We start from the raw sequence: 288,358 nt of genomic DNA on the forward strand, positions 1-288,358 counted from the left end.
GGACACACAGCCTTTAAATATCAGAGCCAGGCTTGAATTCAGGTTTTCCAAAGCTAATTCCAGCTCCGTGTTCTCTGTATAACTGAGGCCTAAAAGATTGAACATTTCCAGCTTTGCCCAGTGTTTTGCCCAGTGTTTTCCCCATGGTTTGTAGCAATCATATCAATAGATATCACACAAGACCATGCTGAACCTTTCCTTTCTGTCTAAGTACTTCGTAGAGGAACAGTATTGCCATGTCTCATTAAAGCAGGAGTTCTCACTGGGCACAGTGGTTCACGCCTGTAATCCCAGCACTTTGAGAGGCTGAGGCGGGCAGATCACGAGGTCAAGAGGTCAAGACCATGCTAGCCAAGATGGTGAAACCCCGTCTCTACTAAAAATACAAAAATTAGCTGGGTGTGGTGGTGCTCACCTGTAATCCCAGCTAGTCGGGAGGCTGAGGCAGGAGAATCGCTTTAACCTGGAAGGTGGAGGTTGCAGTGAGCCGAGATTGAGCCACTGCAGTTCAGCCTGGAGACAGAGTGAGACTCTGTCAAAAAAAAAAAAAAAAAAAAAAAAGGAGTTCTCTTTTTGAAAAATGCAAAGAAGAAATGAGAATTTGTTTTCAAAATTAAATTCAGAGTGATAAATTCCTCTCCTGGGACCCACTTCCATGAGCCTGTAGCCTGGCATTTTTCCTTGGACTTGACTTATATGTAAAGACAGGGAACACCTTCTACCTGTATTTTTCTGTGGTGGACATGATTTCTGAAGAAACTATTAACAACACAGTGGTACACTTCAACAGTAGAATTGTATACTTACGCAGATTTATGAAAGAATTTTTGTTCTGTTAAAATTTCTGTTCTGAGGCAGTGTAATGGGAACACGTGCCAGATGGACTCAAGATGGTCTTATTTTATATCTATTAATATTACTGCTGCAACCCATGGGAAAGGCACTGGGTAGGGTTGGCTGACCCTGTCATGTGAAGCATGAGGCTTGCTATTGCCTACTTTAGCAGAGTGATGTGCAAGGGACGCCTGACACCAACTCACCCCAGCCTTGGTGAAGTGTTTATATTACTAGTCTATTTGTAATAAAAAGCTCTGGCTGTGCCACTGAGATCCTTTAGGAAAATAGCAACCCAAAGAGTTTATGCAAAATAATATCCTTATTTGCTCATTGGGCTAAAATGTGTCAAGGACAAGACTTCGGAAATAGGACGCACATGAATCCCAGCCCAAACCTTTTACCAGCTGTGTGACCTTGGGCAGACTTTGATTTCCATAAATGCAAGATGGCAATAATAAAATATACTTTTCCAGGTAATCAGGAGTGTTAGCAATAATGTTTATAAATAACATAAAGTTCCAGGAGAAGAGTGGATGCTCAATAAGTGGTCACTCTTGTTTTCAAGATTTCCCCCCATGAAGTTACCTAACAAGCGTAACATTTCCTCCAATGAATAATATGTGTGATGCATCATTCACGATGGATATATGTTGTGTAGAGTCAACCTTTTTTTGTTTTGGAACATATCTTAAACTATGCTGGCAAACTTAAAAATTCAGCTAACATTTGGCCTAGAAAAAGGTAGAAAGGTTGTGTTATGCCCCCAAAAAATGCCATATGGTATTTTTCCCATTTTTACATGATTGTCTCTTATTCTGCATCAGTGATAATGAAGACTTTTTAATTATCAATAATTGTTCATTAAATATTGCCAAGCTGTTGCTAATTTTCTTTGGTGAACACTAGCAAAATATTTGCCTGGATGACAGTACTTGAGAATTCTCCAAGTCCAAGAACACAGAATAATGAGAAACTAGGCCCTTCCTTTCTAATTTCCAGGGCTGTTTCTAGAAGAGCACTTTCTTCTGTAGCAGGCTCTCCAAGGACACCAATTTGGGCAAAATCGGGCACATCATTGCAAACCTGAGTGTGGAGACTTGAACTTCCACGTGCCATAGGCATTTAAATGCTTGCTAGACCTTGTGGTTGCAGAGGGGAGTCAACAGGACTCCTGCCTCCAAGGATTCTCAGTGGGCTGAGGTCTGCAGGCATGCACTGAATCCCACAGTGCAGAAAAAACTCCAACAAGTTATGAGCTTGTGTGATGCAGGAAGAAAGAACAGTTCCTGTAATGATTGAAAGATAGAGGAGGCCACCTATCTGACAACTCAAATCTGATTTCATTATAAATGTCATTTATTTCACAATGAAGTCAAAACTTCTGTTGAGTATGTATTTGTCTCAAAAAACTCTGGTTGTAAGTAAAGGGGAACAATTCAAGGGGCTTAAGAACTAAAATTCGGAATGGACTCAAGAATGCTTTGTGAAGCCTTCAGGCTTAAGTGACAGGACCTCTCAAGGGAGGTGGCCACAGCCAGAAAGCCCTCAGCTATCCGAGCAGTCCTCACACCTCACCTCTGTTTCTCTGTGTCTGTTTCATTCTTGTCTTTCTTCCACCTGTCCTACTCTGCCTTTCCAGATGAAGCACAGAAAACAGTTGCCCCACAGCATCTAAGTATGTCTTCCCTAAATCCAATCAGCTAAGGGCTCTGTGTCTGGAACTTGTGGAACCAAGAGGCAGCTGAAGCCCACCCAGCTGGTGAGAGAAGTTCTCAGGGAAAGTGAATCATCCCCCATCGTGCAAAGCACTGGGTTGGGACCGTTTGTAAGGTAAATAACCCAAGTTGCACACGTAACTATGGAAATGGCAGGTCACAGGGAGAAGGTTCGGCTTCGGGTTGGAAAGAGAGGGATGTTTGTAGAAAAAACGAAAATCAATTGAGCATAGAAAGAAAGTTTCAACCAACATAGTGAAGCAGCATCATTGTCTGGGGTAAATACCTGGGATTCGTTGTTTCATGGCCAAGGAAAACTAGGACGCAGACACACAGAGGGTGAGGTTCAGAGTGGAAGTTTAATAGGCGAAAGAAAGAGAAGAGCTCTCTTGCTATAGGGAGGGGTCCCAGAGAAAATGGTTGACGCTTCCGCAATGAAATGCAGAAGGTTTTATAGCTGAGCTTGAGGGGGCAGTGTCTGATTTACATAAGGCATGAAAGATTGGTTGGACCAGGTGTGCTATTTGCATGGTGCGTGTAAAAGCTGGCCGCCCCACCATAATTTTTTACTATGCAGATGGGTTCGCTGCCTGGCTGGTGCCTTGTTGCCTGGTTCTTTACTGTACACGTGGTGACAAAGAAAAGGGAAGATGGAGCCTCCATGTTGAACACGCTTGGCCCTCAGGTAGCCCTTTCCTATTGGCACAGCTGCCGGCACTCACATGTGCAATCTTCCAGCTTGCTTATCTATGTCTGAAGCTCGTTTTTTCAGGCTGCTCTTTGTTAGAAAAGAAGTGATTTGGGGGCTGCTTTTTATTAAAAAGGAAAATCTGCCTAGCGCTCTGTTGCCCTTAGTATCTGCCTAAATAATTTCTTTCTACCTCCTGTATCAGTAGGGATGGGGGAAAAAATACCCAGACCCAAAGAGTGAAGAGAAGTCTAAGGAATAATCAGACAGTAACCACTGAGACCAAAAGCAAGACAGAATTAGGTGCCAGGAATTAACTGAGGCGAGCAGTTCAGAACAAAACCTAGAGTGAGTTTGTCCTGAAGTTTCCCTGTGGGAAGTACATAAGGAAAGCTGTGGTCCTTCCAAGACGGTGGCTGTGTGGAGCTACTTGTTCTCCATTTCCCAGGCACATCTTCAATTAACCATTCACATCCTAACCCCATAATAGCATCTTATTCTTATTCTGGCTAGTTAACATCTATTGAGCAGTTAACCATGCACCAGGCACTGTGCTATCTATATTACTTGAAATGATTTCCATAATAGTGCAATAAAATAGGTGTCCTTATTTATATTTTACATATGAGGAAACTGAGGTTTACGTGAAGCAAATCACTTAGGGGCACATAGTAAGTAAGCCACAGGTGCAGCTTTGTGCGACAGACACTAAGACCTGTTTCTGCAATTACTATAGTGTCTATCCTCCATGTATTCTGTCTTTGATTTGTCAACTAGATTGTCACAAAACTAGCACCCGATACATCTAATTTTCTGCCTCCCCTAAGAAAATAACTTATAATTCCAGACCACCTTCACTGGTTGGGGGAAGAAGCTGAGGGTGATGAATTCATGCAAATTCCGGGGAAAAGTCTAATATAAAATAAAAGACAGGCCAAGCCTCAAAAAACCTCCATCAGGTTTTGTTGTTGTTGTTGTTTGCCTACTTTATGTTTTTTGGATTCTGAGCTCTTGCAATTGCAATGGCTGCCTGTTTTCATTTGCAAAACTTCTCACCATAACATTATAGCTTTGGTAACTACTTTTGAAAGCAAAAGAGCATCTATATTTAGCAGAGAAGGTCAAAAAGAAGTCTCTAAGTAGAAAAATATGTGTGCTTAAACTTTTGTCTCATTTAAATATGAAGATAAATTTAAGCACTCTTTGGTGTCAACAATTCCAACCTCATAAATTAGAAGCAACCATAGTAAGTGCATCCAGCAGCATTTAAGCTATCCTTTTATTTCCCCTAATTATAAAGCATGGGGCTGAAAACATTCGCGTTGATTTATTCAATTTCCTATTGTCAAGTTCTATGTCTACACTTGATGTGATTATGTTAATGTGCTAATTAAGTTTGGTGTCCTTTACCATACGTTCTGCTTCGAGCAAAATAAGAAAATGCTAAGAGAAGTATGTTTTCCTTGAATGTGGTCTGGAATAATAGGGCAAATGCCCTGTGAGAGCAGAAATATTATCTTTTGGGTTGAGCTGCCTTAGATACAATTTAATTTGAATGCTTGAACATATTTATGAGGCACAAGAAGCAAATAGAAAAGAGCATTCAAGCTGTGTAGTGTGCCTTGCTTTCACCATTAGAGCTGAAACGATGGTGAATGTGCCCACATGTGAGCCAGAGTCTTTTGGGGGACACTGCAGGGAGCAAAAGTCAAGAATATGCTGCTTGTATATTTCACCCACAGCCACCTTTAACTCAAATTTATATCTTGTTCTATTTTTTTCTGACTCAATTTATGCAGACATTTTCATTATTTTGCAGGTTGATATTCCTTCTGATTTTCAACTCTAGAAAAAGGCCTGGGGCCCAGGTCTTGTCTGTGATAATGCATATTCTTAAAAGAGACAAAAAGAGTCAATTGTTTCCCTTTGCAAATTAAACTATGACACGACATCTTGTTAATACTTAAATTTTAAATTTCATGTTATTGAAAGAGCTCTTTTAGATTTATTTAGATGTAGATTTTTATCATGTAACGCTCATGCATATATTAGTTAAGCTTTTCCTAAAATTGGATCATAGTCAGAGTCTTTCTTCTGAATCACTTACAACTCAGAGTCAATGTACATGTTTTTCTTCACACTTTCATCCTCTGGACTAGATGTTGAAGCATTTCTCATATGTGTCCCAATGCTGCCTCCAGGACATTCTGCAAGTCTCGATGCTGAACTTTCTTGATCTTATTAGAAGGGTCATCCAAAGGTTTTTAGTCTACGTTGTGCATGCAGAGCATAGCAATTATGCCAATATGACAATGACTGTGAAACACTACTGACTGTAAGCCACCTCCTGATTTCAGAGAGAACTCTAGAATCCATGAAATACTGTAAATCCATAGCAGCAATCCTCCTAGGGTTGTTATGAGAAATATCCTGGAATAGTGCCTAACACTTAGTAAGCATTCAATAAGTAATAGCTGTCAGCAACGCTACTCTAACTTGTTGGGATGGCTCTGTATATGTAAATTATTGAATAATTAGGGTAATAAATTCTATCCATAAATTATACCCAGGCTTTAGTTATACAGGTATTTTAGGAATATGTGCCTGTTTGGTCTCAAACAATGGGAAAGGATCTCCTATTCAGTAAATGGTGCTGGGAAAACTGGCTAGCCATATGCAGAAAACTGATACTGGATCCCTTCCTTACACCTTATACAAAAATTAACTCAAGATAGATTAAAGACTGAAATGTAAAACCCAAAACCATCAAAACCCTAGAAGAAAACCTAGGCAATACCATTCAGGACATAGGCATGGGTAAAGGCTTCATGGCAAAAATGCCAAAAGCAATTGCAACAAAAGCCAAAATTGACAAATGGGATCTAATGAACTAAAGAGCTTCTACACAGCAAAAGAAACTATCATCAGCTTGAACAGGCAACCTATAGAATGGGAGAAAAATTTTGCAATCTACCCATCTGACGAAGGTCTAATATCCAGAATTTACAAGGAGCTTAAACATATTTGCAATAAAAAAACCCAACAACCCCATCAAAAAGTGGGCAAAGGAGGTCGGGCACAGTGGCTCACATCTGTAATCCCAGCACTTTGGGAGGCCAAGGCGGGCAGATCACCTGAGGTCAGGAATTTGAGACCTGCCTGGCCAACATTGTGAAACTTCATCTCTACTAAAGTACAAAAAAATTAGCCAGGGGTGGTGACGTATGCCAGTAGTCCCAGCTACTCGGGAGGCTGAGACAGGGGAATTGCTTGAACCTGGGAGGCAGAGGTTGCAGTAAGCTGAGATTGCACCATTGCACTCCAGCCTGGTGACAGAGCAAGACTCCATATCAAAACAAAACAAAACAAAACAAACAACCAAACAAAAAACTAAAAAATTAGCTGGGCATGGTGGCGGGCACCAGTAATCCCAGCCACTTGGGAGGCTGAGGCAGGAGAATCACTTGAACCCAGGAGGCAGAGGTTGCAGTGAGCCGAGATTGCGCCACTGCACTCCAGCCTGGGCGACAGAGTGAGACTCCATCTCAAAAAATAATAATAATAAAATAAATAAACAAATAAATAAAGTGGGCAAAGGATATGAACAGACACTTCTCAAGAGAAGATATTTATGCGGCCAACAAACAGAAGGAAAAAAGCTCAACATCACTGATCATCAAAGAAATGCAAATCAAAACCACAATGAGATCTCATGCCAGTCAGAATGGCGATCATTAAAAAGTCAGGAAACAATAGATGCTGGTGAGGCTGTGGAGAAATAGGATCGTTTTTACACTGTTGGCAGGAATGTAAATTAGTTCAACCATTGTGGAAGACAGTATGGTGATTCCTCAAGGATCTAGAACCAGAAATACTATTTGACCCAGCAATCCCATTAATGGGTATATACCCAAAGGAATACAAATTATTCTACTATAAAGACACATACACACATATGTTTATTGCAGCACTATTTACAATAGCAAAGACATGGAACCAACCTAAATGCTCATCAGTGATAGACTGAATAAAGAAAATGTGGTACATATACACCATGGAATACTATGCAGCCATAAAAAGGAGTGAGACCATGTCCTTTGCAGGGACATGGATGAAGCTGGAAGCCATCATCCTCAGAAAACTAACACAGGAACAGAAAACCAAACACTGTGTGTTCTCTCTCATAAGTGGGAGCTGAATATTGAGAACACACGGACGCAGAGAGGGGGACAATACACATGAGGGCCTGTTGGGGGTTGGGGGATGAGGGGAGGATGGGTCAATAGGTGCAGCAAACCACCACGGCACATGTATACCTATATAACAAACCTGTACGTTCTGCATGTGTATCCCGTTTTTGTTTTTGTTTTTGAAGAAATAAAGAAAAAGCTAATCTGAAAAGTCTACATACTGTATGGTTCTAAACTGAATGACATCCCACAAAAGGCAAAACTACTGGGATAGTAAAAAATTAGTGGTTTCCAGGGATTGGTAGGGAAGGAGGGATGAATAGATGGAGCAGAGAGAATTTTTAGGGTAGTGAAACTATTCTTTGTGATACTATAAAAGTGGATACACATCATTATACATTTATCCAACCCCATGGGATGTACATCATAAGTGTAAACCCTGATATAAATTATAGACTTTGGATGAAAATGTGTGTCAATGTAGGTTTATTGACGATAACAAATGTACCACTCTGATGGGACATGTTGATAGGAGGCTGTGTGAGGAGGGGTAGGGGGTATGTGGGAACACTGTACTTTTCACTAAATTTTGCTGTGAACCTAAAACTGCTCTAAAATAATATCTTTTAAAAGCAGAAACATTTCTAGATTAAAGAGACATAAAGTCACGACAATGAAATATAACATGTGATCCTGGGTTGGACCATGAACTAGTATTCTTTTTTTCCATACAGGACAATTTTGGGATAATTGGGAAAAAATGGATAAGGTTTATAGCTTAGATAATTATATCAATGATAATTTCTTGATTTGATAATTATAATATGGTTATATAAGAGAGAGCCCTTTTTCTCAGGAAATACACAGAAGTATTTAGCAGAAAGGACTCTAATGTCTCCAGTTAGTCTCAAATGGTTCAGAAACAATAATATTGGTATATATATATATACACACACACATATATATATACATATATATATATATAGAGAGAGAAGAAGTGATAAAGCAAATGTGGCAAAATGTTAACAGTTGGGGTGAAAGGCTTATGATAGTTCTTTCTACTATTTTTGCAACTCTATTGAAAGCCTGAAATTATTTCAAAATAAAAAATATGAATAATTGGGAAAACAAACCACTTCAAAGAAAATAAAAAGTACATGAAGAATATTAAACTCATTTTGAACCAATGATGGCATTCTAAATTCCCTTCTGAACACTTTTGTTATTGACATGCACACTCATAGAATTATAGTCTTAGTGTTCGCTTCTTTCTTTCTGCTTTCTTTTAAACTCAACATTATTTCATGTAAACAATCTCTGTGTTGACAGAGTGCAAAGACCTGCTACTTTCTAGGGATGTTTCAGGATCCCACCACTTAGCTGGGCCTTGGTAGCTTAGCTGCCTTCCTATTGTTATGAATTATTATTTTTGTTATTTATCAATTCCTAGCATGTTTATCTTATTCTACACAAAATAGTGTCAGTGCTAGTATTGTTATTAACTGTAAAAAGCCTACTCACCTCACCTACCCCAACCCCTTGTTCTTGCATCCTGTAGCATCGTAAGGTGCAATCACCTACCAGTGAAAGCACAATGATGAGTTCTCAGAGTGGTTAGCCTGCTGGCTCCTGCATTGTTAGTCTATGCAGAGACCCGATTTTGAATCTTGACCATGTTTGCAACTAGCTGTATGATCTTAGGCAAGTTATTGAGTCTCTCTAAGCCTCTCTTTCTGTTTATTTCATTTACTTGAGTCTTTCTCAAAAGTTTGAATGTATATTTTGCTCTATACGAAAATATTGAATACCTGCTTGCTTTATTTTTTGTTTGTTTCCCCTATTTAGAGAGGACCTCCTCAATCTCATTCCAATTTACTTCACTAAGTTAGCAAGAGAAGTTACATTTCAAGTTTCTGTGTTAAAATGGGATAACATTATCAGTGGAGAGAGCTCTAGTTTGCATAAATACTTTAAGATTGACTGAGCAAGAATTTTGGAGTCAGATTTGTCTGCGTTCACATATTTAGCTATGTCACTTATCAGCTGTGTGACCTTAGGCAAATTCCTCTTTAACTCTGTAAGTATCAGTTACCAGTCCATAGAACGAAAATAATATTAATTACATTAAAGAGTTAAAGGGTTAAATGAAATCTATATAAAACAATTTTGCAATATTTTAGACACTTTGTAGATATAGACATAGTTTGTATATATATATGCACATATATATAGATGTTGACCTAAATACTCACATAAAAATAAATATGATATAGTTATTTACAGATTAAAATTGGAAATCAGTGAGACAAAGATGCTCTCTAGAAAGGTCAGGGGCTGCTCAGCATCACCCTGGGGCATGACTCCTCCCCTTGGTCTGGAACCTTGGTTTTTCTTTTTAGCTCAAGCAGAGCTCATCAGGTCCTGAGGAACAGACTGAACTGATCAAATATCAGTTTATTTTTAACAGGGAGCAGAAATGGCAAGTACACTAGAGTGAACCTGTGGGCTGATCCGCTCATTACCTTTCACGGGAAAGTCTCCTTAGGAAGCCAGATTATCCTCTGAAGGTTGCTGGGGCAGGGTGGGGTGTGTGTATGTACACATGTGAAGTATAGGCCAGAAGTGGAGTGACAGGGGATTAGAAAGATGGTCTTGTGGCCACTATCACTGAGTCATACATAATAGCCTAATGTGCCCCCATCAAGGAGAAGAACTGGCGGCATGATGAGTGAACCACTTGAGTCCTAGACACATATTGTTTCTTGACAAGGTTCCTCATAGACTGTTCCTTGCTATTGACAAAGAAGTTCTTGTGTATCATTGCTTGTTATTTTGTTTTTCTCCAAAATGTTACTTGTAACAAGTCTATTCTTTCCCCTCTCCCCCAATACACATTCATCTTTAGCACGTCTTGTTAGATTTTCTAGCTCTTTTTTTTTTTTTTTTTTTTTTTTGCATTTGACCCAAAAAAGATATTCTTTTAAGTCAACTTCTGCCCTAAACAGTTGTATCTAATTTGTGCTTACTTCTAGTATCTTGCCTTCAATTTCCTGTTGCTATGGTCAGAATTTCAGAAACAGCTTCGGAAACCATCATGCCAACTCAGCAAACAAATTTCTCCTCTTTTTGAGCCCTGTGAGTAGGATGACTGGGGAAACACCTAGTTAAGAATATACTTTGGTCCAGAAAAAAAGAAAAAATGGGAGTTTCAAAGACACATTATGTGAACAGCCTCTGAGACACGTCACAGTCAGCAAGGGTGCTAAGGCCCTACAGTTGGCTCTCCATTTGGCCAAATTCTTATTGGCCAGTTGGCACTCCATTTGGCCAAATTCCATTTGGCCCAAAATCTGGGTAAACAACTTAGGTACCAGGAACAAAAGCAGAACGCTTTTCACAATGAATATTGGGAATGTCAGGGATTTTCCTATTCAAGTATCATGTAACATGAATATGATTTGATATACAAATATTCTGTTTAAGTTACAATTTTAGAGACTCAACTGATGAAATAGAGACCGGGCGAGGATTTGTGTTTTCCTCTAAGCATTTTCTTTTCCTCAATGTTGTAGTGTGTTGGAGTTTAACAACAGTAGTGTAGGAATGAGACGACCCCAGCCCTGTCTTTGCCATCATCCCACATTCTTACCAGTGATTTTCCTTTGTAGCCAGGGGTTTGACTTTTAATAATGTATAAAATTGAGAAACTCAGACCCAGAGAAATGTACCATTATCCATCTCTCATCACTGTCTTGTTGAGACCACGTGGGCAGGAGGAGAAACCCCCATCTTGGCAGATCAGGAAGGAATGGGTGTCTCATTTTCAATTGTCTAGGAGAATAGCTAATCTTAAGCCAGGAATTGAGGTGGGCTCTGGATTGGCTAAGGAAGGAACTTCTCCCTCGTTCAGGAGGCTAGAAGGAATTGGAACTCTGGATTTAAGGTGTAGTGAGGGCTGGAGTATGTGAATGGTGAGGGGTGCACCCAGAGACAGGCCAGCCAGATGGTACCAACACACCTCTTTGGTTTGGTTTGGGTTGGTTTTCAGTTAATAGCAAGTTGGTTTCCAGTGCAAGGTAGTAGATGAATTAGCAACACAGGGAAATGGTGAGTTTCTGGAGCAGTCGGCAGTTACTGCAGCCATAGCTAGAACTACTCCTGGGTTCTGACCCCACATGCAGGTGATAAGGAGGAGCAGGAATGGCCCTTTGTAAGGGAGGAGAGCAGGGGCCTGCCCTGAGGCTAACTCTGGATGGCAGCCATGGTGTTGGCAGCAGCACCAGGAGAAAAGAAATCAAGCAGGGTCACCGGAAGAGATGGGTGCTGATCAGGAGGGAAGTCTGGAGTAGAGGTGGTAGGGAAGTGGATGACAGTATGACAAGAGGCAACCAAGGCAGGTTTGTGCGAGATTCGGCTTCCTTGAGGACCCCCCCAACCTGCCCAGAGAGGCCTAGGGGTGGGAAACATTGTGAAAACTGGAGTTCTCCCTAGCAGGGGTGGTGGGTATTTGTGTTATATTTAAGACTCAAGAACGGAGTAGTTGTGACTGCTTCTCCTTCTGCCCAACCCACAACTTCCCTCCAACCCATAACTCCTCCACTTTTGCTCAAGATGCAAAAGTAGCACCTCTCTCTTTCACCCCAACCCTTAATTTCCTAATAGTATAATACACAGGGGAAATGAGAAGGTTTCTTAGGTTACCTCTAAATTGTGTACTAGATGGTTTTTAAGGTCACCGCTGAAATTCTATGACTCTGTGTTTGAAATAGTCATACATTCAAAGGACCGAAATCTAATTCCTCAACAAGTTAGACTGAATGTTCTCAAAATAAATTTTCTTAAACAAAAACATGCTTTATTTCCCTCTAAGAGTGTGACCTACAGGAAGGAAAGTCATTGTCACCTGTCCTTTGTTTGTGGTAATTTGCATGCTAATGATCGCGCAGTCCCAGACCAGTCGGTTGGATAATGAACTTGGTCGAGCCCTGTTGTATCAGAGTAACCAGTGTGGATGCCAACAGAATGCTGAGTATCACTTGGAAAGGGAGATTAATCATTAACCAACCCCAGTAATTCACTTGGCATTTTTAAGCAAAGATTACTTCTCTGTATATAACATAAGAAAAGATCAGATGCACATATTCAGCATTACTTGCTAAGATGTCCAGATAATCATATTATGCTCAAAAAGATTGTTTTCAATTGTGCAGGTGGCTTCCAAAATGAATTAATACAACAGGAAGGTGGTTAGTATTAAAATCTGGGTAATTTCATATATGTGGCACTTCTTCACTAATAAGACCAAGTAAAAAATGCCCAGACCAGTGAAATAATGGTGTTAAAATTATTTGAAACGCAGAAGGTGCTGGGCGTAGATGAGAATTTGTTATAACTACAACTGGTAAATGGAGTTACTGAAATCTTTCCCATGGACTGGGAAAACATGAAGATTTATACTGAATAGGGCACTAACTGATGAGTAGAATATCTTCTTTTTCCTATTTCCCTGTTGTTCTCCAAGAGTAATTGATGTAGCTTTTAATATGAGTCAGAATCAAAGCAGGAAATTAAAAATAAAAATCCAGAGAAGAAGGGTTAACGACTGAGAGATCCTGGGGTTCCCTAACACTGTGAACGTGTTAGCTTGTGCAGGGGGACACAACATTTAGCTCTACATATGCTGCCATGGAAGAGACAAAGGGATGGAAACATGCTGCTTATGTGATCACTGGTGTCTGATAAGATACTCAACCACTCACTCCATGAGTATTAGAATACTTCATATGGCTCAGGCTATGAGGTGGGTACCAGAGAAAGAAAAAAAAAATGAAGGTAGTAGCTCACAGCCTAATGAATTAAATAAGATGTTATTTTAAAAACCAATCCTTGTGCAGTGAGATATGTGCTAGAACAAGGGGAAAGCAGGAATTTGGAAGTCCAACCCGGAAGAAGCCCTGAGCGCACCACCCAGAAGACAGAAGGCAATCCACGCGTGGTTCCTGATGAATGAGAGGTTCACTGGGGAGAGGTGCATTTTGGGCAAAGGGAATAGCATGGTGCATGTAGGAAACGACTGTGTGGCTGGATCTTACTGGAGTATAATTGGTGGGGAATGCGGAGGAACTATGGAGGTAAAAATGGACAGGAAGGTAGAATTAGAGACATAGGGGTTCATTCCAGAGCCTCTGCCCTTGGACTGATTTATGAATGCTTCTTTTTTTGCTTGCTAAATTTGTCTCTGCATTTATCTTTGTTCATTTTTCCCTTGCTATAATTTTTTTTTCCCACTTTGTGGCAGACATCTGTGGAAATGTCCTCCCAGCCTGTCCATAGCCCCATCATCTCGAGCTCTGCTTCTCTGTAGCTCCAGCCTCCAGGTCCCATCAGGGGATGCTTCCTTCCCACACATTCTTGTCTCCTCTCCCCATCTGGGACAGCATGGTCCCCAGGGCAAGGTTGGCCTAGGAGCAGGCATGTGACTCGAATCAGGTCTTCCCCCAACCTTTCCCTAAGGTGCCATTCCTTCCAGAGAGGGTGCCCCTTTCTGATCACGGGAGCCAAAGATAGTTTCCATCCTACCTGTCAGGAGCAATGTATCTTCACCACGTGGAGGAAGGTGTGTGCAGCGGGAAAGAATGACACATGAAGGGAAGGAGAGGGGGAAAATATGCACAGGGAGTCCTTGTGAAGTCCAGATGCCTGGCCCCAGTTTCCCTGAAGTCGAACTGTATCCCTGCCCTTCTGAGTTTTGGTAGTTAACCCTTCCTTTGGGATACCTGGGCATCCTTAGCACCTTACCAACAATATGGCTACATAAGCTAATTTGAGTCGGGGTGTTTTCAGGTACAAAATACTTATTGACCTTTGGATTTCTGAGCTAAATGCTAATTTCACTTATTTCCATTTGTTTCTATTTAATAAACAAGTATTTGCAGCTGTGAATTTTTCTCTGCAGCTAGCTTTTGATACAGACAGTCATCACTATACTATTTTCCAAATTGTCAGTTGCTTTTTCATTTTAATTAAATTTGTCCCATCTCATTTCAGGGATGGGAGGCTGAACTTACCTCACCTCTTTGATAATAATATCAACAAATATTCTACACCAACCACATACCAGATAATGTTCTAAGCTTTCTACAAATATTAACTCATTGAATTCTCACAAGAACCCTGTAAGATCAGTACTATTAATATCGCTAGGTCATGGGTGAGGAAATGGAGGCACAGGGCGTCTAACTCACACTGAGCAGGTAAGTAGAGTTGCTGAGATTTGAACAGGGGACTGTCTGGCTTCCAAGTCCATGCTCTGAGAGCAGCTTAGAATCTAAACTGCAATGATGTCAAGGCTCTGTGCGGTAGAAAAGGCCAGCCCAGATGCCACTAGCCCTTGAGACAGCCAGAGAACACAGCAAAAGCACCAGCACAAGCATGTGCTGTTCTTCAACACACAAAGAAGCTCAGGCCTCAGGACACAGGGTTCTGTTTGCAAGAGAACAACTCCCAAGAGACAAGACACAGCCATGGAGCAAGATTATGCCTGTAGCATTGTGGTCCCATCATTGTCTCCAAACCCACTCAGTCATTGCCCCATGCCTTCCTCCTGAGGCTGGGTGCTTTGGGCCCATGCTCGGGGAGGAGTTGGGAGAGGGTAAGTGGAGCAGAGTCCTCCAACAGGCCAAGAGTAAATCAACCTCAAATCAACATATTTTACATTTGTCCTTCGTTGTTGTTCATCTCATCTACCAATAACTAGAAAATCTTGGTTAAAGTCTCTACTGATGAGGTGATTTTTGTCAGCTTCTCCTTAAATTCCTGGTAGTTTTTGTTGTGTACATTTTAGCACTATGTTACTTGGTCTTGATTCCTAAGAGTTCATGGATGGTACATTCTCACCATGGATATGTTTCCATCTATTTTTCACTTTAGATTGTCTCTTTTTATCCCTGTAGCAGGGTGAGAAATTTACTCATACCATACTCATTGGAACCAAATGAACTTTAACCCTGAGAGATCATGGTATTTCTTTGTTTAATACTATCTCTTACAAAGCTCAGCATCACCCAGGGGAATGCACAGTCATTCTTAGGTCCTTTCCCTTTCGCCCCCAGCTCCCCTTTAAGGTGGCGTCTAGGCGGTCATGGAGGGAATGGTGGGAGCGAAGGGAGCCTGGGAGCCTTAGAGCCTTGCCCACCTCCATTCTGAGGGGCTGGGATGCTCATTTGGCTGGTGAACATTGAGGTATCTTTAGGAGGCCTCACACTGAGAGCTGATATCTGTGGCCTTGGTTTGGGGCCTTGTTCATTCAATCCTGCCTACTATAGCCTTTTAGTCCTCACCCAGATATCCGTTAATTTAGACCCTCAAAACCTTCATGTCTCCTCACCTGTGGGACACCTAGCATACTTCACAGAGCCACGAGGAGCCAGGAGTGCTAAATCAGGCCCAGCTTTGCAGCTACCTCTCTCAATCCCTGCAGAACCACCCTGTGTTATCTTCCCCAAGACTCCCACATGGGTGGTGGATAAAAACCCCTCTGCTTTTGGCTATTCCATCAGCTGGCTTGATATACCTTCCACGGAAATTAGAGCACCTGGGTCTGACTGCCTGTTTCCCCTCCCACCCTCCTTCCTTCCCTCTCCCCACTCTCCATGAAGGTAAAGCACGACAAGCTTCCCCTTCCTATCTCTGTGGGACAGGGACTTGCCATACTTGTCTTCTTCCCTCTGCAATACTATCACAATACATTTTAAAGTCTCTAAAGTGTATATAGCACACGCATTACTTCATTCAATGTCATCTTCACCAAAACTCAGCACAGTAGGTAACATCATCCCCATTTTCCAGGTGAGGAAAGTGAGACTTACAGAAGTTTCATGAAGCGACAGAGCGAAAACCTACACCACGCTTTCTGCTTCAAAGGCTGGTGCTTATGCCTTTTTGTATAAAACTAAGATCTCATCTACATTTGATCTGTTATAAGTCCATGATTCTTGGTGTAAAGAAGAGGCCTGATAGAGAAGAAGGCAGGGGTGGGGGCTGGGGGTAGTGCCTGGACAGACAATCTGTGGGCAGTTGTCACTTGTGTAGAAATAAAGATAAGGAGGTAGCAGTGGGGATAACCGAGACCCATGAACCTTTATCACCAGCAAAGAGAGAGAGAAGTTAGAAAGAATGGAGGAGGAAGGAAGGGTTGAGAGGAGACATGTAACCGGAGAGAAAGCGTGTGGTTATATCCATGGCAGCCCTACCATGCCTCTCCTTCTGCAGAAGCCCATGCGTTCATTCCTGGTCTCTTCGTATCTTAAAGTTAAGTTAAAAGAAGATAAAATTAGCCGGGCGTGGTGGCTCACCCCTGTAATCCCAGCATTTTGGGAGGCTGAGGTGGGCGGCTCACAAAGTCAGGAGATCAAGACCATCCTGGCCAACATGGTGAAACCCCATCTCTACTAAAAATACAAAAATTAGCTGGGCGTGGTGGTGGGGGGCACCTGTAATCCCAGCTACTTGGGAGGCTGAGGCAGGAGAATTGGTTGAACCAGGGAGTTGGAGGGTGCAGTGAGCTGAAATTGCTCCACTGCACTCCAGCCTGGTGACAGAGCAAGACTCCACCTAAAAAAAAAAAAAAAAAAAAAACGGGCATGGTGGCTCATGCCTGTAATCCCAGCACTTTGGGAGGCCAAGGCAGGCGGATCACCTGAGGTCGGGAGTTTGAGGCCAGCCTGACCAACATGGAGAAACCCCGTCTCTACTAAAAATATAAAATTAGCTGGATATGGTGGTGCATGTCTGTAATCCCAGCTACTCGGGAGGCTGAGACAGGAGAATTGCTTGAACCTGGGAGGCAGAGGTTGTGGTGAGCTGAAATTGCACCATTGCACTCCAGCCTGGGCAACAAGAGCAAAACTCTGTCTCAAAAAAAAAAAAAATAAATAAAAAATAAATTTGCCTTGGATCATTATATATTATACAATGGAACTCCTTTGTCTCTAGTGTTAGGACTTAAAAGGGATATGAAGCAGAATTCAGGTGGCTGCTTTCTCCCACCAAGTTTTTAAAAAAAAGAAGAAAGAAAGAAAGAAAGGCTGTGGACCCTGGTACGCATTAGCACAGCAGCTGGTCAACTCTGGTCATTATTGGGAGCGCTGTGCCCAGAATCGTGTGCTATGGGCCCAGTGCATCTGCATTAATCTTTTCAAAAATGCAAATCTCAGCTTCAAATTTAACAGCCTCCTTTGGAATTTCAAAGAGTTCTAGGTTGTTTAAAGGTTGAGTGGAATTCCTGAGCCTGTGTTAACTGGTCACAGTCTGCTGACTCTCATAATTAGCACAAGACCACTGTATTGTGTAAATGCCACTCAGTATTCAACAATGACTAACCACTCCATTTCAGATTGTTTACTTAAGTGGGGGGCTTTCATCAACAATCAATGTTTCCGAGCATTTAACCTATTTAATACTAAGAGACAAGAGAGAAGGTGAGTCGCCCATTTCTCTATTTCTTCCCCTACACCCTAACCACTCCCCATCCCCACCCAACCAATCCCAGTATTGCACATAGCCCAGTTCTAAGTCTTGTCTGGCTATTAAGCTGCATGACCTTGGCTACCCTGAGCCTCAGTTTCCTTATCTACAAACTCCGGGGGCAGAATTGGATGATGTCGAAGGTCCTTTCTACCTCTGAAATACACCGACTGGGGGAGAAGATGAAATGTCTCCTTTGTGAAAATCTAAATGTATTTATTACGTACCAAAAACCACAGCATGGCCGACTGCAGACTTGGGAAGTATCTAGCAGTTGTCCACACATCGCCTGTCTTTTATTGCAATGGATCAGTGCAAGAAGTAGGAAGTTTGAGCAAGATGCAGTTTTAAAGATATCAGCCGAGTAACATTTAGAAAAATGGGCAGAACACAACAGCAGAGTAAGAAAATAAAACTTGTCAACAAATCCGTATGGTTAAATGTGTGTGTGCATGAGTGTCATGTTCACTCATATTTTATTTTTTAGGGATGATATTAGAACTGTATTTGGAGACAAAATGAGCCATGGGTCCTGGCTGAAATGCTAAGCTGATACATAAACAGCAAGGAGAGGAACTTGCTTCCTTCTTAGGGGTGTGGAAAGTTGGAGAATAAAAGAGCCTGGTGAGATAGGGGGCAGTGATGCCAGGTGCCATTTATGTAGATGGGACACCAGAGATTGAACCGCCTGTGGGGAGAAGGATCCAGAAGGGACTCCGGGTAGCAGAAATATCTGAGATGGAGTTTTATCTTTTCTGATGTGGAGTGAGTGAGGAGAGCCTCCTCTTTTACTTTCCTTAAGAAATCTTCAGTCCAGTATATGTTATACATTAATTAAGTTGGTATTTGAGTGTGTTGCTTTTTGGGGTATGTAGAAGAGAGGCTGAATTCTCATTTGGCTTGATGTTGGAATCAGGAACAGTCAACTTTGATATGGAGCACAGGAGCGGGCATAGCTGATATCCTGGTTTCTCTGTCTGGGCCTGGCCTATCTTGTGGCTGGGTGCACACCTGCTTTATTTTTTACTTGAAATGCCTTCTTTTTCCACCTGTCCTACTCATGCCTTCAAAGCCTAATTTTCATTTTTCCTTATCACTCCACCTCCTTTCTGCCCTCACTCATTCATTAGTGACTACAGGCTAGAGATGCCAATTTCAGGGCTTCTGCCCTAAGCCCCCAAGAGAGCTGTGTGCTTCTTGAGTGCAGATACTTTGTTTCACTCTTCCCCACTCTACCCCCCAAACTAGAAGAACAGAGCTCCTATGTCTTTCTTTCCATGGTAGGCCCAACACCTGGCTTTGTGCCTGGCACACAGCAGACATTCAACATTTGTAGAACTAATAGACTATTAGATTAGTAGTGACAAATACTCCCCGAAGAGAATGCTTATTTGAACATACATCCCAAATTTTCTACCCTCCAGAAAATGCTTCTTTGGAAGGATTTAAGACAGTTTTGATGTTTCTGCAAACATATCTGCGTTTAGGGGCCAACTTGCCCTTCTCAGCGTTCACCTGGGATGTTTTTATTCTTCCATTTAACCTTTACAGGGGACCATGAGGGTGACGTGTCCTTCCTAGGGGCCATTACCTCTCACAGGGATCCCAGTGTCTGGTAGAAAACAACCGCTCCAAGTTCTCTGCATCCAGACTTCGCCAGGATACGCAGATAAACCTATTTAAAAAAAAAATCTTTTTAAACTCTCAACTTGGCGGTGTAAATAAGGCCCTTGCAACGCCCTCAAGTAATAATCAACGGCAGTCATCATGGCAAGTAGGGTAGAGCTGAGCGCCATACTCAAAGCCAAGACATTCACAATTTCTCGGGCCTGGCTGCCTGTGCCTGGGCGTGTGCACCGTACACTCCGAAGCTGTGTGCGGCGGTGGCCCTGGAGGTGCCCATGGCCTTAGGAATTCCCGGGGTCGGGCACCCTCCGCTTCGCACCGGGCCGTGTCCCCGGCCTGGGAGCCGAGCAGCGCGGCTCTGGCATGCTAAGTGGGCAGCACTGGGGCGCCTTTGTTCCTCGCGGTCGTCTCCCAGGACCGGCTTCCCTCTGAATCTAAATGGGCTTCTCCCTCACCCGCTCCGCCCTGGCCTCCTGGCCTGGGCACGGCGCCCCTCGGTAATGCGCGCCCGGACACCTGGGGCTTGGGCGTGCGGGGGCAGCCCGGGCTAGGCGAGCGCGGGAGGGGCGCCTGCGGTCCCAGCCGGGCCAGGCCCGAGCACCTGCGCGAGCCCGAGGGAGCGCCCGACCCTCTGCGCCCGCCACTCGCCGGCGCCCAACTTGGGGGTCCCGCCGCCCGCAGCCCCAAGTCTCGCGGTGCTACCGCTCTGACCGGGGAGCCGCGGGCCGGGCGCCCCCCGCCGCGCGACAAAGGCTGAACCGGGAGGAGGAGGCCGAGGAGGGGGAGGAGGAGAGAAAGGCGGGGACGGCGAGCGGCCGCGGCGGCGGGGAGAGCGGAGGGAGCGCCGCCCGCCCGCGCCGTCCTTTGTGTGGCGGCGGCGGCGCCTGGGCCTGACCGGGTCCCCGGGGCTGAGCGCCGGGCTCCGCGCCGCCCCTCCCGCGCCCCTGCCAAGAGGGCGCCTATCCTCTCCGAGCAAGATGGCAACCCCGGCGGCGGTCAACCCTCCGGGTGAGTAGCGGCCTGGGCCGCGCCGCCCGCTGCAGCCCGCAGGCCTTGCCCGGGGCCGGAGCGGGCCGGAGCGGACCGGAGCGGACCAGGCGCGCCGGGCGCCCCCGGGGGCGCGGAGCCGCAGCTCGGCGCAGTGGGTGGTGGAGCGGCTGTCACCGCGCGGCAGCTGCAGCATCAGCACCAGAGCGGCGTCTGCATCCCGGTCGCTGCCCATCCGGTCCCGGGCAGGCGCCGGTCCGGACCCGCGGCGGCCGAACGCTGGCCTCGCATCCTCGGGAACCCGAAGGGCCGGCCCGGGAGCCCCCGAAGTTCTGAAAATAACCGCCTTTGCCTTCCCCATACCACATATTTTTCTCTTCCGGTCCCGGCTTTTGTGGCATCACGGCGTCAGCCAGTCCTGGCTGGTGGGGAGGGCTCCGCGCTGACGGAGGGAAAAGTTTGGAGCTGGGATTCAACAGGGTACAACTCCCGGGACTCTCCCCTGCCCGCCCCGCCCCCTAAGCGCTGGTCCTTTGCGCCCTTTGCGACTGGCTGCTGTGTGTCCTAACCCTCCAGGGGCACAAGACACCCAGCCTGTGGTCATCAGCGTGGAGCAGCCCTGGTCCTGCCCAGGTGACATCCTCTGCTTTCTGGGCTGACCTGTCCCCAGGGTGCAGTCTGTGACAACTGAGCTCATTAGGAAATATTTCAAAAATGGAAGAGTTCTTGATCGAGTGGCAACATTTACCTGTTTTGGTATTGTAGTAGGGAAGTTCCGTTTTCGTTGGGAAAGTTCCCTACCTGATGAGCAGGGTGTGGGAGAAGAGAAACGTGAACATCTAAGCTAGTACAAACTTTGGGTGTTGTGCAGAGGCTGCTGTGGGCACGGCAAGTTGCTAGGTCCCTGTGGAAGATGCAGGGAGAGGCACAGAGGGCGGCCCCCAGGAAATTTCCAGCAGAGGGAGGTCATGTGTTGGAGATAGGGAGGGTCAGGGGAGGAACAGCAATGCCTAGCAAAGAAAAGTGTCTCTCATCATAGAATTAGGAATGAAAGATCCCTTTCATCTAAGGCGGCCAGGGAAGGCTTCTAGAGATTGGACGTTTCGGCTGAACCTTGAAAACGGGAATGTTTGAATATACAGAGCCAGTAGCAGAGGGGCATTGCAGGCATAAATGACAGTGGACTTGCTCTAAGCATGTGCAGAGGTCAGTAAGTGGTTGGTGCACTGGGGATATAAGAGGCAGCAGTGGGATTTAACACTGAGTTGTTTGGATGTGACCAGGCTTTAAAGGACAGACTGAGGAGTATGGACTTTCTCTCTCCACATTAAGGGAGAGTCCTCTGCACACTTCCTAAGAACCAGAAAAATAAAATAAAATAGAAAAGAGAGAGAGAGACAGAGAGAGAGAGACCTCAATGGTACTGAACAAGGAAATCGCATGATCACTTTTTCTGGAAGATTAATTTGTCAGCTATGTCTAGGAAACATAGTAAGGAGGGAACAAGACTTGAGACAGGGAGGCTAGCATGAAATGAGGCAGGTGCTGGGGATGCCAGAGTTGGTGGCCATGGCTGGACCAGAGAGGAAGGAATGCACCACTGGGCAGGTAGAGGAGTTCTAGATTTGGAGTAAGAGTAAAGGAGGACGCCAAGGAGGGACAAAGGAGAGGTGTCTATGGAGACACCAAGGTGAAGAGCCTGTGTAATTCCAAGGAAGGCAGTTCCATCAGCAGAAACAGGGACTCTTGGAAGAACAGACAAGGAGGCCTCTGTCCAGAACCCTGAGGAGGAATGTGGCTGGTCTGAAAACACATCTGTGCCAGTTTGCCTGCGACTGAAGCTGCAATTTCAACTCATTCAACTACTTCAAAATCAATAGAAAATTGATAGATGTAAATGTTATGAAATTAGAAAAAGCAAAAGATGCTAAATGAAGATATTTTAGTCCAATATACATTGGGAACAGGAATAAAATCCCTGGTGATTTACATAATTTCTATGCCAGGACATCGTTGTTTAAAACTGTTTTGTCCATTACATTGCTCCATGAGCTACACGGACTAAAGATGAAGTAGCTGCCCCTGGCCCAGTGGTGTGGAGCACAGGAAAGCCTGTGCCTGTGCCTTGGACTGCGGGAGACTTGAATGGTACAAGCACAGGGTATTGTTGGCGTTGTTAGTCAACACCTGGCCAGCTTGACAGATGCTTTTCTCTGTTGACAGCTATACCAGAGATCTTCAGCATGGTGATAATTTCTCAAGTGAAAATTCCTTGAGGTGATCACCTTTCCTTTTACCATCATTTCTTTTACTGGTCCCCTGAGGATGATCCGTGGGGATGTGTTATTCTTGCCCCATGTGAATCTCCATCTTCTTCTTTGGGAGAAAAGGTTTAATTTCAAGGGAGATGGCTCAGGGTTTGAGCCAAAGAGAGAGAGTTCAGATTCTATGGGCAATTTACAACAAAAAAGCCACGGTACCCAAGCTTATCACCCAGAGCCTACCTCACATGAGCTTGTGAGACTTCTTTGAATTCCTTTTTCTGCCTCCCTCCTTTCCCTAAATATGGTTGCTTTGCAAAGAATAAGAGCTTGGTAAACAGAACCAAATGGACGGGGAATCACCAGGATTTATTTCTGCTGCTAGTTCGTGTTCAGGGTACAAAGGCCACAGCCAGTCACCTCCCCCTCTGCCCCCAACTTGTTCCTTTTTTCCCAGCTGACTACTTCACAACAGCAGAACCATTTACAATGACACTCTTCTGTGATGTGTAGTGGGGACTCTCTAGAGTCTTGTTGGAGACCGATGATGTTGGGGTCTTCACATTCATGTTACTCTGCTGATATAATCCAGGTCCAAATTTGGAATCTGCTCCTTCAAGGTACCCTGTTGGGGTTTTAGTTTAGGATTCTACCAGCTACTCTGGGAAAGGAGAAGAAAGGATTGGGCTCCCAGATATTCTCCTCATGACTTCTGCTATGACAGTCCTGGCTATATTTCTCATATCCTGTGGCCCCTGATACCCCCTCCTTCTGGCTCATTTACAGTCCTTACGCTGGTCACTGAAACTGTTGTATTGGCTGATTTTCTCTTTTCTCTCTGGCCAGGAATGACATATATCCTTTAGACTAGAGTGAAGTCATAGAATCTTCCGTTTTGTGTGTCTGTGTGTTTGTGTGTTATTTGTTTTGCTACCTTTTTGAATGACATTTAAGTGTTTCTGATGTCGAGGAAGTAGTGAAGGTTTGAATTAGTTATATACATAAAAAGGTATTTGCAGCTGAAATGGCACAATTAAGAAGGAGATTGTTTCCCCAATGTCATTGTTCCATCTTAATCTTTTGTAATTTAAGCATGAGGGAATCAGCTACAAATTCAGACCAGTAATCATTAGGAATTAAGCATTATGTGGACATTCTCTGAGGTGAGTATTTGCAAGAGTAATTAATAAGGCTCGTATGTTTTAAAGGATTTCAAAATTATGTTTTAAGAGATTTGGAATTCCACTTTTTTTTCTGAAATCAATTATTGGACTTTTTCCCCACTTCCAGGTTTCTGGTCTTTGGCATTTCAATTTGGAATTAATTTTATAGTGCAGGAAGATTCTCTGGACAAATTGCCTTAGATGGAGGGACATTTGAATCAGCTTGTTGAACTGATTGAATGTCTTTGATCTGCCAAGCTGTCTGCAAGGAATAGAGCAATGTGGAGATGAGGGAGAATATTTCTTGACCTCAGGGAGTTCTAAGTCTAATAGGGGAGGCATAGGTAGACTAACTTAATAACACCAGGTGGAATGAAATGAATGTTGACTAGGCGTGTTCATATCGTCATGAGGAGCCAGAGGAAGTCTTATGGGAGGTAACTTCTGAACTTGGGCCTTTTGAAGACAGAGATTTTGACTTATAGAGAATTTAGGAACGGTCATTTTGCGCTGATGGCTGGGGTGTGAGGCAGACAAGATTTGTGAAAATATGGGATACTGTCAAGTGGTTGCTTCCTCAGTGCTCTTGGGGACTCAGCAGGACACCCAAGAATCTGGGTAAGTTTTGAGCCTTTGAGACGTGTGCGCTATGCTTGCAAGCTGTCCTGCCTTGAGTAGTGCTGGAACAGCCAAACCAGCCGGACATACAGTTCAGCCGAATTTCTCTATATCCTGTCCTTCATTGAATCTAAGAGCCCATCAATTGCAGGACGCATCATTATTTTATGGACTTACAAGAAAAAAACGAGCTGATGGCATTTTGGCTTTCATCAAAAGAAAGAAAAAAAGGAAGAAGTGATATCTGAAAAAAGAGGTTTATTTATTCCTTCAGTATATATTTATTTTAATTGATTAATGAATTTTAAAAAGTTAATTTTTAAAGGCTCCTTTTTTAGAGCAGTTTTAGGTTCACAGCAAAATTGAAAGGAAGGCACAGAGATTCCTCATATATCCCCTGCCCCCACACATGCACAGCCTCCCCCATGATCAACATTCCCCAGCAGAGTAGTACATTTGTTACAATTGATGAACCTACAATGATACATCATTATCACCCAAAGTCCATAGTTCACATTAGGATTCACTCTTGACGGTAGACGTTCTATGGGTTGGACAAATGTATATGACTTATATCTACCGTTGTAATATCATGCAGAGTATTTTCACTGCCCTAAAAATTCTCCTTGCTCCACCTAGTCATTCCTCCCACTTCCGAATTCTTGGCAGCCACTGATGTTTTTACTGTCTCCATAGTTTTGCCTTTTCCAGAAAGTCATATAATTGGATTCGTGCATTACGTAGCCTTTTCAAACTGGCATTTTTCACTTAATAATGTGCATTTACATTTTCTCCGTATCTTTTAGTGGCTTGATAGCTCATTCGTTTTGGTGCCGAAGAATATTCCATTGTCTGGATGTACCACAGCTTATTTATTCATTCACCTACTGAAGGACATCTTGGTTGCTTCTAAGTTTTGGCAATTATGACGAATGAAGCTGCTATGGGCTAATACTTACTGAGTAACTGCTATGTGCCGAGGACTGATCTTGGTTCTGGGATCACTGTGGTGAGCAAATTAGGTATACCTCCTACCATCATGCTGCTTGCTAGCAAGACAAATAGTCACAAAAGAGTAACACAATTGGGTTAGTTATGACATATGTAAATGTTACGAAGAAATGATCCCCTGAGATAAAATAACCAAGGGACCTAAATTAGAGGATTAGCAAAGGCCATTTGAAGTCAGCGAAAGCCTCTCTGAGGAGTTGACCCTTGAGTCAAGCGCCAAGGAATGAAGAGAAATGTGAGGAAGAGCGTTCCAGGCACAAGGAAGAGCCCCTTCAAAGGCCCTGAGTTGGGAAGAGCTGGAGAACAGGGAGCAAGGGTGAAAGTGGTGTGGGAAGCTGGAGCTGTGGTAGAGGCCAGCTCACGGGGGACCACTTTTGGGTTAGGGGCTGAGACTTCATTTTAAAAGCACTGGAAATCTACTGAAGAGGGTTTGAGCAAGGGACATGATCTGACCTGCACTTTTAAATGCTCCTTCTGGCTGCTGTGTGGAGAGCCAATTGGACTGAAGCGGGAGGAAAAGCAAGACTCCAGTTAGACGGTGCTAACTTAGGCCAGGGGCTGTCAGTAGAGATGGAGAGAGAGAGGTGGATTTGAGTTATACTGGGGGCAGGGATGCCATGCTGAACAACTCCAGGGGCACCAGTTACTTCCCTGTCCATCCCTTGGGCACGACATATCCTGCTTGGGGCAGAATCATTATGACTTCATGGTAAGGAGTTAGGGGAAGAGTCAAGGATGATTCCCAGCTTTCTGTCTGACACCTGGGTGGTTGGAGGTGACAGGAAGTTAGTGAGAGGCAGGGGGCCTGTGGGGTGTGCTCCAGGCTTCAGTATTGGATAGCTGAGTTGAGCTACTTGTGAGACAAGCAAGTGGAACTGTCATGGAGGCAGTGGGACACATGCTCCCAGAGATCTGGGCTGGAGAAAGAAACGAAGAAGGATGTTAGCCAGCCATTTACCAGGTTCTCTAAATGCTTTCCTTAGGGTAAGTTAGTTCACAGAACATAGAGCTTTTGGTCCAAGTACCATAGTTCCCAAGCAATGCTTGCATTTACTGCTTTATTGTCTGTCTTTATTGACATTCACTAAGACACAAGGTCGTAGGGAGATTATTTCTACATCTTTTCCAGATCCAGCAATCCATTCATTTTCATCTATCTATCTATCTATCTATCTATCTATCTATCTATCATCTATCTACCTACCTATCATCTGTCTACCATCTCTCTCTCTCTCTCTCTTTCCCTCCTTTTGTGGGGCAGGTGAGGCTGTTGGACTAGCTCACCACACAAAACTCTTTGTTCAATGAAGAAAAGTTATTTCTGTTTTAGCCAAGCTCCTTGAGGGCTCTTGTTTATGTTGTGTCCCTCTTCTTGGAATGATTAATTGCTCACTGTGCCTCCTTCCCTACCCTTACACCATCCTCACTCCTGACCATTTTCCTGTCCAATTCCTACTTTTCTTCTGGTCTCAGCTTGAATTCTTACTCCATTAGGGAAATCTGTCCTGATCCCTTTATCCAGGTAAAATGTACCTATCGTGTGTTCTTCCAGGGCCCCATAAAGCTGTACTTTGCTTCTGGAGCACTTCGCCTCATGTAAATTGTGTAGTTATTTGATTGATACCTGACTGGAAGCCCTGTGAGGGCAGGGAATGTATCCAACAGTATGGCAGCCCTGCACCTACCATATTGCTTCCCATACAGTAGATACCCAGTAGGGTTTTGTTAATGAATAAATGGAGGGATGCCAGGGAACTGTCTTATATTTTGTATGTGGCTGCCTTTCAGTGACTCCCTTGAAGGAAAGAAAGCATATATCCTGTATTTGTGGGTCTCTGTAACAAAATAGGCCAGAGCTGTCTAATTGAGATTCTGACTTTTATTTGTGGAAACTTATTTTGATCTGAAAATCCTACCAAGATAATCCCTATGCAAACTAGTTCCTCTAGACTTTATAATAAGGAGCCTTGGACACACAAAGCTCATCATTCTTCCCAGAAGAAGGTTAGGTCAGAATTGAACGGTCAAATGTATTTATATATTTTTATTTTATACTGCTGTCCACAAAGGTTGGACCAGAGGCTCAGAGAGGCTCAGACTTACCTTGAGTCCTCAGCAGGTGGGTGGATGAGGGGGTTCTACACCTACCTGATACTTTGGACACACAAAGCTCATCATTCTTCCCAGAAGAAGGGTAGGTGATAGCTTGGAGACTGGCTGGTGGTAGTGGTAGGTTCTGTGTTACAGTCCCACAGGGTCTTCTCAGAAGGGAAGTGGGATCCTCCCATTTACTGCCTTCTGTGCTGTGTGTGAAACTGTTGACATGGCTTGCTTAATTACCAGCAGTTACTGATAAGACAGACTCCAGGCTGGCTTTGAGATTCAGCCACCCTAACAGCATTCAGGAAGGCAGCAACAAGGTCAAAAGATGCATTCATTGCCCTCTGATTGAATAGTGCAGGCTTTAGAGTTGGAAGCTGAGGCTCTTTGCAGATAAGCAGAGACTCTGTGGCTGCCAAGTCTATAACAATTTGACCATGTTTTTCAGGGAAATCTACAAAAATGCCAAAATGTTTACAAATAGGTCCTTCCTGCTTTTGTACATTGTATGAAAACATGGGACATCTCTTACTGTTTTGGTTTCATTGTGAGAACATACAAAGCAGAGATTGGAGCTCTTCTCCCAGCCCCTGCTGAGGAGTTGGTTGCTTTCTTCACCACAACCACTTTTCCCCCACAGTAAAGATCTGTGTTGATGGTAAAAAATTTGGAAAATGTGCAAAAACACTAAGATAATTCTGCCACCCATAACTAACATTTTTGCATATATCCTTATAGACTTTTTTCTAAATATTGTGTGTGTATATATATATATATATATACGCATATATATAACATATATTACATATATATGTATATACGTATATATGTTATATATGTATATATGTTATATATATCATATGTATGTATATGTGTTATTTATATGTTATATATGTTATATATACATATATAACATATATACACATATATAACACATATACACATATATATAACATATATATATAACAAAATAGAATTATTTCGAGCATATTGTTTTGTCATCCCTTTTTTCCCTTCATTAATGGTATATCCTATCAAGGATACTGATTTAAGAAGCTGCATGATATCATGTTTATGGCTGTGTCATAATTCATTAACTCACTTTCTTATATCTGGGCATACAATATTTGGTATGCTTTTCTGTTTGCCAGAATTGTACACGCCATTGTATTGAACATCCCCGTATATGAATGAATATATAAATACATGATTTTTTCCTTATTGTCAGTTCTTTGAAGTAGAATTGAACAGTCAAATGGATTTATATACTTTTATTTTATACTGCTGTCCACAAAGGTTAGAACAGAGGCTCAGAGATTTACCTGGAGTCCCCAGCAGGTAGGTGGATGAGCAGGTCCTACACCCAGACGCTGTGCCCCCTATCCTTGGCAGGTTCTGGCAACCCAGGCCAGGCCCTGTTGCCTGTAAATCTGGAACTCAGAGCATCTACTGATGTCTATAAAGGGCAACTGTGTACCTTTCCTGGCCTCCTTTCAGTGATTTAATAATTTCAGTGGCTTCCTTATTAACTGCTGTTAGGGTAATTGGTCCAGTTCAAAACAGGCAGGAAGTTGCCTTACTCAACAGGCAGAGAGCCTCTGATGGCCTCAGTGGGCCACTGCAGGGTCCCCATGACTGGGCTCTCCATACCAACCTGGGTTCTCATCTGAGGCCCCATTGTTCTCCCTCCACACCCTCCCTTACCAATTCACCTCCTCCATATGGCCTTTCTCAAACGCTGCTGCCACTAACTTACCCGGAAACCTTTGCTCACCGTCTATTGTCCACACATCCTCCTAGGATTGATCTACACACTTCCAACCAGACCACCTGGCTGACAGGGTGGTCTCAGGGCTTAGAGAGCATGCGGCGAGATGATTTCTGGTCCTGCCTGCCTGCATGTGATACCATTAGACAGGCCGTCGTGGTTATTCCTGTTTCAAATGCACATTCAGGAGTTGTTAGTAACTGAGGATAAATGTGTTTGTTTCTGATTTGGCCATCCCTACTTTTCTTCCAACAACTCTGAAAAAGTGGAGAGCAGCTGCAGGTGGAACTAGGCATCTGTATCTAGGCTCAGGCGGCAAAAGGAAAGACTCTGAGGTAGGACAGCCTGGGAAGATTCAGGGGTGCCATGTCTAGGGTGGGAGCACCAGAGGAGTTGGCCTGAGTGGAAACCCAGCTCTTCGGGTAGAGCCAGGCCTTCCAAGAGACAGATTAGCTGAAGGCCTTACTGGTGGCTGAGCGAGGGAGGTGGGGCCAAAGGAGAGGAGGGTGACCTTCCATATACTCTGCCTGTTGAGTAAGGCAATTTCCTGCCTGTTTTGGCCTGGACCACCCAGTTACCCTAACAGCAGTTAAGCCACTGAAATTCTTAAATCACTGAAGGGAGACCAGGAAAGTTACACAGTTGCCCTTTATAGAGGTCAGTAGATGAGCTGAGTTCCAGACTTAGAGGAACAGGAAGCCAAAGTTAATTGGTGCACCAATTTTTAAATTAATAGCCACACAAAATAGTATTGTCTTTCTTGTCTTCAATAGACCTCTGAGTTGGGTGGCAGGACATGCGAGAAACCTGGGCACAGAGGCCAAACGTGTATCCACACAGTGCTTCTCAACTGGGGGCATTTGCAATGTCTGGAAACATTCTTGGTTGCCACACCTCCAGGGAGTGGGGTTGCTACTGGCATCTATGGGTAGAGGCCAGGGATGCTGCTAAACATCCTACTGTGTACAGGGCAGCCCCCCACAACAAAGAACTTGTCCAGCCTCAAATGTCAATAGTGCCAAGGTTGAGAAACTCTGGTCTATGGGAACAAAACTCTGTAGGCCTCTGGACAGTGGCAACTAGAAGAAAACCCCAGGAGTTTCACAAGGACGTGTGGCCCCCAGATAATAAAGGGCTGGCCCCTTTAAAACATGTCAAGAAAACGTGACAGCTTTAAAAGCAAGATGAAGCTTTTGAGATAATTATGAAATCCGTGATGGAAGTTAATTTAAATGTGAAATAACAGAACTGCAAAAAGTAATTTTATTATTATTTTTAGAACAGCATTGATGTTTCTATCCCATCAGCAGTTTGAAATGAGGCATAGTCTGGAATCGTTTGCCATGATTTGATATGCTTGATGGATTCCAAGTCCCCCAAAGAATAAAATGAATGAATGTGATCAAGGATCACAGCTGTGTTCTCTCTCTCTTTTTTTTTTTTGAAAATATTTCACGCCAGAAAACTTCCAATTCAGTTCAGCCAACCTCCCTGAACACCACTTCTATTCCCTGCACAAAGGGTGCTGTGCTCAGTGCTGGTGGTGGTGGTGGTGCGGTGGGGGTGGGTTGGAAAGATGTGGCATAAAACAGGTTGGCTACGTGTGTGTTCCATCAGTCTCTAACACAGGCAGCACTGGACACTTATGCAAATTTATGCAAATGACTGACCAACCATTGGTGAACAGAGGAGAATGTAGACCCCCTCCATTTCTTTCCTGCAGGCAAGGAAAGATGGTGAAGACTGTTCTGGGTATGCAACACATTTCAGGACTGGTGTGTGCCTTTTCCTAGTCGGTATCACAAACTGCAGGCCTCATTCCCAGCTGCTTGCTGGGTCTGCGGTGTCCCACAGATTCTGCAAAGCCCACCTCTCCCACATAGCTCCTCCTCCTGCTATGTCCCCTGTGGCAGCGAGTGGCACCACTATCCATTCATTGGCCCAAGCCAGACATTAATTATTTTAATTGCTTATCCACCTAATTAAACAAATATTAATTGAATGCCAACCATGTGCTCACAGTAGTGTGCAAACCCAGGCGTGGTTTCTGCTTTCACAGAGCTTTCCTCTGTGGCAGGAGAGTCAGCCATTTATTAAATAATAAGTATTGTGAAAGAAAGGAGTCTTTGTTTCCAAATGCAACAGGAGGCCATTGAAGTGTGGTGAGTGGGGGCGTGATGTGATCAGAGGTGGGTTCTGAAAAGCTCTCTGGCTGCGGAATGAAGGACATGCTTATTGGCAGCAGGCTGGTGAGGAGGGAGGCCTGCCCAGAGGCCATTTCGGAAGTCCATGTGAGGGACATGGAGGCCCGGTCCATGTGACAGTGGACGTGGACAGCAATAAATGGATCTTTCAGATACTTAGGAGGAGAAACAATTGAACCAAGAGAGTAAGTGATGGATCAGATATCAGAGATGTGGTATTGTTCCTGATTTGACCAGTGGGTGGATAGGCTATCATTTCCCCAGCTAGAAAATACTGGATGAGATCCAGATATTTTGGGCTTTTTGGTGGGGGTTGGGGGAAGATCAGGCGTTTGGTTGAGTTTAAGGCACCTTGAGCTCAAGACTGCCAAGGGAGATGGGGATTTGCCAGAAACCTCCAAGTTGCTTCATTTCCCCCTGGAGTCAGAACTTTGCTTTCCCCACGCCCCACCTCCACTGCTGTGTCCCCAACACCTTGAGTAAGGTCTAGCACATACTTGGTGCTTAAAAAATATTTGTTGAATAATGAATGAATGAATGAATCCTCCAGATCCCAAACAAATGAAAAGAGATGTGTCCATCACAAGGTTTTGTGTTTTTGGTAATGTTTTAGGCTGAAATTATTTCAGGTTTACAGACAAGTTGCAGGAATAATACAGAAAGCTCTTGTATACTTGTCCCCCAGATTCCCCCATTGTGTTGCTATTTTACCATGTTGGCTTTATCAGTTTTTTTTTCTCTGTCTCTCTCTGTCTCTCCCTCTCTCTCACTGTGCCACTTGAGAATGAGTGGCATACGCAATGTGCCTTCTAACTCTAAACGCTTCAACGTATGTTATTTCCTAAGAATAAGGACATTTTCCCACAATTTATGACAAAAATCAGGAAGTTGGCATTAATGTAATAGCATTATCTAATCCACAGGCAATTTTCACCAATTGTTCCTCATAACAAAAAAAAAATGATTTTTCAGGTTCAGGGTTTAATCCAGGATTATAAGTTACATAAAGTTCTGATGTCTCTTTAGTGTCCTTTAATTCTGGACTAATTTCTCAGTTTTTTTGTTTGTTCGTTTTGTGTTTTGTCTTTCATGACCTTAACATTTTTGCCAAGTATAGGCCAGTTATTTTGCAAAATATCTCTCAATTTGGTTTTGTCTGATGTTGCCTCACAGTTGCATTGGAGTTGTGCTTTCCTAAAATTTTAATTTTTTTTGGCAAGAATACCACAAAAGTGCGGTTGTATCACAGGGTTACTTTGAACAATCATTTAAAAGTGAGTCTCTCTGTTGATGAAGTCAAGGTCGTGTGTAGACAAGACTAAGGAAAGATGATTAGTCATTTAAGATGCCATTTACGTGCTTGGCAGACCTCATCTTTGGGTCTTATACACCATTTGCGAGTATAGGCAGCTTTACATGCTTCTTGTTGAGTACAGGTCCCAGGGTTTTTTGTTTTTTTTTTTTTAAATTGTAACATTAACACTTTCCTAAACTAAGTATCAATTTCATTTGACAAATAAAATAATTATAAGCAAACTATGCAAAGATTACCATATCTCTAATAAAGTCAATAGGGAGATGAAGTGTTTAATTACCAACTTTCCTGACATACAAATTGAAAAGCTTTTCAGGTAAGTTGCTCACATGGAATGCTTGAAGCACACTGCAATTAACAATTGGATCTTCATTCACACAGTAATTAGTATATGATTTGTCCCGTTCTTGGTTGCTGGTGCATATCCAGGTTTAGATGTGTATTTGCATTCATTTTAGGAAATTAATTTATTATTTCTTTTAAGTTTCACTTGAAAACAAATTTGCGTTTTACTGTGGCTTCATAAAAAGAGATCACCTTTTGTTGCCTGACTTAGTGACTTAAAAACCAGATTTGGGAGATTATAATTTGTCTGCAGAAACTTGCCGAATTTTCCAGTCTGAGAATTCTCCCTCTCCTTCCCATCCCCCCTCTGCTTCTTCTCCTCCCTCCTCCTTCTCTTCCTTCTCCTTTTTCTTTTCTCCTTCTCCCCTCCCTTTCTGCCTCTTTCTCTCTCTTTCTTCTCCTTCCCTCCTCACCCTTTCCTGCTCCTTTTTTGCTTCCTTCTTTTCCTCCTTCTCCCCAACCCCCTCCCTTTTTTTAAAGACCCAAAGAAACAGGATGAGGTGGAAATGTTTGGTCTACCCAGTAGTTAACACAATCCACTAGGAGACAGTATAGACATCGAATGCATCCATTTTCCCAGCTGTGAAATGAGGTGGCTCCTCCGTTGGGTACTGGCCATGCACTAGGGCTGTTCTGTGTGCTTGGGATTCAGAGGTGGACAAGGCATTGCATGGCCTGGTGGACCAGGGGACCATAGTGTGTGGGTGGCTGGTTGCTCTCTTGTTCCTACTGTTGCCTTATATGTAAAATGGGGGGTGATCACGGCACTCACCTCGTTTGATTGTGGCATGGTTATATTTACCAATGTTTGGGATGGTACCTGGCACACAGTAGGTGCTCTGTAAGCACTACTTGTTTCTCTCAGTGCCACCCTAGTAGTGTGGAACATGGCACAGGGTTTGGGATTGAAAGGCATCTTTCCAGCCCAGCAGTGAAAAGTTGGGGAGGAAAAACCAGATGTGCTTGTTGAAGAGAGGGAGTCTCTCATGAAAAAGCAAGCCCCATCTTCCCTGGCACTCTGAGGCTGCTGGGTGTGTGCAGGATCATAACCTGTCCCTGATCTGGGCATTCCCAGTTCCACTGCGGAAAGAGCCTCTAGGCCCTGCCTCTGCTGTCCCTACCTTGCACTGCCCTGGGAGGAAGGACAGTGGCGACCTTGGATTTGTCCCTTCCCTGAACCTCCTGGATCCGGATGCTTCCTCCTGTCCCTGTTGTGCTGTGACAGTCTTCTCACCACCCCTCTCCATTTGCTGGACCATTCTTCTGTCCTGACTTCTGCAGCTGAATGCAGACCAGCAATGCCCTCATCACCCACTCCTTCTTCCCTGTCCTCACTGACAGAGTGGGGTAAGGGTCCCACTGTCCAAGGACTGTTCTTCCTCTTGGCCCCTCCCATGCTCTGGACAGACCAGATGGGATCTGACCACTCTCTATGGATCCTCTGTTGGGTCTGGGGCTAGGCTGCTGTGCTGTGGGATGGATGCTGTGTCTGGTCTGCCTGCACATCTGAAACTTACCTCTGTAGCTGGCTGGCTCCTTGTACCTCCTTACCTGGCCCTGCTGGGCCTCAGGCTGAGTCCCAAGACAGTCAAGTTTTGTACAACACTTTATGGACAGACTAGGAGTTTGGACATGTGCCTCTTTTTTCAAGTTCATTCATTTGTCCTCATTCATTCATTCAATAAACATTTATTAAATATCTGCCCTTCATTCATCACAGTGCTTAGATGCTGGGAATACACTGGGTGGAAAGAATGACAGAGTCTGTGCCTTCATGCATTTAGGGGCTTCTTGAGGGCAGCGTCTTCCCGAGTCCTCCAAGCTGAATATTCCAGCACTGGAAACAAACCATTTTCTTTCTTTTTTTTTTATTATTATTATACTTCAGGTTTTAGGGTACATGTGCACAATGTGCAGGTTTGTTACATATGTATCCATGTGCCATGTTGTTTTGCTGCACCCATTAACTCGTCATTTAGCATTAGGTATATCTCCTAATGCTGTCCCTCCCCCCTCCCCCCACCCCACAACAGTCCCCGGAGTGTGATGTTCCCTTTCCTGTGTCCATGAGTTCTCATTGTTCAATTCCCACCTATGAGTGAGAACATATGGTGTTTGGTTTTTTGTCCTTGCGATAGTTTACTGAGAATGATGTTTTCCAGTTTCATCCATGTCCCTACAAAGGACATGAACTCATCCTTTTTTATGGCTGCATAGTATTCCATGGTGTATATGTGCCACATTTTCTTAATCCAGTCTATCGTTGTTGGACATTTGGGTTGGTTCCACGTCTTTGCTATTGTGAATAGTGCCGCAATAAACATACGTGTGCATGTGTCTTTATAGCAGCATGATTTATAATCCTTTGGGTATATACCCAGTAATGGGATGGCTGGGTCAAATGGTATTTCTAGTTCTAGATCCCTGAGGTATCACCACACTGACTTCCACAATGGTTGAACTAGTTTACAGTCCCACCAACAGTGTAAAAGTGTTCCTATTTCTCCACATCCTCTCCAGCACCTGTTGTTTCCTGTTTTTTTAATGATGGCCATTCTAACTGGTGTGAGATGGTATCTCATTGTGGTTTTGATTTGCATTTCTCTGATGGCCAGTGATGATGAGCATTTTTTCATGTGTTTTTTGGCTGCATAAATGTCTTCTTTTGAGAAGTGTCTGTTCATGTCCTTCGCCCACTTTTTGATGGGGTTGTTTGTTTTTTTCTTGTAAATTTGTTTGAGTTCATTGTAGATGCTGGATATTAGCCCTTTGTCAGATGAGTAGGTTGCAAAAATTTTCTCCCATTCTGTAGGTTGCCTGCTCACTCTGATGGTAGTTTCTTTTGCTGTGCAGAAACTCTTTAGTTTAATGAGATCCCATTTGTCAATTTTGGCTTTTGTTGCCATTGCTTTTGGTGTTTTAGACATGAAGTCCTTGCCCACGCCTATGTCCTGAATGGTATTGCCTAGGTTTTCTTCTAGGGTTTTTATGGCTTTAGGTCTAACATTTAAGTCTTTAACCCATCTTGAATTAATTTTTGTATAAGGTGTAAGGAAGGGATCCAGTTTCAGCTTTGTACATATGGCTAGCCAGTTTTCCCAGCACCATTTATTAAATAGGGAATCCTTTCCCCATTTCTTGTTTTTGTCAGGTTGAAACAAACCATTTTCTGGAACGCAGGATCTGTTAGGTCTGTCTGCCACTAGATGGCGTGGTCAAATAAGTACCTCAGTGATTTTCAAACTTGACCCAGGGATCACCAGGAGAGCTTGTAAAAACACAAAGTGCTGCCCCATCTCAGTTTTGGAGTCAGCAGTTCAGGGGTGGGAGTGGGCTGGGGTGAGATTTGCATTTCTAACAAGTCCCAGTGATGCTGACACTGCTGGCCCAGATCCCCTTCAGTTCCACTGAGGCAGGGTCTGCACTAAGCCAGTACTATCCAATGCCAGCTAACTCACCTGGTTCAGGATGGCTGGGCTCAATCGCCCCATTTCACAGGTGAGGAAATAAAGGGGGTCGAACTGAGCCTTGAAACGCTGATCCTAACACACGGGTTTGCCTGATCCCAAGTGTACCTTCTTTCCACTGTCACACTGGCTTTCCCTGAGTGATCTGGAGAGAGAAGGGAAGGTAATTAATGAGTGGACTGTGCTGAAGAGAAATGAACCAGAGGTGTTAACTAGGCATCCAGCAGCGTGAGAGGGTAGGAAGAGGAATCAGTGGCCCAGTCCTGGCGTTGACATGGCATGGTGCCCTGGGACACCCCTACCTTTTCTCTTTGGGCTTTTGATTTTCTTATCTATAACATGAATGGTTGGCATGAAAGCACCTCTCATGTGGCAGCGTCCTGGAAAGTCCCGGGAGAAAAAGCTGAACAGACTCTGTGCCGGTTCTCAGGGAATTTCCATGGTATTTGGAAGATAAACACAAATGGTCTTCCTGTGCCTGGCAACAGGTCAGCCTTAAACAGCAGGGCATAATTTGCTTTGGAACACAGTGTAAGGCTTTCACCAGAGGGCCTTAGGATAAGGGGTGGAGCATGAAGAGCCTTGGAGGAAATGGTGGTGCGCTCCGTCTGAGTTGGGGAGCCTGGGGCAATGGGAGGATAGGCCGCTGATGGCCACAGCAACCCCACCTCCCCACGCAACCAGCCATCCACGTATTTCTCTGAGCCTGTCTCCACATTTTATTATCTCACACCAGAACCCACAATCTGGATCTGTCTTTTAACTCTTTTTCTATCAGCCCCTCTTTTTAGTTTAACAAAAAGACCCTATGAACATACGAATATATGTATTGACTATACAGATGGTCCCTGGCTTACAGTGGTTCCACTTAAGATTTTTGACTTTATGATGGTTATAAAGTGATATGCATTCAGCAGAAACTGTACTTCAAATTCTGGATTTTGATCTTTTCCTGGACTATTGATATTCGGTACAGTACTCTCCCAAGATGCTAAGCCAGATCATCTGACACAAAGCCTATTTAATGATAAAGAGTTGAGTGTCTCATGTAATTTATTGGATATATACTGAAAGTGTTCTGAGCATGTTTAAGGTAGTCTAGGCTAAGTTAGGACGTTTGGTAGGTTAGGTGTATTAAATGCATGTTTGACTTACGATATTTTCAATTTATGATGGGTTTATTGAAATGTAACCACATCAGAAGTAGAGAGCATCCATATGAATATATGTAATGAATATATGAATATATATTATGGACATATAAAAAGAATTATATGTGAATATATATTTATTGCAAAGATAGGGAACCAACCTAAGTATCCATCAACCAATGAGTGGATAAAGAAAATGTGGTATATATACACCATGGGATACTATTCAGCCATGCAGAAGAACAAAATAATGTCTCTTGAAGCCACTTGGATGGAGCTGGAGGCCATTATTCTAAGTGAAGCAACTCAGGAATGGAAAACCAAATACCGTATGTTCTCACTTAGAAGCGAGAGCTAAGCTATGGATATGCAGGGGCATACAGGATAGTATAATGGATGTTGGAAACTCATAAGGGCGGAGGGAGTGAGGGCTAAAAAACTATATATTGAGTGCAATCCACACTACTTGGGAAGCAAGTGCACTGAAATTTCAGCCTTCACTGTGCAATTCTTCCATGTATCCAAAAACCAGTTGTACCCCTAAAGCTATTGAAATAGAAAGAAAAGAAAAGGAAGGAAGGAAGGAAGAGAGGGAGGGAGGGAGAAAGGGGAGGAAGGGAGGGAAAGAAAGAAGGAAGGAAGGAAGGAAGGAAGGAAGGAAGGAAGGAAGGAAGGAAGGAAAGCTGTCATCACAATATTAAAATCAATAAAAATAAATGTCAAAAAATACTTAATGGTACAAAGAAAGTAATTTTTAACCTATAGTTCACGAGTTTGAAACAATGCACCAAATGGCATTGTATAGGTGATACGAATTGTCTGATGGTAGCTGAGTGCAAACCCCATCTTGTTGCTGTATTTTCTCCATCAAATTAAACCCAGCTTATTTCTTCCAGTTTGGCTGTTTGAACATCCAGTCTCATTATTTGTTTTGAGGAAGGTGCACTTTTTTCCTAGGGTCATTTATGACACCTTGGGCCTTATGCAGCTCAGGAAAATTAGAAGCTAATCTCTGATCTTCTTTTAATTGTGGTTCCTAGTGAGATACTCATTACTAGGCTTCAGGGTCCAGTTGAAGGCAGTCAGCTGGCTGGCAGTCCTTTAGTCCAAGTGGGCTGTCAGGAAATTACAGCATTGAAAAATAAACAGAATTAGTAAAGCATGGATGAATTAAATAGCTATTCAACACAGATGAATAGAGAATTAATGACTTAGAAAGTAGAATGAAAGAAATTATAGAGAATTCAGCACAGAATCAGAGTTCAAAAATATAAAAGAGTGGCTGGGAGACAGAGAGGTGAGACCTCCTCCTTCTTACGTAAGTTAGAGTTTCAGGTAGAGACGGTAGGGAGAACAGGGAAGTTAGGTGTATTAAGATTCAAAGAGAAGAAGCTGATACTTTTTCAGAACTGATGAAAGTCATTGAGCCTCAGATTCAGGAGCAACAACAAATTCCAAGCGAGATAAATAAAAAGATATTCAAACCTAAACTAAATGTAGGGAAAATAGAAAATAACAAAGAGAAAAACTTAGAAGCAGTAACAAACAGCAGACATATCACCTATACAGGAGCAGCAATTAGATTGATGAATGACTTCTAAACAGCGATCATGAACCCTAGACGACAATACAGTATTTTAATATGCTAGTTGAAAATAATTATAAACCTAGAATTCTATACTTAGACAATTTATCTTTTAAGAATGAGGAGATAAAACATTTTTAGATAAAAAATTGAGAGGATTTGAGACCTCACTGAAGGAACTTCTGAAGGTGTACTTCTGGAAGATGGTAAGTGACCTCAAATGGAAGTTCTCAGATGCAGTGAGCAAAGGAAATAATGAGCACAAGAATAAAGATAAACATGCTTTGGCTATCAATAATAACAACATGTACTTTGTGAGGTGATCAGAGGTAAAGCTGTGTAGTTTAGAACTACTAAACTTTTACTAATTAAGTATAATAATATTTCTAGAGTAATAATTAAGGCATATAGAGTGTACAACCACCAACATATGATATTTTTCATATTAAATATTTCTACACTTACTTGTATTTATATATGTAAGGAGAAGAGTCTGGATTTACATATATCAAAAAGTTAACTGTGATTATCACTTTTTGTGTAAGTGTATTTCTTAGCCATTTTGGTCTTGTAATTTATAATAGAATAAAAATATTAAAAAGAAAATGTGTTCCTAACTTACATATCATACTTTATATTATGTAATTAAAAGCATTTGCTTTTAAATCAAATGTATGTTGGTTTGCATATTTCAGCTCTGTCACTTAGCTGTGTGACTTCAGGCAGGTTCTTAGCCTCTTTGCTTTGATGTCTTGTAAAATGAGAATAATAATAATAATGATTCCTACCTCATAAAGCAGTTGTGTGTACATGAGAGGACACATGAAATGTGTTTCGTGCAGCACTTAATAGCGTCTGTGCCCAGTAAACATGAGCTGTTACCATCATCAGGTCATCGTCACCATCATCCTAGACCTGAGGATCATTTCCACAAAGAGTTGAGGACTGATGCTCAACAGATCTGAGCAGTGGCAGCATTGAGGAGTTAGTGTGGAAACACACAGGAATTCCTAACCCTAGGAACACATTGCTTACACTGGGAATGCTCACTATGTGATTATGAGTCACATAATCAGTTACGTCTAATGTATTTTTTCAGTGTCTACCGAGATAAGCATGTGTATATATATATATATATATATATATATATATATATATATATACTTATTTGAACTATTGATAGATTTCCCAAGGTTGAGCTATATGTATCTTCCTGGAATAAAAGGCACATGGTAACACTGCATGGTTCTTTTAATATTGTTAAAAGATATGCTGAATTTGATTTGCTAAGATCCATATTAGTAAGTGAGATTGCTAATTCCCATCCATTATTAGTAGTGAGATCTTTCTGCAAGTATGCTAGAATTTGTAGTGTGGTCAGTGAAGCTTTTGATGATATTTTGTGTATGTGTGTGAAAGAGAGGGAGAAAGAGACAGACAGAGAGAGAGAGTCATACTATATTGGTCAAGATTCTTTCAGCTCCAAAGACAGACAGCCCAGTTCAAACTAACTCTTACATAATCCATAAAGGTATTTTTTGTAAAACGAGGATATCCAGGCGAATGTTTGGCTTCAAGTAAAGATCCAAGAGTACTAGCAATTACTTAAGGCACTTTTTCTCTTCCTCATGGTCCCTTAGCTTTCCCCACCTTGTGTTGGTTTTTTTCTCAGGCAGGTTCTACCCAAGTGGTGGCCCAATTGTATCTTACGAATGGAAACTCCAGCAGGGGTCTTAGGTAGAATAGCCCTGCATGATTTTCCTGAACCAGGCCCTGTTGCCAGGGAACACCATGGTATGACTGACCAGATCTGGGCGTGTATACACCCCAGGAACCCTCATGGGGTCAGACTTACCTGGGCCACAAGGACTGTAGGTGAGAGAGGGAACATTCCTCAGGCAGTGTTCTCTGGGTTGTCCCCAGAAGGAAGACGGGGACAGGGCAGGCAGTACAACAGATGTCTATGCCTCGTTGGCAAGTACTTTTGTGTCACAGGTTTCGGAGACTTCATCTGGTTTGCACACCATTCCCATGAGGTTTTATTTTGTGACATTTCATTCCCATTTTTATTGGGAAGATGCCCTCATCCAAGATGTTCGGAGGCTGGCCCACTTTGGCAGGATGATAAAGTGGCAAAGTCAGGTCCCTCCCTCCATGGGCTGCTCTTCCAGTCAGATATTGCCTCTCTCTGAGTGCCTCACAGTCCAGCCATGGCAGAGGTATTGCCCATGTCCCACTTGGTTTTATTATGGCATTCTTTTGTCTGTAATCATCAAATAAAAAATGTACCTGTGGGTGAAAGTAAAAGTGGTTGTATTCTTACTGCTTCACTGTTGCCTGGAACCTTTCCCTTTCAGTGGTCTGAGTCATAATTTTTCTTTGGTTTGTTGACAAAACAGTTTATACTGTTTTCTTCCAAAACAGCCCTCAAAAAAAAAAAAAAGGTAAACAGCGAATGGATTTCTAATTTGTCTTACCAGTTCAGGCTTCCGGCAGGAATTGAAACCCGGAATCTTTGTTTTGAAGACAGTAAAGCGGGGCTGCCTATATCTATGGCTGCTTCTAAGAATCTGACATGAATTTTATCTAGTTCCTTGTGCAAAATAAATCCTTTTTTTGTAGGAAAAGGGGTTGAAGTTGAAGGAACACATGAGATAGTCAACAAACGAATTATTAAAATAAAACTATATCATGAACATGCTTGTGCAAACTTGGGATAATAGGCCATATCTGCCCACCTGTGGCCAAGTCTTGGCACATTGGTTTTTGTTTTATCGAAGAGCTGCTCACAGTAGCCTTGTTTCTGTCAGGAAAGATGAGCAGAGACTCAAACATATCTCTGAATAGCTCACAACAAGAATACCCTTTGGAGGATCCTAGAGTGTTGTGCAATCTTTGACTTCTGAAATATACAGAAGACTTACTGTTTCTGCAAGTATGGCTCCAAAATGGAGGTCATTTTTTGTTTTGGGTTTTTTTTTTTTTGAGTGAAGAAAGGATAATTTATTTAAAAATAATAATGAAACTAGTGGCTATCCTTCTGAGACAAAAGAAATATACTAAAATTCCGATTTGCTTAAAAATTTAAATATAAACCTAAATCAATAAAAATATTGGGAGAAACTTTAGCAGACTGAATGTTCAACCCAGAGGTTAAAGATAGAAATATCTGAATGTGTAAATATTACAATCTTTTTTGTTTGTTTTGTTTTTATTTTTTCCAAAAAAATGGGATACATGTGCAGAACGTGCAGGTTTGTTACATATGTATGTGTGTGCCATGGTGGTTTGCTGCACCTATTGACCCATTTTCTAATTTCCCTCCCCTCACCCTCCACCTGTTTTGGAGTTTTTTTTTTTTTTTTGAAAATCTATAGGAAGGGGGCCAGGCATAGTAGCTCATGCCTGTAATCCCAACACTTTGGGAGGCCAAGGCAGGAGGATCACTTAAGCCCAGGTGCTCGAGACCAGCCTGGGCAACATAGTGAGACCTTGTCTGTGATAAAAATCTTTAAAAAATTAGCTAGGCATGGTGGTTCACACCTGTGGTCCCAACTACTGTGCAGAGTGAGGGGGCTGAGGCGGAAGGATTGCTTGAGCTCAGGAGTTCGAGGCTGCAATGAGCTATGGTCTCGTCACTGCACTCCAGCGTGGGCAACAGAGGAAGACTGTCTCAAAAAGAAAAGAAAAGAAACTCTATAGGATACATTTCTTTTTCACTCTCTTCAATGAAGATTGCTCTTTCAGTGAAGCAGCAAAATGCCCAATTGAATTAAGTACTCTTTAGAACTGGACATTTAAAAAAGAGGAGAATACTATTTATTGGATGCATGGATACAAGAGAAAAGATAGAAATGTGATTGGTTGCCTAGCTCCTTCTGTGACCAAAGTAGAAGATTCTTGAGATCTCTGCTGCTTGTTGAGATAAATGTGGTTTGCTGGTAGCTTCTCAACCACACCATGGTCCTGTTGGTCCCTGTATTTCTTGTTTTGAGCACAGCTGGGGGAGTAGAGCTGAGTTTTAGGGTATCAACTTAATAGGATAGATATAGCAGCCATCACAGCGGCCCCAGGCTGCCACCAGAATCCATAGCAAAACACAGTCTCTCAATTGCCCCTGTGTCCCAAGGCTACTGCATGGGAGCCGGTAGGGCTAAGGGAAGGAGGGGCTTGGTTCGTGCAAGGCCATGATTGTTTGTTACTGGGTTGTTCCTCTCTTGGAGTCCATGAAGAGGAAAGGGATTTCACTGCTGTTGACCTGGTTAAATTATCTTGTTTAGAGGAACCCATTTCATGAATTAAAAACATCCTTCTGGTTAGGTGCTGTGGACCAGTTGTGTTAGTCAGCTCAGGCTGCCCTAACAAAATACTATAGACTGGGTGGTTTAAACAACAAAGATTTATCTTCTCACTGTTCGGAGGCTGGGAAGTTCAATATCAAGGGGCCAGCTGATTCGATTCCTGGTTACGGCTCTCTTCCTGGCTTGCAGACAGCCACCTTCTTCCTATGTCCTCACGTGGCGGAGGGAGCGGGGAAGCGAGCTGTCTGGTATATCTTCTTTTCATCCTATCATGGAAGCTCTACCCTCATTCATGACCTCATATAAACCTTATTACCTCCCAAAGGCCTCATTTCCAAATATTGTCACATTGTGGGTTAGGACTTCAACATATGAATTTTGGGTGGATACGATTCAGTCCCTACTACCAGCACAAAATTCTTTCTGTTGGATGATATTGTAGTGACCCATGTTTGGGGCAATAAGGTCATAAATTCGGGCAAAAAGGGTAAGAAAAGACAGACATCAAGAAGGGCGTCAGCGGGAGGACCTGACCACTGAGGCTGGGGCTCTGCGAGTGGGGTTTGTTCTGCTGAGACTTATGCACAGGAGCTTTGTGTCTCCCATCTGTCTCTCTGTTGAGATGCATTTTAAGATTGTTTCTTCATTCACAGCTTAAGTGAATCCTGTATTGGACTGTCCTACTCCGTTTTGAGGATGAGAGCCATTCTTGGTATGGTACCTAATATACAAGAGAGGTGTCCAGAAAACCTTAGTGAAAGGAAAATGGGAGTTTTGAACCTCAAAACTGAAAAGAAGGGAGGTTCTGCTGAAGGAGAACATGGACGTGAGGTTGCTAAATGGTTTGGGAAGAAAAAAATTAAGTTCCGTTTTAGAATACAGGGTGTGAGGTTAACTGTGAAATCTCTAGGTACACATATGCCAAGAAGTCGCTGAAGTTGATAGAATAACACACTCTTGCAAGGTGTGGGTCATTTATTTTAACCCTGTAGTCACAGCGGGAATCCTTATGATAAAGCCATACCCTGCTGCTTACCCAGGCCTTGCTTGATATATTTCTAGGGACATACAACTGTTTAGTTTACAAAGCAATGCTTTCTGCATTTAGACAGTCCCGGCTCTTGGATAATTATCTGCCACTCTTCAAAATCTGCCTCTGTGACAATTCTTCCTTGTTCCTGACCTGTCATCAGAGGGAATACCATCTACATCTGGCCTCGTTAACTTTGGCCTGACTCCAGCTCTGAAGGGTCTCTCTCTCCCACTGTCTTCTCCAGCGTTCGCTGTCAGGATCACCTGCTCATCAGCTTGGCCTGATAAGGGGAGATCTCTATTTGTCTGTTGCAGGTATCTGTGGGCTTAATGCATTGCCTTGAACACCACTGCTCTTTGCACAATAAAAACGGTACTTGCTGAATGACTGAGTGGAAGATTCCGTGTGGGCCAGAGGGCCAAGATTTAGATGGCTTCTTCCAGTCCTGAAAGAGGCAGAACTGTGTAATCATTCACCTTCACCATGTCGATTCACAGACCCAAAGGGCTCTAGGGAAATTATTGAACAGTGTAGTCAATATTCATGTGTCCACTGCAATTTTAACCTTACAAAGACACCTTGGACATGATCTCCTGAGGCATGGATGTATGTGTGCATGATTTACAGATGGAGAGGAGTCAGACTGTTCCCCAGTTCCATGGACTAGCAAGTGAGGAACCTGGATGTGGTCTCAGCTCTTCTGCCTGCGTTCTTATCCACAGGATTGTGTCAAACCTTACACAGTAATTGTGCAGGAATTATCTCATTTGCTTGAAACCACTGTCCACTGAAATGTGCTCAGTTGATAAATGTAGAAACTGCGTCCGAAGGAGGGCCAAGATCACAAGGGAGGAGGAACTGGTTAGAACTGAGACTTTAAGCCGGCCTTCCAAGTCCCTGGCACACGAGTTTTTGGAGCAGACTTTTTCAATTTAAAAGGAATGAATTCTGTCCTCTTCTGGAGGGGAGATGAGGAGGATTCTGAAGGAAACAGAGAACCACTGTTGGTTAAAAGCAAACATTACTCCTTTAATATATAACTCCCAACTTTTATTCTGTCTTCTGTTCATATCCACGTCTGGTCTCTGGATCTAGAAATAGACAAATAGAATTTTGCGATGTGTAATGAACTGACTCCTCAACGTTCATTCGACACATGCTTCCTGCCAGGAAGTGGATTGCAAAAGATATAGGATCTATCTGATACAATATATGTCACCGGGAGATTCTTATTAGAATACCCTTTCTGTATTCCAAGTCTCCCTTTAAAATAAAAGGCAGAAGCAAATAGCTCGACTGGTGCAGCTTTTCTGAACAAAGGAATGATATGGCCTCATACTGCTTAGTTGAAGTTCCTGACTGTGATAATAAGAAATATATATTTGGTCTTCACCTGTTTCCTAATAAACAGCTCCTAAAACCCTTCGAATCTCTGGAGTGATAAGAGTGTCTTTTGTGTATTAATGAGATGACTTGTGGCTGGGGCCCCTGGACAGCTTCAAGAAGGGGCTGGGCCGTGCTCTGTGCAGGATTAGAGGGTTGAAGCTTTCAGCCCCACCCCCTGACCTCTGAGAAGGGGAAAGGAGCTAGTGATCAAGCTAGTGGCCAATGATTTAATCTCTCATGCCGTCATAGTGGAACCTACATAAAAACCCCTAAATGTTGGGATTTAGGGAACCTCCCGGTTGGTGAACACATGGAGGCGCTGGGAAGGTGGGGTGCCTGGAGAGGGCGTGAAGGCTCCACCCACCCCACCCCGCAGTCGCCTGCCCTGTGCATGTCTTCATTTGGCTGTTCCTGCATTGTATTTTTTATCTTACACTGGTAATAGTAAGTGGTTCTGGGAGCGATATAGCAAATTATAGAACCTGAGAAGGGGAGTTGTGGGAACTCCTAATTTATATTGGGTTGATGAGAAGTGTCGGAGGCCTGGACATGTGATTGGCGTCTGAAGTGGGGCAGTCGTGTGGGATTGAGCCCATAACCGTGGGGATCCATGCCAACTCCAGGTAGTTAGTGTCATAATTGAATCAAGTTGTAGGAGATGCAGTTGGTGTCCGGAGAGGTAGAGAATTGGTTAGTTTGAGAAAAAAGCCCACCCACTGACAGCGCCCCTGCCCAACTAAGCTCTGTACCACCAGATGTCATGACTGCCCTTCCATCCTGGGAAGTGGCAGAGACCCTGGCGCCCCCACCAGGTACCTCTTTCTTCTCCCCATTCTTCTCTCCTTTGGTAGTCACATCCCAGGGACATCACCGTCATCCAGAAATAACAGCAGGTCAGCCTGGGGACGAAAGTGCCTGTCCTTGAGGCCCCACCAGCGGTTACCAGGATCTGTCTGTTCTCTCAGAAGGCTTCCCTAGGTCACTCTAGGTCTTCTCCCGAGGATGAGCACCCACTTCCTGGTGCCACCCAGAGCTTCCTAGGTCCTCTGACTTGATACCACAGCTGTAACTTGTGTTTTCCTGGGTCATGCTCTGTGCCGGATGCAACAGGCCACGTGGCTGTGTGTCTGAGATCCTGAGTTGGAGATCTCTGTGGTCTCCCCACTTCCCAGGTCCAAGCAGCCTCCACTCTCACCTGTTCTCCACACCTGGCTGGCCACTTTTCCTCCAGACTCCAGAGTTAGGTTCACCTCTTGGGAAAACAGGAAGATCATCTATGTGTCATTTATAAGATCAAACCAGATGATCAAAGCCATAACAAAGCTCCTAGGTCCAAGTTCCTCCTATCCTGGAAGCTCCTTGGATATGTTCCCTATTGGGATAGCCCAGGGCTAGGAGGAACCATCCTAAAGGAACAGAGCCCAAAGCTACTGTAGATGCTGACTGTACAGTCTCAATGGGAGCTGCAAATAGCCCCAGTCCCTCTGTGCTGGCTTCTTCGCACTCTCACTCTCCTGTCTCTGAAGGGCTGGAATCTACCTGATTCTTCACGGGTGTTGGTTGTGACCTCAGGGTTTTTCTTTGCTCTAGTGGTCTTTTTTGCCTTAGTGACAGAGAAGTAATCAGAACTGGGAAATGTGGGAATGAAGGAATGCAATCTCCTATCCTCTCTCCCACAATACACAGAACCTTGACAGCAGTTGGGCAGCCTGTCCAGGGCAGCAGTGGGCACAGATATGCAAATCCAGCACTGATCTTCCCTTAATGGACTAACCTATGATCTTGCCCTGCACCTGCTGTGTGCTGGGCCCTGTTCTGGATGGTGCATGTACACGGTGATGAATCATGCACTCTCCTTCCCCAGATTCTGTCCCAGGGTTTTTTCCCACCAGCTGTCAGTCTGCCCATCTTAATTTATATCCTTCCTGGAATCCAACGTCACGATCCCCCACAAAGCATTGGACACCACTCAGGTACTTACATGTACCCCTATAGCCACCTGCCACCACCACTCCATTCCCTCAAAATAAAGACAACAACAAAACCAGAATCCTAAACCTTACATTTTCTTGGGGAGGCCACAGCCTTGGGCCTTGTGAACAGCATGCCCCCTCTGTCCTCTCTGCATGTTCTTCTTGAGGGCCTGGTGCTCTTCTGTGCAGGGGTATCACTGGGACCGTGGCAGTGGGATATAGAGCGTTTGTAATCATTGTTCTTGCCACGCCCAGGTTGTGGCCAGACCAGATCCACCCCCTCCCATTCCACAGCACAGGTCCTTTCCTGACCTTGCTCCTGCCAACCACTTCCCTCTGAAATCCCTTTTGCTCCTTTCCCAGTAACAATGAGGCTTTCCTTCAGGGTCCTGAAGAGGGCACAGAGGGCTCCCTGGCTCCCTTTGAGCCTGTCCTGCCTTCAAGGCCCGAAGCCATTCCAGGATGGGACGTAGTAGGGGAGTGGGCTGGGAGATAGTCTAAAGCGGCTGGAATAGGGGTCCTTACAGACAGACCCACCTTCCTCTCGTGATTGTCTGCTCTTCCCTTGGACCTCCTGGGCAGGCCCCTGTCTCTGCCTCCTGTCTGGCTGTTTTTCCAGGCTACTGGTTGTTGTCCCCACTTATCCAGCAGCTTCTGCAGGTCTCTCCACTTCTTCGCATGTGATCCTCATTAGGGGACACTGGCCTACCAGCTCTCTCCATTTTGGTGCTGAGGGTGGGCTTTGTTCCTTCAGTGCTTCCTCAAAGACCCCCTGGTGGCTGAAGCCCTCTCTCAGGACCTCCTGGTGGGGAGAACCCAGGAGGGGGCCGAGCAGCTGAAGGAGCTCTCAGCTGAAGTAACTCTGTGAAGCAACCGGCCATTCTGGGGTTGCTGCCCAGGGCCGCTCCTCCTTTTCCTCCAGGACAAGCTCAGGTATGTCAGCCTAAATGGCCCAATGGAACTGACCATGATCCTTGTGAAAGTTTTTCTCCACGGAGAATTGATGCTGCTGTCTCCTGAAAGCTCAGCTGCAAAGATTAAGGGTCTACTGTCAATAGGTAAGAATGCAGCATCTGTTTCCCATTCAACTGCTGCTCCCTGGAGGGTGTGGACTTTGATGAACTACTGCACCCGCACCAGCCCTTCACCTGCATCTCTGGGGCACAGGGGGAAGGGCAGTGTCTTGCCCATCAGGTCAGCTGAATTAGAGGTAGAAGATTTCTCACCTCTTCTTGAATTTTCTGGGACCTTATGCTTAGATCAGAAGTTGGCAAATTGTGGCCAATGGGCCGCATCTGCCCTGCCTCCTGTTTTTGTATGGCCCATGAGCTGAGAATAATTTTTACATTTTTAAATGGATGGAAAAAAACACCGAAAGAATATTCCATGACATGTGGAAATTATTTGAAATTCAAATCTCAGTGCTCATGCATTGAAACACAACCACACCCACTCATTTATAGACTGTGTCTACGGTTGCTTTTGTACCATAACTGCAGCGTTGAGTAGTTGCCACAGAGATCTTATGGCCTTCAAAGCCTGAAATATTTACTTTCTGATCCTTCCCAGAAAAAGTTTGCCAACCTGTGACTTAGGTGGTGCAGGTGGAGATGGATCTTCCGCTTGGGCTGAGGCCTCTGAGAAACACAACGATGTTCCCATGAACAGAGAGCTTGTCCTCCTCTGTAACCAGAAGGTATGGTCTCACCATCACAGCTCAGCCTCCTGTGCTAGGAAATCCCACAGCCTCTTTCTTCTACAGAAGCTCGTGCTCCCCTATCTTCAAGTATTGGAGGCCCAAGCATAAATTAAGACATCGAGGAGCATCCCATTTGGTTTATAGTACCAAATAGCATAAAAATAACACCTTAACTGCTTTGAAAAGAAAACAGATTTTAATGCCTTGTGTGTAAACATTTTTACTGTTTTGCATATATTTTATATTTGTAGAGTAATTCACAGTTTAAAATTTAACACAAAATGTTTTTTTGGTGAATGATGGATGAATATATTCATCAAGGAATATATTCAACAAGGAAACTACTTTGTTTCATAAAACCTCTTAAAGGGGATTTTAGATCTGTGGAAGGATATGTGAGTTCCTTAATCAATTTGTTGTGTAAACAGCGGGTATGCCCACATTTTTTTTCCTTTTTAGAAAAGGCACTTTATTTTATTTTATTTTATTTTATTTTATTTTATTTTTTGAGACCGAGTCTTGCTCTGTTGCCCAGGCTGGAGTGCAGTGGTGCGATCTCGGCTCACTGCAACCTCTGCCTCCCAGGTTCAAGTGATTCTCCTGCCTCAGCCTCTCGAGTAGCTGGGTCTACAGGTGCACACCACCACGCCCGGCTAATTTTTGTATTTTTAGTAGAGACGAGGTTTCGCCATGTTGTCCAGACTGGTCTTGAACTCCTGGCCTCAAGTGATCCACCCACCACCCCCCAGCCTCGGCCTCTCAAAGTGCTGGAATTACAGGAGTGAGCCACTGCACCCAGCCTAGAAAAGGCATTTTATAGAAATAATTATATTTGAAGAGTGAGATACCATTTTGTTATTGGAGGGGCAAAGGGAAAGCCTCTTCATTTTCTGAAGGTTTGCTGAAAAATCAACTCCCAAAAGGCAGGTTAATTGGAGAAAATGGGTATAAATTTTATTAATGTGTACATGAGAACCTTCAGAATGACCCAAAGATACAGGGGAAACTGCCCATTTTTATGCTTAGGTTCATCAAAGTATGGACAGCTGTGTAGATACAGGATTAGACAAAAAGGGCATGATCCAATGTCAATAGGCTGAGTGGGGAAACTCAGCAAGGCCTGTCTGTTTAGATTCTTACTGGCCTTGCTGAACGTGCATTCCTTCCTTCTGAGTGTGAGGCAGGACCCTCTCTGGAATGAGGGTCTTATGACCTGCAGTCCAACAAGGTAGGGCAGATAGTTTCTTTATGGCTAGTTTTCACACAGAAAGGCAGAGGGAAAGTTAGAGTGATATCTTTAAGTTTTATGTCTGGCTTTGGGGAAAAAGGCTTCTGGCTTCCATTCCTTGCCCTGGGGCAGAGGGATTCTAGTGTCTGTGTCTAGCCTCAGGGGTGAATGGCACTAAGAGACAGGAGGGCAAGAGAAGATCAGATAAATGAATTTTTCTTCTGAGGGTGCTTCTGAGGCCTTCATTTTGGGGTATTGTTGACTGAGTCCCAACATTTATGATTTTACAAGATTTCCTGAACAGGAAGTGCTCCGTTTTCTCCAGTTCACAGTGTCACACTGGGCATCTATGGACTTGAGAATAACAGAATTGCCTTTGCTGCATGGATTTTCTTATGCACGTTTGCCATTAATCTTCACGTAGTCAAACAGTAGCATGTGGCTACACCTAGAAACTTGAAGCCGGGAGCAAATTCCAGAGTGACAAAGCCAGAGAAGAGAGACCTAGGAAAGAAAGTATTTGTGTGAAAGTGTGAGTGTGAGCTCATCTGTGCTTTTTTGTCGGGGAGGCAGAGCGTTAGTAGGACTCAGAGGTGCCCAGAGGGGTCAAAGGAGTGGGGACAGAGAGCAAGGGAGGGAGTGAGAGATCAAGAGAAAATCGGCAAGTGAGTGGAGGAAGAGGGGACAGGTAGACTGGGAGAGGGAGTGGGGAGCAGAGGAGAGGCAGGGAACAGGGAGTGGAAGAGAGAAGGAAAAGGAGAGGGGATGTCCAGGAGCAGGATAATAGATTGAAATAAGGATAAAGCCAGGAGCTCGGGTTAAGATAGGTAAGAAGTGGTACTTTCTTGGAAGTTTTTCCTGAATCTTTCTGAGGTCCTGGGTGCAGGGTGGGTGGGAGATGGATACAACAGGGGGGCTGTTTGAGGCCACCTTCTCCTTTTATGTATTCCAACTCCTGCTCCTGAGAGGCAGCACCTGGATCCTTACCTGCGGGCAAACCACTGGGACATCTGGGGTCACTCTCCCCTCCTGCCCGTTGTCACCTGTACTACTCTCCACGCTCACTGAAGCCCAGTTTCCAGGGAGCCCCCCAATCCCTTAGTGTCTGCAGATAGAGCCAACAACCAGCACTGCCATTGGGCCACCTGGCCACACACCTCCTGCCCTCTGCCTGCCCTCATCCTTTACTCAGCCAGGACATCCCATCGCCGCCTCCATAGGTGCCACCTCTGCCCGAGGTTCTCTTTCCCTCTTGGAGTGATGGAGGCTGGCAGTACAGAGTACCCTTCCCTTTAAGTTTTGTTTCTCACTTTTGAAGAACCCTGAGCCTCCAGGATTGCGGGCATAGTAACTTCCTCCTGAGAAGAGCCGTTAGTGGGTCAGTCGCTGCTTCAGAAGCAGCAAGGTCCGTTGCTGCAGAGCGGAGGCTGCCCCGGCCTTTGAACTGGCTTCCTTTCATCCTGGGCCTTGGTCCTCCCTTTCCCACCCCTTCCCATAGAACCATTTGCCTCCCAGTCCAAACAGCTGCCCCCTCCCATGCACACTGCTGACCCCACAGCCCCCTCGCATTTCTCCGGCTCAGAGGCCAGGTTCCCTCCCTCCCTCTGTCCACAGGAGCAGGCAGTACTAAGGATATGCTAAGGCCATTACCGGCTTAGAAGTAGGAGGTGTGTGGGCTTCAGAGACAGCTTTGAAACGGTGGTGGATCACTTGGCACTGATTTTGCACCTGAATAATTGAGAACCTTGTATGTGCCTCTTAGGGCAGCACTCAGAGCAAAATTTATCCATTCATTGACTCATTTATTCATCCATGTCAAAAATATGTGTTGATGGTAAAAGGAATTTGAGGAGATATGGGCAAAAAAAGGAAAAAAGTGTGTTGAATGGCTAGTGCGTCCCAGCTATGATGCCATGCACATGTGCAATTGTGAGCACATTGTCTTCAGCTAACTGCACCGGAAGCTTCCACTTCCTACAGCCCAAGTCATCCCCTCCTTCATCCTTTCCCCTCCCTGTGCAGCTCCCCTCCTTATTCAGCTTTCCCCCACCACCTTTACCTACAGACTCAGGGATGGGCCCCTTCATCTTGGATTGATGCTTCATCAGCCTGGGTGGGGCAGCAGTAGGTGAAGTCTCAACATCTTACGAGGTCTGGACTCTGATCTTGCTGAGTTTCAGGATGCTGGCAGGTAAAGCAGCTGGGATCTGAGCAGTCGCCAAGGCTTCCGGGAACGCCATTCTGTGGGGCCCACTCAATCTCAAACAAGGCGACGAGGAAAGCATGGCCATCACTGAAGGGTGTGGTGATTCCATACCACAAATGAATAGACACTGCTTCCTGACCTCGGGGAGTTCCTCCTACCTGGGGAAACAGAAATACACAGCAAGTGAGGGATTGTAACTGTATTGTGTTGCTTCACCACATCCATCCAGGTGTCCCCATCGTGGTGCCACCTCCATAGGTTTGAGTTAAATGTACAGGAAGTGCAGATTGCTGTCCACTGTCTAAATTAGGAGTGATACTCCCAGGACACCCACATCCTCCAGATGATTAACCATCTGGTATCCTGGTGGGGGCTGTGTTTGCTTCATGACCTGTGTGGGCCCTGGCACCAGGAAGGATGGTAGCTGCTCTCATTGTGTCTGGACAACAATCAGTACACGTGGAGAAGGGGCACACGTCCCTGGTTATGTGGACAGTCTTCATTTGTGCCTGGGATTTTCATGTCTCTGCATGCTATCTGGTTTAGTATTTGTCCCACACTCCTTCAAAGGTGTGGGTTTTGCATGATAATTGAGAAGGCCAGGGTATCTGTGAGCCCAGTGGGCAAGACTCAAGCTTGACTCACCTTGTCTTCCTGGTTAAACAGTGTTTAGAATCCACCAACTTACTGCCTCCTCCAGAGCCTTCTGCACCCGTCCCACTGATTGTCTCTCCTGGTTTGTGCTGTTTGGCACCTCTGGTTCCCAGAGCTCTCTGGATTTACCTGCTGTATCACTTTTCACACAGCTCATCCCTGGCTGTTTGCTGGTGCTTCTTCTCCCTTCTTGATGGGCTCCGTCTTTCCTTTCTGTATATTCAGGGCCTTGTACTGTCCCGTGGAGTAACCTCAGTCCACCCTTTGTGGAGAGAAGTGGGCCTTCACTCCTCATTGCTTCCAGCATCAAGAAGTCACGGGGTTGCGAAGGGAGTCACAGGAGGAACTGCACACTCGTCAGGCCACTGTTACCTCTTGCCCCGACTTCAGAGCTGGTGGCAGTGTCTCCCCCACCTTGAATAACTCATCTTTTAATATTTTCTTTGCCAGAGTCTCACCCTCTCCCTCTCTCTTAGCCCATTTTTGTCTCCTCTCCTCTTTTGTGGCCTCATCTCCCCAGTGTTTACTCTTTCCTGAGTATTTCAGATTGTTTACTGTGCACATTTACTACTACACTAATCAGAAAACCCTGAATATGATCACACCCAGGACATGGTGATAATGATGCTTCTTTCACAGTGTTGCCATGCGGATTTATGAGCCTGCTCAGGAACTGCCACCTCTGTGAAACTCAGTAGCTATTTCAGTCTCGAATTCTGCCTTTTCCCCCTTTCATCACCTCGTCCCATCCCTGTAGGGAAGTTTGCTCAGCTGGAGGTGGCTACACTATTTCACAACTGCCGGCTTCTGTTCCCCTCCCTCAGCTCTGTGTTCCCAGTTCCCACGCAGCCTGCCCACAGAGCCGAGCATTTCACTTACCTTCGATTACTTCACTTGCATTGCTTCCTGATCATAAGAGTATTATATTCTAAGTTTTTTAAACACAGAGATAATAGAAAATAAGTGGGCAGTAAAAATCCTATGTAGTCTTACCATTCAATTATTAGCTTTGTTCCTTTTTTTAATGTATTTACCTACACACACACACACACACACACACACACAGTCTCTTTCTCTGTCTGGATGTACACATATTAGAGATGCGTTGAGTTAATTCAGTTTTCCTTAATGCTGAATGGCCGAGCATCTATGTTTGGCTGTGATCGAGGCTGACGCTGAATCATTGAATGAAAATATGACATTCTAACAAAAATAGTTATTGTTCTTATGTTATTTTTATTTTTTATGTATTAGGATTCCTCACATTGTAAAGTTAAACTCTAAGTCAGAAACAGTTGTATCTGGACCTTGCCCGCCGCTAGATACTCCTGTGCTTACCATGCTGCAATTTATGATACTAAATATAGACATTTGTTTGCAACTGAGTTTGTTGGAGGAATGAACTACATTGGTTTTGTTAATTATGTCTGCATTGGTGATGATTTACTACAGATGTTATGGTGTGATATGGGAGGTTTTTCCCTTGTGAATTTTTGACGTGGCACAGTTGATAAAGTTGGCAATTAATTTGTCCTTATAAGGATATGAAGGATTCCAAATAAGACTTTTTCTTGAAAGATGCATGGTCTAAACAGAAACAGGTAGAAAAATTTAAAATCCTAAAGATGGTTTATTGTTGTGAAGGCCAGCATACTAAACAATTGCACAAAGACATAATTTATAATATACACTAATCGTCTATTTTATTGTTTTATAGTAGTATTTATGGTTCTGTACATATCTTGGCTCAGAAAGAGTATGACAGTCTTTGTAAAAGTAGCAAGCGTGTTGCTTCTTTTTTTTTTTTTTTGAGACGGAGTCTCACACTGTCACCTGGGCTGCAGTGCAGTGGTACAATCTCAGCCCACTACAACCTCCGCCTCCTGGGTTCATGCAATTCTCCTGCCTCAGCCTCCCGAGTAGCTGGGATTATAGGCATGTGCCACCACGCCTGGCTAATTTTTTGTATTTTTAGTAGAGACAGGGTTTCACTGTGTTGGCCAGACTGGTCTCGAACTCCTGACCTTGTGATCCGCCCACCTCGGCCTCCCAAAGTGTTGTCTCTTAATATTTGTATTATTTCCTCACTTCCTATTAAATGTAACTATTTGTTAGGGTTCTTGATAATTGATTTGCACATAAATTTTGCATATAAAATTAATAACTTTTACCATATGGTCAAGGATTATTGCACATTTCATTCTTGCAGTAATATTTACATTTATACACCATCTGACTGGGAGAATTCAAAATACATCATATATACAAGGAGCTTTTTAATCTGAGTACATCTAGAATGCAGATTTACATTTGAAAGTGAATATGCAGACTTGAACAATAAGTTCATGTGGCATGCCTTATTTGTAGTATTGATGTAGTTATGCTGTAGATGTAGAGATGGTGGTGACCTGAGTATCGTAAGCTCATTGATCATGCACAAGTTCAAGGATGCCAGAAATGATCTTGCAATAGGTATTCGACTGTTTGTCCTTTCAAAGGCCAAGGCGTTCATTTAGAAGACATGGCCAAATAATAGGCTTTGGGCAAATAGTGTAGCTGAAGCTGAACTTTGATGGATCCCTGATAAATATGTTTGCATATGTGATTTTGTATCCTGCTCCATTAACTTACTCTTAGCATTTTCCTATAACATTATCTTTGAGATCATGATATTTAAAGGCTGAGTAATTTTTATCTTGGAGTATTCCATAATTTATGAGCTTTTCTCTTTATGTCAGACTTGTTAGTTCATTTGGTTTCTGTTCAACTTCTAACTGCCTTTGGACAGTCAACATGCATCTTGGTCATTCATTTTTTTCCCCTACCTTTCATATCCTCAGCCACTATGAAGAGGCCTCTGCAGTCATTGAGAACTGGCCTCTTCCCTTTTATACAGGAAGATCCCTCAGGTATCTGAAGACAGTTTTATCCCTCCTTCTGCCTCAAGGACTCTCCAGGCTGACAAGTTGTGTCTCACGGGCAGATCCTCCTCAGTGAACCCTTCATCATCCCATGGTTCTTTCTGGTGTTTTTGAATGTGGAGAATTAGGGCGTTGAGCCCTCCTGCACACTCTCCCACCAGCAACCCATGCCTTGCACTTTCTCCTGCAGGGTCTGTCTTACTGCACGGGGCTCCTGATTCCCTAGACTCAGGCCCTGGCAGGCCAGAGTCTAGGTTTTGGCTGAGACTCCTTCTAAGACCTCATTAGGGACATTCAGTCCACTGGCAGACACCAAGCCTTCCAACCCAGATGTTCTGGACTGGCTTCTGTGTGATTGATGACACACACTTTCTTCTGATGGTCTGCAGGTTCTAGGTTTGACTCAAGCATGAGACAAGTCATGGGTGGATATCTCATTGCAATTAGACCTGTGGGCTCGTCTCACACAGAGTGGGGGCAGGTTGAATGGGTCACTCATCCTTGTTATCTTGCTCCAGAATCATAACCTTGACAGCAGCCTCTCCATTTTCTTCCATTGGAATTACTGGTTACCCATCTTCTTGCTGGGTCTGCTTTATTTTTACTCATTTTACAAATTTCAGCACAGAGATTATAGGACTTTAGCCCACAGGGTGGAGAAGGAAGCTGGAGTTAGTGGGTTCGGACACTAGTGGGAACATGGGGAGTGACACCATAGTGTGCTGTAGTGCAGTGCCCCTGTTCCAGAGGAGAGCCAGAGCTCTACCTGAGCCAGCACTGTTAGCTGAGGTGGGAGGGCATCTCCCCGGGCTGCCTTGGGACTGGTTTCAATTCCCTAATGCCAAAACCTGCCTGCCTGCTAGACGGGGCTCAGGCAGGCATCCAGGACTCAGCATCCAGGCTGGAAGTACCAGTCAGAGGAGACAGGACCTGGCTTCTTCTTGCTTTCCCAGGTCCAGTGGCCATTCTCTTCTCTATTGCAGAGACCCTGGCCCAGCCTGCCGATCAGAAAAGAATGTCTTACAGAGGATCGTACAGCTGGTTAAAGCCAAGCATGGATCTGCAGTCAGAGTCCTCTGATTCTCAGTCTAATGATTTTTCTGTACATTGTGCTATTAAAATGCTACCCCATGGAGGTCCTTTGGGAATCATGTGCCCTGTCTTCATTCCAGAAGTAAGAGGGACCCTCCCTTGCTTGCACTTCAAGAAAAATCCTTTATTATCTCTCACTAAAATGTTTGGATAAGAATCTAGATTTTTCAAATGTGCATTTATTATGGTTGCACAGGAAATCCAAGTAACCGATTTTTCAGAATCTAAGCAGTTAATGCTAGAAATTTTGCTGCAAATAAATTGATCAGTATGCAAGACAGTTGTCACGGCTGAATCATGGTCCACAGTTAAGGTAAACAGATCTGTGATGACATTTTCTGAGCAGAATACAAATGCAGCTACATTTCCTCCCAGAGGTTTCTGACATTTCTTCTACACGGATAACAGATTCTCCTAAGAAGGTGTTGGTCACAAGGAAGAAAGATCTTTGTTTAATCCCTCTGAAAAGGTAGGGCTGTGATATTTGATGTGGTTTCTGTGAAGAGAATTGTTCTAAGAGAGATGAATATTGAGAAGAGCGTTTTTCTTTGGTTAGTTGCCTGCCGTCATCCCCCTCCCACCCATGGAAAGAGCCTTTTGGTTTTTCATTTATTTGAACGGCCATTAAAATATTGTATGTTGTCATGTTGTGAAAGTTTGCATGTAATTAATTTTTTCCCGATGTAAAGATCGGGGGTATTTTTCCTACTTGGATTCACATGAAATGTGGGGAGAACAAGATGTCTTTTTTTCCATTTCCTCCTGTTCCTTTCATCTGTAATGCTCTCAAGTTCCACATTTTTCCCAGGTTTTCGCTGCCTACACTGTATTATAGGAATTCTACACAGTATGTCTGCATCTGAAATGTGAATAGTCTGTAGCTAGATGCTGCATTATAAGCCAGATATGTTTTCTGTGTTATGGTGAACCTTACAAAATCTTTAGCTTGTACTGATTTTTAAATGAGCTCCAAACCTCATTCCAACTTTGTCTAAGAGCAGACAGTCATTTCCCCTCTGTGTGTAATGGGAAACAATTTCCTGAGGGGATATTTGCATTTGGAGTCAGACTGCTGCGAATACAGATATTTCTGTCTATTTGTGCATTTGCCATCGGTTATGAGCAGGGATCCTGAGCAGAGATCTAGACAAGAGCGTTGCATTTGAGTTGGGGAATAACTCTCGATCTGTAGGGAGTTGCAGTTGGGATAAAAGACCAGAAATCTCCAGGGACTGGAAATGAAAAAGAAAGCATACCCCTCAGAGGGGGCTAAATGAATCTGCTCAGAAATTCTGGAGCACTCAAAGGAACGCTTTTAGGAAAAGGCATCTTTCCTATCATACTTCGTTCCTCCAAGAGCATTTTTTGCAGTCCATTGCCAGGTTAGCATAGGGGTGGTGTCCTCCAGGAAGCCTTCTCAGATCTTCCCAGCCTTCCCCACCACATGGTATCCAGCATCCCTCACAGCATGCGTTTCTCAGTATGAAATTACTGGGCTCTGTGCCTCCATCACACTCAAGACTGAACTTGTCGGAGGCAGGATTGGGTCCTTTAATCTCTAACCATCGTTCAGCTTCTAGCACAGCCCCTGGCTCAAAAGAAGAGCTTTGCAAATGCTGCTTATAATTGAAACAGAGACCACTTCCTCACAGCAACCTCTGCAAAGGGAAATAATGTCCTGATGAACTCCATGTCTTAGTTGAGGAGAAACTGAGGCAAATAGTGATGAAGCCAGAGCTAGAAGTAGGCTGCTACTGAATGTGTGGCCCCCTGAATCAATGAACCGAGGAATGCATGAGCACTTGTACCTCTACTTTGCTGTGAAAGTCCTCCTGTATTGAGCATGTGTGGCATGGTAGTTGTAAATATGCAACCGACCCAATCATATTTTTCTTCTGTCTCTAGAATTTTTTTGCCCCATACAGTGTAGGAGGATCAGGTGACCAAGGCTTTTTAGAATTTTCCCTTTTTGGGATCTGACGCCGACACACTATTTTGAGGCAGTGACATCATCTCTTTCCTCTGGCGTGCCCTCCTTGCGGCTCCATCATTCAGGCCTTGCCATCTCTCACCTGGACTGCTGTGACCTTCATTCATTCCCAGGAGAAGTCCAGGTACAGTAAGAATGAATCACCAGGGACCAGGTAGGGGAGGGGTTGTTCAGAGACAGGCCTCCTTGAGGAGTGATATTTGAGCAAAATCTAAATGACTGTAAGGAATTAATGAGGTGAAGAGAGGGAGGAGAGCTTTCTTGCCAGAGGACATAGCATATGCAAAGGTCCTGGGGTCGGAACGGAACATAGTGTGTTCAAGAAACTGATAAGGCAGCGTGGCTGGAGCCAGAGAGGTAGGCTGGAGAGGTGGGCAGTGGCCTGACCACACAGGAACAAGCTGATCATGGCAGGGAACTCCAGGTTTGGGCTAAGAGGAAAGAAAACGTGTTAGAGGACAGAGGCAAGGGCTGGCCTTGTCTGATGTGGCTTCCGAGTGCGGAATGAGTGGGAAGGGCAAGAGTGGATGCAGGAAGGTCAGGGGCATCCTGAGGCAGGCCAGCAGCAGAGCCCAGAAGATGGAGAGATCTCTCGGAGGTAGCAGCAGGGCTTGCTATTGGATTGGAGAAGCAGCAGCGGAGGCAGCGCTGCTGCCACGCACCTGGATGAGATCACCCAGGAGGACACATAGGATAGTAGTCTGCACAAGATGCCCTGAGGTCTGGAAGAGGAGGAAGAACAGGCAGAGGAGGCCTAGGAAGAGGGGCCTGAGGCAGGAGGTGAAGGACGTGGGCCTGGAAAACCAGGCGAAAATGCTTGAGACAGAGCAGGGGGCCACATCCCTATAGAAGGTCAGGGGCAGAAGAGCCACTGTTTGCCTTCACAAGAGTGGCCTTGTGATGATGGCAGCTCTCTAGTGGGGTGACAGTTGAGTCTGACTAAAGAAGGTTGAAGGAAGCATGGGAGGCGAGGAACCGGCAAGGGGAAGCAGCTCTTTGGTGGTTTTGCTTCATGAAGGGGAGCGGATTACTTTGCCGCAATTCCAAACTTTTCCTTGTGCAATGGAAAATTCGGCCTTGGCTTTTGAGATTGATTTGAATTTTGATGTGTGTTATAGAATGCGTTCATGTTTCTATGCTGCACCAGACGCCTTTTCTAAATGTGGCAAACCCTTAGCTGCATGGGGAAATTGAGGTGAGGGTCCCGTTCTTCATGCCCGTTTCAGATGAGCTCCTTGCCAGGCGCTGCGTGGGCTACCCGTGGCGAACTGGAAGCAAGAGGGATGGATGACTTGTCCAGGATCCCTGGGTTTCCTTCCGAAGGGTGTGTAGGGCTGTGGGGTCCCAGGGCTGTGACAAATGCAGGGGCACACTTCCCCACTCAGGCGAAGCTCTTACCATCAGCGAGGAGGAGGCTGTTCCCTGTCAGGTCCGGGGTGGGCAGTGTGTGTGGTTTGTGTGTATGTGGGGTGTGTGTGTGTGTGGTGTGAGAGAGGTGTCTGTGGTATGTGTATGAGTAGTGTGAAGTGTGTTTGTGGTGTGTGTGTGGTGTGTATGTTGGTTTGGGTGGTTTGTGTGGTGAGATTTATGTGAGTGGTGCATGTGTGGTGTATGCATGGTGTGTTTATTGATGTGAATGGTGTGTGCATGTGTGGTTTGTGTTGTGTGTCGTGTGTGAGGGTGTGCGTATATGAGTGGTGTATGAGCAATGTGTGTTGTGTTTGCAAATGATGTGTGATGTGTGTGAGTGGTGTGTGTGTAGGTGCATTGATGTGAGTGGTGTGAGTGGTGTGTGTGTGGTGTGTCCAAATGGTGTGTGTATGTGAATGGTGTGTATGTGTGTTGTGAGTGGTATATGTGTGGTGTGTGTGTGAATGGTGTGTATGTGTGTTGTGAGTGGTATATGTGTGGTGTGTGTGTGAATGGTGTGTATGTGTGTTGTGAGTGGTATATGTGTGGTGTGTGTGTGAATGGTGTGTATGTGTTGAGTGGTTTGTGTGGTGTGTGGGGTGAATGCGAATGGTGTCTATGTATGTTGCTGTGAATGGTGGGGGAGTATAGGGTGTGCGAGTGGTGTGTGATGTGTTGGTGTGTGTGAATGGTGTGTGTGTGAATACTGTGCATGTGTGTCGATGTGACTGATATGCGTGTGGCATGTGTGTGAGTGTTGTGTATGTTGATGTGAGTGGTGTGTATGGAGTGTGTGTGGTGTGTCAGTGGTGTGTATGTGTGTTGATGTGAGTGGTGTATGTGGGGTGTGTGGGGTGTATGAGTGTTGTGTATGTGTGTTGAGAGTGGTGTGGAGGGGTGGGGTGTGTATGAGTGATGTGTATGTGTGTTGATATGGGGTGTGTGCAGGTGTTGTGTATATGTGTTGAGAGTGGTGTGGGGGTGTGTGGTGTGTGTGAGTGGTGTGTATGTGTTTTGATGTGAGTGGTGTGTGTGGAGTGTGTGGTGTGTGCAGGTGTTGTGTATGTGTGTTGGGAGTGGTGTAAGGGTGTGTGGTGTGTTGAGTGTTGTGTATGTGTGTTGATGTGAGTGGTATGTGTGGAGTGTGGGGTGTGTGCAGGTGTTGTGTATGTGTGTTGACGTGAGTGATGTGTGTGGGGTGTGTGGGTTGTGTATGAGTGTTGTGTATGTGTGTTAATGTGAGTGATGTGTGTGTGGTGTGTGCAGGTGCTGTGTATGTGTGTTGAGAGTGGTGTGTGTGTGATGTGTGCAGGTGTGTATGTGTGTTGATGTGAGTGGTGTGTGTGGAGTGTGTGGGGTGTGTGCAGGTGTCGTGTATGTGTGTTGATGAGAGTGGTGGGAGTGTGTGTGTTGTGTGTGTGTTGTGTGTATGTGTTGATGTGCATGATGTGTGTGGGGGTGTGTGGTGTGTGTGAGTGGTATGCATGTGTGTTGATGTGATGTTGTGTATGGGGGTGTGTGGTGTGTGTGAGTGGTATGCATGTGTGTTAATGTGATGTGTGTGTGAGTGTGTGTGATGTGTGTGTTGGTGTTTGAAGCCCTGAGAGGAGGTGGGTGGGAGACAGGATGGAGGAGGCGGATGCAGCATGGACTGGGTGCAGGCTTCCAGCTCAGGACTCAGCTCCGCATAGGGAGACCCGAGCGGGGTCTGCACTCCCTCCTGAGATCTGGGTGGGCCTGCTAGCTGGTGCAGAGACAGGACTCTGGGTAGAGGCACCGCTGGAGGTCGGAGCAGGTGGAGCACCTCATCTCAGGCTCCCGAGGTTTGCAGCTCCTCCTTCTGTCTCTGGCCACAGCCTCACGTGGGGGAACCTATTACGAGTGGGGTGCTGAGAAATCCGGAGGGCCTTCTGCCCCGCCGCCCCTCTGACCTCTCTTGTACTCCTGTGAGTTAGAACCAGAAAAGCAACATTATCGAAGTGACTCAAGTCCTTACCATAGCAAAATGACTCTAAGTGGTGTTAGCATCTGTGTGTGTGTATTTTTATTGAACATGTACATGTGCTTATGCTGTGCCAGGCATCATTCTAAGTGCTTTACAATGATTAGCTTCTTTAATCCTCATAACTCCAGGAGGTGTGTTGCTATCCCCATTTTGCAGATAGAAAACCAAGACACAGAGAGGCTAAGTAATTTGCTCAAGGGTTATATAAAGATCACACGTACATACACGTATAATGTCTGCTTGGAAAGACGTTCTGTTCTAGGGGAAAGTAACAGAGGAGAAGGAACATTTCTTCTGCTAGACGTGATAGATAATTGGCATTCCTTAATACTCACAATAACCGTGTGATGTAAGTATTTTCCTGATCTTATAGAGGAGGAGACTGAAGCTTAGTGAGGTTCAATAGCTTGCCCACAGACCCCATGGCTAGATGGAGTGACCCCAAAGCATGAACATGTCCTACGTGCCATACAACTTTCATCTGGGCCTGTGATTGAGAATCGTGGCCTTAGCATGTCTCTTGCCACCCTGGGGAAGGATCTGCCCAGCCACCTGGCCTCTGCCTGGGCACCACAAGGGACAGGGACCCCACAGTGGGTGGCCAAACACGTAAGAGCCTGCTCTGCCCTTCACTAGCCATGTTACAGGGTACAGGGCTGACTGGTCCCTGCCGAGTTTCCTAATCTGTAAAATGGGATGAATTTCCATTTACCTTATAGGGTGGATGTAAAGCTTGTGCAAAGAAGATGGGAGTGCCGGGAACACAGTTAGTACCCAACATAAATCTTAGTTTAGGTAAAATTTTATCATTGTTCTTAAGCCAATCTGTCCCATTATTGAACACTTACTATTTAAAAAGGGTTTCCCCTTCCTCTGTCTCTGTCTCATTCATTCATTGCTTCTAGTTCTCACCAGTTATATATACTTTCTCCTGTGTCTTCCACATGAAACCCTTTAAAAAGCATTATTCTATTTGTGATCACTCAATTGACATATCATTAAATTAACATTAAATTAACACATGCATTGGGAAAAAACTAGAATATTCAAAAACACAAGAATGGCTTTTAGGATAAAATAAAACTCACCTATAATTCTCACAACAGAAATAGCCAAGTTTAACATATTAATGTATTTCTATCTGCCTTCTAGTCTTTTTTCTGTGCATATCACACACACCCACACACACACACACACACACATCCTCTCTCTCATCTCCCATCAGAGCGAGGGAGAAGCTATGTCTGTGTTAGGTCCAGGACAGCAGGGAGTGTGTTTGCTGTGTGTCAGGGGTGTACATGTGCATGGATATTCTAATGTCTGTTGACACAGACTGCTGAGCTCTCCTCTGGAAAGGCTCTACTCATGAATACCCACAGCTGCAGGGTATGGTGGTGGCTGCACAGCCACCCTGGAGGTATCCAAAGTGTGATTTCCTCCCTATGCAGTGCAGTGCTCAGTTCTCTTTGTGAGTGAAATTCAGAAACCCTGGAGCAAATCATCAACTGGCTTGCAGGGCTGCTCTTCATCTGAAGGTTTAACTGGCTTTGCTCTATTGATACCAGGCCTTGTCTTTGGGACTCTCACCTCCAACCTAAACAGGGACCTTCCTAAACCACCTTCTTTGGATGGACATCCCAAGAGCTTTGCTTGCTTGGACTTGAGTCACAGGGAAAAGATGCCAGATTTGGGAAGCAGGTGCCAGACTTTTCCAGGGAAGGCTGACAGCTGATCACATTATAGATACGGACATAGATTGCAGAGGAGAGAAACTTGTTTTTTCACTTTTGTTTGAATTTATTAATGGTGGCTCCTAAAAATCAATATTAGAGAAAATATTTTATCTTTAAAGTCAATGTTAGTCTCATCGATTGCATTTTCTGTTTGGCTTATTTAGTATCCAGAACACTTAATTACCAAACATAGCATTTGATAAAATGAGGCATCCATTCCTTAAATAAGCTTTTTAAAGTAGGCATAGGAGCAGATTCCTTGACAACAGAAAGGGTGTCTGTCTTAAACCAGCAGCTCATTCCAGTTAAATGCAAGGCTCAAGCAAGATTGCTTACCATCAGCATAATCATGATCATTTTAATTATTGTTGCTTGAGTGTGTTTTTTTTTCCCAAGCACTATGTTAGGCTCATCACAAACCTTGTCCTTAATTTTTAAAATGCCCCTTCAAGGTACACATTATGAACATTTCACAGCTGACACTTTGACCTAGAGTAGCCCTGTCACTCATAGCTGGGAAGTGTTGGAGTTGTGATTTGAAACCAGATATATTTGACTGCACAGTAGTGACTTTCTTTCACCTCATGGTAGGTCATTTTTACTCAATATTGCTCTGAAAGTTCTGGCCAGTGAAATAGGACATGAAAAAAAGAAACTAGACATGAAATAAGACAAGAAAAAGAAAGGTCACTTGTGGGCACCCACGCAGGTCATCTAAACTCTCTTTGCCTTGCTCCCTTCATCTGTTGGAGGAAAGAAAGGACTTGGTTTTCAGTATTCCTCATCTTTTGCCCCATCAGCCAAGGTTTTGGGGAGCTTTACTTTTTTCAACTTATATTGCCAAAACTATCAGCATTTTTGTTTTACCCAAATTAAATTCAGGTGATTGGAACGGGGAAGGGATGACAACCTTTCTAGAATTACCAACAATGGCTAAGATCTCTTCCAGCCTGAAATTTCCTCAACTCGAAGGCAGGAACGAGGTAATGGCTTTAAAATACCAAAACTTGTGCTGCTTAGAACATTAGCTGAGCAGGTGATACATTTTTAAAGTTTCCACAATTAGAGATATTTATGATATACTGGGATAACCAAAGTTAAGCAAACCTCTTTATATAGGTAGGACTTCTCAATATGTTTTTAGTGGATGTTGGAATCCCCAAGAAAGGGGGTAAGTGCACAGCTTTTTTCTTAACTTATTTAACCACAGAACTCTGTTTCTTGGAGAATCTTAAGGGGCTGCTGTTCTGTGGAACTTATTTTAGAAAGTAGTGACTTTCATTGTCATCTGTCTTTGCTCTAACAGTGTTTCTGCCCTTCAGTTTGGGGACATAATGGACTCAATGTGTTTTAGCCTCCATTTCAGAAAAATATAAATATTTTATGAAAGCAGGCAGATGATAAAGTTGTTGGGTTATTGCTTTTAATACTGTCTAGCTGTCACAAACTCAGTTGTCTAAAGGGGAGAGAATTACTTTAAGAGGAGGATTTTTTTTTTCCTTGAGGACTTTTTGATGTGTACCTTGGTTTAAAAAACAAAACAGAAGTGTAATCATTCCCAAAGTTTTGTGGACATAGCCGAGTGACTAAATTAAGATTTTGTTTATTGTGAAATTGTATTGTGTGTTGTAAAATTCTTCAAGAGTTTTGAATGGGATAGTTCAAGTTGAGCTTCAAATGTGTTTATTAAACATACAGTGTTTTGGGGCGTAACTGTGGGTCAACTGTCACAGGACTCCCTGAGTTCTGCTGAAAGGAAACAGAGCACTAACCTACACCAACCGTGCACTGTCAACATCACCAGGCATCTCTCTCCACTAAGAAGGGCCCAGATTCCTTATGTATCCTGACCCATCTTTTATATATATTTTTGTAGATTGCTGCTTCCCTTCTTCCCCTGGGTAAAAGTTGAGCTAAGAAAAGCTAACACTGTGGAAGTCCTTCCCAACCACAGTAAACAGAATCACAGAGGCCACTTGAAACATTTGTCGAGCCATGGAATGGTCTGAGAAAGGGTGCCTGAGCTTAGGAGCTCTCCATTAAGTAGGAAAGAGAGACTTCTTAGTGTGGTTTCTTTGAAATCAGGGATGCTTAACATGACCTTAACGAGCTTCCAAAAGTATCTGGCTTATAAGAAATAATGTCTTGGCCGTGATGTGCAGGAAAGGTACTCTTATTTAGTGCCAGACCTTCTTATTCTTTAAATTAATATTTATTCTTGGAAAGGTCCAGCTCTGGAGATCCAGGAAGCCTCAGCCTGGCCTGCTGTAGCCTGAAATGATGCTTTTAACACCCTAGAGCTCACTGTCCTCATCAAGAACAGAGGGGCCAAGCAGGGCTCAGATATTCAGAGCTTCTGAGTCCAGAGTAGGCGTGGCAACCAGGCTTTCTGCTTGAACACGAACCCAGGGCAACGGAGGGGCAGCGGCGGGCACTGCAGCAGGGCATTGCCTCTCAGGGCGTGTGCCCCATCTGGGTTACCGGGAGTTGGTTCTTTCCCTCAGGCTTTGGCTATGCTGCCTGGATTCCTCTGCATCTTACCTGCCTCCAGGTGGTCAGGAGGCAGGAGTCTCTTATGAAATCTGCTAAGCTGTTTTAATTCTGTTTAACCACAGTTCCAATCAGTAAATATGAGAGTACTGCCAGAGATACCCTTTTCCAGAGAAAGAGGAAAGACTTGTCCCAGCCGCATAGCTGATGATGGCAGAGCGGCCCGCAAGATGCAGGTCCCTGGGCTGTCCGCACAGGTGGTGCTTCTGGTACCGCATGACTTTTCCTGCCTGTTACTGGGCTTTTCTGGCATTGACAAAACCTCTTGTCTTTGCTGAATTCCAGAAATGGCTTCAGACATACCTGGATCTGTGACGTTGCCCGTTGCCCCCATGGCGGCCACCGGACAGGTGAGGATGGCGGGGGCCATGCCTGCCCGTGGAGGAAAGCGGCGTTCCGGGTAAGCGACCTCAGCGTTTCCAGGAATTGGCTTAATAAATGTTGAGCAACACTCTTGACCTGTTGGGAAAATATTGTTTCTCCCCCTCCTGTAGAATAAAAGCTCAGCAGTTTGCATCCTGTTTAACTTTTACAAGATTCCTAAATATGCACATGATTTGCTTCTAAGTGTTTTGGGCCTCAGCACCCAGCTGGGGACTTCTGTTTGCTTGTCCTTGTGGTGAGAATGTGCTTTGTGATCCTGCTGGGCCTGGCTCAGGCCATCTGAAGGGAGAGGGCTCACCCGTTATCCTGCCTGAGCCTCCAAGCCAGATTTGGCAGTACTGCTGTGCTGAGCCCCAGCCCGTGGGCTGCAAAGGTTGCACCCTGGTGCTGTCCATTCTTTCCTCCTTTAGAGATGGTGTGCAGGAATTCCTTTCAAAAGAATTGGCTAAATCTCAGTGCTTGAAGACCAGACAGTTGGCATTGGCTGCTGCTGTGCTGGTGAAGTTGGTAATAATACTAAGTACTATTGTTCCAAGTGTACTTGTTCTGATAGGGCCAGAAATGTCATCACTCTTGAGCAGATGGAACCAAAACTGTACCTATTCATGATCCATAATGTTTGTGGCTGTACATAGACCTAAAAAACCAACCAACCAACCAAGCAACCAACCAACTAACTACCCATCAACCATCCAACCAACCAACCAACTAACCAACCAACCAATCAACCAACCAACCAACTACCCACCAACCATCCAACCAACCAAAATCCTGCAGGAAAAACATGATGGACATTTTCAGACTCAATATATCACCTAGCCCCTTTCTCCTGTTGAATCCATTTTATTTTCGTTGCACTATTTGATAAACAAGGTTTCTCATGAAGTTGAATCAATTTGTACTTTTAAAGCAATTTCTGATAACACACGGCTCCTTGGGAATGCAACTGTCTGGTTACAGCAGAACCCACTTCTCACAGCCCAAGGCCTGCAGGGTGGGCCCGTTTTTAGGTGGTCCAATATGATTCTTAAAGGGAGCATAGGTGAAGGCAATGGGAAGTATCAGTATCTGGGATGGAGTGTGGCTAGAATGCAAAAGCATATTCAGCCTTATAATTTTAGGTTGGAAAAAAGACTGTTATGTGTGTTGTATAGTCTCTAAAGGAGGGCCTGAGATTTTTATGATGAGGGAGAGGGTTAAAAAGCCCAGCAACAGAGCTCAGTGGTTATGCCAGCTTTCCCTGTATTCAGCACGCTCACTTGCACTCGCTGGGTGCTGATGCAGCCAGTTCTCTATCTGCAGCTGCCACCATCTTTACAGCGGAACCAGCAGAGCTATAATGAGCAGTGTTGGTGCCCGGGGCAAAGCTCCGCAGATCAACTCTGTAATAAATGATGTGGCTCACCTCTGGGGCTTCCTGCAAACCCAGCCATCCGATTTCAACCAGCCATTCTTGCTAACTAGGTGCTAAACTCAGCAGTTGCTAAAAGAAGACAAGCGGTGTCAACTTAATTGATTTTTTTACAATTCCAGGCATTTTAAAATTATTTTACATGTCTGTGTGCACTCTAACTCGCATTCCCTGAGGACAGAGCCCCATTGCTTGCCCAAGTCCTTTTCCAGAAGAGGCCAGCACAGGGCTCTGAGGAGGGAGGTGGGCTGAGTCAGGACCAAGTCCAGGCAGAGATGCTCAGGCCCAGCCTAGTACTTACAGGACCAGAAACCGTCTCCGTGCTGGGAAGTCACCTGTGAGCCTCTGCCGGGAGTTTCCTCTTCCCTTCCCGCAGGGCCTGGGCTGCAGTGAGCCAAGGCTACTTCCCTTCTTGGCCTCCGTGTTTCTGACCCCAGCCTGGTGTCCACACCCTGATTTGTGGTTGCTCCCTGAGCTGATGATTTGACTGGGGACCCAGTCCCATTTCTTTTTATTTTATTTTTAGAGACAAGGTCGCTCTGTGGCCCAGGGTGGTCTTGAATTCCTGGCCTCAAGCAATCCTCACACCTTGGCCTCCCAAAGTGTTGGGATGACAGGCATGAGCCACTGCCTCTAGCTTCAGTCCCATTTCTGAAGAAGTCCTGCACCACTGTGCTTTCCTCCCCGGGTCACACACACAGCGTGGCACCGGAGGCAGATGTGGATCCTGAGCAGGGGGAGACAGAGCCTAGCATTGAGTTCCACTTAAAGCCAAGGGAATGAAACATCAAGAAAAGCAATGGGAGAGGAAGGAGGATGAGCAGCAATTGCTGACAAATCACCCAGGGGCAAGGGCAGGACCTGTGGAAGGCAAATCAACGAGCTTGACCTCTCTAGGGTGCTTGTCCTCCACCATCCTCACTCCTACTTCCTTTTCCCTGCCGGAGGGAGGGGGCAAACAAACTATGATTCCAGTTGCCAAGCCTCAGTGGCTTAGGGATGTATCCTGTGTCTAAGCAAAGAAACCTCCGTTTTTACAGGGCCATTTCCATAGTAATTCTTGCATCTGACATTTTTACATGTTTTGCTGAAATTCTATGACTGAGGCCACCGCTGTTCTAGAAGCTCATGATAATAGCTCCTTCGACCATAGCCTAAACACTTAACTAAGTACAAAGGAGACCCTGATGGAAGTCACTCACTCTCATCGAAATGCAGGTAACCCCATGGCAGGCCCCTGCTCCTGTGCCATGGCACGCATTTCCCACTGCCCTCCCTACTGACGGCATGGTGTTCTTCCACCTCCCTCTTCCCTCTGAGAATGTGGGACATGGTGGAGAGACTCAGAGAGAGAGGGGAAAAAAGAGAGAAGAGGAATGGGGGTGGTGGAAGGGGGCAGTGGCATTGGCAAGGACCTTCCCACACCCCCATTCCTTGCCTAGGTCTTCCCACTCTGACCTGATTGCTCTGATTGAGGGAAGTATCCCAAATTTCCAAGATAACCCGCTTCCCACCCTAGTGTTCCAAAGCCAAGTAGAACCAACGTCTCGCAGTTGGGATCCTCCAGGCCTCCTGCCGGGCCTAGCACTGTGGATCTTCACGGTTTAACTTTCTTGCCATTTCCCCGACAGCCTTCATCAGTAAGCGTCTTAGCAAACTGCCTGCCCTCCCAGCATTTGAAACTCAAGGTGAAGGTTCCGAAGTCCCAGATTCTTTCAAAAGTGATTCCACATGCATGGGAGAAATGAGCTGAAGCAAGTCACCTGGAATGCATGTTTGTAGTAACCTCCCTGATCTCAGTGACAGGGTGGTGAGGGGTAGGGGGCTTCACTGGGGCAAATTCAGTTAGGGGGAGCAGCGGTGGCTAGTTAGGGTTTGTGCCCATCTCAAAGCTAGCTTTTGGTGGGGATGGAGGGTGGAGGCTGAGGGCAGGGATATATCAGTCCCTTTCCACTTGGAGTCTGATGCTGGGCTTCTAAAATAGCATCACTGAGGAAAAACTATTTTCAAGTTACTTATAGCCAATAGACTATTTTCAAGTTACTTATAGCCATCTCCCTCTAAGGTAACCCTGGGAGCTGCTGGAATGTGGTCAAATTGCAGGTATATTTATGTCAGCAGCTGTTTATCTTGGTGAACTTTTATGTGCTGGCATTGCTGCAGTCTGGGCTGGCCAGTCCGGGCTCCGAAGAAAGAGCATTTTCCAGCAGCCCTTGACACTTCACTTGTTGCAGAAGCTTTGGGTTGGCCCAGGATCACTCCTTTACTGTCACTGTGGGACCAGCCCTTTTATCTCACTAGAGCATAAGTGACTTCTGTTTAGTGGCTCGTATTTGATGAAGCATTATTATGATTACAGTCACCGTCAGGGAGCTTCACTTCACTCACTCCTAACTAATTGCGAATTCAGAAATGCTTATCATGGCTTTCTATCGAGGCAGGTGTTCAGGGTCATCAACAGACAAGTACAGTAAAATGCATTTTCAACCCCTTTTTGAAGACTCTTCTATCATCCATTCACTGTGCTGAATTAAAGTGAGTACAATAGGATGTAGAAGTCATATTTTGATTTCTCTCCTTTATTATCCAGATGCTGCTGTATAATAGAGACACATACAAGATATAAAACAAAGGATGATTTACTTAGACTTATAGAAAAGAAATAGGCATAGCTTATGGTAGTCCTATGTGAAGCAGAGAATCCGAGATGGTGATAGCAGTCCAAAGCAACAGCATCTTGGCAGGTGTGGCTCTAAAAGATCCTTTGTGTCCTCCAGGGTTGCATTGTTTTCCATGTTGCTGATGAGCCAGTGAGACTGTTTTCGGGTGGATTGAGTCATCCTGAGTATTTAAACATGCGTGTCCTGAATTATCCCCTGGTTCGCCTCCGAATTCCTAGAGCTGATGGCTGTACACATGCACAGGTGTGAGGCACAGGATCTGGGTCCCTAATTTTCCCAGACAAATGCTGGTTCCCAAGTTCCCAGCGGACTTCAGAAGACTCTGGGTCTGGAGCAAGGCCGTCTCTTTCTCATACCCTCTGCTTGATTGAGCCACAGCTGACCTGGCCAACGTGGGGTTGTTTACCATGGGGCTCACTTCCTTATCTATCTGATCCCACAAAGGGCTGGGTAAAGAACAGAACTCTTTGCGAAAACAAAGGTGACCAATCATCCTGGTGTGTCCAGGACTTTCCCAGTTTTAGCACTGAAGTCCTAGATCCCAGGTATCTCCACTCCTATATGGAGAAAATCAGAATGGTTGGTCGCCCTAAACACCCCAAAGATCATGAAGGCTGAGGACAGAGGGCTGGCTTATAAATTGCATTTTGCAGGAGTACTGACAATCACACTCATACCAACTTGAGCTAAAAGGAATTTTAAAGATAACTGTATGTCTCACACCCACTTGTGGTTTTGTTAAATGCTTGCATGAGTTCTTTGGAATGTTGAAACTGCTATTTCTTTTTCTTAACGCTGAAATGTTTTTGACAGCACGCACGGGGTGTTAAATAACCTTCATGTGGATGGCAAAATCGCTCTTCCCCATAGTGAACACTAGGTGGCAGCGTGGTTCTGCGGTTCGGCAGAACACCGGGTGAATTTGGTTACAGCATTTTTGGTGGTTACCTTCCCGATGTAATTTTCTGGGAAAGGTGGGGTGATGGCTTAGTAATTATGCAGAATATTGACAGCTTTGATTCATTTAGAAAGTCTTGCATTCAGCTCCCACTTGTCCACAGCATCGGCAATTCTAAAGCTGCTGCCTGGTGCCTGGTTTCCCAAACTACCTTGCAGAGGTGTGTGTCTGTCTTTCTTAGTGGTGTCTGCAAGGCCCTTTAACTGTACTTTTTTTTTTCTTATCAGTGTTCTACCCCATCTCCTCTTCTTTTTGTGCGTAGGTATTTCTGTTATCATTACTGTCATCTTTTCCAATTACGTAACTCCTTTTGTTCTTGTACTGTTAGTATAACCCTTGTGTCCGAGAACCAGAGATTCCAAATTAGCAGGGGATCTTGTCAGGTCATTCCAGACAAAATAAGGCCAAGATTAGGACTCTGGCTACACTGTACATAAAACAAAACAAAAACAAAAGATACTAATTTTAAGAAGAAAATACTTCTTTGCCTTACCTATTTCCAGTCCCTAGGTCCCTCAGGTTGCCCCAAACCCGTAGAGATAGGATTTGTCCTGTTGGGAGCTTCTTGGGTGTGCCCATGCAAGGATGGCTTGCCCTGTGTAATCTGCCATTTCCTGGTAACCTGGGTGTCCTTCGCCTTCTCCAAGTCACTCATTAGCCACTGAAGCCCTGCCCTTAGAGCCTGAGGGTATGGGTCACCCTTACTGGGAGGCCAGCAGCTCTAGAATCTGTAGCAGTGGTCATTTAATATACACTCCATTCTGATACTGAGCTGTTCAGGCAAGGAATTTCTCAGTCCAGGCTGCTGGGCAGGCTGGCCTTCCTTCTGCTTGAATTCCATGGGAACTGTGCCTCATCCAGTCTACCAGGACTACAAAGAACAAGATGGGGAATGCAGGGGCTCTGAGACATTCTCTCCAAGGAGCTCCACTCACCCTGGGTGTCCAGGAGAGCTCAGACATCTGTATCACTTTTCATTTTGTTTCCCCAAGGACTCTGGGTACACTTGACACCAATTAAGCACCCCCTCTGCCCTAACATGCTCAGGAATCATGTGAATTACCATTACAGAGGCATGATTTTTTGAGAAGAGTTTGAGATATTAGTTCAACAAATATCTATCAAGTCTTTTTGTCTTATGTTTACACTGAGAGGCCCAGTAAAGGGTGAATCTGAATAATTACATGGTGAGTTTCCACAAGCACAGCCGATTTGAGTAGCTTGGGTCCCAAAAAGCCATTTTCCCCTCAGCAGCCATGTTTTTTGGTCCTGGATTTAATAGGGCAAGGCCTTAAATGTCCTTTTCACTTTGACTCATCAAGACCAGCCACATTTTTAAGCAGTACAACCAGTAGTATGTTCTCTTTCCCTTGTGATCCCTTCACCCTGAAAAATTCTGTTTTCAAAATCCCGTGAGCCTTTTTAGGCTCTTAATATACCATGAGGTAAAGTAAGAAAAAAGCCTTAATGTGGAATAGATGATGCAGAGGGGTGCAGGTATTCCCAAAGATGGTGAGAGACAAGGAAGAGATACCTCTCCATCATAGCCAGAGCAATCCATTGGCTGCTAAGAGTTCTAAGAAGGGAATGGCATATAGAGTTCTGGAGGGGACAAGTTGATACTTAAATATTCCCAGCCATAGAATTAGTGGTGCTTAGACTGAAGACCTTTCATTTTGCCTCTTCTTGTCTTGAACCCGTTTGATGACTGTGTAGAGATATTGCTTGTAGCACTGCCAAAGGTTGGGATCAATGGATAGCAGTCCTAGTGAATAAAGCTCCTTTTGTTCCAGAAGCTCCTGTTACCAGTTAAAATGTTCTCCTAATAATCAGTGCTCACTTGTATCTTGACTTTTCAGAATGGACTTCGATGATGAAGATGGTGAAGGCCCCAGTAAATTTTCTAGGTAAGTTTATTTTATTTTCCTTAGACTTAAAGAAGCCAATAGCCAGCATTCACCTTAGAAAGATACAAGAATGTAACGTCTTTTGTCATTGAAAAAGCCATTGCCTGCAGTTTGACCATTTTCCTGGTCCCTCACTCTGTGGCAGTATTTGGCCCAGTGGCAGCTAGCTATTAGCAACCCTGCCACACACATCCCAGCAGAGATGATCAAAAGGTAAGTAACAAGTTATTAACTCTGTTTGCTTTATAAGCAATGAATGTCAATTTTAAGGATTCCTTTTAAAAAGACAATAGGGCTTTTAAAAAAGTATTTTTAAAAGTATTTTAAAAAATTCCTATGTCTTTTAAAAAGGAATCTATTAAAATTAATATTCATTGCTTATAAAGCAAACAGAGGAATTCATTCTTGCTGAAAAGCCCTAGAGTTCAAGTTTAGAAAAAAAATGTCAAGATAAGTCTTTTATTGCTACCATGGAAAATAAGAAGAGATATGAGAAACCAGGGCAGCTGTATTCTGGATACAGGATAGAAAACTGGGTTTTCAGTTCCTAAGAACGGTATTGCCCACTGGCCATGTGACAGCATCTTTATCTGGGCTCTGCGGGGCCATCCTGAGTGAAGACCACCTCATGGAAGTTTGCTGGATCATGAATGTCCATGGGTTATATACATTACATACATGAAGGATAAGGCAGGCCCAACCCCATGACTCTGTCTTTTTTTTTTTTTTTCCATTTTGTTTAAGATATGGTAGGAAGCTTGGCGGTGTTGACAGGAAGGCACAAATCATTCCATCATTCTTAGCAAAATTCACATCTGTACCCACTTACCTAAGGAAGGGCCTGCCTTGACATTCCTCTCCACTAGCCAAGCCTCCAAGCCTTCCTAATTCTTGGTCACTAATGGACTTGAAAACTTGCCACGGGTGACGGTTGCTTTTCTTCTGTATCCATGATCCATAGTTTGGGCTGATGGCCTCAGTTGTTTTTGGAGGAACCACGTGCATATTGAGTCCTGGGCCCTCTGAAGTTACCCTAGTTTTCTCCCCTCATGGTGGCTATTTTTGGTGATGATTCCTTTTACAAACTGCATTGCGATTGTGAGTTCCACACACTTTTCCACCAGTCCAACAGGGACATGCATCTCGTTACTTCCCAGGGATTCCCAGAGTCTCCAAGTCCATAGTAAACTCTCATCACGCCATACACTTTCGTCCCCAAAATCTTTTCCTTCCATCTTTCAGCTTCTGCTTTGGTTGAAACAGTAGAGAGGAGGTGGAGAACATTTTGGTCACTAATGACCTTGGAGTTTCTAATCAAAACAGGACATGAGTTTCAATAACAAAAGCATGTATTGTTTTCCCTCGGTGCAGACAGAATGGCAGCTTGGACATCCACCCATTTCTTGGGATACATTTTAATAGCAGGGTGTGCTTTCTTGCTGAAATGGAAACAAGGGCACATATCTCCCTGCCCCAGTTTGCTCTCACTGTACACAGCCTCCCTCTATGAAGGAACAATGACTTTGATTACTCCGTGTCAAAATTCCCCTTGAGATAACATTCCATAGCATGCTAACCTGAGGAAATGATGATTTCTGGGGCCTCAAAACATAAAGAGGAAGAGAGATGAGGAGTGACGTTTGTTTGACATTGAAAAGATCAGTGTCAGTGATGAAATAATAGTGCAGGGGTACAAACAGCTCATTGTATTAGGCCCGATCATTAAGAAACAGAAACTCTACACTCTGGGTAACTATCTTATGACCCTGTCTGTGAGTCCGTTTTTATACAGTCAAGATTCAAACCCAGGCGTCTATGAACCATATCGTTTCCCCTGTGAAAAGTAAGGAAGATAGGATGTGTTTCCAGCATACGCTGTTACTAATAGGAATGAGTTTGTAGGACCGCAGAGGCCTAGAGGTCACCTAGGCTTAGCTGCTGGGCCCTCAGTGAATGTGCCCATGGATGCATCTGAGCTGCTCAGCACTGGGAGAGACGACTGAGTCCACCCTCATCCCTCCACGTTGCAGTGACTGTGGCTGCTGTCCAGGGGAGGAGTGGAGAATCTGCTTCCAACTGGCATGGAACACCCCAGTGCCTCTCCTGTTGGCTTTTTCTCTTCTTACAATCAGGCAACAGAAGCCCCTTCATGTGAGGCCCTGGAAGAGATAGAGGCTGCCTTGTGAGCCAGCACTCGCTGTAGTTTGCTGACTCAGAATCTAGGCAGGGTGCTGTGCCATGGTTTCTGTCTCTTGATGTGTGTGTGCCATCAGTTTTTCCAGCTTTTCGCAAGGGGGCTTCCCAGTTTAAATGTCCTGCCTATCATGAGACCTCGTGTCTCAATTTTTGATTTGGGAAGTATGGTCATGGTCACAAAGCAGCTCAATTATAGGAATTTGGTGTGGTTCCTACTTTAGCACAGCCAGGCCCATCACAGCAGGCCTTAGATGCAACAAAGTAGTAGATGTGAAGCTGCCACTGCTGTGTGACCTCAGGTGCACACACACAAGCACACACATGCGCACGCCCGTATGTGCATAGGCATTCCAGGATCCTGCCTGCCAGTGCCAGAAATGTTCTCAGGCCCGCTTCACCACATCCCAAGGCCTCAGCTCTTTCTCACACATGGGATTCATGCCGTTCTGGGAGCTGTGATATGCAGAACATGGCTCTGCCTACATTCAAAGTTTCCTTCCCCCCACACAAAGTCACGGGGACCTGGGGGACAGAAGCCAGACTGCAGTGGGCTGAGGACTGATTGGGAGATGAAGACATGAAGAGGCGTGAGAACAACTCTTGGAGCAGTTTGGATGTAGATCAAAAAGGAAGGGGCTCCAGGAGGGGTACTTTTTAAGGATGGGAAGACTGTGAGTACATCCATGTGAGGAGGAGAAATAATGGGGATAGCCAGAGATTTGGAAGACTCAGGAGTGAGGCTGGGGAGAGATGGGTCCAGAGGATGAGGAGAGAGCCCTACCCCACAGAAGGGAGTATTCATGCTCCAAGGCAGAAGGAAGGAGCTGCAGGTGAGGCCAAGTGTGAGGCTGTGGGTGCATCAGAAGTGGAGGGGCTAATTCTCGTGGCTTCCATTGTCTTGATTAGGTAGGAAATGGGGCTGTGTGCCGCAGGTGGGAAGAGGTTTGCTATTGTGCCTGAGAGCGAAGTTTAGGGTGGCCCTGGGTTGAATTCACTGGAAGGAGGCTAACCGAAGACAGAGATATAAAAACTTTAGACCCCATTTGAGATTGTAGACCACCAATGTGAGGTGGCATCAATGTGTATAAATGCAGTTTACCTCGAGCAATACCCAGCGGGGTGGATATAGGGAATGGAGGCTTTTCTCAGACTCAGGGTTGAGGATTAGGGCAGGTGCCATGGAAGGACAGGAGTCGAGGTGGTTAAGGTCTCAATGAGAGGGTGGTTGAAGAGGCCAAGCTGTGGGTCCAACGGCAGAGGGAGTGAAGGGAGGCTGGGAGTCCGGAGGAGTGAGAAGAGAATGGAGGAGGCCGGTGACAGGAAGTAGCAATGCGGTCAAAGAATAGTTCTAATTTTGTGGGAGTTTGAGAGGGCTGGAAAAGTAGGAAGTTGTGGTCAAATAGTGAGAAGCCACCACCATGGGAGAGGCTGGCCGAGGTCTGGTAGAGGAGGCGGAGGCCAGTCCTGGGAGCAGAGGTGTGGGGAGACAGATGGGTGGGTGTGCATCACCCCCTGCAGATGCTGTCTTGAGGGTGGTCTGGGGGCAGGGGCTGGCTGTCTGTGTGGGTGGGCAGTGGTGATGATGATGAAGAGCCTAGAAGGTGGCAGAGATGGATGGCACCAGTTTCACAGGAGGAGGCCTTTCTGCCAAGGAGGCAAAAAGGAGTGAAGTCACAGAGCCAGCCTTTCTTCCTGGGCTCAGCCAAGAAAGCAGCCTCCACTGGGAACGCTTGGCTTGACCTCACTGTTGGAATTCCAGTTATCAAGTCACTGCTCCTAACAGCAGGTGGTGATAAACCCTGTGTCTTTGGAAAAATGCTGATTACACTCCAGAAAGTGTTTCTCCAAAGATGATCCTCCCGGGCAGCTGGTAGTGGTGCCGCACCCTCCTGTAGTGAGGTCGGCACCAGTCCCTCCCTGGTTCCTGTGCCTGCATGGATGGCCCTGGTGTGTCTAGTGTGGCAGACGCCAGTCCTGCCCAGCACGTCCTGCAACCTTACACTTAAGCAGAGGCCAAAAGCCTTTTCATCACTCTGAGTGGTTCAGCGGCATCTTCCTACTTCAACGGCCCCTTAGATTGATACATTTTCTAGGGAGTCCCAGGATACCTTCTCCTACCTGCAGCTGGGGTCAGCTGCCACCAGTACATGGAGGCATCTTAAATATTATTTCATAAGGGGCATTACTAACATCCCAGAGCTGTCATCAACAGAGTCAAAATTACACACCGTGCTCATCATGTGCCTTACGTGTGTGAATGTATGCGTAATGTTTCATTAAAACAAAACAGAGGAAACATGCCTAATGTAACTGTCTTTTTGTTGCATTTACAACTTGGGGATAAACAAGTATGCACTCTTCAAACTTTAATTCTTGTCACCGTGTATTATCTGTGTATTTTTGCTCCCTTCAGACTCATTCCACACCCTTTCTCAAAAGACCCTAAAGACCTTCCAAGGAGTTCTCATATCTGTTGCTGTGGATTCAGCTCCAGTGCTTGGAGCCTCCTAAGAGCTTGGACTCAAAATCCCTTATCAAGGGGCTTCCTGGCCTCTCTTTAACCTTTTTAGAAATGGCTGTAAGTGACCCCATTGGCTGCTCTTTGGTGAGATTGTAGCACCCAGTTGCACCAGTCCACAATTATGCCTTGTATTTTGTAGAGTTAGCCAGTGAACCTCTAAAGTTATCTAAAAGTAAAGATATTCGTGTAGGAAAGTTTCTGCGGAATTGACCTTTTGATTCTCATCACGCCCATTTTGGTACTTCCCTTTTGGTTTTGTGTGGTATTTAAGCTTGTAGGCATTTTCCCCCCTGGCTTTACAGGTTGTGGTGATGTTTTAGTTTTAATCATTCCTGCTTTATGAGTAGGTATCATGACCAAAACTCTGTTGATAAGGAAAATATGCAAGGTAGGCGTATCCTGCAGAGATCTTTCCCGGCAGAAAGAAAAGAAGATTGTGGGTTTCCAGAATTCTTAGTCTGAGCATCTTAGCCTAGAGAGTGGGTTACTCTGTTTCCAAGTGAGAAGATGCCTAAAGTATTTCCAAGGCAGAGAGGATGACCAGGCAGCAGCAAGGAGTGCCCCTTTTTATCTGACCTGATCTTATCAGTTACCGTGTGTGGGACACACTGGATGGGTACGTGAGGTCCTTGTAAAGCAGGAAGAGATTCAGCCGAGCCTTTCAGAGGTTGCAGAGCAAAAGCCAAGATGAGCCCTTCCAAACTTCCCATGCCTCCTCCCTGCCTCTACAGTCTCAGTTCGTATGAACCAGACAAGTGTTGCAGATAAGCTGGGTAGAACTTGGTACAGTGTTGCTTATGAGCAACTAAAGTCCATGTTGCTTCAGTGGGTTAGGGTTAGGGTTAGGGTTAGCACACACTGGAATGAAAGATTTCGTAGGAGGGGGTGGCTTTCTAACACCATGCTGATATGGATGGGTGATTTCCTTTTTTTTTTTTTTTGAGACGGAGTTTTGCTCTTGTTGCCCAAGCTGGAGTGCAATGGCGTGGTCTCGGTTCACTGCAATATCTGCCTCCTGGGTTCAAGTGATTCTCCTGCTGCAGCCGCCCGAGTAGCTGGGATTACAGGTGTGCACCGCCATGCCTGGCTACTTTTTTGTATTTTTAGTAGAGACAGGGTTTCACTGTGTTGGCCAAGCTGGCCAACCTCAGGTGATCCGCCTGCTTTGGCCTCCCAAAGTGCTGGGATGGTAGGTGTGAGCCACTGTGCCCAGCCAGGGTGATCTCTTCATGCAGTATGTTTGGCTCTCACATGATGGACCTGCACCTTGATGCGTTTCTTACTATGTTTAGCTATGCTACCCCGTTCAGTTTTTCTGCTGGAGAGATTATCCCTGATTTGAAATGATAGTGCCTGGATAACACTAGAGATTTTTGGAGAGAGAGGACGGAATCGGTTCTGGGATCATAAGTAGTCCTGAGCTGTGTCTCTTTGGAAGCTGCTAGGCATATTCTTCCCCCAATAGAGCCTTAAATATCTTTGCTCCCCAGTCTCTCCGGGCATTCTAACTCTGAACCAGGACCAGTTAGTGCTCTGCTGGGGAGAGGTGGTGAGAGAGAGGCAGCAGGTGACTGGCAGGCCTGGTCCCAGTCCTGGTAAGTCAGTGTGACCCCTGGAGTCTCAGCTTCCTCCTCTGGGGAAAGGAGATATTTCCTGATTGGGGAGTGGGGGTGGGGGGTTGTAAGGATCGATTGCAGTCAGTGCTGAGAGAGTGCTTGGGAAGCCGTAAGTTGCTATAGAAACATGCAAGATGTGTGTCTCACTGGGAACAGGGATTGTCAGAGGTGCCGGGCCTGGGTCCCTGCTTGGGAGGATCTGGGCTTCTCAGACTCCTCCCTGTGTTTTGGTTGAGTCTTGCATTCAGCCTGGACACACAGGTATCTTGTAGTTGCCTTGCAGAAACCTGGGCCTTGGATGGCTTCTGGGGAGCAGGATGCCTACCTCCTTCTCAAGGAGAGAACAACCCTCTGCCCTTCCTGGAGCAGCCTCAGAAGCTGGGAAAACTGCCTTACTGAATGTGCCTCAGTGGGCCCGCTCTGCAGGTATCTGTCCAGCCTCCACGGGGTTTCCTGAAATGGCTTTCTTCTGGCCTTCATGGCTCTTAAAATGCCCTGCAGCATGCCTGGGAGCGACTCGCCATGAAGGATGTTCCTGGAAAGGTACAGTCTTCCTTCCCGAGCATCACCGAGGTGGGGCAGAGCCAGCCTGTGCCTAATACTGCACCAGAGGCTGCTGACAGCTGAACAGGACTCGTGTGTAGACCTCCACGCAGCCACTCTTGGTCTGATGACTCCCCCAGGCTACCTCTGAAGTATGAGCCTATGCAAAGGGTCTCCTCCTGCAGTTCTGACTCTACCCTGACTGGTCAGATCTCACAGAGAAATCCCTAGTAGGGGGAGAAGGGGATTGATGCTTCCTTTGCTTGAGAAGTGCTGAAGCCGTTTACTGGAATTGCAGGCAGAAAGCCTTGTTTGTTTAGTAACTTGAGCCATGCACAGTTTGGTGAATTGTCCAAGAGCAGAGGTTATCACTGTGTGCTGGGTGAATTCTGAAAAGGAAAAAACTCCTGGTGTCTGGTCTTCCAGTTCTGGTGCAATCTGGGGAAATGAGCACAAATTCTGCCCTGAGTGAGGCCTGTTTCCAAGCCCAATGGCTTTGAGAGTGGCAGCTGCTTGGTGATGCTTCTCCAGGTTGGGGAGAAGCTTTATGTTTATTTTCAGCAGGTCTGTTGTTGGCACCGCTGTGGCCTGGAGGGGGGTGTGGACCTCAGGAGGTAGAAATGGAAGCTGAGGCATCATGGAGAAATGTGGTCCTGGTGCCATCTGTAGCAGGGCTGCTCTCTGTCTACAGACATTCCACGTGTGTAGAGCTTCATGTAGCTCTGAAGCTGGCAGTGAGGTGTAGTGACCAGTCGTATTATTTCAAGTGCTGACTTCTCAGATTTGGACCATGGCAGTGTAGGTGACCTGGCTAGAGCTAGACTTGGTCATATCTCTCATAGTATCCTGTGTCAGCCCACCTGCTGCCTTGAGGTGCCCACACCTGATCACCCTGACATGAGCAAAGAGAGGCTGCAGAAGCACTTAGGTTTACGTTGTGGCTCCTCTCAGCCAGGCCTACGTGGGGGCTTTCAGTGTCCCATGTCTTAGGGTTCCTGGGTATTTCCTGGGACTTTTTCACAGGGAGCTCTCCCCATCACACACTCTCAGCATCCTCTTCTGACCTTTTAGTGTACAAGGAAACCACACAGGGATTGTGTTTGCACCTGCTCACTCTCTGTTGCCCCTCCTTTTCCGTGGGCTCTCTGTCCTGTCCAGCACCCGTCTCCAGTACCCAGCAGGGTAACTCCCAGACTGGAAGTATGCTCCAGGTATACCATGTCTGCAGTGATCAGGGAGTTCCCAGCATGGGGCTGTCTCATTCAGTCTGCTTGCTCCGGGTCTAAGGTTCCCTTCCCATAGCAGACAGGAGACTCAACTGCTGTCAACAGTTTAAGGATGCTCTTTATTGAGATCTTATAAAATTCTCCTTTCATATTCTTTAACTAAGATGGGTACCTCACTGTTCAGATTAAACTTAGGAGGTCCCCATTAGGAGCAGAGTTGGAAAAGAAACACAAGTCAGTTGTGCAGTTAGTTGAACCTCTTCTTTCTGTGCCTTGATTTCCATAGCTGTGCTCTTGGAGCCAAGCTGTGGGTCCTCTTAGCACAGCGGAGGTGTCTTTGAAGCTGACAGCTCCACCTGTGTCCCCAACTGTCAATTCTGTGGAGTCCCGGTCCTGCTTCCCTGTACAAAGGAGTTAATTTCTTTATTGATGCTACTCAACCCCGAGCAAGCATGTGGCGCACATGCAAGTCACAGACACCAGGTTCACAGGCTCACTCCTGCAGCTCCTCCAGGCAGACCCCAAATTGTCCCCTCACTCTGGGGAGGAGATGGCCTTGCCCCAGCAAACATTGTCTTGGAGATGTGTCCTTCTGTGTTCACAAGATGGCATCATCCCCCCTGCCTTGATGAAGGCTTCAAAATGAAACTGTACATACATATGTGTATGTCACTTACTTATCAAATCTTGTTGCTAAGTAATTGGCAGCTGTCAGTCATTTTGACATTCTGCTGGTAACTCAGTATTATTTCATAAAACATAAAGTGCTTGGAGCATTTTCTGGACTAGGCAATGAATACAATCAGTTTTTAAGCAGTTGCCCTAAGGCCATCTTCTTCATACACCTTATCTCACAGATTGGGTTCACAGAGCACTGTGGCGAAATTGCTTTAGATCTCTGTTTAAGAATCATATGAAGATTTTTCGCCTGCAGAATATTTATAAAGCAAGATGGTCTGTGCCACTATGGGAAAGCTGTTTGGATAACAGCATCAGAAGCAAGCGTGCATCAGCCCTACATTGAAGCAGTGGCCACAGTGACCAGCTGAGGGGTTTGGAGGCTCAATGGAAGGGGTTTAAGGGAGGGCTCTGGTTTGTATTTTGAGAAACATCAGTCTGGCCACACCATGAAGTCTAAACTGGAGGGTGAGACTGGAGAAAAAGGCTGGGAAAAGGTGGTTGGTGACAAGGGGAAAAGTGGTGACAGCAGGCAGTCAGCATGGACTGGAGAAGGTGGGAGAGAACCAGGAAACAGCTGCAAGAGCTTTGACACAGATGGAATTTTGAGGGACGGGAGCAATTTCACGTGTGCTGAATTGAAGATAAGTAGGAATGGCTATTGCCTGGTGATACTGATGGGTGGGGAGCAGCTGACACGTGGTTGGAGTAGAGGAGGGGGCTGTGAGTGGTGCCTAATGAGGGAGATCCCGGAAGTCAGGCTGAAGAGCTGGAATGCAGACTCTAGGTAGTGTGAGTGCGTGGGAGGAAAACCGGTTCTCCAGGGTGTCTGGCAGGCAAGTGCGGGGCGGTGGCGTGCAGCCCTGGACCTAACTCACGCGTGTACTGCCCATGATCTTACAACGCCCATCAGCGGCCAGGGTGCCTGCCCAGCATCTTACAAGGTCAGCAGCCTCAGCCAACTGTCTCTGTGTTCCATCAACCCCACTGGGCCTTGATGAAGTGTAGGCTGGCAAGGTGGGGCTCACCCTCCTCTGAGAGCTCCTCCAGGCCTTTCTTGCTGCACCTTGGTTGTCTCGTGACAAGCTCCTGGCTGAGGAGTCAAATGCAGGAGACGTTGGTGAAGACCCAGTTCAGGGTGGGCTGCCACCACTAATTTACCTAATTTATGGAGAGAAAGAAAAGGAAGTCCTGTATCTCCTCCAGGGAAGGGTTCCTGAATGCACTAAATAACTCAACAATCTCTAACCAAATCCCCTCCTTTTCATCGCTTTCTTTCATTATGATTGCCCCGCCCCAACCCATTCTTCTCTGGTTACTTCTATCTACCCCCGAGTCAACAAGCCCTGCCTGATTACGCAGCACTGCTGTTTCTCCTGGAGAGTATATGCCCTTCCCTACCAGAGTGGCTGTGCTCTGTGGACCAAGGGCATTTGTGCTGGGGCTGGTGTTTCCACCATTCCAGTGGGTTGGCTGCAGAGTTATCCTTTGTGGGTGGGAGGAGAACACCAGGCCTCAGGAATCTCCCTGCTGGTCGCAGCCTCCATCTCCTCCTCCTTGACCCTGAACCTCTCCCGCAACTTGCACCTCCCCCGAGAAGCCAGCCATAGAGGCAGAGAGCATCATGGGTCTTATCAGCCTGCCATGCATGACAACTTTCCCTTTACTGTCCAGCAAGGTTTCCCAGCTTCTCATGCTCCTCGGCCCCTCTCCTCCAGGGCCCATCTCTACCCCTCCATCTAGGCCTGCCTCCTCACCACCCTCAAATGCTTCTTCCCAATTTCAGGCCTTTATTTGATCCTGCTGATCCCCTCCCCAAAATAGACCTCCTCTACTTGCTGACAGGTTAGGCCCAGCTCTCTCCCAGTTCCTCCTCCCTACCTCTACCAGCACCCTCAGCCCCAGGACCACCTCCTCCTCTTCGCTATCGTTCTCGATTGTGGTTTTTGCTTTCCACCTGCCTTTAGAAGCATTTAATCGTACTCTGCGTTTCATTTCCACTATGCGAGGTGTATGTTTTATTTTCATAGTTAACCCCCCTACTGCTTGAGGACAGAGTTGGGCATTCCTTGTTTTCTCTACCACTCCTCCCCTCATGGGGTCTAGAAGGTGCATGGTGGATGGCTCAGGTCACTCTGCAGTGACCTCTACTGCAGTCTCACTTCCCCTCGGTCTGTGTGTTTAGAGGCCCTCAGCACGTGCTACTTGGTGTCATCAGGGCTGACTGGCACGTCTGTTCCCCAATCTGGGAGGATGGGCTGTTAAGCTAATTAATACATGCAGTGTCTGGAGGCAGCCCTGCCTGAGTTGTTTTTTTCTTGCTTTTAGTGTCACTCTCATTTTTTGAACACCAGTGAAACCCTAAATCCTGCAGCAGACATGGGATTTATTTTTAGATAATTCTTTTATCCCAAGTAACAGCTTTGTCTTTGAGTCGTTGAACTGGGTTAGCTGTGATTCCTTCAAGCCTAAAGGTAAAAAGCCTGGGTTGGAAACATTCTACCATCCCTTCTGCTAGTTTTTTATCATAACACATCACAGAGATTGCATTCATTAATTCCTTTGCAATGCGTTTTTATTTTAAATTGGCTATTTATTGTTTCATAAGCTAGGGGTGTACCTGTTTTGTTACTATGCTGCAGAAAATCTGTTGGGCATAGAACAAAGGCTTGTTCACAACTTTAAAGTAAATTTGTAGCATTATTGGTTTACTTAGCGACACAAAGAATGGCAAGACTATATAGTGCTTCTTACTGCAAGATATAATATGTAAATATTATTTATAATATATTACATACTTATATTTATATATTACATATTTATATGTAATAAATATGTAAAGATACAACATGTAAACCACATATTGAGGCCGACAGTAACCACATTTGTGTGTGTGCGTGTGCACGTGTGTATATCCATGTACAGATTCATGTGTGCACAGGTTGGAGTGCAGTGGTGCGATCTCAGCTTACTGCAACCTCCACCTCCCAGGTTCAAGCAATTCTTGTGCTTCAGCCCCCCAAGTAGCTGGGATTACAGGCATATGCTATCATGCCCAGCTAATTTTTGTATTTTTAGTAGAGATGGGGTTTTACCATGTTGGTCAGGCTGGTCTCAAACTTCTGGCTTTAAGTAATCTGCACACCTCGGCCTCCCAAAGTGCTGGGATTACAGATGTGAGCCACTGTGCCCAGCCCTCGTGTCTCAATTTTTTATGCTTACAAAAATACCTCAGGCATATGGGAGTAATTAGAAGATTTTGATATGTATTTAGAGATTGAGACTATAGACATCCATGCTTCCAACATGTAGATGTAAGAGCTTGCTGAAGCATCAGAAGGGCCGTTTTGCCCAATAGTCATTCAAAGCACTCAGCTGTTAGGTGGTAGCCCTTAGTTCCTGATCGTTTGGTGTTAATGGTTTTATCCCATTAGATAGTAATCCCTAATCTGATACTTCTCTTTTTTCCCCTCTCCTGATCTCCTGCTTTCTGGAAAGAGAGAATCATAGTGAAATCGAAAGGCGCAGACGGAACAAGATGACTCAGTACATCACGGAGCTCTCCGACATGGTCCCCACATGCAGTGCACTGGCTCGGAAGCCAGACAAACTCACCATCCTCCGCATGGCCGTCTCGCACATGAAGTCCATGAGGGGTACAGGGAACAAGTCCACCGATGGCGCATACAAGCCTTCCTTCCTCACAGAGCAGGTACCCTGGTCATCACATCACCATTGGAAAGGGGGGAGAATCCCAGTGTCACCAAGATGAAATAAACTACATGGGGAACCAGGGCTCAAGGTTGAGGAAGGAATGAAGCCAAGATGTTTTGTTTCCATTTTTCTCTAAGAAGCTGTCTTCAAAAGAGGGTTTGTCTGATCTTTGGGTCTTCTGCTTTTATGTTTCCCATAACCTTAATGAGATGTCACTCAAAAAAATATATTGAGCATCTGAACATCGTGCTTAGCACACTGACACAGAAAGAAGTTAGTAAAGACGCTGTGTGCTGGAATTGTGCTGATATAATCAGCCTATGAAAGTGATGGTATATGAAAAAAGCTCTGCATCACTGATCATTAGAGAAGTGCAAATCAAAACCACTATGAGATACCATCTCACTCCAATCAGAATGGCTATTACTAAAAAGTCAGAAAATAACAGATGCTAGTGAGGTTGCAGAGAAAAGGGAACACTTATACACTGCTGGTGGGAGTGTAAACTAGCTCAACCATTGTGGAAAGCAGTGTGGAGGTTCCTCAAAGAGCTAAAAACAGAAATTCCATTTGACCCAGCAACCCCATTACTGGGTTTATACCCAAGGGAATATAAATCGTTCTACATAAAGACATATGCATATGTATGTTCATTGCAGCACTATTAATAGCAAAGACATGGACTCAACATAAATGTTCATCAATGACAGATTGGACAAAGAAAATGTGGTACGTATACACCATGGAATACTACACAGCCATATAAAAGAATGAGATCATGTCCTTTGCAGGAACATGGATGGAGCTGGAGGTCACTATCCATAACAAACTAATGCAGGAACAGAAAACCAAATACCACGTGTTCCCACTTGTAAGTGGGGGCTGAATGATGAGAACACACGGACACAAAGAGGGGAACAACAGACACTGGAGCCTCCTAGAGGGTGGAGGAGGGAGAGGATCAGAAAAAATAACTAATGGGTACTGGGCTTAGGATCTGGGTGATGAAATAATCTGTATAACAAATTCTCATGACATGAGTTTGCTCCCTTGGCAGTATATAACAAACCTGCATGTGTACCCCTGAACTTAAAAGTTAAAGAAAAAAGACAGTGATGGCAGCAGTAGTGATCATAGTGGCTGCGATCAGAGCACTTAGCCGGCCGGCATTTGCTGGGTGCCTGGTGTGAGTCATAGCTTTCTGTGAAATATCTCATTTACTACTTACTCTAGCCCTGTGAAGAAGCCACTGTTATTTAGCTCTGTTTTATTGATGAGGAAGCTGAGGCTTAGAAAGAGTCAGCAGATTGCTCAGGGTTAATCCGCTGCTTAGTGGAGGAGCCAAGATTGGGTCCAGTGAAGACAGGCTGGTAGGACCCCAAAGCCATATTTTTAACACCTACACTAGTCTTTGACTAGTTGGCAAGAAGAAACACATAAAATAGCTAGTGAGGTCGTATTTTATAAGTAGATTTACATGAGCCAGAGGCCTGTGTTCAGGTTCTTTGTATTTCCATGTGCTGGTCATAGGGCGAGTTGGCAAATACTCTAAGCTTCAGTGTGCTCATCTGTGAAATGAACATAAAGCTTTTGCTTTCCTGTCTCTGAGAGCTTTTGCAGGATAAATGAGATGGTGGATTTGAAAGCGCTTCATTGTGTACAGCCGGTGGTGGGGGATTGGGTGGGGAGGTGAAATGATACAGTTGTCAGGGCATGCAGTTAGGAAATGCAAAAGTATGTAGGGTATAGGGTCCTAAAAGTAATGGAGGATTTAACAAGACACAGCGTGTGGCCAAGCTGAAATAGAGTGGAAGTGTCCTGGTATATCAAGAGGGACTTCTCAGGACAGAGACAGTATTGGCATAGAAAGGAGCTACAAAAAATACCTAGAAAGAGGGGAGCAGAAGGGATTTCACAAAAAGGGAAGAGTGTGTACAGAACCTCAGAGGCAGGAATGAAAAAGATTTTGTTGAGAGACAGAATGATTTATTCTGCTAGAGCTGAGACTCGATTTATGTCATGGAAGTTAGGTTTAAAAAGAATAAGGGACGAGAAACTAACGTTTATTACTGTCCGTTCTGTGGCAGACACTTTAGCAAGCACTTCACCTATTTGATCCCTTTTTAAATCATCCCAGGGGTCATGGGAGCCCTCCCTTGGCAGATGTTAGGAAGGTCCAGCAGTGGTAATATCTGCCACCTGGAGGACAGAAACTGTGGTGGTCAGGGCAGGAACTTCAAGCCTCATTTCCACCTCTGTAAAAATAAATGCAGTGATAGCTCCCAGCTCGTGTGGTTGTGGTGAGGAAGGCAACAAGCATAGACTGTTTAACATGGGCCTGAGGTATAATGAAGGGTGAACAGCTGGTAAGTAACAGACAGAAATTATGAAGCACTGCTAGCTGCTAGAATCAGTTTTTTGTCTATATTTTTTTAATCTTCACCAAAAAACCTACAGGGTCAATGTTTGAAATGAATCTCGTTATCTTTAAGTGACTGAGGATTATGAAAGTGGCATGAAGAGAGAAGGCAGCTATGCAGGTCAGATGAGCCCTACCTTTGTTCCTCTCTCAGCTGCTTGGATGGTGATGATAACGGTTACATTTATGGAGCACCTACTGTGTGCCAGGCCCTTACTAAGTCCTCACACACAGCATCTCATTTAACCTTGCAAGAGCTCACTGAAAAAAATTACTGAGGGCGTGAAGTAACATGCCCAAAGTTGCACAGCTAAGTGGGAGAGCCATAGATGATAGTCTCCTTTTACTCCAGAATACATGCTCTTAACCATGACTGTTTGTTTTCTTGGAGTGTAGAGGCTAGTTCTGGATTCAGGACACAGGAACTTGGTAGTGATGGATGGTCTCCCAGGGAGTAAACATTAGGGAGGAGGGTGGTAAAAAGAGAGTCCGTGATGCGAGTGGGGCTTCATCCTGTAAGACCTCCCCACAGTCTTTGCAAACTGGATAAAAATGTGAATACATGAGTAAAGTCATTCAGCCTCCACTTCCTCTCCTCCAGTGACAAAGAATTCTGTACTTCCCCAGACATCCTCTTCCGTTTTTAATTCTCTTACAGTTCTTTCTGTTGGGAAGATCATCCCAAAACTGAAAATAAAAATGCTGACCGAATTCCCTGAACTAATTAAGCATCTAGGTGACGCAGAACAGCAGAAGTGCAAAGCAAGAGAAATGGGCAAAATAAACTTATCCTTAAAAAATTCTTGTACCAACTGCTTCTGCCCTGGTTTCCCAGGCAGAGGATGTTAGAATTCCTCCCCAGCCAAGGGCTTAGACACATTTACAAAGCTCCCTGGGTGCTGCTCATCAGCATATCAATGTTCCCTAGTCTCTGGGTCCTTGTACCCTGCTCAGGGACTGGGATTTGGGGCGCCAGACTCTCCACCTTTTGCCTCCACTCTGCTGGCGGTCCCTGTGCTTTACAGTGGGGTTTTCACATAAGATTACATTCAAACAAAGGATTGCCAGCCAAAAAATGTTTGCTAGCTGCTGACCTAAAAGGATAACTTTGTCCGCTGGAGCCTGAACAGTACTTGAAGTGGCTGGAAGGGTGGCCATGGAGTACAGTGTCTAGGGAAGACTTAGTGCCTGGCTCCTGCAGGCACAAAGCCCATTTCATTCAGTGGCAAAGGGCTCCTTAGCTTGATGTGAGAATAGTATGGGCAACTACACTTGAGCTGCCTTCAGGCGCTGCAAAGAAAAGACATCTCGTTTTAACAAAGTTGATTTTGCCCCATCCACGTCCTTCTGAGGATAATATCAAGGCTTCCTACTGCCTCTTCCTTGATCCCAAACAGTTTCCTCCCTGCCTTCAATGACAGTCATGACCCCAGTGAATCAATGTGAGTGCAGGGTTGATGCTCCTAACCTCTTCTCACTGTAAAGTGATATGGATAATGCTGTATTCCCTGTGCCTCCCAGAGTTACTCTGAGAGTCTTTTGAGATGATGGTGATTATTGTCAGTTCTGGAAATCTGACAGAAATGCAAATGTAAGGGGATACTCTTATAGCCAGTGCCAGCATTCAGCTCAGAAAATACGGGAAGAGAAAAGGAACAAGAGGGTATTTTCAGTACGGCAAGCTGTAGGTGGGGAGACACGTGGTCTCTTTCATTCTCCCTTCTCACCTTCCTCTTCCCCCTCCCTTCCTTCTATCTAGCACCTTTTGTGCCAAGCACTATCTGTTGGGCCCTTCTGCTCCAATGACATGACTACAGTTTCAATATGTGGCGAAGCTGCTCACGCCTCTGGCAACCCAGCACCTTCTGGTGATCACTCATTGCTCTCCCATCCCCCTAGGCTAGAAATTTTCTCTCTCCCCAACAAAGGACTAATGAAGACGGGCTAACCGTGTTTACAGTAGCTGTATCTTAGGGATGGTGCAAGCTTTGTGCATTTTTCTAGCTTATTTTCCAGAAACAAAGTACTCATTTCCCAAAGTATTTGTGTACCAGAATAAATATGCAGATAAAGGAAATTGAAGGCTGCTTTCCCAATAAGAAAGTTTAATCACCCTGGGTCTGTCAGTGTATTGTTCCAATCATAATCTTTTCTTTGTAGGAACTGAAGCATCTCATCCTTGAAGCAGCTGATGGATTTCTGTTTGTGGTGGCTGCTGAGACAGGGCGAGTGATTTATGTGTCTGACTCCGTCACCCCTGTTCTGAACCAGCCCCAGTCAGAGTGGTTTGGGAGCACACTGTATGAACAGGTGCATCCTGATGACGTGGAGAAGCTGAGAGAGCAACTGTGCACCTCAGAAAACTCAATGACAGGTCAGTAGAGCTCCCTTTATGAGGCTGTTTGACTCTAGAAGACATTCTTGGCCGGGCGTGGTGGCTCACACCTGTAATCCCAGCACTTTGGGAGGCCGAGTCGGGTGGATCACGAGGTCAGGAGATTGAGACCATCCTGGCTAACACGGTGAAACCCTGTCTCTACAAAAAATACAAAAACAAAAAGTTAGCCGGGCGTGGTGGTGGGCGCCTGTAGTCCCAGCTACCCTGGAGGCTGAGGTGGGAGAATGGCATGAACCCGGGAGGCGGAGCTTTCAGTGAGCCAAGATTGTGCCACTACACTCCAGCCTGGGCGACAGAGTGAGACTCCATCTCAAAAAAAAAAAAAAAAAAAAAAAGAAATTCTTTTAGTAAACAGGCCAGGAAACTGGAGGCCGTAAAAAGCTGCCTAAAGGTGAGGGAATATATGTGAGTTGGCCTGTGTGATAGCTTCATTCATTCGATAACATTTAAAAATCCATTTTTAATACATCACCTTTTTCTGTATTTTACCTGCAATTAGTGTACATTACCACTAGAGGTTGTCATTGATATATTAGCCAGATCCATGTGCCCTATTTGAAGTTTGTCCAGTAAGCATGTGATTTTCTGTGATCCTGACCATAAACATTCATTACCCAGGCCTTAGTTACCTGAAATCTAGTTCCTTATTGAAATGTTTAAATATAGTCAATTGTACTCATACATGTTTCTAAAAATCACTGCAGTATACATAATCATGCAATTAAAAACTATAGGACTTATAGAGAAAAAGTGGTTTGGAAGCACAACACTCAATAATTTGTCAGATAAAAGCAAAAATAAAAACCTAAGTGGTAGCACAGCTTTAACATTAAGTGGTTAAGAAATGTATACATCTTACCATACATATGGCAGTTGAGTTGAAAATGACCTAAAGTTTGCTTATGGAGGTGGTCTCAGAAGGTGTGGTCATTTGTATGTTATTGTGAAATGGTAGGAGGACAGTCATGTGAAATCAGACGGAGAGTTTTAACTCCAAATGTGGATGAGTGTGGCTAATAACACACTGTGGACCGAGAGAGCTGACTGATGTCTGAGGTATGTGAATTTTGTGTATTTCCATGTAGCTTGGGTTCAGCTAGGCACAACCTTTTTATGTTCATCTAGTTTTTCTTACAGATAAGCAAACACAAAATTCACAATATGCTCACATTGTTCCTTAATATGTCAATCACATTGGAACAAATTTGCATTGTTGAAGCAGGAGTTATAGAAGCGTTATACCAAAATATTTGCATTCTGCTCTATGACAGATATATTTGTGTTGTCAATCTCCCTGACCATATTGTGAGCTGTTGTATTCCCATTTTTGTGTCTGCCCGCAGTGCTAAACTCAGTGCTTTGCCCGTAGTAGGCCTTCAGCAGAAGCCTGATGAATTAGTGAGTGTGTTGTTTATTGTGGTCAGCCTAGGATGCCATAACAAAATACCACAGAATGGGTTACTTAAATAACGGAAATGTATTTTCTCATAGTTCTGGAGGCTGGGCATTCAATGTCCTAATCCATTTGGGCTGCTATAACAAAATACAATAAACTGAATAGCTTTTATGTAACAGAAATTCATTTCTCACTGATATGGTTTAGATCTGTGTCCTCACCCAAATATCATGTTCAATTGTAATTCCCAGTGTTGGGGGCAGGCCCTGATGGGAGGTGATTGGATCATGGGGGTGGGTTCGCCTGAATGGTTTAGTACCATCCTCTTGGTCCTGCTCTCGTGATAGTAAGTGAGTTCTCACAAGATCTGGTTGTGTGTAGTACCTCCCCACTCTCTCTCTTAAGAGTTCCTGCTTCTACCATGTAAGACACCTGCTTCCCTTCACCTTCCGCCATGATTGTAAGTTTCCTGAGGCCTCCCCAGAGGCCAAGCAGATATCAGCATCATGTTTTTTGTACAGCCTGCAGAATGATGAGCCAATTAAACCTCTTTTCTTTGTAAATTACCCAGTCTCAGGTATTTGTTTATACAATGGGAGAACAGACTAATACAGTCACAGTTCTAGAGGCTGGGAAGTCCAAGATCAAGGCACCTTGATGTCTGGCAAGGGCCTACTTTCTAGATGTTGCCTTCTAGCTGTGTCCTCACATGGTGGAAGGGACTAGCTATCTATCTAGGATCTGTTTTATAACAGTACCTAATCACCTCCTAAAGGCCCTGTGTCCTAATATCATCATCTGGGAGATTAGAATTTCAGCGTATGAATCTGGGGAGAGCATAAGCATTTAGTCCATTGCATTCAAGATCAGTATGTCATCAGGTTTGTTGTCTCCTAAGGCCCTTCTCCTTGATTTGGAGATGGCCACCTTCTTGAATTCTCACAAGAATTATAACCAGCCTAAGTGTAGGTCTCTCCTCTGTGTGCACCAATCTTTGGTGTCTCTCCCTCTTCTTATGAGGACACCAGTCACTAAATTAGGGCTCACCCATATCATCTCATTTAAGCTTAACGATCTCTTTAAAAGTCCTGTCTCCCAAATACAGTCACATTCTGGGGTACTGGGGATTAAGACTTTAACATACCAATTTTAGTGGGGAACACAATTCCACCTATAATAACACTTATGATAAGACTGAGTTAGATGTTGCTAAAAGTGAGAGGTGTACAGCTGTTTCGGAAGGATATTAGTAATTTTCTCAGTGCTGGTGATCAAAGATGTAAAAAAGGAGGAAGCGGGTAGAGAATTAAGGTGTAAGGACAGTGTCTTTTTCTCCTGGCAGTAAGCTTTGATGTGCTTGTAAAACAGCGATGCTGAAATAGGCTCAGAAAGACTTTTTCTGCTACCCCATTCTCCTGCCTGAATTAGCAAACTCCATATAGAAATCCTAAGGAACACACCTTATAAAGTTAAATATTTGGGAGGGATGTAAAAGGGGAAAACCAACCAACCAGGAAATGTTGGTTCGACAGCTGAAATCACCTTCTCTGGAAAGTGCTGTCTTTCCCAGACTTCTACATGTGACCACAGGATGTGGCTTTTGGAAACCCAGTCAGGAGACCCAGCTGGGGAAGCTGCCAGGGAAGTGATGGTCAAGGCAGGTCAGGCTCTGGCCAAGGGTGTAGCCAGCTGGTTCATCATAGTTCAGTGGACATTTCTGTCCATGTGAAGTCTGAATGTGTCTGGGAGAGTTTAAACAGGCGATGTGAACCACATCTGTACAGAAATGTCCTCGGAGTGGATGCTGGACTGTGGCCAAGGCAACCAGAACTAGTACAGTGGAGGATGTCCTCCAGGATGCCAGAGAAGGCCCTGTGAAAGGTGAAGAGCCAGGTCTTTGAGTTCGCCTATGGGCCGAGTCCCTCTTGTGAGGAACAAGATGAGGCTGGAGAAGTGGGTTCTTATTCTTAGGGTGGAAGAGAAGACAGGGTCTCTTTCACAGTCATAGGGTGTGATGCGACTTTCCTAGAACATGCAACAAACCCTTGTTGATTCTGTGGGGGAGAGCTTGGAAGAGCTCTCTGAAACTGGGCTGCTACTCAGATGGGCCTTAGGGTTTTCCTGGTGCTCAGGACAGGACTGGAGTGGATTCCATATGTAACCAGCCCAAGCATAAGTATAATTTTTAAATTGTATTAAAAGGCCTCAGGGGTGGCTTAATGCCTTCAATTATTGGACTAGAGTCTCTCAAACCCTCCTGTCCCTGGACTCGTGTGGTTTTAGACCTGGAAAGAGGTGACATGGTCCACTTTGGGAGAGTCAGGGTGGAAGGGTGTTGAGGCGAGGCAGGGAGCCAGGCAAGGCCTGCTGGAGTGGGGGTGGCTTAACTAGGGCAGCCTGACCTCCTTTCCCAGTGGAGTTTCCCTCCTCTGAGCCTCTCTCAGTGGTAATTCAATGTCTCATTCGTTGGACCTGCAGGGTCACCTGTACTGAATGTGTGGAGGTTTGTATGTGCACAGGGGAGGGGACAAGAAACCTGACTTCACTGGGGCCTGCAGACTCCCATGTTGGCTCAGGGACTCCAGAAAATCAATATGCTTTCAAAGAGCTGCAGCATCTGGGGTGTTGGTGATGGTGGAGCTCTTTGTTGAATTAAATTTTTTCCTAGCTGGAGAGGTGGTGACAAAGAGTAGGTGAAAGGTTATATACAGTGTCCTTAGAAACATCATGGAGCGATGTGGGTCAGTGTCATGATCTGACTTGTCTGTGAATAAAACTAGAATTTATCCACGTGGAGAGAGAATGGGTGAGGCCTTACCATACAACAACGACACTGCTAGTGGAGAAGTGCTGGAAGGGGAATTGGGAGCTCCCTGCTTTTGTTCTGGTTTTCACTTTGTGATCTTGGCAAGTTCCTTTCTTCTCTAACCCTCATTCTCCTCATCTTGACCCAGGAAGTTTCTAAGGCTCCTTCCAGCTCTGATTCTACTCTTTTGTTCAAGGCCTCATCCACCAATGTATGAAATGGAGGCAGATTGGAGAAGGGGGACTGGTGAAAAACCCAAGAGAACCTATTCTGAAGGCTCAGCAGAAACAGAATGCCTTCCTCCAGTGGTTGTAGCAAACATCCTGGGCCCAGCTCTCTTGGCTCATTTTGGTCCACCTGCCCCGCTCTTGGCTGATCCTGGTGGCCAGGGAGACTCTGAGCTAAGTTGTGAGGTCCACCTACCTCACCGCCCAAGGCACTTGGATTCAGAAAGAGAAGATTCCCTCTTGCAGGAAATCAGGTGCTGTCTGTCACTAAAAAAAAGAAGAGACAGTGGGCAGGCAGGCAGCAGGCAGGCACTGGCTGGCTCAGGAGAGCTGGTCTCAGTGGTATTGGAGGAGCTCCTTATGGGCAAGGACGAGTGTTCCACAGAATGAAAAGTGCCTTTTCCTCTCACCAGGAATGCTGGGATGTTTGGGTTACAGGACTCTGAGCAGAAGATGGAGCATGGAGGTACTGGGATCAGATGGAAGTGGTGTCAGGGAGGGGCCACAGAATTAATGATCCTGGATATCTGAGTGGCCTTAGCCCCAGCTCTCTGCAGGGAAGGAGAGGAGCTGAGGAGAGGCCCAGGGCATTCCAGGTGATAGCAGAGCCTGTGACTGTAACTGGATTTGTCCAAGAGGTGGGGTTCAGAGAGCAAGCAGGGAGGAGCAGAAGCAGCTCAGGCAGGGGCCGCCCAAGGGAGCATGGAGTGAGCAGATTCTTTGTGCCTTCCAGTGGCCTTTCCCAGGTTCCCTCCTGTGGCTGTTGAACTCTGGAGGACCTTGATCCTGGTGAGCAGAACTGGAGGCGCCTTGTGGGTGACCTCAAGCACTGCCCTGGGTGGGGACCTCCTGGCTGTCCTGGCTGGAAAGCGGATGTGCACAAGCATAACCCATGAACTCTTCAAGACAAGGTTGATTTGGCCTGTTACCCCCGCATCACACTTCTGTGGCTCTGTTTCTGCTGGACTCTTCCTGCATTCAGAGAATTGGGTCAGCATTTTGGTTCAGTGTAGAAAATAACTTCAAAATAGAGCTGTCCAACAGCAGAAGAGGGTGCAAGCAAAGGCCAAATTCCTCCCTCCCTCCCTTCCTCTCTCCATCCTTCCTGCCTGCCTGCCTGCCTGCCTTCCTTCTTTGCTTCCTTTCTTCTCTCTCTCTCCCCTCCTTCCTCCTTCCCCCTTTCTTTCTTTCTCCGATCACTGCTTAGTTTATTCATTTATTCATCCATTCAACAAATACCTGCCTTGCATAGCTGTAGAAAGGTTATGTGGCATGCAGCTTACCTCGTGATCAGCCTCTCCTTCCCCTATCTCCTATATGTAGGGGTCCCCAGCTGTTGTTGAATGAATGAACCCCCATTTGCCAACCATTCCAGCCCGGATTCTTTGTGATAATTTGTAGAGAGCCTGAGCCAGGTTGGTCCCCAAGGGATCTGGCTGGAAAGTTCCTGTGCATGATTCACATTCCCAATCAGCTGTGATTAAGCTTTCCTATCTCCCTGAGAGCTTCATGGAAATCCAGAGATATTTTGAGCCTTGGATCACAGGATTTGGCTAGGCTGTGGTCTGGGCACAGATAGCAGCTCACGAGAACAGCTCACCAGGGAGCCATTTTCAGCCAGCTCTGCAGCTCTGCTCATATACCTTTCATCAGGCTGCTTTTCTATTAGGGTTTAAAGATGGCGCATTCACTGAAGAGTCTCCCCGCCTGGGAGAGAGGACATCTGTGGGACACTCGGTGCATGTTGCATTTATTCTTCTCATTAAACCATCATAGCTGGGTGGGTGGCTCACACCTGTACTCCCAGCACTTTGGGAGGCTAAGGCAGGAGGATTGCTTGTGTCCAGGATTTTGAGACCAGTCTGAGTAATATAGCAAGACCTAACCTCTACAAAAAAATTTTAAAAAATTAGCCGGGTGTGGAGTCATGCACCTGTAGCCACAGCTACTCAGGAGGCTGAAGTGGGAGGATCGCTTGAGCCCAAGAGGTCCAGGTTGCAGTGAGCCATGATTGTGCCTCTACACTCCAGCCGGGGTGACAGAGCGAGACCCTGTCTCAAATAAACAAATAAATAAATACCATAACAGTGAAATATTAATAGCTATAATGAATTCTTTTACTTTTTTAGATATAGGGTCTCACTACATTGCCTAGGTTGATCTCAAACTTCTGGCCTCAAGCAATCCTTCAGCCTCATCCTTCCACGTAGCTGGGACTACAGGTGTGTACCATCATGCCTGGCTAATTTTTAATTTTTTTTTATAGAGACAAGGTCTTGCTCTGTCACCCAGGCTCAAGTGCAGTAGCACAATCATAGCTTGCTGCAGCCTCTCTTGAGCCTAGGAGGGGCCCAAGCATTTCTCCCACCTCGGCTTCCCAAATAGGTGAAACTACAGGTGGGTGTCACTGCACTCGGCTAATTTTTTAATTTTTTGTAGAGATGAGGTCTTGCCATCTTGCCCAGACTGGTCTCGAACTCCTGGCCTTAAACAATCCTCCCATCTCAGCCTCCCGAAGTGCCAGGATTATAGGCATGAGCCACTGCAGCTGGCCATCTTGCATTTTTCTAGGACATTTCCCTATATCAGTGGATATCAACCCTAGTTGCACATTAGCATCAATCACCTGGGGAGATTTGATAAATACACTTGCCCAGGATTTGGGAAGGGAGCTGGGCACTGGTGTTTTGTTAAACCTTCCCAGGTGATTTTGATGCACAGGAAGGGTTGAGAACCATTTGCTCTCTGGGGCTTATCAAGGTCCTATGCATGGGGATTATTGGCCCCATTTCGCAGGTCAGGAGCATGAGGCTTGAAGTTACCGAGAAGTTCTCAGGGTCACACACCTGAGGCCAAACAGCTGCTACAAAGTAGAGCTCGTAGTCAATGCTGAAGAAGCTTATTGCCTTTGGGGCATCTAGAGACAAAAAAGCCTTGGTGTGACCCAATATCCCTGGGGCACCAGGAGCCAGAACAGTGTTTACTGGGGTTTGGGCGTATGAGTGGTGAATGGCATCAAAACTCCGAGACTGAGGCTCAGATGCTCAGGGTCTCTAGGATCCTGTGTAGTCTAGTGGAGCACTGCTTAAAGTGTGGTCCTTAGGCCAGATGCATGAGCGTCACTTGTGAACTTGTTAGAAATGTAGATTCTTCCCTACTGAATCAGAAGCTCTGGAGGGCCAGAGATCTGTATTTTTACCTACCTTTCAAGTCATCGTGATGCATGTTGAAGTTTGAGAACAACTGACCTGGTGAAACCATCCTGGGGCTTCATATCAAGTCATCTGGATTGAATCCACTGTTATTTTTGGCTTTGCCAAGCTCTTTGATCTCTGAGTTTAGCTTTCTTCCTCAGAAAGATGGGGGATCGATGACTTTGTGAAATGTCTTATTATAGAACTCCATGCACATGTTTATTTGAGTTTACTTGGGAGGTAAACCCTGGTAAAATCTGTTAAGTGTGTTTCATGGGTACACTGCACTTGCATCCATGAAGTGCTGGGAGCTTCTTAGAGATGCAGAATTGTAGGTCCCATCCCAGGCCTACTGAATCAGGATGTACATTTTAATAGGATTCCCCATGAACTTATATACTTGGATGCACATTTTAGTTTGAGAACTGCTGAACTAAAGAATTTAGCAAATAGTGATTGTGCTGGGGGCTGCTTGCAGCAGCCTGGGTCGAGGGCATCCTTTGGCAGCTGGGACTGGCATGAAGTGCTGGGATCTGCCCCAGTGACTCAACTGCCCAACTTGTGTTTGCACAGCTCTCAGGCGACCAGGCCTTCGTGGGAGCAGCTAGAAGTGTAGCTCTGGGGGTTTGCTGTCCCCTCTATGCTTGCTATCTAGGGCAGAGGCTGACTAGGCACAGGAAATGTGTATGGCAGCAGAGCAGCCTATGTAGCAGCCTTGGGAACCTCGCTGCACAAGCCCATAAATCCCCTGCTCTCCACCAGGGTCCGCACGAAGTTTGCAGGTTCAGCAGGCGGCATCCTCCACTGTGGAACAGGAGAGCGAGGAGCTGGTAGCGTGCTCATCCTGTCACCCTGGGAGGACCCAGACTAGAGCAGGAAGAAAGCCAGTTATACATGATGCCGCAAGGGACAGCATGCACCTTCTGGAACGTGTGTGCCTGGGAAAATAGCTGCCAGTTGTCAACATGCAGCCTCAGCCTACCCAAGGCAGCTGGGTCTTCTTCCTGACACTTTGCAAAAGAGGGCAAGGACAGACTGTTGAGCTCAGCCATGTGGTTGAGTCCTTCAGTGGAAGAATGTCAGGCAGATAATTGATCCCACAGGGGTCCTGTGAATTATGCAGTCCACCCCTGGGGTATCAGTTCTGGAAAAAGATCGTCCATTTCCAAGTGTCAGTCATGAAGGTAACTTCATAAAAACTGTACTTTCAAATATATAGCTTATTTTCTTTGGAATGCCCAAACTTAGTCTTTGGACTAATGCCAGAATCTGAATCCTGAACACATTCAGCAGTCCGTTTCTTGCTATATTAGGTAACATATATAAATGTGGCAAAAAAAAAAACAACAAAAAACTTGATTTGATCTTGACTCAACTATTAACACTGTTATTGAGTTTCTGTTGTTCGAAATAGAAATAAAGCATTTTTATGGCAAGGAAAGCATGTTTATTTGACTTAGGCCCCTTGGAAATTGCTCAGTTGTATAAGTAAACACTTAAAAAGAAAGCATTTAGGGGTAAGTTGCCAGAGGTGCTTGATAAATGCACGTGAGAATGAAATCTGAGAATTGCTGGCTGGTTGTTTTTTGTATCTTCACAGTGACTTTCCCACTAGAAACCTCAGCCTCCTTAGATCTGTTATCCCAGATGTTTCTTTGGAGCCAGTTCAGTTCTTTCTCGTTGTTAAATATTTATACAACCTGCCTGTTTTGCTTCGCTACATGCATAGCATGGCTGATGCTGCTGAACTGTTTGTGTTTTTTTCTCATATTTTATGTTGAAAGATATTCCATGAATCTGGACAGATTTCCAGCCCAGGCTGTTGGGTTCATTATCACTCTTGTGTCACAGCAGATAAAGGAGTCAGAGTGGTGCTTTTGCACACGTTGCTGACTCTGGCTGGAAGGCTGGCCTCCCTGCACATAGTGAGCTCCGCCAGCCGTGTGTGCTAAGGAGTGGTGGTGGGGATGGGGGGCGGTGCATAGGGGTGTAGGGAGGCAGCAGGGGAGTGGAAGAATCCCTGTACTTGGAGTCAGATGAACCTGGTGACAGTTACAGTCCATGGCCTTTACCTTGGGTGAATGACTTAACCTCCCTAAGCCTCAGTTTTCTCGCTTGTAAATGCAAACAATAATGCATCTCCTACGAAACTGCTTTGAAGCAGGCATTCAATGACATATGGTTTAGTATTAATGATAGTGTTTGGGAATTGTAGAGAGTTCATTCATTTTTTTTAATAACTGCAAATTCCATTTAAACACTACTATAGATCAGTGGTTTCCCAAACTTTCCATCTTGCCCTGCTTTATTTGTCTTCTTAGCTCTCTAAAATGTGTCTTAGGATTTTGGTACTGTTGCCAAGGGAAGATGGGTAGGCCCTGATCTTTGTTAGTTTTGCCCCTTTACAAAAGTGTGACATGTGCTTGAGAATTCCCATTGCAGGCTCAGGTAGAGGAGAGGGAAGAAAAGAGGCACTTACTTTTTTCTTTCTCTTTGTTCTATTTATTCATCCATTCTTCCAGCACATATTTAGTGAGTACTAACTAACTTGGTGCAAGACACTGTACTAAGTGCTGGGGATCTAGTGATGAATAAAACCCATGTGGCCTGGCTCTCGTGGAGTTTACAGTTTAGTGGGGAAAAGAGACACCAAAGAGATAATCACATCTAACACACTGTGATAGGTGTTGTGGAGGAAAAGGCCAGGAGGGCAACAAGAACAAACAACACGGAATGGGACATGTCTGGGCAGGTTGGAGAATGCCCCTGTGAGTGACTGATGCCTGGTGAGATCTAATAAGGAAGCAGAAGGCAGCCAGGTGAGGAGATGGTGAAGTGTGGGGAGAGTGGATGCTGACTCCAAGACCAATTGCAGGCTACTGAGGATTTTAACCAGTGGAGGCCCATGAACCATGTTAGATGTGAGATGCTCCCTCTGGCGACAGAGTGGAGAACGTGTCATAGGACGACCAGACAGGTTTGGGGTATTCAAGGTTAGGAGGATGCTAGAGTTATCTACGTGAGGGCTGATGCAGGCTTGGGTTGGGGAGCAGTATAGTTTCCTCTGGCTGCCATAGTACATTACTATAAACTGGGCAGCTTAAAACAATGGGAATGTGTTATCTTGCCGTTCTGGAGGTCAGAAGTCCAAAATCAAGGTGTCAGCAGCCAGGTCAGTTCTTTCTGGAGGCTCTGAGGAAGAACCTGTTCCATGGCTCTCTCCTAGCTCTGGTGGTAGCTGACAGTCCTTGCTATTCCTTCTAGACACATGGATCCAATCTCTGTCTCCATCATAAGGTGGCATTTTCCCTTTGTATCTCTGGGTCCAAGTTTCCCTCTTCTTCTAAGAACACCAGTCTTTTGGATTAGGGCCCACCTTAATCTAGTATGACCTCATTTTAACTTGATTCTATCTACAAAGACCTTCTTTCCAAATAAGGTCACATATGCAGGTTCTGAGTGGACATAAATTTTGGGCAGGGGGTGGTGGGAGACACTGTAAAACCCAGCAGAGATTGTAACAGTGGAGATGGAGGGAAGTGGTTAAATTCACGAGATATGTAGGCAGTGAAACCAACAAGGGGAGTTGATCCACTCACTCTAGTCCTTTACCCAAATAGTGTTTTAAAAAAGCTGATATCTAGGGTCTTTGGTGGCCTTGTTGGTGCCCCTTGTTCTCATTGTCAGATCTCTTCTACTAGAAGTGAGTTTAACCGTGGGGAGGACAGGAGGCACCTCCTCAGTATCCCTGACTTGTTGTGTTGAGTCAAGCCACAAAATCCACTGCTTCCTTTGATGCTTATGCGTGCACTGATGGATCCCTTTGGACCCACCAGCCTATTTTTGTAGGTCAACTTGGGTGCAATGCAGAATGTGCTCATTGTGCCCTGCTGGGATATAGGAATACTCACTGGTGTTAATTTTTTATAATCGCTAATCACCTACGCAGTGAGTCAGCAGAGGTACAGCCTAGGAATGGTCTTCCAGGCTATGCATGGTGTGGGATTTGATTTGCCCCACCATGTAGGCATGGAGCCCATTCAAATGTAAATGTCGATACAGGTTGAGCCTTGCTGTATCGATTCCTCTGCTTCACTTTCCTGCTCTGTTCCTCTTCATTTCCTTCAAGATGGGGCTGCTGATGCTCACCACTCATCCATCTGGAGTAGGCTGAAGCCACCCTAGGTGGGACAGAGCAGCACTTCCTCCCCTTCCTCTCCACACCTCCCTGATATGGCAGGGCTTGGAATTCAGTCACCATGCAGACCCAGGCAGGCAGTTGAATTCCTCCGGGCTGCCGTTCGCTGTACTTCTCCCTGCTTCTCATCCCACCCAGCCCTGAGCCTGGGCTTCCATCTCTCTTCGCCTGCCTTTGTCCTGACCTGATTCATCCTCTCATGCCTGAGTCCTGCCCACCTCCCCGTGCCTTGGGTCAGACCTTCCCCTTCATGCTGTCCACGCACACAGCAGCAGAGCTGGGCACAATCCAGAGCCGAGGTCATGGCTGTTTTTTGCTGAGAGCAGTGGCAGGTCGCCACGCTGAGGGTGGGTTCAGATGGGGCGCATGGAGGGGTCAAGGCCAGGAACTGATGTGGGAGAGGGTGCAGGGAGATGGGCCAGAATGTCCGAGTGGGGAACAAGCCATGCACATCCAGGAGTTGAGAAGTTTGGCCCCCAGCTGAGGACATAGTCTGTGACTGGCACCTGGCCCGCTCAGGCCTGGCGCTGACAGCCTGCAAGGTACAGGCTCAGTTTCCAGATGCTGGACTTAGATGGCTGGTACTTGACCATTGTGTCTACATTTCCAGAGGCTTCCTTTATAATTGGACCCTGAAACCAGACCAGGACACCCGCCCCTCACCAGTCTCCTTCCTCTTCTGGACCTTGTCTTCTAGGTATGCAGACCTCTCATGCTTTGTTCATGGCAACAACTTCTTAGGGAAGGGATCTAAAACGGAAGCCTACCTAGGCATTGCAAGACTGGAAGAGGAGACTTGCCCAGTAATGTCACTGAATGACTGGATTTTCCATGCATGGTAGATATTTCTTTGTAAGAGAAATAACTGAGAGGACACAGCCTCCCCAACACAGGGCTTACAGGGAATCAGGGAGGCTGCCAGGGATACAAGTAGAACAGCCCTCACTGTGAACCTTATGTGCATTTTATGTACACATCCAACTAGGTTCTCCCTTTTGGCATTAGAGAACAAGCCGCTTCCCGCTAAACAAGATTCTGTAGTCGAGGGAGCTCTCCAGCCTCTGCCTGAGCTGGGCTGTTGGGAATCAGGAAGTTGGGTCTGAGAAGCAGGGAGAGGTGGTCTGCAGGATCCAGGCCTTTCCCAACTCCCAATAACAGTGTGTCTCTCTGTCCTGGATAAAGAGGGAGTAGGCAGTTAAAGTTCTCTTCAGTGGCTCAACATACGTATTTTCTATCCCACCAAAAATGTATGTGAATCGACTTGAGAATGCTAAATCTTGCTTTAAATTCATGCAGAGATTTAACCATGTAACACTGGTGTGCTTCTTTATAATGCTAAAAGTCACCTCCTAAAGTTCCTACATTCTTATTTTCGTATTATGGCTTTTCTTGAAACAAGGCATACCCAAGTGACGCCTGAAGAACATTTATTACAGCTTTGTACATAAGTTTTTAAAATTCCCAGCTCTTAAAACAGTGGTTCTCAATCTCACTGTGTGCATCAGAATTCTGTTGATTCTTTTAAAAATTCAGATGCCAGGACTCCACTCCATTTCTGTGAACTCGACTGTACCATAGTGAAGTTCAGACATCTGGCTTTCAAAAGCTACCCTGATGATTCCAGTGTGGACCAACTACTGCTCCCCAGTGCGACCCCTGCCAACAAACCCCACGCATAAATAAAATAAAATAAAATAATACAACCTAATTTGTCCTTTATCTAGGAGATAAATTTCAGGAAGATAGTTTCTTAATTTACTACCAACAAAAACCAAAATGTTAAAAATGTAATCAGCAACACAATTGAAAAATGTGCAGCACTAAGCATTTTAAGTCCTCTTTGAAAGAGTCTTGATTTCCTAATGAGGTATCTTTTATCCTAACCTTGATGTTCAGGAAGCCAGTCGACAAAGACTTTTTTCTTCCTTCTATAACAGGAAACTACAACAGAAATAACTTAGAAGTAGTATTTTTTTTAGGCAGATATAATTACTTTGAGTTACTTTGGGATGTTTGAAAAGACAAATTGAATCATTGCTTCTTGCTGGTATGATTTAGATTTCAGTAATCATCTCAAGTGATAGTCATATTTTGTAATACTTTGGTTAAAAATAGCTTTGTTGCAAAAACTCCAGTGTGATAAAGAAAATAAAATAGTTTCCTTTAGCCTCACCAAAGACAGACACATTTCCCTCTGAAATGTCATGACTCATGCCACATGGCTAAATAAAAGTGCACGTATAGCACTGATCTTTCCTGTTTATTGCTTTTTTAGTAGAAGCTAATTGAGGAAAACATCTGCATCCAGTTTTCCCTTTATTTTTGTAGATTCTTTTCTTCTACTCCAACGCAAAGCCTCCCTGGCCAGTCATTTGCTCAGGCAGTGATCTGATAGATGGCTTTCAGTTTTCTCCTTTTGGGTGATGACATAAATTACTCTCCAATGAGCTATTTACAATGCCATTCTTTAACCTTGAGATGAGCGCACACATTCTAAGGACCTGAACTCACAAGAGCTCGGCATCATGAGGGTCACATAGGCTGACTCTTCTCTCAGTTCTACAGCTCCCTCTGTAACAGGCCTGTGAAGTGGCCACTGGCTTCTTTTTGAACACCTGCAGTGGCGGAGCTGGCCATCTCAGAAGATAGCCCTTTTTACATTGGAACAGTGCACTTGTACTCAGTTTGAAGTTACCCCCAGTAACCCCTGCCATCATCTTAGATAGCACAACTCACATTGCTTGCTAGGGCTGGGAATTGGCAGACGGGTGGACTCACCGACAGCCATGGTGGGGAGTTAAGAGCATGGACTTTCTGCCTGGGTTTGAGTCCTCGTTTCCCTGCTGACCAGTTGGGTGATCTTGGACAGGGTACAGGGATCCTCCCTGAGCCTCCAGTTCCTCATCAGTGTTGGTGTGAGGATGGTGCCTGAGACAGTGCCTGGCATGGCCTGGGTACTCAGTAAATGCTTGTTATCTTTTTTTTTCCAACCGTAGGCAGCTTTGTCTTGGGAGGTATTCTCAGTCCCTGCCTGGTCAGGGATTCGTGCACACACTTTTGTGAGCACTCTCAGGAGAAAGTGGTGAGAGAGAGAAGCTGGATAGGTCAGGATAGGTCAGAAGAGAAGCCAGGCAAAGACGTGATTCTGGGGAGTCTAGCTTCAACCTGATCTACAGGGACAAAGTTTGGGAGAGTAAGTTGCACAGAGTCAGTCCCTCTTTGAGGCAAATCAGTCACTGGTCACAGGCCTTGAGGGGTGGATGTAACTCCTAGATAACTTCAGGCCAGGCGGTTTCAAGGAGAAGGCTCTGGAGAAGATGCAGGTGTGAGCCATCAGCTGAAGAACCTGCAGCAGCTAGGGGAGGACCCAGCAGTCAAACTGGTGCGTGAGATCCAGGGTATCCGGGCAGGACATCCGCGGTGTCTACTGAAGCCCATGGAAGAAAGCCTATTGGTGGAGCTGGCCGCAGGCTGGCCATCAGAGCAGCTGAGGTTTACCCAAAATAACCTGATGATGCAAAGAGCCCCTCCATGTGGATGCAGGCCCTGCCCCACAGTCCCGTCTGCCCTCGGGGCTGCCCATAGCCTGGCCCAAGACTGAGGCCAGCCACTAGGGCTTGGCCACCAGGTCTTCACAGGTGAAGGGGAAACCTCTTTATGGGAGGCAAATTGCATATCTTAGTTTAAGTCAACAGATAGTTATCAGCATGTGTCACTGCACTAGAAACGGAAGGTGCAGCAATGCATGAAACTATGGTCACCATGCATCATGGAGCTTTACCCCAGGAAATGGACAAACAGGCAGTTATATAATGAATATAGAGTCAAATTGGTGGCATGTTCTAAAGAAAAAGAACAGGAGGCTATGGGACAGGGGCAGGGGACCCTAATTTACATGTTAGAGGTGGTGGGGAGAGTGGAGTGGGGAAAGACCTCTGAGGAAATGACTATAAAGCTGAAAATGGAAGGACATGAATGGGAGTTAGCAATTTGTGAGGTGGTAGGGGGAGTGGGGTCAAGAACTTGCCCAGCCATGGGAATAGCATAGCATGTGAAAAGGCTCTGGGGCAGGGAAGGTATTGATGGCTCTGGGGAAGTGAGGAAGGCCATTGTATTAGTTAGTTTTCATGCTACTGATAAAGACATACCTGAGACTGGGAAGAAAAAGAGGTTTAATGGCCTTATGGTTCCACATGGCTGGGGAGGCCTCACAATCATGGTGGAAGACAAGGAGGAACAAGTCACGACTTACATGGATGGTGGCAGGCAAAAAGAGAAGTGCTTATGTGGGGAACCCCTTTTTATTACCATCAGATCTTGTGAGACTTATTCACTATCACGAGAACAGCACAGGAAAGACCTGCTCCCATGATTTAATTACCTCCCACCAGATCCCTCCAACGACACATGGGAATTCAAGATGATATTTGAGTGGGGACACAGCCAAGCCATATCCCATGCAGTGAGATGAGGGGGAAACGTCAGGCCAGAGACAGCCACAGAGAACCATTTATGCACTTGGAATTTACTCTTAGTGCAAGAAGCAGTCCCTGAAAGCATGTTAACATGATCCAATTTGCATTTTTATACATAAAGACTGTTCTGGTTGCTGGAAGGGAAATGGATTTTTTGGGGGGTGGGGTTGGGAGGATCCAAGAAGAGAAGAAACTAATATTTACATACTGTGTGAAGTGACTTCACAAATACATCTCATTTACTTCTCAGGACAGGCCTTTTTTTTTTTTTTTTTTTTTTTTTTTTTTGTATAGGCATATTCAGTTGTTCCAGCACCTTCGGTTTTTTGGTGTTTTTTTCCTTTATTTTGTTTTTTAATCTCTCAGCTGAATCATGGCACCTTCATTGAAAAGACAATTCTTTCTCTACTGAATTGCCTTTGCACACCAATTATCTACACAGGTGTACGTCTATTTCTGGACTCTGTGCTATTCTGTTTATGCAGAGCGTCCTTCTTTCTTTTTTCTTTTTTCTTTTTTTTTTTTTTGTAGACAGGGTCTTCTTTGGTTGCTCAGGCCAGGCTGGAGTGCAGTGGCGCCATCACAGCTCACAGCAGCCTTGCCCTTCCAAGCTGAAGTGATCCTCCCACCTTAGCCTCCTGAGTAACTGGGACTACAGCCATGTGCCACCACGTCTGGCTAATTTTTTTATTCTTTGTAGAGACAAGGTCTGGTGTTGCCCAGGCTGATTTCAAACTTCTAGGCTCAAGCCATCCTCCTGCCTCAGCCTCCCAAAATGCTGGGATTACAGGCATGAGCCACCACCATGCCTGGCTCAGAGTGTCTTGATTACTACAGCTTTATCATCTTCAAATCAGATAATGTTAGTCCTCCAACTTTGTTCTCCTTTTCCAGTCTCTCAGGGTCCTTCATTATCTGATGTCCAATGTGTAAGAACTATTCTATAGATTTTTCTGGGTGCTTGATGGTTTCAGAAGGGAAGGTCAATCTGGCCCCTGTTACTTGGTTGGAAGCAGAGGTCCTTATTATAATTTCTTTGAATGCCTCTTCTCTATCTCCTCTGTCAGCTCAGTTCTCAAATTCCTGTGATGGATTGCCTGACTCTCTTATTTAGGAATCTTAGCCTTTTGCATATTATATTTACCTCCTTTCCCTTTTGCTGTGTGTGTGTGTGTGTGTGTGTGTGTGTGTGACCTCGGAGAATTTCCAAAGGTTTCTTTTAATTCATTGATTCAGTTTTTAGCAGTATCACTATTTATTGCCTCCATTTGGGTGTCCATTTCTGAAATCATGTTTTTCATCTAAAAGCAATCTTTCTTGGTCCCAGGTTATTTTCTTTTTATTTATAAAAGATTTTCTCAAATATTGCTGAGACTTAGTATTTCAACATATTGTGTTCTTTCTGTTTCTTGGTGTCTTATTCTGTTTACTGCTGCTATAACAGAATACCACAGACTGATTATAATGAACAGAAACTTATTTGGCTTACAGTTCTGGAAACTGGGAAGTCCAAGACCATGGCTCTGACATCTGTCAGGGGCCCTCGTGCTGTGTCATCCCATGGTGGAAGGCAAAAGACTGAGAGAGCAAAAGCAAGAGAGAGCAAGAGAGAGAGCAGAAAGCAAGAAGGGCCAAGCTTGCTTTTATAACAAACCCATCCCTGCAATCATGACATTAAACTATTCATGAGGGCTCTGCCCTCCTGAGCCCTTATGACTTGATCACCTCTTAAAGGTCTCACCTCTCAACACTCTTGCATTGGGGATTAAGTTTCCAATACATGAGCTTTAGAGGACACATTCAAACCACAGCAAGTGGTGGGGGGCGGGGGTGGGGGATTTGTTCTGATTTTTCCTGAATTGTGTACAGCTATCTGGGAGCTGCAGCCGAGGCAGCCCTGTGCCTTCATCATTACCTGAAGTTAGTAGGGCCATGCCCACTCCTTTAAATGAAATGCTGCCCCTCAGAAGCAGGCTGTGGCAGCCCTTCTTCCTCTTTATGTGGCAGGTTGTTTGCTTTAAGTCAGGGTGATATGAGGGGGCTCTGCCTCTGGCCTCACTGTGATTATACCCTAGGCCACTTGTCTTCTGCTTCTTGATTTCCTGTTCTCTCTCTCCTCCTTGGAGTTTGGAAACTTCTAGTAGGGAACTCTTTCACTTCCTTCCCAGGCAGGTTGTTTCCTCATATTTGTTGAACCATGGTGATATAGTTGGAATGGTTGTCCCCTCCAAATCTCATGTTGAAATTTGATCCCCAATGTTAGAGATGGGGCCTGGTGGGAGATACTTGGATATTGAGGGCAGATGCCTCACTAATGGCCTGGTGCCCTCCCTGTGGAAATGAGTAAGTTCTCACTCTTTTAGTTCACCTGAGAGCTGTTTGTTTAAAAGAGCATGGCACCCCTCCTCCTCTCTCTGTCTTGCTCCTTTTCTTGCCATGTGACATTCCTGCTCCCTCTTTGCTTTCTGCCATGATGCTTCCTGGAGTCCTCACCAGAAGCAGATGCTGGCGCCATGCTTCTTATACAGCTTGCAGAACCATGAACCAAATAAACTTCTTTTCTTTGCAAATTACCCAGCCTTGGGTGTTCCTTTATAGCAACACAAAATGAACTAAGACACATGAGCTGCTCATACTCATTTCCAGACCATCACAGGTGTGCTGTGCTGTTTTTTGCAGAAATATTTCAATATCTCTCTATTTTAAGGCCCCTTCTACTGTTTTTCTTTATGAGTGCAGATTTTTCCTGCTATTTTTGTATTTTTAAAATCATTTCATTAGCAAACTGTGAAGGAGGGAAGGCATGACTCGAAATTGCCTTCTTGAACTCCATGTCAGCCTGGTCTCCTGGCATATATGGGGCTGCCTTTCCACAGCCAAGGAGGGTTAATCATTTACCGTTAAAATTAAACCCCTCGGGCTTGCATTTCTGGCATTTTTGTAGCATGATACCCCAAGAGGAATGTATTTCTTTAAATCACACTTCAGCATATTCTAAACAGGATGAAGAATTTGTACTTTTGTCTACAGATTAAATAGCGGAAGAGGTGCCGGCCATGGGAGGACTGTGGGGTGATGATTTTATAATGAATAGCAGAGCAGCAGGCCACAGCAGGCGGTGCCCCGTGATCCCACATTATGTTGAGAATGCGAATGTAGAAAAAGCTGTGAAGTTCTGGGGCTTTTCAGAGAGCCACGAGAGCCCAGTTGTTGAGGTGGGAGAGGTGGTATGGCCTGTCATTCATGTTGGAGTTCTCTGTTCCTTGGTATGGACTGATCCCAAATGTGCCAGTCTTGTTCTTTTCATTGCTCATGAGATGATGATCTCTCAGATGTTCTCTGCAGAGTTTTGCTGCCCTCCTTGTGCCATCCTGCTGCCTGCTCCTTGCCTAGTTAGTGTCTCATTAGCACCTTCCCCAGATGGTACAGTAGAGGGACAAAGGGATTGACATGCAAACAGACTGCTTGGCAGAAAGGCTCTTCTGAGTGTCTGCAGGGCCTATTAGTGGCAATGCTAAGTCCCTTTTGCCAGACCTAATCAGGCACCCCCACCCCTGTAAGCCTTTTTTTGTCTCCTTATTCCACGGCCACAGATTCTAATCTGACTTCTAACCCAAACCCCAGCCGCCATCTTCCTTGCTCAGGAGGGCAAGAGGGCCCAGAGGGGGATGGTTCCCAAAAGCCTATTCTTACTATCTGAAAACAGTTTCCCTCTGTGGGTCAGCAGGAGCCCATTCTGCTCAGTGAACATTATTGTTGCTGCCAACACCCCCTTCTTCCCAGTACACTCTTTGTGTACACGGAAGCTCTCCTGACACAGCTGGACACTTGGGTTCCAAGTTGAGGTGTCTCTCTTTTCCTGAATGTTGGATATGAATGCTAATCTTACAAGTTTTTGCCCCTAAAATCTAAATTATTGATATTCGTGTATTTAAACCGCAAATCATATGAATTTTCCTGGGCAGTTCCGGGAGGTAGAAGTTTTGCTTTTAGAATGGAATGTGGCCTTTGCAAAGCATGCTCAACATTCATTGCCAACAGCATGAAGGGCTGGAGGGTTTGTCAGAAGCACGGTTCTCAAGTCTCTGGCTTTCCTCCTCGTGTGACAGATAGCAGAATCATTTTGAGAGGTTGACTCCTCTGTTTGCTTCTGCTCGTGCCTTCCTGTGGCTCTGTGCCCTGGGGTTGGGCCCCAGCCCACCTCTCCAGCCCCTCTCCCTGTGGAGCTCCAGCCAAACAGGACTTTGTACTATTCTCAGACCCCTCCTTCCACTTTCCCCACACCTTGCTCTGAGCCCTTTACCTCGGGCATCCTATCCCTTGCAGCACCATCTCTCTGAGGCTCCTTTAGCACCTCCTCTGGGAGGAAGCTTTCCCTGACCCAGTCTGCTCTCTCCAACATGAAGCACTCTCTCTGTCTGCTCTGTGCTGCCTTTGCATTTTGTGCAGACATTTCCTCGAGTTCCAACTGAGTTGGTTTCATAGTTAAGTAGGAATGGTGTCTTGCTTCCCCTACTCTGTGAGCCACTTTGCTTAGTACTGCAGCTTGCACTTTGTAATTTCTGTTGGATGGAGTCAGTTTATAGATTCTTGCTCTCTACCCAGTCTCTACACATTTGTGAGCTTCCAGGCACTCTTTCTTGACAATATTATTTTGAAAAAAAAAAAACAAATCCATTGCACTGTGACTTATTCCCATGCCATAGAGTGGGACTGGGCTGTCTTTTATAGTCCATTCCTGTGTGAATTCACCACATGCCCAGCACCCTTCTCCCTGCTCCCAGCTTGAGCTGTGAGCATCTTGTGTGAAATGGGAGAAGTTGCTCAGCACTTGTCTGGGTGGGTAGAGTTTAACACAGCCTGTAACTCCAGTTGGTAAGGACGCTGCACTTTATCACTGCTGTGAAACCATGTGTCCTTTCTTAAAAACCTTTTCCAGGCTCAAGTGCCATAAAGTTCTGAATAAGTAGTGGATAAATAGGTGGATAAATAGTTCTGAACTTGCCAGTGGGATACATGTAGCCTGCCATTCATTGGCTGTCACCAGCCTTTCCCTGCCTGGATAACCATATAGAACCAGGAAAGAGGAGATGTATTAGTTGATAAGTGGCCCAGGTTACTAGGGGAGGACCTGTGTTTATAGGCTCCTAGTTGTTGGGAATATGTCAGGAGCTCAGCTTCTGGAAGTTGCTTAGGATTCCTACTGCCAAAGGAAAATGCTTTGTTAGGCTTCAGGGGTGGAATTACTTGTAGAGAAAAATCTTAGTTCTAAATCCTCAAGGATTATTTGGAAAACAGGAAAAGAGAGACACATGGGGCATCCATAGGAGCCTGTAAGGAGTTGTAATTGGGCCGCTGTGCAGTTATGACAGCTTAGCCTCCACAGCGGGTGGCTGTGATTCAGGACAGAGCTGTTGGACACCAGTGTATGTATGTGAGGCACCCTGGACTAGGGGACACAGAGATATTCAACCCCTGGCTAGCTGCTTTCACAAAGTTTGTAATCCAGGAAGGCAGGCAAGCTATCTGCCTAAGTGTCGATAATGTTGGGGACCATGGTGGGCAATATACTAAAAGGATCCCTAAGGTTTCCATCCCCTGGTTATTCAATCAAACACTAAGTATGGCTGCAAAGGGATTTTGCCTATGTAGTTAAAGTCCCAAATCAGTTGATCATCAAATACAGAGATTATCCAGGTAGGCATGACCCAAACAAGTAAGCCATTTAAAAGGAGAAAATTTTAACTGGCTCATGACAGATGGGGAAGTCAGAAAGATTTGAAGCACAAAAAGGATTTTATAGGCCATAGACCATTGCTGGATTTGAAGTTGGAGAAGCCATGAGCCAAGATCTGTGAGCAGCCTCCTAACATGGCCCCTGGCCAACAGCCAGCGAGGGCATGGGCACCTGACCTGACAGCTGCAAGGATCTGCCAACAACTGGAATGATCTCAGAGGTGGATTCTTCTGCAGGGCCTCTAAGTAATAGCCCAGCCCAGACAACACCTTGATCTTGTCCTTATGAGGCCCTCAGCAGAGAACCTGGTCAATTGTGAGGTAATAAATGGGTGCTGTTTTAAGCTGCTGAGTTGCTACATGGCCATGGAAACTAATATAGATACCATTCTGTTGAGGGCAGTAGCATTCCCTGTGCTGCAGGAGAGCTGAGAAGCCCGCAGACTGTCATGACTATTAAATAGATTTGAAATGGTAGAGCAGTGTTGGATATAGATTTGAAATGGTAGAGCAGTGTTGCAGAAGAGATAATTATAAGTATTATAAGTATATTCTTCCTGAGGAAAACACTTTACTCAGCAAGTGAGGAAGAAAGGCCTTCTCTCTAGAGCAAGAATTTAAGGGAGAAGGGGAAAGGGAACGATTTTCTAATACATTTCATGTTGTGGTTCCACCTTCGTGTTAGTCTCCCAGTGTTTGCAACAAGCTGAACATCTGCATGTGGCTCCTACTGTGTTCCTAGTATCGTGGTGGCCCTGGTGAAGTTCAGGCCAGAACAGGATGAGGTACAGCCAGCTGCACCATCGGGGGCCCTCAGAAAGCATTTCTTTGGAAGAATGGAGCTTTCTGACTCTACCTGAGGGTTAACTCCCTGTTACTAAACTGGAACAAGTTCTACCCTGAGTGACCAGCCATCTCCAGTTGCACTCCCTCCTTCCTGCCTGGAAGCACCGATGGCACACCATTCTTTTCTGAGGGGCTGTTGGATCATTGCGCCCTGCCCCTAAAGACAAAATGTAGACCTATCTAGGAGGAGAGAGGAGCTTAAGTGACTGGCAGGAGGGCTACGTGGCATTAAATGTAACTGTTTCTCAACCTTCTTGGTGTGGGATTCATCTCTCACTCATGAGTCCCTCTTTGCTACCACTTTAAAAACAGTGACCTTATTGTATATATAGGTGATGGTCCAAATCCATGCACTGGGAGAGTGAAAAGAGGCTGTATTAATGACCGTCCTAGGACAATAGGCAAAAGCCAGGCTGTCCCAGCCAAAGCTGGAAAGTGTGGTCACTGCAACCATGCCTGCCATTAGGGGACCTGTAGCTCTTATAACTCCACTAAATATGGGTGCAAACCCATTCCCCCCAGTCTCCCAGGAATGGCTGAGAGAGGCTGAAATGATCCAAAGTTCTCTACTAAACCAAAGGGAAAAATTGAAGAGGAATAAAGAAATACACAGAAAAGAACTACAAAAAAATAAAAATAAAAAGGCAGATGTTCCCAGTCTGGGTTTCTGATCCTGAAACAGCCACAAGCTGGCCACAGTCCCTGCAGATGGCTGACCTCCTGCCCCCCTCACTGCCCATCTGCTTCTGTTCGGTGGGTGCCGTCTTATTGTCTGCTTTGGGGAGTGGTCTCCAGACTTCCCAGAGCAGTTGTATTGTGAAAAGTAGTACAGGCTCTGCAGTAAGTCAGGCTGCCCTCTTCAAATCCTGACTCCGCACTTCTCAGCTGTGAGACAACCGTGACTGGTTACTTAGTGTCTCTGGGCTTCAGTTTCTTTGTGGGACAAATACAGCCTAGCAGGGGCTATCGAGGAGGGGGCATTGCCCACCATGCAGGCAGTAGGAGCTGCATTGTCCACAGGATATTTAAAAACAATAATAGAACCTACTAAAAGTTAATCTGCTTTTTATTGTCATCATGTCCCAGCAATTCTTGGCATATCAGTGATCAAATATTTCTCCCCTCTGAAATGAACTGCCCCTAAGGCCCTTCTCCCTGCTGCGTCTTGGTGTGCAACCACTGTGACCCACTTCCTAGGGTTGTGTAGATAAATACTGTAACACATGTAAAACATTTCCGAATACCTAGCCCTTAGTAGAGTGCTCAGTGAGTAAAGAGTTAATTCCCTTGTCCTTCCTCTTCTGTCAAAGGCCACAGAACATTGTATTAGCCTGAACTATTTGGTTGCAGGTGACAGAACCAAGTGTTAAAGACTTGAACACTGGGAGAAGCTTTTCACTGTTTTATGTTTTTACTGCTTTCTTGGAGTCAGTTTTGTTCTCCTAGACCCAATTGTCCTTGAAGCTGAAGCACTGCCGTTGAAAGAGCCATGCTCAGATTCTCAAAGAGAAAAGAGGGGGAAAGGTGGCAAAGGTCACATTTTGCCTATGGAGGACTCTGATTGGCCTGGTTGGATTCTATCCTAGTCTTGGGACCAATCACTATAGACAGAGGGTGGGTGAGTTACTATGATTGGCCCAGGGTGTGTCAGGTGCCTAGTCCTCAACCAATCACTATGGCCAGGGAGATGGGATCTTGTAAGAAGATGGCAGCTCTTTTTTTAACTTTCATAATGAAGGATTAGTATGAGAGCTACTTCTCAAGAAAGGATTGTGGTAGAGGAGGTAATGGGTAAATAGAGTAAGAGATGTCTTATGCAACTCTACTGCCCATTCAGAGCTCCCTCTTCTAGTTTGGGAAGAAAATGGTTTGGCTGCAACCAGTGAATTGATGTATTTGTGCCCTCAGCCACTTACAGACACCTGCCAGAGAGAATGAAGTCTAAGGAAAACACACCCACCTTTAGTAGTAGAAGGCCCGTTCTCTCCCAGGCTCGCTGACACAGCTCTGGGCTCTAGAGTTTGTTCAGGAGCAGGCCTCAGGCACGCTGGTTGGATCCCTGTCCTGTGGCCTGGTGTTTTTTCCTGTGTGCACAGCTGCTGTAATAAGTGGGGTCAACCTTTTGAGAATGAGAACACACTGTCACTGGAACAGTAACCAAAGCATCCTCCAGTTCTGGGCCCCCATTTCAGGGGGACACATTTTTGGAACCACATCAAATATTGTCCTTCATGGGGGCCATTGGTTTGCTTTGCTTTTGTTCCTAATTATTTTCTCTTGTTTTCCTCCTTTGCTATCTCACTGTTCCTCCTTTTTGAACCAAGATAAGATGTTTCCAGTTTTCTTAAGGATTCTTTTGATGAAATAATTCTAATTTATATTTGTATTTCTCTTGTAGCCTGAGGAGAATTTTTATGTGCACAAAGCCTTCTTTTGTGATCTTATCCAAGACAAACTTCAGATTCTTCTTTTTTAAAAAGTTACTACTGACCAAAATAATACTTACAAATCAGCTTACTGCAAACAATTACAGAAGGGCCCTCTGCCCATCAAAAAAGATGCTCTGTTCTGGAATCCTTATATCTTCTGAAGCAGGAGTCAGAGAATGCATTTTTGTGAAGGGACACACAGTAAATATTTAGGATTTGTGGGCCATGTTGTGTTTGTTACAACCACCCAGCTCTGCCATGGTATATGAAAGTAGCCATAGACAATAAATAAATGAGTGGGCATGGCTGTTTTCCAATAAAACTTTATTTACAAAACCAAGTGGTGGACCAGATTTGGGCTGCAGGAAGTACTTTGTTGACTCATGTTGTAAAGCATTTTATGCTTTTCAACTGTCTTAGAAAAATTACAGTAAAAAACTTTGAAGTAAGGTGGTCATAATTCTTATTCTCATTTCATGGAGTAGAAAAACTGAGAATCAGTAAAGGTATTGACAGCATAGTTCCCTGTGAGCTTTAGAGGTAGAGTAGGGTTTGATATTAACAGCCTTAAAAATATTCTCCTTATTTGATGCAGGAATGCCATATTTGGAAATCCATCCTAAGATGGTTTGGATTTTTGTTTGTATGTACATGTTCACCACAGCACCCTTGGCCATAGGAAAAACCTGGAAACAACATAAATGTCTAATAGTAAATTACCTACTCAAAATAGTATTAAAAGAGCCTTTAAAATGAGGTTTGTGGTGAAATTCTTGAGTTTATGCTAAGTGACATGAAGTAGAAAAATATACACCATGAGACCTCAGCTAATTAAAATAAAGAGCAGGCATGCATAGAAAAAGATTGACCAGAAACACACCTAAATGCCAACAGTATTTTTCTCTGGAGAAGGTTATCTGGGATTTTTACTTAGAGTGTTCACGTGCGTGATTTTTCTAAAATGACCATGTTAGTTTTAGAATGAAAATTAAGGAGAAAAACAAGAATAGCAAGTTATTCAATCTTGTAGCGTGAGGCCTTGCTCTGTGTATTATTCCAGAGTGGTCTGAATGCCCTCTCTCCCTCCAGCAGCCAGGAGGCAGGGGCTAGCTCCCAGTCTCAGGAGACCCTCCCTGCCTGCGGTTCTCTGTGCTGGGAGCCTGCCAGTCACTTGTACTCTGATTCTCTAAGGGGGTTCATTGAGCTCTAGTGTGTCGGTCTTGAAATCTGTACATAACCCTTCAAAGTAGGAATGCCTGATTCCATTTTCCAGTTGAAGAAACTGTGCCTCCAAGAAATGAAGTGACCTGCACAAACTCTCACAACCAGCATACGGAAGAGGCATGTCTTACATCCTTGCTGCCTTTTTCATTTGAAATAGCGTAATTACTAATTTATCAGCTCACTAATGGTTCTCCTTTGTACATCAAACCCAGAACAATATCTGCTTCCACAGCTTCTGGTTGTGTTGGAAGATTTCTGGGGCCTCTTACAAAGCCAGCCATTGTGCAACTTGAGCCCAAGTGCTCTAACAACTGGGTCCCTGAGCCACAGAGAAGCTCATCGCTCTGTACCAAAAGGAGGATGCTGATAGGACGTCAAGAATTCCAACACTAGATTCTCCCCGAATTCAAAGAATGGGGAAAGTGAGAGGACCAGAGTGAGAAAACTAATTGTGGTCCTGGGGGCTGTTTGATTGTACCATTTCAGATGGAGCAGTTATAGATGCCCACAAGTTCCCAGATGTGGCAGTGGGCATGGCTGGCTGCCCTGAACAGGAGGAAAGCATGCTCAGAATTGAGGAGGACACGTCCTGAGAGGGGGATGTTAGGTAGGCCTTCCACATGGGTGCTGAAACCATGTAGGATGATAGCAGGTCTTGGGGTAAAGAGAAAGGCTGTGGGTGCTGTGCTGAAAGCCTAAAATGAAGGAGGAGGAGAGACCCAGAGGTGGGAAGACAACAGAAACAAAGGAGGGGTAGTAGGTGGACGAGGCAGATGTCATGAGTCTGGAAGGAGCGTGTCATGCAGGAGTCAGGTTTGGAAGAGCTTTGGGGACTGAGGAAGACAGCAAGACTACCTTTGACCCCATGCCATGTGGGACATGGGAGCATGAGTCTTCTCTCCAGAGGGCAGGCTCCAGAGGGCAGGCTCCAGATGGCAGGCTGGTCTCTACTGAGGCAGGGGGTTGAGTTGAGTTCAGGGAGTGTCTGTAAGGAGCTGAGTGTACAGGAGCTGTCTTACTTCTGAGTAGGTATTCTGGAGGGCACCCTGGGGGTTGGAGATTAGGAGGGAAAGGAGCAGGGGGATTGGATCAAGGGTGAAGAGTACACATAGGAGAGGTGACCAGGGTGGCCGGTTGTTTAGGCATTGACTAAGGAAAACAGAATGGGAGGCATCATGGGACCAGCCCAGAGACAGGATTACAAATGAACCAGAGTCCTTCAGACCCAGTGGATGAGGCTGGGGAGCAGGGATTCTAGAAGGAGCCAGCCTTGGCTGGATGGATTGTGCCTCTAGGGATCTGCTGGGAGTCAGCCCGAGGAATCCAGGCCCATGGCTCTAAGCAGAACCCAGGCTTCTGTGGGTCAGGAATGAAGATTAGATTAGGAACAGTGTAATTGGCAGCAACATCTCTGTTTGCCTCTCTACTAGGAGCCCATAGTAAGCAAACCCAGCACCCAGGTCTCCTGTGGGATGGAGACTGACTGCCATTCCATGACACTGGGATTCACAGCCCAGTGCTGGGGCGATGGCCACTTGATTTTGTACATCTCAGCTACTCTTACATTTGTCAAAAATCCAATTTACATACAACCTTTCAGGAACACACCTACTCTATGAAGTCAGGCATGTTTTCATTCCAGAGGAGCCTGAAGAGCGGCTTCATTGTGTCCAAGGAAACTGGAGAAGCACACAGAGAAATAAACGTTGAAGCTGTTGTCTCTCAAGGTCATGACAACAGATCATGGAAATGTGTTTTTTCATTTCCTCATGTTCCACTGTTCATGTGCTACACAGCTGGGATTTATTTTCAGAGCACACTTTGGAATCTGCCAGACCCTCATGTGGCCTACTTCACAGCTGAAACCATTTGCCATTTGGTAGTTGATAAAGCAAGTGACAATTTACACTAACATGGCCGTAAAAAGACGCCGTCTGTGAAGGAGACAGACAGGTGTCAAACCTAGGGCAGCAGACAGCGCAGAATCAGCAGATGCCCAGGGCCTCCCCTGCACCGGCCGCCCTAGAGCTCTCAGCACACTGAGTCAGACCATTCCACTGAGTAGAATTCTGGTCTACACATCCTGCTTAAAGATGAACGTACCAGTAGTCAGCATGATGGTGATTGCTGGGTCTTTGTAGAGTGCCATGCAGTCTGCAGAGCCCTGGTCCATGTGAGAAGGGAAGGCTGCAAGTGTTGAGGGGAGGAAGCGGACCAGGCACAGTCCTAGACCATGTGTGCAGGATAGTTCTAGCACAGCGTGACAGAGCCGGCCCAAGGAGAGCACAGTATGCTGCAGAGTGCAGCGAGGAAGGTGACCACCCTCTCTTGCATGTATTTTCACTCCCCCACACCTTCCTCCATTTGGAGCGGTGGGACCCAGGTTTGGGGAGGGTGTCTTCTTCGAGGCCCTTTTGATTTCAAATGATAGAAACCCTTATGAAACGCTGTCTGCTGCAAAGCTGCAGCTCTCCAATCCCTTTCTCACTCTTCCTGGCTTTATTGTTCTTAGCTGTTATCTCAGTGTAACTATCTGTTCTGTTTGAGTCTATTCTCATCGACTTTAGTCTGTTCTCTTCTTTGTTGTTGTTGTCCGCTCTCTCATCCTCTAGGATATAATGGCCTTTGCCTGTTTAATTCTTTGTGCTTACATTAGTGTCTCTCACATATTGTCCGGGCTAAATGAACATTTGTGAAGCGATGGCTGAGGTGACACCTTGAGTAAGTTGTGATAAAAAGTAGAAGTCAGCTAAGCACAGTGGCTCACACCTGTAGTCCCAGCACTTTGGGAGGCTGAGGCAAGAAGAATGCTTCAGCCCAGGAGTTCAAGACCTGACTGGGCAACATAGCAAGTCCTCGTCTCTACAAAAAATAAAAAAATAAGCTGGGCATGGAGGCACACGTCTGTAGTCCCAGCTACTCGGGAGGCTGAGGTGAGAGGACTGCTTGAGCCTCAGAGGTCAAGGCTGCAGCGAGCTGAGATTCCACCACTGCACTCCAGCCTGGGCTACAGAGCGAGACCCTGTCTCAAAGAAAAAAAAAAAAGGAAATTAGGCAAAGGGAAGGGGATTGCTCAGGGAGGGGAGATGGCTGGGAAGGGCCAGGGATGAGAGAGGAGTGGCACACTGGGGAGCTGTGAGTCCTTCTGGGCAGCAGCGGAGGCCTGGGTGGAGCAGTGGGATGGTGTAGGGTGAGGAGGGAGTATAAGAGGAGGGCAGGGGCCGGACTTCGGAGGCCTTTTATACTGGGCTGCGGGACTTGCATTTTCCTGGCAACTAAGAGTGGAGAACGTGAAAGGCTCTCAAGGAGGAGTGTGATGCGATCATTTGGTCTAAGTCTTCCAGGAAACACATTTGTCGCTTGCCTCCTGTGTGCGAATCACTTTTATGTATGTTGTATCACAATAATCCTGAAAGCAAGATCTTGCTCTTTCATTTTACAATAGAGAAAACCATGGACTAGCAAGTCTGAGTGACGGGTCACATAAATGATACAGCCATAATCGTTTTTGTGTTTTAAGTGAAGAATTCTGATAGCAATGCAGGGCCTAGAATGAAGGGGACAAGATCAGAGGAAGTGATGACTGCCCTATTGCAGCCATCCATCCAGAAGTGCAGTGAGGGGGACAGATCTAAGGTGGTAGCAGTGCAGAGGCAGGAAGTGCACAAGCCAAAGATACACAGGAACTAGAATTGACAGAATATTGGTGACTGATCAAATGTTGGAGTTTTTCATATTCATTATTTAATAAGCATTTATAGAGCCAAGCATAATTGTAGTCACTTTGTAATATTAATTCATTTAATGCTCACAAAAACTATCTAAAGAAGTACTATTATTATCTTCATTTTTACCAGTGAAGTAGCTGAAGCACAGAGGTGTTAGGTAACTTGCCCAGGGTCACACAGTGAGTGAAGGAAGCAGGACTTAAAGCTACGTAGTCCAGCTCCAGAGTCTATGCTCTTACCTACTAGATTTCTAGTTTGGGCAACCGGGTAGTGGTGGTGCCAGTGACAAAGATAGGGGACTGTGGAGAAAGGGCAGCTTTGGACAGGAAGAAGAATTTGCTTTTGGACCTGAGGAATGTAAGATGTCAGTGAGATGCCCAAGAGACAGTTGTACATGTAGGAGCTTCCAAGAGAGGTCTGGCTGTGTTAAAGAAGAAATGATTCCCGACATTTGTTAAAAACTATAAAGAAGATTCCATTCAAGGGGTGCCATGTCAAGAGGTGCAGGCACCACTGCACTGTGGTCTTGCATGCTAGGAGAGAGTGGACCCAATTCCAACAAGGATAAGTGAGGGTTTAAAAGCAAGAAGCAAGGTGGCGGCAGGAGACAGTGAGTGGAGAATGACTGAAGGGAAACATCAGGGGTCGGGGGATTCCCGTTAGACTCAATCATCAGAATCCTTGCTGAGGACAGTGCAGGGTGGTAGATATCAAAGGTGTCAGATACCAAGGGTGGGGGATTCTCACCTAACTAAGTTAGGATTCTTGCTCAAATTGGGTTCTGCAAGGACAGAGAGGGAAGCTCAAGGTCAGGCCTAGACAGGCAGAGGACTCGCAGGAGGCCAACTGAGTTTCAGTCAAAGGAGGGAGGCTTTATCAGCTGGAGATGGACATCTTGATGTCCTCAGTATGTAAGAGGTGGTAGAGTTGAAAATCACCAAGGATCCCTGGGAGAGAGTGAGAGAGAGAAGGGCCAAGGCCCAGCCCTGGGAATGCCAACATGGGGTGGGGAGGAGCTGGACTGAGGAAGAGGCGCTGCCTCCAGGATAGGCTGGAGAAGGGGGTGTCCTAGGGCAAGAATGTTCCAAGGGACTGGCCAAGCATAATGACAAGGTGGAGAGGGGCTGAAGAGTGTGTATCAAATTGGGCCACATAGAGAGCCCTTGTGGCCTGGGCTGGAGCAGCTGCCATGGAGCTGTAGTGGGTGGAGGCCCACTACAGTGGGTACAGTGGGCTGGGCATCAAGAGGGGGCAGTGAGTGTGGACAGAACCCTCCAACTGCAGATGCAGAGAGAGGATAAGAACTTCAAGGCCAGAGAAGGTCTTTTGCTTGTTTGTTTTCCCCTAAGATGGAAGAGATTTGATGGTGTTTAAATACTGGAGGAAGTAGACAGTAGGGAGGGTAGAGGGTAGAAATAGCCACGTGGGCAGAGGTCAGTTGATGGCCCAGAACCCCATGGGGGGTGTCAGAAGAAATACACTGAGGTTCAGCGCTTCTTCCTCTGAGGTAAGAGCAAGGTGGGGGATGGATGCAGAAAAGTGGGAGGAACAGAGATGTGTGTGCAGGCGGTGAGGGAGAGGAGGGACTCAGGGATAACGTCTGGTTTCTGACTTAGATTTCCATGCAGATGGCAGTGCCCTTGCTGATGTTTAGGGAGGGTTTGGGGAGGAGTGGGTGAAGCTGCTTTTGAGGTGCATGGTCAGCTGCTGATGGTGTGGCCCTGGGGCTAAGGAAACGAAGGGGTTGATGCTAGAGGCGTAGATATAGTAGGGTCATTAGCATCCAGAGGTGACTGTCAAAACCTGGGTGTGGATAAAATTGCATAGGGGACATGTACAGTGAGAAGAGAAGAAGGCTGAGGCTGGAGGCTCCAGGGAGAAAGGAGCAGAGAGGAGAGAGGAATCGGGAGCGCTGTGTCCGAAGCCAGGGGAAGGCAGATGCTTGAGAATGGAGCAGTGTGCGGTCGCGTAAAGCCCAGCAAAGCAGTTGGATCAAACAAAGGAAAAACGTGTTTTGGATTTAGCAGTAAGGAAGTTGGTGACCTTGGCAAATGCCTTTTCCATGGAGTGGTGAGGGGGAGAGCCAAGTTGGAGTGACTGCAGGCAATGGAATCCAGCAAAGCAGAGACAGCAAGTGTAGATGGCTCTGAAGAAAGCAAAGCATTTTGAATTGTATGGATTTCATCACTATGTGAGTTTCTTGCCAAAGAATGTTGGGAATTCCAAGACACAAACAATTTGCACAGCCACACTCGTTCTCATTTGGCAGAGCACTTGGAGAAAGCCCTCCCCGAACTGCCTCCTCCATCTCCCAACCTGAGGCAGAGGCTTATGTAAATGTCCTTCTCTCTCTCTTAGGCCGGATCTTGGACCTGAAGACTGGGACGGTCAAGAAAGAAGGACAGCAGTCATCCATGAGGATGTGCATGGGCTCGCGGCGGTCTTTCATCTGCAGGATGAGGTCTGTTTGGGAGAGCAGCAGGCCATCACGGTGGTTGGTTTGCTCCTTTTTCTGTCACTGTTAAGAGCCTTGACCAGCTCTGCCGCAGTCACACAGGCCAACTTGGGTTCACTCCAGGGACTTCGTCTTCTTGACCTCAGCATGCGGATATACAGGATCCTTGGTCTAGGAAGGATTCTGTCCGTCCTCCTACCATCCCACTTTGTCTAATTTCCTACTATTTTCTTCTCGTTCCTAGATTCACACCCCCTTGTCCACTGTATCACTCTACTTCCTACCCATCTTTAAGAGCCTACTCCAATCCAACCTCTCCAAGATTCCGTAGTTCTGAACATGTTTTATATTAAGATGGCCCGATTTCACACTTATATATTTCCTGTCACAATTCACATGTTTAATTGGTCCCTATGATATTGTTGGTTGATATGTTAAGTTAAATATCTGGGTTCCATGAGTAAATTATAGTGCCCTGAGGATGAAGGCTTTGATTGAGACTTCTCTGAGCCTCCCTGACATCTAGCAGTGTTCTACATATGTTTGATTTATACATCATAATTGAAGAAATGCAGGAATGAATGAACTTTGGAGAAATCAAGGGAATTTTGCCATGTCCTTGAAGAAGAGAGAGCTAGGATCTTGAATACTCCAATCCAGTTCAGCACCTCTGTACCTTCAACCTTGTGCCCCCTGAAGGATGGTTGGCATGAACTGCAAGGTGGGAGGTGCAGGACAGAGAATTGAGACTGTTTGGGCTGTGGAGTTAATGAGGCAGTGACATGAGGTGATGCCACTCATCATTCATTTATTCAGTTATTCAACAAATTTATGTTAAGGGCCCATCTGTGCCATGTGCTCTTCAAAGTGCCTGGGAGTCAATGTTAAGTAAAGCAAACAAGGCCAGGTATGGTGGCTCATGCCTTTAATCCCAGCACTGTGGGAGGCTGAGGTGGGCAGATCACCTAAGGTCAGGAGTTTGAGACCAGCCTGGCCAACATGGTGAAACCCTGTCTTTATTAAAAATACAAAAATTTGCTGGATGTGGTGGCACACACCTATAATCCCAGCTACTCAGGAGGCTGAGGTGAGAGGATCGCTTGAACCCAGGAGCTTGAACCCAGGAGGCGGAGGTTGCAGTGAGCTGAGATCGCACCACTGCACTCCAGCCTGGGTAACAGAGTGAATCTCTGTCTCAAAAAAAAAGAGACTAAAATAATAATAATAAAATAATAATAAAGCAAACAAAACCCCTGCCTGCATAGAATTCATTTTAGTAGGGGTGATACACAGTAGACAAAAGTACCAAGTAAATATATGGAATGTCAGATGGTGGTGAGTGCTATGGAGGAAACAAAGCAAACTTAAGTAGGAGTAGGAAATAGTAGATTTTGTTAATTTCCATGTTATATAGGGTGGGAGGAGAAGACATTACTGATAAGGTGACTTTTGAGCAGAGACCTAAAGAAAGTGAGTGAATGAAACAAGGGAATATCTGGGCAAAGAGAAGGGCAAGTAGAGGGAATAGTGAGTGCAAAGGCCCAGAGACAGGGATGTTCTTGGCATGTTCAAGGAACAGTGAGAAAGTCCTTGTCTCAGAAGCAGAGTGAATGGGGTACGGTGCGGGAGGAATGGGCAGAGATGTGGTTGAGAGGTAGTGGGTGTTAGGTCATGTTGACTTTACATCGCCTCAGCTTTTACTCTGCATGAGACGAGAGGTCGCTGAAGTTGATTGTGAGAGTTACGTGTTCTGAATAACATTTTAAAAAACTGCCCTGGTTTTCTGTGGAGAATAAACCTGTGGACAAAGAAGAAGGGTAGAAGTAAGGAGGTTATTGTAATGATTCAGGTGAGAAATGTGATTGTGGTAGAAAGTGCTCAGATTTTGAGTGTATTTCACAGACAGAGCCAGCCTTCAGGTAGGGTGTGAGAAAAAGAGAGAAGTCAAAGGTTCAGCTGAATTTTTTGCCCACTCAATTGGAAAAATTGAGTTGTCATTCTCTAAGATGGAAAAGGTTGTTGGGGGGAGCTGGTTTGGGGTTGAGGGGAATTCCAGCATTTTAAGATTAAGATGCCTGTCTATAAGAAACTTAAACAAATTTACAAGAAAAAAACAAGCAATTCCATAAAAAAGTGGGCAAAGGACATGAGCAGACACTTTTCAGAAGAAGACATACATGCAGCCAACAATCATATGAAAAAAAAGCTGAATATCACTGATTATTACAGAAATGCAAATCAAAACCACAATGAGACACCATCTCACACCAGTCAGAATGGCTCTAATTAAAAAGTCAAAAAGGGCCGGGTGTGGTGGCTCATGCCTGTAATCCCAGCATTTTGGGAGGCCAAGGTGGGCAGATCATGAGGTCAAGAGATCGAGACTATCCTGGCCAACATGGTGAAACCCCGTCTCTACTAAAAATAGAAAAATTAGCTGGGTGTGGTGACGTGTGCCTGTAGTCCCAGCTACTCAGGAGGCTGAGGCAGGAGAATTGCTTGAACCCAGGAGGCAGAAGTTGCAGTGAGCCGAGATCACGCCATGCACTCCAGCCTGGCAACAGAGCAAGAGTTCATCTCAAAAATAAATAAATAATAAAAAATAAAAATAAAAAATAAAAATAAAAAGATCAAAAAATAACAGATGCTGGTGAGGTTGTGGAGAAAAAGGAACACTTATACAGTATTGGTGGGAATGTAAATTAGTTCAGCCATTGTAGAAGACAGTGTGGTAATTCCTCAAAGACCTAAAAAGAGAAATACCATTTGACCCAGCAATCCCGTTACTGGGTATATACCCAAAGAACTATAAATCATTCTATTATAAAGACACATGCATGCATATGTTTATTGCAGCACTATTCACAATAGCAAAGACGTGGAATCAACCTAAATGGCCATCAGTGATAGACTGGATAAAGAAAATGTTGTATGTATACAACATGGAATACTATACAGTCATAAAAAAGAAAAAGATCATATCCTTTGCATGGATGTGGATGCAGCTGGAAGTCATTATTCTCAGCAAATTAACACAGGAACAAAAAACCAAATACCACATATTCTCACTTACAAGTGAGAGCTAAATGATGAGAACTCAGGGACACATGGAGGGGAACAACACACATTGGGGACTTTCAGAGGGTGGAGGGTGGGAGGAGGAAGAGCATCAGGAAAAATAACTAATGGGTACTAGGCTTAATACCTGGATGATGAAATAATCTGTACAACAAAGCCCATGACACGAGTTTATCTATATAACAAACCTGCACTTGAACTTAAAATAAAAGTTAAAAAAAAAAGATGCCCATAGGCAACTAGACGGGGAAGATGAGCAGACAGTTGGACATGTAGTTCTGGAATCCAAGGAAGAGGTTGGGGCTGAAGATATGGACCTGAGGATTGACATCAATAAAATAGTATCTAAGGCCTCAAAACTGAGATGTGTGTGAAATCGCATGGGAGGTGGATATAGACAGAGGAGAAGACAGAGGACTGAGTCCTGGGGCTTTCTTGCCTCAGGGGAATGGGGAAGAACCAGCAAAGGAGACTGAGAAGGAGCAGTGAGGCAGGTGGGAGCGGAAGAAGAGAGGGCAAAGGGAACAAGAGAGGGCGAAGGAAGTTTCTGGAAAAAAGGAGTTATCAAAGGCCAAAGGCTACTGATGAGCCCTGAATGTGAGCCCTGAATGTCCATCACTGGACCTCAGATAGCGAACCAGCAGGAGACATGGCACGTAGGATATACGGCACGTAGCAGTACAACTGAGCCACTTACTAATGTCACCCTCACCTAATTGCATGCCACAGGAACTGTGACTTGGACTGGGGCATCCGTTGCGTACTATGAAGTTCCAAACAACAGGTGCTTTAAAATAAGTATCTATTTTCCCTAATTTAAAGTAATCTTTTAAAGCAACTACACTTTTTAAGCAAAACCTGTTTATGTACAGGCTAGTTGGTCTCCCTCAGATCACCAAGGTTGCCTGTGTTGCGGGGAGACCTGCTTCTCTCACCCACTTCTTGGGCCCTCAGAGCTGGCAGAGACCATTTGTTCCGTTTTACGAGAAATGGCCCTTCAGGGATTTGAGCCTTGCTGTTGTTTTCTCTGAGTCTCCTCCTCTCGAGGCTGAGCCTCTGGAATTCTTCTTGAAGGCACAGATGAAATCCTCTTCACCACCTGACTCAGGTCACAGGATGGTACTGGAATGACAGAATGCACACATGTCTCCATTTAACTTAGGACTGGGTCCCCACAGACTGCCTGCCCCTCCTTCAGCAGCAGGGGCAAGTTGGGCAGTGGGATCCACTTGCATTGCTGTCCACCCAGAGATGAAATGCCATCAGTTAGTGTAGTTAGTCACGGCACGTTTGTCCTGCAGTGCTTGGGTGAATAAATGCCTATCCTAGCTTAGTAGACATTCAGTAGAGCACCAGCAATACAAATCTTAATCGTACCATCTAAGCAATTCCCTTATGAATAAATTGATTGAAAGTGCCATAGTATGGCATTTCCATTAGCCTATAAAGCCATTATCACTGCCCTGTCAATGAAATTCATGCAGTCCCTTCCCTGCCCTAGTGTCCTTCCAGGGAGCGTGATATTGGTTTCTCTTTGAAGTGCCAGGTCCATACTGCCTGTGTTTACCTGAGAGGTGGGCAGTGCTGCCATCTACTGAGAACATAACATTTTCCTCCAAATAAAACAGCTACTTTCGGCAAAGCACTGGGCATAGTCAGCCAGAAAAGGGCAGAGGGCCAAACATTGCTGGGCAGCAATGACATGGGGTGAGCCTCCTGTGAAGACCACACTAGTGCTGGCAGCTGTCTAAGGTCTCAGAGTATAATTAGACTCTTATCCCTGCTGTATTGAAAATTAAGATATTCAGGATATCATTTGTGATGTAGTTGGGAAATGGAAACGCACATAAAAAATGGATATAGCAAGCAGCAGTCAGAGCCTGGCCATGGTGCAGGCTTTGGGTGTTCAGCACCTGAGGCGCTGAGAGGATCATTGAAAAGGGAGGCAGAAAAGGTTGTCCCAGAGTGTGCAGTGTGATGCCACCATCCCCTGCCACCCAGATGGGGACTCACAGAAAGACCGGATTCTCTACCTGTTTATCTCTTATCCCCACGCTCTCCTCTGCCATCAGCAGACTTCCAGCTGTCTGGTTGTCCCTAGTGCCAGAACAGTGTATGGGAGGAGAGAGTTTCCACAGCTGTGATGCTAAAGCCTGAGAAGATGCTACTGTTCATTAACTGGCAACATCTGTTTTAAGTTGATGTCTCTGCTCAGGCCTGAAGGGACATTATTGCTGTCATCACCCTCTTCCCTTCTTTCCTAAAAGCCATGGAGTTCCACTGAAATGATCTTCAGGACTGAGCATGGGCAGGTCTCTCCTAGAGTCTTTCTGTAGGTCTCCAGCTCCTGGACTGGGCCCTGAAACAATTTCAGTGTGTGTTGTAATGTGGGTCACACTCTCCTTTCTTCAGTCGCAAAAAAAAAAAAAAAAAAAAAAAAAAAAAAAAAAAAAAAAAAAATTCAAAGGCATGCAGGTCTGCTTCTGCACTTTTGAAGAACATTGGCTATAGGCCTCACCTGAATAAATGTGTAAGCATCAATTAAGGCTCATCTATTTGACTGCAGCACCATATATTGAATAAGCTTGCCTGGGTCTTTGCTCATTCTAATACATTTGTCACATCTTAGGTGTGGAAATGCTCCTTTGGACCACCTTCCTCTAAACAGAATAACCACCATGAGGAAAAGGTTCAGGTCAGTATCTCTTCTGATGTACATTTTGGGACTGTTCTGGTAGATAGTCTAAACACCCTAAGCTAAGCAGCCTAGATTAAAGAAGGGGCTTAGTGTGATGAGGACCAAGAGAACCAGACATCAGGGTGGCAGTGGCAGAGATGAGAGAGAACAGGATGTTGGGTGGAATTTATTTTTGATTTTCAGACCATGTGGGAGGAAGGAACACAGGATGGTGAGGAGTCAAGATTCAAAACCACAAAGGCAGACAAGGGAACCCAGTAGCTTATTTGCCAGAGGAGTCATCAACATCCTTGCCTCACCCTCATATAATGAAAACAATTTCACAAATGTTCTTTTTTAGGAATGGCCTTGGCCCTGTGAAAGAAGGAGAAGCCCAATATGCTGTGGTCCACTGCACAGGATACATCAAGGCCTGGCCACCAGCAGGTAAGGAGACCTGCATATAAATTCCACAGGAACTGGGTGCTGCTCATACCTGACCATGGTGTCCTGTTAGAAAAGTATTCTTATAGGAATAGGTAGGAAAATATTCTTATTTTTCTTTGTAGTTAGAACACAATGATCTTTGTAATTGGGAAACATCCTGCTACTTGAAACAAAGGTTTCTATAAAGAGTTAATTGTACAACCAGATGCAGTGGCTCACGCCTGTAATCCCAGCACTCTGGGGGGCCAAGGCGGGTGGATCACGAGATCAGGAGATTGAGAACACCCTGGCTAACATGGTGAAACCCTGTGTCTGCTAAAAATACAAAAAATTAGCTGGGCGTGGTGGTGGGTGCCTGCAGTCCCAGCTACTTGGGAGGCTGAGGCAGGAGAATCGCTTGAACCCAGGAGGCGGAGGTTGCAGTGAGCCAAGATTTCGCCGCTGTACTCCAGCCTGGGCAACACAGCAAGACTCCATTTCAAAAAAAAAAAAAAAGAGGTAATTGTACAAAGGTGATTGGAGTCTTAGCAACTTGTTTCTAGGTTCTGTCACCCAGAGCATTCTATAAAGTCAGAGTGGCAATTTGAAATGATGAATGTATCTAAATCATTACAGAAATGCAAATAAAAGCCATACTGAGATACATCATATTCTCACTAAGGTGGTTAAAAGACAGGTAACAACAAATGTTGGTGAGGATGTGGAGCAACTGGAATCCTCATACATTGCTGGTGGGAATGTAAAATAGTATAGCCACTTGGGAAAACAGTCTGGCAGTTCCTGAAAATATTAAAAACAGAGTTACCATATAATTCAGCAATTTTCACTCCTAAATATACAACCAAGAGAATTGAAAATGTTCATAGCAACATCATTCATAATGGCCAAAAAATGGAAACATCTCAAATGTACACCAAGTGATGAGTAGATAAATAAAATGTGATATATTCTTGTAATGGAATATTATTCAGGAATAAAAAACAACGAAGTATTGATACATGCTATATTATGGACAAATCTTAAAAATGTCATTCTAAGTGAACAGAGTCAGACACAAAAGGCCACATATTATATGATTTCATTTATGTAAAATGTCCAGAATAGGCAAATTCATGGAGACAGAAAATAGATTTGTGGTTTCTTGGTAGTGCAGGGAAGAATGAGGAATGACTGCTAATGGATACAGTGTTTCTTTTAGGGGTGACAGAGGTGTTCTAAAATTACATAGTGGTAATAGTTGCACTGCCGTGTAACTATATTAAAAACCACTGATGTGAATTATATATCAATAAATTTGTTCCTAAACAACAAAAAAAAATACAATGTTAAACAATTTTTTGTTCACTTTATGGCCCAGAATGTAGTATGTATATCTCAGTGACTATTTCATGTCAGCTTGAGAACAATATGTATACTGCTGTTGTTGGATGAAGTATTCTTTTTTTTTTTTTTTTTTTGAGACGGAGTTTCGCTCATTACCCAGGCTGGAGTGCAAAGGCATGATCAGGGCTCACTGCAACCTCCAGCTCCCGGGTTCAAGTGATCCTCCTGCCTCAGCCTCCTGAGTAGCTGGGATTACAGGCGTGTGCCACCATGCCCGGCTAATTTTTTGTATTTTTAGTAGAGATGGGGTTTCACCATGTTGGCCAGGCTGGTCTTGGAACTCCTGACCTCAGGTGATCCACCTGCCTCGGCCTCCCAAAGTGCTAGGATGACAGGCGTGGGCCACCGCACCCAGCCAGATGAAGTATTCTTTAAACATCAATTTGATCAAGATGATTGATAGTGCTGTTGAGGGCAACTATGTTTGTATTGACTTTTTTGCCTGCTCAATGTAGCAGTTACTGAAGGAGGAATGTTGAAATCTCCAATTATAAGAGTGGATTTTCCTATTTTTCCTTGTAGGTGTTTTTTTACCTCACATATTTTGATGCTCTGTCGTTTGGTGCACATATGTTAGGGATTGTTATATTTTCAAAGAAAAGTGTTCGTTTTTATCCCTGATAATTTTCCTTGCTCTGAATTCTGCTTTGTATGAAATTAATAGGGTTTCTCTAGCTTTCTTTTAATTACTGTTAGCATGGTATATCTTTTTTTTTTTTTTTTTTTTTTGAGACAGAGTCTCGCTCTGTCGCCCAGGCTGGAGTGCAGTGGCGTGATCTTGGCTCACTGCAAGCTCCGCCTCCCGGGTTCACGCCATTCTCCTGCCTCAGCCTCCGTAGTAGCTGGGACTACAGGCACCCGCCACCGCGCCTGGCTAATTTTTTGTATTTTTTTTTTTTTTTAGTAGAGACGGGGTTTCACCGTGGTCTCAATCTCCTGACCTCGTGATCCACCCGCCTCGGCCTCCCAAAGTGCTGGGATTACAGGTGTGAGCCACTGTGCCCGGCCCATGGTATATCTTTCTCCATCCTTTTACTTACAACTTAACTGTGTTTTTATATTTAAAGTTGGTTTCTTGTAAACAACATATAGTCAGATCTAGTTTTTTAATCCACTCTCATAATCTTTTAATTGATACATTTAGACCAGTTACATTTAACATGATTGTTGATATAGTTTGATTGATAGCTACCGTGTTTTCTATTCATTGCACTCATTCTTTGTTTCTTTGCCTCTTATTTTTTTGCCTTTTTTTAGTTTCTTTAAAAATATTTTTATTCTTTGCCCTAAGTTTGCAACATACATTTACAATTATTATATACAATTACAAATATGTATATATATGTATATCTATCCATGTTCAAAAAATATACCGTTTCATGTATAGTGCAGGCACCTTATAATAAAATCTTCCTTCTTCTGTCTTTTCATTTCTTATACTATTGCTCTCATTCATGTCACTTATTTGAATGCTATCATCACCCAATACATTGTTACTGTTATTACTTTGAACAAACAGATATCTATTAGATCAATTTACAATAAAAATAAAATGTTTTATTATATCTCTATTTATTCCTTCTCTGATGCTCTTCTTCCAAGGAACTTATTTTAATATTTCTTACAGGGCAGCATTACTGGTGATGAATTCTGTTTTTGATTTTTTGTAGAAAATGTTTATTTCTCCTTCGCATTTGAAGGATTGAAATTATGAGATATAGAAATATAGGTTGGCAGCTACTTTTTTTCAGTGCTTTAAATATTTCACTTCATTCTCCTCTTATTATCATGGTTTCTGAAGAGAAGTCCACATAATTCTTATCCTTGTTCTTCTATAGGTAGTGTGGGATTATTTTTTCTAGCTTCTTTTAAGAGCGTCTCTTTATGTTTGGTCTCCTTCAGTTTGCATATAATGTGCCTAAACATAGACGGGTTTGTTTGTTTGTTTGTTTGTAATACTGCTTGGTATTCTCTGAGGCTCCTGGATCTGTGGTTTGATGTCTCTCATTAACTTTGGACAGTTTTCAGACATCATTTAAAAAAATACTTCTTCTGCTCCATTTTCTCTTTCTTCTCCTTTTGTATTCCAATCACACAAATATTGTATCATTTGAAATTGTACCACAATTTTTGAGTGTTCTGTTCTTTTTTTTTTCATTCCTTTTTTCTCTTTGCATTTCAGTTTGGGAAGTTTCAAATTGATATATCTTCAAGTTCACTGATACTTTCCTTGGCTGTGTTCAGCCTACTGATGAGTCTATCAAAACTCTGCTTGACTGTTTTCAGTTTACTGATGAGTCTACCAAAGGCCTTCTTCATTTCTGTCACAGTTTTTTTTTAATTTGAGCATTTCTTTTTTATTCTTTCTTAGAGTTTCCATCTCTCTGCTTTACATTATCCATGTGTTCTTGCATATTGTCTGTGTTTTCCATGAGAGTTTATAAGTTGTTAACCACAATTATTTTAAATATCTGGTGATTTCAAAATGTGTTTCACACCTGAGTCTGGTTCCAGTGCTCACTTTGTCTCTTCAAACTATGTTTTTATTTCTAGCTTGTTAGTATGCCTTGTAATTCTTTGTTGAAATCCAGACATGATGTATCAGATAATAGGAACTGAAGTAACTAGGCTTTGGTGTAGGGTTTTATATTAATGTTCCTAGGAGTTGGGCTGTGTTTAATGTTTTAAATATTGCAGCTATAGGTTCCAGAGGCTATAAATTCCTCTCATGTTCTTGTTTTTCTCTCCTACTACCTTTGGTTTTTCAAAGAGCTTTTTCTTTTTCTATTCTTTTTTTTTTTTGAGATGGAGTCTTGCTGTGTCACCAGGCTGGAGTGCAGTGGCGCAATCTCAGCTCACTGCAACCTCTGCCTCCCAGGTTCAAGTAATTCTTCTGTCTCAGCCTCCCAAGTAGCTGGGACTACAGGTGTGCGCCACCACGGCCAGCTAATTTTTGTATTTTTAGTAGAGATGGGGTTTCCCCATGTTGGCCATGGTGGTCTCGATCTCCTGACCTGGTGATCCTCCTGCCTTGGCCTCCCAAAATGCTGGGATTACAAGCGGGAACCATGGCTCCTGGCTCAAAGAGCTTTTTCTTAAATAGTCTTAAATAGAGTATGCCTTGCAGCTATTTGAGCCCTGTTGATGTGGGATGAGGAGTGGGGGGAGAGAAATTGTTCCGTAATCTTATGATTAAACCTCATGGGTCTGTGTCCTGGGGCTGTGACCTTCACAAGTGTTTCTTATCTCTCCCTCCCCTTACACCATATGGGAAGGATAGAGTTGGGCTGGAATTGAGTAACTCCTCTTTTCTGTAGGTGAGATAAGGTTCTGGTAAAGTCTTTTCTCTTGGAGAGTAGGTCTTTGTTATGGAGAATGCTCTGGACATATTTCAAAATGGTTACTTTTTATCTCCCACTACCAGAGATAGGGGGGTGATTTTTCTTGGTTTTTCACTGTGAGAACCTGGTGGGTTCCTGGAGGTAAAACCCATGAAAGTGTGGGGGCCCATTTGTGTATATTTTAAAACACATTAATAATACATTCATAAGTAAAGTTAAAAATATCATTTCATTCATTCATTCAACACGTATTTGCTGACCACCTACAATGTATGTCGAGACATTGTTCCAGGCACTGTAGATATTGTAGTGCATGTAAATCAATGAAAATGACCAAGGCAAGTCTCAATCATTTTAGGAGATTTATTTGCCAAAGTTGAGGAAATGTGCCTGGGAGATAGGTATATGCCTTTCTCCAAAGATGATTTTGAGGGCTTCAATATTTAAAGGGAAAAGGGTGGATATGGGGGGAAGAGGAATACATTTTTTAAAAGGTGCAGGTAGATAAGAGACAAACAGTTGCATCCTTTTGAGTCTTTGATCAGCCTTTCACTGAATATACAATTTGGTGGGGGGGTGGCGGTAAATAGTCACTTTTGCCTTCATCTGGCTCAATGATAAGCCAGATAACATAAACAGTAGAGCAGAGGAAGCAATCAGATATGCATTTTTCTCAGGTGAGCGGAAGGATGTCTTTGAGTTCTGTCCTTTGTCTCACACCTGTGAAGATAAGCTATGAATTTTCATTGCCAGGGTGAAATTCACCAGAACTGTTTTATGGTAAAGATTTGGGGCCCATAAGGAATTTCCTTATGAACAAATTGTGGGGCGGTATGTAGCTTTTTTTTTTTTGGGATGGAGTCTTGCTCTGTTGTCCAGGCTGGAGTGCAGTGGCGTGATCTCTGGTCACTGCAAGCTCTGCCTCCTGGGTTCACGCCATTCTCCTGCCTCAGCCTCCGAGTAACTGGGACTACAGGCACCTGCCACCAAGCCCAGCTAATTTTTTGTATTTTTTTTTTTTTTTTTTTTTGCTAGAGATGGGGTTTCACCGTGTTAGCCAGGATGGTCTCGATCTCCTGACCTCATGATCCACCTGCTTAGGCCTCCCAAAGTGCTGGGATTACAGGTGTGAGCCACTGCGCCTGGCTACTTTTTTTTTTTTTTTTAATCTTTGTACCTGTCTTATTTAGGAACCAAATGGGAGGCAGGTTTGCATGACCCAGTTCCCAGTTTGACTTTTCCCTTTGGATTAGTGAGTTGGGGTTCCTGAGATTTATTTTCCTTTCACATGCGCAAAATGGACACAATTCTGTATTCTGAAGATAAAAATGGGCAATAAACAAGATGAGTAATCAAATATACAGTACATTAGATAGTTCATGCTGAAGATGTAGATTCAAGAGTCATCAGTGTACACACGGTTATTAAAGTCATAAACCTCTGTTTACCTCTGGGGAGAAAGGAAGCAGAATGGTATCAGGAAGCCCTCCAATTACACTGGGTATTTTTTATTTCTCTAATATAAAGATAACATGAAGTAAATGTGGCAGAATGTTAACATGTTTTAAATCTGTGTATTGAAGAAGGTAGTTAAGCAAGATGAGTAAATTACAGAGATTTGCTGTACAATATAGTGCTTATGGTTAACAATAAGATACTGTGCACCTAGACATTTAAGAGTGTAGATCTCATGTTGTGTTCTTACCACAAAAAAATAAATAAACCAATAAAAATAAAAAATACCAACAAACATACAAAAGTAAACTTTTGGAGGTCATGGATATGTTTACTACCTTGATTGTGGAGATGATAACGTGAGTGTATACATATGTCCAAACTTACCAAATTGGATATGTTAATTATGTACAGTTTTCCATATACTGATCATATTTCAATAAAGCTAGGGAAAAAAATCTGTGTTTGGATACATGGGTGTTTGTTACATTTTCTATTTTTGTCTATGTTTAAGCCTTTTCCCATTTGCCCTGAGAATACTCGCCGGTAGCACTTGTGGCTGTAGAGTTTACCCCAAGATAACTTTGCCACAAAGTATCTTGCTTTTATTATTGTCACATTGCTCTAGTGTATTGACTTTGGAAACAAAAGACATTCTATTTATAGCAGTTTGTGTTTAGTAGTGATATTTCCATTCACAAAATATAGTAATTCTCAATGGCTGAAAATACAAATCCTAGAAAATGTAGCATTCCTAGACACGATGTTAACATTGTTCTTGAACAGTTGTTGGCCAAAGATTCATTTGATGAATCTGATTTTACTGAGATAGACAATTCTGATGATTCAGATGATTCTGTTGTTGCTTCTGTTTAGAATTCTATAACTCAAAGAACAGATTTTATATTTTATTTTCACATTGAAAATCAGTCATATTTGCTTCAGACTCCAAGAGCATGTTTATGTAAAATTAAATGAGTGCTGGCAGCAAGTTACACTTTTTTTTTCTAAACAGGAGAAGAGTTAAAGCATAAAAAATTAAAAATCAGACTATAAAAAATTGTGGTACACAAAATATCCTGGCCAAAAAATCCAACAAATTTACTGGTAAAAATGTACAAACTATATATTTTTGTAATATAAAAGCAAATACCAATAGTGTATTTTATGACTACACAAATCATGATATTGAATAAATTTGCATCAATTTATAAAAGGTACATAAGGAGAAAGCAGCTATAGCAATAATAATTGTTACAAATCAAGCTGCAAAATGTAAATTTTTATTAAATTCTACACGTCATTGCAGTCCATATAAATAAATACTTTAATACACAAGAACACAAAGCATACGGCAAAATAATACATTTGAGGAAATGTCAATGCTGTCTTCATGCTTGGAGTAAATAAAATGTTTCATAGAATGTTGATAATTGGCAAGCAAATGAAAAAATCATGAATTCTAAGAAAAACTAGCTTAAACTTAATATATATCATTGCCTTCGTTGGGTAATGGGTTATGTTAATAATGGATTCTGGTAGTGACAAATTGAATCTCTAGTATTAGGAGAATGATCCAAGTCCTATCTCCGACCAACTCATAGACCTGTCACGTACATTCCTTTGCTCATTACCATGCTCTGTCAATAGACAGTGAAGCCTTGCTGTCTTCTAGTAGATTGTACCTCTGACCTTGTATGTGAGGCCTTCCATGAACAATATGGATGATTTGAAAGCAAAGTAATTTTTAGATACTGTTTAAAACGTAAAAAGAATGACTTTTCTATATTCACAAATATAGTAAGCACCTTAATGCAGTTCTTAAATGTAAATAATAATAATAATAAATACTTACTGAATGCTTACTATGGGTCAGATGTAATTATAAATGTTTTAGCTACGTTAACTCATTTAATCATCACAACAGCCACATGGAAAGGATGCTATCATTTTTATGTGATAAACAAGCAAACTGAGGCACAGAGCTATAACCTGCCTAAACTCATACAGCTAGTGCATACATAATGGAGCCAAAATGTGGACCCAGCTAGCTCGATTCCTAAGTTTGTACCCTTAATCAGCATATACATACATACGTATACATATACAGCCTTGCATCACTTAATAATGAGAATACATCCTGAGAAATGTGTCATTAGGCAATTTAATCATTGTGTGAACATCATAGCGTGCACTTAAACAGATGTAGATGATATAGCCTACTACACACCTAAGCTATGTGGGATAGCCTGTTGCTCCTAGGCTACAGATCTGTACAGCATGTTATTGTACTGAGTATTTTAGCAGTTGTAACACAATGGTGAGTATTTGTATATCTAAACATAGAAAAGGTGTAATAAAAATATGGTATTGTAATCTTGTGGGACCACTGTCATATATGCAGTCTGTTGTTAACCAAAACAACTGCATAATGACTGCATGACTGTATATACATATATATATATATCTGTTTGACATTTACGTATATGTGTGTATATATATACACATTAAAATTTTTTTTTCTACTTAGACCATAATGCACAGAAATGTCAGAATATTGTTTGCCAAAGGCCTCCAGCTGGACTCAAGGGTGGCAATCCTAAGAAGCAATGCCTTCCCGGTGTTCAGAGCCTGAACCTCAGCTTTGTAGATCCAGAAAGTCTTGACAATGTTCTAGAATTTCTCAGAGCCAGGGAGTGTGAAAGAATTCTCATAAGTGCATGTTTTAACCAGGTGGAATTCAGTAATGTCATGGGGCTCCTTGTCCCTGGCATTGATGCTCATGTCCAATGTCTCATGAACCCATCAGTTTTGAGTACTTGAGAAACCACATTTGTATTAGAAGTTTGTTTGCTGAGAGGAAATTAAGAGTAAAGGGATTTGGACCACTGGAAGGGAGATTTCTGAGAGTGGCCCAGTTCACCGAGCGTGTGTGGTGGCCCCAGGGGTGGCAGTTGTTGAGCCAGGCTTTCAGGGGTACAAACACAGACCCATCCTTCAGGGATTGCACAGATTGGTGGGGAGATCAGTGCATGCACAGGTGACTGTGGGGAGTGTGGTCATGGCAGTCAGCCTTGCGGGGGCAGAGAAAGGGTCCCTAACCTGCCTGGGGTTAGGACAGGGTTCCTGGAGGAAGCCCATAATACTGCAGGATTGGTACTGACAAATTCTGCCCCATTCCAAGGTGACCATCTCATTCTTCTTGATGCTTTCTTCACTTGAGTCAGTTAATCATTCTAATTATACCAGGCAAATTTCTCTTCCTGCTTCTAGTCTCAAAATGATCTTCTTCTTACCACTTTATTTGAGCTCCAGCCCCCTGATATCACATGATAAATGCCTTGATCATGGAAAGACTCACTTTTAGTGTCCTTATGGGTGGCGGTGAGAAAGGAGGCTGAGGCCCAAGGTGCAGACAGGTGACTGCATCCAGAGAGTCTGCAAAGAGGATTCAGGATAATCTTTTCTGAAGTTGCATGAAGGTCTGTGACTGTGACTGTGAGTGTACAGGGTAGCAGAGCAGTGGGACTATTATGCATTAAGTCTTCAACGATGGCCCTTGAAACTTTGCCGCATGAGAAATAATTGAAGGAGCCAGGGGTGTTTATCTTGGAGAAAGTGAGACATGATTTCTGTCTTCAAGTATTTGAGGGGGTGTCATATGAAGGAGGAATTAATCTCACTTAGGATAGTTCCAGAAGGCACAATTTGGATGAAAAAGGGAAAGTTACCAGAAGGCAGAGTTTAACTTAATAGAGAGAAATGAGCAAAGGCAATGAATAGGGTGCTAAAAAATGTGTATATAGAGACACTAAACGTATGGAAAAAGTTAGCCTCACTATTAATCAGAACTGCAAATTAAAACAATTTGTTACCATCTTTCACCTGTCAAAAGGCAAAAAATAGAAAAGACAAAATATACAATGTTGGTAAAGTTAAAAAAATGGACACTTTTATGTACTGCTGGTGAAAAAATAGGTTAGTACAAACCCTTTGTAGAATAACCTGGCAGTATGTATTAAATATCTTAAAATGTGCACCTCTTGAAATACAGAAATTATGCTTTTAGGAACTTATTTCAAGGAATTACTCAGAGAGGTGTGCATGTGTGTTCAAGCATTAACAATAATTGTGAAAACCTCAAATTAATCTACATTTCGATGACAAAGAATTGGTTAAAAATAGCATGGGACATCTACATGATAAAATACTGGACAATAATTAAACAGGCATGCTTTTAGAGGATATTTAAGAACAAAGTGCTGGCCGGGCACAGTGGCTCACACCTGTAGTCCTAGCACTTTGGGAGGCCGAGGCGGGCGAATCATGAGGTGAGCAAATTGAGACCATCCTGGTTAATATGGTGAAACCGTGTCTCTACTAAAAATACAAAACTTAGCTGGGAGTGGTGGCGGGCACCTGTAGTCCCAGCTACTCGGGAGGCTGAGGTAGGAGAATGGCGTGAACCTGGGAGGCAGAGCTTGCAGTGAGCAGAGATTGAGCCACTGCACGCTCGCCTGGGAGACAGAGCCAGACTCCATCTCAAAAAAAAAAAAAAAAAAAAAAAGAACAAAGTGCTAAGAAGTATTAAAAAGAATAACAGGCTATAAAACATGCACCTCATGATCCCAATTTTATTTTTAAATTATAAATGAATCAAGTGTATCTATGCATTGAAAAATTATACAGAGAATATTAATCACTGTTATCTCTGTATAGTAGATTGTTGGCTACTTTTTCTTTTCTATTCATTTCTGTATTTTCCAAAGTTTTACATGACTTTAATAAGAAAAGAAAATGTCATTTTTGAGCAATCAATCTAAATTTTCTAAAGAGGCATTCCAGACAATTGGATTGAGTGGTCTGCACTGAATTTAGCAGTTGTATATTTTTGTTTGTTTTTATATTTAGTTGGTCATGTTTCCGTCAAGATAGAGGTTCTGGAAAACAACACCATCTCCATACATGATGATAATAGCATGCCTACAGGATACCTAGCTGTGCCACCTTGTTCTGTGGCTGTTAATACTCTGTTTCTTGATTGTAACTACATTCTTAGCACATATAACACTATTTTGTGCTTACTGTTTAGATCCCTCAAGAGCAAGAGGCATGCTTCGTTCATCATCTCATTCTAGCGCATAGCTCAGACCTGACAGATAGTATGTATTTCATGAAGACTGGTTGGATGGATGGACAAAAGGAAGGAAGGAAGGGGAGGATAGAAGGAGGGAGGGAGACGGGTAAAAGGGAATTTTTTGCCTAGACAAAGAAATCACTCACTTTGAGGGATGGGTATGTGAAAGAATTTCTTACCAGGATTTCCAAACAAGTTTATAGAATCTGCTTTCCCAGAAATCTTTTAAGATGGTAGAGACAATCATCTAGCTTAGATGAGTTAGTTGAAATGAGGTCGTGGCACTCTTACCCTATTATAAGGTCATGGAATTAGTGCAACTCCCTCAATGATTGGATGATGCGTTGTAAGTGTTCATGGGGAACGCTGCCCTTGCTTGCTCATGAGTTCAAGTTCCCTAATTACCAACAATAACTTGGTTAGGAAGTATGAAGATTCTTGAGCAGCAAAGTTGCTAAAAATATCTAAAGGCAACCTTGCAAAATCTTTAAAGGTGGGCAGCAGAGGTAGACTTTGTGGAGTGAACAAGGGTTATTTGACAAACCACTTGCAACATGTCTGTTTATACCTGAGAGGGTTAGTTGTACACTCATTGTTCTTTCTCCTCCCTGCCGACTCCCTGTTAAATGTAAATCCCATAGCGTATTCTCATACATTCCAGAAGCCCTTTCTGTTACACAGTGGCCTTCTCAATTAGCCTCACTAGGCTTTATACTGAATAGGTTTCATTTAAAATATTTGGGATATGACTAAAAGAAAAGGAAGAGTTCTAAAGACAATCAGGTCACTTGTTTAATGCTTCAGGTGTTCATTCTGTCAGAAATCCCTCATGATGGGCTGCATTTTCCATTTTGTGGGGTGAATTCAGAGTCCAAAGAACACTTTGAAAACCTGAAGATGTGAATTGCCTCTACCCCATTGTTATCACCCAGCACCTTGAATTTCATGGACTGACATTCAGCTTTGAGCCAAAAGTCTTTTCTACAACAAATCTTCCTTTCTAGTAACCATCATCTGATCTGCCTGGTTCATCACCTAACAATCCATGGAAAATGCCAGGTTAACTGGCATTGTGTCTGCACAGCAGAGCCAAGGTCTGACCCTGGGAGCTTGACCCAGAGCAGGTGACCTCCCACCAGGACCATCTGGGTCAGGAGGAAGTTCGGGTGTTGGCTCCCTTGTGTGCTTTCTTAGTGGTGAAATAAATGATGCTTGTCCTCACTTTGCTGCTAGACTTTCAGTAAGCCTTGGCCACAGCATGCCAGAGGCCTGAGGTTATTTTGGGGTTTTGGCTAGAATCTGCTGTGGTCAGGCCAGTGCTGTCACTTCACTAGATGGCTCAGTTTTGCCATGAGCTCATCTACAAGAACCTTGCACTTCTTGCAGTTTGCTTGTTGATCGTTGTGTTTGTTTTCCCTTCACTTGAAAATTTCCAAAAGCTGCTTGTCTGTATTGAGGCCACCAACTCACAAGGCATTGGCTGGACCCCTGCTTTCTCCAGCCCCCAGCCATCCCACCCTACCCATGTGGCATGAGTACATCAGGTCTCTGCCTACTGCTCAGGATCTCACCAGGCACCAAAGCCATGATGACCTTAGCTGATGAGATGGAGAATGATGATTGGCAAAGTCTTCTGGCCTCTTTGTTCTCAGGCAGGGCAAAGCCACTCTTCCATTTTGTTCCATAAATACTTTCTGAGCTCTTGCCACAGGCCAGCCACTTTGCTAGGTCGTGGGGATCCTAAGGTGAGTCTGACACAGTTCCTGTTCTTAAGGAGCTCACCTCCAGTGGAGGAGACAGGTAGGCCTGCGGGTCATTGCAAAGCCATGGGTCAAGGGTCATAACCGAGACACGTGTAGGGGAAACATGCATGTAGGAGAGGAATGCCATTAATTGGGAGTACCAAGACTGGCTTCTCCTTGCTACACACTGTGGCCAAGCCCTACGGAAAGCTTAGCAGGCAAAGAGAGAGTAACATTTGAGCTGGAACAGAAGCACAAAGGAGATGTGGGAATTGGCTGGTTGAAAAAATGCATTACAGGCATGGGAAATAGTGTGGACAAGGACAAGGGAGATGTAATGATGATTCCAGTTTTCATTTGCAAATGATCACTATGTGCCTGGCTCAGTGAAAAATCATTTCCATGCATTGTGCTATTTTAATTTTCACAACAACCCTAATGAGGTACATTCACTATTATCATCTCTGTGAGGATTGGAATAGTGAAGAAATCAGCCCAGTTTGCACAGCTGGTAACTGGTAAGGTTGGGTTGCAAAACTAGGCTTTTTGATGCCCTTACCATAATATTCTGCTTTCTCAGAGTGGGAGAGAGACACTGTGTTGAGAACCAAATGTAATTCACTATAGCTACTAGGGAAGATGGCTGGACAGGGAGATAGATTCAGATCTTGGGGAGGCGGCGTTGTGTGCTAAACCTGGGAGTTTGCACCCTTTCCTACATTCCTGGGAATTTGTACCCTTCCCTACACTGAAGGTTTTAAATTATTCTTCTGGAAGTTGGATTGAAGGGAGAGGAGGGACAGGAATAGGCCTGAAAGCAAAGGGACCATAAAGAGGAGTACTTATACAATAACCCATGGAGAAGCTGTGAGGCCGAACTAGGGCAGCAGCCGTGCACATGGGGAGGGGTGTGGAGAGTTTATGAGAGCTGGGAGATGTGTGATGACTGGGACGAAGTAGGCCACAGGCGGGGGTGGCAAGGACCACAGCTGGCGGGTGGGGACGCTGGGATTCAAACTCAGGGAGGCTGACTCCAGAGTCTGGATGCTTAAGCATTACCCTTGCTGCCTCCTTCACTCTGCCAATGGAGCTGAAAGTCATCTGAGGCTTTGCATCCAGAATTTAGATTTTAGATATTTGACATCTGTCTGTCTATCTATCTGTCTGTCTATCTGTCTATCTATCTATCTATCTATCTATCTATCTATCTATCTATATCTATCTATCTACCTACTGTCTATCATCTGTCTATCCATCATCTATCTACCTGTTATCTACTGACGTCTATCTATCCATCTAACTATCTATCTACTATGGTGTGGTTTGTTTGTGCACCCCCCCGCCCCACAACCTCATGTTGAAATTGGACCCTCAATGTTGGAAGTGGTGTCTAGTGGGAGGTGTTTGGGTCATGGGAGTGGACCTCTCATGAATATATTAATTCCCTCCCTGGTGGTGGGGGGGTCTGTGAGTTCTCACTCTTGTTAGATCCCAGGAGAGCTGGTTGTTAAAAAGCCTGTTGTCTCCCCACTCTCTCACTATGTGATCTCTGCACATGCTGGCTCCTCTTCACCTTCCACCAGCGTAGAAGCACCCTGAGACCTTCACCAGGAGCAGGTGCTTTTTATACATCCTGCAGAACTGTGAGCCAAATCAAACCTATTTTCTTTATAAATTACCGAGCCTCCGTTATTCCTTTATAGCAAGACAAAACAGGCTAAGACACAAATCTCTTTCAAGAAACAGGTTTGCCATTTGCAACAAATTCCATGGCCATGTTACCTACGGTTAGTTTGACACTAAGTTGGTTTCACTGGTTTCATTGCTTACCCCTCGTTTTATCTACACCATGCCCCCTCCATTGTTTTATTCCATTTTATTTGTGCCAGGATGATTTTTAAAATAATTTCTTATAAGACAGGTGAGCAGGTGCTTCATTTCATGACTTCTTGCAAGGTTGAGAAGTTCTTCCTGTTGCTCTCAAATTCTTGGTCATAGGGTTTCTTCTTGGTCCCTCCACCTGTTCTTGCCATTGCTAGCCTGCCCTGGTTGCCATTGCTGATTTACATTTCTCCCTATTTCAGACTTGAGTCACTTCTATTGTAAGTTTTGGAGGGACGGGTAGTTACTCAAGTGGTATCACTTCACTCTGTTGAGCTGAACGCACCTGGTATACTTCAAAGCTTTGCATTGCAAAGTGGGGGATCCATTTCTTTAGGGTCACCAGCAGAAACCCTGAAATGCAAAGTACCTGCAGATCAGCATTAGCTTTGTAGAGAAGTCTGAGACCAGCTTTTATTATTTTTTTTCTAGGTAGCCTGTTTTTCTTTTTTTTTTTTTTCATTATGACATTTCTAGGTTGTTTTTTCCTTTGCCTTAAAATTCAGAATTTTCACTCAAGTGAATGTAGTATAGGTCAGTTTTCCTTCATTTTCATTATTGCCAGGTGGGCTGTTTTGGTTTGCAGACTCAAGTCTTTCTTCACGATGGGAGAATTTATCTACAGTTTTTCAGAGTTGCTGCTGCTTCTCAGTTGCTCTCTTCACTTTAGGACGTTCTGTATTGATTTCTCAAATCTGCTTTCCCTGCCACTTAGATTTTTGCTCATCATATTAATTTCCTTATCCTTTGCTCCAAAATCTTGGAGAATTTCTCAATCCAAATCTTCTATTCATGGTTACTGTTTAATTTTCTTAAAAGTTTGACAAGTACACATTTCATCTGAACTCCGTCTTTGCTGAATTAAGGTTGTGCCTTGCACATAAATATTATATCCTCTTATGTCACACTGATAGTTGAATTTAGGCTTTTTCTCTTTTCTTTTTATTAAGAAAGTCTCCTTTTCTAGTGGAAACATTGGCTCTAATTCTTTAACTCGGTAGCTTCTTTTTCATAGGCTTGTGATTTTTTTTCCATGTGGCTCAACTTTGAGAGGTCACTATGTGGTTGTCCACTTTTGAGAGTTGAGAATGGTTCCATCAACGATCACATGGGTTCCAGAAGGATATTTCAGGCCCTGACATGGGCAGAAGAGGAATGTTTAGCTTTGCTGCAGTTTTACTGTCAGCTGACCAAGGTTCACTTGTCTGTACATGAGGACCAAGGCTGACGGTGGGAAGATAACTAAAGTCACAAACACCCCCAGTAGCAAGCGCAGACATTCTGCTGCCATACTGCTTGCTGGGACTTACTGGGAGGGAGGGATAGAGATCTGCTGTCCCTCACCACATGCCGTGTTCTGTGCTGATCTCAGCCATGGTGGCTGTAAGCTTGTAGGTTGGTCTTGCTGGAGCCTTTTCCTCAAGTGCAGGGAATTCAGGCTTTGTCAGCTCTTCCCTCTACCCATTCTTGCCTGAACCATACATTTCAAAGTTTTCTCACCATTGACATCCTTCCCTGGTTGCCAGTGCTGATATATATATTTCTCCCTATCTCAGACTTGAGTCATTTCTGTTGTAAATTGGGGAGGGATGGGTAGTTACTCAAGTGATATCAGTTCAGTCTGCTGAGCCAAAAGCACCTGGTATGCTTCAAAGCTTTGCCTTGCAAAGTGGGGGATCCATTTCTTTAAGGTCACCAGCAGAAACCCTGAAATGAAAAGTACCTGCAGATAAGTATTCCCCAAAATATCTTCCAAAATCAGTCCCCATAGATACACCATGAATACAAGAATTCCATGGTCAATCCATTTGGGAAACTTGGCAGTCTATTCTCCTCCTAGAGAATTGTACTCCACAGTTGCATATTAAATTATCTTAGACTTCTACAGTGATGAAATCTCTTTATCTTTGTTTAAACTGTGTTTCCCAAATGTGTTTGGCCAAAGAAGCTTTTTTTGCCCAAAACTTACTAATATTCCTCTGAGAATACTTTGGATGCATGCCGTGAACAAGTACCCTTAACTCTGCTCGTAGCAGAAGGTGGTTTTTTCCTCTTGAGTTTTGTGGAATGCAAAAATATGTTTCAATTCACATGTGACAATGTAAGTCCCAGGACAGCCTCCACCCAGTGTTGTTGAAAAACTGTCCAGTGTTCCCTGAGTGTTTGCACAGGGTTAATGCAATCCTTGGGAAGAAATGAAGAAGCATTTCTGGCTAATGCCGAGTTTCATCCCAAACAGCAGTTTCCAGTTAAATTTCATTTGTGTGTTGTTTATATTACTCAGGATTTACTTAGAGCTGGCATGAGGGAAGAGTATATCCAAGGAGAAGGTAATTTAATGTGGGGCACAATGAGCTTGTGAAACCAATTAGGGAATCATTAAAATCTGTTAAAATAGCTGGAATTATCCTGTTCATATTAAAAATCACTTTGATAAATGTTGCAACTCCTGCCAGGAAGCTCTCCCTCCCGACATGGCTCCTTCTGGTCCTGGCATCCAGCCTTGGCCACATGCCCCTCCTCAAAGCAGAGTGTTCTTTTCTCTGTTATAACACCAACCACGTGGCATCCTCATCATTTGGTTCTCTGTTTTCCCCACTAGCCAGTGAAATCCTTGAGTAGGAGCTGGGTCTCATTCACTGCTAAATTCCTAGTCCGTAGTGGAGTGTCAGACACTTACCTGGAGTTTGGACTCATTGAATGTCAGAGCCAAAGAGAACCTGGGGCGTGATCAGTCCAGCCTGCCACTCTTATAGATGGAGAACCTGAAGCTCCGTGAGGTTCTGAATCTCAGCCGACCCTAACGTCTCTCAGCTCCCCGGCACTTCCCTTCCCTTGACCACAGCCCACACCCTGCAAAGGACACCCGCAGCAGGACAGAGTTCAGCCACAGAAGAAGCCAGCTCAGCAGTGGGCGGCTCCACCTCTTCTGACTTGTGCTAGGACGGCCTTGTCAGCTTCACAGTGAAAACAAGAACTGGATGTGTTGAGCCCCATGTGCCAGGCTAGATGCTTAATGCGTATTTTCTTATCTGATACCCACAGCAACACTATAGAATAGGACCATGGTTATTCCTATTTCACACATAAAAACTACTATTATTCCCATTTCTTGAAGCCTTGAGAGGCCAAGTCTTTTGGGGTCAGTACATGGTGGAGTCGGGATGTCTGAGTCAGGACACCCCTTTGGTCACCCCAGAGCTTGAGCCTTGATGACCCCCAAGCTGCACTGCCCCCAGTCTTCTACCATTGCTTCCATCATTGTTGGTGTCAGCTGTGATGACCATTTTCCCTTTAAAGGATCCTTCCTGGAGGCAGTTTTGCTATTCATTGTACCATTGTGAGGCCCTCACAGTGGTAGCCTATGTCCCTGACCTTCAAAGAATCTTATCACCACCATCTCAAATATAAAGATTTGTGTCTTCCTGTATCAAGAGGAGCTCAGCTGATGTGCTCTGAATAGTCCTCTCCAAAGGACAGATGCATGCTTTGCTCCATGTGCTTGGGCCACAGGTCACTTTCTAAAAGGCCCTGTGAGTGGCCAGCATGCTATTGGGAGAGAGAGGAAGAAGCACTCAGCCACCCTCTGTAGCAGAAAGTTATTTTATTCTTCTATCAAAAATATTTGCCTTTCATAACTGTCTTACTGTCACTATTCTTATTTAGATGAGCTGATCACCAAAACAGATCCTGATATGTGCTTTCAAGGGAGTATTCACTAGAATCATTTTCACAAATGGAATGAATGGCTTTGAAATTGTTGACCAGTGGGAGACCTTTGAGGTTTTTTGAAAAGGGGCTCAAATATCGTCAAGTCTGTGCTTTGACAAGATGAAAGTGGAGATCAGGTAGACAATGGTCAGGGAGAAGCAGGAAGAAGAGGAGAGAGTGGTGGGAGTGGACAGTGGAGGTGAGTTTGCAACAAGAAGAGACTTTTGAGCACCAGGAACAGAAGCGTTGTGTGGAGGCAGCACCAGGGAGGAGGGACTGGGTCCATGGCCAGGGGCTATTGGAGAAAGGAGCAGCCACTGTTGGGGAGGGGATTGACAGCCAGGGAGGGCCATGGGGGCAGACCAGAGCACAGAGCCCACAAGAGGTAGACAGCCAAGGGCAAGGATGGAATACAGTTCTCAGGTGCTGAGTGGAAGGAACTCGTTTGGGAACTGGTTAATTTGGGAAAGGGGAACAGGGGCAGGTGGAGACTGATCCTTACGGGGAAGAGTGTGGAGCAGGAAGTGGAAGAACACTGATGACGGTAAGAGGTGATAGCAGGATAAGGACGCAGGGGCTACTGGAGAGGCCACTGTGATGGATGACGAGTTGGCAAATTTTAAAAGTCATGGAGGAACGGTCAACACAAGCCAGCCTGGGGTGCCCCAGGCAGAAATATGGTAATGGAAGTTGGGGTAATGGTGTTGCCCCGAAACTGGCTGAGTGGCAGATGGACTGCAACACGGCCCTACCCTTCAGATGCCCATCCTGCTCTGAGGGGCATTTTCAGCTTCTAGAAGTGAGACATGGGGGAGAAGCCAGCCAATGAAGCATGTCATGGTTTCTGTGAATTTTTTACAACTGAAAGTTGAAAATAACAATGAAGTTCCACAGCTAAGGCATGGAAAGGATTCAAGGTTCTAGGTTCCTCTGCCTCCCTTAAGAAATGACCAACTGTGGCCGGGCGTGGTGGCTCACGCTTGTAATCCCAGCACTTTGGGAGGCCAAGGCGGGCGGATCATGAGGTCAGGAAATCGAGATCACGGTGAAACCCCGTCTCTACTAAAAATACAAAAAATTAGCTGGGCGTGGTGGCAGGCGCCTGTAGTCCCAGCTACTTGGAGAGGCTGAGGCAGGAGAATGGCGTGAACCTGGGAGGCGGAGCTTGCAGTGAGCCAAGACTGTGCCACTGCACTCCAGCCTGGGTGACAGAGCGAGACTCCGTCTCAAAAAAAAAAAAAAAAAAGAAACGACCAACTGTGTTCCCATTGAATCCCACTGCTCTTGTGCCAGTGAAGATGAAGCTAACTCAGAAGCACACAGTGGCCAGAAGCCTGGGGGCTTCCTGGCCCACTTCTCTCTTTACTGATGAGGCCCCAAGAGGGACAGTTGTTGTGCCCCCTCATTCCATTTTCCTGATGTCCTCTTTTCACCTCACTGTGTCTTTATTTTTATGGCCCTGTAGCAAACACTGTGTTTACAGATTCTGATTTATTGGAAATGAAGCTCTGTCTTCTAAGTCCAAGTTTGTACAGAAAATACTCATTTGCAACTTCCCCTTTAGGCAAAGGAAGATGCTTGTTCATTTCCATGATTTAGTGGCAGTAAATTTGGAAAGAAATGTTGCAACTCTGCCAAATGTTTTAGAATTAAACTCCTACCATCATCAGGCATGTTATCTCTCAATTTGATCATTGAGGGGCAAGGTTCTGGAGTCAGAATGGTACACCACACTCATGTTTCTGGCATTGTTTGAGAATGACATACAATGTGAGAAAATTTCCCAGCTCTGCAAAGCGTAACTTTTTAAGTACCAAAACATCATTGCTTACCTTCTTTTATTTTTTTGTCTTTTTAAGAAAATGATTACAAAAATGGTTCATGTTCATTAATGAAACTTGAAAGATATAGAAAACCTTGCAAAATAAAGTAAAAATTACTTGTAAACTGAACTTGCTTTTAAACTTTTAAAAGGTTATGAATAGTCCCTCTTCCTACCCTAGTCCAACCCCTAAAAACCAATTGACAATATTCCAGCACTTATCATTTTAGACTTTTGTATTTAAAAAATAGAGCTCATATATATTTTATTACATGATCTTGTTTCTTTTTAGCTTATTGTGGATGTCATAAATACCTTTCCAAATGAATACAGATTTGTATTAGTTCATTCTACCTTGTTCCTTTAAATGGCTGCATAATATTCTGCCAACCATTCCCCACTGGGAACATGAATGTTGTTTTCAGTCTGCAGCTCTTGCAAAAGATACTGTAGTGGACGTCCTCGCGTGTGAATCTTTATCCATGAATACTGGTATTTCTGAAGATAGCTAAGAAGTGCTATAGGAATGATACACTTAAGTTTTGATAGTTACCCTGCCGAACAGGATAGGTATACCTTTTTTCCCACACTCCTACTGTACCTGAACCCAGGTTCAGCCGTTCTCTGCTCAAAAGCCATACAGGAGAGACAAGATTTAGTGGGAGGAAAAGCAGATTTATTCAGAGAGCCAACAAATCAGAAAGATGGTGGATCAGCATCCTAAAGTACCATCTGAAGTCAGTACAAATTTTAGGCTCTTTCTACATTCAGGGCAGGAGGAAGAGGAGGTGGGTAGGATCAAGAGGTAATGGACTACCGCAGACATCTGGGAGCAAGGATCCGATGAGATTGGGAACTTTTTTGTCCTTGGTCAGGTCACAATGCTCCTACAAATCTTTAACAAAAACATAGTTAGTTGTTTACATATTTCTCCTTTAGTCCCAGAGTTAGTTTTATAAAACACGTGATTGCTGTTTTTGCAGTCGTTATGTCAGTGCTCTAAAATCTTCCTAGCCTACAGGCAGGAATGGGTAAAGGCCTCTTAAACAAAAATGGAGTCAGTTATGTTCATTATTTTGCTGTTTCACTGTTACACTACTAACTCTAGATGTTTTTATTCTTTTGTCAGTTTTGCCAGTCTGATAGTTTGTGGGGGAGAGGAATGACATATTTTAAATTAGATTTTCTTCATTAGTGAAATTGAGCATCTTCCCTGGGTATATTTGCTGTCTGTATTTCCTAGTGAGTTGCCTGTTCATGCTGTATGCCCATTTTTCTACCAGGGGATTTGTGCTTTTCTGATTTCCTCTTATGAGGTCTTTAAAACATTATGAAGGTTAGCTGTCTGACTACTGTATGTGCTACAAAATTTCCGTTCAACCTGTCTTTGTCTTTTAATTTTGCTTATGTTGTTTTGCATCACACAGGGTTTTTTCTGTCTGTTTAAATAAAAGGCCCGGGACATGCTTTCCTCTTTCCCTGTTTACTCAGAGCACTCATTACAAATGCAGAGCTCTCCATTCAGAGATGTCCTCGGGGCTTTTCCAAGTACATAAAGCTTTTCAGCCCATGTCCCTGTGGCATTTGTTGTTTTGTTTGTTGTTTGTTTTTCAGTTATTTTTATGTCTTTTTATGTAAGGATTCACTGTCCTACCTCCTGCTGGTAGCTGACACTTCTTGTTTCTCTCTGCATGTCTGCTTTTACACCAACCCAATCCAATCACATCCTTTTATGGTCTAGAAAACCAAACAGCACAACTTGCTGGCATTGAAGCAGCATGGTTGTCTGGGGTAAATACCCGAGGTTCGTTGCCTCATGCCGAGGAAATCAAGGACACAGACACACATGGAGTGAGGTTAAGAGCAGCAGAGGTTTAACAGGCAAAAGAAAGAGAAAGGAGAACGGTTCTCTCTCCTGTGAGACAGGGGTGCCTGAGTGGGACCAGCAGAGTGCACAGGGTTTTATAGACAGGCTTGAGGAGCCAGGGTCTGATTTACACAAGGCCTGAAGATTGGTTGGACCAGGTGTGACGTTTACATAGCTTGCCAGGAAACTGGCCACCCCACCCTAATCTTTTATTATGCAAATGGGATCTCTACTTGGCCAGTGCCATGTTGCCTGCCCCTTACTGTGCACCAGGTTGACAAGGAAAGGGGAAGATGGAGCCACCATATTGGACATGTCTAGCCCCCAGGTACCCTTTTCCTATTGACACAGCTGCTGACATTCACCCGTGCAAGCTTCCAGCTTCCTTGTCTATGTCTGCAGCTCAATTTTACAAGCTGTTCTTTGTTAGAAAAGAAAATGATTTGGGAGCTGCTTTTCATTAAAGGAAAACCTTACTGAGGACTTCCTTACCCCCACTATCTGCCTAAATAATTTCTTCTTAACTCCTATATCAGCATCATGGGTAAAAGGAAGCAAAACAGGCTGTGAGTCAGGAACCAGCCGACTTTCCTGAGTGAAGCATCTAGGTTTTAGTGCTTGGCCTTTGGGGCATCTGTCACGGCTGCACAGAGACCTTGTTCCGGTCAGCTGAGATTGGTAAAGGGGTAATTTCCAGATGAATGAAGTGCTTTTGTGGTCATTTATCTTACATGACAGGCTATGGAGGAGCCTCTGCCCTGACCTGACTGCAGGGGTGCTCAAAGCTTCAAGCTGGTGGCCTCAGGGTGATGTTCAGTGTAACTCTGCCAGAGCCATCATTACATGACACTGCCCCTCCCTCCCCCTTAAACCTAGAGCACTCTTTCATCCACAGCCCAGAGCACTCTTTCCACAGGCTCTGCTGGTCCCACCAAATCTACAAAGGCCAATTCTGATGAGTCCTGCTCCAAGGAACCTTCACCAGTTCTGCCACCAGCTTCCCAGCCACTTGCTTTGTATGGACTTTCTCACTTCCTGCTTTGTATTATGGCCATTTTTGCATCTATTTGTCTCCCCTGCTTACCTGGCAGTCCAAGAGAACAAGGACCATATTATTTAAACTCCTGAACACAGAGCTTAGAACACAGCAGGAATTTTGGTGAATGGCGACTAAATTCCTCTTGGTATCTCCCAGTTATACCCCCTGCAGTACCTCACCAGAAGGTACCCAGGTTTACCAATATCACTACTTAAAATTTTAACCTAATTATTATTGAGAGAATTTATACAACTTTATATTAAAACACTAAATATTTTTAATGACAAGTAGGTTTGATTTCATGATATGTTTTGATTAACTGTTTAGGATCTGCTTCTGTAACTAGTGGGAAAATGTCCATGATCAATCCATGATGCGTGCCGTGGATACAGGAGCAGATTCTCTCAGTTCCTGTGCTGTACGCATGCCATGCCTGACCTGGTAGAGAAAAGGGCAAGAGTAAACATATAAAATATTTGTGTACCTCCAAAAATTCCTATGTTGAAGTCCCAACCTCCAGTACGGTTACTGGTGGAAGGTACCCGAGTTACCACTGACATCCCTGGCAGGAGGGGTTGCAGGGGGAGCCCTCTCCTGCCCCACTCATACCTGTCTAACTATTTATAACAGTGCTTCAAAATGTGACCATATTTGGAAATAGGGTCTTTTCTCATATAGTTAGTTAAGATGAGGTCATACCTACCTATTAGGGTGAGTCCCTAATCCAGTATGACTGATATCCTTATAAAAGGGGGAATTTGGACACAGACGTGGGACACAAGGAGAATGCCATGTGAAGATGAAGGAATATGTATGTTGAGCTAAGTAAATTTGAAACAGAATGTGTTTAATGGAAATGGAAAGGTATATTTATATTGCCAAAAAGAAGAGTTTATAGTAAAACAAAGAAGTCATGAAACTTTATAATATTTAAATATACGAAGCAAAACTATTAGACATACAAGAAGAAATTGAATAAACCACCTTTTGCATTATACCTTTAATGTACTTTTTTTAGATTTTGACAAATGAAGCCATTGAAATGTAAATAAGGATTTAGAGGATTATACAATATAGCCAGTAATCTTGATTCCACATGCATAGATATTCAATGTCAAATTTTAACATTTTAATAATGGATTTTCAAAATTTTAATAAATCTCAAACTTATAGAACTTGGAAAGCCCATTTTTTTTAACCCCAATGCAATAAATCTAAAAATTCATAACAAGAAGTTACATTTTAAAAAATCAGTTATTTGTACAAAGGAACCTGTCCCAACTAGCTTCTGGTGAAGGATGGAAATCAAAACACTAAATATGGACTATTTTGTAATTAAAACCATGGCCCCCACTCCACAATAAGGGGATGTGGCCAAAACAATGTTTAGAGGAAACCTGTGGCTTAAAATGTTTTTATTATTAAATGTGGGAAAACTAAAAATTTTACTTATGAATTATTAACTAATGAAAATAGAAAAAGAATAATAGAATGCCATAGGCAAACTGAGAGGAAGGAATTAATGAAAGAAGTAAAAATAAGAAAAATTAAATTAGAAAACCAAAGTATTATCCAATTGATAAATAATTCTTCATCAAGACTGGTAAAAGAGAAAATCCTTGACAAGTCTATTGTAATTTTAAAAAGAATGAAAATAAATGAATATTAAGAATAAATAAATTTAACAAAGTTTAAAAATTTATGAACAAATAGTGTGCATAACTTAGATTTTTGTGTCAAAACTTTTCAAAAGAAAGCTAATTCCTGGAAGGAAATAAGTAACCAAATTTGAATCAAAAAAATTTTTTTTTCTTTTGTATTTTTTTAATGAGAAAAGATCAAAGCTAGGCAAGAAATTGAGAAAGCTGACAAAACTGCACCCCAAATGGTTCCAGGCCTTGAAAGCTTTATGGGTAAATTATTTAAACACTTCCAGAGCATGAGAAAAGTTAGAAAGTAGACTGATTTGTGAAGTTAGCACAACTTTGAAACAAAAACCTACAAACTATGAACCCAATTTCATGTGTTAGGATAAAGATACTAAATACAATACTAGCAAATCAAATTAACAGTTATAGAAATACATACTAATGACAAAAATGCTTGGGTGGTTTATCATTAGGAAATCTGCTAATGTACATAATCCAAGGAAAAAACTATTGACAAAATATAAGTTTAGGTATTAATTTTTAATGGAGAAATATCTTTGTAAACTAATAATAGAAATATATTTTCTTAACATAGATGAAACACACACTTGAAACCATAATTAATATCTCATGCAGAGTGATTAAATATTAGAAGGGTTCTCAAAAAAGTGAAGAATCTGAGAGGAATGCTCATTGTTATTCAACAACGTTTTGGAATTTCCAAGGCAATAAGTTAAGGAAATAAAATATAATTACTTAAGAGGTAGAAAAGAAAGGGAAGACAGAATTAACATTGTTGGAGATGTCATGATTATCTATATGAAAAACCTAATCCAGTCACTGGAAAATCTATTCAAAGATTGAGTATGAAATGGCCAAAAAATGTATGAACAAAATTCTCAAATGTATGAAAAAAATTATCTTAGTGTTGCTAATCCTCAGGGAAATGCAAACCAAAATCACAATGAGGTATTATCTCACCCCATCTAGGATGGCTATTATCAAAAAGACAAAAAGTATTAATAATAAATGTTGGCAAGGATGTGGAGAAAAGGAAACTGTTATACGCTGTTGTTGGGAATGTAAATTGGTACAACCACTATGGAGAACAGTATGAAAGTTCCTCAGAAAACTACAAATAGAACTACCACATGATCCAGCAATCCCACTACTGGGTATTTATCCGAAGGAAAGGAAATCAATATATCAAAGAGACATCTATGCCCCCGTGTTCATTGCAGCACAATTCACAGCAGCCGAGAGTCCAGTTTTTATGCAGACATAAAGCTTTATTTCTCTTGGATGTGACCTAAGAATGGAATTGCTGAGTCATGTGGTAGCTCCACGTTTAACCTCATGAGAAACTGCTAGACTGTTTTCTGAAGTAGTCGCACCATTTTACATTTCCACCAGCAGTGTGTGAGTGTTCCAGTTTCTCGCATCTTCACTAACACATTATTGCCTTTTTTGTAAATTATGATAGCCATCTTAATGGGTGTGAAGGGGTATCTCACTGTGGAATTGATTTCTGTTTCCTTAACGACGAATGATGTTGAGCTCTTTTCATGTGCTTATTAGCCATTTGTATGTCTTCTTTGGAGTAATATTCAGATCTTTTGCTCATTTTATTTTTTTGTAATTTCGCTTTTTATTTTAGATTCAGTAGGTACACGTGCAGGTTTATTGCCTAGGTATATTGCTGTTGCTGAGGTTTACGGTATGGTTGATCCCATCACTCACATAGCATAGTACCCAATAGGTAGTTTTGAAACCTTTGCCCTCCTCCCTCCCCCATCTAGTAATCCCAGTGTCTATTGTTGCCATCTTTATATCCATGAGTACCCTATGTTTAGTTCCCACTTATAAGTGAGAACATGTGGTATTTGGCTTTCTGTTCCTGCATTAATTCATTTACAATAATGGCCTTCAGCTGTATCCATGTTGCTGCAGAGGACATGATTTCATTCTTTTTATGGCCGTGTAGTATTCCATGGTGTATATGTGCCACATTTTCTTTATCTGGTCCACTCTAGATGGGCACCTAGATTGATTTTGTGTCTTTGCTATTGTGAATAATACTGTGATGAGGGCACGTGTCTTTTTGGTAGAACAATTTACATTTTCCTTTGGATATATACCCAGTAATGGGATTGCTGGGTCAAATGGTAGTTCTAAGTTTTTTGAGAACTCTCCAAACTGCTGCTTTCCACAGTGGCTGAACTAATTTACATTCCCACCAACAGTGTATAAGCATTCCCTTTTCTCTGCAGCTTTGCCAGCATCTGTTGTTTTTTGACTTTTTAATAATACCCATTCTGACCGGTGTGAGATGGTATCTCTGTGGTTTTGTTTGGTATTTCTCTGATGATTAGTGATGTTGAGCATTTTTTCATGTCTGTTGGCCACTTGTATGTCTTCTTTTGAGAAGAGTCTTTTCATATATTTTACCCACTTTTTAATGGGGTTATTTGTTGTTTACTTGTTGAATTGTTTAAGTTCCTTATAGATTCTGGGTCTTAGACCTTTGTTAGATGCATAGTTTGCAAACATTTTCTCTCATTCTGTAGGCTGTCTGCCTACTCTGTTGATAGTTTCATTTGCTTTGCAGAAACTCTTTTGTTTAATTAGGTCCTACTTGTCAATTTTTTTTTGTTGCGATTGCTTTTTAGAACTTAGTCATAAATTCTTTCCCAAGGCTGATATCCAGAATGGTGTTTCCTAGGATTTTCTTCTAGGTCTTATATTTAAATCTTTAATCCATCTTGACCATTTTTTAATTGAGGATATTTGTGTTTTCGTTATTGAGTAGTAGGAGTAAAACCCACTTTTAAAGTTCATGTACTGTTTGAGGATATTGTGGAAACAATGCTTGGAAGATAGAAAAACATCCGATATCCAGATGACAATATGGAGATTGCACAGCCCCGCCCTGTCATAGAGGCATTTTGTCACAAACAGCATGTATGAACTCCTAAGTCTTTTCCACCTGCTAATGGCAGAGCCCTCCCCTACTGCCTTCCTGCAGTCATCCATCAAGACCCTGGTCACATGAGTGGCAATGGGCACAGGTTCACTGGCAGTTGGATCTCTGTGGCTGCTGGTCAGTGTTGGTGTCAGGGCCTCCTTTACAAATGCTGGCCCTTCTGATTTAGATGACATTGCTTCCATAGGGAAGCTGAGCCCAGTGTCCTGAGAACATCACACTTAGGCACATAAAGCATTCATTCCGTTAATGAATTTGGATTTACTGAAGACATTCTGGAAATTTTACATACACACACTTGAATCTCATTCACAACTAAACATTCTTTGCCTATATTAAGACATACACTTTTTAATAAGTTGCAGCTTTCCCACTTCACTTCTGTAAAGCCAGCTTGTTATTTTAACATTATTCTACTTGGTTGATTAAAATGCATTCTTACAAATGAGCTCCCTTATGTGCTTAAAGGACTGGTATCTTAGGGCCCCCATCAAGTCTCTTTCTATCCACTTCTAGGCTGATGAAACTTACAATTGAGAATTATTTTATTTTATTGATTTGCATAAAACCACCACTATTTTATTATATTCATAGATTTTGTGTGTTAGGAATTAGACAGGGTATAGTAGGATGGCATGTTTCTGCTCCTCAGTATCTGAGCTGCTAGTCTAGAAGTCACATAGTGTCACTTCCACTGTATTTTATTGGTCAAAATAGTCGCAGAGGAATCTAACTTCAACCCTTGATGGAAGGAATATAAAGAAAATGTATGGATATTTAAAAAAATCTGCGGAAGTTCTCCATTGATGCTCATTGAATGAGGAACAAATGAAGGAACTGGAGTTTGTTATCTCTAGGTAGATGGTCTCAAGTTTTAGCCAGTCAGACCCTATTACCGAAAGATCCCTCCAAAGGGTAGGACTGAGAAGAACATCGTTTTCTTTATGCCAGCTGGATTAGAGGGTTCTTTATGCTGTTCTCTGCTTCCTGTCTGGCCTGTGGCATTGATTCCTGATTCCTAAGTATGGCAAAAGTGCATTTGTGCCAGCCTGGGCAACATGGTGAACCCCCATCTCTACAAGTGCAAAAAAATTAGCCAGTGTAGTGGCACGTGCCTGTGGTCCCAGCTACTCAGGAGGCAGACATGGGAGGATGGCTTGAGCCTGGGAGGTCAAGACTGCAGTGAACCAAGATCGTGCCACTGCACTCCAGCCTCGGTAACAGAGCCAGACCCGGTCAAAAAAAAAAAAAGTGCATATATGACTCTTGCCTTCTTTGCCCACAAACATACATGTTTACCAGTAACTGGGGAAGCAGGTCAGGTAAATGAGAAGGAAGCTGACATTCAGGCCTCAGGTGGGGTGCCCCACACACATCTTTCTAGCATCCCATAAGGTGAGCATTCTGATACCCATTTTATGTGTAAGGTAACAGAGGGTCAGAGAGATTAGATCACTCTAACAGGTCCTTGTGGTGTCCACTTCCACTTTCATATCCATGTGGCCCAACTCTGATTTCAGCCACAGCTACAGTGGACAATTCTGTGTGAGCTCATTCTCATTTCAAGCTGGCAGTATCCCATGTCATGATGGGATATACTTGCTATCAAAGATTTATACTTTGTATCAAATTTGGAAAATTTTCAGCCATTATTTCTTCAAATGTTTTTCCATGTTCCTTCCCTCCTCCTTCACAGACTTTTAAATGTATTAGGCCACTTGAAGTTTTCCAATGAGATCACCGATACTCATTTTATTGAAAAAGAACATTTTTATTACTTTCTATCTTTCATTTTGGATTGTTTCTGTTGTTATGTCAAGTTTACTAATCTACCTTGTCTAATATGCAATTAATACCATCTAGTACATTTTAATTTTTTATTATTTTATTTTATTTTTGAGACGGAGTCTCGCTTTGTTGTACAGTGGTCTGATCTCGGCTCACTGCAATCTCCACCTCCCGGGTTGAAGCGATTCTCCTGCCTCAACCTCCTGAGTAGCTAGGATTACAGGCACGTGCCACCATGCCTGGCTAATTTTTGTATTTTTAGTAGAAACGGGGTTTCACCATGTTGGCCAGGCTGATCTCAAACTCCTGACCTCAAGTGATCTGCCCGCTTCGGCCTCCCAAAGTGCTGGGATTACAGGCGTGAGCCACCACACACCCAGCCCCGTCTAGTACATTTTTAAAAAATGTCAGACATTATAGCTTTCATCTCCAGAAGCTTGCTTTGGGTCTTTTTGCCTCTTTCACAGCTCTACTTAACTGTTAGTGTACGGTTATAATAACTGTGTTAATGTGTTTGTTTCCTAATTCTAAAATCTGTGTCAGTTCTGCGTCATGTTTTGGCAGCTTGGTCTGTTTTCCTTCATTATGGGTTGTATTTTCCAGCTTTGTTGCATGCCTGGTATTTTTTTACTTGATGCTAGACATTGTGAAATTTAAGTTGCTGGCTTGAGAACTCTCTTAAGGCTGTGAGCTAGGGGCAGTCACCGGGCTTGTCTTATTTGTTACCCATTTCTCAGGGATTGCTCTTGTTCATTGCCTGATATCTAGTGTCTTCTAAACCATCGTTTATTGTATTTGTTTTGTTTTTTCTTTTGTTTTTGTGTGTTTCTGACAAGAAGGTAAATCTGATCTGTTATTTCATCTTGGCTAGAAGCATAACTCCATTGTGATTTAAAAAGCAACGACTAAATAAAAGCTGCTCTGGTTATGGGGAACTGTCAGCATAACTCACACCTTGCTTCCTGAATGCACTTCATTTACCATCAGTAAGCCAGGCTTACAGACCAGAGGATGTGAAAGGCCTCTGTAGTGATCACATCTAAAGTATTGTGGGCACCACATTTTAGGGAAATAGAGGCAATCAGAAACATATTCAGAAATGTGACAAGAATATAGAGGGGCAAACTATTTTTGTAGGAGGAACAGTTTAAATGATGGAAGGAGGTTTGTGCCAGAACGGAAAAGACTCAGAAACTCAATCATACTCTTCACTTGTCTAAAGGGCTACACAGCAGAAGAATGTATGACTCTAAGGGCAAGTCCAGGACCAGCAAGTGAAATCTTCAAGAAGATAGATAGATTGAGTTGTCTGGGGCTATAGTGACCACCCCACCATGGAGGAGTTCAAGCAGCAATAGATGGACATGGGACTGAAGTCTCATGAGGGTGTTGGGCTCAGTGTCTTCTAAGGACACCTCCTACCCTGAAACTCCATTGCCATGTGGAATCCTATCTTCCTTCATCTCAGACCTTGGGGCAGTAACCCTTGTCCATCTACTGAGCAGGAGAACACCTTCTTCCTTATTGCTTTGGTGCTCCTACTGTAAGTTAGTTCTATGCTTTCAGAGCCAGCTCTTTAGTCAGCTGAGTGTGCTGCTGCCCAGCCCAACTCATCATTCTAGAATCACCTGGTCCTCTCGAAAGAGGGCAGGGCTCTTTAAATTCCTGAGGAGCAAGAAACTAGACATCCTTAAAGGCACATGTGTGCTGTTCATGTAAGTCCTGACTGGTATTTGGTGTTTGGAGGAACTGTAGGTACATGGTAAGTGTCATGAAGAGCCATGTGTGCCGGAATGAAGACTTTTGATTTATGTTTATTTCCTGCAGAGGAATGGTGTGGCCAACTTCTAGGAGTGATATAGACAACAGGGTAGAGAGGAGATGATTGGAGAGCTAACTGTGAAGTTGAAGCAGACAGGTTTGGTGTCCATTAATATGTAACCGGTGAGAGGAAGGAATAGTGCAGGAAGATGCTAAGATTTCTAACCAGAGATATGCAGTCACTAATACATAACAGAAGACAACTCTAGATGTCATTAGCAAAAAGAGAGTTCTTAGATAAATGTTAATGAGTCCCATCATTCAAAGGGGGCCAGCTTTGGAAAATGAACAGAAACCTAGGCAGCTTCCATGGGTTAAAGAAGCATGAAGCCCAGGGAATATCTGTTAGTAGCAGCAGCCTGCTCAGGACACTGTGCTTTGTTCTGCTGATGAATTTGAACCATCCCTTCACCCCGGAAGGATGCAGGGAGGTAAAATCTAGCTTCTTTGACTTCCAGAGTGGAAGCTAGTATACTGTCTTCCACCATAATCACTCATAAAGGAGGATTTCTTTCAAGTAAGACATAGGTTTGGCTGCTGGTCAGTCTAACTAAGTGACAGATGTTACTGCTGGTAGTGCTGCTTCTAATAGAGGTTAGAACGTATACCAGTAAGCGATTGACTTTTGCTGCATATAACAGAAAATCCCAAATATCAGGGCCTTAAATAAATCTATTTTATATCCAAAGGTAGACAGTCTAGAGTTAGTACAATGGTTCTGTGATGTAATCAAGGACTCATTCTCCCAGCTTTCACTCCACAATCCTTATTGTGTGACCCCAGCTTTCCTGCCTTTCCAGATGGCTGCTAGCGCTGCCCGGTCATATCTGTGTTTCATATGGAAAGGAGTGTTGCCAAAAGCCATGCTCATGACTCCTGCATCCATCTGATAGGCCAGAGCCATGTCAGTTGAACCTCTTTAATGGAGCAATGTGCCACTCTGAATAAATCAGTGTTCCTTAGCATGGAAGGAGAGAATGTAAATGAGGTATGTCACTAGTGGTCTTTTCCATGGAGAGCAGAAAGAGGAGGATGTTTTGGTAGAGAGATTTGGGTACAATTTTGAAAGACCTGTGAGACTGAGGTAGACATTTTCAGTAGGTAAGTGAAGGCAAGGTCTAGAGCTGCAAAGGAACATCTCGACTAGAGACATAGTCTTGGGTCCCATAAATGTATGGTTAGAAATAGAGGCAATGGCTGGGCGCGGTGGCCCACGCCTGTAATCCCAGCCCTTTGGGAGGCCGAGGCAGGTGGATCACGAGGCCAGGAGTTCAAGACCAGCCTGGCCAAGATGGTGAAACCCCGTCTCTACTAAAAACACAAAAATTAGCCATGTGCGGTGGCAGGTGCCTGTAATCCCAGCTACTCAGGAGGCTGAGGCAGGAGAATCGCTTGAACTCGGGAGGTGGAAGTTGCAGTGAGCCAAGATCATGCCATTGCACTCTAGCCTGGGCGACAGAGTGAAACTCTGTCTCAAAACAAAAAAACAAAACAAAACAATAAACAGAAAAAAAGAAAGAGGCAATGGAAAAATGATATAAAAAGGACAAGATAAGGTGTAAAACTCTGGGGAATGACAATGCATAGAGCAGCAACAGTTCTCAAGGTGTGGTCCATGGACCCTGGAAGTCCCTGAAACGTCTTCAAGGGCACACAAAGTTAAAACTATTCTTATAATAACACTGAGACGTTATTTGCCACTTTCTGTGCGTCAACATTGGCGCTGATGGCGTAAAAAGCATTGGTGGGTAAACTTGCTGGGCCTTAGCGTGAATCAAGGCAGTGATACCAAGCTGCCCTGGTGGTCATTGTATTTCTTATCACTATGCACTTGCAATTAAAAAATAATTTAAAAATGTTTAAATCCCAGCTTCACTTAAGAATATCCCTGATGAGGCAGTAAAAATTATGAGTTGTATTAAGCCCAGAATGGAAAACTTGCATAAAGCAACTTCTGCAGCATACCAAAGCACGGGAATTGTGTCAGGGGAAAGCATGTATGCTTCCTTTGGGCTGTGAGCTGAACTAGGTGTTTTTTCCATGGAACATAGTTTTTGCTTGAAAGAATGACTAACAAACAAATGGTGGTTATTACAACTTATATATTTAGCAGATATTTTCTCAAAAAAAAATTGAACTTGTCACTTCAAGGAAAACAATTGACAGTATTTGTTGTCAGTGGTAAAATTCAGGTTTTCTAATAAAAATTTGAGTTTTGGAAAGCTTGTATCTGCCACCATAATTTTGACCAGTATCTAGAGATGTTTCCGATGAGATACATGGTAGTATTAGCAAGTGCGATTTTTTTTAATGTTGTATAATGCAATGTGTCAACATTTAGAAGGTCTGTATAATATGGTGAACTAGTGTTTTCCAAATGACCAATACATAGTGTGTAAAATTATGTGATGGGTAAAAGATCCATCCAAAGTGTTAGACAAACTAGCCTATTTTAATATTGTATTGAATATTACAGTATGACAGTATGAAAAATTCATTCATATAGTTTTGGATTTTATATTACAATTGGGCTTTAAGAAACTACCACTTGTCAAGATTTGGAAAAATGCCAAAGGAAAATATACTCAGTATTCTGAAAAAGCTTCCCCTTTTTCTCCCTTTTCCATATCTGTGTGAGGCCATATTTTCTTCATATGCCTCAACTAAAACAACATATTGTAACAGATTGAGTGCAGAGCAGATACCAGAATCCAGCTGTCCATTATTAACCAAGGCATTAAAGAGATTTGCAAAAATGCTAAACAATAATTGAGGGATAATTACTTAATATGATAAATATGTGTGCGTGCATGTTATATCTTAGTCGAAAAGGTGATATTTAATGGAGAAAGCCCTGAGACATTTCCACTAAGATCAGAAACAAGGGAATAATGCCCACTATCTCTACTACTATTCAAAATTATAATAGACATATTATCCCATACCACTAAATAAGAGAAATTAGAGGCAAAAGAATGCACAACGAAAAAGGAAAACTATCTCTGTTTTCAGATTATATAATAGTACACCTGGAAAAGCCTAGTGAATCAGTGATAAAATGGAAACAAATAATTCAGGTTAATATATGAAAATCAATAGCCTTCATATACATAAACAATAAGCAGAGGCTATAATGGTAGAGAAAAACACATTTACAATAGTAAAAAGAGGATTAAATACTTAGGAATAATTTTAATAAGTACACAAAATACAAGTATATATGAGGAAAATTTGAAAACACTCCTGAAAGACAAAAGTAGGTTTAAACAAATGAGAAAACATCCTTTGTTCTTGGGAGGATAACTCAACATTATAACTTCAGGAGATGTCAGTTCTCCTGAAGTTAATTTACAAATTTAATGCAATCCTAATAAAAATATTATCAAGCTATTTTATGGAGTCAGATAAGTTGGTACTACCAAAGTTCCTGTGGAAAAACATACCTTCAAGAATAGCCAAGAAAAAATACAAGGAATAGTCCTACCAGACATTAAAACATACAATAAAACCTCTATAATTAAAATGGTATGGTACTAGTGCCTGAATAGACACTTGGGCAGTGGAATAGAAGAGACAGTCCAAAATTAGACCCAAACTTGTTTGGAAATTATATGATAAAGTTGGTGTCTCAAATCACTGCAATTTAAGAAAATGTTGATGGGGCAACTGGACAGCTATTTAGAGAAAGATAAAATTAGATTGATTTCCCAAAACTCCCAAAAGAATAACTCTGAATGGATTAGGGATCTAAATGTGAAAAATAAAACCATAAAAGTATCAGAGGAAAACAAGAGTGAATTTTTCCTTAAGCTGTGTGTAAGAAATAGCTTTCTAGCTATGACTCAGACTCCAGAGGTAATAAAAGGTTGATAAATCTTACCACATAAAATTTTTGAAATTTTTAAATCACCACAAAGTCAAAAGACAGGGGACCATCTGGAAGAACATATTCATAACATATACCACAAGGATTTAATATCTCAAATACAGGGAAGTCTTAAAAATGGACAGGCAAAAGATCCAAATAGAAAAGTGGGAGACAGAAGCAGACAATTCACTAAAAAACAAGATATAAAAAAGGTCCTCAAACATACGAAGTAATATTCAAATTCACTCATAATTAGAGAAATGCAAATTAGTTCAACACTAAGAAATCATTTCTCACCTGTCAGACTGACAAACATTAAATAATGTGACAGCACATTCTGTTGGCCAAGACTCTGGGGAAGCAGACCTCCTATACATTCCTGGTGGGAATGCAAATTGGTGCAACCCTTCTGGAGGAAAGTTTGGCAAAACAAAACTACATATGCACTTACCTTTTGACCCAGCAATCCCACTTCTAGGGATCCACTCTGAAGATGCACTTCTGATGATAATAAAACACATATGCACAAGGTTATTCATTGCAGCATTGTTTCTCATTGCAAAATATTGGAAACACCTAAACGTCAAGTATTTAGTGGTTGAATAAGCCATGGCACATCAATAAGATGAAGCACTGTGCAGTTATAAAAAAGAATTGAGGAAGAGCTGTATGAATGTATATGGAGTGAATTCCAGCATATACTGTTCAGTGAAGTAAGCAAAGCCCAAGAGTATCTACAGTAAACAGCTCTTCATAGAAGAAAGAAGAGGACATGAGAAAGTGTACATGTATCTGCACATTTGTGCAAAAGAAATGCAGTAAGGATAAACCAGAAATGAAAGAGACTGGTCACCTACAGAGGGTGGATGGAACAAGAATGGAAAGAAGACGGAATGTAGTGTAGTGAGAGTGACATTTCTCTGGCTCACGAAACCATAGTGATATTTAACGTGCCCTTATCAATGTCTGGAGTGAGGGGCTGTCACTGTACTTGTGTGACTCTATCACTGTGAACCCTTGGTCCGACCCAGTGTGGAAATATTTGCGTTAAGTGTCATGCAGTGTAAAAGGAAATGTTCTACTTAACAGCACTTGCCTATGAGGTATCAAAAAGGAATGCTTGTTTTCACTACGACAGTTCTAACCAGCTACAGATGTTTAAGAACCTTGCACTGCGAGGGACCCCAGATACCAGACCCACATTGGACCAAACAGGAGACTGTTTTCTAACCCCTGTGAACAATGAGGATTGTTTTAACCAGTTCCTTTCTATCTGGAGCACTAGTTTTCAATGCTTAGCATAACCATCACCAGTGTCTCCTTTCTAGCCCTTAAACAACCCTGACTTTCCCCCACAAGGGGAAACACTTGTTGTGCTCCCTTGCCTGACAAGTTAGTAACCAGCTTCAGTGGTTTTTACTTGTATTTCTTTTGCCTCAGATGGTCTTTGTTTCATTCTTTGTCAGCAGATAAGAGAGATATTTACATAAGCTGAAAGACCCATATTGGCTTCTTACTGAAATATCCTAAATAAATGTTTTGTCCAAGTTGTACAAATGTACAGAAGAACTATTTCCATTTCATCTTCCTTAATTTCCTCTGCATCATCCACAGATGGAGATGATAATGTACCATAAAATTATCAAAAGACATCAGGCAGAGAGAGAAGTAGGAACTGAGTGAGGAACTGGTTAATTCATTGGCTGGCTTCCCAGCCCTGCGTGGCGAACACTCACTGTATTTTTGATTGCTTAAATAAAATCGTGGACACTTTTCTTCTTTCCCATTCACCTTGGGCATATTGTTGATGACACAGGTATTTCCCATTTCAGGAATGACCATACCTGAAGAAGACGCTGATGTGGGACAAGGCAGTAAATATTGCCTCGTGGCAATTGGGAGACTCCAGGTAAGAAAAAATTCGTAGCCTTTTTAATCTTAAATGACGGCGTATTGCCACAAAGTGCAGAAGACTGTCGGTTTGGATGCCTATTCTGATCACCTGTGTTCTTGGTATTTGTTTGGTTTCGTGTCTCACTCTGTGGGACAAGGCTGAGGCCAAATCTAGAAGAGAAGGAGACTGAGCTGTAAGCAGAGTTCTTGCTGAGTTGAGGGGTTGCATCAGTTCATCCCCCATGCTTGTGCCGGTTGCCACGAACTTGCGTTCTGCTCACATCACATCCCTGCTTAACCCCCTTGACTGTTTCCCCAGGGTCTATGGGATAAAGTCCAAGCTCATCATTACAACCTCATCTCCTTGCCTTCTTCCTCTCTCTCATCTTATTCCCACACAGCACCATTCCCCTTTCCATAAACCCCCACCTCTAGGGGTGTTCACAGGCTGTTTCTTCTCCCTGGTATTTCCTTATTCCCCTTCTTCTCCTTTCATTTTCCTTATCCTCCTTATCTGCTCGTCTTTCAAGACCCAACTAAAATGTCTCCCTGATCTTAGTCTAAATCAATCCTTCTCGTCTCCCTACTCTCATAGCACTGAGCTCTACCCTCAATTACTCTTCTTTCACTGTCTGTTGCAGGTAGTAAGTTGAGTGCATGCTCATCCCTGCAAGCTCCTCAAGGCCAGGGAACGTGTCTTTTATTGTGTGAAAGTTAAATTTGCTCAATGTCTGGCACACACAGTAACCACTCATTCAACTGGACTGTTCATTCTCCCTAGGACATTAAGGGTCTTCCCCATGCTGAAGAGGAGAGACTTACTAGACCTGGTTCAGTTACACTAATCCCTGGTTTCCTAGTTCTGACCATTTTCAGACAAATGAATAGGCAATTTCATCCATGTATGACCAACGCTGGGTATGGCTTGTACATGGGTGAAGAAAGAATAGTTGGGTAAATTCAGTTCACAAATATATATGCTCCAAGTATTTTAACTAGTTCCTTAGGCTTGTTTGCCATCCTTAGTAAAGGGAAGGTGGGGAAAGAGAAGGGGATTAACATTTATTGAGCACCAACATGAGCAAATGCCAAGGTTTAACATGCAATATCCCTTTTAAGGCTCACAAACACCCTGTGAGATTATAGGTTTTATTATTCCCATTGGTTGATAAGGCAACTGAAGTTCAGAAATGTAAAGAAAGTGGCCAACTGTTACAGTTAATAATGTGACCAGGGATAGATATTTGAACACTTTAGGGTCATTGTACTAAATGACATGGGAAGATCTTTGAAGTGAAATGCACATGGATTATTCTTCTCATCTCTGTCACCATCTCCATCTCGTCTCTGTCAACACCACCTCAACGGTGGATTTTCCCCATCCCAGGTGACCAGCTCTCCTGTATGCATGGACATGAATGGGATGTCAGTGCCCACAGAGTTCTTATCCCGGCATAACTCTGATGGAATCATCACGTTTGTGGATCCAAGATGTATCAGTGTGATTGGCTACCAACCCCAGGTGAGTAGATAGTTTTGAGCTCATGGCAATTGACTAGAGATTTAATTGTTTTTAAAACATTCTTACCTCATTTGAGATACAACACAATGGCCACGTGGAGAAACATCATAAAGACCCATATACCCTGCCTGGATAGAATGATAGCTATCCTTCCAAGGCAAGAAAGGACGTTGTAAACACTTGTGCCACTTAACACGGACTCTTTCTTCTTTGCCCTCGCTGTTATGTTTCTCTAGTTGATTTTCACAAACTGGAGTTAAGATGTTCTATTAAAAGGGGCTCTCTTATTAATATTCATTACAAAGCTCATTAATGTGGAAGACTCTGCAAAGCCTGGTAAAGATGCCTACCTAATTTTGCCTAACCTCTTATTTCTCAAGTGCATTTGGAAACCTTTTTTTGTATAGGTGGCACATCTTTAAGTCTGTGTTCTAGACTCTTTTTTGAAAAGTCAATGTCATGAGAAACCAAAAGGCAGGAGCAATTGTCCCAGATTAAAATAGAACAAAGAGATAAAATAATAATATGCCACATAAGGGCCTTAATTGTGTCCTGGGCCTCAAGACATATTGATAGAAAAGATATTTAGGAGACAATTGAAATGTTAATATGTACAGAATATTGGGTGATGTCATTTAATAATTATTGATTTTCTTAGGCACATGATAGCACATTGTCATTTTGTAAGATAATTTCATTTTTATGAGATGCATGCTAAAATACTTTGAGAAGTGCCATGATGTCCACAACTCAATTTCAAATGGTTCAGTAAGAAATTAAGTATATACATGCATATGTAGGAATATATACATATATATGAAGAAAAAATGCAAATGTGACAACATATTGATAATTATTGAATATACATAAAGGATATATAGCAGTTTATTGTACTATCAACTTTTCTGTAGATTTAAATTTATTTAAAAATAAAAAGCTTTTTTTATAAGAGAAAAAAGATATTTATTCTGAGGAACTAAGTTTGGGATATATAGATATGAGTATTTTAATGACATGTGTATTTTAGGACTAGAAGCAGTTCAAACTAGAACTATTAGGACCCTGCATATAATTCTGCATCTCTAGATTCATGTAAACCTTGAGATTCTTAGATGAAATAAAGGGAGAAATTGATTTGTTTCCAAATTCACCCCAACCTCTGATGGCAGCCAGACCATTTATCTAGTGGCACCTCACAGGGGCATCCAGTTGCTCCTTGGCACACAGATAGGACTTCCCCTCCATTGCCAGTGTCAGCGTTCACTTAGGCTGTTTGCTGAGTTGGATTGTGATCTATGAGTTAGTTTAAATCTTTTGCTATTTAAGACACTTCCTGGCCAGACGTGGTGGCTCATGCCTGTAATTCTAGCACTTTGGGGGGGCCGAGGCAGGTAGATCACTTGAAGTCAGGAGTTAGAGACCAGCCTGACCAATATGGTGAAACCCTGTCTCTACTGAAAATACAAAAATTAGCTGGGCATGGTGGCGGGTGCTTGTAATCCCAGCTACTCGGGAGGCTGAGGCAGGAGAATTGCTTGAACCCAGGAGGCGGAGGTTGCAGTGAGCCGAGATCGCGCCATTGCACTCCAGCCTGGGGGACAAGAGTGAAACTCCATCTCAAAAAATAAAAAACATAAAATAAATTTTAAAAAATACACTTTTAACTGGACCACTTTACTACAACACTTTTGAAGTTATCTGTTAACAGTTTATCTTATTCTGATCAGTTTCATTGTGAAACACACTTTTGTTTTGGGCTAATGCTATGTCCTTTGAATGTAGCATAGACTAATGATGATAAATAGATAGTAAACAGGCTTTTAACAAGTACAGTTATTTTATGATAACCTCATTTTTTCAGCCACAGGAGAGCTACAATTTCCACATTTAAACAATTCCAGTTTTCATAAGCAACCCATCTGTCCTCAGGCTATCATTTTGCTTTCTTTTTATGTTATTAAAATATGTTTATTGCAGTTTGCCTCTCCAAGACAAACAAAAATAAAATTGCATTCTGAAGCTACTGATGTAGTGCCTTAGCAAAATTAGAAATGGATATTGAGCATGCCAAAAGTACTTAGAATGAATACCAAGAAGCCAGTTCTCTGATGGCTCCCAGGGAAATTTTGCATTTTTAAAAAAATCTGCGATGGGACAGGCTAAAGGAGATGAGTTAAAGGAGATGGAAATGAACACTGTTGTCTCACAGTGAGTACATAAATAATTACAAGTGGATCTGGGATTATTAAAGCTTGTCTCTTTTATGTAGGATCTTCTGGGAAAGGACATTTTGGAATTCTGCCACCCTGAGGATCAGAGCCATCTGCGTGAGAGCTTCCAGCAGGTACATACTGCCAGTGCCCACTTAAAGCTGATGCAGAGTCTGGGCACCTGTGGATGTGGCTGGCAGGACATTAGTCCTACTATGTGCCAGGCAGGCTGCAAGGTCCTACCTATGGCCTCACTCAGGGCCCCTGCTAGGAAGTCACTCACAGTCTAGTAGGGAAGACAGACACACATCAGTAAATAAGTTCTATGTAATAGGAGAAGAACTCTAAAGGGTCATGAAGAAAAAGATTGCAGAGCACAGAGGCTGGAGAGGTTAACTGCATGGGGAAGAGGCAGGAATTGTTCCCGGGGAGAGAACAACTGGGATGGATCTTAAAGGATGAGCATAGAATAAATGAGTGAACATTCTAGACTGAAGGGGCAGCCCTAGAGGTGCAAAAGGGAGAATCCTAAGCAGTTCCTAGTGGCTGGAGTGACACTGGCTGACTTGGAGGAGGTGGGCAGTGGTGATAAATGAGCCTGGTACAGCCAAGTTATGAAAGGCCTCTTAACCCATGCTGAAGAACATAGATTCTCTCCTCAGTCATTTAAAGGTAGGTGAGGGCCAGGTGTGGTGGCTCATGCCTGTAATCCCAGCACTTTGGGAGGCCAAGGTGGGCAGATCACTTGAGGCCAGGAGTTTGAGACCAGCCTGGCCAATGTGGCAAAACCTCTACTAAAAATACAAAAATTAGCCAGGCATGGTGGCACGCACCTGTAGTCCCAGCTACTTGGGAAGCTCAGGCAGGGGAATAGCTTGAACCTGCGAGGTAGAGGTTGCAGTGAGCGAAGATTGCACCACTGCACTTCAGTCTGGGCAACAGAGTCTCACTCACTCACTCAATCAATCAATAAAAAGGTAAGATGCCGGGCGTTGTGGCTCACGCCTGTAATCCCAGCACTTTGGGAGGCCAAGGTGGGCAGATCGTGAGGTCAGGAGTTCAAGACCAGCCTGGCCAACATGGTGAAACCCTGTCTCTACTAAAAATACAAAAATTAGCTGGGTGTGGGGGCGGGCGCCTGTAATCCCAGCTACTCTGGAGGCTGAGGCAAGAGAATCGCTTGAACCTGGGAGGCAGAGATTACAGTGAGCCAAGATCGTGCCATTGGACTCCAGCCTGGGCAACGAGCAAGACTGTCTCAAATAAATAAAAAAATAAATAAAAATAAAGGTAAGCGAGGATGACTTTGAGGATTTTAGGCAGAGCAGTGTTTTGAAAAACCACTTTAGTAGCCCAGGTATGCAGAAGAGACAGATGGGGGAAATAACTGGAAACAAAGACAAGAGGCTTTTAAAATTGTCCAAGTAAGAGGTGATGTGGCCAAAATATGGGCAGTAGCAGTAAGAATTTAAAATAGGGGGCAACTTGAGGAGACAGTTGTTTGACGCGTGCTGATGCTTTGGATAGACATGGTGAGGAGAGTGAGGGATTTAGGATGACCCGGGAGCCCAAGAGGGTGGCCACCCTAGTAACAGTGTCATGCACATCGTGACTGTTAGCTGCTGTGTACCAAGCACCTACTGTGTGCCAAACATATGGGAAGGCTTGTCCCATGCACTGTTAAATCTGCACAGTTGTTGGAGAAGGTAGGCATCATCATCTTCATGTTACAGGTGAGTGTAGTGAGGCTTGGTGACCTAAAAGCACCTTCCCGCCACACAGGTGATGAATGAGAGAACCAGGATTCACATGGAGGAGTCGCAGCTTCCTGAGCCCAGGTTCAGCTGAGGTGAGAGAGAGAACACACCTCCTCTCACCACAGGGTTCCCACATCTTGCTTCAGCCTTAGGAAAGAATAGAGCGGGCAGCGTTCTATTCAAGGACAGAGGCCCTTGAGTTACTTTTCAAGAGGGAATAATAGTTTGTCATGCCTCTGAGAAAACATGTGCCTGACATTCTGTCTTACAAGCATCTAAGAGTGGGCCTCTCTGACCGTAGAGCCTTCCTGTTGAAGGCATTGCTATGTTTGCACAAATTGACAAAGGACTCCAAATTTATGCCACGTATGTGGATAGAACTCTTAACCCCCGCTCCTCCCTGCACACTCTGCTTGTTCCTTTCAGAACATCAGCCACTCCTGGCTTTCTTCCCACGTCTGGCCTCCTCTGCTGGTTTCTCCTCTTCTGCCTTCTTCTACAAGCCATGATGGATGCTGCCCCAGGGATCTCCCCTTGGCTGCCTTCTCTCCTCCCTGTGATGTCTCCCTGGATAATCCTACCCATGGGATGACTCCAGCCCAGACTGTCCTTCCTGCTCCATGCTTGCTTATACACCACTGGGGTAGTAGCCCACTGGGGTCTACTTGAGGGTGGACAGTGGGAGGAGGGAGAGGAGCAGAAAATATAACTATTGGGTACTGGGCTTAACACCTGGGTGATGAAATAATCTGCACAACAAACCCCTGGGACAGGAGTTTACCTATGTAACAACTGACTGCTCTTCCACACTGCCACATGAATGCCCCACAGCCCTCAAATGCAGAATGCCTGAATCCTTTCCCAGCCCACAGTCCTCCTCTCATCACCATCCACCTGTTTGCCCAGGCCAGAAACCAAGAAACATGCTTAGCTCTTCCCTCAATCCCACTCCACACATTCAGCCCCTCCTCTCTTTCTTCTTTCCTACCCCCCTGAACCAGGTCACCCCATCTCCCATTCTGACCATTGCAGTCATTTCCTTGCTGGTCTCTCTGCTTTTACTCTTACTCTACTCCAAGCCATTCTGAAGACATAAATTAGATTTTGCCATGTCTTTACTTAAAACCTGCCAACAGGGCACTTAGAATCAAATCCAAGCTCCTTATCATAGCTTCATGCTATCTGTATACCTGGTCCCATCTCATCCTCATGTGGACACTACTCTTGAGTCACTCTGGCCTTCTTTTGGTTCCTTGAACATGCCTTTCCCAACCTCAGGGCCTTTGCACATGCTGTTCCCCTGAGGGAGTGCCTTTTCTTCACTCTTCACATTACTGACATCTTATCCTTCAGCTTTCCACTCATGTTGTCTCAGGGATGCCCTCAGTGGTCACCTTAGCTAAGAAAGTCACCCCAGCCTCCTTCTAAATCCCTTGTTTTCCTTCACAGCAACTATTTCAGTTTTATTTGTTTGTCCATTGGCTTGTTTGGGGGGTTGTTTTTCTGTCTTCCTTACTAGAACCTGACCTCCCTGTGGGCAGACTTCATTACGTCTGTGCTTTTTTTTTTTTTTTTTGAGACAGGGTCTTACTCTATTGCCCAGGCTGGAGTGCAGTGGTACTATCTCGGCCCACTGCAACCTCCACCTTCCAGGTTCAAGTGATTCTCATGCCTCAGCCTCCCGAGTAGCTGGGATTACAAGCATGTGCCATCACACCTGGCTAATTTTTGTATTTTTAGTGGAGACAGGGTTTCACCATGTTGGCCAGGCTGGTCTCAAACTCCTGACCCCAAGTGATCCGCCTGCCTCGGCCTCCCAAAGTGCTAAGATTACAGGCATGAGCTACCATGAGCTACCATGCCCGGCCTTCATCCGTGCATTTGATCCTCATCTTCACCACTGAGTGTAGAGCCCTGTACAAGGGTGGCTCTCAACAAAGCAATCTAAATGGATCAAAACCCATAGCAGTTGACTTTCATTTTGGAAAAAATGTGAAATTGGAATGGTTAAGCATTGTAAGGGGATGCCTTTTGTGCCATATGTTTGCTAACTATGTGGAAATTATGATAAACTTTGTATCATTTAGAAGTCAGGTTTGGGCTGGGTGGGCTTCATTTTTCTGGGTTAATGGAAATGGAGCTTTAACAGTGATGGGGGCCTCCATTCTGTGCCCAGTAGCTGGCCAGACCCATTTCATTATCTTATGTAATCCTCAAACCTACACAGTAAGTGTTGTCTTCCCCATTTTTTTCACAGTAGACACTGGGAGGTGCAGTTGCCTGCCCCAGGTCACAGAGCCCAGGCCTGCCTCCCCGCAATGCATTCAATCACAACACCACACCCCACACACAGGCCTCTCCATCCAACAGCACATCCAAGGCTTCAGACTGCTGACGCTGTCAGAACCCGGTTGGTTTTGAAAAGACAAAGAAGGAATTTAACATCTGATCCCACCCTGATATCCAGCTTAAGTAACTCTCACTCTGTGGGCAGCCACCACATTCCTCCAGTGGGAGGGGAGGCCAAGACAGCAATGCCGGCAGCCCCAGCCCCAGCCCCAGCCCCAGCCCCGGCCACAGGGCACAGTGGGCAGCAGCCAAGCCGCCACAGGGACATCCTGGAGCACACCGCACCTCGGCCCCATGCTTGTGTTCTTTGGTCTCCAGCCACTGACAGCCGAGGTGAGGGTCAAATGTTGATAAAGGGAAGTGGCTTCTTCTTGCAGAAGGAGGGAGGTGGCTATGTCAGCCAAGAGCCAGCTCTTGAACTCTGGATTTAAACAAAAGCACTTGAATAGCCCGGACAGGAGGCCCTTAGAACTTGATTGTTTGTGAGGAATTTGAGTTTGAGGGGGTGACAGGGAGCCAGCCAGGAACTGGGAAACTTGCCTCTGCTGTTGGATTCCCTCTCCGGGCACAGTTTACCTATAAGTCAAAAAGAGCTGAACTCTGTGAAAGTGAAAGCAGGCTCCCATCTCCCCCGTCTCCTTTCCGCTCAGGCGCCTTCCATGATGATGAAGATGATGAAGGGGGCTGTTTTCATGAAGAGCCAGGCTAAGCCGGGTTTTATGCTTGGCCTTGGTCATCTACTGCATTGCACCTGGGTTAAGCACAGCCATGTGCATCACCCTGGTCTGAGGGCCTGGACTACGTCACCGGCACCGTGCATAGCCAATCCCCCATCACATCTCAGGTTTCCCAGCCTCCCAACATTTGCCCATTGCTGTGCCTTCTGCCAGGAGAGCTCTCCCCACACATCTTCACTTGCCAACACTTTACCCACCTTCCAACTGTGTTCCAAACCCCATTTCCCTCCAGGAGCTGTCTTCAGATCCTGACTGCAGGTCATCTCTCCTCGCCCTCCTGGTAACTCCATGGCATTTCATCTTGTGTTTCTGTAGTGGCATTGAGCATACTCTCTCTGGGTTACAATTATCCACACAGTGATCCTTCACCTGCTGGCTGAGAGGCTCCTTGGGGAGAGAGAATGTGCATTGGCAGTAGGGATTTATGGAAAGGGCTTTGGGGCCAGGTAGATCTAGGCTTAAGGTCATAAGGCTTTAGGCAAGGTATTCAACTCCTTTGAGGCTCAGTTTCCAGGTTCACAAAATGCTGTTATGAGGACTGCTTGAGCTAACATGTCTAAGGTGCTTAGCCTATAACTTGGACCCAGGAGGGTGCAGAACTGCCCACTCCCTTGTTCTGTTCTCTTTCCACAGCTCCTAAGGCTGAGCTTCCCCTTCCCCAGCTCCTAAGGTGGTGCCTTCTGTGTGCTAGTTGCATGGAGCTAACAAATTTCACACTATCTCGGGCATTCTAGTTAGAAGAAACAAACAAACAAAAAGGACCACCCTTCCTGTGCTTCCTCAGAGTGCAGAAGATGTGGGTTTCAAAACGTGCACAGTGACTCCCTATGTCCCCTGTTTTTGGTGCAGACACAGAGAAGTCCCCCTTGGATGCTGACCTGAGAGGCACATGGCCTTGACCTCCAACCCCGCGGGGAAACAGCCAGGTTACTGTTGGGGCCGCAGATGTGCCCAGCCTTCCTTACTCCACAGCTCAGCCTCCTCCCCTGTGGTGTCAGGGACAGCCTCCCACCCTCCCAGAGCTCTTGGTTTGGTTTATTTATCACTCAGGGATTTCCCACCAGGGAGCCTTATCTGACATCCGCAGGCTCAGATCTTGTCTGGCTTCCCCCAGGGACAGTGCAGAGTGGGGATGGCCAGCCCCAGCCGTGGGCCAGCATACCATTGAGTCCCTGCGAGAAGTGTGCTCGGAGAGCCTGCTCCTTGCAGGGCTTGAGGATAGAGATGGGGTATTCACAGGTGACCAAGATGTCCCTGTCCCCATGCTGCGTGTAGTCTGGCCAAGACGACAGACACCACCGAAGAATAGACCACAAGTGTGGTGGGTGTGAGGAATGGGTGAGTCAGACCTTCCCTGATCACAGGGATCAAGTCCCCATTCTAATCTATGGTCACATTTTGATCTCTCAGTCAGCAAACCTGACTGCCATGGCCCAGAGATTTACCAGCCCTGATCTGGGGTCTGCACATGCCTGTGGAGGGGAGAACTCCTGCTCGCTGTGTTTTGTGCCGGGGGTGTAATCACACCCAGGCCTAGCCCCACCAGTCATTTATATCCCTTTTTCCATTTGTGCCTCGACCATGAGAACCACACCCGAATGCTACCTTCTGCACATATGCGTGCATATTTCCTTGTCTGGTTTGCTGTGTGTGCATACGATGTATACAGCAGTCCCCCTTATCTGCCGTGTTGCTTTTGACAATTGCAGTTACCAGCAGTCAACCACAGTCCAAAAATATTAAATGGAAAATTCCAGAAATAACTCATCAGTTTTAAATTGTGTGCTGTTCACAGTAGCATGATGAAATCTTGTGCCTTCCCACTCTGTCCAGCCTGGGACGTGAATCCTTCCTTTGGCCAGTGTATCCACACTATGTTCGCTACCTGCCCAGTAGTCTCTTAGCCATCTCAGTTATGAGATCAAGTATCGTAAGACTTGCATTCAAGTAGCCCTTATTTACTTAATAATAGCCCCAAAGTGCAAGAATAGTGATGCTGGCATATTGGTACAATTGTTCTATTTTATTATGAGTTGCTGTTAATCTCTTACTGTTTCTAATTTATAAACTTTATCATAGGTATGTATATATAGGAAACAGCATAGCATCTATAGGGTTTGGTACTATTCACAATTCCAGGCATCCACTGGGGGTTTTGGATTGTAGCCCCCTTGGATAAGGGGGCACTGCTATATATTTTATTTATTCTTCTTCCTTTTTTTTTTTTTGAGACAGAGTCTCACTCCATCACCCAGGCTGGAGTGCAGTGGCATGATGTCTACTCACTGTAACCTCTGCCTCCTGGATTCAAGCGATTCTCATGCCTCAGCCTCCCAAGTAGCTGGGATTATAGGCATGGGGCCTGGCTAGTTTTCGTATTTTTAGTAGAGACGGGGTTTTGCCATGTTGGCCAGGCTGGAGCATATTTTCAATAGAACAAAGGGGAGATATGTGTAGCCAGAGGGACAATCTTGTGATTTGGAAGTAAGATCTTGCTTCCTGTCCCAGCTTTTCCACCAAAGTTGTCTGATCTTGGATGACTTATTTAATTTCTCTGAGTCTCAGTATTATCAGCTGTAAATAATAAAACTCATCTTACCAAACTCTTGTGAGGCTATTTCTGAAGCAATACATTTGAAATCATATTACAACATCAAAGTATCATACATAGAAACTTATAAATAAGTAAATAATCCATAGAAAGTGATCATTTCATTATGTCTTCTAGCAGAGAGTCTGTTGACTCCATTTTACAACGTTAAGCAGGGTTAAGCATCTTGTACGTTGTGGTAGCAAGAAATAAATCCATGAATACAATGTAGCTACATACCTGAGTGAGATAACTTGGGGGTGAGTGGAGAGCACCAAACCCAGAGTACCCTAGCAACCGAGGCAAAAAGAAAAACGCTCTGGCTTGCAGAGTTTTCATGATCTCGTTTGTAAAAGCTAAATTAAAAGTCCTGCTATAAAGCAGGCATTGAATGGTTGCTTTCTCATACCGTGGTTACAGAATGACTCAAATGCAGCACCCCATTTCACCAGAAGGTAGGCAGAGGAGTTCCCATTGCAAAACTGCTCTCCCTCTCTTACTGTCTTTTAGCCACAATGCCCCTATTCTGAGGTCCTGCTGGCCCCCGCCACAACCCCACTGCCTGCAGCCTCTCCCTCCTCCCGTTTGGCACCATCCTTCCTCCTGCTGACTTCCTTCTCCAAATGTTTTCTCAGGTGGTTAAGCTGAAAGGCCAAGTCCTGTCGGTCATGTATCGATTTCGCACCAAGAACCGGGAGTGGATGTTGATCCGCACCAGCAGCTTCACATTCCAGAATCCCTATTCTGATGAGATTGAGTACATCATCTGCACCAATACCAATGTCAAGTACGTACACTGCCATTTCCCTGTCCTGGAATCCACATGCGCTTGCTTGGTTCCAGAGCTGGCAATTTTATTTGGAGTTCTTTCTTCCTGCTGGCTCTCCCTGCAGCTGGAAATCCCTGCAAGATTAAGAATAGAGGAGATTGTAGGTCCCCATCACTGTCTCCCTCCCATGTTCCTCCTTCTCATTTCCCTCCTGATTTGTGAGAAACAAAAGAATGAGTGATAATCATGACACTCCCTTCCCTTCGGTGCAAGGTGCTCCAGTTTCTGTTCCTCTTTTCTTCCCCCTGAGCATGGACCCCAGCCAACTGGAGCTCTGCTGGGCCCCCCCTGTTGCTCCCTGTTGCAGCAGCTGCTTGTGCCTGGTTTCTGGTCCTACTGAAGCTGGGGGTGGAGGAAGTGAGGCTGAGCCTCTTGGCAGCTCTAGGGAATGGGACAGGTGGCCCATGGATGCATCTATACATGGGATAGATGTATACATCGTATGCACACACAGCAAACCAGACACGGAAATATGCACGCATATGTGCAGAAGGTAGCATTCGGGTGTGGTTCTCATGGTCAAGGCACAAGTGGAAAAAGGGATATAAATGACTGGTGGGGCTAGGCCTGGGTGTGATTACACCCCCGGCACAAAACACAGCGAGCAGGAGTTCCCTCTACAGGCATGTGCAGACCCCAGATCAGGGCTGCTAAATCTCTGGGCCATGGCAGTCAGGTTTGCTGACTGAGAGATCAAAATGTGACCATAGATTAGAATGGGGACTTGGTCCCTGTGATCAGGGAAGGTGTAGGCACCTCAAGGACACATGATTTCCCTGCTGCCTAGCCGTGGAAGCATTCCTCCCTGCCCGGAGCCCGAGGATCCCAAGATCTCTGCTGGAATCACCACTCCTATGTTCCATGCATGTTAGCAGACCTCACACCACTTCCTGGCTGTGCGTCCTTGAACAAGTCACTTCCTCTCTTCACCTCCCTCATAAGGTTGCTGTAAAGATTAAATGAAGTCAAGCTACAGGCCAGACACTTGGTTCACCTTCCAGCACAGTGAGCATGACCTTGAACAGGTCATGCCTCCTCTGCATTAAATCTCAAGGAAATACAAGGCCAAGGAACCAACACAAAGACATTTGGACAAAAGGATGTCCAAGCAAATGCAAGCATGTGGAAGCCATGGCCAGTGTGTCGGCAGGACTGTAGCATGCAAGGGTGTGAGATGAGGCTGGCATCCGGAGAACTGTCCCCATGTCTCGCCATCATAGTCAGTGGCACCAGCATCCATCATTTTCTCCAGTTCAGCACTCAGTGGCGGACCTGTTTCCAACCCTACCACCTCTTCTTCCTCATCTACTGACATCCCTTCTCAGTAGCCTCCCTGGGATTCTGAAGCCTCCAGGCGGTCACCACAGCCTACTTGCACTCTCAGAACTTGCCTGGCTCTGCCCTCTGTTGCCGTCTCTGAGCCCCTTGGATTTGGGAGTTCCCATCTGGGCCCCACAAAGTAACCTTCTTTCCAGGCAACACCACCCTCTGAGTCCTCAGCCTCTGCCCTGCTCCTGGGCCAGAAGTCACAGAGCTGGACAGACAAGCCCATGAGAGACCCCTCAGAGGGCCAATGACCTGGATATTTTTTAAATTTTAGATTCAGGGGGTACATATGCAGGTTTGTTACATGGATATATTGCATGATGCTGAGGCTTGGACTTCAGTTGAATCCATCACCCAAAGGGTGAACATAGTTCCCAATAGGTGATTTTTCAACCCTTCCCTCCCTCCCACCCTCCCTCTCTAGTAGTCCTCCCGATGTCTATTGTTCCCATCTTTATGTCTGTGAGTACCCGGTGTTTAGTTCCCACTTACAGGTGAGAACACGCGGTATTTGGTTTTTTGATTCTGCATTCATTCACTTAGGGGAATGGATTCCAGCTGCGTCCATGTTGCTGCAAAGGACGTGGTTTTGTTCTTTTTAATGGCTGCATATTTTGTGTCATTTATGTACCACATTTTCTGCTGCTTCTCCTTTTTTATTTTTATTGAGACAGAATCTCACTCCGTCACCTAGGCTGGAGTGCAGTGGCACTATCTGGGCTCATTGCAGCCTTGACTTCCTGAGCTCAGGTGATTCTCCTACCTCAACCTCCCAAGCAGCTGGGACTACGGGCATGCACCACCACGCCTGGCTGATTTTTTGTGTTTTTAGCAGAGATGGGGTTTTGCCATGTTGCCTAGGTTGGTGTCAAACTCCTGGACTCAGGCAATCTGCCTGCTTTGGCCTCCCAAAGTGCTGGGATTACAGGTGTGAGCCACCATGCCCAGCCCACGTTTTCTTTATTCAGCCCACCGTTGATGGGCACCTGGATTTATTCCTTGTCTTTGCTATTAGGAATAGTGTTGCAATGAACCTGCAAGTCCAAGTGTCTTTTTGGTAGAACAATTTATTTTCCATTGAGTATATAACCAGGAATGCAGTAATGGGATTGCTGGGTTGACTGGTAATTCTGTTTTTAGTTCCTTGAGAAATCTCCAAACTGCTTTCCACAATGGCTGAACTAATTTACATTCCCATCATCAGTGTGAGTGTTCTCTTTTCTCTGCAACCTCGCCAGCATCTGTTTTTTTTGGTTTTTTTTTTTTTTTGACTTTTTAGTAATAGCCATTCTAACTGGTGTGAGATGGTATCTCATTGTGGTTTTGATTTGCATTTCTCTGGTGATTAGCGATGATGAGCATGTTTTTCATTTGTTTGTTGGCTGCTTCTGTGTCTTCTTTTGAGAAGTATCTTGTTCATGTCCTTTGCCCACTTTTTAATGGGGTTTGTTTTTTTCTCATTGATTTGTTTAAATTCCTTGTGGATTCTGTATATTATTTCTTTGTCAAATGCATAGTTGGCAAATATTTTCTCCCATTCTGTAGATTGTCTGTTTACTCTATTGATAGTTTTGTTGTTGTTGTGTTTGTTTTTTCTGTGCAGAAGCTCTTTAGTTTAATTAGATGATGACCTGGATTCCAACCCCAGCTCCCAACTGGGCAAGTCATCTACTCTTTCTAAGCCTCGGTTGCTTCATCTGTAAAATGGGGAGAATGATAGAACCTACTGGCCCAGAATCATAGAATTTTTCTGCAGATTCTGCATGGAGCTACTGCATATGAAGCACTCTACTATGATAGCAGGCAGAGTTGGCCCCGGTAAATGTGGTCTGCAGTAACTATCACTGAGATTGTCAACAGCACCAGCAGCAGCAACCCTGCCACCCTTTGTGTGACTTGGCAGTTTCTTGGGCCAGCTCTTGTCTGCAGCCCTAGATTATGTTTGGTCTCCTAAACGCCCTGCCTGCCTTCTTCCTCTAACTTTGGGCAGATCACCTTGCCTTCCAACAAACAGAGACACCAGGACCCTCCTGGTGATTCTCTTTCTGTTCGTGAGTGTATCTATCTCAATGCCCTCCTCTCCTCCATTTCTGGCGTCTAGCAGGGGCAAAGCCTCCTCCTTCCAGGGCCAAACCCTGCACCTTCTTCATCTCCCTGCATGTCCCTGGACTCCCGTGACCCTTCCTTCTTGTCTCATCCTCCTTGTTGGCTCCTTCTCGGGCCTTCACATAGGCACCTGACTTCCTGATCTTGGAGAATCCCTGTCTGGCCAACCCACCAAAGCTCCCCTCCCACCTGGCCCTGCCAGACGTGTCTGTGGGAAGCTCCTTCTTCACCACTCATCTGTTCTTAGCCCCTTACAGCCTGGCTTTTGCCCTGAAGGTATTGAAATTGTTTTCCCAGCAGCCTCGGATAACTCATATGAAATAACCTGTTCTCACTGGTCATTCTACCCAAACTCTGTCCAACCAGCTCCTCTTTGTTAACGTCACCCTTGGCTGACTTGATATTCTGATTCTTTTTTTTACCTTTGCCTTCTAGTCAAGACTTTCTTGGTTGTAAGTAGAGCAGGAACAAATCTACTAAGTCATAGTTCCAAGTATGCAAAAAGATCATACCATTTTACTATTTTCTATTCTGATTTTATCTAGTGAAACTCAGTTAGCTTGGCCAAATTAAGGATGTTTTATTGTCTCACTTCTCCCAACATGGGAAAAGGGTGGTTCTTCTTTACTCAGGAAGCAGAGAGGTAACACCTCTGTGCCAGGCTCATGTGTGGCCCGGCCTTGAAGAAAATAGGGAAGCTTGAGAAACGGGAGTAAAGGTAAGCAGGGCTCAGGATTCCATGGTGCTTCCTTTGTTCAACAGATGGGTTATGGAGGGTGCGGAGCATGGGCCTTTCAGGAGCTCTTGAGACAGGGTAACCGGGTGCCCACTGACCTGAAGGAGCCAGGTGCAGGGCGGTGAGGGCCCCAAAGGGAGAGGAGGAGGAAAACGCCAACCTGGATCTGCTTAGCATCTGTTCAAGCCATAGCTTTAAATGCCAGCCTGGATCTGCTTAGCATCTGTTCAAGCCATAGCTTTGTCCCAGGCTCATACCTCCTGTCATGGCCCCTTGCTCCAGCCACTCCAGGCTACGACTTGAGCTCCAATAACATGGAGAACGTAGGAAGCGGCAGACGGGAGGGACAGGTAAAATGCAGTGGGGGCAGAGAATAAATACTTCCCCCCAGGGCCTCGGAGAAAGCATCTCCAGGAGGTAGCACTGCAGTGGGGCTTGCGAGAAAAGTAAAGATCCCCCTGTGAAAACCAACCCCCTGGCTGAGGTTTTGCTTTATTTTCCTGAAAGTCAGGCAGCATTAAGAAAACAGAAAAGCCATCTTGTACAGGGGGTGGCCTATGTAGTTCCTCCAGACAACTGCTCTTGCAGCTTGTGAGGTTACATGGATCAGGATGCCCCCTCAAGACACAGTTACACCAGAAGCCTCAATCTGTGTCTCTGAACTGAAAGGTCCTGCATTGGTGAAGCTGGTTGGGAAAGTTTACTGTGGACGGTAGAGGGCAGTGACAACCAGAGATGTGAACTGGCCAGCTCTTTTTTGAATTTGTGAGGCGAAACTTTGCCAGCAGTAAGCAGACTTGTTATGGAAAGATCCTTAAATGCTCTGTGCTGAGGGGAGGGGATGGCAAGGGTGGAGTGTGGGCAATTTGCAAGCTCGGTTGCTTTCAGTCAAAAGCATCCAAAAGAAACTTCCTGGAGAAATTGAGTGTTTAGTGTTGAGCATTTGTGTAAAGCCACTACAGAGAAGACTTCTTTATCATCCTTGCATTTTTTCCTTTTCCATCAAATATGGAATGAGGTCCAGAAAAACACAGACTGATTTAACGTGCTGGTCACACAGCACAACTTTGAAACGTGCCTTGGCATTGGGGACCAACACTCTTTTGGGGCTGTTTGTTAGCTTGAGTCATTTCAGCGTTTTTACATGGGCACGACCTAGCTGCTGTGCTTTCTTCATTTCTGACATCTTTTTAGGGAAGTGATCTGAAGTTATCTCTTTGCGTCTGTTCAGGCCAAGTCCTATTTCCTGTCACAGCATTGTTCCAACGTTGTCATAACCACACCTGTTGGTCGTGCTCGCGTGTGTGTGTGTGTGTGTGTGTGTGTGTGTGTTTTTAAAACCCCAGAATGCCCAGAATCATGATAGAGTCTCTCTTGAGCAGACTCACCATCACGTCTCATTCGTCATGCTTAGCAGTGGCCACCTGGTTGGTCCTAGGCAGCAAGGGAGCATAGGGGTGGGTACAAATGAAGTCAAAGGAAGGCTGCATTCCTGGTCTCTGCGGAGCGTAGAGGCAGTAAGGGGCTGAAACACCCAGTCACCAAGCCCCAGATCTGGGAGCTATCCTGGATCCCTCCCTCTCATTCACCTCAACAGGCAACCTGGCCCAGAACCAGAGCCCCACGGGTTCTACCTGGGATTCTCTCTAGCGCATCTCCTCCTCTGCCTCTTTGGCCCTGCCTCAGTTGAGGCCTTTGCCGTCTCACAAGTGATCATCGGTCTTCCTGACCATCTCCCCTGCCTTCCATCAGGCCCCTGCTGAGCCAGTCCACGTGGCCCAGGAAGCGAGCTCTAACACACACACATGTGCGCACGCATACACACACACGTGCACACACATGCATGACCGGACCATGCTGCTCCCTGCCCCAATCAAATCAATTCCAAACTCTGTAACAGGCATTTCGAGTCCTTCACAATAGGCATGCAGATGACGCTCAATCAGGGCGGATATTATTAGCCTCCATCCCCAGACGCCTCCCAGCGTGCTTCCAGTTACTCCCAGGGACATGATTCCAGCTAACTCAGAATGCCCGCTTCATGGCTTCTTGCTCACTTACTCAGGCTGAGTAAAAACCCCTGTCCAGCGAGCATCAGGGAAAATTGACAGCATCTGCCCAGCCTCCTGCACCTCGCCGGCAGGAAGCCGCACTTGATGCGTTCACTTTCTACTCCTCAGCCGTTGTAGCCTGGCTTATGGAGGGCAGCCCTGGCTGCGGTAGGAACCCACTTCCCTCGCATGTGCTGTCAGTCAGTTTTCTCCTGAGCAGCCCTGCTTTCTCCTTTGGAATTTGCAAGCACACCGAGGTTTATTTTTATACCATTGCCGTGAAATGTCTGAGAAAACTCCCCAGGGCTCTTCTCAGGATGGGGCAGCCTGCAGGTCAGCACTTTCTCTTCCACACATGCTCAGCTACGGAAGCAGAAACCCAAAGGTTGTGGGATGGAGATACTGACGTTCCGACCACAGAGCCAGAGCGGTTAGGGTCCTGGGGATTTGCCAGCCATACCTGCAACCTGATTTTTCTGCTTCCCAGTGAAAGGAGCTTTTTCTGGTCTAGGAGCCCAAAGAGGAACAGAACTGAAAACAAACCCCCGGCCTAATACCAAGAACCCTTATCATGGTCTTTATCCACATTAGAAACATGGGCCCTCCCCAAACACAGACCTGCACCAAGGTGTGTGAGTGGAGAGGGCTGGGTTTGTGCCCCACTTCGCCTCTTGGCCAGGCACCCAGGGCACAGCTACACAACTGTGCACAGTGGTCCTGTCCTGTCTCTGAGATTCTGGGCCTGGGCTGGGCACAGCTGAGCTGCAGGTAGGAGTGGTTGTCATTTCCTGGAAAAATGTTTGTGGGTTGAAGGTTGGGCTCTGGGAAAGGGGTAGAGAATGGTTCATGGATTGCTGCCATTGTGGGAAGTTCACTGCTTCAACCCCATGAAAGTCCCAAGGAACAGATTTTTCTCTTTCTTGTGGCTCAAGATGCCCAATGTACTGGAATGGGAGACGTGGAATAATTGTCCTTGTTATAGCCATGGGTATTTCTCTTGGGCTGGGGCAGCAGCCTAGGCCAGAGCAAAAAGACTGCAAGGTCTACAGCCAGACAGACTTGGATTTGAGTCCTATGTGTTCCATATTCTTGCCATGTCACCCGGATGCACCCTTTACACATCAATTACATTCTAGCCATGTCACCCTGGATGCATCATTTACATTCTAACCATGTTACTCTGGACCCATAGTTCACACCCTGGACATTTACATCTACACTTTCATCATACATCTCAGTTGCTTTATCTCTAAAATGAGGATACTCCAGAGATGTAAAAATGTTGGCAAAGTACTGGCCATCAGTCCTACATTCAGTGGAAGGTGATGGTGCCCCCAAGGTGTGAATCAAAGCAAAACATAACAAAAGCCATAAAGTAAGAATAAGAAAGCATAGAAAGTAATGCTTTTTTTTTTCTATTGATTATACTGATTCGTTTTTCAACTTCTGAAATATCAATTTGTTTGGAAAATTATTTCTAGTGCTCCCACTTTGCTGGTCTAACAAGTGTGGGCTGAGACTGCCTGGTGGGAGATCACATGCTTTTGGTTTTACCCTTTTCCTTTTATCTGGGCTCCCACACCGACATTAGGAGGCAGACTGTACCCTTGGATAGAACCTTGTTCTTCCTGAGGCGTCATCTTAACTCACCACACTGTAATTGCTTGCCCACGCCTGTCTTTCCCTGGAGACTGTCAGTTCCATGAGGGCAGGGATCCTGTGGGTTCTGAGTCATCGGTCTGTCCCCGGTGCCTGGCAAAAGGGTTCCGTACAGTTCACTGAATGAATGACTCTTCTGGGCTGAATTCGAAACAGAATGTTCTCCGGGTCCTCCAACTGGGGTTCCCTTCAAGGAGGCCTTCCCTTATGGTGGGGACACACACACACCAGGGCCATCAGCACAGAAGGCATGGCCAGAGGAGGAAATGGCATTCAGATCATACATCTTTTGTAATGCTGAGAAAAAGTTTAGAAACAGAATCCAACTTATTTTGTGTTTCACCAGGGGCAGAAGTTGTTCCCCAGATGAAAGTTATAGGGAGGTACATTTCGGCTCCTTAGGCGTCAGGCTTTTTGTAAGTATTTCTGTCTGCAAATGGAGCAGGCTGCCCCAAAACGTAGTGAGCTCTCTAGCAAAGTCAAGCAGAGACTGACCAGTTGCCTGTCAAAAGAAATGATGTACTGGGGGTTGCTGTTATCAGAGGAGCTGTGGACCAGATCACCTGTGTGCATTTGCTTCTTAGGAGCTGAGGAGAGTTGGTAAATAGCAATGCATCTTTTGTGTAGTCCAAACAGCCTACACTTGGAATGAGAAAATCTAGTCTTGCTCAGTCTTCACCACTTACCAGCCTGGTGATTGTGTTTCTACCACATGCAATTGGTGCACCCTCTGCCTTGCCTGTTTGCCTGGGAGGAAGATTGACGTTAACCATTGTGGAAAGGGCCAAATGGGATCCCTTGATCTCTGTCCTGGTTAAGTTTGGCCAGTGGAGGGACTGGCTAGAAACAAAGGAACAAGAGTGGAAGAGGAAAAGGTATGAGGCAGTCTTGCTCACCACGGCTCTCACAGGTCTGATAGCTGCTCCCTCCCCCTGTCCCTTTGGCCCTAGGGATGGTCATGGCTTCCTGTTGTTGCTAGCCTAGGGGCTCTTCACCGTCCTAGTATAACAACTCTGGAAGCTTTTTCTTTCCCAAATGGGGCAGACAGCAAAGCACCTTGAAATCAGAAGTATCAGGTCAGTCCTTGGCTCTGTTCTGTGGTAGCCACTTGCCAGTTGGCCAACCTTGACAACCACTTAACCTCTTTGAACTTCAGTTTCTTAACTTTAATATGGGGGTAAAGTAACCACTCTAAAAGCTTAGTGTGAGGATTGGATGAGATCATGTAAACACCTGTCCGTTTATGGCCGCACCTGTTAAGTAGCCCCTTCCCTAAACCTTCTTTAATCATCCCTTTTGAGGGTACCATCTATTTTCTGCAAACCTCTAGCATCTCTGGGCCTCAGTTTCCTCATGCGGAAAGAGAATTTAAAAAAAAACAAAACCTACTTCCAAGGTGACTGTGAGCCTAAGGTGAGTTAGGATGAATGCAGGCACTTAGCAGGGGGCCAGGGCAAATGCACAGGGGCGGGTGCAGGTGTTACCTCTGCCTTCCTTCCATGGTGGCCAAACACACCACCTCCTCCTGGGTGGGGGCCTCCAGATTCTCACCAAGCCTGTGCTTTTGCTGACAGTTACAATTTTGTTACAGTTTTTGTTACAGTTTGTTTACAGTTTTGTTACAGTGTTCTAGCCATGCATCCCTGGTGGTTCCTCCCCAGGAAGCTGGTCCACCTTCCACACCTGCCCCTCCCCACCAGCCACTTCCTCATCCTAGATAACAAAGGCTTCCTCTCCCACCCTCCCCTCGCTTCCTACCACAGAATATCTAGCCAGCCCTCCCTGCATCCCAGACCCAGATGAGGGGAGGTGGCCTGTGGGCAGTTCCTCCATGGGGTTCCCCACCACCCGGTCCAGGACACAGCCATGGATGAAAAAAGTGGGACCACGAACATGTCAGAGGAGACCCACTGTGATCCTTCTTGTTTCAAAATAGACAGTGGAAGTAAACAATGGAAATCCATAACCTTCCTAATTAATGCAGACACTTGAGAGATTGTTTTTCTTGGTGTTAAATTTTGCTCACCCACGTACTGTTTGTGGCCATAATTGCAGCGTGCATAATATATTGTGCTGCATTTGAACTTTTCCACACCTTTCATCATACCTTCCTGTGTTTCCAGACGATCTTCACAGTGGTTGCTGTCAGCACTGTGGAATAGTCACTCAGGAAATTAATATTCAGGATTTACAAAGTCACTCCCGATTACAGCCAACTTTGCATGAGTAGCTCTTACTTCCTTCCACTGAATAATTTCCTTGCTACAGCCCAGCAGCAGGATGAACACCTGGGAGAGTGTGAGCAAGTCCACAGTCCCTCATCTGGGTCACCATAGTTTTCCAAAAAGGTCGTGCCATGCACACTTCCCCAACACCCGTGTGACCATGGTAGTTTCAATGCAAAGCCACCATATGAAACATATTTTTACCAATTTAGTAGTTGAAAAATTATACTTCAAAGGTGTTTTAATTTACATTTATTTTGATTATTTTAATGGCAAAGTGTTTCCCTGACTTATTTATTGTATCTATTATATATACGTTATTATATGTACATACAGTACATGTTCATTTGTCCTTTTATTTATTTTGCTTGAATTGTCTGTTCATATGCTTTAAATTGATTGCTGGCCTGGGAGTAATATCTGTTAGTAATTCGAATTGCATAGTACCACTAATAATTTTTTGCCTGTTCTTCTTAATGATATTTACAATTGAAGAGGATCCTGTCATTTGCCCCATTTTTAGGCTCTGAGCTATAGAGTTCACTTTCCCTCGAAAACAATCCAGTTTTTAAACTTAAAGCCGCCATTTCCTCCAGCAAGTCTTTTTCTTCCCCAAATGGATCAGGCAGCAAAGCCCCTTGGAGTTAGAAGTATCAGGTCAGACCCTGGCTCTGTTCTATCATAGCCACTTGCCAGTTGGCTGACCTTGGCAACCACCTAACCTCTTTGAACTTCAGTTTCTTAATTTTAATATGAGGGTAGAATAACCACTGTGAAAGCATAGTGTGAGGATTGGATGAGATAATGTAAACACCTGCCTGTTTATGGCTAAGTGTTAGCTGAAGCCAACTGCTTCATTCAGCATTAAACCCAACTGCTTTTCTGAATTTGCCTTAAAGTATTTGTTCTGTGGTGTCTTTTGACCCTGCATAAAATGAAGTCACACATCAAAATTGGTTTCTTAAATGGTTGAGTTTGGTAGCCTAAACATAAAATGCAATGTCTGGAGTCTTGATTTAGGGCATTAAAAATAAAATAATTAAAAATGAAAAACAATGTAGAGATCCATCAAGTATCACCCACTCTGCGTCTGAGGTATGGGAAAAGTCCTGGCTTAGCCCTGTTGTCACCCCTCTGTTCTTCATGACCCTCTTTGTTGTCTTCTTGTTTACAGGCAGCTTCAGCAACAGCAGGCAGAATTGGAAGTGCACCAGAGAGATGGATTGTCATCGTACGATTTATCCCAGGTGAGTTTCTGGAAAACCCTTTCTCTGTTGGAATTGTCTCCAGCCCAGTGGACTGGGGACTCAATTCAGCCCTGAGCTTGAGCCCCTCAGCACAAAGGATTGCCCCATCCACCCACTACAATGGAAAGAGCAGACCTACAGTTCCCCTGGGGGTCTGCTGCTGTCACTCCTCCCTACAGAACTGAACCATGAAGAATGTGTGAGTACCAGGTGAAGAACCAGGGGCCATAGTCAACCCAAGGGCTGAGGGACGTTTCTGAGGACCATGCGTGAACTGTAGTATGAGTATACTCAGAGGCCAGCAAGAGCAGCTTCTGATCCCCTTGGGCCCCCTGGCTTTTTGGCCATTTCCCCACCACTGCCTGTGTCCCGTTCTTCCTCAATGTGCCTCTTCTTGTCATGCTCTGAGCCTCCCTCTTCACCGACTCTGTCTCCTTTCCTTCTCCTATCTCCACATGATGTCCACTTTTCCTGATATTTAGAGTAAGTTGATTGTTCATTTCTCACTGTCTCTAAGAAAGTAATCAGTGTGACTCTGTTGTCCTTCCTGTGACCTTCAGTTCACCGCCCCCTAACCCTCTCACCGGCTGTTCTTGGTTTCACATATAGAAAAGCTTCCCACCCAATAAAATGTTCCAGCCCAAAATGCCAGTGATTCCAGAGGGAGGGGGCTCTGATGAAGGAGAGCTGGTGGCTCCTGGGGATGCATGTTCTGTGCCTTACTCATGAGTTGCTGTTGTGTTTTATTTAATGTGCAAATAGGTCCCCGTCCCCAACCTACCAGCCGGTGTTCATGAGGCCGGGAAGTCCGTGGAAAAGGCGGATGCAATCTTCTCCCAGGAAAGAGATCCTCGGTTTGCTGAAATGTTTGCAGGAATTAGTGCATGTAAGTTTCCAAATGGTACTGAGGTTTTTAGAGTGTGGGTTTACAGTTGCTTTCAGGCCATCTACAGACAGCTACTCTTAGTAAGAGGGGGCCACGGAAGGTGAGTTTTGAGTAACCATTTCAGGGTATAAAAATACACGAGTTGGAATGGATTCTCTCTACTCCTGGCCTTGCCTCTGTATACCAGTTACCCAGGGTAACCAACCTGGGGCCTGGCATCTCATCATTAAAATTTGAGGAGTTGGAACAAATGAGCTCTATTGTTCCATTGTGCTGTTTAGTTTTATTAAGCTGAAGACATGTCTCTGTAAAAAGTTGCAATTCAATCTCTAACACACAGAGGACCACATTTTAAAATCAAAATATGCAGTAAAAAAGAAAAACAAAAATGATCCTCTATCCTACCACCTGGATATAACCATTTTTAACTTTTTAAAGTATGTTTTTTCTATCTTTTTCTACACATATATATTCCTTTTTTACATGAAATTGAGCTCACAGTAGCTTAGTTTTTTTACATGACAGTTTATTATGAACATATTTCCAGATTATTAGACAATTTTTTTTTGTCACTTGCATAGAGTTCACGTGATTAATCCTCTATGATGGTCATTAGGCTGTCTACCTATGTCAGCGTTGCCATTAGAGGAGATGGTGCAGTTCTAACTTAAGGCATCACATGGGGCTGGCATGTCCAGCTGCCTCACCCTCCCACTCAGATTACCACTGAGATTAACAAAATATAAAATTTAGAAAGATCTTTGTTGGTTCCAAAATCAGAAAAAGGATTCTATTTTCATGTGGTCAAGGAATTTTGACAAGACACAATGGAGTCAGGATGAATTGAAGGGAGAAACCAGTTGGCTTGTGAAGAGGAAGCATGGGGAACTCTGTCACTGGAAAAGAAGCCCAATCCTGTCTCCTTGGGGCTAACAAGCTGAAGACAGTGAGGCCCAAGGTGAGGACAGACAGGCCTGTGGAAGGTGGGAAGGGAGCACACCTCAGCCCTCCTCATGCCAGCACGTTGGTGGAAAGTCAGAGCCTCCAGGTGCTGGAGCTGCCTCCCGTGAGGGCAGCAGGTGCCAACGCAGCACTAAGTCCCATTGTCAACACACAACAGAAAACAGACCCCTCAGCACAACAGGGGAGCCCCCGGCTCTTGGTTCCCATGGTCACCCACCCACATCAGTATTTCCTCTACTTTTCTAGAGAAATATCATTTCATCCAGTAAGAGGAGACACCAGCACAACTAAAAGGTTTTTTTTCTTCTCCAGATAAGCCTGAAATATTTGGCCAGATACCCACAGTGTCTCAGAGAAATCCAAACATAGACACTTTTCCATAAAGTTAACAAAACAGGAAAAAAAAAAAAGACAAGAAAAAAGAAGAGGGGGGAATGGTCCAAAGGAAGGAATGAGAACAAATGTCCTCCTTTGGAGATGAGTTTTTCTGATAAAGAGGAGAAGGTTCAAAGAATCTTCAGTATCTCTTCTCTAGGTGATTCCAGGCCATCCTGCATGTCTGAGAATGAGTTATTTGAGGTGGGGAAAGTGATGTTTAATAAAATGCATCAGTACAAAACAGGCTAATATTGCAGAAATCCAAGTCAGTGAATTAGAAGGAAACGTGAATTTTCCCAAAATACAAAAACTTGGGTTTTCCAAGTGAAAGAGCTCAATGAATACTAGACAAAAATTTCAAAGAAACTCACACCTAGACGTGATCTGTTGTATTTACTTGTTTAAATTTGAAGAAAGGAAGAAAAAAATCCTGCAAATGTTGAGATTTAAAAAATTACCTTACCTATAAAGAGAAATCTTTGTTAGCCTTCCCCAAGATATTAAATACCAGAAGACTTAGGAAGGTGGTGGCGGCGGGGCAGGGGGCGGGGGAGGGGGGACACAGGAATGGAGAATTTGGAATAATACGTGACCCTGAAATTTTCCACCAGCCAAGCTGCTTTCCTATTTGGAAGACAACAGAAAGATGTTCACAGGCATGCACTATCTACATATTCTGCTTGCAAAAAAACTACTGGCAAAATTGTACTTGTTTATGGAATGAATCAAAATATAGGACACAAGAATGGAAATGATAGGTTGGAAAAGTAGTGATGATGAAAAACGAAACCAATAACGCTGAAAATTAACAAAAAAATTAACATAAAAATTTAAAGATTTCACCACCAAAGATCCAGACTTATTTTGGAATGGGGGTAGTATTTATAAATAGATAAAGATTTATCATCAGTGAATATCAAGAATGATTAAATACGTCAACTCCCAATCAATAGCTCCTGAATAATATGCTGCCAAAATATGATATAACAAAAACAAACTGAAATGAACAATTTAACCTGAAAGAAGGGGTGGTGGAGATGCTTTGCAAACCCAAGAAGGAAAGTAGGGTCGTCAGTGTTTCCAAAGAAAAGTTCAAACTGTCCAGTGGGCAGAGAGACTTAATTTATTCAGATACAAGATGTAACATAAAATGAAGATACAGATGTCATAAACATTGAAATATGTGAAAGCCAAAATAATTAGAATCACATATAATGTGGCTGATAAAGCCACATTATAGTCGAAGATCTCAGTAGGCCTTTCTCCATCTTTAACAGGTCACGTAGATCAAAATAATAAAATGGAGAAAAATATAGAAGACCGAAAACTAGAGTTTTTAAAATACAATTATATATAATATTATAATGCATATTATTATATATAATTTTATACCCTTCAAATGTCCTGGAGCAGTTACAAAGAAAATGTGTTTCTTATTTACCCAAGTCACAAAAAACTTAAACACATGAGGAAAAAAATGGGTTGCATTTAGTTTATTATCTTATTTTTATTTTTATTTTTTTTGTTTGTTTGTTTGTTTTGAGACAGTGTCTTGCTCTTTCGCTCAAGCTGAAGTGCAATGGCATGATCTCGGCTCACTGCAACCTCCACCTCCCTGGTTCAAGCGATTGTCCCTGCTTCAGCCTCCCTAGTAGCTGGGATTACGGGTGTGCGCCACCATGCCAAGCGAATTTTCGTATTTTTTTATTAGAGACGGGGTTTTGCCATATTGGCCAGGCTGGTCTCAAACTTCTGACCTCAGGTGATCTGCCTGCCTCGACCTCCCAAAGTGCTGGGATCACAGGCGTGAGCCACCGTGCCTGGCATGCATTAAGTTTAGAGTCAAGAGAACTACCTAAGTCTACCTTCTTCTTGCAAGTTTGAGCCTCATCTCTCCCCAACACTAATCTTGCTTTTTATTCCCAAGATTCAAGATGTTATGTTTGGGTTAGAAGTACACACCCAGGAGCCTGAGCTCCTTCCATCCTTTAAGGATTTCCCACTGTCTTACAGCTGTCTCTGCAGCAGAAGAAAATGAACCATAAAAACTGCTCAGTGCCTCCTTTTTATGAAAGCCTCACAGGAGTTGTCTCCATGCGTGGGAGAGTCAGCATGTGGTCCCTGCAGCCTGGTCTCTGGGCCCCAAGCCTATGAGCCTCAAGGTCCATCACCGTATCACTGCCCACGGCCACTCGGAGGGACCTACCCAGTCTGCCCCCCATCACCGCCAGCAAGCCAGAGATGGGAGCAGATGTGGGGGCTGTGTAGGCACAAAATAATCACCATGTAACTAACTTTTATTTCCTTTATTCCAATATCTCATTGCGGGTGAACATGTTAGGAATTGTAGGAATGAGACAGGTAGACATTTGAAGATTCTGGGGCACTGGGAGGGCATTTCAGAGAGTCCTGGGCACCCTCGGTGACCGAAGGAGGGAGAACTGTCACATTGGAGCCTGCTGTCTAACACCCTGCCACCATTCGTGTTCCCACTCCTGTTTCTCAAACCACCATACAATGCACCTTCTCCCTCGTGTAAGATCTAAACAGCCAGCTGGGTCTTGAGCCCATTTCTTCAGCCGTGTGGCTGTGGGTGAGCCTGTGGGTGAGCCGACTCTGCTCACCATTCTGTGGTGGCAGAAAATCATGCATTATTGCACCTCCTGGCCAGGGGCTGAGTGTTTTCAGTGTTAGAGGAGCTCAGTCTCTCAAAGAAACCCTAGTGGAAGGTCAAGGCACACAGGTCCGGGGCTGTTCCCTGGACATCACCTGCTGCAGCACCTGCTGGGTGAGGGTGGCAGGGGTAGCTGAGTTCCAGGGCAGTGGGAAGAGCACCGGGCTTGCATTCACGCCTTGAGCCCTCCCTCGCTGGCTCGTGACTTTGGACAAGCCACACCTCACTTTTCTCATCTGTAACAAACAATAGCAAACTTTTAGTTCCTGTTTGCTGTGTTAATCAGGCACTGTCTTAAGCACTTAGATTAACTCACTGAATTGCCACTACAGCCTTCTGAGGAAGATACTTTTATTCTCGCCTTCTTTCTGTTGGGAAACTGAGGCAGGGGATGATTAAGTAACAGTCCAAGGTTGCACCTCTTACCTTGGAGATGGGATTCAGACCCAGAGAGCTGAGATCAGAGTCCATCCTCTTCACTGTTACCCTGTGCTTCCTCACCCAGAACTGGAGGACTTGGAATCCCTACCCCGCAGGGTTGGAAAGATTGGATAAAATAATGTCTGAGAAAGAACTCTCATTAATTTTTTTTTTTGAGGTGGAGTCTTGCTCTGTCACCCAGGCTGGAGTGCAGTGGCGTGATCTCAGCTCACTGCAGCCTCTGCCTCCTGGGGTCAAGCGATTCTCCTGCCTCAGCCTCCCAAATAGCTGGAACTACAGATGGCTGCCACCACGCCTGGCTAATTTTTGTATGTTTTGTGGAGACACGGTTTCACCATGTTGGCCAGGCTGGTTTTGAACTCCTGACCTCAAGTGATCGCCTGCCTCAGCCTCCCAAAGTGCTGGGATTACAGATGTGAGCCACCGCGCCTAGCCTCATTAATTCTTTTAATCTTCCCCACTCTCCAAAAAAGCCTTGCCGTCAAGCAGCCTGTGGCCTAGCCTAAGGGTCAAGAACAACAGCCCAGTGCTCTCATATGCCAGGGAGGCTCCAGGGGAGATGAGGAGGCAGAGGCAAGGCTGAGGAGATTGCGTGCAGGTGGGCTGCCCCGACTCGTGTCCTCCCGTTCCCACGCCCACCCCTGCACCTGTTCTTGGGGCAGCCTCCTCTGTGGTCTGCAGAGCAGGGAACCTTCGCATGTGACTCCTGCTCTGGTTTCCCTAGCGGAGAAGAAGATGATGAGCTCAGCCTCTGCAGCAGGAACCCAGCAGATCTACTCCCAAGGAAGCCCATTTCCCTCTGGACACTCCGGAAAGGCCTTCAGGTATGTGTCAGCAAGGGGGACAATGACGTGGGAAGATGCTCCCTTGCCAAGAAAGCCCTGGGTCTCAGAGCACAGCTCTGTGAGCTGTAAGCATGAGTTAGTGGTTACCGGCACTCAGGCCTTGGGCTGAACTGAGGATTCTGGTGGGTCTCCTGCTCTGTGAGCCCTCCATGAGTTGCCATAGATTCCTGGTGTCAGTTACTCTTTCTTGGGTGTGAACAGCACCAGCCACTGTGTTCTGTAGGAGTGATTGCCAGGGAGAAGGGAGGGAGCTCCCTCTAGCCAGGACCCAAGTGAGCTGGAGCTGGGAACAGCTGACAAGGTAGCAGGCAGTATCCTGTCATCTGGTGCCCAGACGCTACAGCCAAATCCAAGGAAGACGGGACAGCTCAGCCCATCATGTCTGAGCCTCATCCTAAAGAGCACTCGAGGCTTCAGGCAGGGTGTCCAACCTTCCCAAGGCTTGGTTGTTAGCATCAAGGGCAACTGGTAGGTCACTGAGGAAGCCCTGACATCACCACTGGAGGCAAGGCCTGGCTCCACTGACTTCTGGGGAGACAGAAGCATAAACTGGGAAGAACGGTCAGAGAAGAGGCTGGCAGCTCTTGGGGAGGGTGTGTGGGCACTCACCTGTGCCCACCAGACACCCTAAGTTCCTCATGCCCAGCAGGGCAGGGCTCCTCCAGCGAGGTTGGCCAGACCCTAAGCGGAACTTCCAGATGCAGAGGCCAGGAGGGCAGGTGGGGCCGGCCACCCAGAGAGAGGACCCTGCCACGGGACTGCCCTAGCTACAAGGAATGAGGATCTTGCTTCCACACTGGTTCATGGACAGACCTCCTGGAGACAGATTAGCAGACATTGCAGTGGCTCTGGCCACGCCTGCAGCTGAGTCTCGCTGAATTGCGCACTGCTCTGAGGCTCTGGGGAGCTCTGGCTGCAGGCAGGGCCTCTGGTCTGGGGACAGCAGACAAGATGGCAGCCCTCCGTGAGCAGTCCCTAACCATCAACGCTGCAGGTCATGCCGCTCTGCTGAGCAATGGTCAAGCCCTCCAGACTTCTCTTGGCTGCTGAGTTACTCAGCTACTCAGCACGCATTGACCAATCTCAGTCGATGCCAAGCCCTGTGCCAGCCCTGCCCGGGTGCTCATGTTCATGGGGTCCTTGTGACACTTGCTGCTTGTCCTCCACTATGGACAAAGGGGATCAGGGAGGGTACAGCAGCAGGAGGTAAGGAGGGGACAGTTCAAAGGTAAGCGGACAGCCCAAGGTGGCATGACCAGAGAAGGTCTGGCTGACTCTTCAGCTAGGTCTGAAAGCAAAAGTCAGGTTCTGCCTCCTGACCAGGGCAGGGGTGCAAGGGCCTGAGGAGTGTGCTGAGTGAAGCCTTGGAGGAGGTGTTGTTGGAGAAGGCCTCACTGATGGGAGAAACAGAGGATGACCACGTTGTTCTATGACAACGGCCTCACCCAGGCTCTGCACCTCACACTGGACTGTCTGCCCTGAGCCCTGTCTGCAGCATCAGCTATGGGGGCCGTGCTGAGGAGGAGGACACCGTCACTGATGACCTTTAGGAGAAGAGTGAAGCTGCAGACAAGGCTCAGGGCAGACAGTCCAGCGTGAGGTGCAGAGCCTGGGTGAGGCTGTTGTCATAGAACCAAAAATGGAGGGTGCATAGGGCAGTGATGAGTGATGGGGAAGGAAAAGCAGGCTTGGGGCAGCTGGCAGTGTGGGAAAGGAATCCAGGGAACATCCGAACACCTGTGCAGGGCCTGGCATAGAAAAAGCATTTGCTGAGTACTAGTCTGTAAAATGAATGAATAAATGACTGAGTTAATTAAAGGATACCTGTTAGGGCTAAAGCCTGTGGAATGGGCAGAATTTCCTATATATCCGAAGAGTCTGAGCTGGCTTGGGATGGAGTAGGCTGTGGGATGAAGGACTCTGGGGCCCAATACAGCCATAGGGAACCCTGGGCTGCTTGCAGAATGGTGTTGCTGGCACCCGAAGTGCATCCTCACCCACAGTCCTCCCGCTCTGGTCCTGCCAGGTTTGGCCCCTGCCTGTCCATACTAAGGCAGGCAGCTGTAGCTCAGAGGCCCCAGGGAGGGCTGTGCACAAGGGCTGGTGCTTTGCCCCAAGAAGCCCATCCCTTTCTGCCAAGGTGCCTTTCCTAGGGCCATCTACGCTATAGCAGCCCTTATCAATCAGTGTTTTGAGGAGGACACCAAGGGCTGGGGTTCTGTGGGAGAGGGCCCTACTAGACAATAGTGACCAGAAAATGTCCTCTGAAGCAATACTTTCATCAGGAAGGAGAATGGGAAAGGAGCCCTTATGTTAAATGAGGATTTGATTGTATGAGGACAGAAATGATGTCCCCTTTATATAAGCCACTGAACGTGTTTTACAGTGATCATCTCAAGAATGTCTCTGACATTCTTGGTTTCTCCCTATTTTAAAAGGGATCAGATAGCATAGGAAACTTAATAGAATACAATAGTAAAATTTTACCCAATCTCTACTGATCTCTGGCTTGCCTTTCTTTTAACACGGAGCTGAAAATCTACCAAAAGCCTTCTGTGATGAGCCCCATTCTGCCCTACTTGACTGCCCTGCATGCTGAGCTAGTCCCAGGGAGGCAGGAGGAGGGGCCTGAAACAAAGTAAAAGTCTGCCCCCAGCCTTTTAGTCTTTGATGAGCTTCTCATGTAATTGACATAGCCCAGAAAATCTCCTGGAAGAAGCGCCTGGTGGTACAGACAGTGCCTGCCGAGGAGCTAAGCAGGGTCAGAGATTTAGCCTGCAAAGGACATGCAGAGAGCACGGCACACAGCAGGGGCCTAACAAAGACGAACTGAGTTAAGTCGAAGGTGAACTGAAGGTGGGAGGGGTAGACTCTGGGTAGCAGGACTAGGCCCCATCCAGCAGGTTTTCATTGAGAAGCTTTTCTTTCTGTTTAAAACTGACAGCCTGCAACCTATTTCCTGAATTCTTAAGCCTCATAGGTGCCCCAAAGGAACAAATTAACCAGAGCACAAAAGAGTGAGTGAACACCAGGATTGATTTTTATTCTAAGAAGCTTCTCTCTTTCTGGGAACCAAATCATCTGTTGAGAGCAGAGGATGTACAGGCATAGGATAGGGGCTGAGGAGTGTGTGGGAGACCCTGGGGAGAACGAGGAGAGGAAGTACCAGACTACCAGACATGGCAGGACTACTCAGCAGTGTGGAGGAAGCCCTGAGGGGAGAGGAGGATGGCCAAGGGGCTTTGAGGCTCACGATGTGTGAGTCATTTTCTCTAGTGATGTGCTGCATGGCGAGAGAGCCAGGAAGATGGCCTGGGGCGGATTGTGTGGTTGGCTGGGCACATAGACTCATGCAAACCAGGTGTGTCCTCAGGATAAATGCATTTTCCTCTTTTCTAGCTCTTCAGTGGTTCATGTGCCTGGAGTGAATGATATTCAGTCCTCTTCTTCCACGGGCCAGAACATGTCCCAAATCTCTCGGCAGCTAAACCAGAGTCAGGTGGCGTGGACAGGGAGTCGTCCGCCCTTTCCAGGACAGGTATGGGTGTCTGTGAGGGCATCTCCCCTGGGTGCCCAGAGAGGCAGAGCACTCTGGGAAGTGTTTTCTTTGGATTGCGCCTCTGAGGGTGGGTCAGCTCCTAGCTGGAACCAACCACCCTAACAGCAGCTGGCTACTCAGGAGCGCCAGCCGCCCTCAGGGCTCTCGGAGAGCCAGGCGCCCAGCCTGCCACTTCAGCAGCCTTGTTTCCTTGCAGCCATGCCCTGAGGCAGCTGGCAGGGAAAGGCTGGGCAGCTTGAGCCACCCATCAAGAATGAGCCCCTCACTACTCTGGACCTCTGGCTGCTCCTGCGCCAGGAGGGCATGAAACCACCAACCCTTGTGACACCCCCAGACCCTCATAGTCACTGTGAGGGTGGGTGTTGATTGGGCTGAGGGAGTTCTGGGTGTTCACAATGCCAAGGCCTTGGTAACCAGACGCCAGAGGGCCCGGATCCTTGTAGCCCTGGGGAGTAACTTCAACCAGACGTGCCCCAAAGATCCTGCAGTTCCTGGGCCCTCACACACCGGGCTGATCCCAGGCCTGTGCCTAGCCAGACAAGAGGGCCATGGGGAGTCACTATCAACCCAGAGCAGGCACTGCCCCTGAGACCAGCCTGGGGCATGGGTTGGGGGTGGGGGTCTGCTGGTGATGCTTTCCATCTCTTTGCTTTGTCCTGATTGTAGCAAATCCCATCTCAGTCCAGCAAGACTCAGTCATCTCCCTTTGGGATTGGAACGAGCCACACCTACCCGGCAGACCCCTCTTCTTACAGCCCCCTCTCCAGCCCAGCTACCTCCTCGCCAAGCGGGAATGCCTACTCCAGTCTTGCCAACAGGACTCCAGGGTTCGGTAGGTGGGGAATGAGGGAATGAGATTCTGGGAAAGCCAGCACAAATGCTTTCTGAACATCCTTAATTCAGGAGGCTGAGCTGCAAGCTCCCAGCTACCAAAACAAGGTCTGGAGGTTTCCAAGCACCTCCTCTGTCTCTGGCTATGAGGAGGCCTACGGTGTTCCTAAGAGACTGGATGCTTAGGCCTTGGCTTTGTGATTTGACTTTATCATTTTCAAGGCACTGGGATGATGTTCCTGTGCTGTGATGTGATCCGAATACCATTTTAACCCATTATGGCCCTGGCAAGGATTTTCAGGTCCCCCAAGTCAAAAACCTTATAGTCCTATTTCAAGAAACTAGAGAATAGCTATAGAGACAATCAATTGCATGAATAACCCTGCAAGGTTTTCTCTTTTAAATATTAAAAATATCTATCTTACTTTTTTAACAAAACCTCAGGCCATAGAGGGTTAAGCAACCGCTGTGTCCTGTGCATTTCTCAGGATCCTGGGTCTTGCCCACTCTCTGTGTGTTTAAGGAACCTCCTCAGCATGTCTCCCAGGGCTGGGGCTCCACTCCACATCAGGACAGGCCCATAAGAGACCCATGGTCCTGCTGAGAAGTCCAAGCTGTGCCTGCTTTCTCACAGTGAGGTCACTGGGTGACACCCAGCAGTGCGGCTCGTAGAGCTTTTCTCTGCAGAATTGATTCCTCAGATGAGTGTGAATCTGAGCCCAAACATCTGAATTTCAACGTGGCAAGTTAAAAGCTTCCATTAGAACTGCTTGTCTGTCAGCCTTATGAACAATTCTATGCAGGCAGGGCGTGGTGACTCACATCTGTAATCTCAGCACTTTGGAAGATCGAGGTGGCAGATCACCTGAGCCCAGGAATTCGAGACTAGCCTGGGCAACATAGCAAAACCCTGTCTCTACAAAAAAAAAAAAAAAAAAAAAATTAGCCAGGTGTGGTGGTGCATGCCTGTAATTCCAGCTACTCAGGAGGCTAAGGTAGGAGGATCATTTGATCCCAGGAGGTTGAGGCTGCAGTGAGCCATGATCACACCACTGCACTCCAGCCTGGGTGACACAGTGAGACCCTTTCTGAAAAAACAAAAGAAAGAAAAATGCCGTGCAGAGCCCCTAGCACACAATGGGGAGTTGCCATCTGCTGCCCAGCCCTCCCCACCTCCTCCGCTAACAGCAGCACGTCCGCCCCACTCAGCCCAAGGTCTTGGGGCACAGCATTTCCTGAGGCCATGCTTGTCCCTCCAGCCTTAGTCCCATTTACTTGCAGTGTGTTCTCCTCTTCGCCTGTTAAGTATTCTTGCCGCGTGGTTCACTGGAACCAAGTTTAGAAGCACAGCACCCTGTCTGAGGAAGGAGAAACCCGTAGCAGTTGCTTTCAAGTCAGCCAGACACTCAGCACAGTTACCACCTTGAGCCCGGAATCCTGTTTCTCAGGATAGCATCCACCTTCCTGCAGTCACATGTGAGATCCTTCTCCACATCTGGTTCCTCACCTGGGTGTGGAGAGACCCCTTCACCTCCTCCTGAAGGTGGGCCTCGCAGACTCAAGGCTCCCTGGGTACCTAGTCCTTCCCGGAAGCCCAGGGACCATCTGGCACTGATCTACTCAAAAAAACCTTCAGTGCCAGGCCTCAAGTCAGCACTAGAAAACAGAAGACAGGAGACCTGGTCCCCACCTGGAGAAGGACACAGTCCAGAGACTGGGTCAGGGGAGACAGACAGGTAAAGGGAGGCAGGCAGGACAGTCTGCAGGTGCAGCAGCCATGGTCTGTGTGGAGGCCCCTGTGGCTGCAGGCCAGGACAGTCGTTATGTCTGATGGGGTCAAGAGAGGCTTCAGAGCAGAGCTAACATGCGACCGTGCCAAAGTCTTGGAGCATCCCACTGTGGCCATGACAAGACAGGTGGGCAGGCCACTTCCCTGCCCCAACCATCCAGTGCCTTTAGCTCCATGCTTCTGTCTAGTCTCCACTAAACAAATGCCAGGCCCTGAAGTATAAATGGAGATGGGACGCAGGAAGGACAAAGCCCTGGGTTGAGGCCACTGCACCACTGATGGCCAAGAACAGGCTCAACACAGATGGGGCTCCAGGTTCGGTTTTTACATTTGCCTTTGAGCTATCTCACACTCAGATGATAATAATAGTAATGACAGCAGCCTGCCCTTACTGGGTGCTTATTATATGCTAGCATGTAGCATTCATTCAGTGCTCACAATAGCCCTAAGAAGGAGATACCATTATTATTCCCATCTCACAGATAAGTAAACTAAGGCACACTGAGGTCAGATAACTTACCCAGGCTAACTTACTATAGCTGATAATAGCAGAATCATGCCTTTGGAGCCAAGAATCAAAGCTGGGCAGTACATCTGAGACTGAGTTCCCATCCACTACTCTGTACTTACCATCATTTTCAAATCCATTCACAGGGGACCTCAGAATTAAGCAGGAATTGGATGTCCCAGCAGATGGCCCTTGATGTACGTTCATGAGAAAGGGGCTGGAACCCTTCCAATGAGGGCATGGAAAAAGAGTATAAAATCGAGAAATGAAGGACTGAGAAGTTTCTTATGGCCTTGCCATCAGTGCATCACGTGTTACCTTTGGCCACAGCTATTTGAGTGGAATAGGATGCAGGGAGAGTGTGTTGAAAGCCAGGCTGTGGTGGAGTGAGCAGGTGATGGAGTGGAGCCGGAGAGCAGGAAGGGAGGCACAGTCTTGGGAGGGAGAGGGAGACCTCGAGGCGAGGGGTTGCTGTCATCATCTGTGATGAGTACGCTGCTGGAGGAAAGCTCCCAGTGCAGGCAGAGGGGACCCAGGATAAGGTGTTGGGGTTCACATCAGAGGTGTAGGGGGGCCTGGAAAATGGGTGGACACCAGACCCCCTTCTGACCACAGGGTCAGCCTTTACTCCACAGGACTTCAAGGGAGTGGAATCCTGTCTGGGAGAAGAGGGCAGGCTTTGGTTAAGGACAGAAGAAAGAGGGTGTGTGGTTAGGAAGGGGACCCAAGGGGTTGTTCGTTAGTGAGGATGGTTACTCCCAAGGGCACAGTGGGAAAGGGTGTAGGGAACAGAGCAGGTAAGAATGGGTGAGTGGAGAAGGAACAGAGCAGGTAAGAATCAGTGAGTGGAGAAGGAACAGAGCAGGTAAGAATCAGTGAGTGGAGAAGGAACAGAGCAGCCTGCCCCATTAATGGTCAGTTTTATTAACTATTAAATGCAAAACAGGCTTAAAAAACAGGCAGTGTTTACATTTGCAATGGACACACACCCTAGCCCAGCATAGGCACATCTGAGTGGCTTCCCACTGCCCTCTCTGCAGCCCTGGGGCCTATTGGTGTGGCAGTGATGGGTTCCCAGCCCTGGCAGCACCCCACGGTACCTGGCCTCAGTTCATTATCCGTGGCCAGAGCCCAGAGAGATAACGCAGTTGATCGCAGCCTCCCGCTTCTGGCTGGCTGGAGCAGGCAGGGGATTTGGAATGCCTGCTGTGCAGACTTGCTGGACATCACCCAGTGGTGGACCAGGGACAGACATCGAGTTGTGACAAGCATAGCATATCACTTTTGAACAGTGCTTCAACTGTAGCAGACTCCTCAGGATAGCTTTGTAGACCGAGTTTATACATTGAATGAGAAAAAACGGCCCTGCCTGGGTCTCAGCCCTTTCTGTGAAACACATGCTGGTTTTGTTCCACGAGCTTTCAGGAGTCAAGCCAAAGCATTTCTTCCATTTCAGACCTTTCAAGTTATCTTGAGCTTTACTGCTGTCATAATTGTGTTTCCAGTCTAAGTTTCATTTTCATTTTGAGTCCAGTCACAGCAAAAACCTAGCCATTTGAAATGTAGCATCCACTAGGAAACTACACAGTCCAATTACTTAAGCCCTGAAAAATCCAAGCATTTATTCCCTTAACAAAGTAAGTGGGGAAAGTGTTGTGCCTCTAGGGCCCAGTCAGGAGACAGAAACCATGGCAGTAATTTGAACAGGAAAAATGTGAAGAGTTTGTGACTAATAAAAGGTGGTTAAGAAGGACCCTGAGGAATACAGGAATAATAAACGTGGGCAGCAGCTTCCACCTCTAAGGCTAAGGGAAAGTAGACAAGACAGGAACTAAGAACTTGGAAGAGGAGACCCCACCCCACAAAACCTGAGGTTCAGCCCTTGTTGAGAATGTGCATCTGTCTTGGTAACACACTGTGGAGGCTCTGGACTACAGTGGGTCTATAAAAGCAGCCTGCCGGCTGACTGAGACACTCAGTAGGGGGTGCAGATGGACCAGAAATGGTTTACACACCCACCCACCAGGTGGCCAAGAATTTCCCCAGGGAGTGCCCGCAGGTAAAACTGATTCACAGGAAGCAGCCTCTAGGTGGTAGAGAAATGCGCTGAAGAGGGAGCGCCCTGACATCCTGCACACTGCTGCTAGACACACTGCAGGAGGAAAGAAACGCCTGATCCAGGAAGAGAAGCCACTTCGCTGCAGTACCTCACTTGTCTCTCCAGCGTCCTCTGTTGAGAAAGCCTAACGCTGCACTCGCTGACAAAGAAGAAATGTTTGCAGGGTGTAGTTTCAGTATCATGAAACAGGGCAAAGAAGGATGGATTTAGAGCTAAGAGGCAATAAGTTGATAACTGGCAAGAATGTATATCACCTGAATCCTCAAATTGCTCGGTTTCTTTTCATCTCAACTACTGCCAGGCATCTGCTTGTTGATATTACCTTGTTTCTTGGAGAAATGCAGGGAGCCAAGTGCACAGGTTGCTCAAAGAGAAATGGCTCAAAGGTGCTGTAGCAGATCAGGTTTTAATTCCTTGACTTGCTCCAAGTGTGGCATACGCATATGTAGGATCTAAGTTACATTATTTTCTCAGCAGCATGCTAAGAAAGCATGCTGCTAAGCAAGACAGATATAATGGCAAGCGCCAGCATGTCCATAGCTCCTTGTTCCCCACATGCTTCTCAGTTTAGGGTGAGGTCTCTAAAGCAATTCATCCATGCATGACACAAGTCAGATCAGGTCGATACAGATTAAATCAGGTCACAGTAGATAAACTAACAACTCTGGGGATGAACATCTTTTACAAAGCTCGAGAAACACATCCAGAACACATTGCCCTTTTGTAAAAGAGCCATGTCCATCCCAGCCTGCCCCACCTAGCCCATATTCTCTTTGGAGAGGGGAATTGAAAGAATTTATTATTCCAGGCTGGGCATGGTGGCTCACACCTGTAATCCCAGCACTTTGGGAGGCCGAGGCAGGTTGATCCCTTGAGGTCAGGAGTTCGAGACCAGCCTGGTCGACATGGTGTAACCTTGTCTCTACTAAAAATACAAAAATTAGCTGGGCATGGTGGTGCACACCGAGACAGGAGACTTGCTTGAACCTGGGAGGTGGAGGTTGCAGTGAGCCGAGATTGCACCACTGCACTCCAGCCTTGATGACAGAGCAAGACTCTATCTCAAAAAAAAAAAAAAAAAAAAAAAAAAAGACTGTATTATTCCAAAAATATCTGGAGTAAGAAATGAAAGGCATAATTTGAAATAGGGGAATGGGGTAGACTAAGCACAGGCAGGGAGCCAGTAGGATTTCGCTGATCTGAAATGTTTGCAGACACCATGCACCCTCTTCCTCCCCAGCTCCTGCCCACAAGCTCAGTCCTGGCCATTTTTACCAGTGAATTGTGGGGAATTATAGACCTCTCCATCCCTAATACTAGTTAATGTTGAAAAGGTGAGGCCTTAGCCAGAAGGCTCAGGAAGACAGTGATCCTGGCTGTAAGGTGTGTTTTTCTTCTGCCTAGAAGGCGTTTGTAAGAGAATGAGCTGCCCTTTGGTGGACCTTGTTACTTTATCCAGCAGGATTTCTCAGTGTCAGCACTGTTGACATTTTAGGCTGGATGATTCTTTGTTGTGGGGGGGCTGTCTCTTCCTTATAGGGGGTTCAGCAGCATCTCCCTGCCTCTACCTACTAGGATTTCTCTGTTTATGATAATGACAAATGTCTCCAGACATTGTCAAATGTCCTCCTTGGTTTGGTGGTGGGGGGTGGGGTTGTGCAAAATCACCTGTTTGGGAACCACTGAGCTAAACCCAACCACATAGGACCTCCAAGCAGGACTTCAGGTGAGCCTTAAGTCTTAGGGCAATTTCCAAATCAGCTGAACCTCACAAGGAAAAATGTTAATGAGAGGAGAATGATAGCATTGAGCTTCAAATTTTTAGAAAAGGGGGGTGTCATCCTTGCCTCTGTGACTTAGGAACCCACAAGCTCCTCAAGATTCTGACCCATGGTCTGAAAGCCCACGCAGCTGGCCCAGGTGTTATCAGCCCATAATACAGTCTATCTGGGCTGGGAGGTGGCCCATGCACCAGCCAGGGCTGTAGCAGCCCAGCGCATGCTCAGGAAGCCACCAGAGTGAAAGGAACACAGCATGGCTAGAACTCAGCTCATAGTTTGCAACTATGTAGGTGGCTTTGGAACAATAAAGTAATACAAGGATTTTGGTGACCACTGGTTTTTTTTTTTTTTTTTTTTTTTTTTTTTTTTTTTTTTTTTTTCCCAGAAAGAGGCTTGTAGGTATACCATGGGGTGAGCCATGGGAAGCCCCTGCTCACCATTTATACGCAGTGCCGGTCGGTCAGATTTAGGTTAAGAACCCACAATGCTCTGTCATCCAGGAGCGATTACATTGAAGTTCTTGCCCACTCTCTGGTCAGAGTGGTCAATACAATTCAGGAGAAAAAATGAATAAACTTTCAGTAGCAGAGGCTGAAAAGAGAACTTTCCCCTTATCTCTTCCAGCACATGGTCAGTGAACTCATACTTCAGGTCATCTGTTTGGATGTAACTTCCTCTAGGAAGACTCAAATCTGAGTGAGGGCTTTGTCCCAGGTCCTCCCATGGCGGCCTGGACTTCCCTTGTAAGGGAATTGCTCATAGCAATTCTGCTTGCCTAGTGACTTTCTCAGTGGCCAGGCTTGACCACCACTACATTACCAACAGGCTGCTCAGTATTAGGTATAAAGTAGGACTTCGATTTAAACACTGTATCAAATGAATGCACATGGCCCTCAGTGTCAGAAAGATCTAGGTTCAAACCCTGGGTCTGGCATTCGTAGGCTAAATGAGTTGGGCTAATCTCTTGATGTCTTTGAGCCTCCGTTTCCTTATCTGAAAAATGTGGATAATGGTCTCATGGTTCTTAGAGTCAGAGTGAAGAAAAGATGAATTGAAATAATGTAAAATACCTAGCATGATTCATAACATATGGTCATATGATGTGCACATGGTCAGTACTCCCAAAATTCTTCCTTGACTATTTCCAAAGCAATCCTATTAATTGATTTTTTCCCTTTGCAGAACGTTAAGAATTTTTATTCTGAAATCTGACATATGTAATTAACAGAATCAAGTACCCCAAATATGAATAGAGAGCTAATCTTCCTCTAATCATTATTCCCCTCCACCCTACCTCATCTCTGGCTGTCACTGAGGTAAGACTGGTGAGAGAATGTGTGCTTATTTCATTATACCCAGGAAACCTCAAATGCAAATAGAAATAAGTTTATGGAATGTTCATGTTCTTCCTTCTCGCTCCCATCTCTCTCTCCCTCCCTCCCTCCCTCCCTCCTTCCTTCCCTTCCCTCCCTCCTCCCCTCCCTTCTTCCATCCCTCTCTCCTTCCCTCCCTTCCCTCTCTCCTTCCCTCCCTTCCCTCTCTCCTTCCCTCCCTTCCCTCCTCCTCCCTCCCCTCCCTCCCTCCATCCCTCCCTCCCTTCCTTTCTTCCTTCCTTCTTTCCTTCATTCCTTCCTTCTTTCCTTCCTTTCTTCCTTCTTCCCTCAGCAAGTTCTTGTTGAAATTCCTACATTCCAAGCATTATTTTCAGCAAAGCCTGGGGGTAGACATAGATACAGTCCTTGGCCTCAAGTCCTCACAATTTGTAGTAAATCAATATAGTGTGATGGGCCACAGGCAAGCTACGAGGAGACAGTGACTGAGGGAGTCAGTCATACAAGGTCACCTTTGATTAGGGCTTTGAACCTGACTAGAATTATCTAGGCACAGAGAAGAGGAAGGATGTACATGACAGAAAGAACACATGTGCAGTAGCACAGAGATGTAACTGCGTGTGACTCATGGGGGACATGCAAGTATTGTCATGTGACTAGGGCAAGAGGGGCTGGAGTTAGACATGAAGTGGGAGATGAGGCTAAAAATAGATCCAGATCGCGAAGGATCTTCATGCCAACATCCAGAACATGGATGTTACTGCATAGACCGCGGTCAACCACTAAGCAGTCTGTAAGCAGTGGACTACTGTTGGAGGGAGATCACACGAGTAGCTGTGTGGTTATGGGGGCAGTGGGTGTGGCCATGACTCACAGCACTGGTTGGGGCAGTGAGAATGGAGGAAAGCAGGTAGGAGTTGAGAGATGGTATTTAGGGGAGTGGGAACTCAGCCGACCCCAGCCACTGATTAGACTTGAAGTGGGAGTGAGGGGAAAGAGCCTATGCTTGTGTTCTTCCGCTCCAGACTATGTGAGGAGGCAAGATGATTGCCTTAGGCATGGAGAGCTTAAGGTGTCTTTCATACTGCTTAGACATGGCAGGGATGGATGGAGCCAAAGCTTAGGAGAGAAGCTGGGACTGTCAATACCACCAGAAATGCAAGTTTATCATCCCTAGCTCTTCCCACTCACAGCCCTCAGCACAGTCAGTAATCAATCAACAAGCCTAGGCACCTCCTTCTCCATCACATCTCAAATTCACCCACTGCTCTCCAGCTGGCTTTTGTTCCGTGTTTTGAGCCACTGTCATCTCTTGCAAGGATTGCTACAGCAGCCTCCTCCTGTCTGGCTCCTTCCCTCTCCTCTTGTCTACCCCATTCCTCTCTCGGTTGGTCTCTTTCCCTCTCTTTTTGTCCACCCACCCATGGACCATACACATCTGTGTGCTTCCTGCTTCTGCTTAAAAACCTTCAGTGTTTCTCTGTTGTCCCCAAAGTTGGTCATGCTGATAGTGTGGAACCTGACCCCTGGCTTACCCTCCAGCCTTATCTCTTACGACTTGCCTGATCTCACTCTATTCCTCTTCCATCCTGAGCCACCTGTAGATGCCTGGATGAACCAAGCCCTTTTTCACTATCAGGCCTTTGAACAGACTGACCCTTTTCTCTAGAATTATTTTCAGCCTCACCTCCAAGCCCTATACCAGATTAATTACTAATTCCCCTTCTGGTGTCATCTGAGATCTCTGAAAAGCCTTTTCTACTTGACATGGCTAGTTAGGTATCTCTCGTAAGGGTTTTTATTCTAGTTCCTCTGACTCTTAGAGCAGCTCTCACATGTGCAGAATCGCCTGTTTGCTCCCTTTCCCAACCATGCTATACGCTTGTTGAGAGAGGAACGATCTTATTCTCCAGTGTATGTACAGTACCAGCATAGAGCCCACGTCAGAGCAGGAGCTCAGGAAATATTTGCCAAGTGAATAAATGAATGAGTCAGTTGATGAGATTAGAAGAGGTTATTTCCTTCTTGTTTGTTGACGAGAGGGAAGGCCTGACTCAGACCCCTGCTTTCAACATATGTTAAGAGACAAGGTCACTTACAGTAAGGACCAGGAGGCATGTGAGAAAGAGTAGTGTAAGAAGTAGCAGAACCAAAATCAAGTTCAGTCCTAGAAGTCAACAAGGTAGTTTCAAACAAAATGATCAAGAGTGTTGGATACTCAAGAGAGATTGAGAAGAATGGGCGCTCTTCAAATGCCTGTTGGATGGGGCCTGGCAGTAGAGTAATTGCACAGGGTTGAGAAGGGAGGGAAAAGAGAAGATGCTGTGTGTGGGGGTGGCTGTAAATGTTGATGGCAAAGGGAAGGAGAGGTAGGTATGTGCCTTAAGGAGGAAGGGCTGAGGGCACTGATTTGTAATGGGCAAGCCCCAAGGAAACCATCATTGCAGCAGCATCCTGGGTGACCCTGTGTGGCAGTCATCTCCCTGAATGCATAAGGACATTCCCCCAGTCTACCATGCCCTTCCTTCAGCACAGGTGGCTATGTCCCTCTACCCTCCTGCCAAGCAACATGGACCCACTGAAGGCCCCATCTTGTGCTTAGCCTCTGCAGGCTGCCAGAATGGGACAGGTGCCTGTCAGGTGGGAATTTCCTCATGGCTCCAGCTGGCGATGCTGCTGTTTTAACTTTGCCACAGTTGTGGAGATGGCCTTCCCTCTGCTGAGGCCAGTGGACACGATTCTATGAAAGAGTTCCTCCTGGCCCTTGGGGTCTTGTGTGGGATTATTAGGAAAAGACATTTCACAATGGCAGATGAATTTTTTATAGCAGAATCCTATGTGCACAGTAGATTTACATCTCTCTTATGCTAAGGAAGGGAATTGTACCCTGCCTCAATTTTATAGAATTCTTTACCAACTACTGTCATCATGTAGAGTTTAAAAAGCACCAATAGTAAGGCATTAAAGGGACCTTATGTGTTTTATTAAAGCCCTTTATGTCTCAGGCATTATATATGGGTGGATGGGTGAGAGAGAGAGAGAGGGAGAGAGAGAGATTCTTCTCCCTGAACACTTTCTAACCTGGCCTCACATTAGCGCAGTGCCCAGGTTGGGGGTTGGGTGGGGCCTGAGGCTTGCCTGTGGCCAGCATGACCATTGGAAAGAGTAGTATGGGACAAGACGGGGCTTGTCTTGCCACCCAGAGCTTGATAGAGAGCCCATTATCTCCAAAATAGTACTGAATGATTTGAAACAAGAAAAAAACTTTCTAAGATTTTTGATGTTCCTTAAAGGTATCCTCTTTGAAGGTATTTTTTTAAGCTTCCTCTTTGGTTGAATCTCAAAACTGTTTTTAGACAAAATTCCACTTATTGGATAGGCACAGTGGCTCACTCATCCCAGCACTTTGAGAGGCCAGAGCAAGGGGACTGCATGAGGCCAGGAGTTTGAGACCTGGACAACAGAGCCAGACCCCGTTTCTAAAAAAAAAAAAATTTTTTTTAATTAGTCAGGCATTGTGGCATGAATCTGTAGTCCCAGCTACGCGGGAGGCTGAGGCTGGAGGATTGGTTGAGCCCAGGATTTCAAGGCTGAAGTGAGCTATGATTGCACCACTGCACTCCAGCCAGGGCAGTGGAGTAGACTCTTTCTCATATGTAAAGACCAATTCCACTTATGTTTCCTATTTTTTGTTTCTTCCATTGGCTGTTGTTTTGTATAAACTGTAAGACAGAAGCAAAGTGGCTCTCATTTATAAATGAATTTGCTGATTCCCACAGAGGAACCTTGTCTGGTCTGACCAGTGCCCAAATTCCTTCCCCCCAAACAAACTGACGCAAAGAAAACACTCTGCCAAAGAGCCAGGCAGGAAAAGACTGTGGTGCTTGGCCCTGCAGGGGGACCTTGTATAATGCGTGTGTGGCTTCCGAGGAGCTGCTCGGGGGCAGAGGCTGAGGTTGGCAGTTCTCAGGGGAATGCCAAGGTGAGGCTTTTCCTCTAGCAGGGCCAGATGCCTTTCGAGAGGGAGTCAGGAGCAGGGGCAGGTGTGTCTTCCTCCTCATGCCAACACCGTACTGCCGAGGACAAACCCTCTGTCAGCCCACGCTCTGCATGCAACAGACATGCCCCTTGCCCCCAGATGCCCGCAGGAGGCCTTTGTGCACAGTCACCAAGTGCAAGGAGCACTCCAAGGCTTAAAGCACCTAGTCACCTGGCAGGTGACCTCAGGAAGAACCACCCTGTCTGGCCAAGTACCTGCACCGTTGAGCAAAGGGCTCCTGTGTCTCTTATCCACTCCATTTATGATCTGTCCGCCAGTGAGAAAGACGAGGATAGCAGACACATTCTGCCAGCTCTGGAAGGAACATGCCTTTCAGAAGCGGGCAGCCCTCCAGCCGCAGTGGTTCTTAGGTCTCACAGAACCACGGGATGGCTTTTAAAGGAAGTGTCCTGTATGTCGGATCTTTCAGCTGAAAGTGGACAAAGTAGCGGGCAGTTCCAAGGGCGGCCCTCGGAAGTCTGGTCGCAGTGGCAAAGCCAGCACCACGGCCAGCAGAGCGGTGAGCAGCACTCCCACCAGCAGCCCGGTCAGACTGAAGTGTTCCAGGTAAATCGAGCGAGCACCGCCTTCTCGTAGGTACCGGCGCCTTCTCTCTGCTTCCTTTCCCCCTCGGTCTCTGCCGCACCACCGCCTGCCCGATAGCCATCGTGAGTTCTGGCCCAGCCTGGGCTAGAGGGAGTCCAGGAGTAGAAAGCCCCATCCTACCCAGCCAGAAACGTCAGGTGCATGCGGGAAGAAGGGGCTGATGTAGCCTTTGAGCTAAGCCACACAATAGGGGAGGCTGCAGTTGGAGATGCTTCCCAGACTCCAGAGCTATCCAGGGGAGAGGCACAAAACCAAGGCCGAAGGGGGTCTCTCCTAAGAGCTGCAGGTGCCCCCGGGCTTGGCTGTCTGTCACTGGCTGACCCTCTTTCTCCCCACCGTAGCCCAGAGGATGTGGGGGACATCCCCACCCAGGCCCTTGCTCAGTGCCAGCCTTGCCCTGGCTCTGCTCTCCTCTGTGGTTAAGCTCAGGGAGAGTCCCCGGTTGAGGATACCTGGGCACCTTGAAACTCTCCATTATTTGAGACATTTCTAGACCATCCCTTGTGTCTAAGGCAGACTGTGTGGTTGGGGATGGCACCGCTGCAGCCCCACAGGGCAGGGCCCTGCCCCTTGCGCGCTTCCTTGGCTCAACTTTCAGCCAGAAACATTCCTACTGGAAGGCTTCAAATGGAGGTACGAGCCCATTAACTCCCCTTCAGCCATCCCTCCAGGTCCTTGTAACGGGAGCCCAGGCACGTCCTGCATGCCCCAGGCCTGCCCTGCAAAACAATGATAGGGGCAGGAACCATGTCGTGGGAGGGTTCTGAGACTCCCAGGATTGCAACCCCTCCTTCTCAAGAATCAGTGCTCCATTGACCCCACCCTCATCCCAAGCCCCTCTCCTGCCGGGGTCAGCTGCGTCTTCACAGACAAAGGCCTGGGACTCAGATGTCACTCAGGGCAGCATTCTGTGAATGTGCAGGGGAACGGCTCACCCAGGCCTTCCCCTGCCTCCCCTGACTGCAGCCATCTTCTCCTTTCTCCTTCTGTAAGGCCTTGTTCCTTGCCCATTCTGAGGCCCCACAGCAACCCCGTAAGGCGGAATTTCCTGACATAGATCTTCATGGTCACGATGCTAAAAAGAATTCTTGGCCAAATAAGCTTACAAAAAGCTGGTTAAACAAAGTTATTAAGTTTCTTTATTGCAGGACGTATCAGAGCTTTTATGACACCAATAAGGACTGTGGATTTCTAGGAGGTGGGCAAAGTGTGCCTTGTTTCCCAAACTTATTTGTCCACAGAATTCTGCTGAGAACTCAACAGAACACATGTTGGGGAATTGGCTGTAAGAAATTGAAATAGCGCTATTCCTTTTCTCTGGATGGGTCATCTGAGGCCCAGAGAACTGGAAAGACATGCTGAAACTGAAATCTAACCATTCAGGGATTTGTCCCTGCGCTAAGATAAACATGGAAGACAGGCCACCCAGGTCTCCACACACATCTTCCTTCCACTCCACTGTGCGTTGCATTTCTCTTATATTTTGGCCATCTGCTATCTGTTAGGTGCACCTTGCTTGGGGCCAGCCTGGGGACTCCCTGCCAATGGGGCTCTCGTCTACCCTGGGTCCCTGACTCAACCTTAGATAGACAAAGGGCGTGTCCTAATGCCGTTTACCTGCTGTCACAACAGCTCCCTGGGAAGAACAGTTTCCCAGGGTCTCAGACATTTGAGGACCCTTGCAGAGCATCCCGCAGAAGGCTGGGGAGGACCTCTGGGCTGCCCCTTTAGGGATGGCCATGAGGGTGAGTGCAGGCTGGGCTCCTGGGACATGCCCAGTGCACAGACAGAGGAGCTGACTCCCCTGTGGCTCTCTTTTCCTCTCCTCTGCAGGACATGCTGCCCATGCCGGGAGATCCAACCCAGGGGACTGGCAACTATAACATCGAAGACTTTGCCGACCTGGGCATGTTTCCGCCGTTTTCTGAGTAGCTGCGGGCAGAGTGAGGCTCCTGCTGTACAGTGCCACCCATACTGTGATGCCAACACCCGTGTGAACGAGGCCCACCCTCGCCCTGCTTGCCCTGCCGCAGGCCCCCCCACCAGAAGCCATCTCCCCCGCTGTGTGTCCCCAGGCGCGTCATCGCCCCACCCTCCCCTGCAGCCACGGTTGCTCGGCCACTGACCAGGGGCCCTGGCAGACATTAGGGGATCAGTTGTATTTATTGTATTTTATCTGTGTGTGCTCAGGAGGTGAGCCTAGTGGGTCTTTAAGTTTGGTTGTGAATAATCTCTTAATAGACAATTTATACCCATGAAAGTTCAGCCAATGCCCAGAGCGACCAAGCAGCACCAGCAGGCCTGCCCAGGATGCTGAAAGCAGATTTCTTCTTGCTTTTCACTTCTGATGGATGCGTGGGGCTCCAGGGGAATGCTGGAAAAATGGGCAAGCAGAGTGCACAGCCCTTGTTCTGCCAGCTGGAGCCAAGAAGCACAGAGACACAGAGGCGCCTGCCCCTCAGCTCCACTGGTCTGTCTGTGCATTCATTGTGCCGTGGGACATATGTAATTTGTGCAGTGTGACATGGACTTGCTGTCCTGACGGATGTGTTGTGCCTTGTGTCTGTCATGTGTGGCCAGCGTGAGTGTATAGAATCCAGAGTATGTAGAGAGCCAAAATGTGTGGCCCTGTCCCCAAGCTCAGCAGCACCGGCCATGACCAGAGGATGCTCGGCCCATGGTCTGGGAGCTGGGCTAACAGGCTGACACTTCAGCAGGGTCACCAGGAGGCACAGCTAGGGGCATGCTCACATGAGTAGGTCAGTTCTTTGGTCCAAGCCTCTGGTGCAGATCCAAGCTCCTCCTCTTAGAGGAAGCAGCCCCTTCCTCCCACAGGAGCCCCATGGGAGCACTCACCCTCCTCCCAACTGGATCTGAATAGCTGTGTTCCTGATCTCACATAAGCATGTCTCATCCTTGCCCCACTGGTGAGAGGAGGACCTTGTGCCTGCCCAGAGCCTGCAGGACAGCACGCCTTGAGGTCAGAGGCCTGGCCCTTCTGTACAGATGTAGACAGCAGGGTAGGACGTCCAGGCCTCCTCACATGGGCACCGTGAAACACTGTCCTCCAGGCCACCTGAGCCTTCGTTCTTCAGCCCAACTGGAGGAACAGCAGCTCTGGGAGGCACAGCGTGCAGGTCTCAGGGGCAGAAGACTTGGGTTCCAGTTCTGGTTCTGCCACACGCCCACCGGCCTTGACTTTCTCTGGTGGTCTCAAGACAAGAACAAGAGCTGACTCTAGAATCTTCTGCCTGGTTGACCTCTGAGCCCATGATCCCTGGCTTGCTGTGCTTCTCTTGGATTTGAGGAGAGTTTAAGAATCCATCCCCCGTTTTCAGGGACCTCTGCCTTCTCCCACACCCCTTACACTAGTGAGGACTCCTTCGGCCTCTTGTGTTTCCTTCCTTTTGTGACCGTTATGCCCCCTCCCTGTTTCTTATCACCAGCCCATCAGCCCACTGACTCCCATACGGTAGAAAAGGTACCATGGCTGCCGCAGGGCAGGCGGAGGGACCCACCGTCTGGGAAAGCCCTTGTGTCCCTTCCAGAGTCCTTCAGGTAGGCCCTCGCAGATGCTGCTTGGTAGTGCAAATGCTCAGAAACAATCCGTGCATCTCTGCCCATGGATTCTGCAGGACCCAGAAGAGTGGCATTGGTTCTAGGAACCTGAGAATGGAGTGAGGCCAGCATGCAGGAAGGAGTTTGGAGAGAGTGTTTGCTGTGATCCATTGAAAGCTCCACATTAAACCCCAGCTCTGTCTGGCCAGGGAGATCCATGTGCTCAGTGTTGCTGGGGGACCTACGAAAGTCAAACATTCCTCAGTAAAACGCCTTTGGCTGGTCGCCAGCTGTACATGACTGCAGTTCCTAGACTCTAACTTAACCCCAACTTTGCAGTTTCTAGAGCTTTTTGTCTGTAATGGTGATTGGGTCTCCATTGTAGATGCATGCAGTGTTCACTCCAACTTCAGAGGCTTTCTTGCTTCTGGGGAAATGGCAGGTGGTTGAAACCCTGCACATCCTCCCAGGGCCAGCCCCAGAATGGGCCTTTCTCTGCCTGCCCTGCCCTTGGGACCACCTCTGCCTCCAGCAGCCTTGAGCTTGCCCCAGGCCTTGGGCATAATTATTTCCCCCAAAAAAGGCACAAAAATAGGTTTTGGATCAAAGAAGTGTTTCTCAGTGAAATGAAAACAGACTTTTTATAGCCTTTAGCTTGCGAGTTTGGAAGTTTGGGAGGTCTTATGTTTGTTTTGCCCCTTCTGTTTCTTGGAGGAGAGTTGGGGCTTTTCTTAAGTGCATACACAGGCCCAGGTGAGTATGCCAACTGTGAACCTGCCCTGTATCCGGAGCTGTGCTGGGCACTGAGGGGATGCAACAAAATTAGGAGAGGATCCTTGCTCCCGACATCTACTTCTCCTACCTCAACAGGGGTTCAGGGTGCAGTGAATTCAGTTATTGGCCCTTGGGTGAGGATTCATGGATGAATGAAAGCTAGACCTGATGGGGAGGCATTATGACTAAATAGGCCCAGCCTCTTTCCCTTCCAGCTCTGTCCTAGGAGCACAGGCGGGAAATCTGAGTAGAGTCTGACCCCACTTTTTGCTTATGATTTGTAAAAGCCATCATGGGGCCAATAAGAAAATAGGGGTGATGGAGGGGGAGAAGCCCAGGACTGGGAGAATCGCACGTGGCCCAGGGGTTTTCACCAAGGATTTTTGAGACAAACTGGAGTAAGAAAGCCCCAGAGGATTTAATTATCCTGGTTTGCGAAAGAGTCTCCCATGCCCGTCCCGCCCAGCCTCGGAGGCCAGAATGCTCATGGCCCCTGTGGTCTGCTTGTCCTTCAGCCCATGCCCAGCAGATACCTCTCTGACTGGAGACGGGCTAGAAGCTGGATTCGGAAGGGGAGAGGCACTTGTGACTTTGTTTGACTCTGTGACTCACTTCCTCGCTCACACCTCGTTTGAACTACTAGACTTTCAACTGGCTTTCCTTAGGCCGGGCAAGCAGACAGCTTCCCACAGAAGAGGTCTGTACAGTGACGGCAGCAAGGACACAGATGCAGCCACAGTAAGGCTCCATCAGGACTGGGTCAGTGATGGCAACAGGATGGCCAAGGATGGCTCTAGAACACTCTGTCCATGCGTCACTCCCCCCAGTTTTATTTTTAGCTTTGGCTTCAGGGAGTGACAGCCATCACAAATAGCCACATTCTGCTCTACTCTCCAACATACCAAATTCTACACTGTTGTTATTTTATGAGAAGTGAATATTGCAGAGAGTGGGGGGATTCTGTTTGTTAAGAAACTTACACTGGGGAGCTTTATTCTTCCATGTCAATAACATGACTACATGTTCTCCAGATTAGTCACACGTGCAAACATCAGTGTCCTTCTAGCTTTAGCCGACAGAGAAACCAGTCCCAGGGAATGAATGGTGATCTCCCCACTCCCGGCAGCACTTTGGGCAGCCCATAAGCTACGCAAGAATGTGAACACCACCTCTCTGGGCTCACCTTGCTCCGTCACGGTTCTGACCTGCCACATAAACAGGAAGAAGCCAGTGACCGGAACAGCTCTAGGAATAACAATCAGACTAGAAATGTCCTTTATATTACCAGAAAATATGGGCTTGGCCTAAGTTGCTGTGTCCTAACCTGCCAGGGGTCATTCCCCACCAAACCCCCCATACTAAGGAGCCACGAGCCACTGGGACATTCACCTTTTCCTTGATCATCTGGAGTCTGGGGCAACTTAAGGAGGCACCACACAGTGGTGCAGGCACGTTTCCAAGCGTAGGTGTCCCTGGCTTTTGTGGCCAAAGCTGGTGTTATGGTCAACAACGGGCCAGAGCCTGCGGGGCACTGACCTTGAAAGTGGCAAAATGGAGGTTTCACAGGCTGTATGGGAACAGGATGGCTCACTTCATCTAACAATCTCAGTTTCCTTTAAAAAGAAAAAAAAGAAAAAAGATTTCATGAGCAGGTGTCAGTGGACAGTTTAAGCACTTAACCATTTCTCTTTCTTCTTATGGATGTGAACTGTGCTGTGGATAAATCATTTGTATTTCTTGAATGTTCTCTATGACTAACAGTTATTAAGTCGGTTGTGTATATGTGTAACTAATGTAACTGCCTTTTAAAATTTCATTACAATAAAAATGACTTTGCTCTGAACGACGAATGGCTCAGGCCAAGTTTGTAATTGAACCATCCTTGGAACCTGCCCTTTGCATTACACTCCCTCCTACGGGCTGTATTGTGTCATAATCTGTAAAGGATGTGGCGTACATTATACTAAAGAGTGACCCTTTTGGAGGTTTAGCTTCTTAGGCTAGGAAAGGAAACTAGGGCTGGGTGCAGTGGCTCAGGCCTGTAAATCCCAGCACTTTGGGAGGCTGAGGTGGGAAGATCACTGGAGCCCAGGGGTTTGAGAACAGCTTGAGCAACAAAGCAAGACCCTGTTTCAAAACAAAACAAACAAAGGAAACCAGCGTTACCAGTCATATTGTATTAGAACCAACAGAAAATAAACAGATAATAAAAAGAAACACAATTCTTGACCGTCTGTGTTAGGCAAGGCTCTCTAGAAGCTTCCTTACAAATGCTATTTTTGTTAATACAAATCTGATATGTGGTTACTCTCACTGGTTTACAGATGGAGAAGCTGGAACTCAGAGAAGTTAAGAAAATACAGGAAGGAAATGTCAGAACCAGGATATTGAACTCAGGTCTCAGTCCAAAGCCCTGTATATATTGTCCTCTTCAAACACTCTTATTATTATTTTTTAATCCTTACAAAATTGTTAGTGTTTTGATATGCTGCTGCCTCTAGTAAATACAGTTGACTCTTGAACAACATGGGTTTGAACTGTGCGGGTCCACTTACACGTGGATTTTCTTCCATCCACCTCTGCCACCCCTGAGACAGGAAGACCTCCTCTTCTTCCTCCTCCTCAGCCTACTCAATGTGAAGATGACGAGGATGGAGACCTTTGTGAAGAGCCACTTCCACTTAATGAATAGTAAATATATTGTCTCTTCCTTGTGATTTTCTTAACATTTTCTTTTCTCTAGCTTACTTAATTGTAAGAATACAGTATATAACACATATAACATACGAAATATGTGTTAATTAACTGTTTATGTTATCTATATTCTGGTCAACAGTAGGTTATTCGTTGTTAAGTTTTAGGGGAGTCAAAAGTTATACATGGACTTTCAACTGCATGAAGAGTAGGCGTCCCTAACCCCCATGATGTTCAAATTCTATTTTTTCTCTGCAGAAAGAGAACTTTTTGGATTATAGCAAAATGGCAGACTAAAATCATTTTAAAACTCTTCCATCAAACACCTAGCATTGCTAGTTTTTACAGCTTTATTGATCTATTATTGACATAAATTAGACTGCACGTATTTAAAGTATACATAAAATTCTGTGACCCTGAGTTAAACATAGACTTCTTAGATACTACACCAAAAGCATGGTCCATCAAAGAATACATTGACAAATCAGACTATATAAATATTAAAGGCATTTGCTTTTCAAAAGACCCTGCTAAGAGCTTGAAAAGATAAGCCACTGATGGGAGAAAACATTCACAAGTCATGTATCTGACAAAGGACTAGTACCTAGAATATGTAAAGAACTCTTACAATGGAATAAGACAAATGACTCAGTACAAAACAGGCGAAAAATCTGAACAGGCACGTCACCACAGAAAATATACAGATGGCAAATAAGCATGTGCAAAAAAACTGATTACCATCATTAGTCATCAAGGAAATGGAAATTAAAATACACGGTGACTCTAATATTTGGCTAAAATGTAAAAAGACTGATGATAGCAAGTGTTGCCCAGGATATGGAGCAACTAGAACCCTCATAAAGGCAAAATGGTACAGCCACTTTGAGTAACAGTTTCTTAGGAAGTTAATCATCCACTCACCTTATGACCTAGCTTTTTCATACCTAGCTATTTGCCCAGGAGAAATAACATATTTCCAAACAAAGACTTGAATAGGAATATTCATTGCAGTTTCATGTGTAATAGCCACGAGGGAAAAACAACCTAAATGTCCATCAACAGGTGAGTGGATAAACAAATTGTGGTACCACCACAGAGTGGAATACTACCCAGCAATAAAAAGGAACCAAGCACAAATACAAGCAACAGCATAAACAGAGCTCGAAAACATTATGCAGAGCAAAAAAAGCCAAGCACAAACATACACAATGATTGCACTTATATGAAACGCTAGATAAGACTTATCCAATCAGAAAGCAGATCGTTGGTTGCTGGCCAGAGGAGTAAGTGGGAGGAGACACAAGGGAAGTTTGTGAGATGATGAAAAGGTTCTATATCTTTCTTGTGTGTGATGGTCACAAAGGTGTATACAAATCACAAAACTCATCAAACCCTTCATTTAAGATGGGTACATTAAAATCTGTTGTGCATAGGTTGTCTCTAAATAAAGTTGATGTAAAAATAATCACAGCAGTTTCTTGTGGAATTTATCAAGTTGATTTCAAATTTCCTATGGAAGAAAAAATGATAGGCAGTAAATTTTGTTGAATAAGATCTAAAAAAGAAGAGAAAGAGGGAGAAAGAGGAAGAAAAAGAGAAAAAAGAGCCAGCCTTTATCCTACTAGACAGTGGGAAGCTTTATCAGTAGAAGTGTGGGGTTGGGCCGGGCATGGGGGCTCACACCTCTAATCCCAGCACTTTGGGAAGCTGAGAGGTAAGGATCCCTTGAGCCCAGGAGTTCAAAATCAGCATCATAGTGAGGCCCCATCCCTACAAAAAAGAGATGGATGGCTTGAGCCCAGCAGTTCGAGGCTGCAGTGAGCTATGATCACACCACTGCACTCCTGCCTGAGTGACAGAGTGAGACACCCTCTCTCTAAAAAAAAAAAAAAAGTGTAAGGTTAGCATGGAGATGGAAAAGTAGATCATAGAACACAACAAAGAATCTAGAAATCCACAGACATTCAGAAAGATTGGAAGAGTCAGCATTACAAATCACAGGGACCAGCTAGACTTCCAATAGATGGTGCTCGAGGGAAGAATGTAGGAAAATAAATCTTCATACTCTCATCTCACACCCTATAGAAAAAATAAACTCTAAACACATGAAAACATCGCAATGTTAAAGGCAATGTATGTAGAACATTTAGAAAACATCTAGGAGAATATATTTTAAAAATCGAGACTTGGAAGGATTTCTTAAACCTGGCACAAAGACAACAAACCATGAAGTAAAATATTGATAAAGTTTAGCTCAATTTAAAAAATCAGCCTCAAAAAATGTAACAGTCCATTAACTGGTAGAAAATATTTGCAATTTGTATACCCAACAATGTAGTATTCAGAATATATGAAAGATTCCTAAAAGTCAATTTAAAAAAATAGAACTCAATAGAAAAATGGTCAAAGAGTTTGAGTTTTGAGTTCATAGAAACTCAGACGGCATTAAATCTATTAGAAGAGGCTGAACTTCATTGTAATTAAAGGAAAGGCAAAATTAAAACAAAATAAATGCTTATGTCACTCAGATTTATTAAGTCTGATAACACGATTGTTACTGAGGATATGGGGACACAGGAATTCTATTTCCTAGCTAGTGGGAAATAGCATAATTGCTCTGAAAAAGATGATGTTTATCAGTGCCAACAGCATATTGGAATGTCAAAGATGTACAAACCCATGACAGTGATTCTAATTCCAACTGTCTATTCTACAAAACGTCTCACATATACACAAGAAGACAGATAAAAAGATATTTATTTCTCTGTGTGTAAGAGTGAAAAAGTTGAAGAAAATAATCTATCCTTTAGTAGAGAAATGAATAAACTGTGATTTAGGTACACAAAGGAATATATTGCAGCACTTAAATATCTTGCACATGCAAAAATTCTAAAAATATAACATTGAATTTAACTGCTGTGCATATTTTTATAACTCAACACATTAACATATTTTGTGAATAAATAGATAATTAGTCAAAGAAAGAAAAGAAAAATAACCTCATTGATGATAAAAACAATTCTGGATAATGTTTATCCTTAGAGAGAAGAAAGACATAGAATGACTTGTGTGATTGAATTCCTTAAAACAGATTAAGAAAGAGAAAAAAAAAGAGGTATTGACTAAAAAGGAACAGAAAAGTAGCTGAGGCAATTACGGCAAAATGTTAAACAGCTGTTTCATTTCGGTAATGAGCATGTAAAATTCTGTAATACTTTTCTCAAAATGATGTATAATGGAAATATTTAATAATTAAACATAACTCAGAAAGCAGACACTTAAATCTCACGAGTAGTCAGAGAAATGCAAATTAAAGTAACAATGGCATGACATTTTTCACCCCAATGGACTGGCAAAAGTGGGAATGAATGTGTAAGGATTATCTTAGTTATTTTTGGTAGAAATAGAAATTTTTGCAATTTATTTTGACAGTGATGCGACAATATCTATTAAATAAAACTATATCTTTGACTCAGCTACCCCATTTCTAATAATCCATCTTAGCAAAATAAGAGTGTTGAATACAGATATATTTATAGGAATGTTTATTGCCACCATATTTTGTAGTGGGGGAAAACTGCAAATTAAGGCAAAGCTCACTGATAGAAGAATGGATGAATACGTTGGAGAATACCTATCTCATGAACTATCAGATAGCATTATTTCAATATATTAATAAATAAAAGAAATAGAAAATTATAGATGAAATTAATCTATGTTGATAAAACAAACATGACCAAAAGCACATTAGTTAGGTTCACGTGTGAGTACATGGTTGTATATATACATACATATGTACATGTAGAAAATGTATAAAGTATTCAGCCTGGGCAACATTGCAAAACTCTGTCTCCACACACACAAAAAAATAATAATTAGCTAGGTGTGGTGGCACATACCTAGTAATCTTAGCTACTCAGGAGGCTGAGGTAGGAGGATCCCTTGAGCCCTGGAGTTTGAGGCTGCAATAAGCCATAATCATGCCACAGCACTCTACAGTCTAGGTGACAGAGTGACACCTTGTCTCAGAAAAAAGAAAATGTATAAAATACTGTATTCACATTAATAAGCTGTATTTGGAGGGATTGTGGAAGCAGATAAAATAAGCAAAACTTAAAATAAATGTGTTAAGTATAATAACATTGCATTTACATGAAATTATTTACATATGCATTTATTCATTTATTTTGTGTATTTCTCCAAGAAAAAAAGGCACGTGCCTTTATATGTATAACAGATGGATGAAAATCCCTTCATGATAGTCTCAAACTAATGGGATCTGAGGTGAATTTCCCTTCCATCCTTGTAACTTTTAATATGACTTGTTCTACAAAGAATATATATTACTTATAAAATCATTAAAAATAATCTAAAGCAAATTGCCTGCCAGAATAAGAAGAGAATAAATGATCACCCACAGTAACTTGAAATCTACAACCACTACAGAATTTTGGGGCCAAGGAGTGGGAAAGAGAAGGACACCTGTGTGCGATGGTAGAATGCACTCTAGTTGGACACACCTGTTGCAGATGGGAAGCTGAGTGGATTGCAGGGCACGATGAGGAGAAGAAGTACTGAATGAAGGCCAAAGGACTTGCCATGACCTACGCTGGTGCTTTACCTGTAGTCCCTCTTTCAATCCTCAAAATAAACAGCTAACAAAAATATACCCTTTACATAGATGGAACAATATAATTATTTTTCTGATTTTTCTGATGATATACATTCATTGTTTTTAAAGTGAAGAGTATAGAAAAGTATGAAGAACAATAATATTGTATTCCAATTCGCTCTTTTCTTTTTTTTTTTGACAGAGTCTCGCTCTGTTGTCCAGGCTGGAGTGCAGTGGTGCGATCTCAGCTTACTGCAACCTCCTCCTCCCGGGTTCAAGCAATTCTCCTGCCTCAGCCTCCTGAGTAGCTGGGATTACAGGTGTTCACCACCATGCCCAGCTAATGTTTATATTTGTTTAGTAGAGATGTGGTTTCATCATGGTGGCCAGGCTGGTCTTGAACTCCTGACCTTAGGAGATCCACCCACCTCAGCCTCCCAAAGCGCTGGGATTACAGGCATGAGCCACTGTGCCTGGCCTCTTTTTTGTTTTGGAGACATGGTCTCCCTCTGTTGCCCAGACTAGATTGCAGTAGCACAATCACAGCTCATCGCAGCCTCGACCTCCTGGGCTCAGGTGATCCTCCTGCCTTGGCCTCCTAAAGTACTGTGATTACAGGTACGAGCCACCACACTTGGCCCCAATTCACTCTTATTGATGATTGGGACAAGTGAGTAAGGAGAGGTGAGAGGGGTCAAGAGCAGGGGTGAGAGAAGCACCGTGTCTGCTCAGAATTCAGGGAGTGGGACAAAGCCGCTGGAAGAACCAGCACTCATTCTCACGATGCCACCTAGACTTTACTCCCCTCTCAGCCTCTGCTCCCAGAAAGAACTTATTTTTCCACTGAGAAAAATAAGCTTATCCCCTGTTACCATGTTGAAGCCTGACAATCATGAGCTTCTTTCTCCTGTAAATCCTCTAAGCATGTTCTCTCAGTAAGCATTTCTGTAGCCCCCACCACCTGCTCCATGAACAGTGCTGGGGTTGAGGCTACACAGGGAAGACCCAGGTCCCACTCATGAGGACTGCCTCATCCTGAGGGGAGAGGCAAGCAATATGATGTTCTGGAATGTACTAAGGATTTTGGTAGAGGTCACCTATTCTGCACCAACACAAAACAGGGAAGGGGGAGTCCGGGAAGGGCTGAGTATCTCATGCGTTTGTGATTAGCATGACTTAAGCAAGAGGTCCCAGTTGGGGCCCATCAAAGATGGAGTCTACCCACTGGGCGCACAGCTTGTTGGCTCACCTTTTGCAGAAATCACTTAACAGACCCCTAAATCCAAGCCCGAGACTCCTATAAGTCATGAAATAGCTATAGCCTCTCAGCAGGACACCAGATTAAAATGCCTGGAATGTAGCTTGCCTCTAGTTCTACAGCCACAACCTCCAAATTATTAATTCTTTCCACACATTTTACTCAGAGTCAAACATACATGCCAAGAATAAAGAAATGTGGCCTGGGGCTGATGAGGCCAGAAAACAACATTTCATCACAGAGATTTATCAGAGTGTGAGCATTTCTCATTCACAAGGCTCGTTGAGTGCAGAAGATGTGCCTACTCATTTTTTTCACAGAATCTCCACACCTTTAACTGGCAGCCATGTTTTCACTGCAGCCACATTGAGTTTAAGTTGGGCCCATGGAATAGAGCCATGTCAGGGATGGTGTTACATGGGGTTCCTGGAAACCCTCGTGATCCCTTATACCCCACCTACTCCTAGGAAAGGCATGGTTTTGAGAGCTCCCTGTGGAAGAGCACACAGAGCCAACTAGTTACCAACTCCATGAAGAACAAGGATCCCAGATGTTAAGAAGATGCCAGGGAGCTTGGAGTCATCCCAGGCTCACTATCAACAGGCAGAATGAAGTGTTAATTCAAGAACAGCAGGCTGTCTTCCTAGTCATCAGGTTGGGGTGGGAAAGAGTTTTGTCCAAGCCCAGGTGCTAGCACAAAGAGATGGGCTGGCTCTCCTGGAGATAGGACAGAAGAAGAGAGAAATGATTTAGGGTGCGATGCTGAGGAAGTGTTCAGTGAAGGCTACTTCAGGTTTTTCGTTCATTGGTTTATGCCCTGTACAGTGCATGACACTCAATTAATGTTCAATAAATTCCAAAGAATTCGTCTTACTCTGGGTCACACCATCATTCCTCAACTGTCTTTATCTATAATGAATTCACAATGACTGGTTGCAGCTTTAGAAAAGTTTTCAGGTAGGTCTCAGAATCCCCGCTCTATGCTGGCTATGAGCATGCAAACTTGTATTTTCATTCCTGGTCTGTTTCAAGTCTATGGTAAGGAAGAAGAGAGCTGGGATGGAGACACAGTTGACATCTCATTGTGACAAAAATTGGCAGGCTTCAAGAGGACAGGCTGGCAGGAGTATTCAGAGAGCGGTGGTATCTCATCTAACCTGAATCCTCGGGTTCTAAAAGGATTCCTAATGAATGACAGATGGGAAGAATTGAAAAGCAATGAGTAAAGTACTGATTCCTGTCACCTGAGTGGACCCTGCATGATGCCTGGGGTCATCTGATGGGAACATGGCATGTCTCAGGCAGATGGCCTGTAGATAAAGAAAAAATGGAAGACAGGCAGGTGATCGGGCTTCATGGCCGGGGCCAAGATGGAAATGCAGGTTCTCACTGCATCTTGGGCCCAAGGATTCCGTAGATGCCACACATCCAGGATCCAAGGGACCTGGGCCTCATTGGACGTTAATGAGGAGGTTAGGGACACAGGGAAGGTTGAGAGAGCATAGCCTTGCTGCGCAGGCCACAGAGGTCCCCGGGACTCTGCTCTTCTGCTGGAGAGACATAAGGCGCTGCCAGCAGGCCATGGGACCCTCTGCCTATTTTCATCCCCACCTGCTCTCTGCTTTCATGCCCAGGCACAAGGATCCATATCCCTTTTTTGAAAAACTGTCCTCAAGCTATTGGATCCCACTTTGCCAAAGCATCTAGAGCCAGGGGTGCCTAGGATTTTACATCCCACAAAGAAGAGCTTATTACCAATGACTCCTGGGCGCAGGGGCATCAAGAGGCCAGCTTCCTCGCTCCTAGACGGGAGCATCTCTAAGTTGTAACATATTTTCTCCACAGCATCCCAGTGGGATTGAGATACATTTATCCTCTGCAGAAACTTTATTTGCCTTGCTTAGTCTTCTTTCTTTTCAATCTCAATTCCTGGCGTGAGATGTCTCCCTGAGCCTTCCCTGGGGTTTGGGGACAGCTGAGCCTCCTTGTGTATTGCATGTTCTGTGCAATTGTGGGATGGAGGTGGTGGCAGATGGAATTTCCACATCCCTCCCAGTTTTTCCTGGGAATTCCTTAAATAAATCACTTTTACCCAATTTTTCTCAGATTCCACCTCGGAAGAACTCAGCCTCAGGCAGGACTATTGTAATAATCACTAAACTGCAGCTGCATAGATAGTAAGAATTTGTAAATACTGCTATGTAAATTACACTCTCAGAAAAAAAACCAAAAAACAAAAAACATATGTGCTTTTAAAAGCTATAGATAGAGGCTGGGTGCAGTGGCTCATGCCTTTAATCCCAGCACTGTGGGAGGCCGAGGGGGGCAGATCACCTGAGGTCGGCCACTCCAGACCATCCCGGCCAACATAGCAAAACCCCTCCTTTACTAGACATACAAAAATCAGTGGGATGTGGTGGCGCATGCCTGTAATCCCAGCTACTCAGGAGGCTGAGGCAGGAGAATCACTTGAACCCGGGATGTGGATGTTGCAGTGAGCTGAGATCACGCCACTGCACTCCAGCCTGGGCGACAGAGCAAGACTCCTTCTCAAACAAACAAACAAACAAAACAAAACCAAAACAAAAAACAATGTTATAGACACAAAGAAATTAAGTTTCACTTTTCAATCAAAATAATATTTTAGTAATGTTTCATACTATAGATGCGAACAGGGCTTTGTCCTCAAAGATGAATTTTTTCAAGGACTAGAGAGAGCAACCCATCCCTATTTATTAATACTTAGACTTTCCCAGTCTTAGCAGTGAATTTAGCACATTCCAGGAAATGCTTCAGTCCCAGGAAAACTAGGACATTTGGTGACCCTACCCAGGATGCCAATATTTGTTGCCTGGAGAGGAGGAAGCTGATAGGATTTTATAAGACCACAAAAGTCTGAAGGGGATTTCAGTAATAACAGAGACCACCTTCTCAGAGGAAGAAAGGAGATCCAGATGTTCTGAAGAATTTTATTTTGTTTCCCAGAAGCCTCAGCAAGAGAGAAAAGCTCCTCTCAGCCTGGACTTTCTGCAGAAGCACGGCCAGAAATCAGACTCACAAAGATCCTGTGAGAAGCTGAGGAGCCCTCTCTATCAAATTCCACTCACCAGGCCTGTGGAGAACGACCCTTCCACACTGACCCAGAAAAGGCTGGCCAGGTCGAGTGCATGTACTCTGCTCAAGTCCACACCATAAACTGAAGGTGAATCCACCCTAGTGATTTACCCATTAAAAGAAATCCTGAGTCTTTGAGGCTGAACCTTCTGAAGAGAGCAACATTGCTTCTCCCCTGAGGAAAACCAACATAAGACTCCCAGCAGCCTCATCAGACCCTCTAAGAACCCTGAGAAGGAGGGAGTGGCTGAAACCCAAAGCTGGTTCCTTCAGCAGAGAAGGGGAAATCTGGGCAGAGACCCTGGAGCGCCACCCCAAGAGTGCAGCTTCCAATGCTTAGCCCACTGCTGGTGCCCCCAGTCAGGAGACAATTTCAGAAAAAGCCTGGTGTCATGGTTAATATCAAGTGTCAAACTTGATCAGATGGAAGAAGGCAGAGTATTGTTCCTGAGTGTGTCTGTGAAGGTGTTGCCAAAGGAGATCAACATTTGAGTCAGTGGACTGGGAAAGGCAGACACACCCTCAATCCGGGTGGGCACCATCTGATCAGCTGCCAGCATGGCCAGAATAAAAGCAGGCAGAAGACTGTGGAAGGACTAGACTGGCTTAGTCTTCTGGCCTCCATCTTTCTCCCGTGCTGGATATTTCCTGCCCTTGAACATCGGGCTCCAAGTTCTTCAGCTTTTGGACTCTTGGACTTATACCAGTGGTTTGCCAGGGGCTCTCGGGCCTTTGGCCACAGACTGAAGGCTGCCCTGTCGGCTTCCCTACTTTTGAGGTTTGGGGACTCAGTCTGGCTTCCTTGCTCCTTAGCTTGCAGGTGGCCTATTGTGGGACCTCACCTTGTGATTGTGTGAGTCAATACTCCTTAATAAACTCCCTTTATGTATACATCTAACCTATCAGTCCTGTCCCTCTAGAGAACCCTAATACACCCACATCTTCATTTCCTCAGGCTGCCACAACAAATTGCTACAAAGTGGGTGACTTCATAGAACAAAAATTATCTCACAGTTCTGAAGATCAAAAACTTGAAATCAAGGTCTTGGCAAGGTTGGTTCCTTCTGGAGGCTCCATGCCTCTTCCCGGCGTCTGGAGGCTGCCAGCAAGCCTGAGCAGGCCTTGGCCTGCAGCTGCACATCTCCAGCCCCTGCGTCTACCTTTCCCTGTGTCTCTGTCTCATGCTCTCCTCTCTTGTCTCTATCACGACACCAGCCATTGCATTTAGGGCCCATCCTAAATCTGGGATGATCTCACGTTGAGATGTTAATTACATTTGCAAAAGTTCTCTTTCCAAATACGGTCACATTCACACGTACCGGGGGTTAGAACTTGGACATATTTGGGTGGAGGGCGGACATCATTCAACCCACCTCACAGACAAGGAGTGAGGGAGGGTTCCAGCTGCCAAGTCTTCCACAGAGATGCACAGGAATCCAGGTGCTCTGTCTCAGAAGTGAGGAGGCCCAAACCAAATATCCAGGAGTGCAAGGAGCAGTTACATGCATCCTTGCTAAAGATGTGGGGGCCAAAGAAAGGTACGTGCCAATTCCCGATTAAGCTTTTGGATGACCAGAGACGACAGTTGCATGAGCTGGAACAATACATGGACAGGAAGCAAAATCAGCCGACCTGGGAGAGACAACAAACAGCTGGTCATCCCCAATGCCAGAGAGGGAATGGCTTAAGGAAAACTTGGCCCATGATATTTAAACCTCCAAAGGACAATAATGAAGTGGGAGGTTCAGGGCTATTCTCTAGGAACCTCCTTTCAGGCACTCTCATCTGCCACCACTCCCACCCCACCACTGCACAGGTTTAGAAGATTCAGGCTCACGGAAGGCTCGGGACAGGTGTCCTCAACCCTCCTCATTGCAGGCTCAGGGGGACGCCTCGCCCTAGATGGGGGAAGCAACCAGGACGTCAAGAGGAGAGGGAGGCTTTCAGGATGCCAAGGGCCAGCTGCACTGATCTCTGTGATTAGAATATGATTCACTGCGAAATGGGAGGTGGAAGGGAAGATAGTTTCCAGAAAGGCTGCCCCCCAGGTCTGTTGTTTGTGGAAGCAAAAGGAAAAGAGACAAAGCAAAGAGACAGGAATTATGACTTAATTAAGGAAATGGGGCAATGAAGAAATCTGGCAGGATATAAGCAGTAGTCATAAATCACTAAAACCAACACTGCCACTCTTCTTGTTCAGCAATCCTCAGGCAGACAAAAGAGCGAGGCCTATGTGAAAGAAATAAGGAAGACCCCATGTTCTCAAAAATATGAATCCACACAGCTTAAGGCTAATAGGTTCCAGGACGAAGATTAGGGGGGTTGTTCCTTTTTTTTTTTTTGCTTTAGTTTTGCATTAAAATGTGTTGCATTCTTACTTCTGCCTGGAATCTATTTGTTAAGAGGACAAGATTATAGTCTAGAAATGCCCTAGAATGGACAAACTTCCTGGGTGGAAAAGTGATTAATGCATGTTTTGTTTTGTTTTCTGTGACAGGGTCTCACTCTGTCACCCAAGCTGGAGTGCAGTGGCATAATCTCGGCTTACTGCAACCTCCACCTCCCAAATTCAAGAGATTCTCCTGCCTCAGTCTCCCAAGTAGCTGGGATTACAGGCGTGTGACACCACACCCCAGCTAATTTTTATATTTTTGGTAGAGATGGGGTTTCACCATGTTGGCCAGGCTGGTCTCGAACTCCTGGCCTCAAGTGATCTGCCCGCCTCGGCCTTCCAAAGTGTTGGGATTACAGGCATGAGCCACCGCACCTGTCTGATTAATGCGTGTTTGTAGATTGATCGAAGGTGAGGAAATCAATCAAAAGGCAATGCTGGATTTGCCAGTTGAAGGTACTACTGCATGCACCTCCCTGGCCTGTATGTGTTGGCGATGCCTCACAAAAAACACAAGAACAAGAGGGTCCTTAATTTCCAAATTCAACTTAATTTGTAAGTCTTAATTTCCAAATGCAACTTTGATTTTGTTGGATTTTTTTTTTTTTTTGAAACAGACTCTTGCTCTGCCACCCAGGCTGGAGTGCAGTGGCACGATCTTAGCTCACTGCAGCCTCTGCCTCCCGGGTTCAAGCGATTCTCCTGCCGCGGCCTCCCGAGTAGCTGGGATTACAGGCACCTGCCACCACATCCGGCTAAATTTTGTATTATTAGTACAGATAGGGTTTTGCCATGTTGGGCAGGCTGGTCTTGAACTCATGACCTCAGGTGATCTGCCTGTCTTGGCCTCCCAAAGTGCTGGGATTATAGGCGTGAGCCACCATACTCGGCAGGAAGAGCATTTTGTAATTTATAAATAAACTGCATTTACACTGTACTGAAGCCTTATTTTTTTTAAAGAAACCATTTTCTTTTGAAATAATTATAGATTTACAGGAGGTTGCAAGGAAATGTACAGAGAAGTTCTGTTCATCCTTCTCTCTCCTTCACCTCCTTTTTAACACCTTACACAGCCAAGAAATTTACGTTGGTGCAATCAAAGAAATCAAAGAAGCCAAGAAATTGCACTCTAGCCTGGGCGACAGAGCGAGACTCTATCAAAAATAAATAAATAAATAAATAAATAAATGAATAAATAAATAAATAAATAAAAAGCACTCTTCCGACTTCCTCTTTCTTTCCTTTGTATCCTCTGGCCATGGTGATATGAACTCACTTTCAACACTCAAGAAAGCCAAAAGGAAACCATAATTTTTTTCACAGACATGTATTACGGAAGTAGCATCAACAATGTCAAATGACAAGATGACACGACTGGAAAGTAATTTCCAGCCTGAAAGTGTCCGTTGGCTTTGGAGCTTAGGAGTCACTGGGGACCCAACAAGTACAAGTCCAGTGGCAAGGCAGAGGCAGGAGCCGGGGGCCCGTTATGCGAGGACTCGTCCCCTGAAGGTTATTCAGACGAGGACCCGGACATCATGAAGCAGTTATGACCTTGATTGCCGCCCTAGATCACAAGGTGATGCCTAGGTTTTAGAAACAGGCTTCATGGGCAGAACAAGCAGCAAGTTGACCTGATGGCAGCAGAAACCGAGCTGAGCCTCTAGGTGGAGGCCAAGAGGTCACAGCAGTGGGCAGACAGCTGACCGTCTAGTAGCTGGGCAGGCTCGGATGGCCACTTTTTTTTAGAGACAGCATCTCTCTGTCACCCAGGCTGGATTGCAGTGGTACAAGCATAGCTTACTGCAGCCTCACGCTCCTGGGCTCAAGCGATCCTTCCACCTCAGCTTCCTGGGTAGCTGGGACTACAGGTGTGCACCACGAGGCCTGGCTAATTCTTTTATCTTTTTGTAAAGATGGAGTCCAACTTTGTTGCCCAGACTGGTCTCCAACTCCTGTCTTCAAGCAGTCCTCCCACCTCATCCTCCTAAAGCACTGGGATTACAGGCATGAGCTGCTGAGCCAGGCCTTCCACGTCTTACTGTGTAAGCAGGTGTTCGGCATGTTCAAGGATCACCGCACACATCTAAAGACTCCAGGCCGGGTGCGGTGGCTCATGCCTGTAATCCCAGCGCTTTGGGAAACCGAGGAGGGCAGATCACTTGAGGTCAGGAGTTTGAGACCAGCCTGGCCAACATAACAAAACCCTGTCTCTACTTAAATAAATAAATAGCCAGGCTTGGTGGCACACACCTGTTATCCCAGCTACTTGGGAGATTGGGGCATGAAAATCGCTTGAACCCAGCAGGCAGAGGTTGTAGTGAGCCGAGATCGAGCCACTGCACCCCAGCCTGGGCAACAGAGCAAGACGCTATCTAAAAAAAAAACTCTAAATAGATAAATAAAGTCATCTGATTTAGGTGCTCACCCAGCTGAGCTTAGCCTTGAAGAATGAGGCTGTGGCATTGTACAACTGTCCTAAGAATAAAAAATGGGACCTGCATGTGCTGTTCTTCCTCCACTAAGTGGTCATTATTGACCTCAGCAATGCAGCATTCATTGGTCCCATGAGGCCTGGAAAAGATCATTGCAAGTTTCTGACCTTCATTTAGTACTAGAATAGATTATAAGCCACTCAGACCTATATGTATACCCACTGACCCATTCACCCTGACCTGAGAATTTATGATAGAAAAATTACTCAATAGAAGGAAAAGCAAAATGCACAAAATTCCTCATTTCCATTTTATTTATGTGATATGGTAATGCTTTAATATTAAACTATAGATATTCCATTCTCATTATGCCATCCTTCACTGCCCACCATCTACTCAGGCAGCAGAAATAGCCTCCATATACAGTGCCACTACAGGACAGGAGAAAGAGCCTCCAGCAAGCTTGTGCAGCCCGAACACATGCGGCCCAGGACGGCTTTGAATGCGGCCGAACACAAATTCACAAACATTCTTAAAACATTATGGGGATTTTTTCAATTCTTTTTTAGCTCGTTAGCTATCGTTAGTGTTAGTGTGTTTTATGTGTGGCCCAAAACAATTCTTCCAACGTGGCCAGATAAACCAAAAGATTGGACACCCCGGCCCTAAAACAAACAAGTTGATTATTAATAAAATGTTACGTGAATTACTTAAAAAATGTAGAGAAACAAGAAGCTATTTTGCAAAATCCAGCCTTTATTGAAAGTTGAAAAGGATTTTCAGCCAGGCTTGGCGGCTTACAGCTGTAATCCTAGCACTTTGGGAGGCGGAGGAGGCGGGTGGATCATCTGAAATCAGGAGTTTGTGACCAGCCTGGCCAACATGGTGAAACCCCGTCTCTACTAAAAATACAAAAATTAGCTGGGCGTGGTGGCAGGTACCTGTAACCCCAGCTACTCGGGAAGCTGAGGCAGGAGAATCACTTGAACCTGGGAGGTGGAGGTTGCAATGAGCTGAGATTGTGCCACTGCACTCCATCCTGGGCGACAAAGCAAGACTCCGTCTCAAAAAAAAAAAAAAAAAAAAAAAGAATTTTCTAGGCATTCTAGGATCTGAACTTCAAAAATAAAAAGCCAAGCTTGGAGGACTGAGTGTAGGTTTTACTCCCCAGTGAGTAAGAAAGACCTCCCCGTGACCTCGTGATGAGCTTCCCATCCAAAACGGCAGCGAGACTTTGCCTGCAGACAGGAAGACATTCAGAATGGAGTATGGATGCTCATAGATGCTGCGGTCATCTCATGGAATGCTAGCCCTGGGTGCAGTGGCAGATATAGTCTCAAAATATTTGTGGGCGTCACAGACCAGTCAGGCTATGTCTCCTTTTCTCAAGCACAGCAAAGCAATTCAGCCCCCAGGCAGAAGGTCAACCATGTCAGGGTGGGGCAGAGGAGGCAGCAAGAGTCCCCGATCACCCAGGGAGGTGCAGAAATGCTGACACAGCTGGAGGCTGGAAGAGGCGTGAGGTCACAGCAAGGATGACCCAGGGAACATGGGCCCTTGTGACCAAAGATGTGGACCATAGACATCAGTGCCAAGAGCAGCTCCAGGTGTCCAGTTCCAGGCACGTGTCAAGCCTCAGCGCCACAGGTGCTGGCGAGGACAGGAAACAGCCAAGTGAGAGAAGATAACCCCTAGGGCCCCTGGAAATTAGAGCTCCTTGGGAAAGATGGAAAGTGGAAGCTAAATGAGGAGAGTCTCAAATGTGGCTCTTGACCCAAAAGATGCTATCATAACTTTTAAAGGAGAATTGAGTGAATGAATAAGAGTTTTCTATCCTCTGTGGAACTAAGTGGAGTTCAGTCTCAGAATAGTCACACACCAAAGAGGTGCAGCTATAAATTGTTTTTGTTCTTGTTTTTTTTTTTAGACAGAGTCTCGCTCTGTTGCTAGGCTGGAGTGCAGTGGCGCAATGTCAGCTCACTGCAACCTCCACCTCCTGGGTTCAAACGATTCTTTTGCCTCAGCCTCCTGAGTAGCTGGGACTACAGGCACACACTACCACGCCCAGCTAATTTTTGTATTTTTAGTAGAGACGGGTTTTCACCATATTGGCCAGAATGGTCTCGATCTCTTGACCTCGTGATCTACCCTCCTTGGCCTCCCAAAGTGCTGGAATTACAGGCGTGAGCGGCTGTAAATTCTTAATGGGCTGCAATGAGAAACCAGGGGCTGTTTGGCAGCCTTTAAAAGGTATCAATATGACAAAGATGGAGCAATGTGCCTCAATGCGTGAGGACAGGCGAGGTGAGCTGAGGAGGAGTGACATCTGATTTCTGGGATTTTTCTTAGAAGAGATATCCTAGGCTCAGGGAGTGTCTCTAGGTAAAAGGGAGAGGACGTTTTAAACCGACTGTTGTCACGCATTCTTGCCAAGCTGCCCACAGTGAACTGACTGCTGGATACTCCCTCAGAATCTGTTGTCCAGCCTTTGAGAAAATCTCGTGGTCGTGTATTTGACCACCAAGCCAAAGCAAAGGATGCAGCCCCTTGGAGCCCAGGCAGCTGTGTCCAGTGAGAGGTGCCTTTTCCAGGATGCCAGGAAGGTGAGGCAGGACTTACATGCCTGCTTCTCCTTCTATCCCTCCACATCGCCAGGACCACATTCGGATTCATAGTGTGGGCAGCGGGCAGAGGGCTACCAGGAAACATGGTGCAAGTGCACACTTCACAGCACCTCATGCCAGGGGCCAGCAGAGAAGGGCATCCCTCCTGAGGGGTGTGTGTGTGGGGGGGTGAGAGACAGAGAAATGGTGAGAATGTGTGTGAGACAGAGTGTGTGTGTGTGTGTGTGTGCGTCTGAGAGACAGAAAGAGTGTGAGAGAATGTGTGTGTGCATTTGTCGGGGGAGAGAGTGTGTGAATGTATGTGTGTGCTTGTGTGTGTGAATGTGTGTGCGAGGAACTGTGTGTGTGTATGTGGGGGGAGAGTGTGAATGGGTATGAGAGTGTGTGTGTGTGAGTGTGTATGAGTGTGTGAGTGAGAGCATGTGTGAGTGTGTGGGGGAGTGTGTGTGTGAGTGTGTGTGAATATGTGAAGGGAGAGTGTGAGTTTTGTGTGTGTGGGAGTATGTGTAAATGTGTGAGGGACAGTGTGCATGAGCGTGTGTGTGTGAGTGTGTGTGGGAGAGAGTGTGTGAGAGCATGTGCATGTGCCTGGCAGGGGGCTGTGGGTTTGGGAAGCAGAGGTTCCTTCGCTCTGGCTTCTGCACTGGCCCCCTCTCCTCCAACACAGCCCCGGCAAATGAGTGGCTCCGCGTCTACTCCAGCCTGCTTGCTTGGCGGGAAGGAAAGAACAGGAGCACCCTTTTGCTGTATTCCACGCACATTGTGCTTGCAGCTCAGCCTTGTGTCCCGGATGTACCACAGGGCCAGCAGCACCTCGCCACGGGCCCCCAGCGCTCTCACTCAACCCCTCACCCTTCTTCTTCACTAGCCCGGCCTTCCAGGGACTTCGGATTGTCTCCAGAGTTGCAACAGTCAAATATTTTTACTCATTGTTCAGTTTGGCCTCAGCCTGTGTTTCCGACCTCATAACTCCTTCTCCATGTCATGTTTTCCAATCAAATCTGACTGCTTATTGCTATCTTAGTCTGTTCAGGCTGTCACAACAAAATACCACAGGCTGGGTGACTTAAACAACAGACACTTATTTCCTCACAGTTCTGGAGGCTGGAAGTCCCGGATCAAGGTGCCCGCCTGGCTGGTTTGTGTGGAGCCTCTCTACCTGGCTTGGGGCCAGCCTGCGTTGTGCTGTGTCCTCACACGGCCTTTCTTCTGTGCACGCACAGGGAGAGATCCATCTCTGCTGTCTCTTCCTTTTTTCACGAGGACACTTATCCTACCAGATCAGAACCCTGCCCTTTACCACCTCATTTCCCTCCTTTATCTCCCTAAAGGCTTTCTCTCCAGTGTAGTCACATGGGGATTAGGGCTTCAGCCTGTGACTATGAGACTCACAATTCAGTCCATGGCACTATCTCAACACATTTTTCCTTCTGTGCCTCTGCTTACCCCAGGCCTCCATCTGGGCCACCCCCTCTCCCCTGATCCCCACTCTCTAGCAGCCGAAATCCAGGCCGATTCGCATCAGTTCCCTGACCCTCCTGTCCGAGGGGCTGTCTCCCTTTATTTACCCTCCGTCGCCCTTGGAACCTCTACGGATGTGTGTTTTCTGCCTTGAGTACTGGGACTGGTGAATTTACATTTTCTCCCTTCTGAGACCGGGAGCTACCTGGAGGAAAAACACATGCTTTGCTACATTTTTAGCCATCTCAGTGTCTAACGTTGGTTGCTCAATAAATAATTGCTGACTTTAATTTAAAAAATATGGAGCCATGCTATCACTGAGAACATCTATTCAAAAGAATGAATGTATCATCCATTCCATTAGCCATTCCTTAAATAAGTCTTTCCAAGATGCTGTGTTGGAATATGTCTCTGACCCACTGTCTTAGTTTCCTGTGTCTACTGTAAGAAAATGCCACAAACAGAATGGCTTAAAACACCACACATTTATTATCTGACAGTTCTAGAGGTCAGAAGTTTAAAACCAGTCTCACTGGGCTAACATCAAGATATCGGCAAGGCTGGTTCCTTCTGGAGAATCTGAGGAGAGAATCTGTTGCTTTCCTTTCTCAGCTTCTACAGGGCTGCATTCCTTGGCTTGTGAGCCCTCCTTGAATGATGGCAATTGTTGGATAAATCAAAGACGCCATCTTAGGCATCGGTTCCGGGTTCTTCCCCCTCCACTTGGCGCCCCCTAAACCCGCCAAGCACAGCCCGCCAAATAAGCACCCAATCAAAAGGAAACACCTCCTGCTAGCCCCGAGGTCCCGCCCTCCGACCAGTCACCAATCACCACATCACCCTAAAGGACATAAATACTCAGCCCCAGCAGCTCTCTCCCTCTCTCCCCTTCTCTTCATCTTCTCGCATGCTGAGCCTCCAATAAAGATCTCTTGGCTGCCACCGGTGTCGTCTCTGACTAGCCTGTCGCCCTTCAGCAACCTCTCACTTCCACTGTCTCATCTTCTACTCACTACAACCTCCTGCCTTCCCCTTACAAGGATTTCTGTGATTCCACTGGGTTCACCCAGATAATCCAGGATAATGTCTCATCTCAAGATCTTTAACTAAATCACATCTACCAAGTCCCTTTTGCTGTGTAAGGTAACATATCCACAGGTTCCAGGGATTAGGATGTGGACATCTTTGGGGGGCATTGTTGAATTTACTACACCTAACAAGAAACCATGCCATTTTCAGTTGAAAGTGCTGTGATTGTCAGAAAATCAGTTACATTATCGTAGAGTTTGTCCTCAGGTTTGCCATACAATAGGCTGAGTAGGAGTAGATAAAGGTGCCAGACAGAGGTAGGAGCCTTGAACTTGAGCCTCCGGTGTGTTGTCTACTCTGCATTTTTGAACTCTAGTGTTTAGGGCAACAAACTACTGCTCTAAAGACATAGGGAGCCAATGCCTGTGGAAGACATTGCATGTACCTGAGAATCTGCTTCCTGTCATTCAGAAGCCCCCTCCTTTCCATCAATCTCGGTGTTTAAAACACATCCTCCTCTGTTTTACCTACAACACCTACAAGTGTTGAATTTGATCAAGATTAAGTAGCCTTCCTGATGGAAGCAATTTTTCCGCCTCTGGCAGACTTAAATGAGGGCCCCTTGAATTCAAAATGCAAATGGCTCACATTTGAACTTTGCATGCAGCACAGCTCAAGTATGTCTGGCTTCCCTTTCATTGTCAAGATTGGTAGAAAATCCTGTTACACACACACACACACACACACACACACACACACACCTTTACTACTAGCTCCACTCTAGGGCATTTGAAGCCTGCCTATACAACTTCCTACTAAATCAGCAAACATTAAGTTATCCCCAAGGAGGACACGATGCTAGACAGATCATGAGGACTGCTGAGGGAGAGGAGAAGTGGTCCTCGCCATCCTGGTACCCCACCATTCTCTTGGCAGCCTCTAAGCACCAATCCTATCCCTTCTAGTTCATCCTCCACATTGTGGCACACAAAGTATCCACTTAAAAATGCAAGTCAGATTGGCCCATATCTCATAAAACCCTTCGTGGCTCCTTTGTAAGAGAGTCCATGCTCTTTTGAATGACATTCCTTTAAGGCCCTACCCATCTCTCCAACTTCATTGCCAGCTACTCCCATCCTCACTCCCCAGACTTCGCTCAGCTATTCCTCCAGGCACAACAGTGTCTCTGGCCTTCGTGCCTCTGACCATGCAGCAGCTCTGTTTCTGATGCCCAGAAAACTCAGTTGAGACATGACCCCTCCAGGAAGTCTTCAACAACACCCAGCCTGGGTGAGACATTTCTCCTCCGTACATGGTGGCATTGCCACTTTGCAGTGAAAGAGCCATCAAGTATTTGTCACTGGAGGATCCCCTTAAGGGCAGCGGTGGTGTCCAATTCATCTCTGTATCTTCAAAGTCTCATTCAGTGCTTAGCACTCTGTAGGAGAACTGGATTTAAATGAATTCAAGCAATTTGCATCCCTGCCAAAGTTAAGCTGACGTTAACATCAGCTTGTCTGGACAGCAGCTGATAGATCCTATGGTTGATAAAAATCTCCCTGGCTGGCAGCTAAACTGTTAAGCCAGCAAGCCCAGAACTTCAGAAACTACCAGAAAGGGGAAATGTGACGGAAGCTGGTATTCGTTACTCACCACCGACATTTGTTTTCCAGCCAAACGGGTTTCTTAATTAATGGTTTTGTAAAATATTCAGGAAAAAAGATTAATATGATGTTCTCTGATTCTCAAATCCCTGCCAACCATCATCTGTAACATATTGCCATCTTGGCATCTGAAGAGCGTCCCTCCTCTTTGCCCAACCCTCTTGAATCGTGGGGGCAAATTCAACAACCCAGTTTGAGGCAATCGTGCTGATGAGGCACACATTGATGTCACTCATCTTGGGAGGGGACACACACAGGACAGTCACCATCTGCCTGAAGGCTGGTACATAATCCAAGAGAGCTGTTTTATTTATTTTTTCATTTCCTCTCTTCCCTGCCTTGAAATAGTTTGGCAACTCGGGAAGAAAAACAAAGAAGAGAAAAATTTTCCTACCAAGTTTTGGACTCAGATGATGTACATAGCAATTAGCAACCAATAATGTGTTATAATAAATGTACAACAACAACATCTATCACTTGTTGACACTAACTATAATTTAGCTTTCATAGTATCTTGGTGAGGTAAGAACTATCTGTAAAACCACATTTTACAGATATAGGAGCTGAAGTTCATCTTAACCAACTTCACCAAATGGCTAGTAAGTGACAGAGCCATGATATGAACTTCAGCTTTGACTTCAACATTATGCTCTTAGCTACTGTATTCAGTGTTTGCATCTCCTCACTCTGCCCCTTGATCCATTAGTTCCCTGATTCATATAATTCTAGCACCCAGAGGTCCTTGATATAACCATATTTCTAACTGCTCACAGCATTTCTGTTAAAGTAGACAGTTCATTGCCTCCCAAAGCAGCTTGTTCCAGATCGGCTCAGCAAAAATTCTGAGCCAGGTCTTTCCCAGGCTGAATTTAAATCCACGATTGGTCTACCTACTGGTACTAGTTCTGACCCCTGGAACTGCACAAAACCATTCTTCCACAAGATGGCTCTTGATGTGTATAAATAAGATATCCCTAGGCTTGAGCTGTACCAGGATTCAGGACTGAGCCCAAGGGCTAGAAAAGAAGCCAGCACCGAAGCTGAATTTTGAGGAAAGACTCATTGTGAGTATATTGATGGTACCCAGCATTGCTGCTTCTCCACATAAAATCTTGCTTGAACCAACATCTAAATTCTCTATCAGTCAAGATTTTCTTAAATGAAGCAGAACTTGAGCCTTTTTCTCCTCTTGGGACTAGGCTAGGAATGGCTGCTCTCATCATGGTGGTCCAAAGACGCATTGAGTGATCAGGCAGGGCTCTAACGTGGTGAGAAGCTACAACAGAGGTTCAATGGAGACAGTCACTGGGCATGCCCATCCCCTCCCTGCATCCAGAGTGTGCCTCATGGAAACGCAGTGGCCAGGCCTAACCGTGGTTTCCAAACCCTGCTCCTAACCTGCAATGCTAGGTTACCCATCCTGAAACTGATGCTTGTGGTTTGGCTTTCCCATCCCCTGCTCCTTTCTCCTCTTCTCTTGCTGCTGCATTTTGTGAAAAAGAGTTTAAGACAGAGGACAGCAAACCTTATACAAAAACCAGAGAGTAAATATTTTAGGCTTTGCGGGCCACACAGTCTCTGATGCAACTACTCAACTGGAAAGCAGCCATAGCCGTAGACGTAGGTGAATGGATGCGGAGGTGTTCCAACGAAACTTTTTTATGGACACAAGCTTGAATTTTATGTGATTTTAATTTGTCACAAATGATTATTTTTTGATTTTTTAAAAACATGTAAAAACTTTAAGAGCATGCTTACCTTGACAGCCATACAATAACAGACAAAAGGCCATAGTTTTTAGGCCCTTGGTCTAGAATGTTTACTGAACCTGAGTGACAGACCCTGATCTATAGGATCTCCCAAGGGCATTGACCCCTGGACTGTAAATCTGGGCCATATGAGACTTACATCTTTGATGACTCTTCTGGAAATAATGTGTATCCTGATCCTGCGTGGTTTCTTCTCCAGCAGCTCCACTCCTCTACTCATGGCTGTGCCAAGCTCAGCGGCAATCACTTCGTCACATCCGTTTGTGTCTTCACTTTGTGGTGTCATTCCTTGAAAGGCTTGGCCTGTACGAGAGGAATATTTGACAACTGCCTTGAGTTTTGACTCACTACTGCAAAAGGATAAATGCTCGAAAATTGATTTCCTGGGGAAAGAAACATGACTAAGAAGAAACCTGAAGGTTTAGGAACAATAGCACCTTAACGGGAAATGAGGCACTTGGGGAAGCTGGCATGAACCAAGAGTTAGGATGAACCATTGAGCTGGACCAGTTGAGGGAAAAGTAGTTTTTCCATGAGCTAAAACTAGTATTTTCCAACCTTAAAAACATTTCTTAAACTCAGCTTCTAACAGCCTTATTTTTTTTTTTATCTTTTTATTTTTTGGTGCTGTAATGAGAGGGAGAGGGTTTTTTGTTGTTTTCTTTTTTTTTGAAAAATGAGACCTACTTTTAAGTATTTTAAGTTATTTGCAGCAAGTTGTTTTCTTAATCTGGAAATGGGAGTTCTGTGTTCTGCTAAATATTGTTCTTTCTTTAAATCCTTTGTTTTTCTTAGGGAAGTCCCAGGGCTCTTGTTCCCGTTTGTATGTTGGCTTGCTCCCCAAATCTTCTCAGTTGAACTCTGTTTTTCCCCATTTTATGGGCTGCCTAGGAAAAGGAAGACTACATGGTTGGAGTGTAAATAATGGAGATCTGAGTCAGAAGATAGAAGCTGTCACTAACCAGCAGGTCAATAGACTCTTCGCCACTGTTACATGCCCAAGAATAGGTATATGTCTCCCCAGTGTCCATTGTATTGAGGGCACTGTGGCATGAAGGTGGGGTGAGAGGTGTAAAGCAAATACAAGTGGCAAGTCTTACTGTTAACAAAAAAATGTCCAGGGTATTATGCCAGTTATGTTCTGACCCATGTGTCTGCAGAAGGAATGAGACAATCTCCCAAGTTGTCAGCAAAATGATCACAAAAACCAGAAGTTAGCTCCATTGTAAACACACATTAATTCACAAATGATGGGAAATGTTGAAAAGCTCACAGAACATATGTCCATTTACAATGCAGAATGCATTCAAATAATTAGATTTTAAAAGTAACACTTTCATGATTATATAATAAGTGTTAAAATACAGAAGAACAAAAAGACAATAATGAATTTAAAATTATTCATTGCTCAAAAAATTAAACACAGAATTATCATATAATCCAGAAATTCTACTTTGGGGTATATACCCCTAAGAATTAAAAGCAGGGACTCAAAGAGATATTTGTAGACCTATGTTCATAGCAGCATTCTTCACAATAACCAAAAAGTGGAAACAAACCAAGTGTTGACAGATGAATGGATAAACATGTTATACATAATATTATTCAGGCTTAAAAAGGAATGTAATTTTGACATATGCTACAACATAGGCAAACCTTGAAGACATTATTCTAAGTGAATAAGTCAGACACAAAAGGACAAATATTGTACAATTTTATGTATATGTGGTACCTAGAGTAATCAAACTCACAGAGACAGAAAGTAGGTTGGTAGTTGCCAGGGGCTGGGGGAAAGAGGGAATGGTGAGTTATTGTTTAATGAGTATGGCATTTCACTTTGGAAACATGAAGATATTCTGGGCGTGTATAGTGTTGATGGTTGCATAGCCATGTGAATGCACTTAATGCCACTGAACTGTGCAGTTAAAATGGCTAAAATGGTAAATTTTATGTTATCTATGTTTCACCACAATTAAAAATTCTTCACTAAGAAAAGAAGTACAAAACTTATAATCCAAAAACTACAAAACGTTGTTAAAAGAAATAGAAAACCTAAATAAATTAAAAGACATCCCATGTTCATGGATCAGAAGACTTAAGATGGCAATACTCTCCAAATTGTTAAGATGCCAATACTCCACAAATTGATCTATAGATTAAGCACAATTCCTATCAAAATCCCAGCTGGCTTCTTTGCATAAATTGACAAGTTGATTCTAAAATTTATATCTAAATTCAAAGACTCAGAATAGCCAAAACATCTTTAAAAAGGACAAAGATAGAGGACTCATACTTTCCTATTTCAAACCTATTACAAAGCTATAGTAATAAAAGTGTGGTACTGGCATAGGATAGACATATAGACCAATGAAATAAAACTTAGAGTCCGGAAATAACCCCCTACATTTATGGTCGGTTTATTTTCCACAAGAATATCACAACAATTTAGACAATTCAACAGGGAAAGTATAGTCTTTTCAACAACTGATACTGGGACAATTGGATATCCACATGCAAAAGAAAAAAAATGGACCCCTACCCCACACCATATCCAAATGTAAAATGCATCAAAGACCTAAATATAAAAGCTAAAACAAAACTCTCATATACTGCTGGTGGGATTGTTAAATAGTGCCAATACTTAGAAAAACACTCTGGCAGTTCTTCAATGACATAGAGTTGCCATATGATCCAGCAATTCCACTCCTAAGAATATACCCGAGAGAAATGCAAATACGTATCTTCACAAATACTTGTACAAGAACTTATAACAGCCCAAACTGGAAACAACCCAAGGGTCCACCAACCAAAGAATTGATAAATTAAATGTGATATGCTTACACAATGTAATATTCAATCATAAAAGGAATGATGTACTGATGCATGCTACAACATGGATAAAACTTGAAAGCATTATAAGTGAAAGAAGCCAGTCACAAAAGGCCACATATTATATGATTCCATTTACATAAAATGTAGGGTATAGACAAACCTATAGAGACAGAAATATTAGCTGTTGCCTTGGGCTGGGGGCGGTGGGGATGAGAAATGGGGAGTGACTGCTAATGGGTACAGGGTTTCTTTTGGGATGATAAAAATGCTCTAAAGTTGACTAGGTGATGGTTGCACAGCTCTGTGAATATACTAAAATAAATGAATTGCATACTTCGGATGAATTGTATGGTATGTGAATTATCTAAAAGACTATTATTAAAAAACTATCCGTATCATTGTTAGCATTTTGGTATATGTGTTTATATCCTTTTTTTCTTCAAAGGTTTATAGATTATTAAATAGAATTAAGATTGTAATGTTTTATAGTCTATATTTTTATTTAACTATATAGTTCCATGCCATTAATATTGTACAGAATTATTTTATTTTATTTTATTTTACGGATGGACTGTCAATTATTTAAACAATATCCTATAGTCGGACTTTTGTTTTCAACTACTTGCACTTTTAAATAACATCATGATGAACATCCTTGCAGGTGAATTTCTTAGCCATCCATAATTATTCCTTGGAATAAATTCTGGAATCAGGTATTATGGTCAAATTACATGCACATTTAATGGCTTTTGAAATGTATTACCAAACTGCTTTCCAAAAAGGATGTACCTGGCATATGAAAAGATGCTCAGTATTATTAGTCATTAGAAAAATGCAAATCAAAATCATAATGAGATCCCACTTCACACCCACTAAGATGGCTATAATAAGAAATTATTAAAATGGCTATAATAAGACAATATGTAAGGTGGGGGTTGCAGTGAACTGAGATTGCACCACTGCACTCCAGCCTGGATGACAGAGTGAGACTCTATCTCAAAAAAAAAAAAGGCAATAATAAATGTTGGCAAAAATGAGGGAAAATTGGAACCACTGTACATTTTAACAGTTCCTTTAAAATTTAAACATAGTTACAAAATGACCCAGTAATTCCATTCCTAGTTATATCCTCAAGGGAATTGAAAACATATACACAAAAACTAGTGGATGAATGTTCATGTAAACATATTTATCATAGACAAAAAGTGGAAACAACCCAGATGTCCATCAACTGATGAACGAAATGTGGTCTATGTTCATATAAACATATTTATCATAGACAAAAAGTAGAAACAACCCAGATGTCCCTCAACTAATGAACGAAATGTGGTCTATTCATATAATGAAATATTACTCAGCCATAAGCAGTAATGAAGTGCTGATGCATGCTATAGCATGGATGAACCTTGAAAACATTATGCTGAGTGAAATAATCCAGACACAAAAGGCCACATCTTACAGGTTTCACTTACATACAATGTTCAGAACATGTAGATCTATAGAGATGGAAAGTATAGTCTGGGTGCGGTGGCTTGCAACTGTAGTTCCAGCACTTTGGGAGGCTGAAGTGGGAGGATTACTTTGAGCCCAGGAGTTCGAGACCAGCCTGGGCAAGAGGGAGAGCCCTTGTCTCTACAAAAATTTAAAAATTAGTCAAGCAGCCGGGTGCAGTGGCTCACGCCTGTAATCCCATCACTTTGGGAGGCCGAGGCGGGTGGATCATGAGGTCAGGAGATCGAGACCATCCTGGCTAACAGGGTGAAACCCCGTCTCTACTAAAAATACAAAAAATTAGCCGGGCGCGGTGGCGGGCGCCTGTAGTCCCAGCTACTCGGGAGGCTGAGGCAGGAGAATGGTGTGAACCCGGGAGGCGGAGCTTGCAGTGAGCCGAGATTGCGCCACTGCACTCTGGCCTGGGAGACAGAGCGAGACTCCATCTCAAAAAAAAAAAAAAAAAAAAAAAAAAGGGAGGCTAAAGCAGGAGGATGGCTTAAGCTCAGGAATTCAAGGTGGCAGTGAGCTATGATCAGGCCACTGCACTCCAGCTTGCATGACAAAGCTAGACCCTGTCTCTATGTTTTAAAAAACTGAAAGTATATTACTAGCCGCATCAGGGGCTAGAGGAAGGAAGAAATGGGAGTGACTGCCAAGAAGTACTGGAGTTTTTTCAGGGGTAATGAAAATGTCTGGAATTAGATTGTGGTGATGATCTATAACTGGAATTAGATGAAAATGATCCAGAATTAGATTGCGGTGATGAGCACAACTTTGTGAATACTAAAGCCACTGAGCTGTATACTTTAAAAGGGTAAATCTGTGGTATATAAATTACACTTTGCTTAAGAAAAAAAAAAGACTATAGCTCTTTTTACTCCCCAAAAAGCAAAGTTTGAGTGTGACTAGTTCCTTCTAGCTGGCGTATTTTTTATTTTTCCTAATTTGATAAACAAAAAATGTCTTTTCTTAGGTGTTTTAACTTGTGTTTCTTTGATAATCAATGAAATTTCACTACTTTTTATGTTTATCAACTATTTGCATTTATCTTTGTGAATTACTTGTTCATAGCTTCTGCCCATTTGTTTCGGGATTTTCATTCTTTTATTATTTCACAAGACTTTTTATTAAAGTTTTTAATCTGTAATCTTTTACCATATAATCACTTAATTTACTTTTTCATTTATTCCTTCAACCGGTATTTATGGATACCTAAGTGTCACTAAGTGAGCCTTTTGACTTAGTGTTGATGAGAATATTTATGTAGTCATTACATCCCTTTTTCTGCTTTCTGCCTGTTCATATACTTAGAAAAGACATCAGTACATTTTTAAACCTAATTTTCTTTTAGGATTTCTTTGGTTTTCATATTTACCTGCAGCTTCTGAATTTGTATGGAATGCTTTTGCTGAAGGATGTGAGAAGTGCAGTGCCCATCACAGGGGGCCCTGCAAGGCTGGGGCCTCTGCCCCTCCAACCCAGATCCCTAGATGCTCGGGACACCATTCCTGCTGACTTCCTAACACCACTATACCTGGCTAATTCCCAGTCTTGGATACTTTTTCATCCTCCTTCCACCTCCTTTCTCTGCTCTCGAAAGCCTTCAGAAGTGCTGGGGGTCGGGTAGGGGTGCCAGCCTTAGTCCATTTTGCTTCCCAACTCACTGTCTTACAATAGAGAACATTTATCACCTGCCAATCCCTGTGCTAAGTTCTTTTTGATGCACCAGGTCACTTAAGCCTCAGTCAGTCCTACACGTCTGTTTTACACGTAGGGAAACTGAGGATTAGGAGATTTAAGTAGTTGTCCAACAATGCACAGAAATCTGTCTCCAGCCCCTGCCCTTCCAGATACTGCTGTGAATGTGGAAAGAACAGGAAACTAGAGAGAAGACTCTGCCCAACTCTGAGATGCAATGGCATATATCATCCAGTCAGTGGGCAAGTACATACTGAAATCCTGCCCTGTGCAGGCCCTGGGTATGGGTGCTGTGGGCAGAGAGGAGTAATAATACAAGACCCCTGCCTTCAGGGATGTGACAGCTGGTTAGCTCCCTAGAGAATACACCTCACACCATTTTGCCTTTCTCTTTCTTTCTTTTCTTTCTTTCTTTCTTTCTTTCTCTTTCTTTCTTTCTTTCTTCTTTCCTTCTTTCTTTCCTTTTTCTTTTTCTTTTCTTTTCTTTCTTTTTCTTTTTCTCTTTCCCTCCCTTCCTCCCTCCCTCTTTCTCTTTCTTTCTTTCCTCTTTCTCTTTATTTCTTTCTTCTTTCTTTTTCTTTTCTTTTCTTTCTCTTTTTCTCTCTTTCCCTCTCTCTCTTTCTCTCTCTCTTTCTTTCTCTCTCTCTCTCTTTCTTTCTCTCTCTCTCTTTTTCTCTCTTTCCCCTGCCTGCTTGCCTTCCTTCCTTCCTTTCTTCCTTTGTTTTCTGAGACAGGGTCTCGCTCTATTGTCCAGGCAGGAGTACAGTGGCATGATCACTGCTCACTGCAGCCTCGACCTGCTGGACTCAAGCAATCCTTCCACCTCAGCCTCCCAAGTAGCTAAGACTACAGGCATGCACCACTATGCCTGACTAATTTTTTCATTTTTCTATAGCAACGGTAATGTGGTTTGGCTCTGTGTCCTCACCCAAATCTCATCTTGAATTGTAATCTCCACATGTCGAGGGAGGGACTTGGTGGGAGGTGACTGGATCATGGGAGCAGTTTCCCCCATGCTGTTCTCGTGATAGCGAGGGAGTTCTCATGAGATCTGATGGTTTAAAAGTGGCAGTTTCCCATGCATGTGCTCTCTCTCTCCTGCTACCATGTAGGATGTGCCTTGCTTCCCATTCACCTTCCACCATGATTGTAAGCTTCCTGAGGCCTCCCCAGCCAAGATGAACTGTGAGTCAATTAAAACCTTTTCTTTTATAAATTACCCAATCTCAGGAAGTATCTTTATAGCAGTGTGAAAACAGACTAATACAAACGAGGTCTCACTGTGTTGCCCAGGCTGCTCTTGAATTCCTGGGCTCAAGTAATTCTCCCACCTCACCTTCCCAAAGTGCTGGGATTACAGGTGTGAGCAATCATGCCTAGCTGATTTTGCCTATTTCTAACCTGATGAACTCTCCTATTCCTTTTTTTACCTAATGTGGTAGAAATTGTCACAATCTTCTCTTACATCTCTTAATAGACCAAAGACAAAATATTTTTGTTATGGTTAATTTTATGTGTCAACTTGATTGGATCACAGGATGCCCAGATACCTGATTAAACATGATTTCTGGGTGTGTCTGTGAGGATGTTTCCAGAGGAGATTAACATTTGGACTGATGGGCTGAGTAAAGGAGACAACCCTTTCCAACGTGGATGGGCTTCATCCAATCTGTTGAGGGCCTGAATGAAACGAAAAGGTGGAGGAAGGTTGGATTTGCTCTCTGCTTGATTGCATCAGCTGGGACATCTCCCTCCTGCCCACAGAATTCCTTGTTCTCAGGCCTTCAGATCCAGACTGGAATCTATGCCATCAGCTCTCTGGCTCTCAGGTCATTGAACTATACAACTGGCTCTCCTGGGTCTCCAGCTTGCAGAGAGCAGATTGTGGGACTTCTCAGCCTCCATAATCACATAAGCCAATGTCTTATAATAAATAAATACCTAAGCAAATAAATTGGGCCAGGCACAGTGGCTCACACCTGCAATCCCAGCACTTTGGGAAACTGAGGCAGGAGGATTGCTTGAGCCAGCCCAGGAGTTCAAGATCAGCCTGGGCAACATAGTGAGACCCACATCTCTACAAAATTTTTTTTAAGAAATTAGCTGGGTGTGGGCCAGGAGCGTTGGCTCACACCTGTAATCCCAGCACTTTGGGAGGCTGAGGCAGGTGGATCACGAGGTCAGGAGATCGAGACCATCCTGGCTAACATGGCAAAACCCCATCTTTCCTAAAAATACAAAAAATTAGCCAGGCGTGGTGGCGGGCTCCTATAGTCCCAGCTACTTGGGAGGCTAAGGCAGGAGAATGGTGTCAACCCAGGAGGCGGAGCTTGCAGTGAGCAGAAATTGTGCCACTGCACTCCAGGCTGGGCGACAGAGCGAGACTCCATCAAAAAAAAAAAAAAAAAAATTAGCTGGGTGTGGTGGTGCATGCCTGTACCCTAGCTACTTGGGAGGTTGAGGTAGGAAGATTGCTTGAGCCCAGGAGGTTGAGGCTGCGGTGAGCTAGTGTATTAGTCCATTCTCTTGTTGCTATAAAGAACTATCTGAGACTGGCTAATTTGTAAAGAAAAGAGGTTTAATTGGTTCACGATTCTGCAGGCTGTGCAGGAAGCATGGCTGGGGAGGCCTCAGGAAACATACAACCATGGCAGAAGGCAAAGGGAAATCAGGCATGTCCTACATGGCTGGAGCAGGAGGAGGAGAATGAAGGGGGAGGTGCCATATGCTTTTAAACAACCAGATCACATGAGAACTCACTCACTGTCATGAGAACAGCAAGGGGAAAATCTACCCCCATGATCCAATCACCTCCCACCGGGCCCCTCCTCCAACACTGGGGATTACAATTCGACATGAGATTTGGGCAGGGACACAGAGCCAAACCATATCAGCTAGGATCACACCACTGCACTCCTGGGCAACAGAGTGAGACCCTGTTTCAAAAAAAAGTAAATGTGTGTGTGTGTGTGTGTGTGTGTGTGTGTGTGTGTGTGTGTAAGGTCTATCTATCTATCTATCTTTATATGTATATATCTTCTTGGTTCTGTTTCTCTGGAAAACTCTGACATAGCTTCTGACTCCTTAGCCTTTGGATATGAGGGCTAACGAAGATGTCTCCCTTGGTCTAGCCTCAGTCTTCATTCCTCCAGATCCCAGCGTACCAATAACTGGCCAGTCTCCATGGTGACTGAGGTAAGGAAATTGTGACTGCCTTGAGGGAGCTGGTAATGGCTTTCAGAGTGATAGCTCTGCTGCCTGCTCCTTTGTCCACCCCCCTCACCTTTTGCCCTGGAAGTGCGGTAGGGAGCTGAGGAATCACAGACTGCTGGAGGGGGTGCAGAGCCTCCCACAGCATCCTCAAGATGAGAGCACTGCCCCTAGGCACCTGCCATTCATCATGCCTGCCACCCTCTGGCAAGGTATTACTACCGGTGACAAGGGTGAGGGCAGACTGACTTCAACCATGCCTGGCCCAGCCTGCAAAAGGAAGCTAACAAGGACTGAGGCTGGCATCTTTTTAATCTCAAAGTTAGAGTCCCTGGACTGGCAGCCTTAGCATCACCTGGGAACTTGTTAGAAGGGCAAGTTCTTGGGCCCCACCCTAAGATCTACTGAATCAGGAATTGGGGGTGGGTTGGGGACAGCGATCTCTGTTTTACCAATCCTTCCAGGCTATCCTGACGCAAGTTTAAGTCCAAAAACCATTGTTCTCAAGCAGTAGATCTCAAATTTGTCTGCACTTTGGGATTATTAGGGAGCTTCAAAAAACTACTGATGCCTGTCCCAGTAGTGAACTGGAGTTGGTTTGTACCAGCTCACCGGCGCTGATGTTTCAAATTTCAGAAATTTTGTGAGTCAAGTATTTAACACAGTCACTATTAAAAATTAAATTATATACATATAAACTTAAAATGAAATAAATTATATTAAAAATAAAAGTAATAAATATTCAAAACCCATCACTTCTAAATTGTTTTAATACATTTAACTATTATCTATGCTCTTGAGATTATTTATATTTTGTTTGTTTGCTTTTGTTTGAGACAAGGTCTCAAGTGCAGTGATTGTGACTCACTGTAGCTTTGACCTCCTGGGCTGAAGCAATCCTCCCATCTCAGTCTCCCCAGTAGCTAGAACCCCAGACGCGCACCACCATACCCAGCTAATTTTTCTTTTTATGGAGACAAGGCCTCACTCTGTTGCCAAGCTGGTCTCGAACTCCTGGCCTCAAGCAATCCTCCCACCTTGGCTTGCCAAAGAACTGGGTTTACAAGCATGAGCCACTGTACCCAACCTTATTTACATGTTCTTTCTGCATGATGAAAACACTGTGTCATAGTTTGCTGCTGAGCATCTCTTTTCAGCTCTGCATTCGGTGAAGGCACATTTGTAGCTGGAAATCAACCATGACGGGAATATATACACCTCTGTAATCAGCAAATGTTACAGGTCAGGGCTTTTCCTCCCAAAGAGCCTGTTGTTAAGCATTTGCCACATACTACTACTCATGTTCCACCCCAGAAGTTGTGATTTAATGGGTCTGGGATGTGGCTGGGCTTTGGAATTAAAAAAAAAAATCCCCAGGTAATTCTAATGTGCACCAACTCTGGGAACCACAATTCTAAAGAAAGTCAGCTCACTGCAGACCTCCGCGGGAGTGCTTAGTGGGGTAGTTCACCCTCAGGCCTGTGCCCTCAACAGGCAGGGCAGTGTTGTGTGATGACATGGGAAGGAGTCCTCTTACTTCTCACAAACTCAGTTTGAGGGGGCAGGTAGGTAAAGTAGATAAGTGAAGAGAGTGAAGGAGGTGACACAGTGGCCAACCCCAGGGTTCACACCCCATTTGCACCTCACCCACGAGCTCTCAGCCCCAGCCAGGAGTTGCCACATGTGGAATGCTGGCTCGGGGCTACCAGAGCTTCTGATTGTTTTTAGATAAACTACAATTCTGGATATTTCAGTGAAATCTTCCCATCTTTAGGAAATCACAAAGGCCGCACAAAACACACCTGCTAACCAGCTTCAGCTAGCAAGCTACTGATTTGAAACCCCTATCTAGCAAGTGTCGACCTCACACGGGATACATGAGAGTATGGCCACATTGCAAGTAAGTGAAAATGACTCTTGATAGCGCTGCTGGGGCCCCTCATCAGAAAGGTGGACCCCACACGGTCACTGGATTCCTCCCCAAAGCCCAGGTGGTAAGTTTGTTCCAGGGGTCCTGGAAAAGCAGGGGGGTGGCATTTCAGATTTCACCTCATATAGTTTAGTAGTCTCCAAATACAGGAAGAGGGGAAAAAGAACAGCAAATACTGATCACAAACCCCCTACCCCAGAACGTCCTGTAAGCTGACATTTAATCACTGAAAATGATATGGGGAAATGAGTATGGCCATCCACATTCCCACAGCTATTTCTGGAGGTCAGCAAAACCCCTCCAGGCGCATCGCCTTCAGGTGAGACCCTGGACACCTCACTGCCAATCCCTGTCTTAAGTTTTGGATGAAAATTTCTCAGATCCTGGACACTTTAGGCATTGGTAAGTCTAATCACGGGCAAATCGCGGCCATGGAGAAATTAGAACCTTCCTACAGTGCTGGTGGAAATATAAAATGGCATGGCAGCTTTGGAAAGCAGCCTGGTAATTCCTCAAAAGCTTAAGATAGAGTTACTGTGTGACCCAGCAATTCTAATCCTAGATATATATTCAAAAGAATTGAAAGCATATTCACACAAAAACTTGCTCATGAATGTTCATAGCAGCATTATGCATACTAGTCAAAAAGTGACAAGAACCCAAATGTCTATCAACTAATGAATGGACAAACAAAATGTGGTCTTGCCATACAATGAGATATTATTCAGCCATTAAAAGGAATGAAGCACTGATACATGCCACAATGTGGATGTAAGTTAAAAACATTATGCTAAGTCGGGCAGGGCATGGTGGCTCACATCTGTAATCCCAGCACTTTGAGAGGCCGAGGCAGGCAGATCACTTGTGGTCAGGAGTTTGAGAGCAGCCTGGCCAACATGGCAAAACCCTGTCTCTACTGAAAATACAATAATTAGCCGGCCATGGTGGTGCATGCCTATAATCCCAGCTACTCAGGGGGCTGAGGCAGGAGAATTACTTGAACCCGGGAAGCGGAGGTTGCAGTGAGCCAAGATCGTGCCACAGCACTCCAGCCTGGGCGACAGAGTGAGACTCTGTCTCAAAAAACAAAAAAGCCAAAAACCATTATGCTAAGTGAAAGAAGTCAGTCACAAAAGGCCACATATTGTATGATTTATAAGAGATGTCCATCCAAGATAGGCAAATAGATAAAAACAGAAAATAAATTAATGGTTGCCAGGGGCTAAGAGCAGGAGAAATAAGGACTGGCTGCAAATGGGGCTGGGTTTCTTTTTGGAGTGATGAAAATAATTGGCATTGGATAATAGTGATGGTTGTATAACCTTGCGAATATACTAAAAACTACTGAACTGTATACTTCAAAGTGTGCAGTTTTAAAAATTGTGGCTACATATCTAAGCAGACAGCTTGTACTTTGGCAAAAAATATGTAAACATCCCATCCATGTCATTGTGGAGTGAATCAGGAAGGGAAGAAACACAGTGACAGTCCCTGTGATAACAACTGGTATTACAGAGGCCACAACACAGACTGTAACCAACATTTGTCCCACCATGGCCAAGGAGGAGATGGACCTGAAGACACCTGCCTTGTAATTTAAACACATTGCAAGCGCAGAATGTGAAAATGCAGAGGAAAAGCCCACAGAACAGGCCCCTCGTGTTTAGAATCCTGCCCAGCCATGCTCCAAGGTGGGAAACTCAGCTGCCCAGAGGCCCTCTTCAGGGACTCTGCCTGCTTTGCTGTATGACAGCCATTAGTCTCATGCAGCTAAGTTCTAATTGAGGCTGTAGTGACATGACTTGAAACTCACAAGATTAATTTTTGCAAACCATGAAGGGATTCATTTATTATTAGTTTATGGAGATGAGCCTGCAGAGGGGCAGTTGATTGTTCTATGAAAGCCCAACAGGGCTAAGCCCAGCCACAGTCAACCTGTCCATAGTTCTCACAAGAAAGGGAAGGATATGAGAGGACACACCCCCCACCAAGAGGAATCTTCTTCAGTCACAGAATTATTTTCATATGAAAACATATGTGGGAACAATGTCTAGGTAAGTGCTCAGGGCTGTTTTGGAACTACAGAAGGAAGGCATGTTGATCAGTGTCCAGTCAGGGAAACAAAAGTCACATCATGTCTTCCAAATACAGAGAATTGAAGACAGAGAGTTGGTTACAAACACGCTGGGAAGGCCAGAGGAGCAGAAGGAGAGAGATCAGATTAGCCATAAACTAGAGCTACAGGAAACTGGATCACCCTTAGGCAAGAGAGCTAACAGGGATACGGTGTTGCCTTAGAGTTGAGAACCTAGATATTGGGAGGTTGTGGCTGCTGGACTCTTGCAGCTGACATCTTGATGCTCCAGGAAGTCAGAGCCTGCACTCCTGCTGCTGCTGTTGGAGCCAGGTAGCCAGATCACACCTGCCAGCCTGACCCCACCTGAGCCTCGGCCCACCAACCACCATGCTGTTGAGGCTGCTGATACACCCACTGCCATTGTCACTGCACCTGAGCAGGAGCCTAGGAGTCCACACTCTGCAATGCTGCGGCAGACAGAAAGGCTAGGAAAGGCTTCACTCTTTCTCCCCATCTTCCAGTCTCCTGCCACTGCTCTGCCATGGACAAAATCTAACCAGTATGCAGAATCTAGATGCAGTGTGCAGGCTCCCAGCCCCCTACCATACAGAGCAGAGCACAGAGGAGTGGGAATGGAGCTGAGGGGCAAAATGGCCAGCATGGAGTGAGTAGGGGTGCCTTTCACAGCCTGAGATAGCTAAACAGGAGCAGAAAGTACCTAATTTCCACCCCAGGCAGAGCTTCAGCTTGGAGAAAATTGGCCTTACCAAATATAGACAGATTTATTGGTCTATTCTTTTATTCACTCACGCATTCACACATGAGTTCATTGGGTTAAACACTAATGCAGCAAATAGTGAGTGCCAATAATAGTATCTGCTCTCCTTCCCTTTTTTACGCCCTACAGATCTCGAAGGTCTTTGTGGACTTCTAGAATTCCCTACAATAATTTTTCCTTATCAGAGATTAGAGCCAACATCAACAGAAAAGGTATAATGGGAATGCGGAGGCTCTGGTCCAAGCACACAAAAAGATGCTTCCTGGAGACTCTGTGAAGGCACCAGGAGGCTGGCGCTGGAATCCCTCCAATTTTATCATTACTCCTGGTTCGGTTCTTTTTATTAAAACGTGCACCTTTTCCTTGAGAGGACAGGACTTTCTCTGGCACATAATTCTTTTTTTCTTTTAACTTTTATTTAAGGTTCAGGGGCACATGTGCAGGTGTGTTATAATAGGTAAACTTGTGTCATGGGGATTTGGTGTGCAGATTATTGAATCACCCAGGTACTAAAGCACGCGTGTCCTGGAGGAGCAAGTCTCAGTGCCCTCAGACCTCAGCCCTGGCCACTTTGAAGAGCCTTGGGCTAGCTGTTGAGATGGGTGGTGGATGGGTGGACCAGGGAGGGTTGTAGCTGTACTCAGTTGCTTCCTGAGGTTGCATTGCTCCTGCTGGGGGAAGGGAAGACTGATGATCATAAGAAAATGGCCCTTTTCCTTGGCTGAGCAAATGATCCTCCTCCAAAATCACCTTTTTAGCTCTTCTGGCAAGGGCCTTAAACAGAGTCAGAGAAAACCTCTTTGTGAGTAGAGAAAATCTGAAAGAAGAGAGTGAAGGCACTTGAAGAAGAAGTCGTTCTGCAGGTCAGAGTGGCCCCAGTGAATGAGGCACTGCAGGCCTTGGAGGAGGGAGTTCCAGAGAAAAGGTTCTTATGTAGCCAAACAGGTCCTGATGAGCTAGACCCAGATGGGGTAGGCATGGAAGCAAGGAAATATCCAAGGTTGGGTCTCAAGGAGAAAGCAAAAGACAGAAGTGGGATCTGAAGGGAAGGGTCAAAAATAGTGAGTAGGTAATACAGAATAAGAGGGTTCAGAAGGCAGGCCGTGAAAAGATCCCAGCGTCAAATGGGGAAAGAGGATGTGCAAGGGCAGAGGAGATACAAGATCATGGAGTTCATTTCTACACTACCCTTTTTTTTTCTGGTGTCCCCATGGATATGGTGTGGCAGTGATGGAAACACCGTGTGGAGGTGGTTCAGATCCCAGAGGCAGGTTCCCACCAGCACTCAGCAGGTGTACTCTCCTGGCGAGCTAGGTACTGAGCCGGCCATAGTACTCTGAGGAGTGCCTGACTTGCATCTCTCGTTTCTGCATCTCCAGCGCAAGCTGCTGGCACACAGTAGTGGGACAAAACAAGGAGCAGGGAGAGATGGGATTCACGCACACATGACTTACGACAGCTGGCTCATTTCTGCATAAGCAAGTACAGCGCACCTCTCTCCCACTTAAATGAGCCAAGGCTGGGCAGCACACTACTGCTGTTCTTGGCTACAGAGTGGCCTGTGCTCTGTGGCCAGAGTGACCGTGATGCACACTCAGAAGGATTGGGGGTAGGCCATAATTGAGTGATGGCTTATTGATCCTTCTGGTGGGAGGAGTCCAATAAGGTATATGAGAATTCTTTGAAGGTCAAGTTGATAACCTCATGGTGTTCCATAGGTATGGCAATGAACATATTTCACATCCTAGTTGGTAGACATCATTTTGCCATCTGGAGTTGTCACCAACTGGGTAGACCTTAGTGGAGTCTTCTTCCAAATCCAGGAGTCCAACAGGCTGTCTGAGAGCACGGGTGTGGATGGTCAGTTCATGGAAAGAAGAGCATCTCAGTGATCATGAAGTAGACCATGGAGGAGCTAATCAGCACCACAAACTAACCATTCTGGTGAGAGGAACTACCAGAGGGTCCTGAGCACAGTGAGATAGATGAGACAGATGGGAGATCAAATCTAGGTGAGACAGATTCCCAAAAGTATCATGCCCCAAGGATCTCACCTTTCTCTACGTGCTGCTTAGTGCAGCCAGGGCTAGGAACCTGCAAACTACATTTCTTAGATCCCTAGACAATGGCTTATTTTAGGTTTGCCAAAAGGAGGCGTTAGAGAGAAACTGAAAGGGGAGCGGAGGGGAGGAAGGACGCCCTTCCCGTTTTTCCTGTTCCTGCTTGTATCGCTTCAGCAGGAGCAGTTGGCTTCAGCTTCCAGCTTCTGATGGCACTCCCAGAACCAGCCTTGCCTGCTGAATGCCAGTTCTGAAGAGGATATCAAGATACTGTCTAAGAAGGTCTAGAATTGGCATCCAAAATGTGTTCATCAGGTTCTGAAAGAGGATCAGGGCACCACGTGGCCAAATGTTATCATAAGGAGTAAGGCATGTCCAGAAAGCCACCTTCCTCTGTACTATCTCTCTGGATACGGAGGACAAAGGACTCAAAGAGACACTTCAGAGAATAAACTACAAATTGCTAAAAATTAAAAAATTCATCTAAACAAAACAAAAAAACGACCGGGGTGGTGGCTCACACCTGTAATCTCAGTACTTTGAGAGGCCAAGGTGGCAGATCACTTGAGCCCAGGAGTTCAAGACTAGCCTGGGTGACAGAGCAAGACCCTGTCTCAAAAAAAAAAAAAAAAAATAGTATAACCATGCACATACACAAAACTTCAACTTCACCAGTAATTTTTTTTAAAAACAAAGAAATAAAAATCAGTATTGAAATGCCATTTTCTATTCACATTGGCAAAATTATGTGAGGATGATAAACATTGATTCTCAGGAAATAATTATTGATGAGCACAAAATAGACGATATGATAGATTGTTTGTTAGGGTGTTATTTATGATGGTGAGAAAGTTAAGTTACATATCAAACAAAAGAATGATATTAATAAGTCTAAATCCATAATATAAAATATTATTCAGGTATTTAAATAATCCTGTAAATAAATATATACTGCCATATAAAATGTGTGTAGAATATTACTTAATAAAGTAATTTAAATAGATAATATATTCATCTAGTAAGATCCCATTTATATTAAATGTATGAATGTATATGTATATATGTGCATGTACACGTACACATATATACAATCATGCATCTATTAATGATAAGAGTAAGTTTGGAGAAAGATGTTGTTAGATTATCTCATCATTGTGTCAACATCAGAGTGCGCTTACACAAACCTAGATAGTACAGCCTACTGCACACCCAGGCTGTATGGTTTAGCCTATTGCTCCTAGGCTATGAACCTGTACGGCATGTTACACTACTGAGTACTGTAGGCAATTTTAATACAATGCTAAGTATTTGTGTATCTAAGCATATCAAAACATAGAAAAGGTACAGTAAAAAATACGGTATTATAATCTTTCTGTTGTTGACCGAAACATCATTAGGTGGTTCATACTGCATATGAAAGAGGTATTTTTAAAAGGAAAGATTTTTAAAGTCCTGATGCCGAGGCCATACCCAAGCCAATGAAATCATAATAATTTGTTGAGTGGGACCCAGCCCTCAGTTTTTAAAGCACTTCAGGTGATTACAATGTATAGCCACGGTTGCAAATCACTGATCTAAGCACGTCCCACCTTATTCTATACACTCTCCTTTTCACCTGCAAAATTAAACTTCTATTTTTGTATATGTTTCCCAATCTATTTCTTTTAGTAACATTTGGCCCTCAGGAAAATAGAGAATCCCAGTGTTGGTTTGCTACAAAGAAGCCTGGAGCAGGCCGGGCACAGTGGCTCATGCCTATAATCCCAGCACTTTGGGAGGCTGAGGCAGGAGGATCACTTGAGCCCTGGAGTTCGAGATCAGCCTGGGCAACATGGTGAAACCCAGTCTCTACAAAAATTAGCTAGATGTGGTGGCATGTGCCTACAGTCCTAGCTACTCAGGAGGCTGAAGTGGAAGGATTCCTTGAGCCCAGGAGGTCAAGGCTGCTGTGAGCTGTGATCACACCACTGCACTCCAGCCTGGGCAGCACAGCAACATCCTGTCTCAGAAAAAAGAAACCTCATGCATTTTCCCAGTCAGGGTGTCTGGAATGTCTTGGGAGCCAGTCTGACTCTGCTTGAGTGAATCGTCCACAGATCTCACAGGTACCACGTGGAATCTTCTGAAAGTAATTCTGAGCAGAAGCCTGAAAAAGAAACACACAAGCACACACATAGCAGAAGCCAGGGCTGACTCCCCAGCTGGCCAGGAAGAGTTGCCGAATATTTGATGTTTATAACATTAACTCTCTTTCATTAGTGACCTTTCATTAAGTTGAATCATTTCCTTTGGAAATAAAAGAAAATGCCTCAATTGTTTTTGACAAGTTCTCTTCATCTTTGAAAATATTTCGCAAAATGACTTCTTGCATTTGCAACCTCAGACTTCCTCTAGATTTTCTCTCTATTGACCTAAGCAGACAATTACATAATGTTGTTGGGCAAACACTTAATCTAGTAGGGAAAATTTTCACATTGGAGTTGAGGGGTCTCTTAGACTTCACTGTCTGCAACCCCCTCCGCCATTTTATAGCTTGGGAGCTGAGACCTAAATGCCTTGGTTGGGGTTAGCCAGAACATTAACAGCTGAGCTGGGAATGGGACCAACTCTTTGCCACCTCCCTTAGCGTAATTTTTGCCAGATCACACTGTGTGGGCCATAAGTATTTCATTGCAACTTTCTCTAGTGCCACCAGATTGCTGCCTGGTTCAGCAGTAAAGTGCATGGCCTCTTAGTGTCAACATGCCCAGGTTCAAATCCTGGCTCAACTAGGTATTCGCTGTGAGAATTTTTTCAATTTACTTAACCTCTCTGTGTCTCAGTTTTCTCATCTATAAACTGGGGATTCACAGGATTCTCATAAGGCCTAAATGGGTCAATTCATGAAAGGAACTTAGAACAGTGGTGGCCATAGTTACAGCCATTTTTACCTCCATGAGGCACTTTATCCTGTTGTGAGGCACCAACCTCACTCTTGCTTCACTTTGGCCTTAGATGCCCCTCATGGTGTTCCATTTCCCATGCTGAGCCCTGAAAGTCTGTGGCCTGTACCAGACATGAGGGGGTCCTCACATGCAAACAGCGAGAAAAGCTGCTCAGCTTGTGGTGAAGAGGGAGGATGGAAGGCTTGGGACCTGGGAGCAGACAAAGCGCTCTCAGGATCAGAGGTTTTGGAGCACTTTTGTTCAAAGCATTGTTCATTCAGCCCTTCAGCAACACCTCCTGACTAAGCCACTTGGTATAATTACCTTGCTCCAGTAAGAATCATTAGCATTTTCACAGCTAAAAATGCTAAGAACTTTCATATATATCATTGGCCACTTGCACTGGAGGGTGGAGACTGTGTTGCAGCCCCGCTCGGGCTTTGAGGTCCGGCGTGGGCTTGGGCTAGATCTCTCCCTTCCCTGTCCCTGCCTCCACCTTCGCCCAGTGGACACAAGATGGCTTCCACCAGTCATCAAATGTTATGGCCTTTTCTTACTGGGTCCTCATAATACCTGGTAGTGAGAGCAGATGTTTTGCCCCATTTTATGAATGAGGAAGCCGAGTCTCAGAAAGACTTGGCAAGGCTATGGGTAAATGCACGGAAGAGGTCCCTGGGGCCACAGCTTCTGTTTGCTACTCCAAACTTCTTCTGGACTCCACCCATGTTCTTGCACCTGCCACCATGGCCTGCCTCTCACTACCCTCATCCTTTTCCTCAACCGTCTATGTCCATTCACTCTGGGCTTCTCTCCCCAGCCACTCATATTCCATCAAAATGTATCTCCTTTCCTTCTCCCACCTCTTCCAGGACCTGGTTTGAGGCTAGACCCGTAGTCAAAGTGATTCTGCCTGAGACAATGATGGTCCAAAATGGGGTCATGAGTTACTACTTTCAGGAAACGAAACTCATATTTAGCATGCCTTCCTCAAATCAAAATGCCACCCCCAAAGGGAATGACTCATGGATGATGGAAATTTCTGGTACCTTGGCAGGCCAGAGGGACAGCTGCTGCCATTGGTGAAGCTAGCCTGTGGAGAAGCAGACAGAGACCTGAGTAAGCCTAGTGGCTGGGTCACCTTGGGCACATCACTCCCCTCACTGACCCTCAGTGAAGTTCCTCTGACCCTCCGGTGAAGGGGTGAACCAGATGCTGGCTGAGATAAACTCCAATCCATGTTCCATCTTCTCAAAAGTCCCAGCACACACAGTCGTGGGTCTGTGGATCTTCCTCAAAATATACTGGTATTTTGTCTTCATCTCTCCTACCTTCCTTACGAGGAGTTTCAAATTACCTAGAAAAGTCCCACTTGATCATCTCCCTTCCAATAGCTTTGAGATGTATCAGGTTTGTTTTTTTGTTTTTTTACCTTACCTTGGCTTCTGTTTTCCTGTTTGCTTCTTGCAGACAAAGAAGCCAAAAAGAGGGAATCAAGAAAGTGTTGAATTCAATGAATACTTCTTTAGTAACAATTATCTGTCAGGTACGTGGAGCAAATAAGAAGGGGCATGGGTCATGATTTTTGCCCTCGGGGCCCCAAACTACAGTCCAGTCTGAGGTGGGGCCAGATGAGGACCATAGGAGAGGGATGAAGCAAGAACTGAGGGGGGTTGGGAGAAGATTTGCTGAGCGTGGAGTTGCCCAGCAAGGTAAGAGGGGCAGCCCCACTAAAGACAGAAAAGTAAGTCGGCATAGGGTGTTGTCTTTCTTTTGCATTTATTACACAAACAAATAGCAACAATGGAAATAATGGGGGAAGAAATCATCACAATCCTCCCCGCTAACACATCAGATGTTTTTATTTTTCCAAGTGCTTTTTCAGGCCCTGGTGACATTTATGCAAAAATGTTATGTTGTGGTAAACACAGCACGGGCCCAGTTCTGCATCCAGCTGTTCTCACTTAGCCGAGCATGTCTCTGTGTTGCTACACAAACTTCATCGGTTTAACAGCTGCACAATATTTCACTGGGTGCTTCCACCAATACCACCAACAACGAATGGATGTATCGGCTTCCTGAAATGTGTGTACTGATTAGTGCTGCTATTATTATTATTATTATTTTAAATGTTTATTCATTTGTTAAACATAGAATTGTATTTTCTGTATTTCCTTGATAAGTAGAAGGGTTGAACATGTATCAGTTCTTTTGTTTGCTAATTATAACTCCTCTTGTTGGAATGATCTGTTTGGGTTCTTTAGTTTCCCCGGACCTGCACATAGGATGAGCAACAGCCCTGGTATGCTCAGGACTGAGGTGGGTTCCCTGGGCACAGGGCTTTCAGGGAGCCCTCCTGAAAACCCAGGATAAGTTGGTCACCCTATTTTTATATAATAGGCACAGCAATTGTGCAGTTAGTTCTTGATGAATTCCATTCCACACTCCCAAATAAGCCTTCCTTTCTTTCTTTCTCATCTGTAATAGTCATAACAGAGTCATTACAAGAAATACATGAAATAGGCCAGGTGCAGTGGCTCACGCCTGTAATCCCAACACTTTGGGAGGCCGAGGCGGGTGGATCATGAGGTCAGGAGATCGAGACCATCCTGGCTAACACAGTGAAACCCCGTCTCTACTAAAAATAGAAAATTTAGCCGGGTGTGGTGGTGGGCGCCTGTAGTCCCAGCTACTCGGGAGGCTGAGGCAGGAGACTGGCGTGAACCTGGGAGGCGGAGCTTGCAGTGAGCCAAAATTGTGCCACTGCACTCCAGAGCAAGACTGTCTCAAAAAAAAAAAAAAAAGAAAGAAATGAAATAACATAGTTCAGGCACTTAGAACAGTTCTTGGAACATAGTACTTAATAAATTTAGAGGAAGAGAGTATAGCATATTGATTAAGATTTTGTCATATAGAATCACACTGCCTGCTTGGTTTCCTCCTCTGCAAAACTGAGATAATAATTACCTGCGTCATACTTCTCATGAAGATTAAATGAGCTAGTCCAAGCAAAATACGTGAAGCAAAATACGTGGAACAGGGTCAGGCAAATTGTAAGCCCCCGGATGTTAGCTTCTCTTTATGGTAGTAGAAATGGCAGTCATATGTACCAATAACTGCCATTATTGATCATCTACTACATCAGGCACTGCTGGGTGACCAGCTGTCCCAGTTTGTCTGGATTTGTATGGGTTTAGCACTGATGGCCTCATGTCCCAGGAATCTTTCCGTTCCAGGCAAATTGGGATAGCTGGGCATCCAGGTACTGTGAGAATTTTATTTTATATATTTTTTCAATTTTTATTTTTGAGATGGAGTTTCGCTCTTGTTGCCAGTCTGGAGTGCCACAGTGCAATCTCAGCTCACTGCAACCTCTGCCTCCCGGGTTCAAGTAGTTCTCCTGCCTCAGCCTCCTGAGTAGCTGGGACTACAGGCATGTGCCACCATGGCTGGTTAATTTTTGTATTTTTAGTAGTGATGGAGTTTCACCATGTTAGCCAGGCTGGTCTTGAACCCCTGGCCTCAGGTGATCTGCCCACTTCAGCTTCCCAAACTGCTGAGATTCTAGGCGTAAGCCACTGCGCCTGGCCAGGTACTGTAAGAATTTTAAATGATTTCATCTTGTTGTCCAACATCCCTTCACTTTTACACATACAGAAACAGGGACTCCAAGCGGTTAAGAAGTTTGCCTGGATGACACAGGTGGTGAGGACCAGAGCCGGCTGGCCCCAGGAGCAGAAGTTGCCTCACTTCATGAGCAGCATCTTTACTGGGAAGGGGCTGGATACTGCCTGGAGGCTGACTCACGGTCACCTGAGATCATCTTTTTCTTTTTAATTCTGATGAAATATGCATAACGTTAAATTGACCACTTTATTTTGAAGTGTCTATTTCAGTGGCCATGAAGTACATTCACAATGTTGTGCAACCATCACCACCATTTCCTGACATTATCCTTTTACAATTTGTTAATTTGGTCATGTGCTGACCCTTTCTTCATTTATACCACCCTCACCGTGTGCACAGGAAACAGAGGGTTTTCACTCCCAGGAAAGCCCTGTGAGCCACCAGTCACCCTGATGTAAGCCAAACATCATCTGCTTGCAGTTACACAAGTGCCAGTAATATTGAGTCTGTGGCTATGGCCACATATGCCTCACCTCTGCCATCTCCTCTTCCTCCTCTAAGTGTATCCACTGAGGCACCACAAAGGACTCAGCAAGCTGAGATCAGGAATGAAGGGATCAGCATTGTTTCACGGAAAGTATTTGAAAGAGAGATGAGTCTGCACTGCATCTGGGCAGATGCTTTTGTTCAGGGAGGTGATGCCTCCCGCCTCTCTGTCCAGGAGACCATAAGACTCAGCACTGGGAAATCCTCCATCACACTGTGACTAAAGCCAAACCTGAAGCATGTGAGTTTGGCCCGGTTCAGATGCTCCTGAGAACATGGCCCATCAGTCCCTGCTCATTAAGGCTGCTCAGGGACTGGCAGGCAGCCTCCAGCTTCCCATGAGGGTGCAAGGCTCCGAGAGAGCTGCACCAGCAGTGGGGTTGGGCCGGGAGTGAGGGCTGTCTTCCTTCCCCCGAGTTTCTACCACCCACCCTTTCTTTGAACTCTCTTCAGATCTTTATCCCATTCATCTTTTGCCTTCTATAGACCATGGACTCCTGGAGGGCAGGGACACCCTCTCATTGCTGCCTGTGCTTGAGCGCGCAGGCGCTCAGTTACCTGCATTGCCTCAGAGAAGAGCAGGTGTCTTAGGGGTTTGGTCCTGTGCTAACTATGGCAAAGGACTAAGAATATGAAAATAATAATACTAAGCACTTTCTCTCTTTTCTTTTTTCTTCTTTTTTTTTTTTTAAGACAGGGTCTCATAAAAGTCAGGTCTTTTGGGCTGGAGTGCAGTACACAATCACGGCTCACTGCAGGCTTCAACTCCTGGACTCGAGCAATCCTCCCACCTCAGCCTCCCAAGTGTGTCACCAAGCCTGGCTAATTTTTTATTTTTTTATGGAGAGGGTGGTCTCACTACACTGCCAAGACTGGTCTTGAACTCCTGAGCACAAGCGATCCTTCTGCCTCAGCCTCCCAAAGTGCTGGGACTACAGGTGTGAGCAACCACTTCCTGCCTAAGTACTTTCTGTGTGCCAAACTCTGTGCCAATGCTTTCCATCAAGTGTCCTCACCACGACCCTATGAGGAGGTTCATGCCCTTTTTTAACCGTAGAAAAACCAGTAGAAAAACCTTTTTTAACCATAGAAAAACTGGAGTGAGTTCAGAAGAGTGTGACAAGGGACGTGAGTGGCCTTTGGGCTGAGCTTACCAGGTGATAAGAGAGGCCTCCCGAGGGCAGGATGCCCACCCAGGCAGGCTCTGAAACGGAGAGAGGCTGCAAGAACTGCAGGGGCCTGCGGAGGAGAGTGTGCAATAAACAGAGGCCTACAGAAAATAATTATTCTTGCAAGGGCTGTGGGGGATGAGGGGCAGAACTCAAGGCGCTCAAATACGATTCAGAACAGAGGCTGGGAGACCAGGCACGGTGGCTTGTGCCTATAATCCCAGCACTTTGAGAAGCCAAGGTGGGTGGTTCATTTGCGGCCAGGAGTTCGAGACCAGCCTGACCAACACGGTGAAACCCCATCTCTATGAAAAATACTAAAATTAGCCAGGCCTAGTGGTGCGTGCCTGTAATCCCAGCTACTCAGGAGGCTGAGGCAGGAGAAGCGCTTGAACCTTGGAGGCGGAGGTTGCAGTGAGCTGACATTGCACCACTGCACTCTAGCCTGGGTGACAGAGTGGAAAAAAAAACACCAAAGAGCACATGTTGGCAAGGTGGCAGCCTCTTGGGGAAGGCACTGGTTGGAAGGTGAGCTGCACCCCCGAGATGTTGTTCTACTCTATAATTCTGGGCTGGGCTGAGGATGTGGTCAGAAAGCACCATCACCCAGAGGGAGCTCAGAGGACGAACAAAGAAAGAGCAGCTTCCCGAAGAACACTTCCTTTGTTTACTCACTATAGCTTAAGCAGAAGTTGTCTGCTATGGTGGCTTTGCCTGGAATAATTTGTAATTGACACAGTTTTCACGACCCTCTCCGGGTTTCCTCCCTCTTTTTTTTCTCGGTTAACAGAATAGTGATGAGTAATTTTATCTGACTTCACTGTGACATCAACTGGCACATCTGCTAAAGTAGCCTTTTGTCTACTGACCGCCCTTCAGGGGGTTATATTTATATTTATGTCTCGTTTATTCTCCTCCTCTGTGGATTGTGGTTTTCCGGGAGAGAAGTAAACTTCACTTTAGGGGAACATGGAAAATCCAATTGTTTAATAGACGATACATCGCGTTTCCTCTCTCTTTTTTCAAAAGATGAGCTGTTAAGAATCACATGTTAGGAATGGTTGTCATGCTGGAAATACATGGCTCCCAATGTTTACACCTTGTGAGTTTCTGGGGTATTGGCTGCCATTTTTACCCATTTTTTATTTTATTTATGTTAATACTCTGTGCCATTTGGTCCACTACACCTGAACGTGAATTTATGTCCATCTGCATTCATTGATCACTCAGCTCTTTACAAATAGGCACCTGTTCATGCAGTCATTTTCCACTCTCATGCATTCTGCTTCAGAGGTACTGGATCACTTACCACTGTCCAGGTGCCCTGGACTCTCTCCCCTACTGTGTCTTTGCCATGCCATCACCATTGCAAAAAAGAAGAAGAAAAAAGCCTTCCCGCTTATTATCTGCCTTGATCATGCTTATAAATCTATTTGGCACCAGTTCAGCCCTGCCACTTTCTCCTGGAGACTTTCACAAGCCTCTTGTCTGGTTATAGCACCCTCCATTCCCCTCTGTCACATGCTATCATGATCGTGCTTCTGTGGGATCTCCTTGAAGGCAAAGACCTGACTTTGCGTCTTATTCATTCTCATATCTAGGGCCATCGCATTGCACAGTGTGCGGCATGACATAATTTCTCAATAAATCCATAGTAAGTAAAAACAAAACAAATATCTCTGTAGGCAAGGATTCAATTCACTATGCCAGCTTCTCCATGAAGACTTCTTTGATCCTTCCAAACTGGAAGGCATTTCTACCTGTGGGCTCCTGTTCACTCCACCTGTGCCTCCCTTTGAACCTGATACCTTTCTGATTTTCCATTCTACCAGCAAACTGCCTGGCACACAGGAAGCGCTAAGTGGTCACCAAATGAAAGTTAGTTGAAAACGGAACTGAATTTGCTCACAGTCATACCGAAATAATCATTCTGGAATACTCTTGCATCCACGCGGTTTTTCCCTCACATTGTGAAAACATTTCTAGGAATCCAGAGAAGAACTTCAATCCTGAAACAGAATATTCTGTGTAGGTGGTATCTCCATCTTTCCCTGATTGTAGACGTACATGGAATTTATTATTGTTGTTGTCTTGAGGTTCTCAGAATTTTAAAGGCCTACAGTTGGGCTTTAAGGAACTTGAAAGGTCACCCAGCCCTTTAAAGCCACTTTATCTTCAGAGTTTAGAAACCGTTGTCTAGAAAGACAGATCATTCATCAAGGTAAGTCAGTGGCCAATAGAGTGGGTCCCATCTATACTAACTCTCTCCGTATAGACATAGTGAGGGCTGATCAAGCTATGACACAGAGTAGGGCTTGATTGCTAAGCCTGATATGCGGGAAACAAGTAACTTAATAAACCCTCCTCACTGAGTCTAGAAGGGGAGCATTATTCTCCCTCTTATTGATAAGCTGCAAAGCTCACAACCCTCAGAGAGTGTAAACCAGCCCAGGATATTGGGTCAGTGCTCTGAAGAGAGGAACCAGAAACCCCGAAAAATACTTGCCCTGACTGTGGCCTTGGTCTGTTCCTGATATTCTCCCTCATCATGTCTAGGGCTGACTTAGGGAAGAATCCTCAAGTGTTGAGGGAACAGTGAGAATTTAGGAAGGACCATTCAGAACATATGTACTGAGTTCAGCAAGCCACTATCATAGTCACCAGGTCAGGGGTCCATGAGAGTAGTGAACTTACACTACTTGCCCACAATACTTGGCACAAGGCCTGGCACCTAGCAAAGACTGCCCAATCCACATTTGTTGGGTTGAAATCAAGTATGCACACTTCACCAATGTGTTTGTCAAAACTGGAGTCATGCAGAGAAGATGGCAAGGTCCCTGTGTTAGGATGCATGCAAATCCATAAAGGGATACAAACATACACAGGAATGCCGGGCACAGTGGCTCACGCCTGTAATCCCAGCACTTTGGGAAGCCAAGGCAGATGGATCACTTGAGGTCAGGAGTTGGGGACCAGCCTGGCCAATATGGTGAAACCCCCCGATCTCTACTAAAAATACAAAAATTAGCTGGGCGTATTTGTGCACACCTGTAATTCCAGCTACTCAGGAGGCTGAGGCAGGAGAATCACTTGAACCCAGGAGGTAGAGGTTGCAGTGAGCTGAGATCATGCCACTGCGCTCCAGCCTAGGCAAGAGAATGAGACTCCATCTCAAAAAAAAAAAAAAAAAAATACACAGGAAAATAGTATCAAAACCCCAAAAGGAAGAATATTGACCAATCTCAGAGGAGTGACTGCCACAGGGACCAGCACTGGGTGGGGTTCAAAGGAAACTTGATATGTGTCTATTATGTACTATGTTTTATTTCTTCTCTTTTCTTCTTTTCTTTCTTTCTTTTTCTTTTTTTTTTTGAGACAAGGTATCACTCTGTCACCCGGGCTGGAGGGCAGTGGCGCCATCATGGCTCACTGCAGCCTTGACCTCCTGGGCTCAAGCAATTCTCCCACCTCATCCTCCTGTCTAGCTGCTGGGATTATTGGTATGCACAACCACACCCCACTAATTTTTTTTTATTTTTTTGTAGAGATGAGGTCTCACTGTGTTGCCTAGGCTGGTCTCAAACTCCTAGGCTCAAGTGATCCTCCCACCTCTGCCTCCCAGTATTTTATTTCTTAACCAAAAAAAGAAAATAAAGGAGGAACTGAAACAAATATGATAAAATGTATTTATTCATTGTAGGCAATGGATACATTGGTGTTATATTAACCTCTGTAATTTTCTGAAGGTTTGAGTTTTTAAAAATAATATTGCAGCAGTATGCTACAAAAGTCATTATTTTTGTTTCCGTTTTGGCTCCAGCGTGGAGGATTCCCAAGAATACTCTCAAGTTCAATGATTTGATAGAAACTTGTAGAACTCAGAAAAGCTGTGATACTTACAGCCTCAGTTTATTAGAGTGAAAGAATACAGATGAAAATGGCAAAGGAGGCCAGGCTCGGTGGCTCATGCCTGTAATCCCAGCACTTTGGGAGGCCGAGACGGGCAGATCAGGAGGTCAGGAGTTCAAGACAAGCCTGGCCAACACGGTGAAACCCCATCTCTACTAAAATAGAAAAGAATTAGCCAGGCATGGTGGCGGGCACCTGTGATCCCAGCTACTCAGGAGGCTGAGGCAGGAGAATCGCTTGAACCTGGGAGGCAGAGGTTATAGTGAGCCGAGATCGTGCCATTGCACTCCAGCCTGGGTGACAGGGTGAGACTGTCTCCTCTACATTCTGCCCTGTTCTAACTTCAGAGAGTCAGAAACCGGTTAGTAGGGTGCATGAGAAGAGCTAGGTGAAAAAAAAGAAAGAATTTTCTTTTGACTACAGGCCTACATAGGTCAAAGCTGGGGAAGTAAAAACATTCAACTTTGAATGAAGTGCAAAATTCTAATTATTAATGATACTGGAGATTTCAATTAATAAACTGGTACTATTTGGGAAACAGAGTGACAAGAGAAACTTTTTCACTATTTTCCCCCCTCTGTGCTTCGGTTCTAGTAATTTCCTTGACTTGTCTCCAAGTATACTAATCTTATTTCCTGCTATGTCCCATCTGTTGATAAGTCATTCTAATAAATTTCTAATTTCAGATATTGCTTTCTATTTCTAAAGTGTCTACTTGGTTTTTGAAGAATATATTTTAGTTTTTTATTGAAATGTTTATTCTTTTTACCTATTTCATTCTTTTTTCCTCTATTTTCTAAAAAATATTAATCAAAAGGAGTTCTTGTGTGCTAACTCCAATACCAGGGTCATCTCTGAGTCTGCTTCTATTGACTGTTTCATTCTTTGGTAATTGGTCTCTTTTTTCCTGCCTCTTTGTGTATCTAATAATTTTCTTGTATGCAAAATGTTGTGGATGGTACATTGCAGAGGCTCTGGATTATGCAATACTCCTTAAGAGAGTGTTAAATTTTGTTCTTGCACAAAGTAAAATTACCAAATGATCACTTTGATCATGTTGAGACTTGAGGATTGGTTTTAGGCTTATTTAGGGCAAGTCTTTTATAGTTTTTCCCTAGTTTCTAAAGGGTAGCCCTTACTTCTAATAAATGGTTCTTATTCCTATGGTACAATCTTTCTAGAGTCTCAACTGAAAGCTCACATGTTAACCAAGTACATCTACTCTGGGTACTCCTGAACTTCAAAAGCTCCCCAGCACCGTCCAGTACTGAAATCTTTGCTTTGCTCTCTAGCCTTCTGGTCACCTGGAATCTCAGCCTACCCATGCATCTTTTACGATTCAGTCAAAGATATGATGGAATTTGTGAGTGTGTGCAGATTTTCTTTCCCTCTTTTTCTGAGGCTTTCTTCTTACAAGTACACTGACTCCAGCAGCCTACGCAGCCATGAACTCTAATCTCTATTTCTTCCACCCAGCAGGATTCCTGCTGTTTGCTTGGGTTCTGTTTCCCTGCACCATGGCTTGGAGACAATTTCAGAGTTTCAGTCCAATCCTCAAATGTTCCCTCTGTCTAACTCCATATAAAGGCTGCAGAAAGGAGAGAAATTGGGGAGGGGAATTGCATAGTTATCCCAGAAAGGCAATAACCCAGATAGAAAGAGGAAGAGCACTGGGAATTAAATATATTGAGAGCAGTTTTCATGTGTTATGGTATATCCATATGCTGAAAGATTTTAGCTCAAGTGTAGAGAACATAATACCAAGGTAAGAAAAGAACAAAGAAAAACCTGGAAAGATATTCCAGGTGAATTTGTGTTAGACTTCTCAAATTGACTTAGGAATTGTGCATTTAAATGTTACTTTCAGGTTTAAATCTGAGAGGGTAAAGTTTCTAGCACCCAATAAGGACAGAGAAGGTATAAGTATCCACCTACCTCCTCCATCCTCTGAAACAGAAGATAACAAAGAGTTTGAAAAGGACAGGAAGACATTTTGGCTTAGTCCAAGATTTGGCAACCAACTCGGGAATGTAAGGACAAAAACGACCAAAAAAACAAGTCATGGGAAACAGCCGAAAGAAGAGACTGCAGGTGTTTATTAAAACCATTACAGTAATTTTTGATGTTTAAGATTATGCAAATGAATTTTGATCTTTTCCAATAGGAATATGAACAGAAGGAATAAACAGGATATTTAACTTTAAAAAATACAAATGGCAAAAATCGTAAGAAGAAAAGTTTAAATAAAAGCAGAATAAAACAACTAGTTATCATTTTTTAAAACTATAAGCATAGCATAGAAATTAAGCATGGAATAATTTAAATAACCAGCAATTCAAACAAGACAAATGTCCCCAAATGGGTAGATTGCTTAAATAAGTTATGATGAATTAAAGAGCTGTATGGATATGATCTTATCTTGGCAGAAATAGAATTATTTGAATATATATGCATATATATATACATGTGTGATCTAAATAATATATGTTAATGTGTTAGTGAGAGTTAACATTACAGAGTGGGATTATGAGTTTTCTTTTTGTTCTTTTGCTTGTCTGTGTTTACATGTTATAATGAAGGTATAATGTTTTTGTAACAAGAACTCCTCTCCCATCAACACAAAAAAGTCTGGTATTTTTTGTGCATGAAAAGTTTTTTCTTACTTAAAGTTATCAATTTATTTTACACTAATTATACCTGCTTTGCTTATTTGGCTTTGTTTCCACTTTGTGGACAGGAGTAGAGAGATGTCACTGTTTTAACATCTTTAAGATGGGGATAATACATATCTCAGAGGGTTACTGCCTAAGTCTAGCAATAAACTCTTTGCTGTTTAAATCAAACCCCACTGTTGAATTTAGATTGTTTTGGCTGATGAGGGCCAGGAGAAGAGATCAAGATACCTTCTTTGACCCCACTGTTCCCTCCAAGCCACTCCAGCTTTCCTCCTTCCCTCACAACACTCAGCTGCTTCCAACTTATTCCTTCCAGCTATCTGACCTGGCACTTACCCGCTGCAGTCACCAGCTGATTTCCTGGTCACTCCTGTATTCATGAAGGAATTGAATTGACCTCCTGGCTTGCTGTCTTCCTCTCTAACTTCACGTAGGCTTTAATTCTTGGTGATTTCAGTCTCTAACTCTTCACTCCCTTAGCCCTTCAATTCCTTAACCTCCTTCCCTCTACCCTAGCACAACGCCCTCTTCCTATTGCCATACTCTAGACCAAGTACCCCTGGTAAATTCACCTTTTCTGAAGCCTTCCTTTCAAACATCTTTCTCTCTTCCGAGCTTACTTTCTCTAATACCCCACTTCAACAATTATTTGACTAAATCCATTGATTTCCCCTCCTTCTTTTCCACATTAAATTTTCAATATCCCATTACCTCCCTCATGTCTTCATTTCTCATCATTACAATCAGTTCCTTAAAATGCCTTCATCTCCCCTGTGCCTTTTTCCCTTTATCATATTTGCCTGGCAGAACTCCAACCCTGGCTAAATGCAACTTTTAGATTTCTTTGTACTTGCTTCCAATTATCTGACTGTCACCAGAGAAAAGGTGCAGAACCTGAGTGAGTGGTTCAGCTTAGACTTCATAACCACAAACGAAACAGGTAACCAACACCATGTGGCAAGTCCGTTCCATTTCCTTAGTATATTTTCTTTTCTTTTCCCTCCATATCAAGTTGATGACCAGGTGCACCTTCAGAAGCTCTGTCCACTGAGAGGCTATCTATTCCCTTATGGCTGTTTTCAGGGCCACTCCTGAGTGGGACAATAGTGGCAGCAGTCCATCTTTGGCTTGAACCAACATATTGAGCTGACTGATTCATGATCCAGTTTTGGATTTTTCCTTCCTCTATCAGTGGTTGTGGGGAAACTTCTCCAGGAGTCATGGTGTGAGCAATTGCCTTGGTGCAACAGAAGTAAATAACTTAGTTAAAGCCATTATAGTAATTTTTGATTTTTCAGATAATGCAGATGAATTTTGATCTTTTCCAATAGAAATATGAACAGAAGGAATAAACAGGATATTTAATTAAAAAATACAAATGGCAAAAATCATAAGAAAAAAGTTTACATAAAGGCAGAATAAAACAACTGGTTCCCATTTTTTAAACCTATAAGCACAGAATAGAAATTAAGCATGGAATAATTTAAATAACCAGCAATTCAAACAAGACAAATGTCCCCAAATGGGTAGATTGCTTAAATAAATTATGATGAATTAAAGAGCTGTAGGGATATATTTATATATATACGGTTCTTGCTCTGTCACTCAGGCTGGAGTACAATGGCACGATCACAGCTCACTGCAGCTTTGAACCCCTGGGCTCAAGCAATCCTCTCACCTCAGTTTCCCAAGTAGCTGGGACTACAGGTGCACACCACTACACCTGGCTAGTTTTTTTATTATTATTTTTTGTAGAGATGAAATCTCACTATGTTGCCCAGGCTGGCTCTGAACTCCTGGCCTCAAGCAATCCTCCTGCCTCAGCCTCCTAAAGTGCTAGGATTACAAGTGTGAGCCACCGCGCTTGGCCTAGTAGATGTTCTGTTTGTAGAACTTACTTGTGCCCTCCAGACCCGTCAGGACAGATCGCAAATAGACTATTTTCATTGTGCACTGCTGTTGTGCCCGTCCTACCTAATGACTTGGTGGGTGTGCCGGTGTCCAAACCCTGATGCATGGTCTCAAATGGGACCCTGTAGCACACAGGATCTGCTTCTCAAATGGTGACGAATTCTCTGCTGCAAATGGCATGGCCTTGCTCCAGAACCCTGGGGTGCTGTGCTGGATACCCCTACCTCACAAAGTGTCCTTACCTACTATGAAATCCTCTGGTACCATGGATTAATTACAGCAGTGATACGGTTTGGCTGTGTCCCCACCCAAATCTCATCTTGAATTGTAGCTCCCATAATTCCCACATGTTGTGGGAGGGACCCAGTGGGAAATCACTGAATCATGGGGGCAGTTTCCCTCATACTGCTCTTATGGTAGTGAATAAGTCTCATGAGATCTGATGGTTTTATAAGGGGAAACCCCTTTCACTTGGCTCTCATTCTCTTCTCTTGTCTGCCACCATGCGAGACGTGCCTTTCACCTTCCACCATGATTGTGAGGCCTCCCCAACCATGTGGAATTGTGAGTCCATTAAACCTCTTTCTTTTGTAAAATTGCCCTAGTCTTGGGTATGTCTTTATCAGCAGCATGAAAATGACTAACACAGGCAGTCACATGCTGCAAGTGGCAAGGCTGGTTGTATCACATCAGAATCTAGATCAGAATTCTCTACTGCTCTGGGCTCTGGCCAAGAAGTCCCAGCCATTGGAATTCAGTCTCTCTTACGGGACTGTGATAAGGCCCAGGAGGCACATGGGCAAGAAAATGAGAGGTGGAGACATTAGATCCTGATTGCTCTTTTTTTGCCATTTCCCCCGCAAAACTAGTATGTTTCTTTTTTCCATACAATATCTGTTTCAGTGATGGCCCATCTCTTTTCTCCTTTGTAAATAGAGTGTACCTTTCCTTTGAGCTGTACCTCCAGGTATGTAATATTATGTGTATCCCATCTTGATACTGAGAATGTTTCAGTTTAATGACTGACAGCACATTGAAATAGCTCATTCATCTAGGATATTCTTTTCAAGATTTATTTGTATAGGATTTAGGAGGAACTTAGAATTCCTGTGTTAGCAGTTGGGAATGTAAAGTTAATTTTTTTGCCATCTGCCATTTCTTTAAAAAGTCTAGGCCAGCACTGTTGAATAGAAACACAAGGTGAGCCACATATATAAGTTTACATTTGCTAATAGCCACGTTACAAAAAGAAAGAAAGAAAGAAAGATAGAAACAAAGAAACAAACAAACAGGTGGAAGTCAGGGAGCCAGGTGTTGGGGCATGTGTCTGTAGTCCCAGCTACTCAGAAGGCTAGGGTAGGAGTATCGCTTAAGCCCAGGAAATTGAGGCTGCAGTGAGCCAATATCACACCACTGCACTCCAGCCTGGGTGACAGAGCAAGGCCCTGTCTCTTAAACAAACAAACAAACAAACAAACAAACACCTACAGAAGGAGCAGGATTGAAAAGAACTAAGTAAATAAATAGGGAGACGGAGAGAGGTGAAGTCAATTTTAATTTTTTTTTTGGGGGGGGGAAGGAGTCTCACTCTGTCACCCAGGCTGGAGTACAGTGGTGCAATCTTGGCTCACTGCAACCTCCACCTCCCAGGTTCAAGGGATTCCCCAGCCTCAGCCTCCCTAGTAGCTGGGACTACAGGTGCATGCCACTGCGTCCTACTAATTTTTGTATTTTTAGTAAAGATGGGGTTTTACCGTGTTGGCTAGGCTGGTCTAGAACTCCTGACCTCGGGTGATCTACCCGCCTTGGCCTCCTAAAGTGCTGGAATTACAGGTGTGAGCCACCGTGCCTGGCCAATTTTAATATATTTAATCCAAGATATCTAAAATGTTTTCTTTTTTCCCCTTTATCTTTAAATTTTTTTAGAGACAGGAGTCTTGCTCTGCCTCCCAGGCTGGCATGCTGTGGGGCAGTCATTGCTCACTGTAGCCTTGAACTGCTGGACTCAAGAGAACCTCCCATCTTAGCCTCCTGAGTAGCTGGGACTACAGACATGAGCCACCACGCCTGGCTTAAATATTTTCAACATTTAATCCTAGCCACCTTTCAAGAGCTTAATAGTTGAATGTGGCTAGCGGCTATCATATTGGAGAGTTCTGATCTAGACTCATTCCCATTAATTCTTCATATCCATGCAGAACTTTAGAGGCTACAAAAATCTCCCTACACCTTCTCTAGTTTGTTTCTTGAAAATGTGATCAATGGATTTATGACCTCCCTGTTGGAGATCAGAAACTGAAGATCAGAGATATGAACTGATTTTCCCAAGATAACCCAGCCAGTCTGAAAGTAACAGAGGTGGAGCCCAGATCTGGCCATTCGGAGTCTACTTCTGTATTGAACAGAGCAGTAATTCCCAAACTTGTCTGTATATTCAAATCACTTGGAGATCTTTAAAAATTTCCAAAGTCTAGCCACACCCTAGATGAATTAAATCACAAGATCTGGGGTGGAACACAGGCGTCATTAGTTTCTGAAGCTCCCTGATGGTTTCACTGGGCAGCCACTTTTGGGAATCACTGGTATACATTCTTGTTCCTCAAAGTGTGGCCCATGGACTCATAGCATCAGCGTCACTGGGGAGCTCGCCTTGTCAGAAAGCCATCTTCTCAAACCCACCCCAGACCTACTGAATCAGAACCTACCTTTTAACAGGGTCTTCCAGATGATTCCAGTGCATGATAAAGTTTGAGAACTCTAAAGCATAGTGTACTTCTTTTATATGAAATAAATTATAGTCCAGTACATTTTCATTACGGAGTTTTTTGAAAAAGGCAGTAACCATGGTTTCATGTTGGTAGCCATTATGTTTTCATTAAATTAATATTATACAATTAGGGTGCTGCTTTCTTGGTTTTATTATGATTGTATTTTTGAATGATTATTATACACTCCCTTTCTATTGCACAGAATTGATGTAAGAAGACTGGAGAAACTGCCCTGAATCTCTTTCCATGCATTTTTCTCAACCTTTAAATGCACCTTTATTTCACAACAAAAGTTCAACTTTTTCCCCCTCATTCAATCAGCAGACTTTTACCAAGAACTTATACTCTATATGATGTTGAGAGGTGAGATGAGAAATAAAAAAAACTGCTTCAAGTCTTTTTGTATGTTTTCAAGAGGCTTACAGTTTGTAGCAAAAAGCTAGCAAATGCACCCAAATGGCTCTAAAATAAGAGAATATGAGGTACACCATGAAGGTGTGTAGATAAGGTGCCCTGTGATTCAGGAATAGGAGAGGCCACTTCCTCCTACTAGGATTAGGGAAATTGCCATGAAGGAGGTGGCCTTTGTGTTAAAGGATTTGGATATTCAGTGGGGAGGGAAGCTGTTTTTACAAGAGAGAACAACCTCCCAGGATGGCTTCGATCATTAGATGAATACTGATGTGTATTAGTCAGAATGCCTGGTAGTAAGGGACTGATATCCTACTCAACCTGGTTAAAGCTGGAAGGAAGATTTTGGGCTCAGAGAATCTACAGATGGAACAATCAAACTGTGGACAGGACTCTGGAACATTGGGAACCACAGACTCAAAAGCTTCCAGGACTCTTTCTTCCTATTTTTTTCTTTATGTCAGTTTCATCTTTTCTTCCTTTAGACTGACTTGTTCAACATGAGAGAAGTATGGCTGCAAACCACTCCTGTCTATTTACATCCTACACCTTCCAATACCAGAGAGTGAAATCCCAGATATTTGGTAACTGCTTCAAAATAATATGACAAGGGAGGAAAAAGATGGACGCATGGCTGAACCAAGATAGGCCAGTGAATCATTGTTGAAGCTGGGTATTACACAGATGGCAGTTTGTTATGCTATTCTGTTTGTTTGTCTTTTTAAGACCCAGGACAACACACTGAATGTTATGCTATTCTGTAGACTTTTGTACATGTTGGATGTTTAAATTTTAAAAACATCCCCATGAAGGAACCATACTTAGCTTCTCTTGAATCAGACACCTGCCTCTGGATCAGGCAACAGTGGCCAGGGGATGTGGTGATGGAGGAACTCGGCAGCTCCAAAGAGAGCCTCATGGTGGGGACTGTGGGGTAGGATAGAGGAGCTGTTCCTGGAATAAAGGAGGCTCTATTTCCAGAGGAAAGGAGGGGAGGCATCCAGGGCAGAGATGATTGATTTACGGTGACTCTAACTTGTTATTACCAGCCTCCATTTCTCTAGAGAGAAATGGACTCTAACTTGTTATTACCAGCCTCCATTTCTCATCTGGGCTGTAGGCCCATATTTCTGAGAATCATCAGATTGTCCCAGCTGGATGTCCCTAGACACCTCTAAATTGACACGTTTAAAATCAGACTCTTCATCATCTCATGTTCCTGCAATGTTTTCATCTTCCACTCAGCACTCTAACCAGAAATTTCTGAGTCATGTTCAACTGATCCTGCTTCCTCACAATCCCCATATTTCAGTTTTATCATATCTACTTCTGAAATAATTATTGACTCCATCCCTTCCTCCCTATTTCCAGCTTCGCCACACCAGGTCAGAAGTCTCCTAACCTCAAGGGCTCCGAAGTCCATACCACCTCATACAAGACATCACAACTTTCTACAACACCTATTTAATCTTTTCATCCCTGGGCTTCAAGTCTTCAAGAATTTCTTGTGGTCTCATAACAAACATAAGGCATCATGACCTTGAGCTCTTATAAGGTTGTTAAAAATCAGGTCTTAGATTACTTTTAAAGCTTTAAAGCTTCTCACCTCCCAATATCGTATACAGTGTAAGTGCTCAGTAAAAGTCTGCTGATTGAATTAGGGGAAATGAAAGTTTAACTTTTGTTAGAAAGCAAAGGTGCAGTGCCATTTAAAGCCATTTATATACATTGGGCTACACACAACATGCACATCTAATTCTCCTGTACTTTTGCTTATGGCTCTTCCTTCTATTTAATTTATTAGTTATAATTAACAAATAATTGTGTATTTTTGTGGAATACAATGTAATGTTTTGATCTCCAATGTATGCATTGTAGAGATTAATCTAGCACATTAACATATCTATCACTTTACCTACTTATCACTTTCTTGTGGTGAGAATATTAAACATCTATAGTTTTAGCAGTTTTGAAATATACATTATTATTTCTTTTTAAATAATTTTTAAAATTTTATTTGACTTTTTTTTCTTTTTTGACATGAGGTCTCACTCTGACACCCAGACTGGAGTGCAGTGGTATGATCTCAGCTCACTGCAGCCTTGGTCTCCCAGGCTCAACTGATCCTCTCACCTCAGCCTCCCAAGTAGCTGGGACCAAAGGCATGTGCCACCATGCCTGGCTAATTTGTAGTATATTTGGTAGAGATGGAGTTTCACCATGTTGTCCAGGCTGGTCTTGAACTCCTGCGCTCAAGCAATCCACCCACATTGGCCTCTCAAAGTGCTGGGATTACAGGTATGAGCCACCGTGCCTGGTCCTGAAATATATGTTGTTATTAACTAGTCACCATGCAGTTCAGTAGATCATTATGTTATTTCTTATCTCTAGTCTAAATGAAAGTTTGTACCCTTTGACTAACATCTCCCCTTTCTCTATCCCTCCTTCTCTGTGAAGGCTCTGGTACCCACCCTTCTTTCTACTCTCCATTTGCATGTGATTGAACTTTTTTAGATTCCACATGTAAGTGAGATGATACATTATTTGTTTTTCTGTGCCAGGCTCATTTCACTTAACATGATGTCCTCTGATTCCATTTGTGTTGTCTCAAATGACATTCCTTGTTTTTTAAAGGTTGTATATAGTATTCCATTGCGTGTATATATACCACCTTTTCTTTATTCATTCATCCACTGCTAAACAGTTAGGTTGCTTCCTATCTTGGCTGTTGTGAATAATGCTGAAATAAACAGAGGTGTGCAGATCTCTTAGATGTTCCAATTCCAATTCCTTTGGATATATACCCAGAAACAGAGTTGCTGAGTCATATGGTAATTCTATTTTTGGTTTTTTGAGGAACCTCCACATTATTTTCCAAAATGACTGTACTTGCTCCTTCTTGATTATGAACACATTGGCTCAATTCTACAAGATTGGGCTTAAAACTCACCTCCTTCATGAAAGCCTCTGACTTCTTCAGTAGTCACTTCCTCTTTTGTGCTCTTAGATGCCCTTTTAGTATGGCACTTCTAATGCCATGCAGTAATTATCCTTTTTTTTTTTTTTTGCCTTCTTATCCTCCTCCCTGGCAAAAGCCCAGTTTTAATCATCATGATGTATCTCTTGTACTAATGCAATGAGAAAACATTTAAAAAATAAATTTGAAAGCTACAACACAGAATAATAGGACCTCTTGGTTACAAGGGATCCCAGCATTCTAGTTCAGCCACCTGTGACAGATTAGACTGTGACATAATTAGCTCCAGTGAAGGGAATTCTCTCCTCAGGGAGCCCATTCTATTTTTGGAGAACTCTTATAAGGTTCCCCCTCGTACTGACCCTTGAATCCTTCTCTCTGCAATTCTTGCCAATTAGTCCAAGTTCTAGTTCTTGGAACCTCCTGAATGACTGTTGGACTTCAGAAATCGGTTCTCCTGTTCTTCAAACAAAACATCAAACATTCTTTCAAGAACTGCTCACAAGGCACAGGTTGAATTTCTAAGCTTCTGCACATGCTTCAGCTTATCTCAGTCTCTCTGGATATGTGGCTCCAGAATTGTGTATGAAACCAGGTGCGGTCTGATTGGGAACAGGACATCAACAAGGAAGACTCATGAGTAAGAAGACTCGTGAGCAATATTGAAGGCACAGCTGATGTTGTGCAATGAGATACCAATTTCCATACCCAAGCACAGCAGCCCGTGATGAAGAACAAAGGAGACAGGTGTTTGTGTTTTTATTTATCTTGAGACAGGGTGTTGCTCTGTCACCCAGGCTGAAGTGCAGTGGTATAATCACAGCTCACTGCAGCATCAGCTTCCTAGGTTCAGGTGATCCTCCTCCCATCTCAGCCTTCCAAGTAGCTGGGACCACAGGTGTACGCCACCACGCCCAGCTAATTTTTTGCATTAATATTTTTTGTAGAGACATGGGTTTTACATGTTGTTAACACTGGTCTCGAACTCCTGGGCTCAAGCAATCCTCTCACTTCCTCATTCCTAAGTGCTGGGAGGGGTTACAGGCGTGAGCCGCTGCACCTGGCCTGTTTGGGTTTATTCAGAGCTACAGATCGGCAAGGTAAGAATAGTGAAGGATCACAGAAAAGAAACCTCTCTGGAATTCCATTTCATCCATTTATATCATCTTCTTCACACTGTCATCTTGAGAGCAGTCCCCTCATTCTTCAAAGACTTTGTCATTTAAAGTGAATTTGTTCAGACTTTCTTCTGTAAGTTTTCAGAAGTTATTGATTTTTTAAAAATCTTTCCCTTCTTCTTCTTTGATGTGGCAAAGAGAAAGACACTTTTCGCATTATTTTCCTAATAATATGTTGCTTAAAATTTGATAAACTAGTAATTCCTTTGAAATTACACGAGGAAACAAAATAAACCTTATCTCATTAGGTTTAAAAAAAAATAGTGCTTGCTTCAGCAGCACATATACAAAAATTGGAATGATACAGAGAAGATTTGAGTATGACACACAAATTTGTGAAAAATAAAAATAAAAACATAAAATGGAGTGTCCAAGTCACCCATGATTGGTGTTGTTCTGTAAAGATGGGAGAATCAGACTCCAGGGCCGGGTGCCATGAAAGAAGGAATGGGCTTCATGGATCTCTACTCTTCACTGTAAGATTATGGGGGGTGGGAGGTGGGGATCAGAGAGATGTGTGGAACTCTCCCTTCCTAGAGTGCCCATTTCAAAATTAAAGCACGAGCAATTTGTTAGACATAAAGAAGAAATTTCTGACTATCGGAGTCTCCAAATATTGCAACACTTCAACAACGCAAAACTTCAACATTCTGTGAAACAGCAAACTGACACATGACTAGGGAAGGAATGTCCCTCAAGAGGGTCGAGATTAATATTCATGTCCTGGAGATAGGGCATCCAGGTCAGAAGGGCTTTAGATTGAAATTAGAAGAGGAGACAAACACCTAGATAGACTTGTGAAACCAGTTGCTATGGAAGACAGGTGTGACTTCTACAGGAAGAGCCTTATTTTGTAAATGATAGGTGCAACCTCCACTGCCTACATAATAATGTGTATTTCACTGGTAATGATGTGGACGTGCGATATAATATAGTATAGTACAAACAGTCTTAGGAGGATAAGGTTACTTGGTCTGATAGGAATTCAAGAGAGGAATATGGGAATTAAAATACATCTTTAAGTCAGGCAAGGTGGCTCATGCCTGTAATCCCAGCACTTTGGGAGGCTGAGGCAGGCATGGTGGTGGGCACCTGTAGCCCCACCTACTCAGGAGGCTGAGGTGGGAGTATCACTTGAGCCTGGGAAGTTGAGGCTGCAGTGAACCAAGATTGCACCACTGTACTCCAGTCTGGGTGACAGAATGAGACCCTGTGGTAAAAAAAAAAAAAAAGCTTACAAATACATCTTTAAGCCAGGAGAGGTACCTCATGCCTGTAATCCCAGTGCTTTGGAAGGCCATGGTGGGAGGATATCATGAAGAGGCCAGGAGTTCAAGACTAGCCCGGGCAACATAGCAAGACCTCATCACACACACACACACACACACACACCACACACACACACACACACAGAGCAGGGCATAGTGACGAGCTCCTGTAGTCCCAGCTGCTTGAGAGGCTGAGGCAGGAGGATCGCTTGAGCTCAGGAGTCTGAGGCTGCAGTAAGCTATGATCACGCCACTGCACTTTAGCCTGGGCAACAAAGCAAGATGCTGTTTTATTTTATTTTATTTTTATAAAATAAAAGTACATTTTTTATAATGACCAGTTAGAAGGGAAACTGCAATGCACCAAAGACCCACAGACCATGGCCATATATCAAGGGCCAGATGCTGCACTGGGCCCTAGGAATGTGAAGACAATCGAGGCAACTATCCTTCCTGTCCTTGTGGAGTCTAATGGGGGTGAGGGAAGAGAGTATGGCCTGTTTAAAGGATTGAGAGAAGGTTCTGATGCGGTGGGAAATGGCTAGAGATAAAGTTAGAGAGACAAGAAAGGACTCAAAGGCCATATAATGGAATTCAGACCTTATCTTAATGTCAAGGGCATGTCATTAAAGGATCTGAAGCAGGAACAGGACATGAACACATTTCATGGGGAACAAGAATTGAGGCAGAGCCTAGAAGCTAAGACAGCAATCTATGCAAGAAAGAATTGTGGCTTGAGGCTGGGCAGGTGGCTCTAGCCTGTAATCCCAGCACTCTGGGAGGGTGAGGCAGGCAGATTGCTTGAGTCCAGGAGTTCAAGACCAGCCTGGACAACATGGCAAAACCCCATCTCTACTAAAAATACAAAAAATTAGCCAGCCACGGTGGTGCTTGCTTGTAGTCCCAGCTACTCAGGAGGCTGGGGTGGGAGGACCACCTGAGCCCAGGATGTTCAAGCTTCAGTGAGCCAAGATCATGCCACTGCTCTCCAGCCTGGGCAACAGAGTGAAACCCTATCTCAAAAAATAAATAAAAATAAAAAAGAATTGTAGCTTGGATTAAGGTAGGGATGGATTCAATTATAGTCAGGATTAAAATTAGCAAGACCCAGACCACCCGGAAATAGAGGGTGAAAAAGAAGAAGGAATCAAGGATAACACCAACATATCTAGCTCTGGCTTTCTGGGGAGTGCCATTCGCTGAGCTGGGAGCATGGGAGGAGGGCTCAGGTAGATGGGGTGGGCTCTATTTCAGCCATAATGAGTAGAAGGGGCCTGCAGTTCACTGGAGTGGAGATGCCTAGGAGGCAGGTGGAATTGCAGATTGAAGACGTGGGAAAAGAGGTGGGTAGGTATTCAAGATTTAGAAGTTGAGATTATCCAGGGAGAGGCCCAAGAATGAAATCCTTCATCCAGACATAAATCTGTGAAAGGCCGGGTGTGGTGGCTCACACCTGTAATCCCAGCACTTCGGGAGGGTGAGGCAGGCCGATTGCTTGAGGCCAAGAGTTTGAGACCAGCCTGGGTAACATAGCAAGGCCCCGTCTCTACAAAAATACAAAAATTAGCTGGGTGTGGTGTGTGTGCCTGTAGTCCCAGCTACTCAGGAGGCTGAGGTGGGAGGATCACTTGAGTCCAAGAGGTTGAGACTGCAGTGAGCCAAGATTGCGCCACTATATGCTCCAGCCTGGGTGATGGAGTAAGACCCTGTCTCAAAAACCAAACCAAACAAAACAAACAAATAAAAAACCACACCAAATCTGTGAAAAGGTACAGAAGGAAACTGCAGAGTACACACATATTTTTACATCAATCCCCCCTGTACTCATTCCACAGCAACATTTTAAAAATAAATTTGTAATCTGGAAGTTTTAAATAAATAAATCTGTAATCACAGGGCGCGGTGGCTCAAGCCTGTAATCCTAGCATTTTGGAAGGCCGAGGCGGGCGGATCACAAGGTCAGGAGATCGAGGTCATCCTGGCTAACACTTAAAAATACAAAAAAATTAGCCGGGTGTGGTGGCATGCACCTGTAGTCCCAGCTACTCGGGAGGCTGAGGCAGGAGAATGGTGTGAACCCAGGAGGCGGAGCTTGCAGTGAGCCGAGATCGCGCCACTGCCCTCCAGCCAGGGTGACAGATTGAGAGACTCTGTCTCAAAAAAAAATAAAATAAAATAATAAATCTGTGATCTGGAGGTTTAATCTGTCAAATTAAAAACATAATAGTCTTATTATGGGGGATTATTTAGGAATGTGGCTAACATCAAGATATGAAAGAAGAAAGGAGATATCTACTTTTTTTAAATTGTAATTGTCTTTTTAAAGGCAGGATACCACTATGTCACCCAGGCTGGTCCCAAATTCCTGGGCTCAAGCAATCCTCTCGCCTCTGCCTTACAAAGTGCTGAGATTACAGGCGTGAGCCACCGCATCTGGCCTCTGTTGACATTTCAAGAAAAGGTAATGTCCCTGTAATACCAGCACTTTGGGAGTTCGAGGTGGGTGGATTGCCTGAGGTCAGGAGTTCAAGACCAGCCTGACCAACTGGTGAAACCACATCCCTGCTAAAAATACAAAAAAAAAAAAAAATTAGTCGGGTATGGTGGCGGGTGCCTGTAATCCCAGCTACGTGGGAGGCTGAGGATTCCCAGAGGAGAATCGCTTGAACCTGGGAGGCAGAGGTTGCAGTGAATGGAGATCACGCCATTGCACTCCAGTCTGGGCAACAAGAGAGAAACTCCATCTCAAAAAAAAAA

The 288,358-nt window shown here is 44.6% G+C and overlaps 1 protein-coding gene across 6 annotated transcripts; it reads left to right on the forward strand.

Annotated features, from left to right (window-relative positions):
• The first annotated feature begins 19,801 nt into the window (after positions 1-19,801).
• Positions 19,802-220,954, forward strand: ARNT2 (aryl hydrocarbon receptor nuclear translocator 2). 6 transcript variants are annotated; one of them, XM_030814898.1, is made up of 19 exons: positions 19,802-20,588; positions 68,022-68,136; positions 75,030-75,077; positions 87,356-87,569; positions 92,151-92,364; positions 125,006-125,108; positions 130,810-130,875; positions 131,219-131,304; positions 168,624-168,700; positions 170,072-170,206; positions 172,476-172,550; positions 180,485-180,636; positions 191,956-192,028; positions 192,791-192,914; positions 198,095-198,194; positions 201,615-201,753; positions 202,456-202,606; positions 214,603-214,769; positions 216,612-220,954. In XM_030814898.1, exons 1-18 carry the CDS (start codon positions 20,558-20,560, stop codon positions 214,767-214,769), a joined length of 2,070 nt encoding a protein of 689 aa, XP_030670758.1. In that variant the 5' UTR covers positions 19,802-20,557; the 3' UTR covers positions 216,612-220,954. The 6 variants fall into 6 exon arrangements, with proteins under 6 accessions (XP_030670758.1, XP_030670754.1, XP_030670757.1 ...); XM_030814894.1 differs by having other exon boundaries at positions 214,603-214,739; XM_030814897.1 differs by having other exon boundaries at positions 19,804-20,588; positions 202,441-202,606.
• Positions 220,955-288,358: the final 67,404 nt, after the last annotated feature.

Source organism: Nomascus leucogenys, chromosome 6, assembly GCF_006542625.1.
Source record: "Nomascus leucogenys isolate Asia chromosome 6, Asia_NLE_v1, whole genome shotgun sequence".
Classification (NCBI taxonomy): Eukaryota; Metazoa; Chordata; class Mammalia; order Primates; family Hylobatidae; genus Nomascus; species Nomascus leucogenys.

Coding starts and splice junctions, on each gene's coding strand:
- ARNT2 (XM_030814893.1), top strand. CDS start 20,558: ATGGCAACCCCGGCGGCGGTCAACCCTCCGG. Junction 170,207..172,475: donor TGATTGGCTACCAACCCCAG/GTGAGTAGATAG, acceptor TCTTTTATGTAG/GATCTTCTGGGAAAGGACAT. Junction 192,029..192,790: donor CATCGTACGATTTATCCCAG/GTGAGTTTCTGG, acceptor ATGTGCAAATAG/GTCCCCGTCCCCAACCTACC.